The sequence below is a fragment of the Cupressus sempervirens genome, chromosome 5 (genome assembly GCF_028749045.1).
Source record: "Cupressus sempervirens isolate cs-2001-9-10 chromosome 5, ASM2874904v1, whole genome shotgun sequence".
Classification (NCBI taxonomy): Eukaryota; Viridiplantae; Streptophyta; class Pinopsida; order Cupressales; family Cupressaceae; genus Cupressus; species Cupressus sempervirens.
The window spans coordinates 228,404,707-228,693,064 of NC_143122.1; the positions used below are offsets into that span (position 1 = coordinate 228,404,707).

At 34.1% G+C, this 288,358-nt stretch overlaps 1 protein-coding gene across 1 annotated transcript; it reads left to right on the forward strand.

Annotated features, from left to right (window-relative positions):
- Window positions 1-31,568: 31,568 nt before the first annotated feature.
- On the forward strand, window positions 31,569-187,009 carry LOC149555276 (protein disulfide isomerase-like 5-4). Its single transcript, XM_089829393.1, has 15 exons — window positions 31,569-32,063; window positions 36,469-36,559; window positions 36,926-37,020; window positions 37,797-37,854; window positions 69,508-69,701; window positions 121,753-121,810; window positions 122,079-122,119; window positions 122,270-122,344; window positions 123,312-123,368; window positions 123,829-123,895; window positions 124,037-124,177; window positions 167,929-168,141; window positions 180,361-180,522; window positions 180,709-180,786; window positions 186,501-187,009. Exons 1-15 carry the CDS (start codon window positions 32,023-32,025, stop codon window positions 186,576-186,578), a joined length of 1,449 nt encoding a protein of 482 aa, XP_089685519.1. The 5' UTR covers window positions 31,569-32,022; the 3' UTR covers window positions 186,579-187,009.
- Window positions 187,010-288,358: the final 101,349 nt, after the last annotated feature.

Genomic DNA, 288,358 nt, shown 5'->3' on the forward strand with positions numbered 1-288,358 from the left:
TTAGCTATCCATTTCAATTTACATGCAAATTGTGAGATGGATGTGTGGTGAATGAATTTATGGTTAAAGTTTAGAAGGATTAATTCACCCCCCTGCCCCTCTCAGAGTTTACTTCCCATATTGTATTTCCAACAATTCCCATGTTATGGAGTAGAGAGAAAGGGTTTTCAAAGTGCTCTTAGGTTTATAAAGTTCTTTATATTATGAAAAGGAGTGTCCACACATTAACTTAATATAATGGAACATAGACTTAAGAAAATATTTCCTCCAATACCCTTTATCCTTGAGAACTCATTCCAACCATACAAGGTTATAGAAAATGTAAGGTTTAAGAACAAAAATGTCAACTTCATTTCATTACATTCAAACATAAACCAACTACAAATGATTTGTCATACCTTATAACATAAGGATTATTATACCTTAGCAATTAAGAATGCTTAAACCTACACTCAAATTAGAAATACTACTTCCTAAATCTACCCAAACAACGAATTTCTCATGACTAACAAGTGTAAATTACTCAACTTGGTCTTTCAACAAGTTCACCAAGAGTTTTGAGAGCTATAAAGAGATATTTATGAGGAGAAAAATGCATTAACATACACTATGATGAAATACAATATATGTAAAATATTTTAAGGAATTTATCACAACTAGAATTTCTTATGTGTATTGTGATAGATTAGTTTTACCTGCTTATAATTTTTATATACATACTTGATAATTTCTTCCTAGCCTTGAGTAGTTTGTTATTTTAGGATGCCTACTGATGTGTGTTTATTGGCACCTATATCTTCTTTTTTGGGGGCAGATCCTAGTAGTTTAAGAGTTGATAAAATTTCACATTTTCTTTTAGTTTTCTCTATTGTTACATCTTGCTTGGTTGTCCAAGCTTGAGGATTCTTATTTAATAACTTATTTAGCTCAATTAGGTCCCTATAAATTTTAGATTAGAAACCATATTTGTAATTTATAAGACTTGATAATTAATGAAATCTTTTAGATTTATAACTAAATTTTTTGAAAATTCATGCTAAAATATATTATTGTACTTCCATTCTCCCACTATAAGAAGATATACTCTAATAAAGAAATGCAATATTGAGTAGAATGGTTTTTATTTCAAGTTGTAATCAAATCTTGTTTCAATGGAGGATGGTTCAACAAAGGCAAGAGAATGATGAGAGATGCTTTAGATTAAACAAAATAGATCATTAATTGATTTAGCAAAATTTGGAATATTAGATAGCTTAAACCTTACTATCATAGGGTTTAATGAAGGTTTTGTTTATAATAAGATCAATAATGGTCTTGCTTAGGTGATTTTCCTTCTATTATCTCTCTTACAAACACACATGCATAGTACTTTTTGAGGAAGCAAGTCAACCTCAATCCATAAGCAAGGACAACAAGCAAAGTTGGAAAAACATAACTTTAAACATATGTTTGAGATATATGTGTGTGTGTGTGTGTGTGTGTGTGTGTGTGTGTGTGTGTGTGTGTGTGTGTGTGTGTGTGTGTGTGTGTGTGTGTGTGTGTGTGTGTGTGTATGTATGTATCTATGTATGTTTTTAAAGCCATAGACTATGGGAGACATCAAATTTTTTATCTCTATAGATGAGGGTAATATCATGAACAAATCAACTAACTAAAATAGCTAAAAGATCAAAAGACTTATAATCCAAATAACTACAAACTTTCCTACTAGAAAACTACCAAGGAGTATAGACCACCAATAATTTTCCAAATATCCTCAACGTATACAACCTTCACCTATATATAAGTATTGATAAGAAAGGGTACATGCATAGGTGACGTACACAAAATTTGTCGAAGCATTACTAGGATATGAACCCACCACAAATGTACTAGTTGTTGGAAATATAAGAGGAGTAACTGAGAGGGAAGGGGTGAATCAGTTAGCACAAAATAAATCTTAGATCCCTTAGATATCAATACAAATCAAAACATAAACTCTAATTAAACAATATTCTATTGTTACTCGACAAACACACATGTACTTAGTTAACACTAGCAAATACTATAACTTAGAAAGCACTAAGAATCAATTGTAACTTGGCAATAACTGAATATACTGATCTTAATTATGATTAACCTTAAATTTAAATTATTTGCACACACATTAAATAAATTAACACAAGTGACACCAAGATTTAATGTGGAAACCCAATTTGGTAAAAACCACCAAGTGCAACTAGTTACTATTTTTCACTCTTATGAAGTGAGCCCTATTAGGAGCCAACCCTGTTAAAGGTTATAAAACATATTGTTAGGTGTGATCCTATAGAAGGATTTAGTCACCCTATTAGGAGTGGCCTTGTTAGAGGTCTTCAAACACTTCAAATAGAAATGCTACCTTGTTAGAGGATTTACAACTAGTTGTTAAGCCAACTCTATTAAGAGATTTAGATCACTGCTACAATGGTTAGAAAGAAACAATGAGATGACTTGATTTTTGATGCAATTGAATTGTTGATTACAGATCTCAATTCTAGCTTGTATACATGATCCTTTCTGATCAAATGTATCTTTGCAGCTCCACAAGGATATTTTGCTTATCCTTCTAATTCACTTCCTCTAAGCATCTTCAAATCTTCTATTATCTTCCACATATTCAATCCTCAACTTGACCTTATATTTATATCTTAGATGTTGTCAATTCAATTTGAATACAACTTAGAATACTTAATATTCATCTCCTTAGTAAGCTACAACCAACAAACAAATCAATTGAACTCAATATGCCAAAACAAGAAAATTCTTCATTAGCTAACCCTACTCAGTAGACACTAACTCATAAATGATTTTCCTATGTTTACCAAGTGAAATCGATTAACACTGCATATTCACAAAGTTCCTTTGGTAATCAAATTAGCTCACTTAACACTAATTCCTTCCAACATTTTTTTTATTACTTGAGTGAGCTCAATTAACACTCAACTTTTGTGATCTTTCCTTTGTCACCTGAGTGAACTCAGTAGACACTGTCTTCTAAACTTGGAAAATTCTAGAATGCTCTACAAATATAGGAAACTATCTTCATCACCTGAGTGAGCTCAACATAAACTGACTGGAAATAATATGACATTTTGTGTAACATCAAAGACAATACACAATTAACCAATTGTTTTCCCTCTTTGGCATTAATGGCAACACAATATGTCATTATATAATGAAATTTTAGAGCAAGAATAAAGTAAGGAACATATCCTTAGTTTCATTATGATTCTCATCCATGAGAATTCCCTCTATTAGTGTGAACTCTCTCTACCTTTAGTTTCTCCTCTATTAGCAAAACTTTGTCTTCAACATCTTGTTCTAATAGAAAACTCTCCCTTTTTTATATCAGGCCAAGTTCATCTCCTTTCTCAGATATCTTTAAACAAAATTTTTGTGAAATGTGTACTCTCCCTCTTTATAAAATTTTCTATTATATGACAACAAAGCAAACTCTCCCTCTTTGACATCTCATGCCAAAGACAATATTTAGAGAATATTAGTGTACCTTATGTATTGATTCATATGCAATGTTCCCTTTTCAATATTGCATCAACTAAGTGATCTTCAACATGCTCTGGTTGTTGCATCACTAAACTTCATTTAGTGAGCTTTAGATAGGGGAATGACCCCTAAATTACCTCTAAGATACAAAAATGCATCATTGGGTAATGACTTAGTGAATATGTCTGCAATTTGTTCTTCAGTATTCACACATTCCAAACTTACCTCTTTATCTTGTACCAATTCTCTCAAAAAGTGATATTTTATAGCAATGTGATTGGTTTTGGTATGCATCGTAGGATTCTTTGATATATTAATTACATTGGTGTTATCACAAAATATAACCATTGGATCCTTGATTTCTATCTTCATACTTGCCAACAGTTGCTTGAACCAAACAACATTGGAACAATTAATTGTTGTACCACATATTTTTCCACTGTTGTGGATTGAGAAATACAATTTTGCTTCTTGCTTGTCCAAGACACTAGTCTTTTACCAAGAAAGAATACTCTACCACTAGTGCTCTTTCTGTCATCAACACTTCTTGCCCAATCAACATCTATGAAGGCTTTCAAGTCCATATTGCCTCCTTTCTTGTACCATAATCCATAGTATTTAGTACCCTTCAGATACCTCATGATTCTCTTGATTGCCATCATGTGATTTTCTTTGAGATTTGTTGAGAATCTTGCCACCATACCAACCACTAATGCAATATAAGGTCTAGTATGTACAAAATTCTATAATTTTCCAATCATTGATCTATATATAGTTTGATCTACCTCTTTTGAATCATCATTTTTGTAAAGCTTACATCTAGTAGACATAGGTGTTCCAACCGGTCTTGAATCTTCCATTCCAAGCTTCTTTAGTATCTCCTTGATATATTTGGATTGAGTAATATAGATACCATCTTTCTTTTGTTGGATCTGCAATCCAACAAAGAATTTTATCTCTCCAAACATAGACATCTCAAATTCTTTATTCATATCTTCTGAAAATGCCTTGCATAAATCATCATTTCCTATAAATAAAGTGTCATCCACAAAGATTTTAGCGAACACAATTTTCTTGTCTAGTCCTTTAATATACAGGCTACTATTATCATTTGTTCTTTGAAAACCAATCTTTATCAAGTAATTATGAAGTCTTTCATACCAAGCTTTAGGATCTCTCTTGAGACCATACAATGCTTTGTGTAATTTATAGACCATATCCCTCTTGCTAGGATCCACAAAACCTTTAGGTTGTTCTATATAAACTTCCTCTTCAAGAATTTCATTCAAAAATGCAGATTTTAAATCCATTTGATAAACTTTAAATCCTTTATGTGAAGCATAAGCAAGTAAAGTTCTAACACCTTCTAATCTAGCAACAGGAGCAAAAGTTTCACCATAATCAATACCTTCTTGAGAATAACTTTTGCATACTAACCTTGCTTTATTTCTGGAGACTTCTCCATCTTCATTCAACTTATTTATGAAAACCCACTTTGTGTCAATTACATATTTATCCTTGGGTCTAGGAACAAGAGTCTAAGTCTTCATTTCTATTTGTTCTATTTCTTCATTCATAGCTATAATCCAACTTTCATTATACAAAGCATCTTTTACTCATCTAGGTTCAAAAGCAAGCAAACATGTACCTTTCAATTTGTTTCTTGTCATTGTTCCATCTAACTTACCTCCAATGATCTAATATGGTGCATGGTTCCTTCTAACATATCTTGCTAACACAAGTACTTTGGATTTAGAATTTGTTCCACTAACCTTGCCATGATCTTCTGTATCAAGCTCGGGTCCCACAGTCTGTGACTCGGGTCCATCAGACTTGGTTTGTTGTAGCAATAGCTTGGTAGCTTTTGATTGTGACTTAGTTTGCACAAGTTGCAACTTGGTAGCTTTTGGAGATTTTGGGGACTCGAGAGGTGAAGTTTGTTGACCTCCAATTTGATTTGGCAAAGTCTTAGGTTCATAGTAGAAAAAATTTCTATTATCCTCAGGTTCTTTGGTACTTTCTTCTTCACTCTTTTCTACAAACTCATCAATTCTTACATGTGCACTTTCTATGATCTTATGAGTTGACAAATTTAAACATTTATATGCTTTGCTTCTACAGGAGTATCCTAGGAATATGCCTTCATCACCTTTCCTATATTTCTTCAAGATATAACATTTACTACCAAATACTTTCAACAAGCTTACATTAGGTTTGTAGTCATACCATAGTTCATAAGGAGTTTGATTTGAGTCTTTCTTTAGCTATACTCTATTCAAGGTATGCACTATAGTACTGATTGCTTCCTTATAGTATTTGTTTTCAACACCCTTTTCTATCATTAAAGTTCTTGCACAATCCATGATAGATCTATTCCTTCTTTAAGCTATATCATTCTACTGAGGTGTACTAGGGACTGATACTTGTCTCTTAATTCCTCTTTCAATGTAGAATTCATTAAATTCATTGGAAATGATTGACCACCTGTATCTGATCTCAAATACTTCGGCTTCTTTCTAGTTTCTTTCTCTACTCTTGCCAGATACCACTTAAATTTTTGAAATGCTTCATACTTTTCTTTTAGATACATTATAGTCATCATTCTAGAATAATCATCAACAAAAAGAATAAAATACTTATCTCCACTGTAACTCTCTATTCCAATAGGTTCACATAAGTCTGTATGAACTAGCTCCAAGACTTCTTCAAAATGATAGTCCTTGCTTTTGAAACTTGTCTTTCCCATCTTACCAATTTGATAATTTTTGCATAGGCCCATATCAGGTTTCCTTAGACTAGGAATACCTCTAACTCTTTTCTTCTTTCTTTTCTTGATTAGATTATCAAAGTTCACATGACATAACCTTTTATGCCACAACCAACTCTCTTCTACTTGAGCAATAAAACATGAAATTTCACTGAGATCTAGGTAGAATAGTTTACCTTTTGTTTATTTTCCAAACCCAACCATATTTCATTTCCCATCCAACAATTTGGCCTTTCCATTCATGAATTCTACCTTGAATCCAATGTTATCCAACTGTACCACACTTAGTAGATTACGTTTTAGTCTTTCAACCCAATAAGCATTATCACATCTAATTTCACTGGTTAGTGAGATACAACCTTTTCCTTTTATGCAACATGGTTCATTGTTTCCAAATCTCACACTTCCACCATTATAATGTTCCATATGTTTAAACTTTGTTTTGTCACCAATCATATGATGTGAGCAACCACTATCAATAATCCATGTATTTATTTTGCTAACATGAGAGATAAGTGTCATTTTATCTCCTTCATCATCAAATTCATCTTTTACAACAATATAAACCATTTCATCATCTTCACTACTATCTGAATCTTTAGCCATAAAACAAGATTTCTTACCTTTGTCCTTGTAGTCTTTGAAGTTCTTGTCCTTGTACTTGTTGTGCTTCTTTTCATTTTTGTCTTCTCTATTTGGGCACCTTGTAGCAATGTGTCCAACTTCTTTATAGGAGAAATAGATTAAAGGAATTTTACCTGTATACTTTCCTTTGCCTTTGGGATACCTTCTTGCAAGAAATGCTTCAATGACTTCAAGATCACTATCAGAATTGTCTTCCTCTTCACTTTAAGATTGTTTTCTTTTAGATCTTTTAGCTTTCTTCTTGAGTGATACCTTGGCTTCAAATGCAGACTCGAGATTGCTAGAGCTAGGAGTATAATTATCATAGTTATCTAGTTCAAATGTAGTCAATCTTTCAACTAGAGCATCCAAAGATATCTAGTTATTTGGATCACATATCAATTCTTGAATAGTAGACACTTTGATTACATAGATAGGAAGAGGGGTTCTGAGTACCTTGCTTACAACTATTTTGTCATCAATATCTCCTCCAAATGCTTTAATTGCTCTCACACTTGCTTTAATTTGCCCAACATATTTTGCAATGTTTTCATCCTCTCTCATCTTCATTTGATAAAACTAGCCTCTAAGACTTTCTTCTTTGGATCTCCTTACATTGCCATCACCTCCATAGATGTCTTTTAGTTTTGTCCACATTTCATGAGGTTAGTGCAACTTTTGACATCATCAAATTTAGCATAATTAAGAGCTGATACAATGTCAATCATCATGTTGTTATGATTTTTCTTTTTAGTAATCTGTTCCATAGTCAATGTTCCAATAGGAGCCTTGTAAGCATTTTCCAAGTATTTCAAACCTGAATCACTGATGGTTGCCAAGTGCAACATCATAAGTTCTTGACATGCCTCAAAGTTATATATGTTCAACTTGGGAATCACTCTTCTATAAGACATCCTAATCTTTAGCTTAGGTCCTTGAAACCTTCTTTGTAAGAACCAAAAGCTCTAATACCAATTATTGGAAATATAAGAGCAGTAACTAAGAGGGGAGGGGTGAATCAATTACCACAAAATAAATTCTAGATCACTTAGATGTCTATACAAATCAAAACATAAACTCTGATTAAATTATATTTTGTTGTTACTCGGCAAACACATAGGCACTTGATTAACACTAGCAAATATTGTAACTTGGCAAGCACTCAGAACCAATTGTAACTTGGCAATAACTAAATATACTAATCTTAAATGTGATTAACCTTAAATTTAACTTAGTTTCATACATATAAAAGAAATAAACACAAGTGACACCAAGATTAACGTGGAAACCCAATTTGGGAAAAACCACCAATTGCAACTAGTTACTATTTTTCACTCTTTTGAAGTGAGCCTTGTTAGGAGCCAACAATGTTAAAGATTACAAAACATACTATTAGGTGTGACCCTATTAGATGATTTAATCACCATGTTAAGAGTGGCTTTACTAGAGGTCTTCAAGACACTTCAAAAAGAAATGCCACCTTGTTAGAGGATTTACAACTAGTTGTTAAGCCAATTGTGTAAAGAGATTTAAATCACTGCTACAATGGTTAGAAAGTAACAATGAGATGACCTGATTTCTTATGTAATTGAATTGTTGATTACAGATCTCAATTCTAGCTCGTATAGTTGATCCTTTCTGATCGAATGTATTGTTGCAGCTCCATAAAGATATTTTACTTATCCTTCTAATTCGCTTCCTCTAAGCATCTTCAAATCTTCTAGTATCTTCCACACATTTAATCCTCAACTTGACCTTATGTTTATAACTTACACATTGTCAAGTCAGCTTGAATACAACTTAGAATACTTAATATTCATCTCCTCAGCCAAATAGAATATGCCAAAATAAGAAAATCCTTTATTAGCTGACCCTGCTCGATAGACTCTAACTCAGAAATGATTTTCTTGTGTTAACCAAGTGAAATTGATTAAAATTGCATATTCACAAAGTTCCTTTGGTAATTGAGTGAGCTCAATTAACACTGGTTCCATGCAATATTTCCTTTATTAACCAAGTGAGCTCAATTAACACTCAACTTTTGCAATCTTCCCTTTGTCATCTAAGTGAACTCAATAGACACTATCTTCTAAACTTGGCAAAATCTGGAATGCTCATCAGACACAGGAAACTATCTTCATCACCTGAGTGAGCTCGACATACACTGACTAGCTATGATATGACATTTTTTGTAACATCAAAGATAATACACAATTAACCAATAGTTTTTAGCACTAATAATATCAAAATCTTACAAAATCATCATTAGTACATTTGGGGAAAGGCTAAGCTCCCTATAATGCTTCGACAAATATGTGTGCTCATAACTAGTGCATATACCTTCTCTAAGAAACTCTTATACACACAAGTGAACACTATATATATTGAGTATATTCAAAAAATTATTGGTGGTCAAAATTTCTTGGTGGTCTTCTAATAGGATGATTTCTTAGCTATTTTTGATTAGCAATCTTCTAGTGTTTTAGTTGGTTTGATTTGTTGGCTTGTTGAGGGCATTCCCTCACCTATAGCACCAAAAATTTTGACTTTCGTGAAAGTCTATAATCTAAAAGACCTAAATACCTATCTTATAAATACAAACATGTGCTAGAAATTGTGTTTTTCAACTTGGCCTATTGTCCATGTGTATGGATTGAGATTTTATTGTCCCCAACTTTCTCTGTCGAAAGTACCATGCCTTTGATCATCAAAATTCTAATTGTAATTAGAAAGAATTCCAATGGGGATGTTTTAGTCATGATATCACCCTCATCAGTACTATTGATTACGATTGTCAAAGTTTTGTCTATAGATGGCAAAAATTCCAATGGGGATGTTGTACTCATGATGACATCCCTATCAGTATAGTAGACTAATTATCATCACAATTATGACTACAATGGGAAAGCATTCCAACAGGAATGTTTTGATACCAATGACATTTGGGTTGATACCATAGACTTATGACTATCATAATTTTGACAATAACTAGCAAGCATTTCGAAGAGGATCCCTGTTGGTATCAATATTTGGGTGGCATCTCAATTTTGACAGATACTCGTCGACACTTTAGAAACACAAAATTGAGTTGTATTTTGATGATAATGGAGGTTATAATATCAACAACCTTATAGAAAGTCATAAGTCCAATGGGCACTCTTCTTGTTGAATAATGCGATGAGAGAGTTTTGACAACCTTGCTAGTTAGTTGTCTAACTATTTGTAGTCAGAATTCTAATGAATTATGGCCATAATTTGGTACCAAATGTATTAGTATTCAAATTTAACATTATATTATGGATAATATATGATATCAAACAAGAATTGGATGGCATGATGTGAGGTGTAAGAAAATTATTCATTCTGATATTGATTATTCCCATAATGTATTTATATGTAACTTTTATACATTATTAAGTCCTTAAATATTAAGATCTACAATATCACAAAGGCAATGAGTGTTAATTCTCAACAATTAGAAACACCCATATATTCTTAGCATTAAAAATGAAGCCCTCCAAAAATAGAGAACTTCTCCAAGTTTCAATTTGTCCAAGTAATAAGTCGTAATATTGTTGGTAGTCAAACAACATCCCTTGTGAGGTTTGCAACATGTCTTAATTGCCTCCTATTGCTTGTATAAGTCTAATGGTTATATCGATCGTTGAGAGGTTATTATTTTGGTGCAATGATAACTCTAGATTCAAACAAGTAGTATCATAGCTTGGTGTGATAGGTTTGTATCTACATACACTATGATGACTGACACTAGGAGGTGGGCCAATATCCCTCATAGGGTTCATGACATAGATTATCCACCTCCTTTGGATTCTATAAGTATAGTGGTTGTATCATGTAGTAACAAGTTGATCTTTTAGTGTAATGAGAAAGCTAGCTTCTAATAAATGCAATATTTGCAAAAAATAATAAAATTTACCTAAGCTTAAATCTAAAAAGTCCTTTGGATAGAAAGAAGAAATTCATCAATACCTTTCCAATGCTTGTAGAATTGTAAAAATTCAAGAACAAGTTATTTAAGAGTTGATATATCCAAATGGGAGATACAACTTGAAACAACAACAAAAATAGCAATTTTGAGACCTATATGATTGGAAAACATATGAAACCAACTTTCCAACAATATATTGTTTTAAAAAATTGACTCTCGGACTTGAAGTCATGGTGAGTTGAAAAAACTACCCAATTAAGGCATTAGAAACAAAAACTATCCCATGTGGGTACTATGTGATTGACCACTAATAGTTGAAGGGATGGAGAGAAAGAAGAAGTGGGTGATTGATTGTATGCCACTAATGACCTCCAAACCCTCAAATTTAAACTCATAAAAAATATGGTTTTGAAAAACCTATGACATATTATACCTCAAATATGTAGAGACTATTATAATACTTACACTAGTTGAACTTGTCCCAAATATTCCATTGCTTTTGTAAATTGACTTTCCTACATCTACAAGCCATAGCAAAATAAGTTATAAGTTTTTTCCAAAAACACCTAAAAATACATTTTTGACCTCTAAAATACCTAAAGAAATTTATTGCAAAAAGTGCCCATAAAATAATCATGTCCAAAACATACTCGAATCTAAGAAGGAGTTTGTATATATGTCATAGTGATACAATGTTGGAGATAATAGTGAACCCAAACACCCCATAATCCTCTTTCAAATAATGTTAGTATAATGTAAGAGAGTATGACAAGTTAATCACTTGTTTGGTTATTTATGCAATAATATATAACGATTAATGATAAATCAATGATAGTACAATACCCTTATGTTGATATAAATGTGCATAAGACCTTACATACACAACGTAGGTAAGAGATATGATAATACAAGATTTAACAAGTGTCTTACTCATTGACATGAAAAAAAAAACATTCAATGAGCTAAGACACAATAAGTAAATGACATAAGAAAGAATAAGATCTCATGATAACTAAGACTTCTAGAAAGTTTCCTAGGACTTGAAGCAAACTTATTGCATGAGATAAAACATCCTATTCATAAACAATAATTCTAGACTTTAAAATCAAAAAATATAAAAATATAAAAAAGGGTGAAAATTAAACTCTAGTAAAGAATAAGTCAAGCCTAAGGTAGAAATGTGGGTCTTGTTGGAAAGTAGGCTTTCCATTTTAATGCAGTAAAATTAATAACTTTTTCTAAAATTTACCCAGAGAAAATAATTAATAAATCAAGAAATTCTAAGAGCTTAATGTTGGATTTGGAATAATAAATAATAATCAAATATACAAAAATTAAATAAATTACATTTGACAATCAACTTGAGATCTAATTCAAAGAGTATTCTAGAAAGTATGTTTGAAATCGATACACTAATATGTAGAAATGCATTCTTAAGAATCATAAAATCTTCTATAATTTGTTAGGTTCACATTTACACATATGTAAGTGAACTTTCAATGCACACATTTGAAATTTTCTCACAAATATGATTTGGGCTTATAAAACCATGACTATTATACACGAGACTTATGTATGAAATGGGGTGGTGTTAAGGGACATTGATGGAGAGCTTGTTATCCAAGGATAAACTCTTCTTTCATCAAACCTCTACACAAACTAATTTCAATAGTAATTAAGATGACGATGCAACAAGGAAAGAGGTCATTTTTCTCAACAAGTCGCTGGTGAGAACATAGAAAAACCTTCTTTTTGTTCTACCGTCTACGTGCATTTCAAGATAGAATCAGTTTGAGCCTTGCTTTCTTTGTTTAAGATGAAATCTGTGTTACGTTTCTTTGGGAATGTTTCGAGTTTGGAATGCAAGAGACCTATTATTTGTGATACCAATTTAGAATCTATTAGAGTAGAAAAGTTGCAGTTGAATTTCCTTGAATGAGCCAATGAATTGAATGGTTGTATGGAAATTTTGACTAGTGGTCTGATTGAAGTCGCAGCTTTCCCTCTTGCCCTGTTAAGCCCTGAATTGCTCCAACTCTATATTGATCATTATGATGCAAGGAGTAAAATTATCCTAAACAAAGATGGGGAACCTATGCTATCAATCTCTAGGGAAACTATTGCCTCGGTGTTACATCTACCAGAATGCACATTCATTGCATTTTCTCTCATCCAATCCCTAGCTGAGTACCAAGAAACCACAAGAGAATACAGTAATATCCTAGCCAAGAAGTGGACAGAAACTAATTAAGGTGAAGGTTCAAGGCTACCTAAGATAGTCACAAAAGATCATCTAAAACCTCATATTCATGATCTTGTAGTACTTTACACTGAGTTAAGGGTTCAACCAATGTCTTCCTTTTTGAAGAATGGATGTTTTGTTATATAGAGATCATTTTAAAGGGGGAAAAATGGATGGATTGGGTTGAAATAATTGCTAGCTCATTAAGAACACAACTTAAACATATAAGGAGTCTAAGGAAAATTTCTATATGACCTCTTATCTCACATACTACATTGCTTGTGTTAGTAATCTTACTTCCCTACCTCATGAAGTTTGGAGTGAGGAAATAATAGTCTAACAATATTGTCCCCTACTTCAAAGAGATAAAGTGTTAGAATTTTTTAGAAAAGTACATAATGTATTGGTAGAAAGTTTGCATCTATCTCTAAAAAAGGCACCCATGCCCAAATTGTCCTCAGAAGCCTAGATACTAATTCAAAACTATGGAAGCTATTACATACAGTTCCCTAAGTTCACCTATTTGAGAGTAGGTGGGTTTGAGGATGAGCCAATGAGGTTACCATGTTATGCACTTGACTATTTTGTTTTAGCTAAAGTCTGCAGGCAGTTACTCTCTATCATTAAAGATAATCTACCTCAAGAGAATTAGGAGGCAATGTTTCCTATCAAACTCGGTTCTTTGACTTGTAACAGCATGATCAATGCCTTAGTCATAAGAAGTAATTTGCTTGGTTTTGGTTTTGGGTCTTACCAAGGAAGAAGAGATTTTGATAGTAAAAGATTTGTGGCTCAAGTTCTTGGTCTGAAGGGTCAGTCATCCACAATTCTATACTTGGAAGACTTATGGTAGGATTGTAAAAATGAAGAAGAAGTGTTAAAAAGAGACCACTCAAGATTAACACTCCAAAAAATTAATTCCCTCAAATTGAAATTTCAACTAGGAGTAGTTGAAGATGGTTCAAATAATGTTGAACTAGGGTGGGAGGAGGCTAGTGAGTCAAGACAACTGGAAGTGGATTGGAATCAGGAAGAAGAAACTGACATAAATCTAAGAACTAGATCCATTCTCACCCATACAGACAATTGGCTAAGGAGGCAGAGCATGAAAGTAGTCAATGAACCGTCTCCAAAGATGGTTTCTTTTTCTAAACCACTGACCTTTGAAATCCAAGTTTCATCTCTTGTTGCAGGTGGTGTGTCAACTCCTAGCAAGTAGAAAAGGATGCCAACTCATACACAGAACACAGCTCCTCAAACCAGATCTAAAATCAAGTCTAAAGCTCTCATGCAACAAGAAGTTTAGAAGGAAAAGATGTTGACCCAAGTACAGGATTCAAGGGATGGTCTTGGTTTCTCAGACAATCCTGATGGTGACTTGTAATTCATTGAAGCTCTTAGGGCTGACCAACCTAAATTCATGACCATGACCCGAGATACTCAAACAATCTCTGCTAATCCCATTGTTCCATCCTAGTTATCTAACTCAATCAATAAGAAAAGGAATTTGCAACAAGTATGTACACCTGTGAAAGATATTGTAACTAAGTATGCAGCTCATGGTTCCAAAGTTAAAAAGCTAAAAATTGATGCTCATTTAGTTAAAGATCCAATAACTAGGAAAATCACAGCAGAATTGGCCACGTATAATTAGAAAACTGAATCTGGAGAAATTGACAACAAAGGCTTCAAGGTTACTTCAGTTGAACTTGGGACCATCAACAAAAATATAAGTAACAACTTCTCCAAGTTTTCTGTTGATCATATGTTAACCTAGTTAGAAAAAGATAGCAGAGAGAAGAAGGAACTCAAAGCCTTAGTGGTAATAATGGCCACTTATATAAATTCATTGATGAATCTCAGGGCCCTACCAGTTGTTCAAACTCCTCAATCTTTCAATCCTAATTCTACAGACAACCAACAACTAGTTAAACAGATGCAAAAGGGGAAGTTACTTTCGGATGCAATGCAGGATTGGGTGAATTCCATCGTCAAAGAAGGTAACAAGTTCATCCTAATTTTACCATTATGTATGATGAAGGGGAATCACTCTTGGGTGAAATACAAACCCTTATTCCAGGGTGGAAAACCAAATGGAGTCGGTGTCAGGCTATTGTGTTCCAGGTGACCAAAGTTGAAAAGTATGGAGTGCTCAAATTCCTAAGTGAGAACCTTATGAAAATTGTAGATTCTTGTATGTTGTTCATTATGAAGAATAATATGGGCTGCAAAGAATCAATCTATAAAGAAGCTATTAAAGAAATGCAATCTATTGGAAATAAGATTGTTGGGATGCATGAGGAGCTTCTTAAGGATATGAGCATAGTGAATCCTACAAGAATTCTATAGTTTGATGATGTCAACATGGATTTTGAAGCATTAACAAAAAGCTTCAATGATGTTGTTGCAAAGATTAAAGACAATGAATCGCCTACTACTAGTGATTTCATGACACTAGCAAATATTGAATCCATGCTATGTTTAAATAGGAACCTCATGCCATGACAGATTTTGAAGATCAAAGAGTTCAAATGGCAAAAAGATGCTTGTAGGTCTAAGCTGCTGAGTTTGAAGAACCCCCATTCTCATGCAATGCAGGAATTTATGAACACCTTCAAAAGCTAGAAGCTGGTAAGACAAACTGTGGGCAAGGGGGAAAAGGTTGGTGATGAAGGTTGGTCGAGATAGTTACTTCTGGCTGTGCCTTTTGCAACCATTTAAAACTATTTTAATTTTACCGTAACTATTTCAACCAAAATGGATGGGCTTTAATGGAGGCCTTTCGGATATGTAAAAAGACTATAAATGTTGGGGCATGGAATTGATTAAGGGTTAGAATAGAAAGCTAGAAAATACTCTTATAAAATAGGTACTTTTTGAATAGCAATAGACGGATAGCATATATATATATATTTTTAATTTTTGAATGACTGTGTGTAGGAAAAAAGTTTCTATATATATATATATATATATATATATATATATATATATATATATATATATATATATATATATATATATATATATATATATATATATATATATATATATATATATATATATATATATATATATATATATATATATATATATATATATATATATACACATTTGATTTATTGTTTGAGATATCTATTATTGTTTCTTCTGCAATTTATATTGATCAATTTTCTTGAATGGTTAATATGGAGTCATTGTAGCATTCAATTTCTTTTGAATAAGTGGTTATGGTGAAAAAATTGTAAGCTTATTTTTATCTTTATTGCATGAATGAATTATCACCTCACTACCTAGGAGTATGTGAGAGTGCCTTATGTGCTTTCTGGAAAAACTACGAAATTGGTTTTTAATTCATTGACAAATCTCATAAAGGAAGTTGTACCTATAAATACAAAGAGAACAAATAACATGAAGTTTTCTCAACTGTTGTGAACATTTTTGTACTTTTCAAGTCTTGGGTATAGAGTAAATTATCATTATGTAATTAGAAAGACAATTTGTTCACTAACAAGATCCAAATCAAAGAATATGCTAGTAAAGATGCTTGGAATTCCAAAATGTAGAAAAAAACACCCTATGTAATAAATGCCTTTAAGTTATAAAATCGTCCATAAACTTTGGTCCGAGGTTACACCAATAGAAGTGAACTTTCAATGGACAAATTTAAACTTCACTCACAAAATTAATTTGGACAAACAATTATTACTATTGTAGATATCCTTGTTTTTTGTTCAATTGTGTAAGTAATTTTTATCATCAATGTTTCAGATCACACTTTGTGATCCATCATTAGGGTACAAGAGAGATGACATATATGCCCTATGCCTGAAGTGGGGTGATATCTAGAGACAACGAGTAAAAAAACATGACAGAAAGTAGGCATGTAGTACGCTTAAGATGACAACACAAGGTAGTATTACAATTAATATGTTTGATATTAGAATAATTATACATGTTAGCTCCATAAATTATGCCCCATCTCAAGCACCTAAACACTAGAGATTTCTGGAGAACATGGGATCACTCAAAGGTGCGGGTGACCTATAACAAGACTGAACCTCTAGGTTTTAGGTCGATTCCTATAAGTTTTAAATGGTGAATCACTTTAAAAATGGAAAGATCAATGAAACTAATAAAGAGAAGGGGTAAGAATGACTTATAATTAAGAAATGCATAGACAAAAATGTTGATATATGGTTGAAAAAATCATTTGAGTAAGAAAATTGTTGAAAGAAGACTATGTGTTTCAATCATTGTTTTGTCATTGATGTCAAACCTGCTACATGTTGGTAAGACAATTGCTTATATGTTTCAAGCACTATCACTTAGTTGATTGATGAGGAGGATTTGATCAACAAGATGTAACAAATGTACCTAGAGGAAAGCTTGAGTTATGATTATGTATTGAAGTGCAAGAATCAGTTAAGACAATGACAACATAATGTATTGATGATCTACTTTAAGGTTACAAAATGATTGGCTACACTTAGAAAGCTCAGAAGAATAAGGTTGAACAAAGTTCATTTGCTAAGCTTGACCAAGTTGATAGAAGGTGTCAAGCAAGGTTAGTGCAAACCAAGCAAAAAGTCAATTGGAGCCAAGTGAAAGTGAATTCTAGAGGATGCCAAGCAAGTTAGTAGGTGTCAAGCAAGATAGTTGAAGCTAAGTGATTTTTAGTTGATGCTGAGTGATTTTACAATAGATGTAGAGTAATATAGTATGTGTCAAGCATCAATAAATTGATAATGTCAAGCTATTGTATTATGAAAAAGATCGAAGATTTGCCAAATAAAAGCTAACAAGTTTGTTTTCTTAGAACTTGTAAATTAGGAGGAAGATAAGATTGATGAGCTAGAGGCACAAAATCTTATGTAAACCATTTTGGAGGTGAATTCAAATGGATTCTAGTAGAAGTTTCTAGAGAAGACAAGATATGGGGTAGATACATTGTATCCTACCTAATCCATCAAAAATCCTAATTTTTGTGATGGATAATGAGTAGAAAAAATGAGTTCTAATTTCCTATATAGGGATATCTGGTCATGAAGCAAAGAGGTTAGAGAGTTTTGGATGCAAAAAAATCTAACAAGGAGAAGGAAGAGGGTTTGCTTCATCAAGTGACCCAAGAGGAGAAGTCTGCAATGGCGAACTAAGCAAGAAGGCTTAAAGAGAATGAATGCTTGAATGGTGAACAAGCTATCAGAGTTGCAAAGATTGGAAGCCAAGCAGAGTTGAGGACTGAATAGTGACATGTATTCAACAAGTAAGGTTGTAAGTTGTATCAGATCAAAACTCTATTGTTACTTTCTAACAATTGTAACAACATAGGGTAAATCCTTTGGAGAAAGGTTGACTTAACAGTCATTAGAAAATCTTTTAACAGGGTGGCATTCCAAGTGAATGGCCTAAAGTCCTCTAACAAGGCTCACTTTTAATAGAGTGATTGAAATCCCTTAATCGAGTTACATTTCATAGTGTGTGTTGTAACCTTTAACAAGGCATCACTTCAGAAGAGTGAAAAAGGAGTAGCATGTTACTGGTGATTTTTTTCCAAATTGGGTTTCCATGTTAAATTATTGTGCCAAATGTGCTGATGGATATGTTGTGTTTTATGCTTTAAACTTTTGCATGTTAATGTTACAGTAACATATCAGTTTTTATTAACACATAATGAATGCATGCATGGTTAAGAATGAGATATGGGTTCATTGAATTGTGAAAAGTTTTATTTTGTACATTTGGACCTTGAAAAATTGATTCACCCCCCACCCCACCCTCCCCCCCCCCCCCCCCCCCCCTCAGTTATTCTAAAAGAATTCCAACAATTGGTGTCAAAGCTACAAATGCTTAAGAGGATTAGTTTTAAGGTACTAAAAGCAAAAAGATGAAGATGTTAAAAAGAGAGGTACCTAAGCTAAACATAGATAACTTTCCTACATGGCAAAGTTTGATGAAGCTACACCTTGGAGGACTTGGAGATTATGCACAATCTTTCATTTTAGTAGCACATGTTGATCTAGTAGGAGCCCTAACTGCTAAAGATTTGAAGAAAAAGAAAGAGCACAATCAAGCTATGTTGGAGATTGCCTCCGCCCTAAGCTATGTTGAGTTTGATGATATCAAAGACATTAAGAGTGCAAAGTAGATGTGGGATGCCCTAGACACCATCTATGGAGGAGATGAAAATGTTCAAAGAGCCAAGTTAGAGAGCCTCAGAGGTAAGTTTGATGATATGAGAATGGAAGAAGGTAAAAAAATTGCTCAATATGTTGCTAGAATAAAAGAAGTTGTTAGTGCAATAAAAGGTGCTACTGGTAAAATAGATGATGATACTGTGCTAAGTAAAGTCTTGAGAATATTGTTGCCTATGTATGCCATTAGAGTGTTTGCAATCCAAGACCTAAGATGTATGCCAGGAAATGATCTAACCCTTGAAGGTTTGGTAGGAAGACTCACTGCTTTTGAGTTATCTAATTTTAACAACTACAGACCAAAGAGTACTAAATCAACTTTCAAAGCAAAATTATTACTGAAGGATTTTGAGGAGGTAAAGCCAAAGAAGAAAAAAAAAAAGATAAAGTATGCATCCATTGATAGTAGTACAGATGAGGAAGACATTGAACAATTAGAAGCATTGCTAGCAAGAAGATTTCACAGAGGAAAAGGTGAATTCAAAGGTAAGCTGCCTATCATTTGTTTTAACTACAATGAAGTTGGTCATATTGTTGCAAGACGTACACAGAAGAAGAACTTTAGAGAAGGGAACAATCACAAAAATAGAAGAGAAGATGATGGAAGAGACTGTAGAGATAAAGGCAAGAAGTCATGCTACATTGCTAATGAACATGACTCTGATGAAAGTGATGATGAAGTGGTATATGTTGTAATGAAGGATGAATCAGATGAGGATGAGGCTACTGCACTTATGACTTGTATGAACAAGAATGACAAATGGATGCTCACATCACATGACTGGAGACAAAAGTAAGTTCATTACCTTAACTTGTTATGATGGAAATAGTGTAAGATTTGGTAATGATGCACCATGTTGAATAAAAGGAAAAGGGTTTATCCAGCTCACACACAAGATCTCATGTGGCAATGCTTATTATGTTGAAGGATTGAATTATAACTTGTTAAGTGTGTCACAATTGAATAATTTGGGGTGCAAAGTTGAGTTTGAGAACAAATCAACCAACATATATGATACAAATGGAAACTTTATTGGAAAAGGTGATCAAACTAGGGTAATATGTTTTATTTGGATATAGAAGATGCTACTTTTCTTATTGCAAAATTTTATGATGTATGGCTTTGGCACAAAAGACTATGTCATGTTAACTTTGATAATATGATTAGTATCACTAACATGAAAAGAGTTAGAGGTTTGACTAACTTGAAGAAAATAGAAACTAGAAAATATAATGTGCAAACAATGTCAGCTAGGCAAGATGACAAAGTCAAGCTCATACCTCTAAGGAAATACTTGAAATTGTTCATACTAACTTGTGTAGACCCATTGAAGTGCAAAGCTACAAAGGAGATAAGTATATAATGTTGTTTATTGATGATTACTCTAAGATGATGATAGTCATGTTTCTAAAAATAAAATCAGATGTTGATAGTCATGTTCCTAAAACAAAAATCAGATGCTTTTCAAATGTTTGAATGGTACTTAGCAAGAGTTGAAAAAGAAACGGGTAAGAGTTTGAAATGCTTGATATCAGACAGAGGAGGTGAATTCACTTCACATGAGTTTGAGATGTTCTGGAATGGCAGAGGAATCAAGAGATAGACATCAACACCTAGGACCCCTCCACAAAATGGAATTGTTGAAAGAAGAAATAGGTTGTAATGGACTATGCTAGAACACTCATGATAGAGAAAAATGTTGCTCTAAAATACTAGAGAGAAGCTGTCAGTACTACTGTATACACCTTGAACCAAGTGTAAGTAAAGAGAGGTACTCACTCAACACCTTTTGAACTATGGTATGGTCATCCACCTAATGTGAAATATTTTAAGGTATTTGGAAGCAAATACTATATTCTTAAAGATGTTAGAGTGGAAAGTTTGATGCAAAGACTAAGAAGGTATATTCCTTGGTTACTCCACAAGAAGTAAAGCTTACAAATGTTTAAATACTGACACTAACAAAATTGTGGAAAGTGCAAATGTGAATTTTGATGAGTTTATAGAAGCACATGAGGTTGAACCTACAAAACAATCAGAAGATTACAAGTCATTTGTATACTATTCTAAAGGAATGCTTGCTGAATAAGATGCTACAAATCATGTAGCAAACCAAAAGCAAGTCTCAGCAACTACCACGTCACATCCTGTGAATGCTAAGTTGCATTCAAATGTCGAGTTACAAAATGAGGAAAATGCACAATCTGACTCTGAGATTATCACACATGAAAGAGGTGCTGAAACACCTGATAGAGATGTACACAGTGATACTGAAGCTGAGAGACAAAATGCAGCCACAAGAACTAAGCCTAGATTATTCAAATATGTCAAAAGACACCATCCTACAAATCAAATCATTTGAGACAAAGATGCAAGGCCAATGACAAGAAATAGGTTGAGAAGTGAATCATGTTTATTAAGCATGAAGGAACCTAAGATAGTGAGAGATGCATTGGAAGATGATTGGTACAAGGCTATGGAAGAAGAAATTCAACAGATAGAAAAGAACAAGACCTAGAGTCTAGTTCCTAGACCAGAAGACAAGAATGTGATTGGCACAAAATGAGTATTCATAAACAAGCTAGATGAGAATGGTGAAGTGACAAGAAACAAAGCAAGACTAATTTGCAAAGGGTATGCACAAGAAGAAGGATTTGACTATGGTGAAACATTTGCCCCTGTTGCAAGAATGGAAGGAGTAAGAATTATGTTTGCTTATGTTGCATATAAAGGTTTCAAAGTTTATCATATGGATGTTAAGTCTGCATTTCTAAATGGAATATTAGAAGAAGAGGTCTACATAGAACAACAAGAAGGATTTGTTGATAAAAATAATAAGAACATGGTATGCAGACTGCACAAAGCCCTGTATGGATTGAAACAAGCACCAAGGGCATGGTATGAGAGACTTCATACTTATCTTGTTAAGATTGGATTTGAAAGGATAGATGATAACAATAAAAGGTACATGAAGATAGATTAAAAAAAAGGTATACTATTATATGAAATATCTGTTGATGACATCATATTTGGAGGACAAGATGCCTTGTGAAAAGATTTTGCAAATTAGATGAAGCAAAAGTTTGAAATGTCAATGTTTGGTGAGATCAAATTCTTTGTGGGATTACAAGTCTATCAAATGAAATATGGTGTATATCACTCAGTCAAAATATGTCAAGGAGATATTGAAGACATTTGGACTCGAGGATTCAAAACTAGTAAGTACACCTATGGTGACAACAATCGAGCTATCAAAGAATGATGATTCAACTGAGGTCAATCAAAAATTATACAAATCCATGATTGACAAATTGCAATATGTAGTACACAATAGACTTGATATTGCATTAGTTGTGGCAACTAGTTGCTAGATTCTTTGCTAACCCTAGAGAGAATCACTTGATGGCTGTAAAAAGAATAATGAGATACTTAAAAGGAACATAAGAGTATGGTTTATACTATAAGAAGAATGAAAAATTTGAACTAAAAGCCTACATTGATGCTGATTGGCCTGGAAATATTGATGATATAAAGAGCACTAGTGGAGGAGCATTTTTCTTAAGCAGAAGACTTATTGCATGGATAAGCAAAAAGTAGAGTTGTACTTCTCAATCTACTGTTGAAGTAGAGTATGTTGCTATTGCTATTAATTGCACAAACATTGTATGGATCAAATAGTTACTAAAGGGAATGAAGGAAGAGATCATTGAACCAGTGACACTTTATTGTGATAATACAAGTGCTATAAAGATATCAAAGAATCTTGTAATGCATATAAAGACAAAACACATTGCAATAAAGTATCATTATGTAAGGGAGTTGGTTCAAGACAAAGAGGTGAAGATGGAATATATTAACACAAATGAGAAAATTGTTGATATCTTCACCAAAGTGTTACCTAAGGATGCTTATGAGTATTTGAGAGGTAAACTAGGGATGATGCCCTATCAAAGGCTATGTAAAAGATAGAGGGAGTACCCTGCATTAAAGAAGCTGAAATTCATTTCATACAAATTGATGCAATGGATCTTACTTTAGGAAATTGCCTAAAGTAATCACAAAGCTAGAATTTCAAAACAGTCACAAGCAAGGTGAGAGAGGGAGAAAATTGAGGAGACTGCAAAAGCCTATGTCTGCATATACCAAAGATGCCAAGTGTTGAGTATACATCATTGGCATTATTGTCAAAGAGGGAGAAAGTACAATAAATTGATCAAGTGCATACTGATCAAGAGGGAGATGATCAAAGTAGAAAATCAAGGGAGAAAGTACATTAAATTGATCAATGCAAAAGAGAAACAATGAAGTGAGAGTACATCATCAAAAGATCAAAAGACTGAAAGAAAGAAAGAGGGAGAAAGCAAAAAACAAAAGAGGGAGATATTTAGATATTCTGCTGATCCATGGAAGAAGAGAATGTTATATTTTGTAACCTAATCAGATGAGGGAGCTGCTGATAGAGGGAGAAGTTTTATTTACAAACTTTCTTTTTGGTATTGCCTTACTATTTTAACCTAGTTAGTTTGATGGAACAAGATGTTTATCATTTGTTTGACTGGTTGATTAGTTTGGTTTACCATCAATGCCAAAGAGGGAGATTGTTGATATATGATTGAAAAGATCATTTGAGTAAGAAAATTATTGAAACAAGACTATGTGTTTCAATCATTGTTTTGTTACTGATGTCAAACCTACTACATGTTGGTAAGACAATTGCTTATATGTTTCAAGCACTATCATTTAGTTGATTGATGAGGAGGATTTGATCAACAAGATGTAACAAAAGTATCTAGAGGAAAGGTTGAGTTATGATTATGTATTGAAATGCAAGAATCAGTTAAGACAATGACAACATAATGTATTGATGATCTACTATAAGGTTACAAAATGATTGGCTACACTTAGAAAGTTTAGAAGAATAAGGCTGAACAAAGTTTATTCGCTAAGCTTGACCAAGTTGATAGAAGGTGTCAAGCAAGGTTAGTGCAAGCCGAGCAAAAAGTTAGTTGGAGTCGAGTGAAAGCAAATTCTAATGGATGTCGAGCAAGTTAGTAGGTGCCAAGCAAGATAGTTCAAGCTGAGCACCAATAAAATTCAGTTGATGCCGAGTGATTTTACAATAGATGCCGAGTAACACAGTATGTGCCAAGCATCAGTAAATTGATAATGGCGAGTTGTTGCATTATGAAAAGATTGAAGATTTTCCAAATAAAACTCGACAAGTTTGTTTTCTTGGAACTTTTAAATTAGGAGGAAGATAAGATTGATGAGCTAGAGGTACAAAATCTTATGTAAACTATTTTGGAGGCGAATTCAAATGGATTCTAGGAGAAGTTTCTAGAGAAGACAAGATATGGGGTAGATACATTGTATCCTACCTAATCCATCAAAAACCCTAATTTTTGTGATGGATAATGAGCATGAAAAAAGAATTCTAATTTCCTATATGTAGGGATATTTGGTCATGAAGTAAAGAGGTTAGAGAGTTTTGGATGCAAAAAATCTAACAAGGAGAAGGAAGAGGCTTTGCTTCATCAAGTGACCCAAGAGGAGAAGTCTGCAATGGTGAACTAAGCAAGAAGGCTTAAAGAGAATGAATGCTTGAAGGGTGAACAAACTATCAGAGCTGCAAAGATTGGAAGCCAAGCAGAGTTGAGGACTGAATAGTGATATGTATTCAACAAGTAAGGTTGTAAGTTGTATCAGATCAAAGCTCTACTGTTACTTTCTAACAATTGTATTAGCATAGGGTAGATCCTTTGGAGAAAGGTTGACTTAACAGTCATTGGAAAATCCTTTAACAAGGTGGCATTCCAAGTGAATGGCCTAAAGTCCTCTAACAAGGCTCACTTTTAATAGGGTGATTGAAATCCCTTAACCGGATCACATTTAACAGTGTGTGTTGAAACCTTTAACAAGGTTGATTTTAACTAAGCATCACTTTAGAAGAGTGAAAAAGGAGTAGCATGTTACTGGTGGTTTTTCCCAAATTGGGTTTCTACGTTAAATCATCGTGTCAAATGTGCTGATGGATATGTTGTGTTTTATGCTTTATACTTTTGCATGTTAATGTTATAATAACATATCAGTTTTGGTTAACACACAATGAATGCATGCATGGTTAAGAATGATATATGGGTTCATTAAATTGTGAAAAGTTTTATTTTGTACATTTGGACCTTGAATAATTGATTCACCCCCGCTCTTAGTTATTCTAAAAGAATTCCAACAAAAAATGGTGATTCACTAGAAGGATTTTGAAGTGAAAATTGTATTTCCTCAAACACAAGTTAAACCTTTAGCAATTTATGGATTGATAATATATCTGACACATTGATCTGTACGTAAGTATTTCAAAAGAAGTTCCAATATTTGAAGGTGTTAAAAGGAACTTACTCACATTTAACACTTGCAAAAAACTAGTACGACATCTGACTTGTATAGAACAATAACACTCATGAAAACATGCTTGATGAGACGAATCTTAAAGGTTTCAAAAATAAAATACAATAAGGAAGATCAATCATTAATTTGCATACAAAAACATTACCCCAAAAATAGATCTGAAATGCTCAATATATTTCTCAAAGGTTATGAAAATACATCTCCAATCTGAAACAATATTGAAAACATAGTGATAGCAACCAAAGGTCTCTCCTCAATATTGAAATGATACGATATATAAAAATCCACCTCCAATACCCAAAAAATGATGCCTAAAAATGAGGAACCACCTTGGGTCAAGTGGAAACAAACTCCCCCTGGAAAGGGTCTTCAGAAAGCTCAAAAACATGTGTTATTAGTGTCAAATTGACTCTTCATATTATACTCATGATGTCAAGTCAATAAATTCCATAAGACTCTCCTAACTTAACTAAAAAATATCCCAGAGACTCCTAACTATCTTTAATAACAACTAAAAGTCTAGGGGAGAGTTGTGACACATGGCATAAATGATGAATTATCACTCTTTTTACAAGACTTAATCAACAAAAAACCTTATTTTTGATCCAACATGATTACACCTCACCTCTTCTTTGACTATGACTCCTTCAATTCCTTTATACCTTTTACCTTTTCAAAATTTTAATCAACAATGCATTTATTATTTTAGTGCTAATTGATTGATTTATAATGCATCAATTAATTAACACTAATTACATTGAATGGACACATTGTTTATAATATAAATAAGAACTAAAAGGGATCAAATAATATACACTTCCTATTACACCCCTAAGAGTCCTAACCTGACCCAAAGAATGCAATATATTAAAATGACTTATCATTATTATTATTGTAAAGGAATATGAAAAGGTTTTGATTTGAAGCTTGGTTCATAAGGTGCAACGTGGCATAACACCCTCCTAGTTTCTTTTGGAATGAAAACCTAAAACAAGAGACATTTGCTTTCATTTATCATTGGGTTTGAAGGAACCCTAGCCATCGTGGGATACTTTCTGCAATTTTTTGCTGGATTAGTTTTTGGACTTTGATTTTTTGCTACACCATTGATCGCAAAAGGTATTTAGGTATTGCCTTGTAAAAACACACCATACAATTTGTGATTTCCTCTTTTTTAGGCATCATTGTGGATTTTTCATTGTACATTGTCGTGACTTCTTGATGCTATTTGATGGGCCAATGTAGCTTGGTATATTGGAGTGTTTCCTCTTCGATGTAGCACTTTAATTTTGTTGAGTTAGTACCATGGCCAGAGTTTGTTTTATATTTGTATTTGATCAACTATTCTAGGATATTTTACCTTCTTATAGTCATTACTTTTATTGTTACTGGATATAATGATATCTCTCGACCAATGTCGTTCTTGCTTTGATTACATTACAGAGACACTTATCATTATCAGTTGTCTTTATGGGATTTTACAACCCTATTTTGTGACATGACCCATGTTTATGGAAGTCATTTCTTTGCTACTATAGTTGGGTATTTTCGATTTTAAACACCATTCTGAAGTTGTGTTGTGATTTGGGTATTTAACATCAAATCCTTTAGTCCTTTTATGACACATTCATCTCATGAAGATTTTCTACTTTTAAATGGAGACTCTTGTGATTATTTTACAACATCCCTCATGATAAATTGAAGAGATTATTATGTTGCAACTAAGTCTTTTGCTGAGCCAATGTTGTGTGAATCTCACCAAATTTGGGAGATTATTGCCTTGCATCCTTTATTGCTCTTCTTAGCCTCTATGTTCTTAAACTTTTGAATTTGGCTAACATTCTGGAGTGATCTTCTGGCATAGTCTTCTATTTTTGGAGGTTCATGTGTTTCTTTGTGAACATCTTCAACACCAAATTGAGAATTTGACTATGTCCTTTCAATTGGAGTTTGTGGTGTGAAGCCTAGAGTCTTTTTTCTTAGAACTTCATGTGCTTGATTTTTTTCTCCTTGATTTAAAAGACAAATTGAAATTATGTGGTTGTCATAAGCATTCAAATATTTTCTCTCTTCTTTAAAAATGGATTTTGTTTCATGTTTTCAAAATGTTCAATGGCTCTTGTGCAATCTATATAATGCATCAATATCACCTATTTTGTTGTGTTGCTATCAAAACATTGAACATAATAGGCACCAAACTAATTTCTCTTTTATCCATTAATTCCGATCAATGAAAAATTCTTGTCATTATGGCATTGCTGTGATTTGGTTACAACTATTGTTATTATTTTTGAATGTTGGTTATCATGATTCTAGTTGCTCACTATTCAACTGATGGCGTATCAAAGTATTTCTCTTCTTTTGATACAATGTGTAACTCTAGCATAAATGTTACTATTTGTACGTTCCAATTAATCTCATTGGCCTATGATATCGATTCCCTTGTTGTTTGCTTTAATGACGCTACATCCTTGTTGATTTCAACATTCCTTTTCAAAGTTGTCAAATAGTTGTAAAAATTTCAGCACAATATTACTAATTTATCATTGAAATATTTGCCTCCTTTACCTTGCTTGTTATCATGAATCTTTTCTTCTTTTACACTTATGCTCAATTTGTAGGTTTCATTATTGTTTTGAAAATTTGCTTCATTCTGATTGTAAGTTGCATTTCCCCTTCCCTTGAATGCATATATCACTTGTCTGTTGCTTAATTTCTCTATGCTCAAAAAGCTAAACTGGTATTTTTCATAAAAGAATTGAAGTTTATGTCCCTCTTACTATTTACTTTTATCATACTATACTGAATCTGCTAAGTACATCAGGGTCAATAACCCTTGTGGGAGCCTATGTATATATCCACATACTTATTAGATATAGATGATGCACAATAAGCAAACATGTTAGTAATAAAAAGTTTTGATATGATTGCTTACCTCCTTTACTCTTGGTATACGTTCCTATTTTATGAAAATGTGTAGCATCTTAGGAATGTGAAAGTTATGGAGAGGTGAGATACTATCATTGCTTATATCCATTGGATCTAACATTTTCCTCTTATCATGTAGGATTTGGAGGCTTGGAGGGAACGTGATGTGGAACAACAATCAAGCAGGAATGAGAAGACACAACTCATCTAGTCATTACAGGAAATGACTGGTGCCCACAACCTTTTCCTTACTCTTTTGCTTCTTCCATGTTATTCATTTTTAATGAGTAGGAACATATGGCAATAGTCCAAGGGCTACTCTCACGATCAATTGTGTGAGAGACATTTTACGTTCAGCTTTTAAATCATTTCATTGTTAAATGATTGCAAATATCAATTGTATTGTTATGATGAATAGTACAAGGACATTGTCTATTCTTTTGACACATAATGAACATGATCTCAATATGCATGAATTGAATGAAGATGTATAATGCTTATACAATTGTACAAAACCTTTGCAATTCATTAGGACTAAATTTGAACACGAGTAAAAATTTAGTAACAATACCATACAAATATTCCTCACTTTTAGGGCATAAGACATCTTTAATATATTATCTTAGAAATTGATAAGGAACATTCTTAACTATGATAACATAACACACAAATTCATATAAACTTATATTAGGTCAACTTATGAGTAATAATTATTAGAAGAAAAAGACATCAAACTTCAATTTAGAACTTTGAGATTTAAAAAATCAAGATTAGAACCACAAATATAAAATTCCTAATGAGTTATACACTTGTGAATCTAAATTAAGATAATAAATTCTTAAAATAATTGATAATAGTGTCAAGCTATTATAAAATTATGAACCTAATTCACCATTATAACATACTCCTTATAAACTTATTATTACATAAAATTAATCTAATTATATAAAAATCAAATCTTTATTATTATTTAGTTGGTGAAATGAAAGGATTTTTAGCTTGACCTTGTTGAAAATATAAGAGGAGTAACTAAGAGGGGAGGAGTGAATCAGTTACCACTAAAATAATTCCAAATCTCTTAGATGTCAATTCAAACTTCTTATTAACTCAAATCCTTGCACAACTCGGTTAGAACTAGATTTTCATTGTAACTCAGTTAATCAAGCAATCTTAATATATTAATGTGTATTGACCTTTAGTAACTTAGTTGCAGAAAGACAAATTAGTAAGCAAATAACATGAACACAAGAGACACCAAGATTTAACGTCGAAATCCAATTTGGGAAAACCACCAATGCAACTCGTTACAACTTTTTAGTCTTCCAAAGTGAGCCCTGTTAGGAGCCAACCCTATTAAAGGTTACAAAAGAAGCTGTTAGGTGTGAACCTATTAAAGGATTTGAATCACCCTGTTGGAGAGGCCTTGTTAGAGGTCTTAAGACACTTCAATCTAGAAATGCCACCTTGTTAGAGGATTTACAAAAATGACTATTAAGTCAACTCTGTTAAGAGATTTCTTTACTACTACAATTGTTAGAGAGTAACAACGATTTACCTGATTGGTGAAGCAATTGATTTGCATATTCAAATTACTATTCTGGTTTGTCCTTTAGATCCCCCTTGATCAGAATAATCTTTACAACTCCTTGGTTATTTTTCTTTTAATAAGATATCCTTCTTTATTCGCATCTTATCTTCTTCCACAACTTCCATATTTTAATCCACAACTTGACCTTTGATATATATGAAACCCAATGTCAAGTCGACTCGAATACCTTTACAAATAAACAATTAACATCCACTAAATCGGCTTACATAAACCAAATAATAAACAAAATTGTTCTGCTGCAGGTTGGCTAACATTGAAACTAGGTCACTCGGTTACCATTGAGTCCCTTGGTAACCAACCTGACTCGGTTTACATTGAACCGCTTTGGTAACCAACCTAACTTGGTTTACATAGGAATCCTTCAATAACAGACCGAGCTCAGTTTACACTTGATCACTGAATGTGGCTTCTTCTCAACTTCTGCTCGATTGATACTTGAGTCTTTTGAGCTCGGTTACTACTGGTAATGCTCAATTAGAGTCTAACATTTGTGTAACATCAATGACAATATACAATTGAATAATTGTTATCAACAAACCCTTGCTCCAGGTGAGACCACCATGGGGGCCTCACCCTAGGCAACACACCATAACCTCTGCCACCACAATCACCACCTTGATAACCACCAAATTGTTATTGTTGTCACCTCATTACTGTAACCAATCACCACCATGTACCATCTCCATAACCATAATCACCATCGTGTTTGCCCCTCATCACCATGACCTATACCACCCATGTTTATCACCTCTTTAACCATCACCATATAACTGCCATTATCTCTTCAATCTCCTTCATGCTACTTTTCTTCCTCCTCTGTCACTTCCACATTTGCCTTCCCCTTTCCTCTCTCCATCCTTTATGTGATTCAAAAGTTCATGCTTATTGACATTATCACTTTTTCCACAATCACCATAACAACAATCCTAATAAGTTAATTTATTAGTAATTTTTTAATGGATAATAGACTAAAATAAGAGACTCACAATTTACCATTGTATTATAGCCTATTGTCTAAATCAATTTATTATTATTATTTTTGATGGGTAATAAGCAAACCCGAGCTTAATTATGATTAATTGTTATTATTTGATAAACTTGAGTAGACTTAACACAAGACCTCCCACATAAGAAACTCATAATTTATAATTATATTGTAAATTCTTAACTATTAATTTATTTTTTATTACATTAAATAAATCTAATCAAATAAATCAATGCAAAATTAAAATCTCTTCATTGAAGATTTCCAAAACTAAATCTATAGAAATAAAAAGAAAAACAGAACAAAATACCTTTTATAACTAAACGCTTAACTAAACCGTATATAGATCTACCATGATTTTTCCTTGAAATCTACGCAAGTCTGGGGGAAAAAGATCAAAGTCCATGCAAATGTTCGTTAAAATTAGAAATATTTAAGTGCAATTTGGCATAGTTTCTCAAGGGTCCTCGAACTCTCCTCATTAGTTACAATCTCATTTGTTTTCACCGAAAAGTACCTTCAACAAAACGTAAATTCCAACATATGCATATCGATAATAAATTCTGTGATCAGTTAAATTTCGTAGTTCTTCCGTCTAAAACGCTCTGTTTAAACTCGCACTGCATTGCGTGTTAAACAAACAGCCATCAGAATTTTTGTCCCAAATATTTGTTTTAACACAGATCAGGCATATATAAACCCTTATTTACTTTGCTATGTTCTCCGGTGGATATTTCTGAATCAAATTTGTGGTGATTTTGAAATAAATTTTTGCTGTGAATTTTGAGCTGCGACGATGATTTCTGGGAGTAAGATCAAGGCGTTAGATTTTTACAGGTAAATATCATTTTGAATTCTGCTATTATTTATTCATTTTGGGAGCAAGATCAAGGCATTAGAACTTTACAGGTAAATATAATTTTGAATTTCGCTGTTATTTACTCAGCTTTTCAAAGTTGGAAACAGAATATTTATATTGATTTATATATTAGTGCACCTATTTATACATGCATACACGGAATATGTTTATTGTTAAGCTTTTATTTATTTATTGAACTTAAGTTTATATGTATTTACTGTAAAGATTAGGAATATTTTGGATGCTGGGTCTGCTGTGAGGTTTGGTTTTGAAAATGGGCCAAGTTGAGGTTCGATGTACTTAGTTGATCGATCTATGTGGAGGTAATTGATTATGTAGACAAGATTATGACTAGACTGCTTCTGGGAGAAATTTGCAATCAAATTTTTAACCATAGACCTTGTGAGATCTACTGTCCGAGAAGAATGTGTATTGGATTCCACATATGAGCTCCAATTATAGTGAGCCGTTATATTTTTCAGAAACGGTTAAAAAATTTCCTCTGAAGTCTTAGGGAGCGTGATGAGATATATTTTTTTTGGATTTCAGCTATTCTTATTTAGAGTTTGCATTCCTTGATCCTGGGTATACGTTTTAGGGCACAGTCTGACGGATGGGGCCTCAGCTTCTTCTGTTTTTTATTGATAGCGGGAACGCTCGCTTCCTGGATCCGAACTTAGTAACATTATTGCCCTTCAAATGTGGAATTCCAGCAGTTGAAATTGCAAGGGAGTGCTATAAAGCAAGGCTTGGAGTTTGCAGCTTCCAGACAGAAATTTATGTTTTTCTAGGGCATATCAGCTTTCATTTGGTTAGTGCTCTAGTGCTCTGGTTGGGGAGAGAGATTTGGGCCAGATGGCAGCTTCGAGCATTAGTAAAATTACCCAGTCCATGAAGGAGTATCAGAGCAGTAGTCATTGGTTACTGCTGAGAGAATTTCAGAGATCTCGCAGATTACATGGTCCCTTTATAAGGTTGTGGTCTCCGAGAGAGAGTTTGTAACGATATGAACTAATGCCAGTGCCATTTAAGACAAAAAATAACATTTAAGAAGCGATGTTTGACAATAAAACTCTACTTAGGCATATAGTGCAATGCTTTAGCCTCTGCCTGAAATTGTATCCATAAACTTTCCTGCTGAAACGTGCCCTCTCAATTCTGTAAGAACATTCCAGTTCTTTCTGTAGTACCGACAAATTTTTTATTAGGTTATTTACGCCCAGCAAATAGGAGTTAAATCCCATGTATATCGAGCAAGTGCCATCTGCTGTTACAGCTAGAAAGCCAAGTCAAATTTGTTCCATTGGCTGTTTAGGGGCTGATTTCAATGGAGTACAAGTTTTGTACCTTACAAATAAGATCAGCCAATCATACTTGATCAACGTATTAATGTGAACAGGCCATTGGATAACATTTGGCCATCCGGAAAACACGACAGCAATATGAAAACACCACATCAATAGTTTTGAGTCCCGCAGAAGTAAATATCTTTCTCGGGAGTTTCTTAGCATACTGAGAGATAAAGATATTATATGGAAGAAATTAGGAACCTGAAAAAATGCAGTAAAAGTCAAATAACAGAAAGAAGAAAGACAACTTATGTTTTAACATTCAAAGACATCCTAACTGCATAGAGAGTAAGAGGTTGAAAGTAAATAAAGGTGTATGAATGTTGGTATATACACAGTTCTTATCAAATTTGAGACCGCTGATTACAGATAATTGCATTATAATCTCTTTAACAATGTGAATAAATAATTTTGGCAGAATGATAATGAACCTTTAATGCCATAAAACACAACTAAGATAAATACAGCCTGGTAACCCTGCCATTCTCCTTAACTGTAAAGTCCAAGAGACTAATTCATACACAAATTGGCAAGTATGGTTGACAAGAATAGTCTCCCCAACCTCTTCAAACACCTCTTAAATTTCCAGCAGTGGCAACAATCATGTCTGGCAATATCCCGTCCTATCAATATTTGATATTTATGATTTTGATCGGCAACATTTCCTATTATGTTGACAACAGTAGTGATGCCCGTATTTGATCAGTGTACTAATACTAATGCTACTGAAAACTATACCAATCAAGATTGATACAGATCGCAATGATGACAGAATGCTAGTAATCACTAATTAGTGATCATAAGAAGATTGCAACTCAGAGAAGGATAGTTGTGTCAAAAGACAATAATGATCACAACAGTTGCAACTGGTACAACATTATTAACAGCAGACGTGTAACAATGGAAATTCCTAAATAATCACTTTAATAATGCAGTTACATTTACAGATGCGGTAATGGCAACATTATCCATTGATAAGTAGAAAGGACAGAAAGTCAACCACAGCAGTAGCTTCTGTCATGCTTGATAAATAGAAGTCACCACTGATATAACTAACATTTGTAATGAAAATAATAAGGACAAGTCAAATGTTAACATAATCATTTGACAGTTTTGTCTAGAAATGACTATGCACATGAATCTTGAATAATGACAGCAGTATTCACTGTTATCTAATGCAACAACTTGATAATCACTATTCACGATAACAGACACGGTCTCTATTCACAAGGTTTTCAAACTCAATTATACCAAGTGTATTTACAACTATAGATGACTATGGCCAATTTTGAAATGAAAAGCTAAAACAACAGTCATTGCCATTGTTGGTGGGCAGCAGATCTAACTAGCATTCAATAATGGCAGCTTGAAATGTTAATAGCTACTTACAATGTTGAAAGTATGCAACATGTTTATAAATTTTTTGGGAAAGAATGATTGGAAAATTCCAGTTCTGATGCTTATATAGGAAAAAAAGCTAATTTAACGTGATATTGCCAATGGTATACTGCCAATAAGATCAAAATGTACCTGTGAGAATTTTGGTCAAAGTTGTGGTCAAAGAAATTTTGTTTGAAAAAATGCAACATTTTCAAGAAAATGTTGGGAGTTATGCCAAGAAAAGATATTGGATTATTTCCGTATTTAAAGATGCTTGGATGGTTTTGACACCAAGTGCCACATCAGCATGTGGACGACACAAGTTTTTGGCATAGGCTAAATTGGTGCAAATTTACTATTTATGGGCCAAAACTTTAAAAGGTTATAGCTTCACCATGCAAAATCATTTGACCCTGTTTACATTTTTTTGCCCCTTGTTTCAGTGGTGTAGATTTTATCAACTCAACCTGCATCTGGAACAATCGATTCAATGGTATCTAATCAACCTAGACAAGCTTCACAGATTGATCTATGCTTCATGAATGACACAACTGGAGGGGTATCTTACAAGTCAGGACTCGGTGTGTACAGCGTTTAAGGTAATCTATTCCCAAGGACATAGTTAAGCAGAAGATCAGGAAAAGACAATGCAAGGAAAAAGTCCATGAATCATCGCAGTATTGTGGACAATATAGTTCACTACCACTACATCAAATAGATTGATCCAACCTAATAATGGGACAAGTTAGAAGAGTTTTATGATTATTGGTATCAACACCACTTCCCAAATCAATTGATTAAAAATAGTAATTTGCACTCGCAAGCTTTTGGATTTTGATTGTGTTGTAGGAATTTTTTTTTTTTTTTGCAACTCAACAGAATGCACTATGATATGAGGGTTGTAGGAGGGGAAGATGTGAAGTATTCAGAATGTAAGTATTATTCTAATAATCTCTCATCTGACTGTGAAAGCTCTGTGTACATATCTTCATTGAAAAGTACGCTGATCCTTCATTTGAGGAAGTATGCCAAACTATCAACCAGTTTTAGACCTGCGTATGAATGATATTAAAAAAATATCTTTGGCACTTGAATGTGAGAGACATAATAGTTGGAGGGAGTAGGAAGGCTCCTTACATCCTTTGCGAGTGCTATTCAGAGCTATGTTTTGTATTGGTTTTAGTTCTTTGTAACGTTTTGAATGTCTCCATATTTTGAAAATTCTCTTTTTAAAATATACATTCACTGTTTCTAAATGACTATTTTAAATTTAATTTCAGATCAAACCAACTTTTTTTTTTGTATTGTAGTTTTGAATTATTTAATATATATTTCCACTTTAAATTATTTGTGTACTTTAAAATTTATTATAAATTTTAAAATGGTTTCAAAGGTTATTTTTCTTTAATAATGGAACTATGTTTATAAGGACTGTAATCTTCTACCTTCAAACTATATTCAAATTGAATTCCTACTTAGTTAATCTTTTATTCCTTTCTTTGGTTCAGAAAGAGGAGAATAGCAATTATAAATATGGCAAACTTCCACTTTATAGTTTTCTTCTATTAGACCTTTTATCAATTGTTTATTTTTGTACCTTCAGAAAGCCCATTTGATGAAATTGATGTACAAATACTTCTATGTATTATTGCAGAAAAATTCCGCGAGATCTAACGGAGGCATCTTTATCCGGGGCTGGTTTATCCATAATTGCAGCAGTTTGTATGATATTTCTCTTTGGAATGGTAATGAAATATTGTGCATTTATATGATTTGTGTGGCTGATTTTGAGAGTTTATAACTGTTTATTCATTTGTGGTAGCTGTTTGGTTACTATACCCTTCATAGTTATTAGATCAATAGGCATGCGACATTTAGTTGTTTCTTGGATTGCATTATGAATGAGATTTTATGCATATTAACGCATGCTTTTATTGTATTTTGTACCATTTTATTTGCGTTCTGTTTCATGTAGGTAGTGTATTTATACATTTGGCAACCTTTTTATTTGTATTATGATCTTAGAAGCATGGGAAAAGAATGTGTTGCCACTGTTGCCTATATTTTTACATCAGAACGATGTTTAATTTAACTATCTTTTATATTTTCAGGAATTGAACAATTACTTGTCACTTAGTACCACAACAAATGTTATTGTTGATAGAAGTGAGGATGGAGAACATTTACGAATTGACTTCAATATAAGGTATATTGAAGTCTAAGAATATATGAGATGCACTTGATGTGTGTTGATATTTTTTTTATATCTATTGGTGAAATTAGAGTGTAGAAGGTTTTGACCCCTTCTATTTGTTTGTTTTTTCTTTGTCTCCTGTGTTAAGCATCTTGCGTAATGTGTCATTATCTTTTTAACAAAGTTGTTCAATTGCCTATATTTTTTAAAATAGTATTCTTAAGTAGATTTTCTTAAATAAATCATCTATTTTAAAGTTTGCTTAGATACTTGCTTTTTGTTAATTATGTTGTAAGTAATGTGAATACTTGTTCAAGGTGGATGCTGCAGAAATATATACCTGTTTTTTCCAGCTTGCTTTTATATCATATCATTATCCATGTCTGGTATATTGTGTAGGATTAGAAAGCTTTCTTGAATGCAAATTAATTATAAAATTCGAATCTTTGTCTTTGTTCTGAAGAGAATGCATATGTAGATTTCTTGTACGATTGGAACATAATTTTGATGGATATCTTAAAACTGCACGTAACATTAAAATGAGAAAGATTTAGCCATTATATATAGTCCTTATGATAGAATGCAATAAATTAACCATGTTGAAAAGTTAGAAGGGTGGAAATAGATTTTTCTACGATCTGCCACTTGTGCTTATGATGCTTTATGTTCTGTATTTGCATGCTGCTTATGTAGTTTTAATCTTCATGATTAGTTATGTCCAGTATGTTGCTTTTTTTCAGCCATCTGATTTATAACTTTTTTATTTGTTTTGGTGATTGTTGTTGCAGTTTTCTAGCTTTGTCATGTGAGTTTGCTTCAGTTGATGTGAGCGATGTTTTAGGCACAGTAAGTCATTTTCTATTCCATTGTCTTATTATTTAAAAATTAAAATAGGCTAGGTTGATAATTTATTTCCTTTCTTTCCTTCTACACTTTCTCGATTCCTTTTTACAAAGGTAATTGAGATTTATTTATGACACGAAAGTTCTTATTTATGGTACCCACATACATTATAACAAGGCATCATTGATGCTAGAGATCCATCTTGTGAGCAGTTAACATCAACTCATGATATAAAGCTGTTCCATTGAGCTAAACATTTTTTAATAATGGGATGGCAAATTTGCTCACAGAGCATACAATCTGTTAATGCACTTGGGCCAAGAACAACACAGAAGAGGAACCAGTATAGCTGGTTCCCTTGATGAGGATGAGTTAATGTTTATCTGACAGTTTTACTAAAACCATACATATTACTTTAATAAAGTACCGGGCATTAAAACAGGATACTCCATTTCCCTAGAGCAGTTTGAGGCCTTGCAACTGGTTGAGGATCAAAACATACCTTAGGAAAACAGGAAACTGAGAACTGTCAACTAAACAGTTTGGAGGGTACAAAACATCCTAAGATAGGGTACTAAACATCCTGAGATAGGGTACTCTGAATGATACACACTGTATGATTATTATTAATGGACTATAACAATTCATTGATAGAGAGAAGTGTACTATGAAAGATAGGCACCTTTTGGCGTATAGCTGACCTCAATTTTGTGTAGAATTTTTAAATAATACAATGTTACTATTTAATTCTTGCTTGATATCATACTATTTTTGAACTCTCCCTATTGAACAGGGCTTGATTAATATTTGTGGTGTGTTATTCTTTCAGTTACTTTCCCTCATAACACATTTGAATTGTTTTGATTGTGTATCCGGCAGACAAATCATGCCCAGATTGGTGTCATAAACAATGTTCACATCGGGTTATATTGTTATTGGAGCTTCTCATTTGAATCCTTCTTTGGATTTTGAATGCTCCACACATAGGGCTTCAGTATAGAATATTTTTTATTGAAATTAGCAGTTGTTTATCCTAGCTTCCTTTCTGATCTCAGAAGATGGCAGCAGAATCCATGCTTAGATATTGATTTCATAAGATGATATGAGTATCGATTCAGCAACAGAGTTATGGTTTGGAACATAACTATTCACAAGAAAATTCTGGGATCATTGATAAATCATACAATGTGTAAGTGCATTTAATCCTTATCGCATCCTTTATATTAATAGATAACCATGTGGAGGCCAGACACCCCATAAGGTACATGTCTATTTTGATATTCCTTTTTCTTGGAGGAAAAATTAATTTTGACATTGCTATCAGGATTTAACTGTGTAGTTTCCGAGTCAAACTCATTGACCCATGTTTCATGAGTAGTAGTTCACATGAACCCATCTCTCATGAGAATGAAGGGAACACTTAGCACTGATTGGATCTAGGTGATGCTCACAGAGGTGAAGCACCGAGACTTTCCGAGAGGTCACCCATCCCAGTACTACTGCTCGAGCACGCTTAACTATGAATTTTCCTCCATGGTTAAACCCACTCTGCTTGCAACCCCATTTTTAAAACCTTCACCAAGTGTTCTACCTTATGAATGATTCATTAGAAAGCCCTTTAAGCTCATCAATTCACAAGTAGGAGATATTTTTCCACAGCAAGTTAAATTGCGATATTGCTATCAGGATTTAATTGTGTATTTTTCGAGTCAAACTCATTGACCCATGTTTGATGAGTTGTGGTTCACATGGTTATGTGAACCCTATGTACTGAATGCAAAAGGTAATTATGGGTATGTGGGTATAGTATGCTGGTATGGCAAATTGTTTTAGTGGAGGTGGGTACATTCTAGATAGGTTGATACAAAAAGCATAAGAAAGTCATAAATCATAAATATATTCATATTTTTGCAGCTTAAAATCTGGAGTTGAATTCAAAATACCATGTATCATGCACATGCTAAACAAAACTACCTTAGATATTACAAATTTGAGATACAATATGCTAATATACTATTCATAAAGAATATTATAAAACATATGGTATACAATTGTAAGTATCCATATATACGAAAAAGTTTAAAAAGAGCTTCACAACTTCTTGCTCGAAAAAATTAAGATTTCTGGTTTGCATATGATAGTTGGCAATGGAGAGGGCCTTGTCTCTCCACCTGTGGACCCTCCTCCTGATGCAATTGTTGCATTTCTGGGGCCCCTTCTACAGAGACAGCAGGCGATTTGAATGGGGACGATGTGATTACTTCTCTTGCTTGTAATGATGGTACTTGTAGAGCAATAGACCAGGAATAGCATGTGCACCAAACATAAACCCCAAAAAGTAATAATAGGAACGGCTGTTGGTTAACATAATGAGGATCAAATAACCAAAACATAATCTCAAAGTGCATACAAATGGAGAGCAATGAAAATTCAACTTCCTGATGTTGTGATGGACTGTATCGTTTCATCAATGAACAACACACTGGTGGGAAAAATTTTCCTCTTAGGCCAACGATTGAAAATTGGTAGTGACTAGATGGAGTTTGAAAGGAAACACAACTTCGAGTGCTATACCAGGTGGTCTTTTCTTGTTCCTAGCAGTTTTAGTTGGGTTGTGGGCATATGGAAACACTATCTTTATTTATGCAGGTGGAAACCAAGGTTCGACCATATTGCTGATCTCAACAAGACTACTCCAATCTGGGTTCAGATGCCACGACTCTTGTTGGAATTCTGGGATGAACAAAGCTTCAGATGGATTGGGGGTATGTTTGGGCACTATGTGGCTATGGACACACTGACAACGTCAAAATCGGGGTTATTTTTCACCTACTTCTATGTTAATGTTGTTGTTAATAAAAGTCTTCCAAATTTCATTACTTTGCAAGCAAAATTGGGGAAATGGACTTAGGCTGTGAAGGATTATTGCCAAAGATGCTCCAAACCGAGGCATGTGATTTTTGAATTCAGAACCTGCTTGGCGATTCAGTCCAGGCTGAATGAAAAATGCACTTCCCTCATGATAGAGTTAAAAAAGAGTGATGGGGAAGTCTCAAGGATGGGTCAGAGGAACTTCCTTTCACATGCAAGATTCTAAAATTAATAGAAACTCATGAGAAAACTACCACTTATTAGAAACTCATGAGAAAACCACCACTTATGTTTTGGAGCGCACTTACCTAGGGACGTTAGCTAGGTCCCTGGAAGGGAGCTGAAGTCCCTTGATAAGCTAGACCAACTGTAGTAAGGGAAAGTTTTCTCTACTTCCAAGTGCTACAAAGCAAGAGGAGAGACCTCAACAGTTGTTTGTAACTGTTTTGTAATAGAAAGGATTGAATCTTCACCAATGCAGAAAGAGGCACTTGAATCTAGAAGGGTTTTCCTTTGTCTAGGTGCAACCACTGGCAACTTGTTGTTTGCAGAGGAGGAAGAATGGACAACCCAAAACATTAAACTAGAGCTAAGAAAGTTGATGTGGGTGGTGAAAACAAGGCAAGTTACTCCTCACAGAGGCTCTCAAGGCAGAAAGAGGTAGCAAGGAAATTGCCAATGGGAGGGACAAGACCCTTGATGCAACTTCCAAATGTTAAAAATAAAATCACTTTCTTGGAATGTGAGAGAGCTGAATAGTACTCAAGGAGTAGGTGTTGAGGAACTATACCTTGGAAAGGAAAATTGAGGTTCTATTATTGCAAGAAATGAAGATGCCCATTGACAACCTTTACTAGTATTGCTGAGAAAATATTATTGGGCTCTTCTTTTTTAATAAGTGATACTGTTGGAGCTTCAGAGGGCGGGGCAGTCACTGTGGTGGCCCTAAAAAAGTTAAATGCCATATTTACTCATTTTCACCAAACTGTTTAGATGTTACTTTAACCTTTGATAATTGTTCGTAGCTTATATCCAATGTCTATGCCCCTAATAACCACTTTTGGGGCAAGGAGTTTTGGAAGGAGATCTTTGATATTATTATTGATGATCAAGATTTCCTGTAGATGGTGGCCAGAGATTCTTATTCACCTCTATTGGTTTCAGAAAATGAGAGTGGTAGATCACTCTAATAGCATGTTTGACCTGGCAAACTTAATTAGTAGGGCCTGATCATTTGACATTTAGCTAATGGGACAACCTTTCAACCAGTCAGACAATCGGAAAGTGAATAACCGCATCCAAGTCAGGCTGGATAGGTTTCTTGAGTCTACCACTTGGAACATGGGCTGTAATGCCACATTAGGGACCCTTCCAAGAATAGTGTTAAACCATAATTTTGTTCTTCTGCATTGGATTGACAAAACCGCAAGTGGACCTCTCCCCTCATGCCATGAAATCATGCAGACTTATCATCCTAACTACAGGAATTGTGTCTAGAACTGGGGCAACATTCTTTTTCAAGGCTCTGCAATGCTTTGAGTTTCCCAGACTTTGGATCTAATTAGGAGGCATGTGAAAGGTTGAAATAAATTTGCTTTTGGTGACCTTTTCAATGAAAAGGTATAAATTAACTCCAAATCGGAATCCATATAGGAGTTGATAGCTAAGTGAGACTATTCACTAACTACTCATAGAGAAGAAGAAAATCTGGAGAAGATTAGAATGGGAATTTAAGGAGGGAAGATATTTGTTTGAAGCAAAGATCTAGAGTGCAATGGCTGAAAGAAGGGGACAGGTTCTTTGTCTTTTTCTACAGATTAGTTAGTTGACTTGGGAAAAGGAATACTATTTGGAATTTGAAAAATGATGTGCAATAATAAATCATAGAGAGCTCACAATTGGGTGAAATGGCAGTTGACTAATTTACAAATGCTTATAGAGATGAGGGTGGAGGAAGACAACTAGCCTTAGAGGAATAACTCTTACAATGCCTTCTAGTGGATCTCAACCCAATTGGTAATGATCAGATCTTGGTGTTGATTATTGAGGAAGACTTGAAAACTACTGTTTTCTCTATGGGTGCTTATAAGGCTCTTGGCCCTGATGGTTTTGCACCGACATTTTTTCAAGCTTCTTGGTACATTGTGGGCTATGATGTGACCACTGACTATGACAAGTAATTTTTTTTTTTCAAAGTTGAAAATTATTGAAAAAGCTCAACCATACCTTCATTAGCTTAATTCCTAAATTGGAATAACTCAACGAACTTGTTGATTTCAGAGCTATCAAGCTTCATAACTCTATTTATAAGATTTTTTTTTCCAAAGTTCTGGTAAACAAAATGAAACTCTTTCTGGATGGTTTAATTAATTATAACCATAAGGGATTTGTGCCAAGGAGACAAGTTTTAGATGTTGTATCTCTACCCATGAAATCATTCACTCCATGGATAGCTGTTGCATGTTGGTGATGGTCTTCAAATTTGACATTTCTAAGACCTTTGATAGGGTAAGGTGGGAGTTCTTCTTTCAAGTCCTCAAGATGTTGAGGTTCCATGAAAGATTGATCAACCTTATTAGTTTATATGTGGAGATGGTTAGAAAGGGGATTCTTTGGAGCAGCCTAGGGCATTCGACAAGGATTCTCACTGACCCCTTATTTATCAGTCTTGCTGAAGTTTTGAGTAGGAATTTCTTGAATTTCTCACCTAGTGTCTTGCTATTTTAAGCCAGTTGTTCTAGAATATTTAGGCTTTCCTTTTAGTTTTCTCAATTTAGTCTATTTTTAGACACAATCCTTATTTAGACAAGTTCTGTTGAAATTATAGCTTTGGTCAGATGATAATGGATGATAAAATCAATACAATGATCCATAGATTATATGCATGCATATACATCAATATACACACATTGTGTATATTGATGTATATACATACACATTAAATATCAAATCATTATATTGATTATAATAATCACTTATCACCCACCATAATCTGATTATCATTTCCAAGTATAAATCTGAACTATCGATCTGTATTTGATCAATTTATATTGCCAATTATATGTATTGATGTCCAATCGATATATGAGAAAATTTATTAGTAATATATCAGATCTGAGTCCAATTATATCTTTTCACATTGCCGATGATAATCTGCCTTGGTTACGAGTGTATTAGTGTTGATTTGAAATGACATTATTAAGGTAACAAAAGGGTATCATTTGTGAAGAGACATGCCAATGAACAGACATGTCTCCACTCGCGTGGAGGCATATCCCAAAGATTGTGTATTTATATATCTAGCGCGATTGGTCTAGAATGCAAGTACATAAATCAAATAAGTGCAAAGCTTTTCTAGAGCTCGATCTCTATCTTCTATTCATGTTCAGATCTGAAAATAAATAATAATCATAATTATAATATTAGTATTTCAGAATCCTTACAGTACTTGCAACATAGAATTACAACTCCATTCTGATTATAACCTGCAAAGTAATATTAGTCAGTAAGGAAGAGACAAGAAAATTATAAGATACACATTTTTCTAATGTGCAATAGATCTAATCTACATTAATATGGTATTAGAGCCTTGCTAAGGAAGATACGATTAGATTTGAGAGTACAGATTACTTAAATATGATTTCTCTCTCGAAAGAGTAATCACATTCTATTCTTCATATTGTCAAGTGTAATCAGATTTGAGGATTGTCTTGAAGGACCATCCAACTTCATATCTTGGAAGTTCAGAGTTAGGCTAATATTGAAAGAAAATGAACTAGATTCACTTGTGAATGGAAACTCATCTGAACTAGAGAATGATCACGAGAAAACTCAACGGATCAAGAACAATCAAAAGGTTATGAACATAATTGTGGATGCAGTTAGGGACCATATAGTATTAAAATGTGATACTGCATAAAATATGTTTAAATCTCTTGAAAACACAAATGACATAAATAAATAACACTAGCAGAGCCCTCACATTCAAAAGACATCTACACCATGTAAAGACGAATAAGGGAGAAATTATCACGACATACTTTATGAGGATCACAGAATTAAGAGATAAACTTTCAACAATTGCCCATCAAATTAACAGTAAGGAGTTAACAATGATGGCTCTAGGTGGCCTCACAACATCATGGGAATCATTTATTCTGGGAATAAGTGCACAGTCAAAACTCCCTAAATTTGATAGGTTAAAAACAGATTGTTTACAAGAAGAAACCAGACTGATCACTAGAGGAAACAACCAAAAAGCTATAGATGAAGATGTTCATGTATTAAGCACTAACTCTCATATGAAAGGAAAGACGAAGAAGTTCAAAAGGAAGAAAGATATCTGTGGAAAAGGCTCCTCCAAGAAGCGGAAGGACATATCTAAAAATACAATGTTTCAGATGTTATCAATATGGACATTATGCAATAAAGTGTCTTGATAGAACAAAACAACAGAACAAAACAACAAGCCTCCTTTGCTGAAGTTCGAATAGCTTACATATAAAATGATTAAGAGAAACTTGTTTTCTATTCAGCATTATCAAGCCAAGTTTCAAATAAACCCAACACCTGGGTGATAGTTGGTGGATATTCACAACCTATTACAGGATTACAAGAACATCTAGACAATTTGGTAGAAGAGTTTGATGAAGAAATAACTATTGGGGATGATTCGAAATACACAGTAAAGGGGATTGGAATTCGCACCATTTTGAAATCAAGCATATCCCTTCAACTCATTGGAGTATTATATGTGCTGGGAATAAAAAGAAATCTAGTCTTATTTTCTGCACTTGAAGACAAAGGGTATAGAATAACCTTTATAGATATCAAAATTCTGTTATGGCCAAAGAATTCCACTATCAAGAAAGCACATGATATAGGAATAAGACATGGATGTCTTCACAAAACTTGGTGCTGATTCAAATCAACCCCTAATCCATGAGACATCTTACTCAAATGAAATCTGGCACAAAAGACTAGGACATCTTCATGTTCACACTCTACTTTCTATAGAGAAAATGGTGACTGGATTGCCAAAACTAAATTAATCCCATGAAGGAACATGCAAAAGCCTAGTGAAGAATGCAAAGGGAACTTTTCAAAATAGTATCAGTAAAATTAAAAATGTACTAGAACTAGTCCATTTTGATTCGTGTGGGCCCATGTCTGTAATCTCAATGGGAAGATTCTTGTACTATATGATTTTTGTAGATGATTTCAATGGGAAAACCTAGATATAGTTTCTTAAGTTTAAAGAGTCTGAGGAAATCCTTAGGTTCAAGGAATTCAAAGCTCTTGCAGAAAATATGTCCGGGAAGAAAATCAAAACACTAAGAATAGATAATGGGAAGGAATACACTAAAGTTTATTTTCAAAAAATTCTATGTGAATGTTGGGATTAAGAGGGAGTTTACTGCACCTTATAATCCTCAATAAATAGAGTTGCTGAAATAAAGAATAAGATCATTTTAGAAGTTGCTAGAGCCATGTTGTACAATCAAAACATAGAAACTTCATTTTTGGCTGAAGCCTCTAGGATAGCAGATTACATTCAAAATAGATGTCCTCATTCACTCCTAGATAACAAAACAACAGAAGAAGCATTCACCGGTGTCAAACTTGACATAAGTCATCTAAGGATCTTTGTTTGTCTATGATCAAAAGATAGAAACTTCATTTTTGGCTGAAGCCTCTAGGATAGCAGATTACATTCAAAATAGATGTCCTCATTCACTCCTAGATAACAAAATTCTTGAAGAAGCATTCACTGGTGTCAAACTTGACATAAGTTATCTAAGGATCTTTGTTTGTCTCATCTACATTCACGTGCATTAAAAAAAGAGGTCTTAGTTAGAATTGTAAGGTGAGAAAGGAATATTTGTGGGCTACAGTGAAACATCTAAAGCCTACATAATATACACACTTGGACATAAATATCACATCCAAGAGCTATCATGGGATAGAAATTCAAGATCTCCCTAAATATATGGAGCAGGATTATGCTCTTGAGGTTCAGAGAGAGTCTCCCGAGGAGGCTTTAAATGAATCTCAGACTACTTCAGTAGATGAAACTAACAATAAGAAAAAGAGACCATTTTGAGCAAGAATGATGATTTAGGAAGCTGAAAATTATGCAGCACCCAAAGGAACTTAAAGAGAAAGCAAGAGACCTCACATATTCTCTACTTATGTTGCCTTGATGAGTGAGATCATAAAATCAGAAACAACTTGTGTTGAAGAAGCTCTTAAACATCAAGTATGGAAAGATGCTATGTGAGAAGAGTATTAGTCCATTGGAAAGAATGATTTGTGGCACATAGCACAAAAACGGAAAGGGAAATTTGTTGTTTCTTCAAAATGACTCTTCAATATATGTTGTAGACGATAGTATTGAGAACTACAAAGCCCGGTTTGTCGCAAGAGGCTTCTCACAAAAAGAGGGTATTGATTATGAAAAGACTTTTGGTCCTGTTGCTTGTTACACTTCGATCAAATCAATGATAGCTATTGCAACATCTAAAGAATGAAGGATCCATCAAATGGATGGGAGGACTGCATTCCTGAATGGGGTGATTGAAGAAGAAGTCTAGAGCAACCTAGAGGCTTTGTCATATGTAATGCTAAATCACATGTATGCAGATTAAGGAAGGCTTTATATGGACTTAAATAGGTCCCTAGAGCTTGGTATGAAAGGATTGATTACTATCATGTGGGACTAGGGTTTTCCAAGAATGATGCTGACCCAAATTTTCACTTTAAGGTATTTAATGGTGATATGTTAATACTTATTTTATTTGTTGATGACCTACTAATCACAGCAGAAGATCACTTAATCTGTCAGTGTTACTCTCATACATACTCAGATTTTTATACAGACTGATATCTTGTTTCTTTGATTTTAATCGAATAACCTTGAGATTATTTCAATTTTGGATTCAAAAGATAGAAAACTCAATTGAGTTGCATGAATCAATATCTATGCATGTGAATATCATTTTTTTCCCAAACAGTCTTCAGAGGTGTAAATAATATCATAATGATAAAACACCGAGGAATTCACTAGCAAAGAAGCCATGAAGGGTGAAGAGGTGCAAATAAAATAGAATGGTTAAAACCTTTCAAGCACCTAGGATTCACTGACTTAGAGGCCATGAATGGTGAAGAGGTGGAGATAACCTGCAAGAACCAAGAATGAAATCAGATATAAATAACCATGTAATGAAAACACATAATAGCTCATGCATGTTCTGATAATGAAATCTGTTGTCAAGTCAAGTGGTGGGGATTGGGATTAGGAACCGAAATTGAAATCCTTGGCCAAGGTAGTTATAGGCATATGTGCCAATGATGAGATCTTTTTGTTTGTCCATAAGCTTCAATTATATAGGTATAACTGATGTGACACTCAAACCACCGGGTAGCTTGGATGGCTGGACTTAAGAACATCCCAAGCCCGATCCTGAGGTAGGGAGGGCCGTTCTATTAAGTTAGGATGTGTGGGGATGAGTATGGTCCTAGGTTGGGAGGTTAAGCCTATGCCAATGCTTCTCCTTTCACCAATGCCGAGGCTTGAACAACATGATAAAGGAATTCCTCCATTGTATCTATATGTTTCTTTTTGCACATCTACCTTTTAAATCCATAGAAGAATAAATAGATAGTTTAGTTTTCTAGTAGCATAAATTAAATGAATTGTATTAGTTGATATAGAAGACAGTCGTTACTTTATTTTTAGTTGAATATGTTATTAGTTAGTAATGTATTCATTTATTTATTTTGTTATATTAGCTGAATAAGAATTATAGTTAGAATAGGAAACAGTTACTTTATCCTAGTTAAATTCAATTAAATGGAAGTCATTGTCATGTGAAATGGAATTAGTTACTTATTAAATTAGATTATTAGGTGTTTCAAATTGGTTATAAAAATTCGTTTGTTACAGGATCTAGCTTCAAAATGCGACATGAAAGACTTGGGCTTTTTACATTACTTTCTTGGATTAGAAGTCTGGTAGAAATTAGATGGCATCACTCTTAATTAAGGAAAGTATACTATTGAGGTTTGGGATGTTGGAATGTAGACCATTTCTATACCCATGGAAACTAATTTGAACAAATTGAAGGAAGCAACAACAGACTCAACATTTGTAGATCCCACTCTCTATAGAAAAATAATTGGATCATCGATGTATATGGTCAACACTAAGACCAAATATATGTTATGTAGTGAATAATCTTAGCTGATTTATGTGTGAACCAAAGGAGATACATCTTGTTGTCGCAAAACATGTTTTGAGATACCTTCGAGATACAATTGAATATGTTCTTAAATACAAAAATATAGGCCTAGATCTACATGTATACTCTGATTCTGATTGGGCTAGAAGTGTAACTAATTGTAAAAACACATTAGGTTGTTGCTTCATTTTAGGATTGACAATGATCTCATGGATTAGCAAGAAATATTCATCAATTACATAAAGTACATTGTAACCTCTACAGGAGCAAGAGAAGTATTATGGCTCACAAAATTGCTTGTGGGATTATTTGGTGAGCTCTTGATTCCTACTATTATCCAAGTTTTCAGGGAACCCAGTGTTCCATGGTAGATCAAAGCACGTCAAGATTCCTTATCACTATGTTAGAGACATGGTAGAAAGGAATGTGATTTAGTTGGAGTATATTAGTACAATTGTAACAAACGGTTTTTCATAACAAAAACAAAGACAATTTATAAAGAGATTTTCCAAACATTCATTGAATAGATAATTGAATTCCTTTTCATATGACATTAACTGTTTTAACTATCAATGATCAACTGAAATAAAATAAATGTATAACTAGATTAACGATCAACTGAAAATTAATTGTATCAATAATTCACTGAAATAACTAGATTTTAATGATTAATTGAAAATAACTGTATCAATAATTAATTGATTAAAATAATTGTATCAATGATCCATTGAAATAACCAGATTACGATTAACTAAAAATAATTGTATTTAACAATAATTATAATAACGACTAACTATCTTTTTCTACGTACAAGTAAAATAAATGCTTATTATGGAAAGAAGAAAAAAGAAAACATACAAGTATCATCCGGTGAGTCTTTAGTTGGTTGTACAAGCCTCGGCTTTCGTTTAGAGGAGAAGCATTGACATAGGCTTAACCTCCCAATCTCAGACCATACTTATCCCCACACAATCTATTGAATTAGAAAGGCCCTCCCTACCTCGAGATCGGGCTTGGGATACTCTTAGTCCAATTGCCTGAGCATACTGGTGTTTAGAATGTCCGCACAGTTATGGATAAACATGTCTGCATAACTAGCACCATCGACATCAAGTGATCGATAGATGGCAAACATGCCTTTAAACTACCTTGGCCAAGGTTTTCTGATGGGTTCAATGACCTGATCACCACCGCTCGGCTTGACAACAAGAAACATTAGTAAGGACAAGCATGAGCTATTAAGTAAGATTATTTAATTTATTTAATCATATCTGATTCCACTTCCATGTTCTTGCAAATTTCATCTCACCTCTTCACCTTTCCATGGGCTATACAGCTGGTGAGTCCTAGGTTTTTGGATTCTCAAAGGAATTGGCCCCATTCTGTTAATTCATGACAATTAGATGCTTCTAGCATTTCACGTTTTGTGATTTGAGAGATTATACTCTTTAGGACTTGCAGAAATAAAATCATTGGATTTTGATTTACAATAGCAAAAATAATTTATGATTCCATGTCTTGGATAGTTTGCTATGATTTATAGTAACAACTTCCTAAGGTTATTCAAGTATAAATGAGTATAATCTGCAGTTTACTGCTATGGAAATTGAAATGCATTAATAATTGTTAAAGGAATTATAGCAATATTTGGAGAATGATCAACCACATGACCAGGTATAAATTTCTGGAAATGCCTGAGTCTTGCTAGACGCTTGTGTATCGGCTCTTCTTCAAATTGATTACTTGGTGTAATTGCAGTATGTAAATGCAACCTCAACTTTAGCAAGGAAGAACAACATATGAGAACTTGTAACAAGAATGACAATGCTATAATCTATAGAGATTTTGATTGGAGTTTGCAGAGATTCCAATGGTAAGTGGAAGCTAGAAATATGAGCAAAGGAAAGACGAAAATAATGAGGAAGTCAGAAATGATAAAGGGAGTTGATCTTGAGAAAGGTAGTCGGGTGCTTGAATAGATATCTGCCTCTCACTCTCGACTTCTATTAAAAAGGAAAAACGTGACTCCTTGGCTTCCATAACATAAAGAATAACTTGGCTCTTTGAACGCTAATTAAAAATGTCAAGTGTTAAATCGATTTTTAAAAGAAAAAGAAAGAATAAAGGTTGGAAGAAGATTTGAAGATTATAATTTGAAGAAAAAATATTATGGTTTATATTTATCTACATACACGTAGATATATTGGTGAGATGACATCATTTTATTATAAAAAAAAAATATTTTGGTGTCACTTCATTTTTATATCTATGTGTACGTACATAGGTATATATTATAATAATATGGTGAAAGATCATTTAAAATCCTTGGAGGTACGTATTATATTTTAATTAAATTATTTTATGTTTCTTAAGTTATTTATTTAATAGCTCATGCGGGTCCTACAGATGTATCCTGAAGTTCAAGTCACTAGGTCCTTACCAAAGAAGTTTAAGGTCATACCTGTCAATCCTATTGATTGGATTAAGTTCGTATCCCATTCCGTTGATCCTGTTTAACAACGCTCCCCCTGTAATCACCTATGAAACACTTCCACCATAATAACAAATTCCATAATAATTTTCATATAAACATTTAAAAGAATTTAATTATTGACCATAATTCCAAAATCAAGCAACTGCTAAACATCATATAACAAATAATGGTTAATGACCATTTTCATTAATAGTTAATACAACAGATATAAATAACTACCTACTTCACATGATTATGAAAGAAAAAACTGTTAAGTCCAATGACTATGAGCAAATTTCAACTTAGGTCAAAATTTGGGTTGTAACAACAACTGATTATACAATAGACAATCTCACCAAGCCTCTCTCTAGGGTAAAAGTTGAACACTTTTAGAATAAACTTGGTATGGCTGAAAATGTAAGTCAAACTTGAGATTTAGTATCAAATTATTATTTATTTGTACTAATATATAAAAAAGATGTTTAATGTGAAAACTCTTTCGGTGTAATGTGTGTGACTCTATGACTTAATGGGCCCCTGTGGACATTATTGAAAGGTGACGACTTTTCAAATAATGAACACTTGTAATCAACATGGTAAGGTGATAACTTTACAATGATTTGCTTCACTACCATGATGGATATCATGTGACTTGATATCCGTGGACATGTCATGATAGTTAATCTCTTGGACATTTTGATAGATATCATGAGATTTGATATCATTTGAAGATCACAATGATCTTTGAGAGATAATCATGGTGGATATTGTATCCATGGATATACCATGATGTATTATGGTAGACATCATGAGACTTGATGTTAGGCACATACTGTAATATGGATATTTGTGTTATGAAAAATGTCATGTGGCTTGATATTCTTAAAGCATGTCATATCTTCCAATATCACTAGTAAGGTGATATTGTTATGATCTATACTTAGATTAATTTTTTTTAATCTTCCCTAGCTAAGAGGTAGTGTTAAAATGATAGCTTCGGTCAGATAACAATGGATGATAAAATACAATGATCTATAGATTATATGCATGCATATACATCAATATGTATTGCGTATATTAATGTATACATATTATACATACACATTAAATATCAAATCATAATATTGATTATAATAATTACTTATCATCCACAACTATGTTCCCCTGAGTTTCTGGGACGGGGACAGCGGGACAGGTTTGTGGGACAGCAAATTTTTTTGCCAATTTTGGGGATGGGAGGGGACGGAAAAAGTGACATTTTCGTTTATTCTTTTAATTTTTTGTGTGTAAAAAAATTGGGGACGGATGCAAGTCCCCAATGAAGTCCCCGGGACGGGGATGTCCCCGTCCTTGAAGTGCTAGCTTTTTTGGGGGGGATGCGTCCTCGGGGAACATAGATCCATGATAATCTGATTATCATTTCCAAGTTTAAATCTGAACTATCAATCTGTATTTGATCAATTTATATTGCCATTTATATGCATTGATGTCCAGTTAGTATATGATAAAATGTTATTAATGATATATCATACCTGATTCTATTATATCTGTTCACATTGCTGATGACAATCTGCCTTAATTATGAGTGTATTAGTGCCGATTTGAAATGACATTATTAAGGTAGCAAAAGGGTATCATTTGTGAAGAGACATGTCAACGAACAAACATGTCTCCACTCATGTAGAGGCATGTCTATTCATTGGCATGTCTCGTAGATTGTGTGTGTGTGTGTCTATATATATATATATATATATACAGATATATAGCCTGATCGGTCTAGAAGGCAGGTACAAAAAATAAATAAGTGCAAAGCCTTTCTGGAGTTCAATCTTTATTATTGATATTCAGCTCTGAAAATATATAATAATCAGAATTACAATATTAGTATTTCAGAATCCTTACAATACTTGCAAAATAGAATTACAACTCCGTTCTGATTATAGCTTGCAAAGTAAGATTAGTCAGTACGGATATCATTCAAGAGACTAGAATGTTAAAAGATATACATTTTTCTTATCTGCAATAGATCTAATCTACTTTAACAAGTCGTTTTTTGGTTCTCATTAAAATTAGCATGTGTAAACTCTATTTTCATAAGTAGGCCTCATGGTGTTAAGGCTACTTCCACCATCTCCCCCATTGTCATGTGGCAATTTGTGGATAATACCATTCTTTTTGCAAGGGCGTCTATTGTTGAAGAAAAGGAATGGAGGGCCTTTCTTATTGATTATGGAAAGGCTTCGGGTCAACACATCAACTATGAGAAAAGCAACATGTAATTTTTCACTAAAGATGACTTACATAATAAAGGTAAAGCCATCTCGGGTCATCAAAGTGTTGTTCTCCTTGGAACATACCTTGCTGTCCAAGATGTTACTCAAGCTTTCTAGAACGAAAATTTGGAAAGAGTTTAAAAGAATCTAGTAGGGTGGAAGGGAAAACTTCTTAGTAATGTGGGGATGCTTCGACTTTTCGGCCTTGATGCAAGGTATTTTCTGTGTATTTTCTTTCTTTATTTAAGATTAACGGTACTACTGCTAGCAAACTTGAAAGAATCTGGAGGACATTCCCATGATAGCTATAAGAGAAAAAATAGAATGACCCCAATGATTTGGGTTACTGTTTGTAAGGCCAAGGGTCAAGGAGGGTTGGTAATTAGAAAACTAATCCTTCAAGAAAGCCCTTATAATAATGATGGGATGAAAACTATTATGAAACAACTTTGACTGGTGTAAATTCACGAGTACTAAGTACCTCAACTTTGAGAATTTCTATAGAACACTTTCTACCTTTGGTTTTACTTGAGGTTCTAAAATCTAGAGTAATATCCTTAAGTATAGAAACCTCATCTGATTTGGTCTAAAATGTCAGGTTGGAAATGGGAGGCTAATTCGATTTTTGGGGGATGCCTAGATTGGTGACATTCCTTTGGCTTCTAATCAAAACTTTAGAAGTCATTATAATTTTGCTAGGAGATCTTTTGATACCTAGGTTATTGATTATATATCTCATTCAAAGTGCTGAAAGAATCTTTTCCAATGCTTTTAGAACCAGCCTACTTTGGTGCAAAGGTCTACTAAGTTGTAAGGTATGATAAAGAAAACTAAAATTCCTTTATTTGCAATGGAGGACAAGTTTATTTGGAGAAAATATTAGAAGGGGGACTTTTTGTGAAATCACCTTACAATTCACTAATGAAATATGGTAAGTCCTCTACTTGCTGGAGGAAGATATGGAATCCGCATTTGATTCCCAACATTAACTTCATTTGGTGGATGACCATGCACAATGAAATTCTAACTCAAAATAACTTTATTAAATTGAGATTCCAATTACCTAATAGGTGTGCTCTTTGTAAGCAAGATGAAGAGTCTATTCCTCATTTTCTTCTTCATTGTCAATCTGCCAATGGATTATGGCAAAAGGTGCTATTGAAATTTGAAACACCATCATGGGTAAGCAATTGTACCATTCAATTTCTTTTTGAAAGAAGAGGACCTACTTTAAACCCTCTAGAGGTAGATCTCCCCCCATCCCCCACATTGGTTGGATCCTGTGGAAAGAAAGAAACAACAAAATCTTTAGGGAGGTTGAAAATTCAATGTTTCTAGAACTTTCTAGAAACTACTAAAGGAGAAAATGTTGGTCATTACTGTTGAAACTTAGAGCCCAGAAATCAATAATAATCAACAGCAACAAGAATAGAGCTCAAAACTGAAATAGTGAACACCAGAAATATCTTGGGAAAACCCTTAGAGAATGAAGGGAAAAACCCAGCCACACAACAAAATATATCTTTATTGATAATAAAAATTCAAGTGTACAATGCCTATTGCTTAATATGATATATATAACAAAAGAAGAGACTCTTCACATTATAACCGAGGGTCTCTTGAGATTCTTACTCCTATAATTAAATATGACTCTTCGAATATTCATGCCTCAATGCATGAGAATGGCACATTTCATTTATATTTAATGTTACAAATTAAAACTTAAGTGTCTTTTTCAGCTGAATGTAACAATAACGGTAATAATGTTCATTTTTCCAAAGATAAAGATCTCTATTGTAGCTACCATCTTCAACAATTACTTGGAAATGCCCATCCTTCCCCCCGACTTCCTTTGGTGATGAAATTGGAAAAAATAGGACTTACCTAATGCTTATGCCACTTTTGACTACTCCAAAAGACTAGCAAGAAGAAACACTAAGTGCAAACCACCAAACCTAGGATAAGGCAAGCTCAACTTTGATGGACCTACTAGAATAAAAAAGGCCGCAATAGGTGGTGTTGTCAAATTCTCCAACGGGGTAATGTTATATGCCTTTATTTGTAACTTGAATGGTTCTACTAATAAGCTGGTGGAGGAGATTGCCCTGTTGTGGGGAATTAAGTTTTCTCTTTCACTTAGTGTCAAGGGTTTAGCTATAGGAGACTCCAACTTCATAGTGGAATTATAGGGGATATTAAAAAACTCATACTTTATATAGATTTGTTTGACATTGACTCTTCCTATAAGGAAGGCAATAACTTTGCCAACACTATGGCTCCTATGGGCATTGAAATGGAAGGCATTAGATGTTGGCGAAGTATGGATTATATTCCTCCATTGTGTGAATTCTCCTAGAGGGAGAGAGCAAGAAAATATTTGATAAGAATGGGGAGTAAAAATCATTGGCCTTGGGGTACCTTGTTTTACATTGTTTTGTTGCTGGACAAGGGAAGTTCTCACTTTATTGTAAAGAACCAGAGGTGGGAAAAGTATTTTTTTGTTATAAGGTTGAAACAAATGATAAGGCAAAAAGAGATTCAAATGTAGTACACTTACTTGGAGGGGTCCCTATGTGGCACGTTGGGGTGGCTCAATTGGGATGACAAGTGCCATGTGACTACTTCATACAGTGCCCAATGATGATATGGCACCATCATGAGATCAAAAAATTATTGAATTATTTTTTTACTGTGGAAAGTTATCGAAAGATTTGAAAATCTTGATCACCTTTATTACTTGTAAAGGAAGGTGTTGTATGGACGAGTGGACTTTCCCAGGAAGGACAAGGAGTAATAAGTTTAGAGTTTGCACACATTAATAATTACAATATTTTCATTTGGTTATTTACGATGATTTCTATTTTCATTGCCAACTAGGCTAACTCTGACTGTTGCTAAGATTGATAGAATGGGTGGGAATGGGGTTTGAATTGAGCCTGGCAAATATGAAGAATTTAAAAATGATCTCACAATCTGGTATATTTGCTATGAGAGCGTATCACAATGTATTGAGAGCATCAGTGACTATGACAAAGGTCTCTCAGTGCAGTTTATTACTTCATGGGTGGACAAAAGGGTTACAATGGGAGGGACTTATTTCAAAGTGAACACAAAGGTGATTGCAAAGGCAACAAGGCTCCAAAATCATGGTAAGGAAATGGAAGAAGATTAGCCATCCTTCTGACAATGACAATCTCAACCAGTTTTTAAGGGGAAACAAAAGCCTTGTCAAGCTGCATTGGGTTATGAAAGAAAACAATTACCAGCCCCATGGAACCAGGAATGCATTATGATAATGAAATATTCACTCTAGAGGGCAGGTTAAAGTCTACTATTTTTATCATATACTCCAACACAACCATTTTAGAAACTATAGCCTTATTTTATTTCCTTTTATCCTTCCGTTGGTCTTCACGTCTTCTGGTCAAAGACATAACCAGTAAATATTCATTTCATATCAAACAAAGGGAGCTGTGCATTCATATTAAAACTTAGAGAGCATTTGCATAACACCATTGCAAGTGACTCAACTTTTGGTTTTCATTTTGTCTTCCATTTTTGGGCATTTGGGAGCTATTTTGAAGAAGACAAATCCGTTAGTTAGCCAACAGATTTTTGGCAACTCTACTGGGGATCCAGAAGTAAAACACGAGTACTTCATTTGTTTCCTCAATTTTATTAAATATCTTTTTGTATGCAGATTTGGTGATTCTATTAGATCATCATGCAAGGTCAAAAAGTTGCAAGAAAAGGGAAAAGACCAAATCCGACCATATTGGAAATTCTCGAGATGGATGATAAAGTGCTGCATGAATTATGGGATTGTTACAAAGAAAGCGTTTCTCATGCTGTAAAAACCAAGCTAAGTATAGAAGATGATCAGCATCTACTCTTTTATGGAGAAGTTTTTGTGTTAAAGGTTGTTGATGATGAGGCTCTGGGCGTCTTAATTTCATCTCTCTCCTACAGTTACCTTGTCAGGAATAAGAAATTAATTCAGCAAGAAACAGTCCAGTCTCATGAAAATCAGACAATGGCAAATGAGAATAACCAAGACAATATTGGGGAATCCATAACCTTGGATGACAAAGGTTTGTTGAGATCTTTCTCTTGCCCAGAAATGGAAACTTACAGTTTTGAAAGTGTGAAAAAATCATCTTGTTCCAAAAAGTATAAGGGATGAAAACTTTTAGATTTACATGCAACCAGAATATGAAATTTTTAATTTTGTACAAGAAGTTGATGAAAATGATTCATTGTGTTTGAAATCTTGTACTGAGCCCTTTGTAGAATCATTTCATTTTAAAAATGAAGCTACACTTTATCTTCCTAATAGAGCTTGTGTTAACAATATGAGTGAAATCATGTTTTGGTAAAGATGTTTCCAATTCTGAAAATCTGATTGAAAAAGAAAATTCGGAAGTAAAACAAAATGTTGGTCAAGATGATGAAATGTTGCAGCCCAAGAATTGCTGTTTGGATTGGACAACATTTTTCTTTGTGAGGAAGAAATCATATACAAGTTCTTTTCAGCTACTAAATGAGGAAACTCCCTTGCAAAAAGGAACTCAGGTATTAATCCATCTCATATCTTTGTTCTGGAAGAAGAATTTTCAGAATTAATTTCAGCAAAAGCGATGAAGTTGTTCCAGCTATAAGATAGACCCCATGCTTAATGAAGTATCTCTTTATTCTGAGATTGGTTTGAATGCTGAAAATTCTCTTAAGAATGATGGTCTTAAGAGTTGTGATTGTGAGAATGATGCAGCCTTTTCGTTAAGAATTTCTGAGCATTACATTTTTCAGCAAGAAATAGAAAATTATTTGGGAAGTATTGAAGGTCATGCAATTGTCCCTCTTGAATTTTTATAGCATTACCTTTTTTTACATGAGATAGAAAGTTTTTTGAGAACCACTGTGTAAGAGAACCAGGAAAATTCAGAAATTTATGATGATATTTTTGCATGATATTGGTCTGATATTCAGCAGTAAGTTGCTAGTAGACAATGGTTATGGGTTACCTCATTTGAGCACAAGCCATTATTTCGGAAAGGCTCATAATTCTCCCTGCCAGTTAATGGTTATGTGTAAGTTCTTGGCCCTACTTCTTGAGTTGGGATTTTCAAGTGTTTGTTGTGCTCACTTTGGTGTTAATTTTGACTTCTTGGTTCTGCCCTGCTCGCCTCCACTTCTGTCTGCAATTGGCTCCCTGTGCTTAGCCTTGACTATGTTATTGCCGAATGGATTATAAAACCGCTCTTCTTGACCAGAGATTCTGAGAGTTATCTTCTTTTTGCATGAAAGAGCAGTACCCAGACATAGCTAGTTGTTGGCCCACTTATAGTCCCCAAATTAAATTTTTTAGTCAAGCCCCTCTATCTACATATCGCGCCTCCATAGACCATTTTCGCTTTAAATTTGCATGCTGAATTCTGGTTAAGTGAAAGTACAGGTCATTGAACCCCTTGAATCATCGAATGTCTCGAACACGTTTAACATGTTTCAATAAGTTCTAAGGTTCAAAAGGTTCAACCAGGTTCAGAGTTTCAACAGGTTCAAAGGTTCAAAATGGTTCAACTAGGTTCAAAGGTTCAAAATGTTCAACATGGATGAAAATGAAAAGGCAAAAGTCATTAATGAAGGAAAATAATCTCGGGAAAACCCTATAAGTTTGAACTTCAGGTTCAACAACGTTCAACAGGATCAAACAGGTTCAAAAAGTTTCAATGAGGTTAAACAAGTTTCAACAGTTTCAACTAGTTTGAACGGGTTCAACCAGGTTCAACCGGATCAAACAGGTTCAATGAGGTTCAACAAGGTTCAACGGTTTCAACCAGGTTCACAGGTTCAACGTGACAGTCCAATTTTGCACACATCTGCGAATTCAAAATTGTGACCAAAATAATGCAGATTATAAAAATCTGAGGACAACCCACTTAATATTTTGGCCTAAGACATAACTAGGATTAATTTTATGGTCTTACGAGCTCATATGCTATATTATTTTAATATTTCTCTCAATACAGCAATATGATTAGTAGGATCAATTTACAAAAGTAGCACCCTCAATTTGTGAGCTGTTTAAAATTCATTAAAAACCCATCTGCAATATTAAATATCATAACTGCTCGCCAAATTTTAGGGTCCCAGGTTATACGGTTAACCTGTGGTGAATTTAAAAAAAAGTAGTTGCATGATAAATTAAAGTTTTCTCACTCATTATGTGCAAGAATATTAGACCTTTTTTAACAATGTTTAAGCACAACTAGAAAGGGGGAAAAACAAATAAAATATGTCAGAAAGATGAAAGGTTAAAGGAAAGATCAATTAATACTTCTTTCAAGATTCAGCTACATTAACTGAATGAGGACCTGTGCAACTATTTATTGTAAAGATATGGGAAGGAAAAGGGTTCTGGTTTTCTTTGGACAATAGACTGTGTGCTGAAGAAAAGGGTGAATATATTTTTGATTTTATGTTTGTAATAGACAGATGGGCAGACTAAAGTTGTGAACAGATGTATCGACAACTACCTGGGAAACTATGTTCTAGGCCAGCTATATGCTTGGTTCAAATGGCTGCATTTAGGTGAGTATTGTTACATTACTACCTATCATATGACCTATTGGAATGTCTCCATTTAAGACATTGCATGGGTATGAAGCTTTGTCATTTACAGATAGATTCTGACGATAGCAAGATTCCCTGGACAAGGAAACCATACAGAGCTACCAAGATATTCTCAAAGCATTGAAAGACAATATCTTACAAGCACAATATCAACAAAAAATGTATGCGGACACACATAGAGTCAAGAGGACCTTTAAGGTGGGAGACTTGGTTTTCTACACTTGTAATCCCCATGTAATCTTTGTTCAAGAGTGGTGGAGCGGAAAATTGAATTGAAGGTTTTATGGACCCTACAGGGTACTTAAGAAGATTGGAGTAGTAGCATACGGACTTAAACTACCAACAGGAAGGAGGATTCATAATATTTTCCATGTCTCTTGCCTAAAGAAGTCATAAGGATAATAGATAGTCGCCCCTCCTTAGTTGCCATAATTGGATGAAGAGGGAAAATTGGTTCTAGAGCCTGATGGTATTGCAGAATGGAGGCGAAGGGATTGCTTATGAATGATATTTCATGGGAAGGTGAGGAGATACTACAACATCTTAATTTACGATTGCTAGTGGACCAACAATCTCACAGAGGACTCTAATGCCTGCCCACTCCTCTCTCCCCACAATCAAAGAGTGAAACTGCAATAATCTCTTTGCTAAGTTTGTGTTAGTTGTGTATCTCCTATATTCAATAAATTTTATGAAATCAAAGGAGATGAGTGTGTGGGGCTAGTTTCACTTAAGTCTCTTAAGTCAGTCTTACTATTCAATTGTGTTGAGTGGGGCTTGGATTTTTCCATATTGACAGGCAAATTAATGAGTTTAAGGCAACATAATCTTGCAATTAAACTGATGAGATTATCTTCTTGAAAAATTGCCTAACATCTAGGCTTTTGCAACTATTTATTTTTTTTCGGATTTTGAAGTCTTCATAAGGCACCACTAAGGATTATTTGGTATTTTATTATCTATGTTTTCATATTCTCTTATTTCACAATAAGGGTATAGCATTACTGGGTTGAAACCCTTAGTAATTGGTGAACTTGGATGTCCACCCAAGCTTCATCTATGGAGGAATACAAGCCACATAGGCTGAGACAATTATGTGATTCTAAATTAATGTCTGGACAGAAAGCGCGGGACAAATTTGGGGTAGCAATGCTCGCATGTAGTGATTGTAGGGGCTAGAGAGGTTTCAGCTGTTGGCAAAGTATATCTAACAAATACTCACAAGTAACACCACTATATTTCTTAGAATACTCTTAACAAGGAGATAATCAAATGAGGTTTTCCTATTCATCTTTTTTTAAAACCTCGTCTAACTGCATGTTGTGGTTCTTATTTCAATTTAAACTTGGAATAAATGAGAAGGCTTCTATGAGAATCAGTTGAATAATTTTTGTCAGCCTTATTATTTTTTCAGTATAACATGCAATAACTTATATTCTTACTTGCCTTTATTAGAAAAGATATTTCACTCTATTAAATTAACATTTATTCAATAATCATTCACCAATGTACCAAACCATGAGTCATTACATCATCACTCATCAATCATCTAATCGACAATGGCTTAAAATCTCTAGTCAATACCTCAAATCATATGCTCAAAAAATTTATTCATTCAACCAATCATTCAATAACAATCGAACGATCAAATTCTAATTTGAATAGAACTGAAAATAAGTACATCAATCTAAATTTTTGAGGAAGGTGATTTGTATGCAATATTATTGTATTTACTATTTGTTTATTTATAAATCTAATATGAAGATGTAGGAGTATGGATCCCATCACTTAAGTGGGCGCTCATTGAGTTGGTTGCTTGTTTGTGTCATAATAATAAATATAAGATTTGTTTTCCATCAAACAATCATATCGATTATGAGCAAGGGTTATAATAGGGAGATGCAAGAGTACAAATCTCATTAATTAAGAAGATGCCCATTGAGTTGATATTTGAGGGCCAAGGGGTTAGATTAGTTGGTCACTTGTTTGATGCTCTTGGGCTTGGTTGTGAAGGATAGTCTCTTGATATTCTATTGGGGTTTCTCCTTGTTAATGTTTTAGCCCAGAAATAGAGATAATCAGCAATAAAAGAGCAGAAATAATACACAAAAGACACAATGCATTTATCCTAGGAAAACCCTTCCACATGAAGGGAAAAACTCAACGACACCGATAAAATATCTCTTTTATTGATCAAGAAATGTTCACTACAAAGCTTTCACTTGATTGATTTACAATACACCAAGCAATCACATAAATAGATTGCATAAGACTCTTCATCTTTCACACAAAGGTCTTTTTGAGTCCCAAAAATAAGACCATATTTCCACATATTCAAAACTTCACATTTCCATACGCATGCCTCTTCGTATGACACGTCTTTTTATATAATATATGTTAAAGTTCGGATATTTGCAAATGTAATAATATTGCCATTGTTATTGATATGTTCCAAATGCAAAAGAAGACTTATAAATATGAGAGGAGGTGACATGTCTCTAAGGCTAAACATCATTAGTTAACATATTAATATAATAGTAATATAAATAACCAAATATGTAACTCATCTTAAGCATACATGTAATATTAATATGTTAACCATATATGTAATATATTATTATATTGTTATATAATAGATATTATTATATTATTAAATAATAATATATAATGTATAATATATATTATATTACATATATATAATATATATTATAAATAAGATATTTATCTTAAAGATGATTTGCCATCGACAAGGTATCTCATGTTAAAATCATATCAATCTGATTGAACTACAAACTTAACACTCCCTCTTAGTTAGGGAGGATTGATATAGAACACATTATGCTCTTGAGTATATGAAGAGACATCATCTTAGTATGATATTTCTAGAATGACATATTTAAGGATATCAACATAATCCATCAACACACTCACATATATATATTAACATATGTTACATATGGAATTTGCTTCGATTCACAATGAGGCTGAATCTCTCAACAATATAAACTTAAATATTCTCATAAATATCTTTCAGCTCAAGGTGACCCAAACGGTCATAACAAACATATTTCCATTTTATAAGAGCATAGATAAAGATCTCTATCACAGCTACAAATGTCAACACTCCCTCTTAGAAAGAGCGATCTTTAATGAGGCAGGCACACATAGCTGCAACCAAAGATGCTAGTGATATATTCTCATTACATAACATATGTTATCTCAATATAACATAATTTACCTAAGTCACAAGGTTTGAGTTCGAAAACTATGAAGTTCGACAAGTCAAAAAAAAAATCAAAAAATCGGCATTAAATTCACCTTATGTCATTTTCAAAAAAATATATGTTATTTATTATTATATGCTTATGAGTTTCACACAAAGAACTTTTCAATTTCTTAGTCACTTGTGGACATGCTCTAACACCTCCTCCTAAACCTTCAACAATACTAAGTAAATTGTCTCTTCCCCTTGTTTGTTAAAGTTCCTCTAAAATCTTTTATACATTTAGTACATTAATATTTTATTTTAAATCTTTAAATTTTAATATTATAAACATTAAAACTAAATATACAAATGGTTATTTTAAATTCTATTATGCAAATAAATAAATAATAAATTCTACTATAATGAAGCAAACACTAAATAAATTTATTAAACTTAAAAAATAATTATTTCAAACATGATATTAATATTTTTAAAAAAATCTATAAGACTACTAAACTACTCAAGCAGAATAGTTTAAAATCATAAAAAAGTATAATAATAAATTCTATAATGCAAACTAAATAAATATTAAATCCTACTTTAATTAACATCATAGTATATAATTTAATTTAACTTAAAAATAAAGAAAAAATATTTATTTTAAACACAATATTAAATAGTTAAAAAATATAAAACAAAAGTATAATAATCACATATTTTTAAATGTGAACGGATAAAAAATAATATAATAAATAATAAAAAATTTAATGAACAACCATGCCAAATAATAAATACTTAATCTTATGTATTATTAAATAAATAAGAACTAAAGCTCATAGAATAAAATAACTTAATACTAACAATTAAAAAAAAATATAAGATTGATATGTTTTAATATTTGAAAACAATAAAAATTGATAATAGTGATAAATTAATAATAATAAAACATTCAATGATAAAAGTAAAAAACTATTAATAAAACCTAAAATCAAATAATCTCAAAACCTAAAATTAAATAGGAAAATTCCTAATAGACAAGAGAGGAATGCAGAGTTTGCTGCCGACGCTGACATAGAGGAATATAGAGTTAGGTGTGCAGGAATTTTTTTAGGATATTCATGGGTGCCAAAAGCAGATAGGTCAACTTTGCTGCAACGATGTGCAACAACTCAACAACTCACAACCCACAACAACCCACAGTGATTTATAGGCAACAACCGTTTGAGTAAAATGGCAGATAGTTTCCACCATAGTTCACCCTAGCTGTCCAGACGTAATCACTTGGATGAATTCGTAGAGGCATTTATTTATTAATTTTTTTATTGAAAACTTTAGAAAACATTACAACAAAATATATATTTTTTAGAAACGACGGTTATTAACTGGCCTAATGAATTTATGACGAATTTGTATGAATTTTTATATATTTTTTAGGTTCACCAAATTTCGAACCTGTTGCTGAAAATTCGGCAAACCTTGTGACTTAGTAGTTCACCATAGTTATTTCATAAACACGTAAAATTGAGTCATGGAGTCAAGCTCATGACTTTCATCATGCCTACTAGGAGAGGGTGATCCATCATACCTACTTGTAGAGGGTAGAACAAGGGTTTTTGTCATGAAAATTCTCTCAAACAAGGATAAATTTCCACCAAGTCTACTTGTAGAGGATGGAACAAGGGCTTTCACCTCAAGCTTCTCCTAGAGAAGAATGCATTTCCCCCATGCTTACTCATAGAGGGTGGTCCACCATACCTACTCGTAGAGGGTGGAATGAGGACTTCCACCTCAAAGTTTTGAACTTCTCCTAGAGAAGAATGTGTTAATCATTGAGATTTTCTCTTAACAAAGACTTCCTCTCAGCAGGGATAAATTTGATTACTGAAATAAGATAGGTGAATCCAATTGATTCAATAACATAAGCTTGCAAAGAGTTAGACATATCCCTCTGTCAATAACCTCCCTCTGAAGCTGAAAATACTTCCTTTGAATTTCATTTCTTCTTCTTCTTAAATGAAGTTATGCATCATCAATTCGGTCTCATGACTACAAGCAGTGTCCCCAAGTTCATTGCACAATCTCTCATCATCTCATTGCATCTTGATTTGTCAACACTAATACGCTGCAACCGAGAGAGATTAATAATAACTCATGGAATCAATATATAATGAAGAGAAATGTAAAGATCAATGCTAAAAGCATATACTATTCCCAGTTATTTAACTAAAAATTATGACCTATATTCAAAGATATGATCATACCTATCTCTTTGTAGTCTAATCTCAACATGCACCCAAATACTGAATCAATATACAATGATCAATATTGAACAATAAACACAGACCGGCATTCATATGATGATCATAGCACTGAATGTGGCCATGACAATAAATAATATGACCTAACCACATGCTTAAAGACCTGCTATATGCCAATATTGCCTCAATAATATCTCCCTCACGATCTGATCGAACAAGATCAGAATAAAAATTGAGATATTAAAATAAAGTCATAATGTGTATATATATGGCCTTCAAAAATATTCTGCTGCTCATGCACACAGTACAGAATATAATTGATGGTAATACAAAACAATCAGAGAGAGAAAACCATAATACAGATAGACTAAACATACTGTAAATGAATCACTCAAACCACTACAGAAGATTCTGTATAATACTGAATATACACAATATATGATCAGAACTGTAAGAAAGAGCTATACAGAATAGATATCTACTTACACAAATTTATATGAGGAACATATATAATTTGAACTGACAATGATTCAGAAGCACTGCAGAAAACAATCCACATACCTCCCGACTCATATCTCCTCTATTTCCCTCATGCATCAAGCAACATATAAACTAACTGCTATAGAAAAATTACTGAATAACACTGGTGCAAATATTCACTATACTATGACTCCTCAACAAAATTGACTCTTTTTTTTTTCAGAAGCAAGATAAACAAAACAAAGATAGTCTACTAACTCACGGCAATTCACACATGCACGATATGAAATAGCCGATAAAAGGCAAAATTTTCTCTCAATGCAAAGAGAGAGTGAAGAGAAAACAATAAGTGTTATAAAGACACAACACCGACCAAAATCAAAGAGACCAGAATAAAATAATGACATTCATGAAAAATAATACCCTCAATGTTGATGTGGGGAGGTCAAGACCAAAAAAAAAACTGCCAAGAATATAAACACAAGGATGATTTCAAGTCAACACACGAATTTCATTCTTACAATACGCTGCAACTCTGTCAGATATGATGCCACTTGTCACAGACTTATACTGAAATCAGCAGAAATGAGCATTTTCACCAACACTGTTGAGCTTAGGATATTTTTTAAGGTTGAGAACCGTACACTTGCCCTCAGTTGTATCAACACTCTGGACATCAAAATGGTCAAAAGACAGAGCTCCTTCTTGCCATGAAACTGTTGGCGTCCCCCAATCTACTCCTCTGGTCCATAGTACTACCACACTTTTAACTTCACGTTACTATACTGGTTGCTCTCAATTTTCTCCACTCTAGCACTGTACAACAGCTTATCGGAATCTGACGGGCACATCCACACAGTCTCCACCTTCAATGATTTTATTCGCTCCTTTGATAGTGTACGAGTCCAAAGATTTCTTTATAGGCTTTTATTCCTCCTCTGAAAGGCACCTGTTTGGAGAGCTCAGATCTTTCCTTCCACAAATCTTTGAGCGTTAATGCCACACCAATTGCCATCCTCACCAAATCAACTTCTAAACTAGAAAAACATAAACAAAAATAAAATGATGTCCTGCTATTGTTTCTCCAAGTATCTGCTATAATCTGCAGAGCTTTCGTGTCTTAAACCCTAGGTAGGTAACCCTGGATTCCCTTCCAAGCTGTTATAAACCTGGCTCTGATACCATGTCAATGTTTTAGCCCAGAAATAGAGATAAACAACAATAAAAAAGTAGAAATAATACACAGAAGACACAATGCATTTATCTTGGAAAACCCTTCCACATGAAGGGAAAAACCCAGCCACAGCAGCAAAATATCTCTTTTATTGATCAAGAAATGTTCAAAAGAAAGCTTTCACTTGGTTGATTACAATATACCAAGCAATTACATAAATTGGTTGCATAAGACTCTTCGTCTTTCACACGAAGGTTTCTTTGAGTCTAAAAAATAAGACCCTCCATATTTCCACATATCAACACTTCACATTTCCATAAGCATGCCTCTTCATATGACACGCTTTTTTATATAATATAAACTTAAATATTCTGACAAATATCTCTTTCAGCTCAAGGTGACCATAACGGTCAAAACAAACATATTTCCATTTTATAAGAGCATAGATAAAGATCTCAATCGCAGCTACAAGCTTCAACAACCCTCAAGTTCCTAATATGGTTGAAGCTATACTGTGGATAGTTTACAAATAGGACTTTGTATTATCATTTTAGTTAACGAGTAATTGATCATTCTCCTGATTCAATTGCTATCGTGAAGTTTAGTAAAAGAATACTTTTGTAAATAAGTTGTTTTTGGATTTGTTATTCTTTAGGCAAAATTAGGTATGCCCCAAAAGGGGACAATTACAAACACCAAGTTTTTAAGTTTTAACAGTTGATAAATAATTGTGAACAAAAATAAGCAAATGAAATGAAATAACAAAAATATTATGGAAAGTTACTTTCACAATCTACTTGGCTAGTTGCCAAAAGCATTTTCATATGATGATGTAGATGATCCTCGCTCACAAACATTGGCCTTCGCTTGAAGTGAGGATTGCAACGTGACAAAATTGGTTGCAAAGTGAGTAATCCATCAAAGTCTTTCTTATTTCTGAAATTCCTCACAAGGTTGAGGTCCCAAGTATGAGTATATATGTATTTAAAAATATTTCTTGTGTGCTCTACACATGTTTTGATTTACGGTAGTTTTCCAAGATCTTCTGACATGAGATCAAGGAAATGAGCAACACAAGGGGTCCAAGACAACGTGGGGTGCCATTCAATAAGAAGTCTACCTACAATGACATAATTTGTTGATATTCTCCTCACCACCTCAACCAATGCTTCCTCTAAGACCTCACAAGAAACTCAGCATTTTTTGTTTTTTTCTAAATCATCAATCGACTTTAAGAACATTGTGCCACCTGAGAATCTTAATCACTAAATCCGAAGAGAGGTGTCCCTATAGAAAAGTAGTGTTCTGTTAACATTTATCAATTATTTGAGCAGCTATTTCCCCTAATACATTGTTTGGAAATTTGTTGGATGTTTGGTCATCTTATTGGGGATGAAGAATCCCATCTCATTGGGGATGAAGAATCCCATGATACTTCTCAGTTGTGTTTACAAATATGATATGTTTATCTATCCTTACTACCTTGCAGAACTCAATATTTTGTGGATGGTAAGACAAACTTGATGAGGGTTATACCTTTTCAATTTACTATTTTTTTTTTTCTTCTAAATTTCATTCTAACTTATGCCATCTATATTATAAAGGTATGTTGTAAGTACCTTTATCTTATTCTTTCCCATAAACTCACCTTTAATTTTTTCTAGCTATAAGTTCACAAATCATTATTTTGGTAAACATTAAGCTGTTATGGTGTTTTACCTCACTGTTATTCCGTACATGATAGATTTATTAGCCTTTATGTTGGTCGAATCTTAGTGAACTGTCACTTGAAAATTACATATTGACAAGTTGCAAATGGTTTGCATGATATCCAGTTATTTTGTAGTGGTCTTCTTCCCTGCATGCCATTAGTGAAGGCTGTCAATGTTGTTGCACTAGTGCTTTATATATAAAGTTAGGGAAGCATGATCTTAAAAGTTTTATGATAGATTGTTATTTTTTAGGCTTTGACTATTTTTCCTTTATTTTTTCCCAGGCTGTTATTTGTTGTTCTAATATGGTTTTATTTCACTATCTATCTTTGACTTGCAGAATAGACTGAATATTACAAAAACAGTTCGCAAATTTTCCATAAGTCCTGACATGAAGGTTACTGGGCCTGAATTTCATCCAGGACCTATTCCAGGTCTTTCAAATCATGAAGATCATGATGATGGAAGTTCTGAAGACCTTGGAGATGGATCTGTTGAGCTGAACGGGAGAAACTTTGATCGATATTCCCATGAGTATGCATATTATTTATCTACTAATTATGATCATAATCTTTTGCATGCGAGTATATTTTGAAAAACAGGGAAATAGTTTCTTTGATTGTATTTTTGAGTTCATTAACTATTGTTACAATTTGGAGTTTATTTGTTCATTAAGCGTGCAGCATTCCATGGTTGCTGATAAAGATCAGTCTGTTTGCTTGTCTTCAAAATTCTGTAGGCGCTCTTGAGCAATAAAGAAAGACTTTTACAATAGAAACAACCATTATGGTTGACAAGGAAAGCGTATTAAAAAAACCAGCGATATTACAAAAAAGTCAACCACCTGCTTACCAATGATGCTACACCAGCCAATACCCACCAGCCAAAACTATCTATGCCATCAAGCAAAAGGGAACACTTGTGACTCCTCAGCCACTGACCCCACAATTAACTTACATGCCCCAATGTGGCAAAATTCTGCTTTGTAGTAGTGTCCATGATCTATCTCCCCTTTGAGGAGTTGGGGAATATCACTCAGTGGAATATTTCTAGGTGCTTTTGTGCCTTAGCTTCTCTATACCATAGAACAAGACTATGAAAGCATTGGACACTTCTAGGTGCCCCTTAATGTGAGTAACCATTAAATTTTTGACTACCTTTCTCAAACCAATGCAATAAGATTTTAGTTCCCATAGCTCCTGAAAAATGGTTTACTGCTTTATGTGTACATCTTGCAAGTCCACCAGAGGAGCCTTCAAAGATATCCCTTGCATAAAATTCCATACAAACTTCGTGAATGACAAAAACCAAAAACAAATTTTCGGTGAAAAATCTACCAAAACCAAACAAATTGTTGACGCATAATCTAAGACATGAACTAACATACAAAACATTGTTTTTAAGAAAAACGGTAAAACCTTGCTAGACACCAAAGAGCTCTATGGAACTACAAAAACCTTGACTAGGGCAAACAAGAGCAAACCCTTAGTTTTTGAAGAATTTTTTTGAAACCCTCCAGATTTTTTTAATAAGGATAAAAAATTATTAAGAAACCCACCCATAATTTTCAAAGGGAAAAATTATAAAAACCCATCAAATAAATTGAGGTAAAAAACATTAAAACCTAGCAAAATATTGTTTAAGGAAAACAATTGGAACTCAACCGAATTATTTTATGGAAAAATATTAAAACCCCAAAACCTAGAGAAAATTATTGAAACCCTAGGGTGAAAAACCAGATAATATTTGATGAGAAAAAAATATTAAAACCCTTTAGATTTTTTTTTAAGAGAAAAAAATATTGAAACCCCCCCAAAAGTTTTAAGGATAAAAAAATCCAAGTTACCGGTTTGAGTTCAATTCCAAGTTCAAAGTTCGAGAACCGGTTTGGGTTTGTTCATACAAAAACATGTAATATATATATATGAAGCATGAGTTAATATTAGAATGTAGCATAAACACATTTAAACAACAAAAACACCATAAACTTGTAATCATAGAGTTCATATGATGTAGGAACATCTTGGGTCTAGGAGCAATCTTGCATAAACTAAAAATATATCTTGTTTTCTGTACCAATCAGTTGTTCGTGAAGTAGCTGTTGCTGCTGTTGGTTTTGTGTTATGCATGGTTAACATGATGATGAGGACCTTTCCTTTATTCTCCTCCTAAGTGCTCAAGCCTCGATCTTTTGTATTTCTCGAGTTGCATACCGTTCTTTGTGGTCCTTGTTTTCCATGTTTTTTCTTTCTAGCGAGGCGTGTTGTTTCTTTTGGCACGGTTTCTTATGTTAACGCGACATGTTGCAAAGTTAGGAGCCTACTCCTAGGACACATGTGGATATGCCTTCAAGTGTGCAATGCTTTATGTTTTATTTAGTGATGGTTTTTATTTACTCTTAATAGGTTGGACCTATAATGTAATTAAATGCTTGACTAACTGACATGTGGCTTAGCTGGCTATATAGGAAACTTGGTTAGAAGAGATAGAAGAAGAGGTAGAAGAGGATATGATATATTGAGAAGCAAGATAGGATGCGAATTTGGATTCTAACTTAATAAATGCATTGTAATGGCCAAAATCGGGAAGGCCTCACAACTAGGCATGTGGACAGACTTCTTTTAATAATTACATCAGTGTGGTTGCCAATTACCTAGCCTTTTATATAGTTCTTGTTTCCATTGTTTCATGTGATATTTATATTGCTTCCGTTTGTAATTCTAAGCAGGGCTGGTTGTATGTTTAAGTTCGAATGTTACGGCTTGAATATACCCCGTCCTTGCCTCATTATACCATCATATAGTTCAAGTAACAAGTTCAACATCAAAGATTCAAAACATTAAAAATAAATCATAGCATTGAGTTCAAGTATCATTGCTTGTGACATCCCCATCAAAATAGGAATCATATAATTAAAATATGGTTAAATAACAAGTCAACAAAATAATAATAATATAAATAATGATATAGTTAATAATTTATTATAATCATACTATAATTTCGCATAATATATTACTTTTAAAATATGAGAATTAAATATTATTATTAATAATAGATAACGTAAATATATTATGTAATAGTTTTAAAAATAGTAATTATATACTACTTAAAAATATACTTTATTATTAATATAATATATATAATTAATATAATTAAACATATATAATTGATGTAATCTATTATTAATATAATATATGCTATCAGTAAATTATATAAATCAATATAATATATAAAAATAATAATATAATATTAATGAAAAGGTATGACTCTTAGGATTGAAAAGTATATATATAGAATAAAAAATGTTGAGAGAGGGTCATTGGGGGGAAAATAGGGAAATATATGAAATGATTGGTTTTATAAGCTAATGTTCTGATAGGGGATATTACAATTGGTATCAAAGCTGGTTTTCCTGCCAACCTGTAGAGTATATGCAAAAGCAAATTTCCAGAAAATTAATATGATAATCAACAAGACTGATCAAACTATTGCTTGAAAAAACGAAAAAAATCAAACAAACTGACAACTACAATGATCAAGCAAACAATCATCACTGACAATTAATAAGATGTGGGAAGGATAAGCTTGGCTGCCATGAAAGCAAAACCTAGATGATTGGTATTGGAGAATAAGGAGCATGTGCTTGCGGAAACAAATCTAAACTATGTCAAGTAAGCTTTAGATTCTACTAGCGACTCTCCCCATATGCAAGATATATTTATTCAATACCAAAGGAGAATAGTAATGGGGAGCGCAATAAATGATTTATGCACAAAGCAACTCTGTCCACATCATTGAAGGAGATTCATATGAGCTAGTCTTATAGAGCCTATGCGGTATACAAGTCTATATTTTGGGGAGTATCTCTGACGTCAATCATTAATAATCAATGTAGAAAAAGGATGATGTCATGGATACTATCATTCGTGTCATAGTTGGAAGCAAAAAAAATAAAAAGTAAGTAGTCACCACAACCAATAGAAATTGGCAACACAAGAGATAGTAGAATGCAACGGTAATATCTGATATTGCATAAGTTGAGGAGATGAATTAAAAGTCACGAGAGAATTCTATGGTTTGAAGTGATTAATTTATGTTGGCCTAGTATATGGAACAACACATAGGGTCAACATACTTTGATTATAATCCATTTGTAAATAGTCAAAATATGGTCATATTGGTGGTCATATGCAACTCGATTGGTATGCTGACGTGTTGTCTTGCGTTTTGTCACCACAAAATGTAGGTAACAGTACGATAGTTTTTTAACTTAGTTTCACATTTCTTTGAGATAATTCATTATTTATTGGCTAACATTGATCAACCAATCGACCCCAATTTACATAATGAATCTTTTTACTAAAGGCTTTCGTCAAGTCCTTTTCATTTTTCATTTTATTAAGCTTATGTTTAATTTTTGAAGCCTTCAAATGCCCTTTCTTGCGTTTTCATGTGTGTTTAATTGCTTTTAGTCTTTTAGTTTTGTTCAATCTCTTGCTTTTAGTTTTCCCTTGGATTTGGTATATCTTAGGGCTTAATTGAACTTGGTCGTCAAAAGATACGAGAATTTAAGCGCCCAAAAGGTGGACTCTCCAAATGCAATTGCATATTTAAAATATCATGCTATATTTTAATGTTAACATTCACTTTTGGAAAATATAACAAAAATTGACTTTATGCTAAGTTTTTAAGTTACTTTATCACTTAAGTGACTATAGTACAGTTTATGCTATATTTTCATGTTGAGTTGCTTTTAATTTTTTTTCACTTAGGTGACTTTATTAATAAACTATATAGTTTGATATTTTGAGTATTACTATATGTTTAATTTTAAAACATCTAAGTTAATTATTACTTTTTGAATAAGATTTGCACATGATATATAAATTATATAGTGTAAATATTATTTTAACCCAATTAAGTGATATTAACTCAAAAATCAATTAGACATGTGCTTAATTGATTATTTAAGTTGCACAAACTCAATTTGGACATGATATATAAACTATATAGTGTAAATATTATTTTAACCCAATTAAGTGGTATTAACTCAAAAATCAATTAGACATGTGCTTAATTGATTATTTAAGTTGTGCAAACTCAATTTACATGTCTTTTACATGTTTACATGCAAATGCATTCCTAGAGTTTAATTTCGGCTTAGAAATGCATGTAATGGACTTCTTAGAATCCACTTTACATGAAAACTCCCCTTTACATGTAATAGCATCTGGAGAGTCTGATTTGCACTAGGAATGTAATTTATGGACTTGGGCAAATAAAAAGTGTGTTTTTAAAACATGTAAAAGCATTCCTAGAGTTCGATTTACATGTAAAAGGCATTTCCAGCTAAAGCATCACATGCAAATGCCCTTCTAGAGTGCGATTTGCACTAAAACATGTAAATGCATATTTGAAATATGTAATGGACTTCTAAAAGTCCATTTACATGTAAATGCACTTCCAACCAATGAACGTTACATGTAAAAGGTCTTGGAGAATCCGATTTTGCACTTAAAATCTCATGTGATCACCCTCCCAGACCCCATTTTTGCACTTCCAAGCCAAAAAACGTCCAAGTATGTGATATGTAATGCTTCTTCTAGAGTGCAATTTTCACTTAGGAAGGAAAATAACATATGCAATGGTCCATCTAGAGTGCGATTTGCACCATTACATGTATTTTAAACAAAATGCCAATATGCATTGTCTCCTCTAGAGTGTGATTGGCACTTCCAACTATCATACGAATGCATTTACATGTAAAAGCATCTACAAGGTCCAATTTCACTATTCAAACTCATGCAAATATATTTGAGGAACCCGTTTTTGCATTCCTAAGTCAAAAACACTTCAAGCACATCCATTTTTTGGCCGAGTTTTTGTTAAAAAATGCCAAGAAAATTGGATTTTCATCCATGTTTTTGTATTAGAGAGCCACGTGTTTGCTTTTGGACCCATGTTTTAGCATTTGGGGAAGATGTTTTTGCATTCCCAAATAAAAAATGACCAATACATATGCATTTTAGAGCCATGTTTTTGTCAAAAATGACCCAGAAATCTACATTTCCAGTGCATGTTTTTGCATTTGGAGGTCATAAAAATGCATTTCCAGCTCAAACAAACCAACAACAAAGGCTCGTTTTTGGATTTGGGAGCTCATTTTGACATTAGAGAATCACGTTTTTGCCCTATTCTTGCAAAAACGATCTGTCTTTGAATCAAGAAGGCTTTTTTTTGATTAAAAATGCATCATGAACACATTCTATGCAAAAACGTTTTGCATTTTGAAGTTTTTTTGACTTGTACTTGCACCATTACATACAAAAATGACCAAGTGTTTGAGCATATGGATTTGCATTTGCGATCTTGAAATGGTCAAAAGCTATTGAGTTGTTGTATGCAAATACACTTGGAGAGTTCGATTTTGGAGAAGTCTTTCATTTCAACTTCTCTTTCTTTTACATTTGGTTCATCTTTGTCCATTTGTTCAAAGGCAGCCTATATTGTTTGCATTTTTGTCTTTAAATAAGTTGGAATCTTCTCATTAGAAATGCTTGAAAATTCCCCAAACTCCAAAAATTAAATTGCATGTAAAGGGATTCCTTGAAGTTTATCAAAGTTTGAGTCAAAGCAAGAGGTTTGCTTTTCTTTTGTTTTCAAGTTTTTTTATATGTTTTGCTTGCTTGTTTTGGCTTCCTTTTTGGAAGAAAGTTGAAAAATCCTACCCAAGAAAACAAATGCAACCACATCCTTTCACTTTTCATCTTTCTATGTCAATATATATTACATTTGTTTTCCTACATATGCAATTACATCTGTTTTCCTACATATGCAATTACATCCTCCAAGCTTGATTAAATGTGTACTTCAAGTAATTACTACATGTAATTACCTCTAGCAAACCTGATCTTAGTAAAAGGTCACACTTTAAAACACCAAATTTGCCATTTGCACACATCCATATGCATTTCAACTTGCATTCTTGGCCATACCCACAAAAGCCCATCTTTGCCCACATGCAATTCACCCTTGAGAATATGTTTTTGCCCCTTTTTGCCCAAATACATATGCTTTCCGGTTCATTTCCAGCCATCTATGTGTTCCATGAGTATCTAATCAATACTCCGAACACCTTGCTCATTCATAGACCCATCATCCACACTCAAAATCCCAAAGATTTCATGGATCCAATCCTATTGGAAGATGTTCTCATCTTCATGTTATGGTACACTTTTCAAGATATGTTAGAACTTCTTCAAAGAATAAAGACATCCAGTAAAGAAGGCGTGCTTCAAATCAAAAGAAATAGTAATTCATTTGGTCTCCATTTTCTCAATGGTTGTCTGAGAATCCAAGTTCATGTGGGAAAGCGCCAAGCACTTTGCTTAAAAAAGAGAGAGTTAAAGGTGCTAATGGAAAGTTGTTTCGAGTTTACATCCGGACACCATTGATAAGATTTTCAAAGTGTCGGAGACTCCAGAATGTGCTAATGTACAAAGGAGAATCCACAACAACCCGAACAAGAAAAAGCTTGATCACATCAAGTTTTCAAATGACAACTAAAAACTCATCAAAGAGAATGTTGGTACAGAATACAAGAATTCCTGATCCCGTGATCATCGCAAAGTACAAGGCTTTTGCTGATAGTCCACAGGATTGATTCATTCAAAGTCAATAGTTTCAACATTTTCTTCAAGTTTTTTCCAGCTTTGTAGATGCAAAAAATGGATTGTATATAATCTAATTGCATGTAACTCAAACGTAGGTAATGCAATTGCATGTAATTCGATTACATGTCCTTCAGATATGTAATCCAATAATTCTTCTTTCCTAGTTAGACTGGGTCAAAGTGGTTGAGTTGCTCCCACTTTTTCCTCCTTTTTCTCACTTCTTTTCCCATATAAGAAGTCCCCCCCTCATTGTAAAAATCATCTTTTGTTGTATGCAAGAAACCTTTGCCAAACTTGTGCAAGCATAACTTTGATTGTGTTGTACCAATTTGAGAGAAAAAATGAATAAATGAAGCAATTGGATTCGAACCTTTGACTGGAAGCAATTGTGATTGCGTAAATTAGAAACTTTGAGTATAATTTCTGCTTATAATATTTGATTTATGTTATTATAATATTATTGTGTGTATAATAATAGATCATAGAGAGTTAAGAAGCAATCATAGCCGAAGCTTTGACTAGGAGCAATTCGGTTGATACATAGACTAGAAGCTTTGATTGTAGCTTGTATTGCCATCTCAAATTCACGAAAAATAGTTAGAAATCTCCTACTTCGGGAAGTCTTTGCGCTCCAAAGGTAGAGTTTTTTCTTATAGAATAGGTTAAAGTTAAAAATTAGTTATAGAATAGAAATCATCTACATCTGGAAGTCTTTGCGCCCCAATGGTAGTGATTTTTCTTATAAATTAGACAAATAGGTTGTTAGAGCCAAAATGGAAAGTTTTCAATCAGCCTTTGAGTTGGTGTTGATTTATCGGTATCATCGTTTCCAACTATTAGATAGAAGTGTAGTTAGAGATTTCATCTTGCCCATTACTCGCTCCGTAAGTAAGTGGACTTTTTCCTGAAAGATAAGAGGAAAGAATATTGGTAACATCCCTTACAAAATCTCTCAACTTCTTGCTTCCTTGAGTTGATCCAAGGAACGGTGAGAAGGGGGAGCCTTACCTTAAAGGTAGGAAAGACTTTGTCTCATATGTTGTAGCTGGTCTACCTATTTTACGATTCGATTTGAACAAATTGTCGGTTGCAAAACATCCACCCAACATGGTGCAAACAATATCTCCACAGAAAAAAATAGATTCAACCATAGTTGGCATAATTGCCGAAAATCGACGAGTTTCTACCAATCGCTAGGTTTTTGGGACCGGTGAGTTTTTGCAAAAAATTGACGAGTTTTTTAGAAAAAAACTCTTTTTTAAATTTTTAAAAATTGTTTTTGTTAAAAACAAAAGGCAAAAAGCCTATATATGTTATATCAAATAGAGAATTATAGTATGCTAGTAGAGCTAGGAAGAGGAAGATGTGATTGTAATGATGGTTTTACATCTAGTTTGACACAAACTATTTACTATTATGCTTTCCTCCGTTAGCATTCCGCATGAGAATGCGATTTTGTACCCACTATGCATTTATATATATCTAAACTCTTGCTTGTTTCTTTTTTATTCTCTTTAATTAACACATTAGATGCATGTTCTCATTAAATTTTGCAAAAAAAAAGTATTTTTAATTAAATTTCAGTGGTTTTTTAAAGTTCCTGAGTGTTCCCTAGTTTTTAAAAAAAAAAAAAAATTGCTAAGTTTTTCCCGATTAAACTTTTAGGGGGCTCGGTGAGTTTTCCAACCATGAATTCAACAACCACAAAGGATTCGGTATGCAACAATAAGGATTGGATATCCATATGTTGTTGTCTGCAAGAGAGCAGTGATATCTTTAGCTACCTATAACTATAAGAAAAAATTAGAATTGAAATGGATCAACTAAAATACTTAATGTTAGTACATCGACAAGGTGCAAATAATATTCATCTCTATTAAAGATCACATATGAAGGAGGTGAAAGACATATTTGTGTTACGCAAGACAATCAAAATAATTAAATATCAAAGTGAAGAATCATCACAAAAAACATATGAAAGTATCTTAGGTAAAAATTCAAGATAATGAATCAACAACACACATGTACAATGTTTGATGTTGTTAGTGGAGATATGTGCATTCTTGGTCTCATCGCTTGCATCTCATTTTATACTATAGAAAAAATCATTCTCGGTAATTGACAATCAAAACATATAATGTGAATGTTGATAGACTATGATTTTAAATAAAAGTTGTATAAATCCATTATATGAGTTGATACATGTTTCCCATCCTTGTATCTCAAAATGCCAACCGTGGAGGAAAAATTGATCGAACGTGAAAAGTGTAAATGGAGTTTGAACAAAATGTATATAAAGAAAGATGTTGCACGGTCAAACTAGTTATTGACCAAAATCTTACACATTTTATTGGATTCGTTGCCAAGGTAATGTTTGGTAAGATTGTCATAACTACCAAAAATTATATCACCAATCTAATGATGAAAGGGTCTCGTGATGCACATGCCACGCAAGAAATGATAGGGTCACCACTGAGGTATGTGGAATTATGTGAATGTTTATCATTATTTAATAATTTTTTTTTGATCAATAAGAGGCAAACACCCATTTTATATTAATTTCAAAATTTTTACAAATACAGCGTTCAAGTCTAGGCACCGGGGGAAAAAGATCGGGGTTAAGAAAGCCCACAGTGTAGCTCGGGACCAAAGTCTTGTTTGAGATACATATGCCCAATAAAGGGACTTGAAGGGGGCATACCCCCTTTTACAAATTGTAAAAGAATACATAGTTCAAAGTTGATACTGAAGATTTATTACAAGGATCTACAGAATTATAATTACATTTGAGAGATTAATCCTTTTTTGGTGACGAAGATGGACTTCTTGAAGACTTGAAGAGCAAATTTGAAATAGCATCCGATCCTTCAATCATTAATCCATATGACTCTGCAAAAAACATCACCATTTTTTCCATGCTTGCAAATTCAGATAGTACTTATGATAGATCCAAACTGAAAGAAAGAAACTCAGATGAAAACATCCCATAGATGTTTCCATGTCCTCATAAACCTCTGAGGGGAATCAAGATAAAGATGTCAAGCGATACCAGCCTAAAAACAAATTTGTTCTAGGTTATAGTCAAGTTGCAATAACCCACTTAAAGATTGAAAGCTTAGTAACTAAACCAGAGATTCCATTTTAGTCTGGCATTTTAACTTATAAACTTCTAGCAAGATTATTACACCTTTAAGATTTAAAACCTCAATATTAACCAGAGATTCAATTCTAGTCAGATGGTTAGATAAGGAATGGGTTCAGTGATTTTCTGCAATTTAGCAAATATTGAACCATTACATTGATAAGTTTTTAAACTTACCTGCTCCAAACTTCATTTACTCTGACATTCTTACTTATGAATAACCAACATGCTAATCCTGCCCTAGGATTCAAGAGCCATTTAAAGGACTAATCCTCATAAAACTGCTTACAGATCAAACACTGGAAACTGAAAAGGATGAAACTAAGCACTAAAAGACATAGAATTCTTTCAAAATATGGCAATACCCTTGTTGCTTCTTTCTAAATTCTCTTTTTAAAAGAGTTAGGGAAAATTCTAAAATCTTTCATCTTGATATACTGAATCCAAAATGCTAATTGATGTCAAGAACCATATTGTCAGTCCTTCATAATGTTTGAAAAGTTTCCTAGATATTTAAGAGAATAAATAATTCGGAATGTAACATTAGTTGTAAAATATAAACAATCTATTATCATTAGAGTTTTTGAGTGCCCCAGCTACTATTTACAACCTGGAGAGATCATACTGATTACGAGTATTTTCCAAGACTTAAAAGCTTACTACAAGGATATTAAAACAAAATTACTAGTAAGATGCAGAGTTTTAAAAAACAAAGCAGCTTTGTCCTCTATTCTTCCCTAAAAGCCGTCCACAAATCCTCAATGGTGGCATGAAGGGATCTTTCATGCATAATACCTTCTTCAAATTATTTTTTTTAACCAGTCCTCAATGGGAGCTAAAATCACAAAGAAGAAGAGGAAGTGAAGGTTCCTCTGGTAGACCTCTCTATCTTCCCAAAAGCCTGCTGGATCTTCAGTGAATATGATAGGGTAAGTTGGGACTGGTTCCCCCCGAATGTAAAAGCATGTTGTCATTGGCTGCCAATGAAATCGTAAGATCCCCATGGATATTCATCAACATTGTGTCAAGACCACCTAACAACTCTTCTTCCAACATAGAAATGTCGAGACACTGCAATAAACATGGCCACTATATCTGCATTGGCAAAAAAGCTATTAGGACAATTGATATATTGGGTGCCCAAGCATTGGAGAATTGTTCTCCATATAAGCTTATTTCTAATAGGCACAAATTGCCTTATCCTATCAATTGTAATTGGGTTATCAAAAACCATGAGATGGAAGGGGTAGTCAACTTGATAGGGGTGTCCATTGCTGGCGATATGCATAATGAGACCGAATGTTCCCTTTAAAAAGGAATGAAAAGAGGAAATAAATGCCATCACTGCTCAAGGAGATAAGAGTAATTATGCCTTGCTTCTAGAAATAAGTGAGACATGCGCAGTAAGGAGGCACCACCCTGGCCAGTACTAAAAGAACTTTAAACAAGAGTAAAGTATACTTAAGGAGTTTTAACTAGACACTTTATTGAAGGGTTGGTAAGGAGATTAGACATGAGTTTCAATTAGTGTTTTAAAATGCTGATATAAGCTGAGGATATAGATGGGTAAAGATGAGAAATATACTGGTACCCTCTGCCCCTATATTGATCAATGATCAAGGTGGGTATAAATAAGGATAAAAAATAGCATCAATTTTCCCATCCGCTCCTTCATTAGCCAATTTGTTAGCCATACTGTTTCCTTCTCTATAAATATGGTTAATAGTAATTTTCTCAATGTTTTTAGCTAACTCCAATGCCTTAGTAGAGAATTCAATCTCCAGTTATTCATGTATTGATTTCTGAATGCATTAATTACTATTGCTTTGTCTCTCTCAATTTCAACCTGATTCAAGTTTAGTTTCAAACAAAGCCACAAGCCCTCTTTTAGGGTTCTAAGTTTGGCTCATTATTTGTAGCCTTGCCTATTGGTTTCATACATTTGGCCAAATGTTCACCTTGATGATTTCTAATACAGGAACCAATACATACTATACCCGAATTACTTCTAGAGGTGCCGTCAAAGTTAAGTTTAGCCTAATTCTCTGCAGGGGGGACCAAACACTAGTGCCCTTTTTTCTTTGCTATCATTACCACCCTTGCCATAAAATGAGGGTAATTCAAGTCTTGGCCATTGGTTCCTTAGTTTGTCATCCCAGGAAGACATTGGTTTTGTTGTCCCATTAAGGTTTACAATTTCAGAATTGATGGTTTCAATTATGGATTCGTCTATTTTAATTGTGAGCTGATCCCATCCCATACCAGTATTTTAAAGATTCTTTTGTTTCTCTCCTCAATGGGAATTATGGAAGGAGAAATTATCCACAAACCATAATAAATACTTCCAGAATTTAGCTTAGGCCAAGAGAGTAATAATGATGATATGGAGTTAGGTAAAGCCAAACTATAATTCATTTTATTACAAAACCACTACCGAGCTTTTGAAGCGTATGAGTAGTTCAATAAGATATGATCTGCATCTTCCTCAGATTTATCACATAAGAGACACCTAGGGTTGTTGAACTATAGCATCAGTCGAAGTGATATACTCATTACAGTGAGTATTTGTATTCATGATTTATATGAATATTGTTTTATGTCCCGTATTACTAATATATATATATATGAGTGCATGTATATCTATGACTTACATAAGCTATGGGACATGACTTTGTTGTAGCCTCTATTGGATTGATTTTATTAAAGCTACCTCATTGCTGATAAAATATCCTTAAGATAAGCATCTTATATATATAATATATATATGATATGTAATATAATATGAATTATATATATTATGCATTATATATTATTATATAATAATATAATATTATATTATATTATATTACATATATGGTTAATATATTAATATTATATATATGTTAAAGATGAGTTATACATATAGTTATTTATAAACTAAATTGTGATTAACTATAGAGACATGTCTCTTCATGTCTCTTGAAGAGACATGTCTTTTCTCTCATATTATACATATATGAGATCCAAATCTGCATTTGGAAATCATCAATTACAATAGCAATGTTAGTACATTTACAGAAATGATTTTAAGTTACTTTAACATAGTATCAAAGCCAACCTGCAAATGTATGAATAAAGAATTACATCTTTCTCCTATGTATTTTTAGAGATCTTCAAGCAAAATAGCAATACCCAAAGCATAGGCTAAAAGGAAGGAAACACAAAGAAGAAATGTGTGGAAAGAAGATAAATGGTTAACACAAATTATCCATAGCTCCAAAATATGTGTGGAAAGAAGATAAATGGTTAACACAAATTATCTACAGCTCCAAAATATTGAGGCCACGATAATGATTTCCAACATTCGACTATCTTCTAAGAATAAATATATGTTTATTGTAGAAGACTGACAACATCCACATCCGTGGCTAATAAGGATATCGCTATTTGCAAGATATTAGGTCAAGTTATGATGAATGTGCTTAGTATCGGGTGGGAATGCTATGTTCGGGTCAAACATATAATAAAAAATAAATAGCCACCATATTGCAGATGGGTCAACTCATTTATGCATGATGTAACAAACAATTATGAGCACATATTTAGAGATAATTGTTACTCGAGGCCAAAACACTAAGATGGAAGGGAAAAGACAGTCTTCAAATATAGGCAGACCAAGCAAAGATGACAGGGATGACCAAAGTGAAATCAGCCCTCTTGTATCTAATCATCGCCAGATTACATAAAATGTTATATTGGCTTGATATATTCTGGATTTCATACGATCTGTGATAAACAATAGATTTATATTGAACTCTATATTACATTGATTTATTTGTATGGGTGCGTGGTTTCGAAGCTATTGAGCATCAATAATGAGTGGGAAGTATATCGTGGAGAGACAATTGATGCTGCAAAATTATTGTTTAGGGCGCGAGGTCATCATTTTCTCTGCAAAGGAAAACAGCAGTAAAAGTATATATGGCATTCAGCAATGACGATGAACAATGGAATTTTATAGTGAAAGGGGACTACTTAGAACGAGAGTTTGTTTTTTATTATGGAGCCCGAACTATTGCAGAGATATATCTTGAATAGTCTTGAACTTGTTATATTGCCTAGCTATAAAATCTCTTTCATTAGATTGAAATTTATAGTCTCAAAATCATGAAGTTTAAAATTAAAATAAGGGCCGCTTATGGTACTTGAACCGTTAGATATGTGACTCCAAAGATATCCAAATGACTTGATGTATTCAAGCATTCAGATGACAAAGACATGCATGAGCAAGAATGAATTATCGAGAACAACTATGGAAGGGGTGAGTCATATTATTGGTGTTGGAGAATCAGACAAAACTGGCGGATATTAAAAATAGAAAAACTACGGAACAATTTGATAGCAAATTAGGAAGTGGGAACATTATAGCAATATCTAGACAATCACCCGAACTTCTGGACCTTAGAAATCAAGTGTGTGCAGCAAGATATCTGACCGAGTGTACTTGTGAAGACAACTGAAGCAAAGGTGTGCTTGCCATTTCGCAACGACAGAGATCGAAGGCATCATGCAGGCGGCTTAAAATATCTACAGATATATTTAGGTGAATATCTTTGACATAGGGTAAGTAGATGTATGAAACATCACAAACTTTAACGTTGATGCTCATGAAAAGTCATCAAATACATCAATAGAAGCATAAGTATTCTTGAGTTATTATTAAGGTTATTTTCATATTATTATGAAGTATATTATTTTTGGATTTTATAGTTGAAAGCATATATAACGTAGATGAGATATTAAAAGATGGAATATATGCATATTATAAATATATATGTCTAAATTATATAGTTAAGTTAGATATTTATTTATCTATATTATATTGGAATGATCTTATATTATTATGTAGAATTATTCTTGAGTATTATATTAATCTCTCTCTTATTTTTATACTATAAGAGTTATTTGCCTTGATATTTTCCTTCGAGAATGTTCTTGCAGGAAAAGAAAGATAGATATCACATTAAGAGGGAGCTTGACATTTCATTTGAAGCTCTTGTAGAGCAAGGATAAATTGTGAAGGGGAGCAGTGTGGTAGAATGTAGTTAATGAGCTTCATTGAGTTCTGAGAGAATTAATTAATGGAATCATCACACATGCTACAAAATATGGTGAAGGGTCTTCTTCTGAAACACCCACGTATGGAGAAATATAATTAGTTCCATTTTTGTCATCGTGGATGGAGAAAGGTAAAATCAGGTATTGTTATACTTGTTTGGTATATATCGTCATATTTAATTTTGATAAGGAAATATGTATATATGGAAATAAAGAAAATATATGAAAGTGGATCAAGTATTGTCTCTAAGATATTATCCTTTGATTATTAGAGAAAATTATTTTTCGATTATTATATACTAAGAAATATCTTTCTTACTTATATTTCTATACATATAAGCCATGTCCCTTTATCTTTTTCCTTTGAGAATGTTAATTCAAGAAAAAGAGGGAGGTTGATATTTTAGGCAACTTTGAGAGCAGATAGATGATATGATTCTGTCAATCTTTGGTGATCTTGATCATATTGATTTAGAGGGAGTAAAATGTGTTGTGATAGAATTTTCAATGATCGATAAATTGTAACAGTAAAGAGGATTATAATTCATCCAACTATGTGATCTTAATGGACCTACCCCTTGTGTACAAAGAAAGAAGTAGTCAAATTTGATGTGATGTAAAAGTGTTCAATAATATAAGAGTGGGAATTTTACATTGTGGGGGAAATAATAGGCAATGTTTCATTCCCACTTGAACCATCCTTAGAAAAGGAGATATTCCATGACCCTCGTGGGCAGATAAGTACTTGTATCTTTTATATTTATCTATTAATTTATTTGTAATTCTATACTTACTATAAGGGTTATTTGTTTTGATCTTTTCCTTTATGTTTGAGGATATTCTTACAGGAAAAGAAGGTTGGTACTTCACATATGCTACAAATATTGTGTAGACTAAATCTAATGATAGTAGTTCCAAAGACTCTAGTGATTAAGATGGATAAATTAAGGCTCTTGAAGAAAACATCTTTGATGATTGAGATTATGAGATTCTTCTACATTAAGGGGGAGTATGACGCTTCTTCGAAGGCAGTGCTAGAGCTTAGAAGATTGATACTTAGAGGGAGTCTAGAAATACATGTGGGTGACTGCATGATGTGATGGGCCTACTCTTATGTATACAATGAGGAAGTGATGAATTATCGCTAGAAAATCAGACAATTGATTCAGAGTGAGTTTGACAAGCATCCTTGGGTGAAGAGAACTTCTGAGGAAGTAACTAGAGGAGCTGACTTCCCAGGATTGATGTTCAGAGGGAGAAATTTTGAGATACAATTCTTTGCGGATGATATCTTTTATATGAGAAGTTTTAAGGGAAATCCTTTATAATACGCTCTCCTCTATGAGAGAAGTATGAGGTGAAAACACTTTGTACCACTCTTTGATTTGGTTCATGGTGGTTACTATTTCACATATGATATGTAATGAAAGGCGACAATCTTTCATTGACATATGTAAACAGAAGGTAACCGTTATAAGATGACGATCTTGTAAATGGTAGACCTATTATCATGGTTCTTTGGGCCAGATTTTGCCGAACACCATGATAACGGACAAATAGAAGGTAATTGTTTGTAAGGTGACGATCTTGCAAGTAATAGACCTGCTATCATGGACATCTCTAGATATTGCTTCGGGCAATTAGAGATCATAGATAACGAACAAACATAAGGTAATTGTTTGTAAGGTGATGATCTTGCAAGTGATAGGCCTGTTATCATGGACATCTCTAGATATTGCTTCGGGCAATTAGAGATCATAGATAACGAACTCATTTGTTATCATGGACATCTCTAGACATTGCTTTGGGCAATTAGAGATCATAGATAACATTTTCATTATTATTCTAGATATTGTTTCGGACAATTAGATATCATGATGTACTTTATGATAGTGTTCATAGCTTGGTGATTTTAATTATTTGACTAGTCACTATTTCAGAGTGTTAAAGTTAGATGATATGTTGTGTATAGATATCCTTGATTTTGATGTCTCATAAAATGTTTTTGTTACTTATCCTTTGCTAAGAGGGAGTGTTGAAGTATAGCATCAGTCGAAGTGATTTACTCATTACATTGAGTATTTGTACTCATGATTTATATGAATATTGTTTTATGTCTCATATTACTAATAAGAATATATATATTTGTATTCATGATTTATATGAATATTGTTTTATGTCTCATATTACTAATATATATATATATGAATGACTTACATAAGCTACGGGACATGACTTTGTTGTAGCCTCTATTGGATTGATTTTATTAAAGCTACCTCATTGATGATAAATTGTCCTTAAGATAAGTATCTTATATATAATATATATATTATATATGTAATATAATATATATTATATATTATGCATTATATATCTTATATATATAATATATATATGATATAAATGTAATATAATATGTATTATATATATTATGCATTATATATTATTATTATATAATAGAATAATATAATAATATAATAATATAATAATATAAAAATATAATATTATATTACATATATGGTTAATATATTAATATTATATATATGTTAAAGATGAGTTATGCATATAGTTATTTATAAACTAAATTGTGATTAGCTATAGAGACATGTCTCCTCCTCTCATATTATACATTAATATGGAAAAAGGAGAGTATGAATTAATATTGTTGAAGAAAGAAGTAGGGGAAAAGAGGACAGCAGCAAGTACTATGGGAGAAGGAGAGGCTACAGAAGCAGACAAAAACTCGCAAATGAAAAATATACAAGACGCCATGGCCAATATGGAAATAAAAGAGAATCAACTTAGAGAACAGATTGAAGAAGTTAGATCATGGGCCAACATAGTAAAGGGGCCAGCAAACACTCCTATTGACAACATAGAAAAACAAGTTCGAAGACAGATTAGAGAGGAAAAAGAAAGAAATGAGAAAGCAACAAATATCGTTGTCAAAGGGCTACGAGACTATGGAGAACAGGAGAAAACAACGGATTTAGTTAAAGACTTCTTTAAAGACCAATTAGATTGGCATGGAACAACCATACAAGCTCAAAGAATCGGAAAATGGATTAGAGGAGGCAAAGATAGACATGTTAGAGTGACAATGAAGAATATAGGAGATAAAAATAACATTTTCAGCAAGAGGAAGTTTCTTAGAGGCACACGCATATATCTTGATGATGATCTCACCGTAACTCAGCAAGAAGAAAGGAGGAAGGAATGGGAAAAAGTGAAAACAGCAAGAGGAAAAGGCAAGTGGGCGTGGTTACAAGATGGCAAAACCCAAATCAGCGACAAAATCACACGCAATAAATAGGAACTCGGGCCCACCCAGGAACATTTAACTATAGTTAGCTGGAACTGTAGAGGTTATCCTTGGAGAAGAGGACCTGGGTTAGGGCCGATAGCTAAAGATAATGACATCATTATGCTTACCGAGACTCATGAGCATGATGGATGTAGAGTTCCAGATTTTGAAGGATATAAGAAGGTATCACTGTGGAATGAAAAGATAGATAATGGTAAGGGGCATGGAGGCATCACCGTTCTAATAAAAGAAACTTGGAGCAGATTTGTAAACTTAGAGAAAGAAGATGTAAACAAGCAGTATATTTGGATAAAAATAACAGAGAATCAGATTTCTACAAGGGTGGCTATATGTTACTTCGCTCCAAAAGACTCAAAAATATATAAAAAACATAGGTTGGATCGAGAAGATCCGTTTGTTGCGCTAAAAAAAGACATAACAGCCTTTAGCTCTTTAGGGGAAATAATGTTAATAGGGGATTTCAATGCTAGAACAGCAAACAACCAAACTCTCAATCTTAAGGAGAGTTACAATGAAAGCAGAGATCCAGTTTGGCTCGAAGAAGAAGGGACCCAAAAATGGGAAAGATCTTCACAGGATAGCATGGGAAAGATTAATCATTTTGGTGCTGAATTACTAGGCTTATGCTGCCTATACAACATGGTTATATGCAATGGTATGGAAAAGTGGCCTAAATCAGGAGGCATCACATGCAAAAGACACAATGGACAAAGTGTTGTTGATTATGTTATATGCTCGCAAGACTATGTCGCAAAGATAATTAACTTTGACATAGAAGATTGCCCCATGGAGTTAAAATCTGATCATAACCCCATCTTGATAAGGGTGACTACTCACTTCAAAGATCAACATATTGTCCCAAAACTTTTACAGAAGAGGAAGATGATTCCGATTGGCAAAGTTTTAATGACACAAGAAAACCATGATACTTTTCAAGACTCTCTTTTGCGGCTGTCTAGGGTTCCGGGAAACCATCTAGAGTCTGAAAAACAACATTTCATGGACAAGGATAATCTTGTTCTTACTATCATTAAAGCATTGGAGGAGTGTAAAAGATCTAGGGCCACAAAAGAAGCCAAGAACACTTTTCCAGCCAATCCTTGGTTTGATGAGGAGTGCAAAATGGCAAAAAGGAATTGGAAAAAGAACATGAACAAAGTAAGTAGAAAAGAGTATAATCAACTGATTAAAAAGAAGAAAGAAGAGTATGTGAACAAGAGAAGAATAGAGTTGATTAATCTTGGTAAAAACAACCCCAGGAAATTTTGGAAAGAGCTTCAGCAGAGAAAAACTCAGATAGTGAATAACATAACAGGAACCAAATGGCTGGAATATGCCAAGACTCTCTACGAATGTGATCTAAGAGAGCATAGTATCATGGAAACAGAGACTACAGGGGAGTTATTAAGTGAAAATGATATTATTCAAGGCATCAAAAGGTTAGCTGTTGGTAAAGCGCAAGATATAGATGGGCTACAAGCGGAATACTTAAAATGGGGTGCTGAAATCCTCACACCACACATCACTAAGATTTTCAACAGTGTCAATAGAGAGGGTTTCCCTGTAAAATGGACTACAAGTGTGGTGATCCCACTCCACAAAAGTGGAGATATAAACAATCCTTCTAATTACCGAACCATCATGATCAATCCACTATTTGGCAAGTTATTTGGTAGTTTGGTAGAACAAAAAATCAGCAACTGGGCTGAAACAGAAGGCAAACGTGCAAAAGGGCAAGCAGGCTTTAGACCACAACACTCTACTATAGATCACGGCATCACTCTCAGGCATTTGATAGAGAAAGTTTGGGACACTTCGGGGAACGAGGCTTTTTGTTGTTTCGTGGACTTTAAAAAAGCTTTCGACACAGTGCCACGTAATAAACTATGGGATAGAATGGTAGAGCTGGATGTCCCTAAAGAACTTACGTCAGCGGTTTACAGATTATATGAGCAGGTCAAAGCTAAAATCAGAACGACAGAAGGGTTATCAGAAGATTTTGATAGCAACATCGGGGTTAAGCAAGGGTGTCCGCTTTCTCCCACACTATTCGGGCTTTATATTGACAAGTTAGAAGAGTGGATAAACAAGACCAATGGTGAGGGGGTGCAGCTGGCCCACTTCGTGATAAGATTGCTCTTATATGCAGATGATCTCATAATTCTTGCTAGAACAGCTAAAGGTTTGAAAGAGCACTTGAAAGCACTAAAATTTTTTTGCCATGATGTAGGAATGCAAGTTAACACTAGCAAAACCAAAATTATGATCTTCTCACTAAAGAAGAATAGGGGCATACAAGACAAGTTTCTGTTTGAAAATAGCCCCCTTGAGATTGTGGAAGAGTACAAATACTTGGGCATCGATTTTCATAACAAACTCAACTGGGATACTTGTAGATCGAAAAGAATCCAAGGGGGCTGGAAGGCGTTATACTCTTTACAAAACAAGTGCAGGAACGCAGAATTATGGGATTGGACGACCATGAAAACTCTGTTTGGTTTGCTGGTCACTCCGGTTATTCTATACGGATGTGAAGTGTGGGGCGGTAGTATGTCCAAACAGAAATGGCGGCAAGTAGAAAGAATTCAAAAAACACTTTATCACATGCAATCTTAAAGTCAAGACCACAATTCCGTATGAAATCCTTTTGGCGGAGGTGGGTTCCTTTCCATTAGAAGCCGTCGCATTGACCCGAATGCTAAGCTATTTAAAGAAAACCCAAGGTCTAGAAACACATCGTTGGCCCAAGTTGGTAATAGAGGAAAAACTTGTGAGGTGGAAAAGCACATGGATGAAACAAAATGACAAATGGATGCAAAAATGGGATATCAACATCCAAGCTTGCCCGGATAACATTAAAGAAATAAAAAAGTTTGTCAATGAAAAATTTCGCAATATTCTGTGGACAAGACACATAGGGAGGAAAAAATCTTATTACATTAAAGAATTTAATCCCACTTCTAGTCATGATGAAAAGGCCTATATAAGGGCATCTATTAACTGGAAAGCAAAAATGTTGATGGCACAAATTAGAACTAGTTCACATCAGTTGCGATGTGAAACTGGTAGATGGCAAGTTCCAAAGGAAGAGTGGGCAGACAGAACATGTTTATTTTGCAATATGGGAACAGTGGAGACAGAGCAACACTTTGTCATGGAATGCTTGGCTTACAACGACATCAGATCTGATTATACAAAAATTCTGCAGAACAAGGACTTCAACTATTTATTTGAGGAAGATCAAGTGAAGAGAACAGCGGAGTTGATTATCAAAATTCAGAGAAGAAGAGACAAGTTAATCAAAACTTTGCAACTGACTAGTTTGGCTCCTGACTCGGGAGGGCGATTGCATGGGTCCCATAGACTACTTTAGTCTCGTGGACGTCATTAAAATCTATCATATCATATCATATCATACATATATGAGATCCAAATCTGCATTTGGAAATCATCAATTACAATGGCAATGTTATTACATTTGCAAAAACGATCTTAAGTTACTTTAACAAGGGGGGCCCTCAAAGTCAATCCTCCCGAGTCTATCCGCAGTTAAAATTCTTTTTTGAAGGGCTAACTAGGAGAAGGCTCCAACTTTAGACAAGCATAGGGAGTCCCAACACAGGGAATAGGGCAATTCCACCTTAGGTTGATGCCTTAAACAATAGATATAGTTGTAGCCATCTTTTGATTTATATTCTCCATACTTGGATCCATCCCATATTAATTTATGTAATGTCCCCATTTCCCTGCTAGATTAAATAATAATAATAATGTAAGATTAAATAATCAAAATAATAATATATATAGTTATAATCATAATTATAACTATAATGATTATAATAAAGATAATCAGAATAAAATATGGATAAATAAACAATATAACTATTATTAGCATGACATTTGATAATAAACAATTATTATCAATGTAACCTAGAGACTCGCACCCCCCTCCCAAACTTTGAAGTACCAGCCCTTGAGACGTCCCCGCACTGGGTACTTGAGTACCCAAGCACCCCCACCTCCGCCATTTTGCAACCATGCTGCCATCAGGATGTGTACTTGAATTTCTATTTGAATTTTGATTTTTGAATGTTACTATTGTGTATGTAATACGTTACTATGTTGAATGTCAATGGTTATAATTTATGTTGCAATTTTGCTATGTTCAAGTATTTTAATTTGGTATGTTTTAGTGAACTACTGAAACATTATTTCATAACTAGCATTTCAAGTTCTATATGTATACTATACAACACCTCTCTCTAGCTTGTTCTCCCCTTGATGCCATCCCCTGGCCGTCCCGAAAATGAGGCCCATTTTCCCTGCATTTTGGAAACTCACCCCGGTGTACTGCCGTCCCGAAGTACCCCCGCACTGGTGTAACACTGATTATTATTAACAATAATAAATAAATTAAGTCACTCTGAAAAGACATGACTATTGAATATTGAAATATAAAAGGATGAATAAGGGAAGGGGGGGCAGGAGATCTGAAGGGGAGTGTTGGTTACTTTGGAGAATATATATCATATCGCAGGTAACTAAGGACTCAAGAGACATCAGAAAAAAAGAACAGAGATATTCATTTAGAAGCGATCATTTTGGGAATCATCTGCAGCTGACAGGATAATCATCAGGGAACTAGCACGTTGGAAATAATAAAAAGAATCATGCATAGTGAACAATGGATAAAGGGATGGGAGAATTCTTAACATTCATGGTACATCCGGACAGACTATTGTATAAAGACCATGACAAATATGGAAGGATAGAAGCATGGAAAACCAGGAAGATACCGATAAAACAATGAATGGCTGAGACTAAGCAGACGACAGCAGTAATAAATCTTATAAACCCTTTTGTATGCAGCGATTACAAAATATTTACACAGGTCAGATGTGCAATAGTGTGAGTATACAGATTCAATTATTGCAGATGAAGGAAAATGGTTCTCTGGAGAGGGAGTCATTGTATGTTTCCAAGTCAGTGATTAATAGAGTATTTATATCAGTGATATTAAACAATAGAGACTTGTGTGTGTTAGAGTTTTATTGTAGGGAAAAGTGCTAGAGTGTCAATCTCGTCAACATACATGTAGCAATACTAAGTAATACAAGAAGATACTTTTTCAGTCAGCGTAGAGGTGCTCCACATTATATGAAATGTGCAAAGAGAAGGATAGAATAATCAGCAATTTTGAGAGTTTATACAGTAAAGAAAATGCAGAGAGTATGAGTTGCGATGAATACACATATTTGAATAAAATCACCGGCCCTTCTAAGTCATCAATAGGAGTCTACGATAGACATTTAATCTGATATGTTTTTTATCGGGGCACACCATTGATCATCTAAGATGGAAGGAAAAATCAATTGCAAGTGATTTACTAAAGATCAGAGATAGTGTTTGATTGCAGTAATAGAAGACTAGCCAAAAATAAAAATGACACAATTCTCAGTTTTGGGCATTCGTTTATTAATCTGCAGATGCACATGGAGTTCTGGACGGTGAACACATATCTATAGAAATAAGTTTCCATATATATAACATAGAAACCCATCGATAAAGTAAGATAAATTAGTTGCATAAATATATTGATTATATCAGGCAGAGCATCATCCTAAGTGTTACAGCCAATCAAGAAGGAATTAAAGTGGATAATGTCAATCAAGGAGAGAGCAAACGAAGATCAGTAGTGAATAAAAATAAGAAACAATATTATATTTATAAAAAAATCATCAATAAGAAAATATCTTCTATTATGAAGAGAGTTAAATCCATATCTTCAAATATTTATCAGGAACAAGTCTATTGCAATTAAAGGTTTGAGAATATCATTCCGATGTTACAAGATAGCTGTACAAGGGATATTACAGTTTATCATCCTGTCCTGTAAAGGTGATATTCCTTTCACTTAATATTTCAATAAGTTTATCTTCCCCCTGAGGGGGAAGATTAAAGGCTGAGAATGGTTTCCATTTTCAACCTGCCGCTGTTTTGCTATCTTTCTCAACATAGTTTATGAGAAATGAACCAAGTCTACTTTCCAAAATTGTTCTTGTTGTCTGAAAGTTTGCCATGTAGATAATGAAATTATGTTTTGCTAATTTGTAATTCCAAAGCAGCATTGGTATTTAAAAAGAAATTTCAGACATAGATAGGTTTATTTCCTGACTAGAAGCTATCGTGTAAGTTTGGAGAATATTCTTAAAAGCTTTTGCTTCTTTGATGCTAGCTTCCACATATAGCATTGTATCATCAACAAACTGTTGGTTGGTAGGGGCATCTTTCTCTTGGAATAACTGAATGCCCTTAATGGAGTGATTAGTTTTAAAGTTGCCCAGAGCTCTACCCAGCGCTTCAGACGTAATGATAAACAGGAAAGGGGATAATAGGGTCCCCCTGTCTTAAGCTTCTATAGGGTGAGAAGAAACCCTCTGGAGTTCCATTCGCTAGGATGGAGAACTTGGTAGTTGAGATACATTCAAAGATTAGATTTAATCCATTGCTTCGAAAAGCCAAAAGATTGTAAGCATGTACAAAGAAATCTCCAGTCAACTTTATTGTAAGTCTTGCTAATGGTTAATTTAGTCCACATACTTGATGAACCATTACATTGAAGAGAATGGATGGTTTCTTGGGCAATGACTATGCCATCATAATTGGATCTGCTTGGGACGAAGTTAGTTTTCTCTTCACTAATTAGAGATGGTAGAAGATTTAACATCCAATTGGCCAAGGTCTTAGATAGCAGTTTATAGAGAGTATTGCATAATGCAATTGGCCGGATTTCCTTAAAACTTTCCACTGAATCTTGTTTGGGAATAAGAGCAAGAAAGGTATGGTTGACTTCTTTAAGGAGGCTTCCCGAATTCGTAAAATTCTCCAAGGCCTTTGTGATCTCATTTCCCAAGAAATGCTAGCACTTTTGGAAGAAGTAGGTTGGGAAGCCATCAAACCTAGGGGATTTATCCGAGGCCATTTGGAAAAGAGCATCAATGATCTCTTCCTTAGAGATCTTGTGTAGTAAGACTGTGCTGTGTTCATCTGAGACCAATTTTGGAATATTATTTAAGAAGAAACTTTGGAAGGCCAAATAGGATCCTTCTAGGTTGTTTGGCATACTCTCAAAGTAGGAGACTGCCTCTTTGGCAATTCCATATGATTGCAAGACCTCTAGATGCCCCTATGCTAGGGCTTCCAAAGATTTTCCCAAAACTCAAGTTTCCCCAAAAACATTTATCTTGGTTTATTTTAGTTTCTTGAATCATAATTATATCATGTTTATATTGGATAAGACAACACATTAATAAGTGTTGTTTGTTAGGGGCATTCAAACCCCCAACATTCCACGTACTAACCATTTCTCCATGGGAATAGATTAGTTAATTTGGTTTGACCTTCTACCTCTGCAATAATTTAATGTTAGTTTGGTTTGGGTAAGACAACACTTTAATAAGTGTTGTTTGTTAGGGGCATTTAGACCCCTAACATTCCACGCATTGACCATTTCTCCCTGGGAATAGATTAGTTAATTTGGTGGGAATAGATTAGTTATAGAGTATTGGATAATGCAAATGGCCGGATTTCCTTAAAACTTTCCATTGAATCTTGTTTGGGAATAAGAGCAAGAAAGGTATGGTTGACTTCTTTGAGGAGGCTTCTCGAATTTCTAAAGTTCTCCAAGGCCTTTGTGATCTCATTTCCCAAGAATGCTAGCACTTTTGGAAGAAGCAGGCTGGGAAGCCATCAAGCCTAGGGGATTTATCCTAGGCCATCTGGAAAAGAGCATCGGTGACCTCTTCCTTAGAGATCTTGTGTAGTAAGACTACGTTGTGTTCATCTGAGACCAATTTTGGAATATTATTTAAGAAGAAACTTTGGAAGGCCAAAGAGGATCCTTCTAGGTTGTTTGGCATACTCTCAAAGTAAGAGACTGCCTCTTTGGCAATTCCATATTATTGCAAGACCTCTAGATGCCCCTATGGTAGGGCTTCTAAAGATTTTCCCGAAACCCGAGTTTTTCCCAAAAACATTTAACTCATCCTAGTTTATTTTAGTTTCTTGAATCATAATTATATCATGTTTATAGTGGGTAAGACAACACTTTAATAAATGTTGTTTGTTAGGGGCATTCGGACTCCTAACATTCCACGTATTGACCATTTCTCCGATGGAAAAGATTAGTTAATTTGGTTTGACCTTCTGCCTTTGCATCCAGAGAACTAAGCCTATTAAGAGATTTTCTGCCTATCTTCTTAGAGAACTTTCTTAGGTTTGGAGAGGTTCGAGGTTCTTGAGATTGTTCCAAACATCTAAGGTTATCCTCATTCTCCATTCTTGTTAAATCATTTCTCATATCCTCGTGGGTGTAACCTTTGCCCCCAAGAATCAAGAGTTTTTCGATTAGTTTTTCTTTCTCAACTGTGAGGCCCACTTTTACTGATTCCTCTGTGCAAATATCAATTAAGTCTTCAGCGAGTTGAGCACAAGAGGCTTCTTTCTCTTCCTTGCTCATCCCATGATTCGAGGAGCTCTTACTATTTTGAGATAGAACATTCTCTTCTACAAGAGGAGCCCGAGGGGCTTTAACAAAAGCGACGAGGGGCTCCTCTATAGCTAAAGTTTGAGGAGAGACAAGGGAACCACAAAGATCTCTACCAGAATTATCAATATTATTCATAACCTGTTTTGGAATGTAATTTATTTCTGGTACAAGCCCTATATCCTCACATGCCATTGTTTGTGGGGTTGAGGGAGCCACTTCCTCTAGCCTCCAATTTTCAACAATTTCCCCTTCCTCAATAATGGGCTCTAGAGGATCTCCCACCATACCTGTTGTAGGAGTGGATACCCTATTTGAAATAATAAAACCTCCTCCTTGAGGGTTGAAGGAAATATCAAGACCATGGTTAGAAGAAGGCACCCCTTGTGAATTGAGACATTTTAAATCCTTAAGTTTATTACATTTTTTCACACGGGGGAAGATACCAAGTGATTTTATTAGAGATCCTACCAGAGAAGATCTTTGGTTCTAGGTAATATAAAGAATTATTTGTAATTCTCCTTAACTTTATGAAATTTACTATCAAGAATTCCATTTCAATCAAGAGTTAAACATTATTGGATGAAACAAAATCTTCGCCAAGACCTCTACAAGCACTCAAGGAACCACCAATACGGCTAAGAATGGACCCTTACAATAATTCTATCAGGAAATCCTTTAACATTACCCATTTCATTACTTTGATTTTACCAAAAAGCTAATCGATTGAAATCGGATTTCCATTTAATGAATTTTAAATGATATCCTTTTAGAAAAATTGGATCTCCATATAGTAATTTTTTCTGTAGTTCTAGTGTAGAGCAATCTAAGAAAAGAACATTGTTTTTGAGATTAGAAATTCTTACCTGATCCCTGAAGGTGGATTCGAGACAATCTCGAGCTAGGAATCCAGAGGGATCTTCTTCAAACCATTTTGCAAAAAGACCATTTGTAAGACAGCAAATCCATTGGCCATTTGTGTAAATATTGTTGATAGTTAGGGTTTTGGGTTAATTAGGACACATCCTAGAAACCCTAGGGGGATTGATCCGAAAGTTTTCCTCCATATTTGGGGATGAAATCTGGTGATTTGTGGCCTTATGTAGTAGAGGAGGAGCCAAGGGAGAGTCAACATGAACCCTGGAAGGGCCAAGAGGGATTGCATTGGCTCCCAAAGTTTTGCTGGATGAACTTATGGGAAGAACCCAAATTCATTTGTTCAAAGAGAACCTCTTAGGGTTTTCGGCAAAGTAGGCGGTCCTTCATTTTGCAATGAGATTCATTGAATCATTGGATGACATATTAGGATGATGAATGATGGAGCTTTCCTCTTTGTTGAAGCAGAATGGTTCTCCATTAATGCAACAAAAGAATTCTTAGACTCAAAATGCGCTAGAGGTCAAGAATTTAATGCCTTTGACCTGGGAAATCGGAAGTAATTGCTTGAAGGAGCAGAGGAGGAAGCATTCCAAACAGCAGATGCTTGGCGAAATTGCGACTAAGAAGCTGAATTTCTCTACCGAGCCATTTCCATATATAATTTAAAATAATCTTTTGCATTTATTAATTTAATTTTAATAATTTTAATTGTTGGTGATATTGTAAATGTCTAATAATTCCATCAGGAATATAAATGGAATGAAATATAATATGATCATAATTATATTGAATAGAATTAGTAAATAAGAATAATACTTTGGAAAGAATAATTATGTTATTACAAAGAAAGGAATAATTATAGAGATACTATTATTTATTAATATAAATTCTATTATTATTATTATTATTTTTTGATAGGTATTGGGCTGAAGCCTAGATTAATTATTATTTGTTGAAATTAATTATTATTATGTGTTAAGCTCGTGTACACTCAAACTCAAGACCTCCCACATGAGAGGCTCACAAGTTACCATTGTCTTATAGGCTCTTGCCTAGTTCTAATATTATTGATATTTTGAATAATTTTTATTTTTAACTTCAACATTATCTAATTTATAGAATGAGTATGATGTTACCAAGGAGGGGCTCATTTAAGTCCAAGCAATTGAATCTTTGTCCCAAGATAGGGTAGGGGTCAGCCAAATGTGATCCTTTGAGACATGGGCATGGACTTGTAAACTTTGAGGGAATCCATTGCACATTTGGCATCTAGGCAACTTGGATAACATTTATATCTTCCTCGGCCTTTTGCTTATAATCCTAAATTCAGATAATAACCTTTACAGATTTGAAATAATAATGACTAGATATATAGGAATTAATGTTACTTCCTATAAGGCCAATAAGAGAAGTTAGTGATGTTACCAAGTAGGGGCTTGTCTAAGTCCAAGCAATTGGATCCTTGTCCCAAGATAGGGTAGGGGTTAGCGGCTTATGATCTTGGCTTGGACTTGTAAACTTTGAGGGATACATTGCACATTTGGCATCTAAGCAACTTGGGTAACATCAACTCCTTCCATCTTTTGAGGTTTATATGACTGTTCAAAGATGAACAAATTAATTCTATCAGAGAATTGGCTTTGAGTAATTTATCAACAAAAAAATGAAGAGGTTGCTTGCATGAATCCTGTGAAGACATGGATGGATCAAGTTGTGACCATCACCGAAGTTGTGCCTAGGTTTGTGCCTATGACCAAGGCAATATCCATTGAGGAAGTTCCATAAGTTGCTGAAGTTGTGTCCGTCATCGAGTTCGTATCCGTTATCATTGTGTCCATCACCGACGCCGAGTTCATGTCCCTCATCAAGTTCGTATCCGTCACCATCGTGTTTGTCATTGACACCGAGTCTGTGTCCGTTGTCGAGTTCATGTCTGTTACTGTCGTGCCCATCATCGACGTCGAGTTTGTGTCCCTCGTCAAGTTCGTATCCGTCATCGTCGCGTCCGTCATCAACACTAAGTCCTTTTCTGTCGTCAAGTTCGTGTCCGTCACCATCGCTGTGCTCGTTGTTGTCACCATTGCCATATCCGTCATCGTCATTGTGTCCGTTGCCATGTCTGACATTGCCGTCATCGTCATGAGTGTTATCTTCATTGTGTCCATTGTTGTTATTGCAGCCGTGTCTATTGCCAAGTCCATCATCATGTTCGTCACCGTCGTTGCATCTGTCAACCTCGTTGTGTCTGTCACCGACATCAAGTCTGTATCCATCGTCAAGGGTGTATCCTTCGCTATAGTTGTATCCATCAATGACTATAGTTGTGTCTGTCATCATTGTGTGTTCGTCACTGTGGCTACATCGGTCACAATAGTTACGTTTGTCACCATTGAGACATTGCTTGTTGTCGAGGTTCTATCCATCATCGAGGTTTTGCATGCCATTGAGGTTTTATCTATAGCTAAAATTTTGTTTGTTGTTGAGGTACTCTCCTTTGAGGTTTTTTGGGCCAAGGTTCCCTTTATTGAGGTACTCTTTGCTGAGGCTCCCATCATTGCGGCACCCTTCACCAAAGCTCATGTCACCAAGGTTCTCACAGTCGAGCCCCCCTTAGTCGACATTCTCACCACTGAAGCTCTCTTCGTCAAGGATTCATTCCTCAGGAATATAATAGGAATATTTCATTGATTCAGTAATAGATTCATCACTCTTTCTAGAAATATTAAAGGCGATATCTTCTTCAAATTTCACATCTCTACTAATTTCAATTGTTTTTTGACTTGGAATAAAGACCTTGTAGCCTTTGGTTGTTTCACTGTATCCAATGAGTATCCCCTTCTTTTCAGATGGTTCTAGTTTTGTTATTTTCTCTTTAAGAATGTGGATATAAACAGGACATCCAAATATTCTTAGATGACTTAGATTTGGTTTAATACCCATAAATACTAAATTAAGAGTGGCGTTTCTCTAATACTAAGTGTGAACATCTATTTTGAATGTAGACTGCAGTGTTAGATGTTTCAGCCCAGAAGGGAGTATGAAGATTTTGATCGTGCATCATTGCTTTAGCTGACTCAACAATTGATCTATTTTTACGTTCTGCAACTCCATTCCGTTGAGGATTATATGGTACATAAAACTCCCTCTTAATCCCAACAGCAATGCAAAAGTTTTTAAAAATCTCGGAGATGTATTCACCTCCATTGTATTCGATCAACTACTTTTGGTTCGGATTTTGCATGCACCTCTGCTCCTTTCTCTGCAGGGTCTTTGGCATTCATTAAGGTGATTCTAGCAACAATAATCTGTTTGGGGGCACACCCTTCAATATATGGGGGGCGGTGGGGCGGGTCTCTGTTGGGTTGCATTGCCAATAGAACCAGTGGGCAAGCACTCCATTACCTACCCAACTGCACCGGGCCCCTACTATTCTATGGTGGAAGATATAGATGGTGGGCCCCTATGATAGCACTTGACCTTAGTATTTTTATTTTCTATCCTGACTAGTTTTCAACTAGGGCTTTGATTTCTTTGAATTTTGATAATACTTTAGCTGATTCTTTCTGTTTTAGAAAGTAGATCCAAGTTCTTCTAGAGTAATCATCAATAAAAATTACATAAAAGAGGCACCATTAAGAGAAGTATAGACAGGGCTACCAAGGTCAGTGTAAATTAGTGCAAGAATGTATTTTGATTTGTGAACACTTTTAGGAAATGATTGCTTTGTGTTTTTACCTAGGGCACATCCTTTGAAAATGCTTAAGTGATCAGTTTTGAGACTAGGTAAACCTTTTACAATTTTTCCTATTGATGATAATGCATGATAGTGAAGGTGACCTAGCCTCCTATGCCAGATTTCAGTAGAGTTGGATGTTTCAAGACTTAGTGCTAAGTTTTGATTGTTACACAGTTTATACATGTAATGTCCCCAATTTTTAATGTAATAATTAAATTAAATTAATTAATTAACTGGTCCCAGAATTTAAATAATATAATAAAAGGACCTTTAATTAGTTACTTGAATTAATTAATATGGGCCCAAGTTAATATTTGTATTTGTGGTTCTGATTGATTTAGTACATCTCAGCCCTATTTTACTTTTTAGTTTCTGTTGGTAAGTGTTGCTGTCGGCTATTTTGTACACCCTTGGAAAGTTTTCCCTGATGGGTATTTAAGCTTGGCTTGTAGGTAGTAGTTGGTATGCTATTTGGATTATTTTCTTTGTACTGCGAATTCCTGTAGGAGTTCTCTATTGTTCGTTATTTCGGAAGTGAATGATCTTCCCTACTTAGCTTTCCGGTTTTGGTGGGATTCAACCTTCACCCTATTCCATCGCTTGTAATACTTTGCTCGAATCTGACAAATCAGAGCACCATCTTTGTCTGTGAGTATTAATTGGAGAATATCGGTATTCAATATCTATTCATGCTTGGCATTTATTTAATGGAGTTGTGTTCTAATATTGTTTGCATATGAGTTTGTATGCTCTTTCCAATTTTTATAAAATATTCGACGTACTCCTCCATCTACCTCCCTTTGTACCTCTCCCTCTAATTGTACTCCTCCATCCGTACTCCTCTCTCCATCCATACTCCTCCCTCCATTCGTACTACTCCCTCCATCTGTCGTACTACCTCCCTCCATTCGTACTCCTTCCTCCATCTACCGTACTACCTCCCTTCATCCTCCATCCACCTCTCTCTGTACTCCTCCCTCCACCCCTCCGTACTTCTAACTCCATCCCTCCATACTCCTTGTACTCCCTCTGCCATCTTCCATCTTGCAACTTCCATCTTCCAACTTCCATCTGCCATCTTACTTCCAACTTCCATCCGCCATCTTCTCTCTCCCAAACTTGCATCTTCCATCTGCAAACTTCCATTCGCCATCTTCCAACATCATTTTACATCTTCCCAAATTCCCATACGACATTCCATTCGTATGTATGGGCATATCCATTCCACCTACGACATCTTGCTCCACCGTATAGATTAAACCTTTTCCCCTTCAAACTTGGATAGACGGTAAGGTTCGGAAAAGGAACATTATAGTGGTATCAGAGCTGGAGATTCTGCCAGCTTGTTGGGAGAATGGAGAGCTTTGACTTAGATAACACTATGGCTCATTTTCCAGCTGATTGGAGGGCACATCTGGTAGTCGTATACTCTAAGAATAGTTTTGTGTGCCAACTATTGGATGGTCAAGTATAGGATTACAGATACCAAGTGGTTGGTGAAATCATTTACCATAGACAAAATCTGCTTGGTACTTGAGACCAAGATGAAGGAAATTCTGGAGGAAGGTACTTGCACAAATTTCATTGACCAATGCTCGACCATCAACTTGATGGAAATTTAGATTTTACTAGTGACCCTTCGAATAAGCAAGCTCGACAGGTAGTTGTTCATCCTCTTGGTGATGTGGATTCGATTGAGGATTATCTGCAAGAGCAATCTTCATAGTTGGCTAATTATGAAGTCTATTCCCCAGCGACAATCATGATGGATTACATAGATGAATTTTAGGTTTGGGATCTTGGCGACGCCGGACAAGGCAATATTTATATCAGAGTGGCACAACGAAAGTTTGAGAGCAATGTGGTGTTGCAGAGGATTGATGTCATTTCACTTGTCTTGCCTGCCGTTTGATTTGGGACCTTGGAGTTGTTAGTGTTTCGTCTGATGACAGATTGCTTGAGGGCAAGGAATCTTTGGCCTACGAGGATTTGTAATGTCCCCAATTTTTAATGTAATATTTTAATTAAATTAATTAATTAGTTGGTCCCAGAATTTAAATAATATAATAAAAGGACCTTTAATTAGTTACTTTAATTAATTAATATGGGCCCAAGTTAATATTTGTATTTGTGGTTCCGATTGATTTAATATATCTTAGACCTATTTTAATTTTTAGTTTGCTTTGGTAAGTGTTGCTGTCGGCTATCTTTCTACACCATTGGAAAGCCTTCCCCGATGGGTATTTAAGCACGGCTTGTAGGTAGTAGTTGGTTTGCTATTTGGATTATTTTCTTTATACTGTGAATTCTTGTAAGAGTTCTCTATTGTTTGCCATTTCGGAAGTGAAAGATCTTCCCTACTAGGCTTTCCGGTTTCAGTGGGATTAAATCCTCACTCTATTCCGTCGCCTGTAATACTTTGCTTGGATTTGACAAATTGGAGCACCATCTTTATCTGTGAGTATTAATTGGAGAATATCAGTATTCAATATTTATTCATGCTTGGCATTTATTTAATGGAGTTGTGTTCTAATATTGTTTGCATATGAGTTTGTATGCTATTTCCAATTTCTATAAAATACTCGACGTACTCCTCCATTCACTTCCCTCTGTGCCTCTCCCTCCAATCGTACTACTCCATCCGTACTCCTCCCTCCATCCATACTCTTTTCTCCATTCGTACTCCTCCCTCCATCTGTCGTACTACCTCTCTCCATTCGTACTCCTCCCTCCATTTGTTGTACTACCTCTCTCCATCCATACTCCTCCATCCACCTCTCTTTGTACTCCTCCATCCACCTCTCTCTGTACTGCTTCCTCCATCCCTCCATACTCCTTGTACTCCTTCCACCATCTTCCATCTTGCAACTTCCATCTTCCAAATTCCATCTGCCACCTTACTTCCAACTTCCATCCACCAACTTCCATCCGCCATCTTCCATCTTCCATTTGCAAACTTCCATCTTCCATTTGCAAACTTCCATTCACTATCTTCCAACATCACCTTCCATCCTCCCAAATTCCCATGCGACATTCCATTCCTCTGTACGAGCATATCCATTCCATCGACAACATCCTACTCCATCATATAGATTAAACATTTTCCCCTTCACACTTGGACAAACGGTGAGGTTCAGAAAAGGAACATTATAGTTAATTAATAAAAGGACTTTTAATTAGTTACTTTAATTAATTAATATGGGCCCAAGTTAATATTTGTATTTGTGGTTCCGATTGATTTAATATATATTGGACCTATTTTAATATTTAGTTTCCATTGGTAAGTGTTGTCGTCGGCTATCTTTGTACACCCTCCGAAAGGTTTCCCCGACGAGTATTTAATCACAGCTTGTAGGTAGTAGTTGGTAGGCTATTTGGATTTTTTTTGTACTGCAAATTCCTATTGGAATTCTCCATTGCTCGCCATTTCGGAAGTAAAAGATCTTCCCTACTTGGCTTTCCGGTTTCGGTGGGTTCAACCCTCACCCTATTCTGTCGCCTATAAAACTTTGCTTAGATTTGGCAAGTTAGAGCACCATCTTTGGCTGTGAGTATTAATTGGACAATATCGATATTCAATATCTATTCATGCTTGGCATTTACTTGATGGTGTTGTATTCTAATATTACTTGTATATGAGTTTGTATTCTCTTTCGAATACAATACCATCCATACTCCTCCCTCCAATCGTACTCCTCCATCCGTACAAGTCCATCCACCAACTTCCATCTACCACCTTACTTCCAACTTCCATTTTGCAACTTCCATCTTCCAACTCCCATCTTCCACCTGCCAACTTCCATCCATCATCTTCCATCCTCCCAAATTCCCATACGACATTCCATTCCTCTGTACGGGCATATCCAACCATACGGATTAAACATTTTCCCCTTCAGACTTGGACAAACGGTAAGGTTGGGAAAATGAACATTACAATCTGTTCCTGAATTAGATGAAAATCACCAAGTAGAAATTGAGAGGGAGAATGATATTGAACCATCCTCTACCACTACATCTAATTTGAAGATTCTGAAAATGTCAACAATAAAAAGAGGCCACTTTGGGCTAGGAAAATGATAGATGAAAATCAGGTTGAACCTAATGAAGTGATTCAAGAAAGTAAAAGAATGAGGAATCAGTCATGTTATGTTGCATTATTAACTGAACATATAAAAACATAACCTTCAAATTAAAGAAGCACTTCAAGTCAGTCTTGGAAAGAAGCAATGATTAAAGGATATAATTCCATACTAAAAAATAATATATGGGATGTTGTACCGAGGCCTAAAAACCAATCAGTTGTTTCTTCTAAATGGTTGTTTAAAATTAAGCATGCATTTGATGACAACAATGAAAAGTGCAAAGCCAAATTTGTAGCACGGGGTTTCTCACAGAAATAAGGCATCGATTATGAAGAAACATTTGCGCCAATTTCTAGATATACTTCAGTTAGAACCATCTTCACTATCGTAGCATCCAAAGGATGGAAGGTTCATCAATTGGATGTCAAAACAACATTCCTAAATGGAAAAATTGTAGAAGAAGTTTATATTGTGCAACCAAAAGGATTCAATACTCATGACAACAAAACTCATGTTTGTAAATTACAGAAAGCACCATATGGTCTCAAACAGGCTCCTAGAGCATGGTATGAAAGGATAGACAACTATCTAATGAAGTTGGGATATTCTAAAAACGAAGCTGATCCTAACTTATACTTCAAAATAGATGGTGATGATATGATTATTGTTGTGTTATATGTTGATGATTTGTTAATAATAGGTGAAGAACATCTCATAAAGAAATGCAAACAAGAACTCACAACAGAGTTTGAAATGAAAGATTTAGGTCTTCCACACTACTTTCTTGGATTGGAAGTTTGGCAATAAGATAACTACATTTTTCTGAGTCAAGGAAAATATACAGTCGATATTTTAACAAAATTTAGAATGATGGAATGTAAACCAGCTTCTACTCCTATGGAAGTCAATCTACACAAGGTGAAGGATGATATGATCAAATCAGAACCTACAGATTCTACTTACTACAGGCAGATCGTTGGATCTTTAATGTATTTAGTGAATACTTGTCTTGACATATGTTATGCAACTAAAACCTTAAGTTAGTTTGTGTGCACCAAAGAAGATACATCTACATGCAACTAAATTCATTTTGAGATATCTAAATGGTACTATTGGCATGGTAATCAAATATGATCAAGTCAACATTATTTGGCAGGCAATTGGACGTAAGAGTACTTCTGGATGTTGCTTTAGTCTAGGATCTGGAATGGTTTCTTGGTTCAATAGAAAACAGTCTTCAGTTGTATTAAGTTCTACTGAAGTAGAATACATTGCCTCTTCCTTGGGTGGTAGAGAAGCGGTATGGCTACGAAAGTTGTTAGTAGATTTGTTCAAAAGACCTTTGAAGCCCACTGTGATTCATTGTGATAATCAAAGTTGCATCAAGCTTTCTAGTTTTTCATAATCGTTCCAAACATATTGAAATTCCTTACCACTACATTAGAGATATGGTGGATCGAGGAATCATTCAACTAAAGTACATCAGTATTAATGAGCAAACAATAGATATCTTTACTAAGCCTCTTGCTAAAGTGAAGTTGACATACTTCAGAGAAAAACTTGGTATGATTAAATTGCAATATTGAATATTGAATTTAAGTTTTCAATTCATGTGAGTTTATGCTTCTATTGTTGTTTAGTCGCATCAGATACATAATGAAAGGTGATGATCTTTCATGGACATATATATTCAGAAGGTAATCATTTGTAAGTTGACGATCTTGCAAATGATAGTTCTGTTATCATGGACATCTCTAGATATTGTTTCGGACAATTAGATATCATAGACAACAAAAATCCATTATGATTACTCTAGATATTGTTTCAGACAATAAGAGATCATAATATATGTTATGATAGTGTTCATAGCATGGTGATTTTAATTATTTGACTAGTCACTATTTCAGAGTGTTAAGATCAGATAATGTGTTCAGATATTCTATTATGAAATCTAAAGGTATATTGCTTCTCCCTTGGTAAGAGGGAGTGTTGATGTATAGCATTAGTAGAAGTAATTATAAAGTATTGTAAATTATGATATGATAAAAATTCAGACGTACACACACACACACACATATACATTTGATTTATCATCGTTCAAAATTACTATCGGCAGACTTTGTATTATCCATGTTATCGGGAGTCTTTTGTTATGGCACCGATTACCTATACTAAAGTATTGTGGATGCTAAAATTGATTTACTCTAATGAACAGGTTGTTAGTTATGCCTCCGTAGAGGCATGACTCTACGAGGTTCATGACTTTTCATAAACATATAAGTGTCTATGCAGATCGTTGAGGACAATATCAATACATGGCATTATAAGTCCCAACGATCTGCATTATAATTACAGGATAAATTCTCAGCATTCTCCTCTGCAATCTTCATTGTAAGACAATTAGCATATTCCTCCTATAGTATGTGTTATCAGTAATATTGATTGGAAGATATTCTGCATTTCAGCAATTCAAGAACATTCACCATTTGAAGAACAATTCTGTTTTGCAGTTAACCAAGCAAGAATATCTATTATTATTCATATTTATTGTAATAATTTTGTCTATCAGAGATCACTAAAATCTAACATTTTCCAGTGATCTTGTTGATAAAGCAATGGTAAGATTTAAGTCAAGATAAGTGATGAATGAAATGCACATGTTATGTAATGATTGTTTTCTAACACTTGTTAATGGATTAGATTTTATTGAGGAACAATATAATACCATATTCAGTAGGTTCAAAGTGTTAAACAATCAAAATCGGGTGTTCGATGGAGGAAAGAAGTATTGTTCACTTTTTTTGGGTGCCTGGAGCCATCCAATTTTAATGTGCATTGTGTTAAGCATGGATGCTCGGTCTGGTCCTCCAAAGATAGCTGGAATCTCACTATACCCACAAGGGGCATATGTTCCCAATCAGAGCCATTGATGAAACCCAAATTTGTTCAAGAACAAGGCTCCCGAATGTGCACATTTTCAGTCTTTTTTGTTGAAACCAGTATTATTGTTTGTATTATTTTGTAGCAAGAGGTTGTTCCAGGGTTGTATCTATAAAATATTTAACTATTGCCAAGATAAATAGTACATGCTATACTTGGAATTCATAAATGGATCAAAGGATATGAGGATATAAAAAGAACAAAATTGAAGGGTATTCTTGTCTATACTGTAATAACCCTTGCTTGTCATAGTATTGTAGATCCAATTGATAATCTATAGGAGTATATTTAACAAAGCATATACAGTGACAATGATGTTAAGTTTTAGCCTAGAAATCAATGGTGATAAACATCAATAAGGAGCAAAACTGAACCAATAAACACCAAAAATATCCTAGGAAAACCCTTTGAGAATGAAGGGAAAAACCCAACCACCCAATAGAAATATATCTTTGTTGATAATGAAATATTCGAGTGTACAATATCCTTTGCTTGATGCAAATATATAACAATAGGAGAGACTCTTCACATTATAACCAAAGGTTTCTTGAGATTCCCATAACTCCTATAATTAATTATAACTCTTCAGATATTCATGCCTCAGTGCATGTGAATGACACATGTTATTTACATTTAATATTACAAATTGAACTTTAAGTGACCTTTTCAGCTCAAGATGACAATAATGGGAATAACGTCCATATTTCCAGGGATAAAGATCTCTATCACAGCTACCATCTTCAACAAATGATTTGCAGTAAACATACCATCAATCAAAGCCTGCTAAAGTGATGCTACATTCATGATGTGATAGCACACAATTTTGAATTGGCTTACAAATGTTTGAAGATTCCAGGCATTCTCAATATATACAGTTGCCAATTTGTAAAGATTGAAAATACTATCAAATCTACAAGATGTACGAGGAGAGATAATTGTTGCCAAAGGAGTAACACATGTCCAGTTTGTGGAAAAAATGTGCTGTGAACTTCTCGCATGCCTTTGTTGAGTAACTTGGTATCCCATGTAGTTTATGAGTTGTCTCTCATCCACGATGATGGAGGATTGAGTAGCTATATCTTATAGAACAGCTAGAGCCAAGGGCTTTTGACTTTTTAATCATTGATATCTAACGTTGTTATGTGTTGTTGCAGGATGAAGAGTTGCCATGGAAGCATAAAGTTCAAACACAAGACGTCATATTTAAAGCAAAATTATTTAAGTATAATAACATTAAAGTGCAATAGAGCGTAGTATGAATGGACACACGTAGATGAGGAGCGAAAGATTTTTCAAAGACCCTCAACTATGGAGTTAAATGATGGAAACACAATGAACACAAGGTTTTGGAATAAAGACTGAACCAAGAGTAGCAATGTTGAAGGATATTTAAGCATGAAAAATAGTGAGCCACTTGACCATTCACGGAAAATGATAAAGTGTTTCTCTTTTGCGATATCACTGATTGCCAAGTACAAAAGAAATAGGGATGCGATGCAGAAATGAGTAGAAAGTTTGGAATATGATAGTCACCCAATGTCTTCATTGGTAAAGATGGCAACAGAGATGTTTGAAGTATTAGAAGGCATAACGAATACTTGAATAGCAAGAGTGATAGACTTCTGAGAAATATTCAGAGCCCGATATAGTATGCATGCTAAAGACTAGATAATGGACGGGCTTGTTGGAGAAGAGCCATTGGAACATTGTTTTTCACCAATCGTTATCCAGTGACACATATTCTATATTTATTGTAGGTTGAAGGATTCCTTGTGAACCTGTAGTACGGAATATTGCGAGCATGTTATGATTGTTCCTTAGTCCAAATCTTGATTAACATCTATGCATTTCAATAATTGGAGAGATTCGAAGGCCACCTATATCATTGCCCGTGATTTTATTGCCGCTTAGAAGATATAGGAATGGTCACGAAATGTTGGTTTTAATCCCTTAAAACAATACCAAATTATAAATTTAAAGTTCATGCTATGTAAACAAGTATTTAGTTATTTACTTTGGAAAGGTGATTCATTTGGAAACAACCATATGACCCATCATTCTCTATAAATAGGAGATTGAAAGTAGATGAGAAAATATATAGGATACAATACATCCATATACAAATTTTTACATATCCAAGTCATATATGCTCTAGGATATATTTTATTGTTTCATTGGTAAAGAAATGAAGTTTTGAACTAGGGTCGTAGATTGTGGATTATTGAATAAATTCTTATGCGATTTTGAAATCAAATTACAGTGGATGGATCATCCATAAGGAGTGTCTCTAGTTCAATTTTATTTTCAACATTATCAATAAGAAATATTTATTTTATTTTATTTGGATGAAGCTTTAGAGTTAAAGTATTATGTAGTTTCATCTTCGCCCTTAATAATTATTATTTTAATTTTATAAATAATTTATATGATAGATAAGTGGATAGGATCAATTATAGCATTTTAAAATCAAACATCATAGATAATGTGAAATATTTAATTGTTTTTGAATCTATGTTTGGTTTGTCTCCAAACCGCAGGAGTTAAAATGCATTCTAGACTATTTTAAAATTGCATCCATATATTTGATCTGTTGCATCTTGATTACTAAATTGTTTATAATTGATGTGTGTAGAATTTTATAAAGTTGTACGTTTTAAACTTATAATATTGACTCTATCGCCCTTCGACACTGGTCTTTATATTTTTCATAATTCGCAATCCATACGCTGGCAATAATTTTATATCTTTCCTTTGAAGAATTAATATATTCATTTGTCACACCGATTGAAAAATGGCTGTGGTTGTCATTCTGGTCTGCGCTGCGAGCTTGGGCACGCATGCCCTAGCTCTGTTTCGTTTTTTTTCTCTCTGCATGCTGCAAAGGTGGGTGTTTGGGGTTCAAAGGGGCAGATTTGGGTGGCTCTTCTTGTCGGGCTGTGGGCTGGGACGTGCTCTGGAGGTGGAGATTCTTGCTGCACTCAGGGAACATTGGACGTTTGCCTGCTAGCTTGCATTGAGCGTGGGAAGTGGGCAGTGCTGTTGGGGATTTGATATCCTGTGGCTCTGCTGTGTTTTCTGTTGTGAAGGATGGGGGAGTGAAGTTATAGCTTTGGAGCTGGAAGGGATTGGTTTAAGGGAGGAGGGTTTACCTTCTTCATTCAGTGGCTTTTGTAAATGGTTGATGCTAGGGGGGAGATAGCAATGATGAGGCCTCACATGGATTATCGGGCGACTCTAGGCCCTAAGTTTTCAAATCAAGGGATGAAGATTTTTGACAACAATTTGTTTTCTCCAAACTCTAAGAATGGTGATTTGGGGTTATCTAATGGCTCAAGGATTACGAAGACCAATAGATGTCTCGAGAGGTGCAAGGAGAGGCCAAAACTGGTGGTCCCAGTTGAAATGATTGCGGATGATGTTGAATATTATTTGCATCATTCTCTATATTGTAAGGTCTTAGGGATGAGGGTGTCCTTGCAATTCCTGGAGGTTTGGGCTCGGAGGACTTGGGAGCTGGAAGGGGAAATGGAGATAATGTTTTTAGCGAACAGTTATTTCATGGTTACTTTCAATTGTATTGCTGATCGCAATAGGGTGTTTGAGGGAGGCCCTTATTTCCACAATAAGGTTAGGTTGTTTATCAAGCCATGGCATGCTAGCTTCAACCCTGCAGAGGAGTTACCTAATCGTGTCCTAGTATGGGTTCGCTTGCCAAGATTCCCAGTTAAATGCTGTCGAGAGGGTGTGCTGCATCTTTTGGCCTCAGTGCTTGGAAAACTTGTAGGGACTTTTCCTCGCATTTGTGTTGAAATTGATCTAAGTAGACCTTTACTAGATGCAATAGAGATGTGTGCGGGTTCTAATTCTTGGGTGCAACAATTAGACTATGAAACTCTGCCTTTTCGTTGTCACCTTTGTCGAGAATATGGTCATTTGCAGCGAAGATGCCCAAGGAATAAACCTCAGGATCCCCTTCGGTCACAGCCTGTAAGCAATCCTCCTGAAACTGATAAAGGGAAGAAAATATCTCCAGATGAGACAGGTACTTCTGATTGTTTTGTTCCGATTAGGGCTCGAAATCAGAATAGGGGTCAAAAGAGGTCTTTTAAAGAAAGGCAGGGTGATACCTTTAACAGGTTTGAGGTGTTGGATGAGCTTAGCCAACAGGAGATGAACTCAGGTTTGCTCAATTTGGACCACGGGCTTGTGGACTTAGCTAAGGAGGACCCTGTCATCGATTTTACTATGGATCCCCTAGGGGATGAGTGCAAGCAATTGGTTGCTGACCAGCAAAAGGAGACTTTTGAGGTGTAGGAACTCTTGGCCATTATTACAACAGTAGGTATGGATTCTCTGGCTATTGGACAACACATTGGTTCAAGCTCGGCAGCGAAGATTAAGCCTCCTCCCAAATTGGGCATTTTGCAGAAAGATATCAAGAAGGGTGGGGTAGAGAAACTTGTCAAATCTGGCCGAAAAAAGGATGTGGAAAAGATCAAATTAGCTGGTGAAAATTTGGTGGAGTCAGGGGCAGTTAAGCCTCTGGATGCTATCTTTTCATGTCCCTTGAAATGATTGTTTTGTCATGGAATGTGCGGGGCTTGAACATTAGTCCTAGACAAAAAGCGGTTCATGAGTTAGTCAAAAGACAAGGTCTTGATGTTCTCTTTTTGTAGGAAACTAAGTTATTTGTGGAGGGTATGCTAGGTCTGAAGCCTAGGTTGTGGAGTAGTGGGGAATGCCAATGCATTGGTGCTTCTAGGGGTTTGGCTTGTTTATGGAATCCTCGAAAAATTCAGCCTCTTTGGTGGATTTCCTCTAAATCCTCTATGTCCATGATTGCTACCTGCCTAGTGACAGGGGAGGTCATATTATTTTCCAATATTTATGCTCCAACTGATTTCTAGGGTAAACAAGTTTTGTGATCCCACATCAGGATGATTTGTAGCATGTTGCCCTTTCATCCTTGGATCTTAGCTGGAGATTTCAATGCGATTTGTGAGCTGGTTGAGCAGTGGGGTGGTACTGGAAGATTGGAGCCTTCTGTAGTACTGCTTCAAGACAATATCAACACCTTGAACCTTGTGGATATTAAGCCTAGCAATGGACAGTTCACTTGGAACAACTGTCGGAGTGGAGAGTTTTGTATCGTAGAAAGGTTAGACCAGTTCCTGGTTTCTTGTTACTGGACTGGAGGGATGTGGTCATCTTGCACTGAGATCTTGGATTGGAGAGGATTGGACCATTGGCCTATTAAACTGTCTGCAGAATCAACTCGGGTACTTTGGAAGCCTTCCTTTAGGTTCCAGCTTATGTGGCTTCGAGACTCATCCTTGTGTGATTTGGTCTTCGAGTGGTGGAAGAAAGGTAGACCAGCCTATTGCACTTCTATGTATATTTTTGCTAAGCTTCTTCAATATGTTAAATTTGAGCTCAAACGATGGAATCGTTTACACTATGGGAATGTCTTCCTTGTGAAGGCGGGGGCCTAGTCAAATTTGGATGATATCACAAGGAGGATAAGAGAGGAGGGAGTTACAGATGTATTGCTTCAGGATGAGGCTCGGGCTATAAAATTGCTTGAAGAATGGGAACTAAGAGAGGAAATGTATTGGAAATAGAAGGCGCGAATTGAGTGGCTTCAAGAAGGGGACAAAAATACAGCTTTTTTCTTCAACTCTGTGAAAGCCAAGAGACATGGTAACTCTATCTTGGGGTTGGTGAATGATAGGGGGGAGCATCTTTCCTCCTTTCCAGAAATGCTCAGGGAGGCAGTATAGTAATTTGAATCTCTCTTTAGAGAGGACTCGTAAGGGGGGTCTTCTGAGGAAGTGCAAGTTCTTTCATGTATCCCCTCTCTTGTGACCTAAGATATGAACCAGCAGCTCATGAGCGATGAGCTGGAAGGGGTTGTTTTTAATATGAAGAAAGGGAAGGCACCAGGTCTTGAGGGTTTTCCAATTGAGTTTTTTCAAGAGTTTTGGGATATCATTAAATTTGATTTCCTGGCTGTGGTTCATGAGTCTCAACACAATAAGCGGATGTTAAGGGCTCTTAATGCTACTTTTCTTGCTCTTATCCCCAAGAGTGAGGGGGCTGATAGGTTGAGCCAATTTCGACCCATCTCTTTATGTAATGTTATTTACAAAATTATTTCCAAACTTATTGCAGACAGGTTGAAGAAGGGGCTTGCTGATTTGATATATGAGGAGCAAAGTGGCTTTGTTGAGGGTAGGCAAATTCTGGATGGGATTGTTATTGCAACCGGGGTCATCTATTCTATGGCTAGATCAAAAGAAAAAGCGATGTTTATCAAATTGGATATGGCCAAGGCATATGACAGAGTTAGGTGGTCTTTCCTGAGGCGGGTTCTTAGTGCCTTTGGTTTTGTGGAGGATTGGATTCAATGGGTTTGGAGCTGTGTTACTTTAGTCTCTTTCTCGGTGCTTATTAATGGGAGCCATTATGAGCTTTTTGGGGCTTCAAGGGGGTTGCATCAGGGAGACCCTCTTTCCCCTTATTTGTTTATTCTTCTGGCGGAAGACTTGGGGAGATGGATTAAACAGAATGTGGAGTCTGGTGTTATTCAAGGCTGGAGGTGGGTTGGGGCCTTATCCCCGCAGTCTCACTTGCAATTTGTAGATGATACTGCTTTGATGGGGATGGCTACAATGTGGGAGGCATCCAATCTTCGCAGGGTCTTGGATGTGTACTGGGCTGCATCAGGACATCAGATTAATGAGGGAAAATCTTCCATCTACTTCTTCAATACTCCGAGCTCTATTCAACAAACGATTGCTCACACTTTGAGATTTCAGATTGGGAGTCTTCCATTGAAGTATCTTGGCATTCCCATCTTGGTGAGTAGGCTTCCCAGGGAGTCATGGCAGGTTGTTTTGGACAAATTTTGGGTGAAAGTTAATCACTGGACTCACTGTTGGTTATCCTTTGGTTGTCGTGTCCAGTTGATTAAGTCCGTGGTGCAGGCTTTGCCCATTTATAGATGCATGCTCCAGGTTGCTCCTATGGGATTTCTTAAGGTTCTAGACTATGTGATACGCCAATTTTTATAGGCGGGCTGCTTGGAGACCTCCAAATGGAGTTTGGCTAGATGGGAAGTGGTGTGTATTCCGAAACAGTATGGGGGACTTGGCTTGAGGTAGTGGGCTTTGACAGGAGAGGCGTTGGCTGCTAAACTTTATTGGTGGTGGTGTAATCAGCAAGATCAGAGCTGGGCGATGGTTCTTTCTTAGAAGTATCTCTCGGGGATTCCTCATGTCGATATTTCTAGGTACCCACTTGGGGGGAAGGGATCTATGATTTGGGATACTCTAAAGAAAGGGGCTAAGCTTATTAAGGATGGCTTATTTTGGATTTGGAAGAATGGGGTGGAAGCCCAATTCTGGTCAGACTCTTGGGATGGATATCCCCCAATCTTATCTCAATTTCCTAACCTTGTGGTTCTTTCCCAACGGTTTCTTGAGGCGGGTTGGTCACGGGTGAGTGATTTTAAGTATTTTTTTCCTTGTGGTCAGATGGAAATAGCTAAATGGAAGCCCCCAGATGAATGGCCGGTTGCTGATTTATAGGAGGAGTTTGCTATGCTACAAAATATCTTGTCCAGTAGAAGATGTTGTTCTCTCTGGGAGGAGGACGATGTGCTTGCCTGGTCCCCCAATCCTAAGGGGACTTACATGGTTGCCTCTGGGTACAGCAGATTGATGTATCGTAAGATAGTTTTGCTGGAAGTGCACTAGTGGAAGAAGATCTGGAACAAGATATCTTGGCCAAAATGTAACTATTTTATCTGGATGTTGGCTTGGAATAAGTGTTTGACTTGGGATAATATTCGAAAGAGAAGTTTCGATGGCCCTTCTATTTTTGTTATTTGTGGGGCTAATGAGGAAGATTCTTCCCATTTGTTCTTTCATTGCTCTTTTGCACTACAACTTTGGCATTGTTGGTGGGGAGTTTGGACAGCTCCTTGCATCCATACCTCCTTGATTGAGTTTTGGCAGGGGATGGGTCGTCCCCCTTCTATGGACCCTTTTTTGCAGGAGGTGTGGTTCTTGGAGCCTATCTTCTTATTATGGCAGATTTGGTTGGAACGCAATAGAAGGATCTTTTGTGGAGAGCAAAGGTTAGTGCAAAAAAATTGGCAGAGGATATTGGGCATGATTCAAGCGACAGTGGAGGTTAAGTGTGTAGTGGAATTACCTTTGAGTAAACTAGATACAAAGTTGGTGGAGAGATTTGGGACTTTGGGGTCTTCTTCGATGTTAACTAGGGTTAAGAAAAGGCGTCATGAGAAACAAAAAATTGACAAGGTTGGTAAATGGCAGCTTCCCTTCTATGGGGTCTTGAAGATCAATATTGATGGGTCTTCAAGGGGTAATCCGGGTCTGTTTGGGATTGGCGGGATTGGTAGAGATGCTATGGGCTCAGTGATCTTTATCTTTTCGATTTATGATGAGATTCAAACCATTAACCTGGTGGAAGGGTTGGCGATTCTTGCTACTCTTGAGAAACCTCATGCTCTAGAGTGGAGAAGAATTGTTTGTGAATCTGATTCCCAGGTTTTGATCAACATGCTTATTGAATAGAAAGTGGCTGATGTTAATTGGCAATTGGCTAGGATTGTGCAACAAATTTTGCAAATTAGTTATTTGATGGAAATGGTGACTTTTTCCCATATTCCAAGGGAGTGGAATAGGGCAGCTGATTGTTCGGCAAAATGGGCTTCTGAGCATGCTGAGGGATGGAGAATTGAAGAATGGGAGTTGGTTCCTCAAGAGCTCTATCTCGACTTAAGGAGCATTCTTGATGAGGATAGGGTTGAGAATGATGTCAGATGATGGTGTTGGCTGTTTTATCTCTATTTGGGGCTATACTTCTATTTCTTCCCAGGATCTTAGGTCCTTGATTTCTTTGTATTAGTGCTTTCTGATATTTAATAAAGTTTTTACCCCTTTTTTTCAAAAATAAAAATAAAATTCATTTGTCACAATCATCTATAATAATTACTTTTATTTAAAACACTCATATATTCATTATTCTTAATTCATAATTTGCAAGTTTGAAGTTTTCTATAATTCTTGCCTTTTGGGAAACTTTCAATACATTCACATTCTAATCAATCTTTTATAAGTGTCTTGAATCTAAGTGTTTTGGCTAGGATTAGGTGCACCCGCCTTGGCCTTGTAGAGTGAGAAGTGCAGGGGATTTGGATTGCATCGATTAGTCCCGTCAAGTTGGCCATTATCGGTTGGATATCCCAGCATGCAGCGGGCAAGGCTCGTAGGATTCCAATCTGTAGTTTTAGGAACCAACAGTATCTATGAGGAAGGATATGTCCGAATGATCTTCGCTTGAGGGCAAGCAAATTCGAGAGGGGTGGATTGTGATATCCTCATCAAAATAGGAATCATATAATAAAGATATAGTTAAATAATAAATCAAGAAGATAGTAATAATATAAATAATAATATAGTTAATAATTAATTATAATCATACTATAATATTGCTTAATATATTACTTTTGAAATATGAGAATTAAATATCATTATTAATAATATATAAAGTAAATATATTATGTAATAGTATTAAAGATAATAATAAAATATATTAATAAGAAATATAGTTTATTAATATAATATATATAATTATTATATGATGATTGTTATGAAAAGACATAACTCTTAGAATTGTAAAGTATATATAGAATAAAAATGTTGAGAGAGGATCATTGGGGGAAATATATGAAATGATTGGTTTTATAAACTTTGAATAGAAATTGGTAGCTACTTCAACCAACTTAAACTAAAGCAATAGGTATTGTGAAGGAGTACATGCATCAATTCCAAACTTTGTTTGTAAGGGTGGAGCGAGTTGTTGGGAAATATTTGAGGGAATTATTTTAAGGGGTTTATAAGACCACATCAAATCTGAGGTGTACATATTTCATTTATATTCTATATCCCAATCAATGATATGGTAAGGTAGTTAGAAGAAATATTCTTGGTTAACTAAAGGGAGGATTTCCTAGCATTATTATGTCTTCAAACCATGAGATTGACAACTCTACTAATTGAAGAAAAGGCTGAATGGTTGCGTTTCAAGTGTGATGGAAAATATTATAAAGGACATATATGTGTTTAGAAGAATTTGTTCTACATTAGTGGTACTTATGGTGAAGAAAAGGATGAAGTGGCAATAGTGGCAGTAGACAAATCAAAAGTTGTCCAACCATATCTTGATATGCTGTGTTAGGTATAAATGCTCCATAACCACTTAGTTATTGGTTTCCATAAAATAGTAGAAGGTAATAAATGTTGATTGACTCATGGAGTACTCACAACTTCATTAGTAGTAATTTGACAAATCATTGAACTATTTGTTTACTGAATCTCAAAACTTTAGGTTAAGATTGAAGTAGAGATATAATTAGTATTTTAGGGAAATGCCGCACAATTTTAATCACCATGGGAGACTAAATGCTTGATTGTTCTATGTTTGCCATCCCATGGTTGAGTAGACATTGTTTTGGAACTTTAGTGGCTCACTTCTTTGGGAAAAACTGACATGAACTCTTAGGAGTTGTTTATGTGGTTATACTTAAGAGGGTAAAATATCATAGCTAAAGCAGTTGCAAGCAAAGTATCCATAGATTGTAAGATTGCATCAAATGAAAATCATGAATTCCAAAGGATAGATAAAGGTATGGTTCAATTATTGTTGTTGGAAATGCAATAGTCAAATATATCTATATTGTTTGCAAGCTTTTTTGAAGGATGGGTCAAAAGCTTGTAAAAAAATCACTAATAAAAAATACCAAAGGGATGAGTAAGATTTTGTGTAGAAGCATCCATAATTGATTGACATTGATGATGATTGTGTGAATTTGGAGCACGCTACACCCTTAATCCAATAGGGTGTGTAGGGATATCACTAGTCAGCTTGTGGCTACCATTACCGTTTTAAGTTAAATGATTGTTAATACAGTTTTATATAAGTAGCTAAGCTGGCTCGGGCAGTATCCAAGGCATGAGTTGGATATATTTAAGAGCTAATGGTAAATTATCATTATCGTGTTGTGAATTGTGTTCTTTTTGGAAACTTTGGAGGGTTGCCCCATCTAAGTGGCCCATTATTCTTGTGTATTATCAAGTATATGCAGCACATCTCCTATTATATTATTCTCTTTTGTAAGTTATTATATTAGTTATTTTATCAGGATGAAGTCCTTGAATTGGTGTAGTCCTACAACACCTATCCCAAAATTTCTTTGAAATGGACCATCAACACTTGTTTGAAAGATGGCCACAAAGATAGGGGCTTTTTGGTTTGAGAGCCTTCCTTGTGCTTGTCTTTGTGCATAACAGTAGAGAAAATGCACCTATGAGTATCAAATGCCTAGGAACAACCTCCGCACACCAACGAGCATAAAAACCGATGCTCCTACAAAAAAACCACCAAGCCTTTATAAATAACAAGAACTTCCACATGCCACCAATAAGGCTTGCCCTTATAAAGATAAACTCATGGGTGAACCACTCAAAATCTGCTTATTATCTTCCCTTAAACAGATTAGAATGAACTTGATGTGATTGAATATAGGGAATAGGTTCATGTATCCCATGCAAAATATTGTACCCCCATGTAAATACTGACAAATAAATTTAAGAGGGCTTGAAAATGAAAAAAAATCCAGAACCAAAACAAGCACTATAAAAGACTAATAGATGTTCTTGATCAGCTTTGGAGAGGGCCAATAAGTTTACTGCTGACTTGGCTTTCCATCTGCTGTGAGAAGAGCGTCCTTAAATGTTGACATAAGGCTACGATACATATAGACATTGATTGAACTCCTTGTCAGGGTAATATCTTTTATGGAGCCCATTGGTCAGTGCAATGGACTCTCCGACCTTTAACTGCTGAATTCCCATTAAAGAAGCCAACAGTAGCTTAACAACTCCCCTTGTCACTCAGTTTCATTATTGATATGTTTACCTAGGAAGGAAGAACCACCCTAAATAAAACCTCCATACCCTGAACACAAAATTATCCTCACTTGCCTTAAATCACTTCTGAATCATTGATATTAAGCTTTGTAAAATCAGCAGGTGGTTTATGCCAAACCTCCTTAGCTTTTTCAGCATGATTAACCATTTGTTCCATTTTTTCTGGTTCTCTTACCCCTCGAATCCTGGATCTCATATCTAGTGTTCAAGTAACAGTTTGTAATTGAAATCCATCACATGTGGGAATGCTCTTGCATGAAATTTTATATAGGCAATTGTAATCAAGATTTTAAAACCCACTCCATTCTTGAACGAGATGGAGGTTTTCTTTGGGGTTGTAATGTTCCAAATTCTTAGGCACTTTCGCAGTAAATCAATTTTATGTGTTTTTTCTTGGAATGAAATATGTATCTACTCAAGGGCCTCCTGAGTTCTCCAAATCAGATGATTAGCTCCCATTGAATAGTATAGCTTTGAGGGAAATGGTTAGGAAATGTGGTGGGACATTTCTACTTGTTAGGAGTTGGTGAAGAAACCTGTAGAAATCAGTCTAGATTGTTTGGGAGCATGAGCACTGCAACATATTACATAAGATTTTCCCAATAGCTATATCTGGCCCAGGGACTAGTATCTTGTTGGATATGAAGTACAAGTTTTTTATATTAATTTATTTGTCAAATCTAACCAGGATAATTTTTAATTATTCTTTTTGTGTTAAATTTTGTTTTATTAAATTTCTCTGCAAACTGTTCTTGATTTCTTTACAAACTGATTCTTTTTTGTTTTTTAATTTTCTTCTATTTTTGGATAGCAATTAATTCCAATTATCGTGATTATTATGTTTGTTGGAGAATACATAAATATATTTTGGTGAGGAGATTTTATAATGTGTTATGTTTTTGTATTATAGAACAAATATTAGAATTTAATTTGGACTTTGCATTATTTGAAATATGAAAAGCCAGTCAATTTGTTAATCAAAACTCAAGAGCAAATTTGTTTCACTGACCATTGTTTTCAGTTATGCCATACGACACAGGTACTCTGCCTTGTCAATATTACTGACTTTAGGAATGCTAATATTTGAAGAATAGAATGTGGTCATCAATGCCAATGTTTCTAATTTGTTTGATTAATTTTTGCCAGGTACCAAATATTTGTGGTCAATTTTTTTGCTCCTTGGTGTTCATGGAGCGCTCGCCTGGTAATCAATTTCAGGCTTAATTTTATAATGCACATGTTATTTGTTATGTTGTCAAGAAAAAAACATTTCCTTGGATTGTAATAACTTATTATTGAATAGTTTATTTTTGAATTTTGAGAATTTAAATTATCTGAAGGATTCATTCCACAAACAGAGTTGATTTTATGTAACCTGCTAATATAATATAAACAAACCTTATTCTACATTACCATAAACTAGCTCCATATTCTCTGATATTGACTTGCATGCTTTATTCTGCATTTTCCAGAAACCATCATGGGAAAAAGCAGCCAAAATTATGAGAGAGAGGTTATTACATGTTTTTCTCTTTTCTTGATGATTATTTTCTGCATATGAAGTTGGTTATGGACCTTTTAAGTTTTTTTATCATTTGTCGGCTTTATTATTGATTGAGCATATCTGTTTCCTTATGGGCTTTTAAATCAACTGGATTTTCAGATACGATCCTGAGATGGATAGAAGAATCTTGTTAGGCAAGGTTGACTGCACTGCAGAAGTTGATGTATGTAGAAGGTAATGCCTATCTTCCTTAGCTTCAACTTTGCCTGTGGCTTACCAAGAATAAAATTCTGCTGTACTTGTCATGTGGCCTTCTGTGTCATTGGTGCATCAACTTGGTTTCAGTGACATGCTTTTCGGAAGCCCACAAGGGGATGCATATTGTTTTTACCACATATATTGTTCTTATTTGGTATGCATAGCTTACTCCTTCCTGTATTCAAATCTGTACTTGGCCTGTGAGAGGCCTTCACCATCATTTCCACTAAGGATTTGGGAAAGGGTTTGTTGTGGGTCTTGAAAAAGCAGGAAGGATGCCATCAATACACATCCATGGCTATTTTATTAGACAAATGGATGGTCATACAAAGAAGACAGATGGAATTCGTGTGAAGGAGATTGGACAATAAGCCAGTCAGAAGATATATGCTATATAACAGTTATAGCCTAGGTTTATGGTAACTTGGTGGTTAGGCTATTGTTTTTGTCATTGAATCATTTTTTCCTTTCAAAAATTGACTAAAACAGTATGGTTTTAGATAAGTACAGATTCAAATGGTAATCAAATATAGTGCCTTATTGGGATTTTCATTGTAACCCACGAGTGGTTAATATATCCTATCTAGAATCATCATAATAATATTCATGATTGCTTCTATCTTTGTCAAATTTATTAGTTAATGTTGCTGGTCTAGTCATGTATGCTTCAATTCTTTTGGAGGCAGTTTCCAAGCTAATGGTTTTGTGTCGTTTAAGCACTATCACTGGACAATATTGCCTATGCCTTTGTTTTGGCTTGCAGTATTGCCTCTTCCCATATGATAAGGTTCTGGTGTATTAATTTTCCAATGCAACACCAGTTAAACCCCTTCTGATCTATTCAATTTAATACTCTAAATTCTTTTCCTCCTCTCTAAATGCATTCATGCAGATTTTGTTTTCCGTTAGCATTGTGAACTCAAAACTGTCGCCATTTTTACAGGCATCACATTCAAGGATACCCTTCTATCAGAATCTTCCGCAAGGGAAATGACGTAAGGTAAATCAAATTGTTTAAAACATTCAATATCTGTTGTTTTTCTGGTTGTTGCATTATCCGCCTATGGTAGGTCAGAACATCTTTTAAGCCAAAGGAATCATACATGGTCATTGTATGTTTTCCTGTAATGCATTGACAGCAAAAGGCATACACAAAAATAAAATAAAATTGTGCAGGTGATGTTTCCAAAAAATATAATTGTCTTGAGTGACAATGTATGTAATCATAACAAATAACAAATACTTTGCTTGTTTTTTCATCAGAATAAAATTTAAAATGCATTAAATATTCCTGTTCATTTATATCGATTTGACCTATTTTTTGAGTTTATTTCCATAAACGTGTTGTGAAATTCTCAAACTCTCAGTTTCACAGTTGCATTGGATGTTCTATACCTCTCCCAGAAACTCATTCATTTTTTAGTTTACTTTCATACACTGATAGATAACATTTTCCTCAGGGATAATCATGGACACCATGAACATGAATCTTATTATGGAGATAGGGATACTGATTCATTGGTTGCGGTATGCACAGAAGCATATATGCAAATATTGAAAGTGTATTTTTTTGTCATTGTGCATTCTCGTTCTACACAGTTTGGCATGCATTTTTCCAGTTCTTAGTTGATGCTTAATTTGCTTTGTACTCTTATGCGTATCAACCAGGCTATGGAGGCATTGGTTGAAAGCATTCCCACGGAGTCAAGATTGGCGTTGGAGGATAAATCAGGTTCTTCAAATGAAACCAAACGGCCTGCGCCAAAGACTGGGGCTTGCAGAATTGAGGGTTTTGTACGAGTCAAGAAGGCAAGTCTCCTATGAAAATGGTTATCTTGTTGATGGCTTTGGTATTAGTTATTTCCTTAATTTCTCTATTTAACGTATGTTTTGAAACAGTGAACTCATTGTGAATTGCTAAAAATGTAATGGAGGCATAAAGGAATTCCAATATTAATGAAGAATTATAGGTTGCACCCATACACTACTTACAGATTTGTACAAAGTAGCTAAGGCATTCTTTAGGAATATGGGCATACAAGCCATAGGTAAAGAGCGCAAGGCAAAATCTAACATGGCACACCTGTCTACTAAATGATATTTTGTCAAAATGCTAAGGACATCATATTTGACCATGGATATTTCCTAAAGAGGATTTATGGCTGCTACGATTTTCTTATGCAGTCATTGATGGATGATGCTGTCACTGTGTGGTGGATTCTAATGTTGTAGAATCCATTGTCAATCCTATCTGAAAAGGAAACAAACTTGGCAAACTGTGTTGTGCAATATGTCTGTTGCATCCAATTCCCTATCCTGAGGAAAACATTGTGTCAGCTAAACATTCAGGTGTTTATGTTAAACCTTATTTCAAGCTCTGCAGATTGGCTTCTCACAGGAATTTGTTAATCAGTACCTCACGTTCTCAATGATCAATTCTTATGGAGTCTTCAACATTTGCATCTGCTGGTAATAATAGAGAGTTCAGACGATCAAGTCCTTGCATGTCTCCTTGTTTTGTTCTCAGAGAGCTTGCATCCATGCATCTTGTTGTCCTTCATTTTGTAACCACAAAAAGAAGGCACCACTACAAAACTTTGACATTAAAAATTTCCAATTTCTCTAAGTTGATTCACTATATGATTTGTGAAAGTTGATCAATTAATCTTTCCTAATTTATATTATGAATCCTTCTATTGAAGGTTCTTATCAAGTTTCCTTTGTTTTTGTAAGCTTAATTAGATATATCAAATCTAATGGCATATGCTTGATTTTTGAGGCTTTCAAAGTTCCTTTTGCATTTTAGTGTGTTTGTCTTATTTGTTTTGGTCTTTTTGTTGCCTTCAATTTCTTTGGTTTGGTCACATACTCGTTTTGAGCTATCATAGGCCTTAACTGGGGTTGCCAATCAAAACATATTAAGCGAATGTGTGATCGGATTTTAGAATGCTGATTGCATATTTTTAAACTTGAACTATTTTATCTTTTCCTATGTTGTGTTGCACTTTGTAATGTTTATAATGTAAAATCGCTTTTTACTTTATAAAGATTGCAATTTTTGATCTTTTAAGTCATATTTCAATCACTTAAGTCGTAAAGTGCACTTTTAGAACCGAATTACACATTACACATGCACTTTTTGATTTTGATCTTGAAAGTCATATTTCAATCACTTAAGTCATAGAGTGCACTTGTTGAACCCAATTATGTAATAACCCCAATAGGTTATAACTTCTTCAAACACCAAAAATCTTTATACTTCAGTTGTTTGACATTTCGTCAAACACTTTGCAAGCAAGCTCTGATACCACTGTAATGACCCTCCCCAAATCTGCTCTCAAAAATGCTGATTGAAGGCTCAAAGAATTTTGTCAAACAATTCACATGCAAGGGACATATGACTGATATAGTTTTTCAGCTTGCTTTAAATGGCTCTTTTTTTTAATTTTCATCACTGAGAATCTTGTGCTAGAAGACTCAAAATGGACTACACAATGACCTAACATGAATGTGCAACTTATTCTGACAATATTCAATGCATATATATCACTGAAACTACTTGCAATATGCAGCTACAGCAACTAGTATTTTTGACAAACACTTGGAATGTAAAATTATAACATTATTTATGCCAAAAAGAGAACCTACAGCCAATTGACATTTTGTCAAACAATTGGCATGCAAACTAATAAGCTGATCATGAATGAAATGAAAACCTACAGCCAACTGACATTTCTACAAACAGTTGGTATGCAAACTAACTAGCTGATAAATAATAATAGTGAATTGCTTAAATGACACCAGCAACTATTATTTTCTTAATTTGCAATGAAATTTCTAATACAATGCTCATGAAATATGGCCAAGACTTTGGCATTTACATGGATTACAAAATGATAATGCTGGTATAATGCACACTTACAGCTGAAACTTATAACACCCTAAAAAACAATACTAATAAAGGAACTTGGTTGTAGATGGTTGTAATAATTTTTTTCAATGTTGCCCTTTTTGCTTTGCTTTTCCGATTTGCTTTTTCGAACTGCTTTTTCGGATTGCTTTTTCGGCTTGCTTTTTCGGTTCCGCTTTTTCGGACTGCTTTTTCGATTCCGCTTTTTCGGCCTGCTTTTTCGATTCCGCTTTTTCGGATTGCTTTTTTTTATCTGCTTTTCAGACTGCTACCCTGTTGAATCTCAAAACCATATCTTTCAATGGCGTCAAGATTTCCAGCTTGAAGGGATTTCGTCCTTCAAACTATTGAGACATAATCTCCAGAAAATTTTCCAATTTCTTTGATATTTCCAAGCATGCTAAAATAGAGGCTCTTCCATTTCTTTTATAGCGTTCTCACAAGAGCTCCATCTTTCGTTTTCTCAATGTGGGATAAAAGATAACTCCCTTTATGTAACTTATGTCTCCAATGTGTTATAAAATAAAAGGGACTCTTTTAATTTAAATATTTCCCACAAACTATAGTCTATGCATTAATAAAGTTAAATATTTAAATTTAACTTTATAAAATAGCTTTATCAATGCATAACAAATCTTATCAATGATAAACAAGTCTTCTTGTCGATTTTTAAACAATTACCATCGACATACCGCTGCCACTGGATGTCCGACCATATCCAATATGACTTACTATAAATAGTATGCCCAAAGTTGCCTCAAAACCCCTCAGAAAGACCTGCAACTGAAACTATCTAGGCCAAATGGCCTCTAAGTCCCTTTAATGTCCTGGTTAGTCTACGGGACCGTGGGGAAATAGGCTAATGACAACATCATGCTATGAATGCTAAAAAGGGGACATTACAAATTACACATGACACATGCACTTCTAAGTGAAATGTGTAATTGAGTCCAAAAAGTACGTTTGGAAAGTGAAACAATTAGACATGTGTAAATTATAAATGAAGTGAAAAGTGCAAGTTAAAACAAGTTAAAGACACATGCTTGCAACTCAATATGAAAATGCATATGAAAAGTGTGATTTGCATCATAAGCAATGTGTGAATGGAGTTGAAAACCACGCCTTGGCCAATAGTGCTTCCTTTCATGTGCTAAATTGCACTTCTTAGTGCACACTGCATATTTCATTGCTTTTCCATTATATGCAAATATGTAATGGGAGTTAAACCACTTTTTGTGATTGCTTCCATATTCAAAACAACTTGTTTTTGCATGAAATTGTTTGTATCTTTTTTAAACCGTTTGGCTGGGCATTACATATGCTTTAAAATGGATATGTAATCTCACTTTTAAAGTGAGATTACACATGTAGTTTAAAACAATAAAAAGCAACTCAAATATGCAATATGTAATGGGCCAAATAAAGTGCAAAAAAGCTTCAATTTGATAAGATTATAGCTATAGTCGGATTGATTCAATCTTGAGATGCAATGTTGATACATACATGCATATGTACATACGTACACACACACACACATATAAAAATCATATGTTATAGTGTGATATATATTAACTATTAATGATTAATCATAAAGACATGTCTCTTCATGAGACATGTCTCCTACTCTTGTATTTATAAGAGTTTGGGATTTGCATTTGAAATATATCAATTATAACGGCAATATTATTACATTTGTAGAGATCTAAGAAATTAACATGATTTAGGGTTTGAAATTAAAAATGTTTTGAAAGTCTTGAATGCAATGTGTAAATGCATTTGAGAAACCTGATTTGGAGAAAGGTGTTTGATTCCAACTTCATCCTTGCTCCAAGTTTTACTCTTTTCCCTCCAAGTAAATGTAAATCTTTGGTTTTGTTTGCGTTTCTTGATTTTGTTGTATATTTGGTGCTTTTTTTTGCTTTTTTCCTTCCATTTGTTCATTGGCAGCCCTAGATTTTTGTTCATTTTGAATTCTTGATCACAAACAAATTCAAACTCTCATTCCTTATAAATGCAAGAAGGGTTTCCTCTGCAAACGAAATTGTTTGCAAGGCCGAGGTGTTTGAGGTTTTTTTCCAAGTCTTCATTTTGTGTGATTGTAAGAGGTATGTTATTCTTTTCTTTTCCTTGTTTTGTAAATATGTTTGTTTGTTTGTTTTGATGATTTTTGCTTGTTTTTGGTGCTTTTAGTTAGCTAGTTTGTGAAGAAAATGATGAAAGTTGTCTCAAGAAATACAAGTTTGCATCAACATTTTCATCCTTATGTTTACATTTTGTGAAGTGTCAAATTAACTTATAAATATTTATGTAGCATTTATGTGTCAATATTGCTTTTAAAGTAATGAAAATCTCCTAAAATAACTTAGGAAACTGTGTTAAATAAATGTATGTGTTATTTTTTAATGTCGTGTCCAGCCGTATCCATATTGGGGGCCTTAAAAAATGTTCGTGTCCATACCCAGTACCGTATCTGTATTTATATCCATGCTACTTTGATTATGGCTCGTGTTAAGGAATACAGTTGGCGGCACTAACTGAATTCATCAATCTATATGTAGAAGACTTACAATTGGAAGATGAAGCCATTGGTAGTGTTCATCACTTGTAGATCAAATCATTTTTAAAAACATGGAAAATGTTATGAATCTTCCTTCTGGCAGTTCTAACTCATATGTGACTTCACCTACTCTTTCCAGTATCTTGCAGGGCCCATCGAAACGTGGCTTTAGTTTTTCACGCCACTCTTCTTTAATGTGGATTGCCTATATGGCTGTAGACTCAAGAAAATCATGTCCATAACTTGAGATGTTCTCTCAACTCCGTGCCTATTTGCATACATTTTTTGTTGATTTTGAGCATACTGAATATTATCTTTCAGTGTCTTGAGAATATCCTGATAACTCTGAATTGTCTCCTTTGCATGATGGACCTTATTATCATCAAATCCAAGTCCAAATGATAAAGCTACCCATACAAGGATCTGAATGGAGACATGCCAATCGACATATTAAAGGTGATATTGTGACAATACTTACCTAAGTGAAGCCATCTAATCCAAGCACAGTCCTGTCATGAGACATAATTTCTAAGATAGCCCTCAATCCACTTATTTATAATTTCTGTCTGTCCATTTGTTTGAAGGGGTACCCAGTACTTGCTGTCAATTCTATATTCAATCAGAACACTTCTTACCAAAACATACTGATAATTTAACATTCCCGATGACTAACTATAGTCTTGGGAAGACCATGCAACCTGAACACTTTAATAATAAATCCACAACTTGAGGTGCTGCATAATCTGTAGTACTGGAGAAGAAATGTGAATACTTTGTCAATACATCTACAACTACAAAGATGCATTCTTTCCCCTGAACTTGTGGAAGTCTTGTAATAAAATCCTTTGATATTTCTTGCTACTTATTTTCAGGTATGGTTAATGGCTAAATAAGGCTTCTAGGATAGGTGTGTTCTGATTTGTTTTGCTGACAAGTCAAACACTCTTGGACATGATGCAACACATTGTCCTTAAGACCCACCCAGTAGAATCTATCCCACAGCTGATGATGTGTTTTGAAGAAACCTAGATGCCCCTGCTAGAGGGGTATCATGCAATGCCCTCATAACCTTATCCTTCAATTTGGACCATGGAACAAGATTCATTCTGTTCTTATAATAAATCCCATCATCTATTACATAATACATATAATCCTGCACTCATCTATGAATCAAATCACAAGCAACCATGGCTTTGGAATACATAGCCAATAATTGGGATTTTCAATTAGTTGAAATATCGGTGAGAACTGAGGGTGAGTTTCTTGGAAAGAGCATCAACAACAATATTAATTTCCTTAATAAATTCCACATCAAAATTTTATGCCTGAATCTTTCTTACCCATTTTTGTTATTGTTCATTGAGATATTTTGTTCTAGGAAATACTTCAGATTTTTGTGATCGATCATGACAACAAAATTTGCACCTACTAGATACTGTCTGAACTTAGCCAATGCATGCATGACAATTGCCTTATCATAAGTGGAGTACAATCTCTTTGGACGTCTGAGTTTCCTACTCTCAAATACAATAAGGTGCTTGTTTTGCATAAAAAATGCACCAATCCCCGGACTAGATACATCACACTCAACTAAAAATGACTGTGTGAAGTTAGCCAATGCAACATTGGACATGTGCTCATGACCTCCTTGAGCTTATAAAATGTCTCCCGTGCCTCCTCAGACCAATGAAATGTTACTTTTTTTATAAGTTTTGTCAAGGGTGATGTCAACTATGAAAAACCTCGAGCAAATCTTCTATAGTAACAACTAAAACCCAAGAAGCTTCTCACCTTTGAAATGGAGGCGGCCAATCTAAAATTGCGTGTAGTTTCTCTAATCACAGGTCATAGATAAAGAAACTCAATCATTATGAACTCACATTTGGATTCCTTTGCAAATAGCGATTGTCTCCAAATGTCTATTCAATAATTAGATTTATATTATATCTCACACACACACACGCACAAACACACACACACACACACACACACATATCTGCACTTTAGTCTAATAGTTTATCCAGTTAAAGCTACTAAACATCAACAAAAGGCAGACTTACATATATTCCATAGCAACACGGGGACAAACACATACACAAATACACACACACACACACACACACACACACTTTAGTCTCATAGTTTATCCAATTGAAGCTCCCAAACATCAACACTCCCTCTTATCTAGGGACGATAAACACAAGACATATATTACACCATTGGTAATATTAGGAATGGTAAATTTTAAGGATATCTTTTGATCATAAGATATCTACCATTTTGATATCATGAGTATTGGTCTCCAGAATATTAACATATGATATTCACCAAATAGTCCGAGTAATGGCCTACAAAACACGAACACATGATATTCACCAAGTACTCAATAAGGTTTGATATCACATCTGATATCATGAGTATTGGTCTCGAGAATATCAACGCATGATTTCCACCAAGTACTCAATAGGGTAATGGCTTGCAGAATATCAACATATGATATTCACCAAATACCTATTATATGTCTATACACACAACTCATAGATTGTCAAGTGAATGACATCTAACACCTATTGTTGATTTACAAGATATAGTTCATCATGATCTGTTTCAAAATATACATATAAATGGATATCATGACTCAAGTTATTGTAAGACCATCACCTTCGAAGAACTTCTACAAATACAAGTGATAATCATTTAGAGGTCGTCACTTCCTCATGATGTACATAGGGGGTCGGCCCATCAAATCATGTAGTCACTCATGATACCAAAAGTTTACATGAAGTCAAAATTCCCTCTAATTATGATATGATCAAGATCTTCAAAGATCAGTTGACACCAATCCTCTATCCGCTCCTTTAGACGAATGTGTTAGACTTTCTATGAACATGAATCTTCTGAGCTCTTTATCCATTGATGCTTCTGATGGAGCGTCAAACTCCCTCTGAACCCGGTATCAATCCTCCTTTTCTATAGAGTTCCCCTTCCGATAATATCTATAGTCAATTATAATTAAGATCCATATCATGTGTCTTCCATTGACTGCAATATTACCTTTAATTTGCATGCCGAAATGTATGTATATTGTTATGGGGTTATGTCTCTATATCTTATCATTGTATTATTCTTGTATTGATATTCAATATCCTTCATGCCTTATATCTTAATTCATGGGTTGATGTTCACTGCTTCTAAATGCCAAAATTCTCGCTAATTCTTTGATCTTATAATATAGAAACCGTATGTGAATTATCTTTGCATTGTTGGTGTACAATAATCTTCTCCATTCTAGGTATCTGCAAATAATGTTTAGCCACTGGGGTCGAATTTTTGTTTAGTCAAATGTTAATAGAATGAGTTGACCACTCATTGCCGAGCCATTTTATGTCCTTTAATATGTATCATTTACAATATCTATAATGAATTGATCCCTTATTATTACTTTTATTATATTCCATTCTTGATAACGATATATATGTGCATCTATTATATTACTAGGTGTATATGCATAAATGGAAGACATTACCACAGGCACTGTCCTTATTTTGATCATTTTTAATTTCTTTACATTGCCACCTTTAATATTTTTGGGGCCTTCCTACAACTTGGTCAATGATCAATTGGTATATATTCCCTAGTCTCTTCTATGCCATTGATATTCCTCACAACCACCCTTTGTGCCTTCTGTTGAGTCTAATGCTGGGTTGGATATTTTTCCGTTCTGTGCGTCATGTATCAAGTATGCCTCATTAGAAGTTTGATCCAAAAGAACAAGTTTCCCTTAAATTGTTAGCTCCTTGTGTATATGATTAGCCTCTGTGTCGTTCCCTAGCTATCATTCAAAGGTTGTGATTCTTCCTTCAGTGATGAGAATCCACTTGACGCTCTTTATATAAATGCTTAGTAATATCTATGTTTGTTTCCAGTTCTCGTGCTGAAGAATACTTGGCCTTTGTAAGATTACTTCTACAACCATTAAATAGATTATAGTGGTGCGAGAAAATAGTCAACTTCCTTTGTCAGTTCTTTTGCCATGCTTGAGGCTTTTGGAAAATACTGCAGATACATATGTCCAAACCTTTGCCTTATTTCTGTCTTCAAACTCTATCATTTCTGCTCTCATTCATTATTCGATGAGTTTCCTTTCTTTATGGCTGGTAATTTCCAGTTTTATCCGTGGTTGAGTTGGTGATAGCTTATTCGTTTGATGTGCAATATGCTCTCATAGCTTTGGAGCCAATTCTAAAATAATATTGTGAAATCTGAATTTTATTGATGTCTACATTTAGATGTCAATACTTTTCTACGAATAATGGTGATTTTGTCTATCATATAGTCCATACTCATGGGATTGATTCTTAAAAAATAATAAGCAATTTTGTTAAAGCTGCTTGGATAATTTCTATCGTTTTCATTTTCTTTTCTACATTTGTAATTTAGCTCTGATACCATGTTGGTTTTGGAGGATCACTGCAAATGTACCAAACACTACCGGATTGGTATGTGTGTTCCAAATGGTAGCAACCTCCAATTTATAATGAGCAAAGGCTATGAAGAGACATGCCCCATCATTGGACATGTCTATTCAATAACTAGATATTAATATAATAACAAATAATAATATCTCACATAATAATGTATTATTTAATTAATATATGGATTTATATTATATCTCACACACACACACAAACACACACACATGCACACACATATATCTGCACTTTAGTCTAATAGTTTATCCAATTGAAGCTACTAAACATCAACAAAAGGCAGACTTATATATATTCCATAGCAACACGGGGACACATCCTCTCCCTTTTCACCCCATGTCTCGGAGATGGGGACACACAGGGGACTTGGTGACCTTGTTCTGTTAAAACTTCTAACTTCGATAATCATATTGGTCTGACTGTGCAGACCGCACATTCTCTTCTCCCATAGAATACCATTCTAAGAGACTATTAATATGTTACTCTTGGCTGAAACATGATCGGCTATCCTTGGGAAATAACCTTTTGTTAAGCATTAACAATAACTAATTAGTTATGTTGATTAAACATTAAATGTTTCCTTTGAGCGCCAATCTTGATGAGATATTGTGGGCCGACCTAGAAAGGGTCATGTCCCTTTAGGGGACATGCCCTTTGGTTAGGTTATATAAGGTGGGTGTAGGTGTGGGTGTAGTTATAGGACACACAAAAACACCAAGTCTGCTCCTATAAGCATCTCTGCCATTATTTGATACCTGCTGCAAAATAATCTATATATTTCAGAAAGACAGTCATATTGTCATTTCATTTCAAGGTCAGATAACTAAGAAGATCAGAACAGAAAGAACACAAAGGTATTATCCTAGATCTGAAACTTAGAATTTGCAGAAATTATACATGGTATCAGAGCACTAGTAGTCGAACCGAGGCTCTGCAAATTAAATAATCAGACTTGATATATATCTAGCATCATTCACCTATCTTCGATGACATACATAGCCAGATCCAAGGGCAGTTTTGATGGGAAAAAATACTTTGATGCTTGGAAATTCAGAATCATGATGATTCTTGAAGAAAATGATGTGAAACAATTTGTTGATTCAGCATCTAGAGAACCTATTGTTGAACCTCATAAATCTATCTAGAGTAAAGGAAATAGGAAAGCTATTCAGATCATATTAGATGGAGTGAAAAATGATATAGTACCCATGCTAATGAAACATCAAATAGCATTTGATATGATGAATGCATTACTAAATGCATGAGGTTAACAATGCAACTAGAGTTCTTGCACTAAAAAAGCAACTAAATCACATACAAATAAAGAAGGGAGAATCGATGAATTCTTACTTCCTGAGGGTTGTCAGCCTAAGAGATAAACTTGTACGTATAAGAACCATCATTAATGACATGGAACTAACACCGATGGCTATAGCTGGATTACCAGATTCATGAGAAACATTTGCACAAGAAGTAAGTGCCAGAGATAACCTTCCTGACTTCAATAGACTTCAAGGAGATTGTCTTCAGGAAGAATCTAGAAAACTTAAGAAAGGAGGAACATTGAAAACAGAAGATGAAAAACTTCATGTTCTTAATACAAATTCCTATAAAGGCAAGAAGAAGCATCTCAAAAAGAAAAGGGGTAATCAAAAGAATGACAAACCTAAAAAAGATCTATCCAAAATAAAATGTTTAAGATGCGAAAAGTTTGGACACTACAAATCTAATTGCTTTGAGAATTTTAAACAAGTGAACTGTACAAACATTACTAGGGAAGAAGATAACTATGATCTTGAGAATCGTGTATTGTATTCGACACTATCAAATGAAGTCTCAAGTAAAGCATGGGTGATTGATAGTGGATCATCTTGACATATTACAAGATACAAAGAAGCACTAGACTCTATATTACAAAAGGTTAATGGCGAAGTCATCATTGGTGATAATTCAACACATTCTGTCAAAGGAATTGGAAATCGCACCTTGAAACTAAAGTCGGGTAGTTCTCTTCTTCTCAAAGGAGCACTCTATGTACTAGGAATAAAAATGAATCTAATCTCAGTTACAACACTTGAAGATGATGGACATCATGTTGCATTCATGGACGGTAAAGTCATAACCTAGGCTAAGAACTCCTCATTTAAGAAAGCAAAATTGATTGGTCAAAGAAAAGAGTATTTGTATGAATTAAATTTAGAACCCAGTTGACCTATTCAAGCCTTAATTCATGAAGCTGCTGATATAAACAAAATATGACACAAAAGGTTAGGACATTTAAATTAAAAAACCCTATCAACTATGGAGAAGATGGTTATTGGTTTACCTAAACTAAATAAAGATCATTCAAGCATATGCAAAGGATGCGCTCTGGGCAAGAACACCAATAGTTTATTTCATGATAGCACTAGAAAAACTAACAATGTTTTGGAATTAATCTACTCAAATTTATGTGGACCTATGTCTGTTCCTTCTCTTGGAGGATTCTGGTACTATATGCTTTTTATAGATGACTTCTTTAGGAAAACTTGGATTTACTTCTTAAAATGCAAAGAATCAGAAAAATCCTGAAGAGATGTAAAGAATTTAAAACTTTAACTGAAAATTAATCATGACATAAAATTAAAACTCTTAGGACTGATAATGGAGGGGAATACACCTCAGATTTGTTTAAAAGGTTTTGTAAAGAAACAAGAATTAAGAGGGAGTATACTGTTCTTTATAAGTCACAACAAAATGGGGTAGCAGAAAGGAAGCATAGAACAATTATAGAAGCTGCAAGAGCTATGATATTTGATCAAAGTCTAGAATATTATCTTTGGGCAGAAGCCTCTTGTATTGCTGTCTATATTCAAAATAGAAGTGCTCACTCCTACCTTAGAGATAAAAGTCTTGAAGAAGTCTTTACGAAGGTTAAATCCAATATAAGGTCATCATAGGATTTTTGGGTGTCTAGTATATATACATGTTCCAAAAGAAAAGAGAACTAAGTTAGAACCCTCCGGGAGGAAAGGTATTTTTGTAGGGTATAGTGAAACCTCTAAAGCATTTAGGATTTTCATACCTGGTCAAAAAATTATTGAATATAGTAGGGATATAATTTTTGAAGAAGATTTAGCATTCAAAAGAGCCTTAAGTTCTGAAGAACCCTCGCTATTACCTAGTTCTGAAAGAAATACTAAATCTGAGTCTCAAAGGGAGAACATTGGAGAAATTGAAGATGAGATTCAAAATCTTAATTTTGAAGAAACTCAAAATCCTAAGAAAAGACCACTTTGGGCCATTAAGACAATAGATGAAGCACAAGACTTCACTGCACCATTCAGAACAATTAGAGAAAGCAAAAGTCCCAAAAGATTTTCTAATTATATAGCAAACATGAATGATTTGTCTAAATCTGAACCAATCAATGTTTTAGATGCTATTAAACATACAGCTTGGAAAGATGCTATGACAAAAGAATACCAATCTATTATGAAGAATGATGTTTGGGAAATTGTTCTAAGATTTGAAGGAAAATCAATTGTTTCTTTCAAGTGGATATTTAAAATAAAGCATGCTGCTGAAAGTAGCATTAAAAAACATAAAGCCAGATTTATAGGCTGGAGATTCTCTAAGAAAAAAGGGATTGATTTTGAAGAAACTTCTGCTCCTGTTGCCAAATACACCTCTGTAAGAGCAGTCCTAGCCATTGCAGCATCGAAGGGATGGAAAGTACATTAGATGGATGTAAAACCAACATTTATGAATGAAAAGATTATAGAAGAGGTATATTTGGAGCAACCCGAAGGATTTGAAACTCATGGCCCTAGTGCTTTATTTACAGGCTCAATAAAGCTTTCTATGGGCTTAAATAGGCTCTAAGGGCTCGATACGAAAGAATTGATAAGTATCTCACTGGCTTAGGATTCTCCAAGAACGAAGCTGATCCAAATCTATATTATAAAAGGGATAAAGATGATATGGTAATTTTGATATTGTATGTTGATGATTTACTAATAACAGGTGATGATCATCTCATAGATAAATGCAAGAAAGATCTAATCAAAGAATTCAAAATGAAAGATTTGGGACTCCTTCATTACGTCCAAAGACTGGAAGTAAGGCAGAATTCTGACAGCATTTAATTAATCTAGGGAAGTATACATTAGATATCTTGAAGAGATTTGGAATGTGGAACTACAAGTCTATGTCTTCTCAAATGGAGACTAATCTACATAAACTTAAAGAAGCAGTAGCAGAATCACCTTCCATAAATTCTACTCTCTACAGACAGATGATTGGGTCCCTTATGTACTTGGTAAATACAAGAGCTAATATTTGCTATGTTGTCAATGCCTTAAGTCAGTTTGTGTGTGAGCAAAAGGAGATTCACCTAGTTGTAGTCAAACACATTATGAGATACTTACAAGGCACTCTTAACCTTGGGCTCAAATATGAGAAAGTTGACTTGGATTTATATGGATTCACAGACTCAGATTGGGGTGGGAGTGTTAAGGATAAAAAAAGTACTTCCAGATGCTGTTTCAATTTAGGATCAGCAATGATATCATGGATATGTAAAAAACAATCTTCAGTAGCACAAAGTTCCATAGAAGCCGAATACATTGCAGCAGTGATGGCATCTTGAGAAACAATTTGGCTTAGGAATTACTCATGGGATTATTTGGTCAAGCCATGAGTCCTACGATTGTTCATTGTGATAGTCAGAGTTCTATCAAGCTTTCTATGAATCCAATTTTTCATGACAGGTCCAAGCATATTGAAATTCCTTACAGTAAAATTAGAATACATTTGTACTGCAGATCAGACAACAAATATTCTTACCAAACCTCTCTCTCAAGTGAAGATACATCACTTCAGGAAAAGACTTGGTATGATTGAATTATAAAATTTGTATTATTTAAATTATTAATAAAATAATTTATTGTTAGGCTATTGACTGTTATGGGCTCAACCATCTACATTCATTATTTAAGAGGTGATGATGTCTAAGACAATGAATACTTGTATAAAAGACATTATGAGAGATGACGATCTCTTAGATAATGTGTTGAATAGTAGAGAGCTACTGTTAGATTTAGATGAGTTCAAGATCATTTGTGACATAGACATTTCTATGCCTATGAATCACAACTTGGATAAGGGAAGAATTTATTCTTTAGACTTTAGATGGATAGATAGATAAAATTTTAACGTCCACGAGGCTAAAAATAGCCTATTTAGTGTTCTGGTAGATCTTAACTCAGGATCATGTTGTGATATAGGATTGCTAGTACCTCTGAGTCACAACTTGGATAAATGAAGAATTTAATCATTCTTTAGATTTTATCCAGTGTGTTGCATTCCATGCAAGATTGTCATCACTAGTACAAGTGATAAGTCATATCACAAGTTGGTTATATGACGTAATATCATGTGTTCCATGATACCACTTGTTCAGAAGATTTAGATAGATATAGAGTATCAGTATATGCTTATTCATCATAATTGATGATGCTAGATATGTTCTCTCAGTATGATTATCAAGTTAAGAGGGAGTGTTAAAACTTCTAACTTCGATAATCATATTGGTCTGACTGTGCAGATTGCACATTCTCTTCTCCTATAGAATACCATTCTAAGAGACTATTAATATGTTACACTTGGCTGAAACATGATCGTCTATCCTTGGGAAATGACCTTTTGTTAAGCATTAACAATAACTATTTAGTTATGTTGATTAAACATTAAATATTTCCTTTGAGCATCAATCTTGATGAGGTATTGTGAGCCGAGCTAGATAGGGTCATGTCCCAGGGGACATGACCCTTTGGTTAGGGTATATAAGACGGGTGTAGGTGTAGTTATAGGACACACAAAAACACCAAGTTTGCTCCTATAAGCATCTTTGCCATTATTCGATACTTGATGCAAGATAATATATATATTTCAAAAAGACAATCATATTGTCATTTCATTTCAAGGTCAGATAACTAAGAAGATTAGAACAAAAAGAACACAAATGTATTATCCTAGATCTGAAACTTAGAATTTGCTGAAATTTTACATGTTCCGCCCATCCCTAGTGGTGCCACTAGATTCCGCCACCTCCACCAATGATGAGGGGCATCGAGTGTTGACTATTTGCTGATTTAACTATTTATGTTCAATGTATGATGTTCCAATTCAATGCAATGTTTAAGTATTTATTCTTTTACATCTTTATATCTTATATTGCAATACATCTTTCATAAATAGCATTTTAAGTACCATATGTATAGTATATATAATCCCTTCCATCTCCCACCACTATGCCCCATCCGTCCCCCTACTATCCCCAAATTAAGGCCCCTTGGTCCCCATGTCCCAAAAACTTGTCCCCTCATCCCCCAAGGTGATGTAACTATGATATATTCTCTTCTTGGACACTAATCTGATGATAGCTTGAAGGAAGATCAATTTTAGAAAAATACACGATCCCTTGTAGCTCATGTATAACCTTATTGATCCTGGGAATGGGGTACCTATTCTTTATGTCCTTCTTGTTCAAGGTTCTATAGTAAATGCGGGTGTAGCATTTCATGCTTCTTCTTGACCAATACAAGTGAAGAAGCAAAAGGGCTAGACTAGGATGCATGTGAACCTTTTGTAATAGTTCCTTGATTGTTTATTCAATCTACTTAAAATGGTGTGGGTAGTGATAACTAACTTTGTGCCTTCCTCAAGCTCATTGACATGTTCAAACCCATGAATAGATGGATGATCAGGATGGATTCTCCAAACATTGCATTATCTAGCATTGTCTAGATATCTATTGGATATTGTGGCTCACTATTGGAGGAACATTTGTTGGATACAAAATGCTGAGCTTCTCCCTCCACATCATCATGACCGAATAAAGCCTCCATCGTCCTTGACGAAACTACTTGTGGCCCACCATCTTCCATAGCCTTAAGCACAATGTTCTTACCATCAGCCATCAATTTCAACAACATTTGTTTGAAGTCTTGAACTTACCAGTCAAGTGACTCTAACCATTTAAGTTCAAATATGACATCCACATTGTAAAAGTCATTGCTCAATGTGTAATCGCCAATCTGTATATTCAGCTGTGGCACTATTCTGGTGCAACTCAGTAAGAAACCATCAGCAACTATAACACTGAATCCAGGAAACTCCTCAACCTGCAGTGCACATTTTGACTCCAATCCTTCATCAATAAAATTATTCATGGATCCCTTGTCCCCTGAACGTACCATCCATTGTCCCGTAAGGACACCTTTCTGTTAGAAAGGAGGGCTGTGAGGTAGTCCAAATAAAGAGACAATATCTGGGATCTCTCTGACTGCAGTAGTCTTCAATTTTATCTGTTGGGGCTAACACTTGTGCGCGACTTATTTATCAGTACTAGCCTCTTGCTCATTCTGATCCTCACTATCAAAATGGAGCTCAATCAATGGCAATAATGAGCCAACTCCCATGGCTCCTTGGATGAGAAACATAATTTTTTCTCTCTTAGTTCATTCCTTTATTCTTGTTCAGCTTTGGAAGGTATGTTCTTTTTCTACTTCTAACTGTTCTTCCCAGATTTTAATGGGAAAGAGCTTTTCTGTGGTGGCTAATAGGAAGGTGTGATGTCCAAGTCAAGGGATAAACCAGTAGCATCATCTCATATATCAGGCCTGTGAGCCTCGACTAAATCTTTCAACTTGTTACTTAAGCCTTCTGCAACAAGCACCATGGCTCTTCTTTGTGACTTATCATGAACCATTATAATTTTTTGTTTGAACTCATTGATGTAAGTCTCTGCATTTCCTACTTGCTTTAGTTGAGCTAGTTCCTTGTAATAAACTTGGATATTTTTTATGTCAAATCAAGTAATCAATTTTTTAACAAATACTTCGTAGGAGTGTATTTGGTGAGAAACTAGACCATGGTACCTCCAGTCATATGCTACTCTCTCTGGGTGCATGTTAGCAAACTGTGTTGAATTTTCCCCTTCCATGGGCTTCGGTGCCAAGAATGTGTCTTTACTGATGAACCCATGACCTTACTGATATTTCTTTGATTCAATTAAGGGCTGGTATAGAAATTTTAATCAAAGCATACTTATAATCTGTGGACACTCTAACTTGCTGTCTTTCCTTTCTAGGTGGTTTCTAGCCTTCTCATTACACTGATTCATGAACTGATTTAAGTTAATTGACTTACTTTCTGGATTCGATTGTGTGTGTTTTGTGATCATCAATGTTTCGGATCACACTACATGATCCATCATCATGATATATTTACTATTCTGCAGTTTCTCATCCTGATGATGGATTGTGTAGTGTGATCCGAAACGTTGATGATAAAAAAACACACAATCACAGGGTGTTGTTCTTTGAAGGTATTTTTGGCATGACATGGTTTCAGTGGACATGTCAATGACAGTGGTGCATATTCAAAAGATGTTATTCAGTGATGGAACTTGTTTTGGTTCATCTTCTTGACTGTGAATATACATATATGTACATATTGTGTCCTATTTCATTAATGCAGTTTATGTTGTTCCATAGTCTTATTGGTTGATAGTCTTTAAGCCTCAGTCAATTTAGAGTTCAATGTCCTATACATTGTGTCTCTGATAAAAGGCTTACTGTTCTATCAGTGCTTACGTAGAGTGCCATTAAGATCTTTTCATACACGTAATTCTCAAGTCATTGAAGTTCTAATAAATTTAAGACTAAATTGTATCAAGTGATAAAGTGGCATTACAAAAATCATTACTTGCATGGAATCCTTATCAAGTGATTGAATGGTAGTCCTTCTTGATTGATGGTGTGAAAACTAGGTGTGTCATTAATGTAAGATAGTGGGACCATATCGGAGTCAGAGTTGAATATGTGAATTTGAGCTAATTTTTCTTGATAGCAGAGATCATGTAAATGTTGGGCTTGAGCATGTGAAATGATATAGTCATTATAATGTGAGGTTTGTATGACACATGGTTACTTTTGGATAAATTTGTATTGGTATTAAAGTATTTATTTTAATATCTAGTATGTAATGATCAATTTAGTTTTTAGGATAGACTTAACGAACATTCTTTATTCTTTCGCTTTATTAGTTGTACGTCTTATCTTGTTTGTTGTCACTCTTATCCTATTCAGATAAAGTGTTTTTTTTCCCCATATTTATGGGGGTTTTCACTCCTTGTTTGATATCAAATACCTTCATAATTATTTTGGTAATATTTTTTCGTAATGTTTTACATTTCGAGTTTCTTGGGATCAGTGAATGTGTGAGATGTATCATCTGTTGCAGTCATAATTCATACATATGACACAAAAGGGCCAAAAATAGGTTGTATAGAATGCAACGAAATATTAGAGAACTGTATGATACCGTGGAACATCATTGAGAGTTTCTGGTTGGCAGTGTTGAAAATGATAGATTCAGTCAGATAATTATCGATGATAATTATCAATAGAATGATATAATTATATGCATGTATATATATCAATTTACATTGTGTATATTGGTATATATACAAATGAAACTAATATCATTCTATTGATCTTATTTGTGAAACTAATTATCATCCATAAAATAGATTGAATCATCAATTTTTTTTCCAAGTAGAATATCGATCTGCATATTTGTATTTAGCAATTAACATTGAGATTAACATATTGGTTGATTATGTTCCAAATATTATATCGATCTACATATTGATCGAAAGTGCAGAGATACACATCAGATTGGGTTTGATATCCTTGTTAATATTGACCATCGCTTATGGTGTCAACTGAATATAAATTTCCTTTTTTACTTGATAACTACCGATAATCATCGGCCATGTTTAACGTAATGAATGGGTACCATTGAGGAGATATGTTAATGAACAGACATGCCTCCAGAATGATGCAAATCCAAACGTCTACTTTGAGGAAACTGATATATTAATACATTTTTTATATGTTGATGACTTGCTAATAATAGGATAAGATCACCTAATATCTTTGTGTAAGAGGGATCTAACCTCAGAATTTGACATGAAGTATTTGGGCATTTAACATTACTTTCTTGGTTTAGAAGTCTAGTAGAAATCAGATGGCATCACTCTTAATCAAGGGAAGTATACTGTTAACATTTTGAAGAAGTTTGGAATGTTGGACTGTAGACCCATGTGTATACCCATGGAATTAATTTGCACAAATTGAAGGAAGCGGCAACAAAATCAGAATTTGCAAATCCCACTCTATATATATATATATATATATACAGATAATTGGATCACTAATGTATTTGGTCAACACATCAATGCTCTTAGTGTTAGAATATATAGTCCACTGTTATAATTGGGGTGAGGGGGGTGGGTGAATTAGTTATCCAACTATTATCACAATTATCAACCTTAAACAAACTTAACCATATGAGTAATGTAAATTGAAATCACAACAAGATACTCATACACAATAACACTAGATATGTTAACTAGGGAAACCTTTGATCAGAGGGAAAACCTCGGTGGAGATGGTACCCACAAGATGATGTACTAATATAAATATTCCTTGTTAGAGGATGGACCCTGTTACTGTATATGAGGAATATGTTAGCAAGAAATACTAATCTATTAAGAGAACAAAGCATTAACTAGCATAAAAATCATAACATATATGAGAGACAAAGTGAAACCCTCAAATGAGAATGAGCCATAGAATGGCTCTCCCAATGAGGATGGTCACTTGATTTAGGGATGAGTCTATTTGCTTAGATTTGGTATGTATGCTCAAGGCTTCTCAAACTAGCTTCAATGGTGTTCTTGATGGATTTTGGCTTGGGTGAATGGATTTGATGTAAAACTTGCTCTCAAAATGACATTATAACTTTAGCTCAAGGATTGTGATGAAATAGCTTGGGAGGGGATTCAATTTATAGGCTAAGGGCTTGAGGGATGGAGGGTTAAGATGGAAGGAAAGGAAAAAGCTTAAGGAGGGCTAGGATGCATTCAAAGGGGAGCACATGGATTGTGCTTGTTTAGCACCAACTAGAGAGTGACACATGTCACAAGGTGAGTGGATGGAGGAAAGGGGAAGGATGAGTCAACAAAGGAGGTTCAAGGGATAATATCTTCATAAAGACCCTTCATTATGACTTGTAAGAGCTTGTAAGAGTCTTTATTGCCTTTGTAAGAGCATTTATTGTTGGGTGGTTGGGATATTTTGGAGGGAGTTGAGATTGTTGACTTTGCTTGGCTTAGGAAAGTCTTAAGCTTACTTAGGGAATGTGACAAGTTTAGGGGGTGGATTAGAGATGGTTTAGGATTAGATTAGGCTTGTTAGAGATTTGCAAGTGGATGGCATTTAATGAGGGTGGGTGAGTTAGTGACTAAGCTTAGTTAGTATGGGTGGATGGGGTGGATTAGGCTAAAAAGGGGGTTTAGGATAGTTTAGGGGTTATTAGATTTGAGGGCTTTATTTATCAAATAGATTTATTTAATAAATGAGGATTTTGGAATTAGATAGAAGAATAGGATTAATTGATAAATAATAGGTTATTTGATTTATCAATTAGAACTATAGATGATTAATTAAATTAATCAGCTAGGGGATGGCAAAGGATTAATTAAATAGGAATTTAATTAATGATGCCTTTAGAGATAACTAAATAGGATTACCAAAGCGGTGTAATCAAATTTAGGTGTCTACATTTTGCCCCTCTTTGACATAGTGTTGAGACAACACTATTTCAAAGAAGTTCGAATGAAGAAGACACGAAGAAGATGTTTTAGCAAAAAGGTTGCCCCAGTCTCGAATAAGAAGAGGAGAGACTAGACGTAGAGATGCCCCCTCAAGAAGGCGGTGAGGAGAGAAAATGAGGCTCGACGGCTTCTTGAAAAATACAAGAATTCGGGATGGGAGGATGAAGAGTGGCTTAAGAGAAGAGGCGAAATTAGCTCAAACTCTCACTACGGGAGAATGATAAAGGAGAAAATTAGAGGCACAAGAGTAAATAAGCTTAAGACTTTCAGGATTGGGGGGAGGATGAAGGAGCGGAGAGCTATAAAAAGGAATCCAGGATAGGAGATGGATGAAGGGATTATAAAGTTGATGCAACAGGATTTCAAAGAGTCAGATTGGCAGAAGATGGTTTTCGAAGATCCCTAGGACTAGGATGGTGGATCTCGAAAGATGAGGCTTGGTGGATTGATTGGATTGGTGGATCCCTAAGACTAGGATTGTGGATCCCTAAAGCTAAAGGTGAGGGGTGATTCAAAGAGATACTGATGCATAAGCTGGGATAAGTGCTGGATATGGATGGGGAATAATGGAGATGAAGGGAATCCATTGAAGCTTTTTGAGTAGGGGGATACTTCAAAGAGAAGTACCACCATGTAGTTGAGCACTAGATTTGCTATAGGACCGTTGGTTAATTGCCAAGGTTACCAAGAACATCAAGGTCTTTTGACCAACTATCCAGAGGACTGACGGACTGACTTAAAACAAACATGCAAGGATTGCCCTAGCATCACACATGAATCTCGAAAGAATCAGAGTGGAACCGACACTGGGTAACCCACAAGCAGGAAAAAAAAAAAAACAAAAGACTTGATCAAGACCTTACGCTTAGATTGCCCCATTCGCAGTATACCATGATATGGAAGATTGTGGCAATTTTGAGGAGGGAACAAAAAGATTGCTTGGAAAAGATACTTCAAGACCCAGAAGGGAAGATTCCAAATCAAAAGAAAGCGAAAATCCAAAAGAGAACCGTTTGCCAACGAGATGGGTGGGACGAGGTACTAACGGACCAAGATCAGACATGAGGAAAGCTATATCCTGCAAGGATCTATCGGAGAGCACCTAAGCTGATGGATTTGGATGAGTGATGCATCTGGCAAGCTGAACTAAGAAGGATAACACTTTGGTGACAGGAGATCTAGCTAAAGGATGCATTGGAATAGCTAACCAAGGGTTGTGCGATGTGTGCAAGATGCTCATCAAGGAGGAAGTGACACGAAAGCTGGATAGATACAATGGTACTAAGCTAAAGAGGATGTACAAGCTGACGGACCAAGATATGTTACAAATGTATAAGGTTGTTCATGTGTGGGTTTTGTGAGATGGAAATGTTTGCGAAAGGTGGGATGTCTACAATAGTTGATAGGTGGATAGGTAGATGGTTTGCGAAAAGCTTAAGGAAAATGAGATTCTTTGTGTGCATGTGATAGGATACAAGCTAGGATACAAGCTTTGGTATATAATACAAGCTAGAATATGGTACAAGCTTTGGACAAGATTTGGATATACAAGCTATGATACAAGGGATGATACAAGATTTACAAGCTGTACAGGAGGTATTTACAAGCTCCATTAGATTTTGGATATTTGGTTGGAACACCAAGGGAACAAGCAGGTGTTTTATGGGATGGTGGGTGAATGGATGAGGGATAGGATAGTGATAGATAATGGATTAGTCTTAGTACTCAAGGCGCTTGAATTACTAGGTTTTCACCAAGGTACCTATCCAAGGCGCTTGAATTGCCAAGTTTTCACCATGGGACGCTTATTTCTCTTTACTATTTTTTTTTGTATTTTTCAAAAGCTGGGTATACCAAGGATCTTCAAGCATAGAACTTCTTGAGATGAATGATGTTAGTAGGATCATTCAAGAGTTCTCCTTCTGGTGTAGATAGTTGATAGGCTCCGGAGCCAAAGGAGGCAGTGACAAATAAGGAGCAAGCCATGTAGGTTCAAACTTACCTTTCTTTTCTCGATCTGCTTGGACTTTCATATTTTCTTTGAGGACCATGTCACCTGGTTGAAAGTGTCGTGGGAGCACCTTCTTGTTGAAATTCCTTTTGAGACGAGTTTGATAGATTGTGAGATGATCATAGGCTTGTTGTCGCTTCTCGTCTAAGAGATCTAGCTGGGCGAGCCGAGCTACTCTGTATTCTTCATCTGATATTTGCCCTTGCAAAGATATGCGCAAGGAGGGAAGTTCAACCTCTATGGGTAGTACCGCTTCGGCACCATAGACCGAGTATGGAGTTGTGCCTATGGATGTATGGAAGGAGGTTCGATAGGCCCATAAGGCTGGATTTATTTGTAGGTGCCAATCACGGCCGGAATCATTGACAACTTTCTTTAGGATTTTGAGGAGGGTTTTGTTAGTTGCCTTTGCCTGGCCGTTACCTTGTGAGAAATATGGGCTAGAAAAGCGGTGATGGATGCGGAGGGAAGTGCATAATTCTTCCATGTTGAGATTTTCAAAGTTACCTCCGTAGTCGGTGAAGATGGTGGATGGGATGCCGAAGTGGCAAACAATGTGGTACAAGATGAACTTGGAGACCTGAACTCCTGTAGCTGAGACTAGGGGGACTGCTTCCACCCACTTAGTAAAATAGTCAATAGCTGTTATTATCCATTTATGTCCATCAGATGAGAGGGGTGTGATAGTTCCAACTAGATCAAGGCCCCAACAAGCGAAAGGCCAAGGTGGTGCAATAGGCTGTAGATCCTGTGCTGGAGCGTGCACAAGATTTGCGTGCTGTTGACATGGGAGACACTTTCTGACAAAGTCACAGGAGTCTTCTTCAATGGTAGGCCAATAGTAGCCTGCTCTAAGGATTTGTTGCGTTAGGACAATACCACTCGTGTGGGCACTGCAAAGTCCGGAGTGTACTTCTTTTAACACCATCACGGCCTCGTTTTGGTCTAAACATCGAGAGAGAGTATCGTGATAACCCTGACGATATAGGGTATTGGCTATGATAACATAGCGGGATGATTTTCGGATGAGGTTTTGGCGTTGGGTACGTGTGAGGTGAGGGGATATGATACCATCGTTAAGGTAAGCGTGAATCTCATGGTACCAAGGGGATTGGGGACCAACCAAGATACAAACACGGTTTGAATCCTCATTCGCATAGGCGGGTGTGAGGAGTTGCTCGACTAAAAACTCGTACTGTGTAATTGCTTGGGGAATTTCCAAGAGCGAGCTGATAGTAGCCATAGCATCTGCTGCTTTGTTCTGTATTCGAGGCACTTGTGTAAATTGAAGCTTTGTAAAATGCTGGGTTAGCTGATCAACTAGCTCTTTCTAGGGTAATAGCTTTTCATCTTTGGTTTGATATTCATTTAGGGCTTGCTTGATGATGAGCTGAGAATCACCAAAGATTTGTAACTCAGCAATGTTCCATTTGGCAGCTATCTTTAATCCTGCTATGAGGGCTTCATATTCAACTATATTGTTGGTGCTAGGGAATTGTAGCTTGAAGGCTTTTGGAATGTAATCTCCTTGAGGTGTGACCAACAATATTCCTGCCCCTGATCCATGAGATGTGTATGAGCCGTCAAAATAAAGTTTCCATGGGGGCTGTTCTTCAATTAGACAGATATGCTCATCTGAAAATTCTGTGATCAAAGGATATGCATCTATTAGAGGTGCATCAGCTAAGTGATCTGCTATAGCTTGCCCTTTGATTGCCTTTTTGTCCACATACTGGATGTCAAATTCGCTAAGGAGCATAACCCATTTGGCCAAACGGCCTGTAAGTGTTGTTCTAGAGAGCATATATTTGAGAGGGTCGATCTTGGAGACTAGTTGGATGGTATGACTTAGCATGTAGTGGCGAAGCTTTTGAGTTGAGAAAACAACTGCCAAACAAGCTTTTTCCATAGGAGTATAATTGAGTTCATAACTAACTAGGGTACTACTGATGTAGTAGATGGCTCTTTCTCTGCCGTAGTCATCAAGCTGTGCTAGAAGTGCCCCTAGAGCAGTAGGCGTTGCTGATATGTACAAGATCAAGGGACGACCAGGAATTGGTGGAACCAAGATAGGGGGATTGGTGAGATACTGCTTGAGCTGATCGAAGCTGCGCTGACATAAAGGATCCCACTTGAAGTTCTCATCCTTCTTCAGTAAATGTGAAAATGGTGTACACTTATCTGCAAGCTGGGAGATGAAGCGTCGGACAGATTGAAGCTTTCCCTGAAGAGAGCGAAGCTGTCGCAGTGTCTGGGGAGGAGGCATTTCTAAGATAGCCTTGACCTTGTTGGGGTCGATCTCTATACCTCGTTTAGAAACTATAAAGCCTAGAAGCTTGCCAGATGTGACCCCAAAGACACTTCTTGGGATTCAGCATGAGATGATATTTGGCTAACCTATCAAAGACTTTCTCCAGGTCAGCAAGATGATCCATGAAGGCATGAGAGTTGACCAAGATATCATCCACATAATCCTCCAAAATGCTATGGATGAGATCATGAAAAATGGCTGTCATAGCTCTTTGATAGGTAGCCCCAACATTCTTTAGGCCAAAAGGCATCATGTTGTAGCAAAAGGTTCCCCAAGGGGTAGTGAATGTTGTCTTATGCTGATCCTCTTTTGCAATCTTGATTTGATTATACCCAGAAAATCCATCCATGAGGGACAGAATTTCATGTCCAGCTGTAAGATCTACAATCATATCTATGTTGGGCAAGGGAAAATCATCTTTTGGACAAGCTTTGTTAAGATCTCTGAAATCAGTGCAGATTCTGATGTCATCAGAAGGTTTAGTGACGGGGACCATGTTGGAGATCCACTCTGAGTAGTCGATAGGTCGGATAACCTTAGCAGCTAACATTCTTTCTAATTCAGCTTTGACCAGTAATGCTACCTTGGGGTGCATTTTTCTAAGCTTTTGTCTGACGGGCTTGATCTTTGGATCAACTGCAAGATGATGAACTACAAGCTTTGGATCAAGTCCTGGCATGTCCTGATATGACCATGCAAATCGGCCAATGTTCTCTCTTAAAACCTCAAAGAGGAGGTCAGCTTGGTCTTGTGATAGGGATGCAGCAATGTGAACAAGTCTGGGGATCTCTGAAGAACCGATGTTGACTTCTCTAGTATCTTCAATTAGAATAGAAGACACCTCTAGTCGATTACCTTGAGGAGGCAATGCTAAATCCTCATGTTCTGCTTGTGGCTCTGGATGTTCTTGCTGAGGGGTTCTCTTCACTGCCTTAGCTAGTCTCGGATTCACCTTAGTTCCAGTTTTGGGTGTATCGGAACTAGGTTGGGGATTTTCTCCAAAATACCCCTTGGGATCTAGCTTGTAGATATAGGTAGAATCTGGCTTTGTTTGCTTATGAGGAGTTTCGGCTCCCATGAATCTCAGAAGTGCTTCCTCTGATGTGAACTCATCAATGTGTATGATGCTTGGTTGGTCCCAATCTATGAGTTGTGGATGGGCGAGTGGTAGGTCAATGAGGTGGATGGATAGTTCTTGGAGAACACAGTCTCCGAGGGAGATTTGGTCTAGGATATCGTCGTAGGCTCTCTTTTCAACTTCCTCAGGAATGTCTTCGATTTCGACAAGGTCGCGGTGAATGTTCGAAAAAGCGTGACCGTCCGTATTGGTGCCTCCAGTTGTGTGTATGCCAAAGCCAAGACCTGACTTCGATTCCCACTTGTGTGCATCGATGGGGCACTGCATGCCTCTTTCTTCTGGTCCTAGACCACCACCTTGATAGTTCCATTTGTCAATGATGAGCTTATGTTCTTGGGGATACTTCTGGCTGAAGTGATCAAGGCGTGCTTGATTTCTTTGAGGTGCATCCTTATGTAACCAATTGTTGATATCGGGAGTGAGCTCCTCATGAAGAGGGATTTTCGAGGATACAAAGGTTGTTGGGCCAAACTGTTTGTATCGGGGAGGTGGAATCTCCTTAGCTTTGTGATATGTTGGTCGTCCATGGGCATGTGGATTAAGTGGGAGTGCCCCGACAGCAAATGCATCTGACAGACTATACTCTCCATAGCCTTTGTTATTGATCTTCATGGTAGATAGGGTGGAGGCGAGGATGGTTTCTGGGTCATTACAAGTGTGGGATGAGCTGGCGATGGCTGTGCCGATATCAATTCTAGGGCAATGGTTTGTATATGAGGCTTCAACCGCATTGCAGTAAGCAAAGGGTTCTGGATCGGCATGGATGGTTACCTCAGTGCCCTGATGCGGAAATTTGACGCATTGATGGTAAGTGGATGGAACGGCTTTCATGGCATGAATCCATGGGCGACCGAGGAGGATGTTAAATGGTAGGTTTAGATCAATAACATGGCAGAGTGTCTCTTGGATGACTGGCCCAACCTTGATTGGCAGCAGAATAGTTCCTTCTGTGGTTCTTTCCAAGTTGTCATAAGCTTTGATGGTGATAACCTCACTGATGATATCTGCCTCAGTATACCCAACTTGTTTTATGAATTTTAGGGTGCAAATATTCAAGGCTGATCCATTATCTATCATTACCCTTTTCACGGCAAAATTGGATACCATGATGGCTATGCGAAGTGGAAGGGTGCGATCTGGCTCGACCACGGGTATGTCGGTGGGTTTGAAAGATAGGGCACATGAGGAGGATAGGTGTCCAACAAGATTACGAAAATCAGTAGCATTGATATCTGAAGGGACACGGGATTCTATGAGAGCACTGTCAAGGATGTTCTTGTACACAGGACTAGTGCGAAGAAGGTCTAAAATGGAGATTTGGGCTGGCATGTTCCCAAGGTGTTCCAAGATATTGTACTAGCTTTTTGATGGAGCTGATGGTGCTGGTGAAACTGGTGGGCTTGCGATGTTAAATCGTGCTCTTTGAGTGGTGACTGCACACTCATTGTTTGGTCCTTGGATATTGATAACATTGACAGAAGGCTCTTTCTCAGATATACAACCTATGAGGCTACCATAGTCTATATAGGATGAAGTGTGGTCATTGTTCTTCCCATGCTATTGGTTTGGTTGGCGGTTGTTGGTGTTGTTGTTGTTGTTTTGGATAGGTGCTTTTCCAGGATTTTGATTGTTGTGAGGAGGAAAAGCATTTTGATAGATCTGTAGGCCTGCATTGGGAGAGGTTTGGGCACCAACAGTGATTTCCTTCCGATCAATGAGGTCCTGCACATAGTCTTTCAGTTTCATGCATCTGAGGGTAGTGTGACCTTTTACCCTATGAAATTTGCAGTACTCATTGTCTTTGTACCATGCAGCTTTGGATTGGCTTGGGTCGATTTGCTGGGTAGGAGGAAATTTGATGAGGTTTTCCTTGACTAATTTCTCAAAAATGACATCCAAAGGTTCACCAAGGGGTGTATAATTTCTAGGTGCAGGTTGGAATCTGGGCTTTTGTCCTGCAGCTACATTGATGGCATTAGCTTGATTGCTAGACCCTTGAAAGTTGGGTCTTGGATTGTGGTTTTGATAGCTTTGGCTATTCTGTTGGTGGTAGTTGATAGCTTGCTGATTGTTTGGTTGATATGGTGGGTTGGACTAGTTTTGAGAAGGACCAACAATATTCACATGTCTGGTGTCAGTTACGCCATCTGTTGCAACATGCTTGTTTTTGTTCCAATACCTAGACTTGTCATTGGAATGTGATTGATTTTGGTTGGCTTCCTTGTAAATCTTGACCACACCATCTTTAATGAGTCCTTGCTCAAGGATCATTCCTTTCTCTTTGATGTCTTTTTAGGTCTGCAAACAGTTCATGGTCATGTGGTGAGCCAAGCTAGGATGGGCATTATCAATAAACATTTTCACCAAATGGCACTCTGGCAAGGTGCAAGATATGCGGGTGGTAAGGGTTTGCCATCTTTGCAGATATTCGGGAAGGCTTTTCCACCTTTCTGCTTAGTGTGGACAAGATCAACTACTGATAGCTCTGTTTCAACAAGATGGGCATATTGGGCTACAAATGCCTCAGACAATTCAGCAAAATTTTTAATTGTGCCATAGGGGATTCTATAAAACCATTCAAGAGCTGGTCCGGCCAACCTTTTGGGAAAGAGACGCAAGAGGAAGACGTCATCGTATGCCACTTCTTGGCAGTGCATGTAAAATTCTTTGATATGTGTAACAGGGTCTCCTTTTCCTCTGAATTTGTCAAACTTGGGTGTCTCAAAATGCTTGGGAAATGGTGTCATGGTAATGGCTCCGTCAAATGGGTAAGGATACACATTCTCAAACTTGAAGGTTTTTGGATCATTTCCTTCCTGGATGTTCTTCAAAGCTGTCTTCATGGCTTCCCATTCTGAATTAATGGGTGATGGCTGAGGTGCCCCCATTGTAGGAGTGCCCTGAGGTAGATATGTGTTAGATGGGGCAATGGAATATGGATGACTTTGAGGCATGGGTTGGTAGGGATTGTACATGGCTTGGGCAACTGAATGGTGGATGATGGGTTGCTGAGGTGGAGGGGGCACATATTGCTGCATGTGTTGTGAGGCTTGTTGCTGATATTGGATTTGATGTTGGGATTGAGGAACATAAGTTGGTTGTGGGATAAATGGATTGCTTTGTGGAGGTAAGGTATAAGATGGTTGTGAAGCTTGGGGAAAGGATCGGGGAGCATGTGGAACTTGACTTTGGATTTGAGGAGTTTGACCAATATATGTGGGTTGTGCCCCCATTTGGGAAGGTGTTTGCATGGCAAAAGAGGCCAAGTAATTGGTGGTTGGTGGATTTCCTCCTAGCAGTGGCGTAGAAAAATAGTTGGTAATAGGAGGTAATGGATTAGTTGGTGGTGGAGGTGGTGGGAATTGAAAGCTTGGAAATGGAACTGATGGGGTTTGATAGCTTGGTGGCTGGATTCGAAAGCTTGGTAGAGTGGTGGCAGAACATTGGTAGTAGCTGGTGGGGTTTGATAGCTTTGTGGAGTGAGGGTAGTAGCTTGTGGATGTGTGGCTGATGGCATTGAGCTCCAAGGAACTAATGGAAATGATGGAATTGTGTTATGAGCTGAGGTAAACAAGATGGGGGTGATGAAGGGTTGATTACTTGGCCCCATGGGTGGCATCCCGGTTGTGTATTGCTAAGGTTGGCCAAAGATACTAGCACTGATTTGGGAGATTGGTGGATTTGGAAGGCTGGGTTGGAGAGTAGCAGCAGCGATAGTGAAGGGAGTGAATGGTGAGGTGTTTTGGGCAAAGGGGGTTTGGGATGGAGTGGTATGGACCAATGGTGGAGTGGTGGTTGCTGGATTGGCTTGTGGAAGGGAGATTTCAACTTGAGTGGAGGCTGGTATGTTTGGGTCTGTTGGATCATATGGGGTGGGTTGAGGCTCTTCTTTTGGCACATATTGAGGATAATTCGAATCATAAGAGCCTATGGGTGGTGGGAGTTGCTCAAACAAGGGGTAAGATGGATCTGATAAGGGGGGAGGTCTTCCAAAGTCGAAGGCTCCAATGTTGTCCCTTCGAAAGTTAGCCATGATTGTTTCCTTGTTTTTGTCTATAATGGCGTTCACCAATACTGCATTTCCTGGTTGGTTCATGAAAGCTTCAATGTCAGTAGGTGATGGCATAGCGTTCTCTGGGCTGAAGGATGGTTGAGTGCTCAAGGGGAGCGATGCTGTTGGATCCAAATGATAGGGCTCCATTGTTTCCTTCTTCTTCTTGCCTAAGCGAGTGACGGGTGGCATGAAAATGCAAAATGTTTCGTAGGGATGAGATGCAACAATGCGGATGGATGCAAAAGAGGAAGGCTTTTCTATGCAAATGATTTCCTAGGTTGAGGTAAGGCTATATGACAAAAACCTAAGGAGGATTGGGTTGGGGATTCTAACTTCAAAGATATGTTGCCAAAACACGAAAGGTCTACTTTCCTATGTGCAAGCTTGGTGGTGATTGTGTCAACTTAAGGATAGACTAATGATCCTATGGGCATGACATGAGATTGACCACTTGTGGATCCCAACCTTTAGCTCAAGGTGATGAGGGATAGCAAGTGACAAAGCTAGATTACCCTAGACAAAGCTCTGTCAAAGGGATAACCTTGGTGAGGCTGGTGGATTTGGAAGATGTTAGGAATGGCAAACTTTTGGCAAGGTGACAACAATTTTGAAGGCTTGGATGTGAAGATTTTTTGGATTGCTGGCTAGATGGTTTGGTTCTAAATGTATATGAGAAATATGTTAGCAAGAAATACTAATCTATTAAGAGAACAAAGCATTAACTAGCATAAAAATCATAACATATATGAGAGACAAAGTGAAACCCTCAAATGAGAATATGAGCCATAGAATGGCTCTCCCAATGAGGATGGTCACTTGATTTAGGGATGAGTCTATTTGCTTAGATTTGGTATGTATGCTCAAGGCTTCTCAAACTAGCTTCAATGGTGTTCTTGATGGATTTTGGCTTGGGTGAATGGATTTGATGTAAAACTTGCTCTCAAAATGACATTATAACTTTAGCTCAAGGATTGTGATGAAATGGCTTGGGAGGGGATTCAATTTATAGGCTAAGGGCTTGAGGGATGGAGGGTTAAGATGGAAGGAAAGGAAAAAGCTTAAGGAGGGCTAGGATGCACTCAAAGGGGAGCACATGGATTGTGCTTGTTTAGCACCAACCAGGGAGTGACACATGTCACAAGGTGAGTGGATGGAGGAAAGGGGAAGGATGAGTCAACAAAGGAGGCTCAAGGGATAATATCTTCATAAAGACCCTTCATTATGACTTGTAAGAGCTTGTAAGAGTCTTTATTGCCTTTGTAAGAGCATTCATTGTTTGGTGGTTGGATATTTTGGAGGGAGTTGAGATTGTTGACTTTGCTTGGCTTAGGAAAGTCTTAAGCTTACTTAGGGAATGTGACAAGTTTAGGGGGTGGATTAGAGATGGTTTAGGATTAGATTAGGCTTGTTAGAGATTTGCAAGTGGATGGCATTTAATGAGGGTGGGTGAGTTAGTGACTAAGTTTAGTTAGTATGGGTGGATGGGGTGGATTAGGCTAAAAAGGGGGTTTAGGATAGTTTAGGGGTTATTAGATTTGAGAGCTTTATTTATCAAATAGATTTATTTAATAAATGAGGATTTTGGAATTAGATAGAAGAATAGGATTAATTGATAAATAATAGGTTATTTGATTTATCAATTAGAACTATAGATGATTAATTAAATTAATCAGCTAGGGGATGGCAAAGGATTAATTAAATAGGAATTTAATTAATGATGCCTTTAGAGATAACTAAATAGGATTACCAAAGTGGTGTAATCAAATTTAGGTTTCTACAGTTACGAGTCTATGAATAGATTCAATACATATGAGTCCCTGTTAGGAGACTCTGAATCCATGTTAGGAGATTCCAACCTTGTTAGGTGTTGTGCCAACCCTGTTAGGAGTTGTGGAAGACAACTGAACCCATTGCCCAAACAACTTCAAGGGCAAGGCCAATGAAACCCACTTTCCAAATGATCTTTGTATTATTCCTTGCAGAATAAGGAATAATAGAAATGAAATGTACTTCCTTTCTCTTCTTCTATCCTGTTAACTGAACCTCTGCTCCTCCTGATCTTGTAGCTAGATCACAACACTCTCATCCAATAATCTCTTGGATCATTTACTTGCATTCAGTAAGCACTCTACTTCTTTTTGCATTTCGCACTTCTCACATTGCACTTCATACAATGATCACAACGCTCATGCTCTCCTTACAAACAAGGAGAACATCTTTCCTTTATACCTTTATCATAACTCCTTGAGTCAGCCTTGAGGCTTTCCCAATTAAAAGATAATTAATTAATTATAATTACAATAGCATTGTCGGCTCACAATCTATACAAAACTTCACACGTGTGATACTAGGGCTTGCACACTTGTTGACGTCATCAATTGATTGCCCTCTATCACCGCCTGACTGTGCATCTTCTCACTGCGTCTCAGATATAATGTACCGAACAAACATCAGGAATTGCTTTCCTAATACTGTGTCTCTGAACTGCTCTCTATAAATAAGGTACAACTTTCGTACGTCTTCGACTTAGACTCTGCGCACTTGACTGTGTCATTAGGACAATGTGCTGAACATGTTCATAACTGTGCATCACCAAACAATCAAACCATTGTACGTATCATTAAGATCCCTGTCTATTACTGAGCCAATCTTTATAGAAACCACGGTATGTTGACATTAATGACAAACACAATCATGAATGCAACATGTCAATACTCTCCAATGCTTAGAATACTCCCTCAAAGTAGTATCATCAGCATTCATGCTAACACTTAGCCAGTCTATGTGTGAACCAAAGGAGATACATTTTGTTGCTGCAAAACATATCCTGAGATCCTTTTGAGGCACAATTGGATATGGTCTTAACTAGAAAAATATAGACCTAGATCTACATGGATACTCTGACTCAAATTGGGCTGAAAGTGCAATTGATTGGAAAAACATATCACGATGTTGCTTTAGTTTAGGATTAGCAATGATCTCATGGATCAATAGGAAACAACCATTAGTTCCTCAAAGCACTACAAAAACCGAATACATTGCAGTCTCTATGGGGGCAAGAGAAGTAGTATGAATCAGGAAATTGCTTGTGGGATTATTTGGCGAGCCCCTGAAACCTACAATTATCTATTGCATAATTAGGGTTGCATCAAGCTTTTAGTGAATCCAGTGTTCCATGATGGATCAAAGCACATTGAGATTCCTTATTGTTGTGTTAGAGACATGGTAGAAAGGAATGTGATCTGGTTAGAGTATACTAGTAGAAGTGATCAAACAACAAACATTCTCATCAAACTTCTACTAGGATAAAGGTTGAACACTTTCGGAATAAGTTGGTGTGGTTGAAAATGTTAGTCAAACTTGATATTGAGTCTCAAATACTCATTTATTTGTACTAATGTATAAAAAGATGTTTGATGTGTAAACTCTTTTGTTGTCACGCGTGTGACTTTACAACTTTATGGGCCCATGTGTACATTATTGAAAGGTGACGAGTTTGAACACTTGTAATTGACAGTGTAAGGTGGTGACTTTACATTGATCTACTTCACTGTTGTGATGGATATCATGTGACTTGATATTCGTGGACATGTCATGATACTTAATATCTCTTGGCCATTTTGATAGATATCATGAGAGTTGATATCATTTGAAGATCATTATGATCTTTAAGAGATGATCACGGTGGATATTGTATCCATGGATATACCATGAAAGATACTTAATGTCAATGCACATTCCATAATATGAATATTTGTGTTATGAAGAATGTCACGTGACTTGATATTTTTAAACATGTCTTCTGATATCACGAGTAAGGTGATATTGTTGTGCTCTATGCTTGGTTGGATTTTTATCTTCCCTAGCTAAGAGGGAGTGTTGAAAAATGATAGCTTCGGTAAGAGAATTATGGATGATAATTATCAATAGAAAGATATAATTATATGCATGCACATATATCAATATACATTATATATATATTTAAACTTTGAAACTAATATCATTTTATCGATCTTATTTGTGAAACTAATTATCATCCATAAAGTAGATCAGATCGTCATTTATTTTGTTCCAAGTATAATATTGATCTGCATATTTGTATTTAGCAATTAGCATTGCAGATTAACATATTGGTTGATTGTGTTCCAAATATAATATTTATCTACATATTAATCGATAGTGCAGAGATAAACATCAGATCTGATCTGATATCCTTGCTAATATTGACTGCTGATTATGGTATCAAGTGAATATAAATTGCCTTTGTTACTTGTATAACTATCGACAATCATTAGCCATTTTTAACTTTTAAGTAATGAACGGGTACCATTGTGTTAATAAACAGACATGTCTCCACTTATGTGGAGGCATGTCTATTCATTAGCATGCCCCTTTCCGTTGATTATATATATATATCGTCTGATCAGACTTAGAGGATGCACATCAATCAATTAGTGAAAAGCCTCATGAAGTTCAATCATTCTTTGATATTCATATTCAGACTTGTAAATGCAATAATCACAATTCATTATTATTGTTTAAGTTTCATTTCAATATTTGTGAAATATAATTAGTATCTCCTTTCTGATTATAACCTGCAAAAAGAAAGCTCAGCCAATAAGCATATTGTTCAAGATTTCAAGAAATTTAAAAGATATACACATTCTAATTTGTAATAGATCTAATCTACTTTAACAAGCAGAATCATAGCATCTGAAGAAAAAGATTGAACTTTTCTGCCAAAAATTGTGACTTCTTTGTTGAAAATTGCAGTTTTTTAAGGTTTGCAAAATCATGCCAGTTTTTTTAGAAAATCGTGGGTATCTATTTTCTTGAAATTGTGTGGCTATTCTATCTTGAAATGACTGATTCATTATTGTGGGCCTTTATTAAATCAATATAATGCCACATTTACCAATTAAATTTTTTATCAATCACACTGGCATCATTTACTCAACATCAATAATCATGCACATCATAATAACACATGATGTTTATGTGGAAGCCCTTGTAGGAGAAAACCACGGCACAATGATGCTTTATATAATTCTTTTTCCTTTTTTTTTCAAATAGTAAACAATCTAATAGAGGCATCAATCGTTACATTCAATTTATGAGTACAGGTGCACTAGAGGCACTGACCCCTCATTTCAATTTTGACTATGAATCCACTAGAGGCACCAAACCATCATTCAATTTCTCTTCATGTAATCTTCTAGAACTCTCTTTATCAATCTGCTATTAAGCTGATCATAAATCTTTAATAGAACGGATTGCCATCTCCTTTCATCTTCATATATTCTTGCTATCATATTGCTGCCCAATTTCCAGTTCATCCCATTTTTGCTTTGGGTTAAAGTCAAGTCAAATATGTCAATGTCTTGAGTTTGAGTCTAGAAGTGCCCATAGGATGACGTCTATTCTCATTATTCCTTTGAGCTAATCTAGTGCAGGAAATCATGCAAGCAATGCACTAGTCAAAAGGCTAGGTGATTAGGTTTTGGAGGGTTTGTTTATGCGTTGCTTTGATGAGGAGAAGATTTGGATATTTTACTAATCCATCATTCGCTATTCTTAATCATGTTGGAGTTAAAGATTCATGTTGTGTTACAGTTTTCATGGAAGACATCATAGATGATCGAGCTCAGAATGCAAAGAAAGCAATTTGTGCCGTAGAAAGCAGTCAAAACCTTTTAACATCAAAATGTAAAGGTAGGTGAACGTGCATTGTCGATTCAGTGCATAAACGGTTTAGATGTGATCTTAGCAAGTTACGTGGGCTGTCGAAAAGTCAATTAACAAATGAATGCACGTCATAGGTCATTTGAAAGTGAATTACCTTTGAAGATAGATTAAGAGAGTTAAGATCTTCTAGTCTCAGCCGTCAGATCTTAAAAGATCAATGCTTGTCGCATGTTTGCAAGTGATTAAAGACAACCCGGAGTTAACATGACGAAGCTACGAAAGCCATTGATCTCATGGTTGCAGGAAAGTTAAGTTAATCATGAGTCAAGGCCGCAAAGTAGAGATAATACAAAGGTTGGCAAACTTGATGGTGAATTGGCTCTATAATTCCATTTACCTAATTTGCTTTTCATGTTTTGTTGCCCATAGATTAGTTCTGCATTGAGAGTTGAAGGACGATTACATGTGATTCTGTGATCACCTTGTGGATTCCATTTCACCATGGTATTTATAGTATAAGTAATTCCATTTACTTTTTCACATATGGTTCTACTTCTCTTGTTTATTACATGGTATGTTAAAGGTAGTTTCATTGGGAATTGAAGAATAAATGTGGATGAATCTATTAGTAACTTGTTGGATTCCATTTCATCTAAGTCTAATAGTTAAAGAAATTCCATTTGCCCTCATGTGCACCTCTTCTTCCTTTCCTCTTCTGCTTTTAGATAATTAATCTGCATTTAGAATATAAGTAAGAATTAAAAAATCTCAAGATAATTTGCTATAGTCATTCTATTGGGTGTGATAGGTTGTCCCAATCCATTTTGCCTGAATTGTTTGTGTCTACAAGCAATTTGGTTGGCCTTTACTACTCTCAGGTTAATAGCTTACTCTGTCAAACTTCTAATCTAAGACAGACATATTCACTGTATATCATTGCAAGTCCTAAGGGAGCTATACCTTGTAATTCAGAGGGTAGTGATATAACACATACACTGACCCATTTAGAGAGAAGACTAAGAAAACAATTAACTTTTCTTGTATGGCTAATATTTAGAGTTGAAGAGCCTAATGAATTTGTGGTCACAAACGAAAAATTTGTATAGGAAAAGGTCATGGAAACCGGACATAAGAGTCTTATGAAAATAAGGCATGGGTTCTTTTAGATGTTCCACTAGAGAAGAGACCTATTGGCACAAAGTCAATTACAAAGTAAATGGTAGTCATGAGAGTGCAAAGGTCGATTGGTCGCAAAAGGGTTCTCGCAAAGAGAAGGCATTGACTATAAGGAGACCTTTGTTCCTACGACAAAGATAAGCACCTTTGTTCCTTTATCAATGGTGATCTGGGAAGAAGAGTGTATATCTTAACCTATACCATCCTTAATTTTAAGCACTTCATTTTGTGTACAATTTTGGGAATATTTAGCACCGACTTTAATGTATTATCATAACAAAACTTTATATGGCACTTTATGGAAACCTAAATTTAAATATGGGTCCTTTATTATTTCAATGGCAAGCCTTATTTCTAAGTGTGCTCCTCTATTTTCCTTGCAATCCTATAAGTCATTTCATCACCTAAGTCCCATATTACCATCTGTGGCCTTTGTGTTCTAACCCAACCTCGAAGTTGCTTATATCTCATAATTCCACATTCTCTCATTGCCTGAGACCCATGGTCCTTATTTGGGCCAGATTGGGTGGTACATAATGTCCCAAACATTATGTACCTTGAAGATCGAGCCCAAATTTAAAGTGAGTCCCTATCTCAATGATTTAATGAGGAATTAGGATTAAGAGTCGGCTTACTTTTGTTTTAACCTCCAGGATGTTGTGAGAGACATATAATCGCCCTATTTCTCCTTGTTTGTTAATGAAAATCAAGATTATCAATCATTCATTTTTGTCAAGTACAAGCATTTGAGTTCAAAAGCCATTAAGCAATTAAGCCATATGCATTCAGTGTGTTTGTTTCCATAGATTTAGCATCTTTCCCTCATTGGAGGCCTAAGCAAATGAGTGTTTTCTAAAGGAATGAGAAGCACATATCTCCTCATTCAAGTCTTCTTTCTTCTCTTTCTTAATCAGGTATTTTGGAAAGTTAAAACATCTATTACATAATGTTTTGTCTTTCATGATTTCCTTTTGAGTTTTTGCGTTAAATTAAAGCTATTGCATTACCATATTTGATCACATTCACAAAAGTATCTACATTGCCAAGGTTTAAATTACTTCAATTTTAGATCTAGCCTCTACCACATGACAACACACTTTCATTTCTTTCATTTTAATTCAAGATAGATTTCAAATAGGGGTTTGTTTGAGGCAAACCCCTTTATCCAGCCTTATCCCCATTTTTCTTTGTGTAGGAACAAGTGGCATAGCTGTTGGAATTTTTGCAAGAAGATTGAGATCCATCAGAGCAATCCTGCCAAGTTTTAACCTGAAATATATGGTACAATTCGTTTGGAATGTTTTGTACCCAACATTTCCAACCCACATTTGTATCATAGGTCAATTTTACTATTTCGTTCTCATTTCTAGTCCTTCACTATTCTATGTTGGTTTGTATTTCCCAAATTATCCATATTTGCCTTTTTAGCCCTTTATCTTGCATACTTTTTTCAAATTGCACCTATCCATTTCCCATTTCACATCTACAGTGAAGGATCATTGACCCATTTAGTGCTTAGGATCTCCTTGAGCCTATTTGGACATCTTCCTTTTGAATGTGCAAGTTTGAAAAGGAGTAATCTACCCTTTCACATTGCTCCCCATTTCATATTCTAGACAACCTTAGAGTTTTCAGGTTGCAAGAGAGGAACATCAAATAGGCAAATCAAAGAAAGCTCTATATAGCTTGAGTCAAGCACCGGGAGCATGGTACACACTAAAATTGATAGGTATTTGATTTTTTCAAGTCCTCCAAATTCAAATATGTACATCAAAAGTTTAGTTAATGACATCTACTACTGGTCATTTTTATGTAGATACTGTCATTATTACAAGTGACAAGTCTCCCTTTTTTATAATTAATCAAATGTTAATTAAGCAAAGTTTTGTCGTGAATGGTTTTGGCCTCCTATACTACCTAGGTTTAGAAGTTTGGCAAACAAGTAGAGTTGTTTTTATTGCTGAGTCTAAAGATGGGTTTTCTCAATAAGTTTAGAATGACAAATGCAAAATCTCATACCTATGGAGAAAGGGCTAAAGCTTTCAATAAAATTAGGCACAAAAGCAGTAAAGGAGTCAACATTTGGGCAATTGGTGGCAGCCATATCTACCATTTAGCCACCAGACCTGGTTTGAGCTATGTTGTGAGTTTCATTTCTAGATTCATGACAACATCAAAAGTAGTACATTGGTTGCAGTGAAGTAGGTGTTGAGATATGTGTAAGGGACCCTTGACTTTGGCATTTTGTGCGGCAAAAGAAAAGATTCTAAGTTGGTTGGGTTTATTGATTCAGATTGGGCAGATTCTATTGCTGAAAAAATGTATATGTTTTCAACCTTGGAAGGTACAATCCCATGGACTAGCAATAAACAATAAGTAGATGCTCTTTTCTCAACAGAAATAGAGTATTGAAGAAAAATAATAGCAATATATGAGGTAGTATGACTTAGAAGGATATTTTCGGACATGACAATGCCATAAATGAGGCCTTTATCCTTGTTTCGGGACAACCAAGGTGTGATAAAGTTTGCTAAGAAGAGTATACCAAACATGTGAAGCTTCATCGTCATTTCTTTGATGTTCTAGTATTGTCATTTGAGGATCAAACTACAATCATTCGAATTTAGATTGGGCAGGTTCTGTTGATGACAAAAAATTGGGTTCACATATTTAGATGAGATAAGTCTTGTGGATGTTAGAGAATCAACTTGTAGATATGTTTCAACTTTGACAATCAAATGGACTAGAAAGAAGCGGTCAACAATAGCTCTTTCGTTGTTAGAAGCAAAGTATTGAGGACGAGTAAAAGAAACATGTGACGTAGTATGATTAAGAAGGATGCTTTTAGACATGAAAATGTATCAAGAGTTTCACCCTTGTTTTGTACAAAACAGTGTGTGCTAAAGCTTGCAAAGAATCAACTCTTTCATGAGTGTTCCAAACATGTTGAGTTTCATTTCAGTTCATTAGCTAACTTGTAGAAGACGGATTATTGATGTTGTAATATGGTCCTTTGAGTACCAAAGCACAAACATTTTTATGAAGTCATTATCTCTCTACAAATTTGTATAATTTGGGAATAAGCTTGTTATAATTTGTAGATTGATCATTAATGGAGGATATTAAAGTATTATTGTAATGTTTAGTATAAAATGGTCAATTTGTCTTTAGAAGAGACTTCAGGAATATTCTTTATTCTTTGCTTTATTAATTTGAAGTTACATTCTATTAGTTATCACTTTTATTTTATTTGTATAAAACATTCTATCCGTTGTTTTAAGAAGACCTTTGATCTTTTCTTAATATCAGATATCTTGGTAATCGTTCAATGTTATATTTTAAGTAATAATTGTGTTTTCTTGAATATGGATTTTTGTACAAGGTATAGTTTGTTGAAAGTTCATGGGAAAAGGATAGTAGGTTCCATTCCTCTTTTTTGCTACCCCCTTTTGCTGTGTTCAAATGTGTCATTCCATCATTCCATCTATCTTGAAGGTCATCGGGCTCTTTATTGTTAGGTCATTGGATGGCAATATTTCATATTTTTTAAGGGGAATTATTTATGCTATGAGAAGTTGGTATTGTGTATTCGGTTGTTTGAGATTTGATGTTGATTTTTCAAGGGTTGGGGCCAACTTCAAGTTCCATTATGGATTAGCCAAGTGCACTGGCTTTCAAAATAGATTATGGCACATATGCAAACAGACCATGGTGAGTGAAAAACTATCATTTAAGTGTGGATGGACTTGGGGATTTATGGTAATAGGTAAACAAAGGTGTTAGATTCGTTTTGTTGGATCCACATGATAATAACCTTATTTAGTTAAGGTCATATTTGGAGTATTGTATTGGTGCAATGAGAGAAAATGAGTCAATACGGATGTTGCATCCTCCATTCCAAATGACCTATTTATCTTGGGGTTCATTAATAAGTAGGTTAATGAATATGGGGAATCATCATTTAAAAAAATGATTTCATATCATCTATGTAGTGTTCTATGGTATTTGTCCTATGTGTAGAGTAGTTTTGCCAATATCTACAATACTAGTACATGGCAAAGGTTTGTTTAGTTGTTGAGATATTTTACATGTTTTCTAGGGCCAAGAGTTTTTGGAGATTTGTTATATGATGTAAAGATGTATGTGCAAGATCCATAAAGGGTATTTTACAAGGCATGGTATTGGTCTATTTGATAAAATCCAATCATGGAGGCTTTTTTATTAGCTAATGGTTATCTTATAGGGAGTGACTATGAGGATGTAGAGAGGGGCTTGGGTTGATACCCATTGGTATTGGTTGTTTTATTAATTTATGATTTATGTATAAAATCATCAGTATCATAGGCGAGTGATGTATGAAATGAATTTTATACACCAATGGCTTGGTTGCTGGTGTTGGCATTACAAGATAGGAAACACACGTTACCATCTTCACTAAGTGATTGACTATATATGGATAAGGATAAAGAAGCTAAATGAATGGTTCTAAGGAGGCCTAGAGGAGTTTTTAAGTGTTTAAACTTTAAATGCCCGAACGGGAACAATATAATGGAAAAGGAAATTAGTGCTATGAAAAATAGGGAACTAAGAGGAAGGTAAATAAAAAACCAACAAAATATCAAAACACACATGTAGAAAAGTACATAATTTGGTCCACCTCAATTGATTTTGGCAAGTGCATGTGTAGGTACTGACAAAAAAAAAATGTTAGTAAGGGCAAGTTCAAGTGTATAGACATATCATTGGTTTTGTCATTGGTGCATCAACATAGGGTGATAGGAGAAGCTCCTGGATGCCTTGCTTTCTATAAGAATCACCTAGACTGGTCCTCTTGGGCTTAGGTATTCCTTGATGAACGTTGTAAGATCTTATATTGCTTCTTTCATAGTTATTAACAATTATATGGCGTCTGTTTTTGAGACCTAGATTGTGATCAGTCAGACTTTTCTACTTCTCCAGTAATCCTTAGCTTATGCTCTTTATTATTAAAAAGATAATGCCCCAAATGTAGCAGGCTGTTCAATCCTTGGGTCTTTGGGATATTCCATCCAGGTCTTTGGGTCATCAAGACATTTGAGATGTTGGGAATGTCACTTAGATCCCTGAGGGCATGTCCTTATGTAACACTACTTATAGATGAATGACATAGTTATGTAGTGGTTGTTTGAGTCTCAGCTCTTACTTTGGTTATTATGATCTCCTTGGTTTTTTGAGAAAAATTCTAATTATAGATATATAATGACATAAAATTTGTATTGGGCTTCATGAACTACTTGCTTTATTTAGCAGCCTTTCTCTGATTCATATCTGTATTTTCACCTCAATTCGCATGTTTTGGGAGTTAAAATACTTTGGATTTCTTCCTTTCTGTCATGGTTGTGGAATTTTAGTAAATTGCCGTGTCTCCTTTTATGATCTAAATCAAACTTGTCCTTTATTGGAGGTATGTGATCTCAAGCCTTGTGACAGCTACTTAAGGGACACGTTAAAATTGCCTCAAATTTGTGAAAGATGGATATCTCCTGGTCTGATCCTCATGGTTGTTCTTCCCTCTGAAATGATGCTAATTACATGCATTAGCTTGACAGCATCATGCAAGAAGACGTTATTTTTTGATACACATCCTGTAGGAGCCTGTATATATGCATGTTGGTTTTCCAGTCTGATTTGCTTGAAAATGAGTTCAAAACATGTAGTTTGATTGTGATGAATATTGAGTATCAATTCTCCTAGTCTTGTGAATTTGTAGCCATAACATTTTATTCCGAAAAAGTCCATCAAGAATTTGGAACATGTATAAGTAAAGCGTCTATGCAGCTGAATAAAATTCTGACAATAGATTTTTTTAACAATTTTTAAATTAATTTTAAAATGATTTCAAACAGCTTTTCTAATTTTTATTTAATATTCAAATTACAATAAAGGTAATTCAGTCGGCTATTTAGCCACTGGCACACAATAAGTGTGCACTGAAGGTACTGCCTACAATTATACAACTTAGATCTTGTACACAGCTTTCAAGACCTGAATCTTCAAGTGATCCAATTCAATTGAAGAGTCATCATATCCCTGAAAAATATCGTAAGTATAAAGTCACCTTGTATCCAAATCTGTGAGAGGGATAATCTATTTAAATACATTTGGAGGATCCCAAGAAACTTGAATTCATTCAAGTTCAATCCACTGTATTCTATATACCCAATATTAAATGTTGACTTGCAGCTCATGTTTTGTTTTGGCATTTTCATTATTTCATACATGCATGTGTGTCATTGGGCATGCAGATATCTATGTGTACGAATACCAAAAAATTCAATTTTGGCTTAATTTTTAGGATTACTAGTCTTTTGAAATGGACGTAGACTGCTTTTGAATGAATATTCCTTTGCAAATTGAGATAGCTTTTTGATTTCTTTTCTCTAATATCTCTTTAAAAGTATGTCTGAAGGGAGTTGAATTAAATTACAATTCATTGTCTTTAACCAATTTTATGGATACAGGTGCCTGGAAACCTTATCATATCAGCTCACTCTGGGTCACATTCTTTTGATGCTGCAAAAATGAATGTGTCACATGTCATCACTCAGTTTTCCTTTGGAAAAAGGCTTTCTGTGAAATTATTGAAGGAAGCAAGTCGTTTATCACCTTATCTTGGTGCAAGTGTTGATCGGTTATCTGGGAAATTCCATATTACGTTTCATGAAAATGTTACGGTATATATGTTTTAAGATAAACACAGTTTTTTTCTTTCATTTACTCTCTTTATGATCATCTTTTCAAATTTGGTGAGCTGCTTATAGCCTTCTCATATCCTCCTATAATTATTATTCAACACTGGGCCAGTGTGTTTTCTGGGAAATCCCACATTACGCCTCATGAAAATGTTACGGTATATATGTTTTGAGATAAACACAGTTAGTTTCTTTTTTTTTTCATTTACTCTTTACGATCATCTGTTCAAATTTGGTGAGCTTCTTATAGCCTTCTCATATCCTCCTATAATTATTATTTGACACTGGGCCATTGTGTTTTATGTTAATTTTCAAAATGGAAAAGATATGTTGATATCTTCATCATACTAATGTCTTCTGGATAAATCGGGACTTCTTTCATCTATTAAAAGCATTGACAACCTGGTTTTAGTGGAGAGTGCAATTCCACAAGAAGCTACTTATTTGAAACAGAGTCCAGATTGCTCTGATCTGCATGTTAATGTGAATTTTGCTTAGTTAACAATAATGATATACGCTCAATGTAGATACAATTGTTTTATCTAGTAGTATGGACTCACAAGAAGTGCTATATGTAAATGTGGGGTCTATCTGATGCCTTCTTGTCTCACCATTCTTCTAATGCATGGGTCTAATATTTATGTTGATCTTAATCTGAGTTTTGCTCTGTTGTTAATGAATATTAATGGTATATGCCCAATATAAATATTACTTTTTTATATCAAGTAGTATGGAGTCACCAGAAGTGCTCATTGTTGATGTGGGATCTATCTGAAGCCTTCTTGTATCACCATTCTCGTATTGCATGGCATCTTTTACATATTAACTAATTTCTATTCATGTGATCCTCTCCTGGTTTGCTGCTAGTCTTTTAAAATATATGGATAACCTAGAATACCAAGTGTTGAATTATTCACCATATCACTTCTATTAAACTGATTACAATAGTTATCTCGTTAAGTTTTAACCTCTAGGGTTGCCATTGCACCAAAAGATCGACCTGTCAATGCCTGATATAACCACTAGACTTCTAGAAGAAATAGGAGGTGGTTAAGCCATGTCACGAACCCCCTGAGGGATGCTGGACCAGTGCCAACATATCCCTTATATATGAGGAAATGCATAGGTTTCTATTGATGACAGCTAATATGTGTGGTTTCATTATCAATTAAACTGAAGCACAAATCAGTTTCAGTAAAGGTACTTTTTTCATCCAATTCCTTAATTCTAGCATTGAGCTTTGTTTTTCATCTTGTGATTTTCATTTTTGACAATCTGCGTTGCTTCCATATCTTGTATTTGTCTCTCTTAATTGGGTGCTCTAAGCTTTAGTACCTATTGTTCTTTCTGTGCGAATGCAGTATTCTCTAAGCTTGTCAATTGAGCTTGTTGGAAGGTGTGCTTGAAATCTTTTCCATTGTTGCTTGAGCTTTGTACAATTTTTTAGTAGAAACTGCTTCATAGATTTCAGCTATGCTTGGACATTGGGAAGCCATTTCTGTTTGAAGTATGAGATAAAGATAGAAAAATCTATTCACAATCAGGAATAGAACTGCTGAAAATTGCCTGTTTGAACTACCCAAGAATGGGTATATCTTTGTTGGAGTCCAGCTACTTTTACTTTAAGAAGTTCTTGTCTTTGCCCATCCATGATAGATGACTTTTATAAATCTAATAAGACACTCCTGCAAATTACTGAATCAGCCAAGCCTCCTAAGTCAGAAGAGGAGAATGAGAACCATTTTGTCGTTGTACCATCTTAACTACATCAAACATCATTTGTGCCACGTCTCGTATACATTGCTGTATCATATAAAGGGAATTTGTATCATTTGGTGTTGAAATTTTGATGGAAATGATATCTTATTTACTAGATGAAGTACTCTGTGACTCTTAATGCATAGATGATGAAATATTGAAAGCATCATGTTACTTGTCTTGGTTTGACTCTTGTTGGGTTGAACTTATCTTATTCATAGTGCTATCCTAGTTCCTAGACATTAACTTGAAGAGGGGGCTCTTTTACACCTTGTAGGGGGCTTACAAGAGGATAACAGAATGTATCTGCAGGAGCTCCTAGTAGGCTAAGGCATTTGTTTGTAGTGGTTTGAAAAGAGATGATAGTTACTTCTCCTGTAATGTCCCCTTTTTGGGACATTAGAAAATTTGAGGACATCTTCATATAATGTCAAAATTGACTATGAAAGTGTGGATTAGAATTATAAAAGGTCAATTTAGTATTATAAAGTGGGCTAAAAGTGACAAGGAGGGATAAGACGAAAAGATAGGAAGGGAGTCAAGAAGTCACGATTTTGAGGATTAAAAAGGAGAGACTCATTCATTAGGGAGGCTTGGTTTTATGATTCAGATTTCAGTTTCTCTCTTGCGAGAGTTATTCGGAAGGCTTCAGCTTTCATCCAGCGGGAGGATTAAAACCCTCGTGTTACTAGACAGTGGTCGCACACCCATTGTCCGTGGAGACGTCACAACAGGTATCTTGTCTGTACTTACATGTTCTTTTCTTAGTATTCCAATTTGACTATAAAACTGTGTTTAAGATTGTCTTTTGAATGCTAGTTATTGTATTGCTGATGTATAATGCAATAGCATATTTCAAGGGATTTAATGAGAATCTACAGTTCTACATTGTTGATTTATAATACATCTTCAAATGTTTATGTTTTGAGAATTATCTTGAGGTAGAAATCGGGTAAATATCTATTAGGGATATATCAGTGGTATCAGAGTTGGCTTTCTTGCTAGCCTGTGAAGTTATAACGGAGACAAATTTATGAAGGGTCAAATTTGCATATCTAAGTTCAATTCAAGAGGAACAATTGTTTTTTTTTAAAGGAATAGAGCTAAGGAGCATTTGTAGTCCTGATCTTTATATTTGCATCAGTCGTGATCGTTTGAAGAAGCAATTCAAATCCTGCTCTGTGGGTCTTGAAATATTTTTGGTGAATATATTAAGCGTGAAGATTTATTGTTTATATAAGTTTTGCTTACTTTTCCCTAATTTTGGAGAATATTTTAGCAAATACTTTGGAATGGATTAACCTTCATCTCGAAGTGGGCATCTGTGGGGCTAGATTTACTGAGTGATAAAGGTTGTAGTACAGGCAATGATTGTATAAAATAAATAAATGCTCAAACATCGGAAAAAAGGAGAAGTTATGTAAAATTTAAAACAGTTATATTGAGATACAATAGATGGTTATCACAGACCGAACTATATCCTCACGAGTCTTTGCGAAGCTAGGTCTATTGAGAGGCAATGCATATGTAGTTCAAAACACTCTGAAGCAAACATTGGTCAAGCAAATGGAAGGATTGTTGCAGATTGACGATAGAGAGGGCTTGCTTTACTCTTTAAGTTTTATCGAGAGGAGGCTTGCAAGTTATTGTTTGAGGTGCATGGCCCTGAATATCAAAGGGAAGTCCAAACAACAATATTGAATAGACTGAGACTACTTCTAATCTAGTGCACGACATTGCTATTTGTGTGGGCTGTATCTTTACATAACTGAGATTTGAGTTTGTAGTCCTTGAAAGTGTGATGAATGGGAGTAAGAGCGATAATTGCGAGATTTCATTCAGTTCAAGTTCATCGTTTCAGAAACATCTCTAGCTTGGTCATCTGCAAGAGAACCAAGAGCGATTTTGCACATGAAGCATCACCATTATCGTGAGATGCCTAGGGTGAGAGATACGACGCACTTTCCCTTTCTAGTATTGTTGTTAGATTTGGTGAGACAGTTCTTGGTTAAGATGTTACAAATTCACCAGTCTAGCCTAGGTACTATTCGAACCAAGAGAGATGGAGAGAGATTTCGGTGAGTTGTTGGAGCGTTACAAACAATGCCAAGTGATAATTGTGTGAAACAATTTTTATTTTTTTTGGACTTTAGTGGAACATGAAAGATTGGAATGAAGCATTGCAAGGGGTCAACAGTGTTAACTGTAAGTAGCTTCAACTATCGGGTTGTGAGATTGGAGATTGTTGAGAGTAGACATGAGTGTGGAATCATAACCCATCAGAGGAGGTTAGTCTCACAATGAATGCACAATACTTGTAAGAACTTCTTTCCAAGGATATTCAAATAGGGTTGCTCAAGGTAAAGAAACGACAACTAAAGTATTGAGGTTAAACATCGAGGTGGCAAGAGAACTGTGGGGGCCCGACTCAGTATTGGTGTTAGCTGTATTAATTCAATTCCTAATATTTAAGACATTGAAACGTTTAAGAATTATCGTAATGTTTGGTGCATGAGTATTCCAAGGGAGAGTTTCTGAATCTTCTTTGTGTCACACATTCATGGGTTGGAATTGCTGGAAGAAATTGAAACATTACATCTTAGACATTGATAGATTTCAAAGAGCCTTCTTTTATGGAAACTAATATTGAACCCACCTGTTATAACTGTCACAAAGTGTTACTAAATTGAGAGGGCATTAATTAAGCGTCGACAGTTTTAAAAGTTGGAGCCACCTATCAACTATAGTAACGAGCCTAGGAAGGTATAGCAATAATCATGGCTATCGAGACAAAGTGTAACCGGCGAATGATCAGTAGAATGGATTTCTTCCAAATTTCATGCTATTTCAAAATAGATTTGAGATAAATTCTTGTGCAGAAGCAGTCTTCATTAGTAGCAATGAAGTGTGCGATATTTGAATTGGAAGCATTATCAGTATTGAGACTCTTTTCTCTAAAGAAGTATTAATATTTGACTCATAATTTTATATATTGTGCCCTGCGGTAATTTCCAAAATCCAAATGAAGCTGTCATAATTTGCAAGCTTGGGGTGGCCTCAACAGTTTGAGATGGGGAGAACATATCGGATCTTTCTTTTTGCCAAGAGTGATTAATCCAGCAAGGGCTTTTTGACAGGGGATCACGAATATCATTTGGGTGCAATTATACGTAGTTGTTCTCTCGAATGATGGTGGAAGGCATGTGCACAATGTTTTAGATAGAACACGTATTACTGGGAAGTCCTTCAATGTTCCTAGCTTTGTTTGTTTTCTATCAGGGACCACATGATTGTACCACTCTTCCTTTAGAAGCCTAGAGAACGCAAAAGAATTTCCTGAGCCCTACTCTTTGAGTATTGCAGAATACAACATTAGGAAGTTGTACCTCTGCATGGTAACAAGTCCCAATAATCTGTTCACACATACAATCAATCTAATCCCAACCTGCAATCTCCTAGAAAGATTTCAGGCAACTAACTCGGGGTAGTATGCCTACAGTTTGACAAATGCTATGTTCATAATTATCAGGATATATGGGAATATTTTCAACAAGTCTTCAATGTATTTAAATCTACAAACAGGTGATTTAATCAACCCATTACAAAAGTTGTAGTTACAATCATGGAAGATTTGAAAAGCAGTGTTATCTTGGAAGAATTTAACAATACATTCAATGGCCCTCAGTTAAGAGACTTGCAGAAAGAGAAAGATTTTGGTTGGTTATACGCCCTTGGTTTGAAACTAGAACCCATGGAATCCTCAAATGATGTTCCCTCCAAATTGGAAGAGGTAGAAACTTATTTGACCAATGTAGAGCAGGTAGATTGTAGAGTCTTAATTTGGGCTTTACAACCTTCGATGGTGACCTTAGTCCAACCTAGGTTTTATGGAGCATCTAGATAATCGGGTTAACCTTGTGGTTGCTTCTTGTCTCAATGAGATTATGTGAATAACATCTACAACAACCTACAATGATGTGGTGTTGAAGAAAGTTTTGCAGTTTATAGTGAAGAACTTGAAGTGTTCACAAGTTAAAGGAATTCCTATGAGGTAGGAACAAAGTTGCTTGACATGTGAGGACACTGGTACACCTGATCTTGTTTGTGAAAATCGTAATAACAAAGAGGAGGCAAAAGAAATTCAGACCAGTGCAGGGAAAAATGTAGATAAGATAATTTGAGATGAGGATAAGGAACATACAAATTTCTATGTTGGTATTTTGGAGGTTAGCTTTGAAAAACATGTTGGTGAGGATGGTTGTACTCGAAGTAATAGCATGTTGGAGTCTTTGTGTGATTAACCATACGTTTCTTATCACGTGATATAAATTTAGAGGAACAATCCAAGATGACAGTGCAAGACGATGAGCCGCTTCAACATGACAATAATGAGATGCATGCCTTAAAGAAGCATTTGAAGGTTAGTGAAGACATGGTTGTGGCATCTTTGGTACATTATGACAACACTTATAGGATGGTTGAGGATCTCTATAGGAAGGCTCAAAAGGGAGTGGAAGGAGATTGACTTATTGTTGATTTGTAGGTAGTCAAAACAGCCCTTGAATCTATGAAATCAAATTATTTATGCTTGCTTTCCGACAGGGATTATATTCTTAAGGTTGTTGGAATTTATGTTGATTAGTTGAGTAAAGGAAATAATGAGCTTATGGAGCTCAACAGGGATATTAAGTACGCTCATAAAGCATGAGATCACAAATCATTCTCGAGAGCATGAGAGTAAAGAGAGGCAGGAGTTCTTCCAAGAAGTAATTAATGAATTTGATAGCATTCAACAAACTTATGACTTGGATGATTGTCCCAAAAGACCAAGTACCAAAACTTCAAATCACATTGAACTTGTAGACAACTTTTTGTTAACAGTAGATGCTGATTGGATAATGGAGAACCTACTCTTTGAGCTCGACAATGGTACATTGATTTTGGTTAGGAGTTCCGAATTGACAATTGTTGCAACCAAGAGGTTGCTACCTTGATAGAGGGACATGACGCTGATTACAAATCAGCCTGGGATAACGATGTGATTAACAATATAGCTAGAGTGCAAACAGTGAGAGAGACTACGTTGTGATAGTTGAGCAGTTGGAGTACTCCACCATGGGTACAAAATAGCAATATAGTACATATAGTTGGGGAGATGGATGGCCCTTTTGTTTGTGGGATCCAGGAGGAACATTCCCATGGTTCGCAATGTTTCCAGGAGTTGGTTGGCACACATTTGATTTGGCCACAATGGTGCTTGTGATCTCAATTGGAGTAAGATTCTTAGTCGGATTGGGGATCTTCTTGTATATGATGGTAGCACACATCAGGTTGTTCTGGTTGAACATGCATATGGGGTGGTTTGGGATCCAGGGGTTAACCATATGTATTTATGGCATTTTGAGGATTTTGTTGTAGTTCTACACATTTTGAGACTTGATGCAATGATGATCAAAGTTGAACGACCTACAAATGCAACGATACTTCATAGATTAACATGGGATCCAAGGATTTGGTTGATGGGAAGGTTGCATTTTGACACCTTTCTTCGCAGTGTGGTAGGATTTGTTTTTAGATTGGGCTTTAGAGCTACTTGTAGATTCATATGGGATCCTGGTACTGATTGCTTGAGGACAAGCAATCTCGAGGAGGGAAGATTTGTAATGTCCCCTTTTTGTGACATTAGAAAATTTAAGGACATATTCATATAATATTAAAATTGACTATGAAAGCATGGATTAAAATTATAAAAGGTCAATTTAGTAGTATAAAGTGGGCTAAAAGTGATAAGGAGAGATATGACGAAAAGATAGGAAGGGAGTCGAAGAGTCACAGCTTTGGGGATTAAAAAGGAGAGAGATTCATTTGGGAGGCTTGATTTTATGATTCAGAATTTAGTTTCTCTTGTGAGAGTTTTTGGAGAGCTTCATCTTTCATCCAATGGGAGCACGAAAACGCTAGTGCTGGTGGTTAGTGGACGCAAGCCCATTGTTCGTGGAGAAGTCACATTAGGTGTCTCGTCCATGCCTACAGGTTCTTTTCTTAGTATTCCAAATTGACTATAAAACTGTGTTTAAGATTGTATTTTGAATGCTGGTTATTGTATTGCTGATGTATAATGCAATAGTATATTTCTAGGGATTTTACGAGAATCTACGGTTCTATATTGTTGATTTATAATACATCTTCATATGTTTATGTTTTAAGAATTATCTTGAGGTAGAAATCGGGTAAATAGATATTTGGGATATTTCATCCCCTCAACTTCCAAATCTACTTTGTTGTCCTCGTCTTTGGCAGGTGTTGTTTCTCTAGACAAGGATTCTGTTGGTGTCAGTTTTTTTATAATGCATCGTATGCCCACTCTTTGGTTTTGCCCCCTTTACTTCAGCTATTTGAATGCCAAGAGAGCTCCACCTAAAGCTGGATGGCCAGATGGAATTATAAGTCACAATTGGTGGCAATTTTTATTTGTCAAAGAGGGAGCTTGTAAACATCTTGCATGTTTTAGGGGGACAAATATATTGAATTGGAGAGACAAGATTTCAGCCAATTTACACATTCCTTTTGGCAGACCTAATGATGTAGTGTTTCATCATAGCGAAGTAATCCTTTTTCAGCCCATGGTTCCTCTTATATTATGTATTGTAAAGCTCTTTGTTGAATAAATTGTCCTTGCAAAGTTTTTAACAATTTTTTTCTATGCATGGGTGATATCAACGGTGTTAATTTTGTAGAAAACTTCATACAAGGCACCCCAAATACTCTAGAAATTGTTAGTGTTGAATGTGATTGTTACTTAATGGTCCATATATTGCACCAAGAATTCTTTCTTTTCCCCATCTTAATTTGAAACCATTTGAACCAAATAAAGCTTGAAGTCTCTAGGATTAAAATAAGACGTTTGGAGCATATTTTCTCTTTATGTTGGAGACTTGAACTTTGGAGGATGACCATTGAGATTATTTGTGCACCATAGTTGACATTGAGTAATAATGATGCTCTCTATATTAATAACATATGTAGTATTTATTCCTCTCTTTTGCATAGATCTTGACTCTCACTTTCCATTGATAGCAAGTGTGTTGTATGATGTGGTTTGCACCATCTTTGATCCTACAACAATTGTAAAAATTGGAACTAACCAACCTTTCCCCCTTGTAACATACTTTTCGAAGCTTCATCCAATGTTGTCATCCAGTTTTTTGGCATATGTCCTTGCATAATAACTTGTGCACTTTCTCCTTTATCTAATATTACCCTAGTTACCAAATGCACCCCCTATTGATTTGTATCGTATTTGGATGTGCTTGAGTCTGTGAAGATAGGCACTAGAGTCTATCAATTGCACATCATCTCATGCATGTGTGCCAAGGCCACAACAAAGACTTCACCATCATATTAGGACTTGTCAGATTTATCATTATAATTGTTCTTTGTTTTTCTTCCTTGTTGTCTCTTCTAAAATGGCTAGGCTTGCCGCAATTCCAACTTTTTCCTTGGTCTAATATGGAGTTTCTTGTTGCCTTTCTCGTTTGATCTTCCACAAATAGATAGGGTCTCCTTGGGTGAGTTAGAAATCTCTACATCTCCTTCAAAAGTATGATGCAATTGCCTAATACATTTTGAATTTAAAAGTAGTAGACCGAATCACCATCATATTCCAAAGGTCTAGCAAGGAACATAACAATGTCTTGCTACATTTCTTATCCATCTTCATTCTAATAGAGTGAGATTTAAACATGATCATATCAAATGTAGTTAGATGTCTGGCCACAAAACTACCATCTCCCATCCTAAGGATACACAACTTCTTAAGGAAAACTTGCTTACTAAGGATTTAGCCTAATGATTCTCAACTAGATTCTTTTGAAGGTTCACCATAGTAGTCTCTTGATTCTTTGATGCACATCGAACAATATTACATCTACTTAATAGAGTGATGAGATCATGATCTTCTTGATCCAATGCATCCCATAAACTTCTATCCACAAATATATCCTTCATCTGAAACTTGTAATGTTCGACATTTGTGCTTGGGAACTCCTCCTTTGCTATCCTTGATACGCTTGCTATTACAACAATAATTTTTTTGTGCAAGCTCTTTCTTAATTCAAAATTAATATGAGAAATCCCTTAACTTAAACACAAAGAATCATAGGTGATCTTGTTGTTAGACCAAATTATATGAAGCAAGGTATGAACTATATTTCGTACACTTATCTATGAGAGGAGATATGTGCAAAAATAAAACTAATTGCACTACTGAAAAGGAAATAAACACAAAAGCAATATCCATAACATAGTGACTTACAAAGGGAAATCTCTTTTCGGAGAGAAACCCACACTCCGAACCAATTCAATGTCTGACATAGTAATCAAAGGTTACAATACACTTGCAAAGTCTAAGCCTTTATATGTGCATCACTAACTAGAGATCTTGAGTAATTTGGGTAGCATAACAATATTTATGACACTTTTAGAACGTTCATTTCAAGCACTCAACCAACAGGGGGCAAAATACATGAGATGAATAAGTGTTATTTAGAAATCCATGAATTAAAAACGCCCAAAATATGACTCCCAAATACCTTGTTAAATATCTAGAACCCAATTTCCAAGATGAGTCCATGAGCTTAAAATAACATAATTCTTCCACCTGCCATAAGTTCATCAAAAACTACTCACCAATTTGAGAGCTCCATTTAGGCTCTATTATCTCCATTCGAAGATGGCTTATGACACGCTGTATGTTGGCCAACTCTTTCTCATAGCTCTCTTATGCATCATAGATTGTTATACATTTCCAATGTTGGAGGTCCACTTTTGAGAGGCCAACATTTTTTATTTGGGTGGCCAATTGGGTTCTACCTTTTTTTTCAATGGGATGCTCGAAGAGATCTGTATAGTGGGAATCAAGAAACCAACGTTGAACAAACCTGGGTATTTTTTTGGCAAAATATTCTCTCTATAACCTAGAAATTGATTTTTTTATTGTATGACCTGAAAGTTGCATTTGTGTAATCTCAACATTAGGAGCAAAGTTTAAGACATGTTTTCTAACATCTTCGCTCTATGTAATATTCTATTTTGTGGATAACCATTCCCTTAGTCCATGTATTAGTTAGGTTGTTTTAGGGTTTAATTTGTATTTTTAGATTTTCTAAAATCTTGAGTGGTTTTTTTTTATACAAGTGATGAATGTCCTTACATTCCTGGGAGAGTTGAGAGACATTATGATATCCCTTGGCTGTCCCGGGGATACAAGGGCAGCTCCCACTGTCTGCAACTTTTTAAGTCACCAAAAAACCTACACATTAAAAAAATATGAAAAATGTAAACTTACCCTAATACAGCCTAGCTAATACATGGAATAAGTATTAAGAAATGCTTATCTACAAAGAATAAAATTACATAAAGTAGGTAAAAAGACATCTGTGTTTTTCTGTGGCATTATTCAGTTAAAGAGAAGATGACATTATTGTGCGTAATTTGTGAGTTTTATTTATCCTTGAGCTCTTTTGTTCAATTTCTGTGATGGTTTATGTTTGCGTCTTTTGGTTGTAGCAATTTTTAAAAATTATTGGTATTTTAGAATATTCATATACTGTATGGTATTTTCTATATTTTATATCATATAAAATTTTAAAAATTGAAGAAGTACTTGTGTGGAATAGACTATGTCAAGATAGAAAATGACATGTAGTACTCCAAAAACATGTTAGATCATTTCAACATCAAGATGTCTATCCCTTGACAGGTTCTGTAATGAATTCAGCCCTACACATCTGTGTCCTGATCTGTCCGCATGGTTGTCATTTTGGTTAGTTTTTAAAGATTAATTACTAATGATGCTTAATATTCCTCAGGCACAAGTTTTAAGTTCTGTGCCTATTTTTTGGATAACCAAAACATTGGAATTACATACAGGATTGCAAAATGCCCAAGAAGCAGAAAACTGTCTACTATAATACTAGTGTTACAAAATGCTCAGCAATACATAATTGAAACCTGACCACATCTGGGAGTATTCTCTTTTGACCTATAGTTCCTAGAATTACTTTATTCTAATATACTGGATGGACATATATAATATAAAGAGTGCCTGATGGTAGATTTGGCTTTAGTATATGGGTAAGATTTTACTATAAAATTTAAAGGTTCATGCATTTTAAATGTTTTATTTACTTGGAAATGATTGAAGATTATGTTAACTAGAAAATCGCATACAAACCAAAGTGCAATAAGCTAGAGGGAAATCTTATCAAATTTGTATGGTATTGAATGACCGAGTTGTATGGATAAAAATGTTTGAAGATATGTGCACATAGGATATTGAACATGAGAGGCTTAATTAATATTCATTCAAAATTATATTTTGGGATTTAATTGATGGTGTCATTGCAACATTGAACCTTCTGGCTAACAGTTACTTGATTGCAGGTTGATCATTATCTTCAAGTTGTTAAGACAGAGTTAGTATCAAACAGAATTGACAAAAATAGAGTTTTGCTTGAGGATTATGAGTATACTGCTCACAGCAGTATGATGCAAACTGCCTCTGTCCCTGCTGCAAAGTTTCATTTTGAACTCTCACCAATGCAGGTTGGTCCTTTGACTTGGGCGCATATTTCATACTTAAGTGGACTGTCTTTATTGTGTTCTTGAGTTATTTTCCATGTCGATGAAATAGCTGTCCTATTTGTTTTACATCCAAGTTTTCTCAAGTGAAAGTAGATTTACTTTTTATCTTTTTCTATAGTTTTAACATTCTTTCCTAACTTGGATCAGGTCTTAGTGACAGAAAACAAGAAGTCATTTTCGCACTTTATTACCAACGTTTGTGCAATCATTGGTGGTGTTTTCACGGTATTAATTTAACACTTTTACTTGATTAGTTTACTAGTATGTAACTAGTTTACGTTGTATTTTTTTGTTTTCATTTTCAGTTTGTTGTAAATTCAATTTTATGTATGCTGTTTTTCAGTGAATGTTCATATGTACTCTTAACATTTGAAACTCTGGGATGCAATCTTAGGATTGGATACCACCATAATTTTCATTGGGCATGTATGTTGTAAAGTGAAGCCATAATAGTATATAGCAGAATATAAAAAGTCAAATTTTGAACTTGACTATTTTAACTGACCTTCAACTAAACCACCATTGATATGATTTTTCATGACAATCAGCTTCCTTCCATTGATTCTTGGGTTCTTATATTGAATTATGTTGTATGAGAAATACATGGAAATGGAGGGAAATTTCTATAACTCCCACCTGCCACCTCCCTAGCATTGCCCTTAATCTCGCATCATTCCTCACCAACCATCCCTAACCAGCAAGCTCATTCTTGAACCACTAAAGGGAGAGGTCATGGCCTCACCACAAAGCTAACCATCTCTACTATCCGGTTCTAATATCACATCTGTGGTTTGTAATGAGAAATATTGAATCCGCAGAGATGATATACTCCAGTTGATTCATCACCATGCTCATTAAGGTTCCATAGTTTTGAGGAAAAGCTCGGCAAATTAAAATCTGGATTTAAATGGGGAAAAAGAGGAAAAACAATCAGATATAAAAACAAAACATTAAAAATATTGAAGAATAGAGAAAAACTACTTGATTTTGAAATTTAAAGATATTTAGACAAGCTAGAGATATAGAGAGGAAACACGGTAGAGACTTTAGCCCATGAATTGTCTACAATAGAGTTGGCCCATGGATTGTCCTAATGAAAACTTTGTCAAGAGTAACATAATGAAGTGTAGCATGTAAGGTTTTCTGCTAAATGATTTTTTTAATGCTTTGTATGAAGTTGATAAAGTTAAAAGAATTGCATGAAATGCGAGTTGACGTCTAGTCATCTAGAACTAGTCTCCAAGTCTCCCTGTTTCCTAGTTGAGGAATACTAGACATCAACTCCCATATCAAAGAATTGCATTATAACTTTGAAAACAAGAAAAATGGAAAAGTATAAGAACTAAGAATTTGTAGGATACATTCCTCTATGCATCCTATAAATTCTGTATCCAATGACAATGCTGTGTCAATCCTTCTATCTTTTATAGAACCCTTCTCTCTCCCATAAATCCTCCACCTCCCTCCATAGCTTGCAAATCTTGTCTATATCAGCCTGTGATCTACCTCCGCCCATCACTACCTGTGTCCTCATGGTCACCACCTCTACCAGCATCCTACCTCTCTCTGCCTACACAACCTACACCCTCTAAATGTCTCTAGTGCAGTTGCATCCAAATGTGCTGGCAGACATGTATGCAAAATATGGAAGCATTCCCATGGAATGTGAATGCTTAAAATTTATAAATAAGAACTTGAACCTCAGATTGTCAGTCTCATGGAATGCCATGATTGCAGGCCTGCAGGAGGTTTACATAGGGAAAAATTGAAAGCAAATGTAAATGCAAAACTGGTTGCAGTTTTATGTGCATGTCACTCTTCTAAGGCACCTATAGTGCTTCCAATGATAAATGGAGAAGAAAATTAATGTTTAGTGTGTTTTTATAATGCCTTCTATGGCTGTTTTTGGCAAGATATGTCTAAGAGACGCATGTAAACTTGGTGGGAGATGGGGAGACAGTGAAGTAAAGTTGTCTACCAAAGTTGAGCACTTTGGCATCACAAAAAGACTTGGAGATGTATCTTAGGTTGGTGGAGATGTGTCTCTCGGTTTCACTGAAAATATTATTCAACATTTGACATAGATAAGAAGTAAACACAAAATTAAACTGCGTGAGAGTATATTGACAGAAATCCTAGCATTTGAATATAGATAAATTTAAACCATGATAAAGTACTAAGTCACAAGGTTCGAGTTCGAGTTCGACAACTATGAAGTTCGGATGAAATTTGACAAGTCAAAAAAATCGAAAAAAATTCGACATTAAATTTGCCTTATGCTATTTTCAAAAAAAAAATGTTATTTACTATTTACAAAAATAAATATAATGTTTTAATATAAATATGGAATGATTTCAATATAAAATAAAAAAATATAACTTCTACAGTTAACAATTTTATAGTTTATAAAATTTAAGAAATGTCTTCTATCATAGTAAAAATTAATTCTAATATTTTAGTACTATAATGTTGTAATACAAATATCAAACTATATTAATATAAAATAATAAAAATAATAACTTATTACAGGTAACAATTTTATAGTTTCTAAAATTAAAAAATATATAAGTTTTCTATCATAATAAATTTATTTTAATATTTTAATATTATAAAAGAAATGACAAAAACATAAATTAAAATAAATTTTGAAACCTAAATAACCGAGCACCTTAGAAAACAAAACAAAGTCAATGTGAAATGAATGAAATCATTTGGAATGATGAAGAGGCAACGACGACGGACGAACGGGTGGCAGTGGTGGACGAACAGGCAATGGCAGACGAACAGGCTACAGCAACAAACTTCTCAGCCACTGTCACTGCACCTGCAATCTTCAACTGCAGACAAAAACAATTTTAGAGAGAAATACGAGAAATCTTCAACTGAACAATTGATGCATTGCCCCCATTGTCAACTGATGCATTCCCCGCCGTCGAAAACCCTATAAAACAGTAAAAAAACACCCTTTTTTTTCCACCGTACGAATTTATGTCGAACTTTGATGAATTCATTTTTTTTTTTATGGGTTCACCGAATTTCGAACCTGGAGTGAAAAATTCGGCGAACCCTGAGACACAGATAAAGTAGACACAAAATATAAAAGTACGAAAAGAAAATGAAGCTATAACTTTGGAATATAGATAGACCATTCACTTGTGATAACATTTAAATACTCTCTTTTGATGGAAGCGAAACCAAACTAAGTTAGATTTAACAGTTTTTATCTTGTAACTGATATGGTTCTGGGCAAGTTTGTGTGTAAATTTCTAGCATCAACGTTTCAGATTGAACTCTACGATCCATCATCTCTTTGCATTCTTAACTCACTCATCCTAATGTTGGATTATGGAGTTTTATCCAAAACATTTATGCTAAAAATTTACACACAATCTTGCCAAGAAGCATTTTATAGATTGTGGAAATCTGCTATCTTTAGTTTTTATCTTGTTAATTTAAATTTAAAGATCGTTGTGACATGCACTTTGAAATTTTTATTTAACAATACATTCATCTAGTTTGTATGTGCTGGTTGTATTTTGTGTAAATAGTAAATACTAATATGGGATGAAGTTACAGAATTTATTGTACTAATGTCATAGTAAAAAATTGCTTGCATTTGACCTAAATGCACTATACCGCAATTCACTGCAAATTTGTAACTAGTTGTGCCTTCAATGTATGTCCTCATAAGCTCCCATTTGTAGTTGTGCCCTAAAAATATTAAACAACTGTGCCATTCTTAAAATATTTCACTGTTTCTGGGTTTTGAGGGTTTCCCAAGTTGCGGGAGAACAATTCACGTTCCAAATGCATTTTGAATACGATTTAAATGCAAAACAAGTTGAAAATTACTGTCAACATCATTTTGAAAAGAATAGCGTATAATTAGATTATTTGAAGATTTTACATAACACGAATAGTGGGACTTACGAATGTAAGCCTCACTGTTGCTCATATGTCCAATAGATGAAATGGAAAATAGGCTATGGCTTCTTAAGGAGAAGGCCCTCATATGTTGATTCATAGAAACTTTCAATAGTTAAACACTTTGGCTTCTTTGAAATGAATATTGAGAATGCTAATCTAAAGAAAATATGTAGTGCTATCAGAAGATGCATCATGTTATATGACTTCACAAAGTGATTGGATGTTCTCAAATATGCCTAAGCATCAGCATTGACTTGGCGAAACCATTACTAGATGAAATATTACTGGACATGGGAAGAATTGAGTGAAAAAAACTGCTAGACTATTAGAACACTCCTTCAGATATGGGATTTCCCATGAGCATTACTACTGGGCTTCTGTTTGCCTGGGAGGGCCACCATGCAAGAACACAAACAGATGAAAGCAGCAGATCATGAATAAAAGTATAGAAGAAAAGATGAAGATAGCATGGGATAAGGGGACAGCTGAGAGAATAAATTGTAATCCAGGAAAAATCTCTCAATGCAAAAATTGTTTGTGAGGGGGGAAAAAGGCTACACAACGAAAGGTTAGCCAAAAACTCGGCTAGCCAAACATTTAGGCAGTTCGATTCCCTTTAAGGCACTTAATGATCTGGAGAATGATGAAAATGAAAGGTATACGAGTAGTTAGGAATAATGGATAAATCCTTTTCAATCACTGGACAAGGGGTAAGTTATCCAGCATAGACTAGCCAAAGGGAGCTGAAAAAGCCACTCAGGGTTTAACTTGCAGCTCATACATTGGAGGAAGAGTGTAAAAATCATGTTATCTGTCAGAGCATGCAAAACAGAACTGTTACAGAATTCCTCTAAACGAATGTTGTGTACATGGGCCACTAGGGCAAGAACAAAACTCAATAAAAAGATGAGAACTTAATATCTTTGGTTAAACCCCACCAAATTTAAGAGCGAAATCCACCCAGGAAGCTATTGAAGGCATTTCTCTGAAGGGAAGAAATTTGAGGTTGAGAAGAAGCAGATCATGACGTTGTATGCTTGTCACCTAACCTACAAGCAATATGATACAGATTTCAGATCTTCCAGATAGTTATGATGGTTTTACTAGATATATTTCATTAGCCAGTACATTTTCTTTGGCAAGATCAGGAAGCATTGTTTTGTAATCGCCTTGCTGATAGACATTATCTTCTCATGCTATCAGCGAAGTTAAAAGCAGATTCATTGCAATATATCAGGGTTGCATGGGTACGCATATCCAGACCCCTAGGATCCCATGTACCCAAGTACCGGGTACTCGTTGGAGAACATCATAACTAAGAACCCTGATTAAGATTTCTGATTTTTGTTTGCGTATCAGCTTGTTTAAACTTTATCAAGCTTAATTCAGTATGTAATCAGTTTGAAACTTTGATACAATACTGATTAGCAGTAAACTTTATCACTGTTCAAGTCAGAAGTTTATCATTTACAATGTCATTGTTATTTGATTTAGAATTTAATTGTTCATGTATAAAGTGTGCCTTCTTTATTATGCAGATAAACATTTAACATATATTATTATTATAAACATATTGCAAATCTAAAACTGAAACAGTGAAAACAATACATTAAATCTGCAATTGTTATTGTTTTGGAAAACCATTATCATGACACATATTTTAAGATTTTCAATAAATATTAAATTGATGTACCCAAGTACCCCCGTCCCCTATTTTGAAAAATAGTCGTACCTGTACCCGTTCCTCTACCCTAGGTACCCAAGTACTCCTGTCCACATGCAACCTTGCCATATATTCTTAATCTGGAGGAAATACATTTTCTTAGTATATCATAAAGCAATTAAAATTTATCAGAAAAAGGGGGGCGTTATCTTTAACTATTTTGCATGACTTTTTTCATGGATATTATATGGCATTTCCTTGTTTCCCCAGAATCTGGATATTTATGCTAGGAAGTTTATATGCTCACAACCTTCTGACTTTAGCTTTTCTTTCTATACATTTCTTACAGGTTGCAGGTATCCTGGACTCTATGTGGTACAATGGAATTCGTTTGCTTAAAAAAGTGGAGCTTGGCAAGCAATTCTAAGTCATACAAACCAAGAAATGTGTGCAAGTAACAACTTATTTCCATGGCTCCTGACAGAATTTTTTTGTAAGATAGGCAAGTGGATAGGATGTAGTTTGGAACTTTGAATACTGCCATTCAGTTGAGTAATTGTAGAGGGGATAGTTTTTCTTACTTTATTGGGCTCCCCGTTCAACTATAAGAATTCATTTATTAGAGGGGTTTCAGCACATCTTTACTGAGCCATGCAATCATATTGCTCCTTGATTATAGCCTTCATCTGGTTGAGTGTTACAGAAGTCTGCATGTATAATATGTCCATGCAGAAAAGGCCTCTTGATAGTGAATTTTGTTGCAAAATTGGTAAATACTACATATGCCTAATCCACTACTCAGTGGATTGCAACCAACATTTTTCAGTGATGAATGGTAATATTAATTCAACTTCATAAGATGATTTGTTGTAGTGTTTTGAAGTAGCAAGCATGCTTTAAGAGGTTTGCAGAGTCAATAAGTCTTTATATCACTTGTAATATTTTCGTTTTGCATGCAAATGTTCTAATGACGTTGACATCTTTATGCCATTAATAATCGAGGCTAGAAGAGCTTGGATATATTGTCATATAATATCCCCATTTTGTATTTCAATTTGAAGTATTTAAATGGAAGGCTAGGAGTTTCTGAATTTCAGTATGCTACTTTTTGGCTTAGTGTTTGAACACCTGTGTGGTTTAAAGTATGAGCATTTCTACATTTTAAAGAAATAGCCTACCTTGTAAGTAAAACCAATCAACTATCTTGCAAAAAAAGTGCCAACGACAAACTATCTTTTAAGCACCTCAAGTCACGAATCACCATTGTGAACTTTCCAACACAACAATGCGTCTCCATGTGCCACAAATTAGCCTTTCAATGTACTATTGTATTATCATTGGGCCCCTAAAGCCTTTTGTGGGTTCCTTCAAATTTGTGTCAAAGACTACAATTAACTTAAACAGATCAAATTTCCACAATCCATAGCAAAAATAAACTGATATATTTCTGGATTCGATTGTGTAAAGATTTTTTACCATCAACGTTTCGAATCACACCAAGTGATCCATCATCAGGATGAAGAGAGCAAGAGATGTCAAACAAAATGGGTTGCAAAAGTTGACCGACTCAAAGATATAGGGACTAAGGGAGGGGGATTGCACGCACACCAAAGAAGCCAAGTAGGGAGATGGTAGGATAGAAGACCATAAGTGATAGACTCACAGTCAACAAGGGAAGAAAGAGCAAGAGAAGTGAAAAGGAGAACTAAAGAAACAAATAGCCAGATGTAGGGCATGTAGCAAAAATGCACATCCCCACTAAAAATGAAAAGCAAAAAACAAAAATAAAAAGTCAATAAAATAAAAATGAAAATAAAAGACTAAAATGTAAGTTGAAAATACATATATCAATGCATAGAAAATGCCACAAGAACAAACTCCTAAATAAATATATAAATGAACATCCACACTAAGAACAAACCACATAAAAAATTAAAATTAAAAATAACGATAAAAAATAAAAATAAAAATAAATAATGATAATAAAATAAAGAAATTGAATACAAATGAAAATATGAATATGAATAAACATATCGAAAGACAAAAACATATATATATATATATATATATATATATATATATATATAAGTAATGTTATGTGTGTGTGTGTGTGTGTGTGTTATTTGACACGTTATATGTATAGACACATACACATAAAAATGTATGTGATTTAGATGTGGGCAAATATAGATACACATTCTCACTTATTTTGTTTCCCCCTTTCGCTTGTCTATATTTGCCCACATCTAAATCACATACATTTTTATGTGTATGTGTCTATACATATAACGTGTCAAATAACACACACACATAACATTACTTTTATATATATATATATATATATATATATATATATATATATATATATATATATAATGATACACACACACTCGTTATATACTACATTTGCATGTGTTCTATCTAACACGTTAATAAATAAATAAATATATATATATATATATGTTTTTGTCTTTCGATATGTTTATTCATATTCATATTTTCATTTGTATTCAATTTCTTTATTTTATCATCATTATTTATTTTTATTTTTATTTTTTATCATTATTTTTAATTTTAATTTTTTATGTGGTTTGTTCTTAGTGTGGATGTTCATTTATATATTTATTTAGGAGTTTGTTCTTGTGGTGTTTTCTATGCATTGATATATGTATTTTCAACTTACATTTTAGTATTTTATTTTCATTTTTATTTTATTGACTTTTTATTTTTGTTTTTTGCTTTTCATTTTTAGTGGGGATGTGCATTTTTGCTACATACCCTACATCTGGCTATTTGTTTCTTTAGTTCTCCTTTTCACTTCTCTTGCTCTTTCTTCCCTTGTTGACTGTGAGTCTATCACTTATGGTCTTCTATCCTACCATCTCCCTACTTGGCTTCTTCGGTGTGCGTGCAATCCCCCTCCCTTAGTCCCTATATCTTTGAGTCAGTCAACTTCTGCAACCCATTTTGCTTGACATCTCTTGCTCTCTTCATTCTGATGATGGATCACTTGGTGTGATTCGAAACGTTGATGGTAAAAAATCTTTACACAATCGAATCCAGAAATATATCAGTTTATTTTTACAATTAACTTGTCAAAGTTGTGCGAAAATCCAATCTTATCTTGAAACCCCACTTTAAAAATGACCTTAGCTAACTCCCCAAGCATCCTCACAATCTCATGAATAGGCTATTTTTTAAACATAGAGCTTTATCATCTACCTATTCATTTCTCACAAATCTAGCTCACAAACTCATTTGCTTCCATGTTCCCCAATCTTGGCACACATCTTCATTGCATCCTTTGCCGACAAAGTGATACTACACATGCACACCCTAAAGAACTTCATTGTGGAAATCCCTAATGATTATAAGTCATTACTAAAAAATTCTCTTTGAGAATACCCTAGATACATCTCTCCTCACTATCATCACAACTACTCTATTAAAACAAAATATTGGGCACAAAAATAAGAGTTTGCCTTAGCTCTTAGCAAGTGGACCAAAATTATTGACTATTTTTGGCAATGAACCTCAATTAAGATAAGAAGGGAATGCATATAGTTATGGATTCAATCAACTCAATCAACTCAAGGTGTCACGATAAACCATATTGATAATTGAATGAACAATTCTAATTAATTAATTAATAGTAATTAATCTATCTAGATAAACTATGTTGATAATATAATTACTAATTACTTAAATGGAATAAATTGAATAACTTTATTAATTAATATTAATGAATAATGATTGTTGACCATTACTTAAACACATTATTAAGTGAAGGACACCACCAAAATTCATAAGGAGTGACCCAAGGGTCACGACATGGCAGATCCCACATATTAGAAGTGGGACGATGACAAAGGGAAAAGACGAAACATAATTACTTGAGATAAAAAAAGAAAAAAAAAAGGGGATGGAATAAACATTTGAAGTGAGGACCGCTAGATGAGTAAGGAAGATATCAAATTACAAAAGCCATCAATTAAGCATTTAATTTATGTGTAACTAAAGGATCTAACCAAGTGACAAAGAGTATAGGAATAAACAAATTGAGTGAAAGGATTATTATAACAATTCTACAAATGGTTGATAAAATTATGGGATTTCCAAGATAGATATAGATGTGAAATTCATCAATGTTCCTTGATATATTATGAAGAGATCAATGTGACCTCTTATAGAGAAAAAATGGATCTTAAATACTACAGTGTTAGCATCAAAGATGAGTACAACCCTCATTTGAATGGCATGGTTGAGGTTAATATTAACTCCACAATGTTTGTACGAGAGATTGATGATCTCCATCTAGTTGACATGCTTGAGAAATCTCTAATTTTAGTAGGAGAGATAGATGATCTCTATTTGATTGACTTGCCTGAGATTAAATAATCTCTATAATGTTGGTATGTGAGATTAATAATCTCCATCTAACTGACATGCCTGAGATTGCCATAATCTCTATAGTGCTGATATGCGAGATTGATATAATCTCCATTTAAGTGACATGCTTGAGATTGATGTGCCAACATATCTGATGAGTCAACATATGTCTATGGGATAGGGCCTTTGATAGAGGTTATATCTTTCAAGAAGAACCTTAAGGGGTGCACTCTTGAGAAGATGGAGAAGTAACTAAGTATGCTACTAGAATTGACGATATATCAGTCAAGACCTTGAGATCCTTAGGAGGGTTAATAATCTCGATCTAGGGATGTCCTTAAGGTTGGCAATAGAAATGGGGTAGTTTTGTATTTAGAACGATATAATTAATGCAAATTATTAATTGATTATAACATTTTGTTGTAGATATTTCTTATCTCAAGCTACTCCAAATAATGAGGACGTTACATTTTTCATTCACCTGACCCCAAATCACCAAAACCTACTCCAAGTCTTGTGCAAATTGAGCAATATGCTTCCAAGACTAAGAACCAATTCAAGCTCTATACCTTGCACAAAAGTCACCCATTTGACTACTCTATCCAACAAGATTCTACAAGTTGTATTAAAGCCTTACGCACATAATATGGTGATTATAGCATTGCATATTATTAAGCTCATGCACATGCCACCAAAAGAGCTTAATCTAACAAAAATTTGTAGATAAGATTCATTCATGTGCATCAAGCACAACTCATAACCCAAAATGAACATACAAAATCCTTTGTTCATATAAAAACACCTAATACAAACTACTACATTGATCTCCCTAATGCATGCATAGTTTGTGAACATTGAAAGAATTATCTACTTGCAAAAACATTCAGTAGCATATCTCAAATGAATCTCTCAACTAATGAGCATAATCAATCAATCAATAACTAATGAAAGAATGCTTTCTTGAGGATTAAACTTTCTATTTGTAGGTCAATGATGACTTATTCCTTATTTAGGATTAAGCTTGACATTTGTAGATCAATATTGGCTTATTCCATTTGGTAACTGGTGTTTGACCCTTTGCCTTAACTCGACATGGTCTACCACATGTTTCTCTAGTCTTTAACCTTCCACACAATGCAATGTCCTCTATCTCCTACACAATGCAACTTAGTTGATCTCCCAAAATAGCTTAGTCATATGTGAATCTTGACGGGTTTGATAATCTTTAACTCATCAATCAACCTACAATCATTGCCCTTTTCTCAATTGCTTGTGGTATTACATAGTTTCCCAATGTGTGTCTTTCCACGCGTTTTACTTATCAAGTTCCTCCCCATGTATCGTTCATTCAACCAATTTTCGAAGTCACCAATCAAAACCCACCTAAGATACAAATATTTCTTCAAACGAATATTTCGTAGGTTGTAGAAGATGCTCCTCACTTACAAATTTGGACTCATGGCTAGTTTGTCCCAGTTGTGCCCTGATTTGATAAGAGTCCACACACCACAACCACTTTTGTAGTCATATAATAGTAGATAAAGAAAAGAAATCTAGATTTAGCTAGAAGTACAAATACAGCCTAAGTCTTGACTGTAACAAAATTTTAGTATATGTGTGTGTAGATATATGTATGTATGTAATCATAAAACATTATATTTTTGCATTGTAGTCCCCAGCCTTTAAAACCACAGATGTTATATTTTTGTTATTGACTAACATGTATATGGTTATGATTTGAATATGAGAATAACTGAAGGAGTGGACAACAATAGAGATATTATGCCACTATGCTCTATTTTGGCATCATTCTATGACAAATTGGAGAAGATTTACAACTTGAGCCATAATGGATCTCATAGAATTTGGAATTGCAATGATATTGCACACAAGTTGACAAATTGAGCTATGAGAGTATCACATTGGGACAATGGTGTGTAGCACACCTAATATCAAAAGGTGGAGAATAGATCATAGTTTTGGCTTGTGTTAGTGCATGTGGGATGATTATTCCCAAGTTTTACTTCTTAAAATAAAAGAGGTATACTAGAATACACGGTAAGTTTTGAGGGAGGTGCATGCATGGGATGCCAAGAGTACATATTCCAAGAGTACACATGGAAAAGGAACTATTTCTTAATTGGGTCCTAATTATCTTTGATAGTCATGGTGGCCAGATGGCCTTCAAAAGGATCGAAGAACAGTGCTTGGGAATCAAATTTCTAACATCACTTGCTCATACCAGCCATAGGCTACAACCACTTTATGCATGTGTTTCCTCTCATTTCAAGAATTGCTTCAAATAACAAAGAATTAGAATTTTGATTTCTTTTTTACAATGCACGAAGTGGTGATTGTTTAATAAGACCTGTGGAGTGCTATGAAGCCAATTTTGGAACTCAACACACATCGTTGATCTTTTCGCATCAACAACTAGGGTTTAAATATGAGTTGGATGAGTCATTTGTGCCATTTAATGTTGGAAAAGATAGGGGAACAAAAGAGATATTGGATTAATTGTTCTTGAAGAATCCAAGTGAATTGAATAAACAAAGTGACAGATTTCCAATGAACTTGCAACTAGTTATACAACATTTCCAATTAGTCAACTCAATTATACACCAACCAATAAGCAAAATAATTCTTCTAAAATTTTAATTTTTTGAGCAAGCATCGATTTGAAGGGATTCAAAGGGGAGGGTTAGATTGTATAATTGGGTGATTATGGTTTTTGTTTATTTATAGCAATTACCAGTTTGTCAAAGAGACAAAATTATAGAAAGGATGAATCTATGCATGAGAGACAAACGAGGTGGAATTTGTGTAATGACATAATTGCACTGCTCCCTAATTTTAGAGGGAGAGAAAATATTGCAATTATTTTTCCTATTTTTGTTGGCAAAATAAAAAATGGTAGTGAAATAAGCATGACAGTTAGGCGTTGTAATATATTTGGGTATTTTTAGGTTAAATTAGAGAACACTTGATTTGAGTCAAATTCGTGGAGGTTTAGAATAGGTAGATTGATTGTCCCTATTATTTTTGTCAGAGTAGATTTGATTAAGGTTTTAGCCACCTATTATGATGAGTGCAATTGGTTCACTGGGGCAAAAATAAGAGTTATATTGTGTTAGCAAGATAATTTTTTATTCATCTATTAGACGAAAAAAATATTTTTGCAAATAAGTATTTAATTCTTCAAAGAATTAAATATTTATCAAAATATGTAAAACAATTTAAAAAATTAAAATAAAATGTGGGTGAAATTAAAATTCATAATTAATTATTTAAAGAATTCATTATCAATATGTTGTACATAATCTTACTTTGTTAACCTCACTTTGCTCATAGTCGTCTTTGTTGTCGCAACTCCTTTGCCTGCCACTTTCAAACTCTAAGGTCTTAGGCCCCTCACCACTGCTCTGATACAAGATAGGATAGATAGAAACATCGCTCCGCCTCTCCTTCATGATGTAAGTTCTAGTTGGTCACTTGTTGCTACTCCTACCACTCATGCTCCTTCTACTACTGAGTGACCCTCTGCCACAAATGACAATTGGTTTCCTCATATGACACTCATTATTTCACATTCTAGGAGGGATGAAGAAGAATCATTAAAAAAAATGATGATGGGCAATCTCTTCCACACCCACCTCCCAACCTTGGTGATGTATGCAGTTCTAATGATAGTCATCATCCACCTCCTTTGGTTGACACTTCTCTTGCAGCCTGAGGGTTTTTTTATGATGTATTTACTATTTTTTACGAATAGCTAAGTGGTTTCCTCTCTTAGCACCGTGTACTTTTATAGGGTGATCATGTATCCCTCGACCTTTTTTTGTGATTATATAACTTTATTTTTTTATTAATATAAAGAGACTTTATAAAGAAAAATGGTGTACATATATAAATACTCGTGATTTCCAAAAGGTGGGTGAAAGTGAAAAGGATAAAGTGGGGGAAGTTAAAGAGCTTAAAGTAGGAATGTTTGTTAACAAGAAGTTGAGGTTGTTATTCGATTTCTTGATCTTGTAATTTCTTTAAACGGGTAAATTTGGATTGTGAAAGGGTGTTGACTCTCTCTTTCTTGGGAAGAGATGGAGTTTCATAACCAATCCTCATTCTTTCCATTGAAATGAATACTTTTCCAAAGTATTTTTCTTCTTCAGGATTGTATTTCTTTTAATGGTATGTCTCATGTTAAAACAAAGTGATATGTGCAACACTAACATGGAAAATACTAATAAACTGTGTTTTATCAATGTTTGCAAAATATGTATTTGAAGATTGGTGGAGATATTGAGAGACTCTATGTTGTTAATATTTAGTACACTCTCATTGATAAATATTTGTTTCATTTTCTTGATTATCTGTAGACTTTGTGATGTTGATAAATATTCATATCTATTTTGGGTTGCAAGTATTTATTTCCTAAAGAGGAGGGATTATCTTGAACAAAAATATAAATTTGAGGTAGTGTCCCCTTTGAAGGAGAGGAAAGCAATTCTTCCCATAATGATTTATCCACATTTTGCAAGAATTTGTCACTTTCATTGGGCAAATTTTTTGAAGGAAGTACAATGACAAATTTGATTGCTAACATGTTGCAAATAAATAAAGCAACAATTTGTGAAGTGCTTGACATGAAGGATTGTGTCACTTTTGACATTAAAATCAACCCCCGAAGGTTAAAAGAGGATATCATAATGTGGAAGGGATTTATAAAAGAAGATTGTTGTCTATACAGAGGGATAGGTTTGATGGGAATTTAAAAAAAAAATGTAAGTTTTGAGTTTTCCCCATACAAGATTAATTGATTTTGTACATATTTTCAGATGACCTATTAAGGGGTATGTGAGTAGGGATAACTTTAAGAAACCCCTCCCGAAAAATACCTAAAATGCCAAAAAATCCAACATTTTATGAGTGGGAGAATTTTCATGTTGAGGGTGATTTTTATTTCCATGTAGGGAAATAAATTATTATATGTTGGCAATTTTGTTGATATTTTAATTCCATATAGGGAAATAAATTATTATATGTTGGCAATTTTGTTTCTTTCCCTAACAAAAATCATTTTAAATGTGGTGAATTAAAAAAAATTCTTGGTGACACAGAAATAAATGTCGGCTACTTTTTTTCTTACCAAAAATTAGTTTGTAATGTCAGAGGTGAATTATTTGTTTTGTAGGAAAATGAAAAATAATGGTCTTAGCTAATCTTTAGTGATAAAATGAAAAATTGATTAATTTGAAAGCAAATTTTCTGAGTGTATTAGCTAGCAACCTTTAAGGCTTTATGGTTGCCAAGTGTATTGACTAGTTTATTGTCTATTATTAATAACATCAGTGTCACAATTACCAACTTGTCTACCATCACTTTGGTATTGCTAATACGTTAGTTTTTATCGATCGTTGATTAATTAGAGATCAACGATAGAATATACATTTTGGGGCCAACTGCTTGAAAAGACCTGCTGTTGCATGAAATTCTCCCAAATGGAAAGACATGACAAGTTTTGCACAACAACCATTAAATGGAGTGTAATGAACATCATATATAGATTTAAATCATAAATGTGGGACTGATAGTTACAATTAGTACATTCTATTTACAGCCAGCTTGGCAGGCACTCTAACTATCTGACATTAATGTGAGTACATTTCCCACACTTGCAGGTTAATAGGAATACGAAAATAAAAGATATAAAGATTGCGACCAATTTAATGAAATTTCTATTAAAGAGTCTCTTCAATTCCTCTTTCACTATCATTTATGAAATTCTCAATTTGGTTTGCAGAGTTCCTTAGGTTTGTAATTGTCATGGATACAACAATTGGGGTGAAATGCACCACAATGGGTCTGCGAAAGCCCTTTTGGGCATGATACCTAAGGATGTTCTAGCAATAGTTTGCAAGGAAGATTCTATAGGGCCTTTTTTGTGTTATGCTTTTTTCATGGTCCTTGGCCTTAAGAAATGAGAAGAGGTGATGCATGTCCACGGATATTACTTCACACTTCCTCATGTCTATTCTCAACCTTGAATGCAATCATGTAGACATTTTGATGCTTTTGTGTAACATTTGTAAGGAAACATTTGTAGGAGACAACATAAAAATCCTTGTAATGGTCGAGCAGGTATCGAGGCTAGGCATTGGCATCCATTTTGTAGATGTAGCTAACAAGTGTTGGGAGCAAGGCATAAGGAGCATTGTACAGAAGCATCCCTTCCTTCTTGACATGAATGAATGCCAATTGACTCACCATCAGAAGTGGGTGCAACTGGAGAGAGATTTTTTGTGGAAGTGGTTGTTGTTGTATGATGTTAGCGACATTGACTTCACATGGTTGCACAAGTTCAACGACATTATCATCTCCAAGAGATTTTTCCTGGAGGGGTTTGAAGTCCTTTCTGATTAAAGGCTTCAAGCCCTCAACCTACTCCTTGTTCCCTATTCCCTATTTCTTGAATCCTATTCCACTAAACCCTATTTCTTGACCCTTGCCCTTTGGGCAAAAAAATATTCTTAAGATTTTTTTTTGATAAAAATGATTAGTAGTTACTTGAACTTCAGATTGGGCCTTACCCTTGAATTTAATTTTGTAAATTATGAAATAGTAAAATAAGGTTGATTTACTCAACTATTTTGAATATCTATGCTATGAATATGTACATTGTACAATCTCGAATATAATCAATAAAAATAATAATTTTTGGCTTCTTAATTAGTTGTTCGTATAACTTTCTTTATTTACATTATGATTATTTATGGAATCGCGATTCTGGGTATTTAAATTATTTGGTTTCAATTGCAATTGACAATTGTTATATAGTGATATTGTTGAATTATAATTTTCTGAAATGCATTGTTCAAATGTTAGCCTATGACTGTTATAAAAAATTAACTGTTACAAAATTAGAAACGAAAAAAGGGTTTCAACAATCTCTTTATGTTTTCATATTTGATTCATGAATTATAGTAAAAAATTATTCAATTGAAAATTATCCAATGAAAATTTGTAATATGTATATGTAAGGCTTGTAAAATTTCAAAACCTATAAATTTTGATAGTATATGAATATAGGGGCTAGGGCCATGCAAGTTATATAATAATAATAATTAATTATTATAATTTGTAATTTTGTAATTAATAGTTATAATAGTCTTAACTAATATAATTTTTAAAAAAAATTTAAAAGAAAAGTTTGTTAAAGATAAACTGATGATACATGTAACATCATATAATTTAAATTGTATGAATTATATTGAAATTTTATTTGGAAATAAAAAGTTCAAATTACAACATATATATAATTGTTCATATAAAATATTGAATATTAATTTATTAATTCATTACATCCTATTTTCAAATCTAAATTTATTTAAATATCATGATCATCATAATATTTTTAATTTTTTTCATATTTTGAATTAATTGAAAAATGCCACGGTTATTAAAATTTAAATTAAGTTATCATTATCAAACAAATATTGATCATAATCTAAATTATTTTTAACTAAGTAAAAATGCTATGATTATTAAATTAAGTTATCATTATCAAGCAATTATTGATTGATGAATGATTATAAATTATAATTTTATATTTTCAAAATTTCAATGTTTCATTTTTTTCATGTTTAATTTCATTTTAATCAAAATTGGGGATTTTGGAAATTGTCAAGAACTTCAAATAATGTGTATTTTTTAACTAAATCATTTAGTTAAAATGTGTGCAACTATACTTTTTTATTTAAATCTTATTTTGCAACAATAAGATAAATTATAATTTAATATTTGTTGTGTGAAAGGTTTAGCAAATTGATCTAGACCGTCCAATGAATGATAGATCAACAACTGCGACTCTTATTGAGGCCTAATTTTAAAAGATCTATGTTAAATTCTATTTCTACTCGAAATCAAGACACATGTCCCAAAATCACTCAAGAGTCAATGTGGCAGTTGTAGTCTAAGATTCTTTCTTATGTCTGACAATTGATTAAAAAAAAGATCAATGACTCAAGATGAATTCCAAATTGATTTGGGGAATGTTTTCTCATGTGCCTAGATTCATATGGAATCGTGACACGTGTCCAATTATTGCTTGATTAAGTGTTAGTTATTAAGCTATTAAGTTTAGTCTTTGTTATTAGTTAATCCTGACTATTAAGTAAAAGAAAGATCGATGACCCGATATGATTTTCGGTTAAATTTGGAAATGTTATAATTGTTGTCAAAAATCATTCAAAATCATGACACATGTCAGGGACACATGACCATGACAAGTGTCACAATTTTGGATGACTCTTGACAACAACGATAACATTCCAAAAATTGACTCAAAAATCATATCGGGTGAGAAATGTCAATAATTAAGTTTGATTTTTATTATTTAATTTATTTAAAATGTAAAAATGTATTATGTAATAAATTATAACTTTTTATTATTATAATTATGTACATTGTGTAGAGTAAAATACTTTAAACCATTAATTACTTATGTTTTCACTTTTAACTATTAAAATTTTTCTTTTATGTTTTTAGACTATGAAGTTTGTAGTTCTTGAGTGTTCCATACTGTAGGGTTTTCAACTTTTCAAATACTGTGACTCAATTATATTTTCTATTTTGAAGACTTAAAGTCTAAAACTTGAGTATCACAAGAGAGCACAAATTATTTGAGTATCTTCTAGCACCAGTATTATCGAATCTCGATTTCGAGTATTTAATTTTTTTTGCAGTGCACTTGTAGCAATAGAAATCTTACTATCTTAGGTTTATAGTTTACAATTTTTTTAATTAGGGCTTGAAGAAGAATTTTGTGTAATAAAGACTAGTAGGCATAGGCAAAACAAAGTCAACAACCTCTAGTTCTAGTGCAAGAAAAAAAGAAAAGAAAGACATTATAGAACTTAGGAAAGTGCTAAAAGCCCTAGGTTTCATCAATGAATATCATGCTTTTTATAATCCTATTATCCATAGAGATTTTGGAATCATGGGAATTAGACATTCATTGTTTAATAATTGGAAAGATCCACATAAGAGGAGAAATTATTACAAATACAACAAAAGTATTGGCACACTTGCAAATAAATTAGCTGCTTTGGTTAGTGGATTAGCAAACCTTACTATACCCAATGTATTCCTTTGCCCTAAAATTGTAATGCTATGTGCACAAAATTATGATCAAAATAGACAAGCAATTGTAAACCAAAACACTTAGGAGGAGATTTCATCCATAACTAAGTGTGAAATTTTCATTCTGTCAAACCGAGGGCTAGAGTGTAAAGCACGAAGATTTAACAAACACATTGAGCTGGATAAACTCGCACATGCTTATGAAAAACTAGATAGAGTTTTTCAAGGTTCATATATTAAGGCTTTAAGAAACTTAGAGTCATCTACTAGTCATACTAGTGTTATTGTTACACTGCACATAGATCATAAGCCTCCTTATCAATATGATATTTTTGTGCCATGGCTTCATAATACTATTTCTTTGTTATCATTTTGTCTAGGATTGGGTAGTAACAAGGAAGTGGGAGCCAGTGTTCTTGAAATGATTTATAATATCCATTGTTGAGGTTAGTCAATTGAGAAGGTAGAATTAAGATATAATTATGTTCAGCACATTGTTGAATCTATGCAAGAACAATTTCTAATGATTAAACAAAGTACAACTACAGGAAAGATGAAGATATATAGGTTCACAAGTTACTTGTGCTACTTTCTTTTAGCAAAGCATCACCCAATATTTGAGATTGGAAACAACAAGCTTGATATTGAGGTCTATAAATTTGATGAGAAAACCCAAAAGAAATCAAAGACTCCAAGTCCAATATATGAGTGGACACATAAGATGAGGACGACTACAAGCAATTATAACTATAACCATTTTGTAGGCTTCTTTTTTGCACCTATTTACCAAAAAATTATGGGCACTTCGATGCCTAGATTTCTTGTGTCTTGTAAATATTGTATTCAACTAGGAATTCAAGTTCAATTGGTTGATTGGTTCTTCTTGGAAGACTATATTGTGTTAAGGTTTTATAGTTTAGAGGTTGAACTGTGCAAACTTCCAATGTATGTTATAGAAAGGGTTTTACACTAGAATATGTACGATAGATGGAGAGTGTAGTTGAAATTTTCAGTGGACGTCAAAAGAAAATAATATTTCCTTCCTTGCCTTTCACAATTGGAGCCCTCACATTTGGGAGAAATGCTTTCAAAGTGGAAAAATGAATTGGTAATTTTTTAAGCTTTGATTTTGTCAATAACTGGAATCATGATCCATTGAACATAATAAAAATAAGATTTATTTCCAATGGGAACTCTAAAAGAAAATATCAACATCAGGAGATGCCATTAATAGAAATGTTTAAAAACCTGAATTCGTAGGATGAGGTCAAGAAAGAGATGGAGAAACATGCAACAAAGAATAATATTTCAATGCAAGAATTATCATCCTAAATTATGACATTGCACATAACAAAGTCATACAAATCAAACCCAGTAACATACTTCAATTTCTACAAGAAATCCTATCAACCTTTTAAGAGATTAATGTCAAAAAAAATTAAAGAGGCATACAGATTTGAATTATGGTCTTAAACAAATTGAATGATTTTTTGGATGTGAGGCAAAATTTGGGTGAACCAAAGGCCTTAGCAACTTTTGAGGAAATTGAGGAGGATGGACTTTTTAGCAATTATTGGAATAAAAATCATCCACCTGTAGTACATCAAATTTGGCACTTGTAGCAACAATGATAGTCAAAGACAAAAGGAATCTACCTTTGATGAAGATATTCAAGGTACTCAGGATCCTAGGTCAACAAAGCATATTGTTAAACTTCAAATGAGTGATTCTATTAAAACAAATATAGTAAAGGGGCATCTATGATACAAAACATGGGTTATGCATGTATATAGCTCATTGGTGCAAGTGGTGAAGGGATTTGGAATCCAATTGTAGTACCAAACCCACCCAAAAGTAGAAGTCAACTAGTCATTGGACTCTCTGATGAGATTGAAGATGAATCATCTAGAAGTAGAAAGGGAAAAAACATTATACTTCTAGTTCTTAAGGTCATCCCAATACAATATTTGTTAAATCTTCAAATCTAGTTGAATTTGATCCCACTAGCACTGGCATTAGCACTAGCACGGGTGAACCTTGTGCAAAAAGAAAAAACCCTAAAAATAGTCCCAAAACACCAAGATTTGGAATGGATCATCTTTAAGTTGTTGGCAATCCTCAAAATACAATTTTAGGTGGATTAAGTGTAACTGTAGTTGGATGGCATACATTAATACAAGTGATAATTCACCTTTCAAACACTCAATTGTGTCAACGAACCCAAATTTTAGTTTAAATGACTTTGCAACAAAATTTGATAAGACAAACAAAAGAAATAGGCAAATTATGAAGACGTTGAAAAGTGATGCAGTTGTTGAACATCAGGGATGTAATAGTAACATTATATTTCCAACATATGACCCAAACACCAAAATGATGAACTTCATGAATTTTATGCCCCTAGCTAGAAATAATAATCCACAACAAAATCTTATAATGATGTACAAGTTACTAGTCTTCAAATAGATTTCTCAAAAATGAAAAATATTGACAAAATCAATATATCAAAAGAGACCAACAAAATGGTCTACTCTACACTTCTAAAAGTGGAGAGGGAAAAATAAAGCTTGCAAAGAAAATAGAAAATTTATAGGGAGATCTTGATAATATGAAGGCCAAGGAGAAAGCAACAAACAATAGGTTCAAAGAATCACAAAACAAGATAAAAAATAATTCTTCTACAAAGGCAATTGTCCAACAAGAAAAGATGAATGAACAATTGTAAATTTTGACTAAAGAATTGGATGAGTGGAAAACAAATATTTGAGAATGAAACCTCTACTACATAGGTGTTCAAGTCTTTAGAGAATATTGCACAGGTAAGTGATAACTTAAAAACTGACCTAGACTCTGCTGTCAAGGAAAATAATAATTTAAAGATTGAGTTAGAGAATGAAAGGAAAAAGTACTCCTCTACTGAAAATACAATCCGTAATTTGAGGATGTCGTTGGAGAATGCAAAGAAAAATGAGGAGTCTAATGCAAGGACAATTCACAATTGCACAAAGAATTGGGGAATGATGAGATAAAAGAGGAGTCTAGTGCAAACACAATCAACAATTTCAAGAATCAATTGGAGAATATGAAGTAAAAAGAGGATTACACTACAAAGAAAATCCTTGATTTGAAAAATGAATTGGAGAATGCGAAGACAATAGAATCTAGTGCAAACAAAATCCACCATATGAAGAAGTAATTGGAGAATGTGAAGAAAATAGAGGAGTCAACTAGAAAGGAAATCCTTGATTTGAAGAAGGAATTGGAGATTGAGAAGAAAGAGGAGTCTACTCATAGTGCAAAAAAACTCCATGATTTGAAGAAGGAATTGGACAATGCGAAGAAAAAGGAGCAGTCTACTACAAAGACAATCCATGATTTGAACATGGAACTCGAGGATGAGAAGAAAAAAAGAGGTAGCTATTGCAAAGACAATCCAAGATTTGAAGAAGGAATTGGAAGATGAGATGAAAAGAGAATCTAATTGGCAAGGGAAAGTAGAGGAAATACAAAAAAAAGTGAAATGGAGATGTCTGAAATGAAGAAAAACATGGAGAATGCAATTGCACAAAATATAACTACATCTTCTGAAGACCAACGTGTCAAGGATAATAAAAGAAATACAGTTAAGCCTATCAAACAAGAAAATTGGGCGAAATTATGAAGAACACTGATAGCTTGTTTGAATGGCTTGAATTAAATAGCAATATTAGAGATGTCTTTGAAAATGTGAAAAAAATGTTGAGGATAAATAAATATCTTCACCAATTCCTTAGAAAATATTTCAAAACAAATTTTGCATAAATTACAGAGATCTGGTGACAAAGAATTGGTAAACCAAGGAATACAAATCTATTGTGATACCTTTATAATGCCCTTAGCTATCTGTCAAAATTGTGAAAAATTAATGGAAGTAGACAAAGCTATGAAATATGCTTCTAGAGACTTGATGAAGATGAATCACAACATACTTCACTTGCTAAATGTTGGATTACCAAATCCAAATTACTCAGACAATAAATTCATTGGAAAAGAATATCACATGAAATAGTTTCACAACATCATAAACTCTGATTTAGGCAACTTGCTTGAGGAAACCACTCCAGAAAGAATTGCAACTCGTTGCATCAAACCATTGTTAAAAATGAATGTAGCTATAGATAAATTCCTCGACTCATATATAGATATCTTTTCAAAGTATTCATTGTTGAAGAGGTTACATCTATTTATGTACAAACTAAATAAAATAGAGCTTCCAAATGATGCAGAATTGAGTGACCTAAAGAACATCCTTGGAGTTGGGTCATCTACTCAATTTGTTAGTGTCAATCATAGTACTAACAAGTAACAACTTATTAGGTGATAATAGTATAAACTTTTTGGTACTTGTTGATCTTTAATTTCAAATTTTGAATTTTATTTCAACTTTGTTTAATACTAATTGTTATAGTAATCAAGAACTAGCCTATTAGGATAGGTGAACAGCCTACTAGTACTACCTAGAGCAGTTGGAATTTTACCCCTACTCCTACTTGAAAAAATTGTACAATTGGCAATATGATTGTACACACACAATGTAGTAATAATCTGATTATATATATAATACAAACCGACCTATAGCTATTGTTTCTCCCTTGTATCTGTAAAAGAAAATTCAAGGTCATTGACTCATTTACAAAGGGTTTTAAAATACTACTTCTCTAGGCTCTATATTTGTATAATTATTTTTAATTGTTAAATGAATTATGTTATGTATAATGTTACACACTTATTTATAAATTATAATACAATTTTTTAAAAGAAAGTTTATTATGTAGAATGCATTATGTTACAATTTCTTAAAGAAACTAGAATCAATGAAAATCTAAAAATGTCTAGAAACTAGAATGAATGAAAATCTCAAGTTCAACATGTATAAAAACTAGAATCAATGAAAATCTTAGCATGTTTAAAAAATACAATCAATGAAAATCTCAACATGTATAAAAAATAGAATCAATGAAAATCTAAACACGTCTAGACTCTAAAAACTAGTTTCAATGAAAATCTCAACATGTAACATGTCTAAAAAAAAATCTAAGCATCTATAATAGGTAAGAGATTTCTTGAATGCCTTGAATGATTGAAATCTTGAATGCTTGATCACTAACTTGGTGGATGATAGAATGCTTGCAAATGAGAAATGGAGCAAATGGAAGGGTTTATAAAGGGCTCAAAATTTAACTTTCTCCTATAGGCTAACCCACCTATAAGTTAACACCATGGAACAATCCAAATATGGAACTCGAGAAGTGGACCCAAGAAGGGATGCGTTATGTCCCAAATTGGGTAGGGATGCACTAGGTACCTACCAACTAGGGCCAAAAACCCTCGAGGTTCCCTTAGGGTGCCAAAATAGGTCTCCAATTCAAGAAATTAGGTGCACAACTCAATATATAGCCATTATGATGCAAAAAATAGATTCCAAGTGATTGGATGAAGTCATTTGAAATTGGTAAGACCAAAGCTACTAGCCTACTACTTGACTCACAAAGAAGCTACTATAATTGTTACTTTGACTCGACTAGATCAACAACACTATCATCAAAATCCTCCTCATTTATTTCATATAATATTTTATTGTTCATTGTGCTTTCTACGGATTCACTATCAGTATGCATGCCAAAGTCAACTTCATCGTCATTGCTTCCAATATCAGGACATGAACCACTACCATCGCCATTACCAATACCACTTGGTTTTGAAATGTTGGCCATCCCTCTTCTTTCACATTTGTTTCTCTAAATTCTAAGAGCCCTGTCATAAGGGAGACTATCAACCTCATTCCTAGAATTATAGAGCCTCAAACAATTATCCATATTTCTATCTAATTTGTTTCTAACTGTTGACTTTAGGAAGCCCAAAGTACTAAAAAATCTCTCATCCTCTACTGAACCCAATATCATTGTCAAACATAAATTGGTAAGCTTGAAATATTCTAGTATTGAGTCTCTCAAGAGATTGCTTTGACCAAGGTTTTTAAAAAGCTTTATTATCCCTACCTCTTTATTTGGATTCTCTATAAGATCATATTGCTCCCTCATTATGTTTGCAAAATAATATGATTGATCTCTCAATCAATATTCATCTAAAATTTCATTTATATTTACCCTATTGATTACTTTAGTTTTAAAAAAAATGCTTGATCAAATTCGTTATCCTTCTTCAAAAATCACTTGAACAATTTAGAGGCCAATATTGAGGAAAAAAATGGACATTGCTTCGAGCAATTCCTTTGGAGGGAATTTTTATCTAATTTGTGATGAAATATTGTAGCAAACTTTCTTGACAAAGTCAAGCATAGAGTCAACAATCTTCTTGAAGTCTTCACTTTTAACACGTGAAAGTACCTTCTCTGGTTTAAATTCTACTTTGCTTCTTGATTCATTGGGGTTGGACTCAGGGTCGACATGGGCATAGTATTGTATTGGTATGTCAACTCCACGTACCCTGGCACATACCTCATCATTTTCACTAATATGTAAAATGTTCCCAAGATTGTTCAAATTTGTGATTTCTATCCACTTTGCAAACTTTGATTCACCTAATGGTTGTAATTGATACCAAGCATCCAGGCTATTACATTTTATTTTATGCACCTTATTATATTTTGCAATGTACATAGCTCTTTGTTGAACCTTTTTCATAATATTTCTCATGTCTTATAGCATGGGGAGAATAGCTACTAAAGTTAAAACTATCTTAACATTAGTTAGACTCAAATATAGCCAAGGGAATTTGTCTCACACAGAGTGGATTAGTCCAAGAAATGATGGATATTCAGATAATACTCGATGTGCTAGTCCATCCAAAGAGATCTATTTGGTATCATTGTCTTTAAGAAGCTTTCTCCCATCAGTAAGTCCTTGAGCAAAATGTTGAAATTCCTAGACTCGTTTTAGACTTCCAAAAAAGTATTGGTAAATCTCTTTGATTAAAGATTCCACTTTATGAACACAACCAAAATTGGTGATAATTCCAAAAAATAGATTCATTCGATGGGCCATGTAGTAAATGGGAATGGTGTATGGTGCCAAAACATTCTGGATCTTTTTGCAAAGATTGCACCTGCTTCAACACACACTAACTTTTTGGTAATCTCCATGTTATCCATATCTCCACAATCAGTTAGAGTGCTCTTCAATAAATCATATAAATTTTCCATTGGTGCACTACAATTCAATTTAGCAATAGATAGTAGAAAGGGTTGAAAACAAAGATCGTTTACAATATAAATATGCATGCATGCTAGGAAGCATTATCAATTATTGTAATTTCATCTAGAGACAATACAATGAAATATGACTGTTTTATTTTTTCCTTCATATCTTCTTTCTCAACATGTGCAAGACAACTAGTCCATTCCCATCCATTTTTTCTTGACTAGTGACTATTTAGATAGTTTCAAACTTTAAAAAAGTGCAATAAACCAGTAATTAAAGGGTAGTCCGTCATAGGATCCCCTCTACTCAAAATATGAAAGATGGCACTTAACTAAACAACTTTTCCCAAGGAAATCTTTAATAGAACATTTTACTGCAAAATGCTTCTCTCGTAATTGCTCGTGCAACTCATATAATTTTGCATTACTAATATGCAAACAATTGTCCTTCATTTTCTAAGTTAGCACAAATTTTTCAAATCCATCTATAGTTTCATTTTTGTAAAATTTTCCAACATGCTTTTCTATGACATAAAGTTTAAGTGGCAACCTCTTTTCATTCATTCTTATCTCTGTGAAAATCTTACATCTACATTCTATAGGAGACTCACCATCAATTGGATTGGGCACTAGTTCAATGACCCATAACTTTTCCACCCATTCTAACTGAAAATCCTTTTGGATAGATCCCAGTGAGATCAAAATTTTTTATTCCAATTTTATTTTTCCATTTTGTGCACAAACACCATTTATGACATCAGTTTTGGTTTTCTCACCCAAGTCTATAATATCATTTTGTGACTCCCTACTCAGGGGAACAACCTCAAAATCATTTTGTGACTCCCTATTATAGTCTATGTTACTACCCAATAAAATTTGCAAACCCATTTGAGCATGTGAGATGTCCAGTGGACAGTAAAAAATAACCACAAAAAATAAATTAAAAATCACTTACCTTTTACAAAAACCACAAGTCACACTGCTTAATGGGAAATGCACTCAGCAATCTAAAGCTTCACCTTCAGTAGCAATAAGAAATGCAAGAATAGAAAAGAGTGAATTGTGTAGAGTAATAGTATCATACGAATGTATATATAGTAAAACTAGGTTAGAAAATTGCACAGGATTAACAAGCGAGAATGTCAATATCAGGCAAAATAAACCTTCCTATGTAAGTCAAAAATATAAAATAGTTGGCTAAAAGAGGCTAGTAGACGATGCCCAACCCAAGGGAAAATTATTTTTTTATACTAATAGTGAAATAAAATTATCTAATAACAAAATAATAGGTAAAGGATGGTGAAATTTTAAAATAATTGTATCCAAAATGTGTATTACAATGACAATTGGAGCAAGATTTTTGATCAATCATGTGAAAACTAATGGGCAACTAGCACGGGCTTTGGACCCAAATTTTGTAAATTTTTGGTGATGCGATTGACCAAATTTATATGCTCTATTTTTCGAATGGAGAAGATTCACCACCAAAATAATTTTTGTATGTGAGGTGACAAGATATCATGGTGATGAAATAATGCTACAAGAAATGACTATCCTAGATTGTGACATTTTAAATTCGAATAACAACAAGATCTTTGATTTTGTGCAGCTCATCACATATAATATCCACAAGGAATTGTGGGATATTAAAGTGAATAAGTCCATAGGTATTTTGACATGGTATTCACTATTATTGCATATATAATTGTGGAAGGGGCATAAGAACAATCTATGGAGTCTCAGAATCCATATTCAACCAATTTTTTTTTTGAAAATTGTAAGCCAACCTAATTATGGACATATATTTGGATTAGGGAATTTAAGTACAACCAATATTTACATTTTGAAGAATTCTTTGTCAAAACAATGTACAACATTTTAGTTCATAAACCATTTAAATTATCTCACATGATTACAATATTTTTGAAACTGCAAGGATTGAAGAAGGAGATTAAGGTTGCAGTTGATCATAATTGGGCTAATTGGCATGTTGTTGAAAAGTTTATATACATTAGATTCTATGAATTTGAAGGAGAACCTCATGTATTATCATTCTATATATCATATGGATTGGCTATTTTTTAGATTATTTTGAAAATATTTAAAGCTACACCAATTTTTAGGAGTAGCTATAAGGTTTCTTTTATCCCTATGCATCTATGTTGTTGAATTTTCAAGATCATCTATAAGGAGGGTTGTTTAGGATGCAATCATGTTTTTGCAAGTTTATATATTGCGAGTGGGATTAGAAGAAATAAAATTTGATCCTAATGGATATTTTGAATCTACTAAGCAATATGCATGTATTTGATCTTATCAACACACTTTCTTGCAAAAAGAGGACTTGTCAAGAAATTATTCTTCTTATGAGGAGGGAAGGAAAATATTGTAGACATATAATAGGATAGAAGAAGTAGAAAGGGGGAGAGAAAAAGAGAACTCTCAACTGTAGAAGGGCATTTCTAAATTAATCAAACATGGTCAAGAAAATGACAAAATTTTATTCAAAGTGAGAATTTCTCTAGATGAGTTTCACTTGACTACCTCAACTAGTCATTTTTCTTTAGTAAGTGTAATTGGTGCACCAATTCAGGTTATTCTACTTGAGAAACACTCACCAACACCATCAACTTCCATGGGTATTTTTCAAGATGTTTGTAATATCACAAATCAGCAAGAAGATATTCAATAAATAGCTCAAAATATTGAACTTGACGCCTACTAACTAATGATGATATCATCGAAATGGTTGAGTATCTTAATGAAGATGTAAGGAGAGTTGGTAAGGATTTTATTGCTAATGATGATTTTATTAAAACTTTTGAATTCAAGATGTGAATTTAGAATATAAAAGAAAAAGAGTTAATGAAGAATATTGATAGAATTGATAACAATAATTGGGTTGGAGCCAAAGAGGTTTTCTTGCAAAAGGTTAGAAAAGAGGTGCAAACAATGACCCAGAAAAGGGAAGAAAAATCTTGGGTCGTGTTGGTTTCTTATTTTTGCCAACAATGGATGTATCCACATGCATTAGTAATGCAGGAATTGATATCTTGTGTTATGGGTATGAGTTTAACCCAACTGATAACACTTTGGAATTGTGGTTCTTGTATCTACTAAATAAGAGGCTAATTACATCATATAACCCTAAAAAAAGTCACTTTATATAAAATTTCAAATTAAAAATTACATTGCACAATATTAAATAAAGTAAAAATTGAAGAGCAATGCTAGTTGATAGAGGGACTAAATGAGAAAATCAATAAATTGAAAAGAAAACTAATTAAATCTTCTTGACATGGATTATTATTAGAGGCTAATATTTTTATTTGAAAGTTGATATTTTCTTTGGAAAGTCAGAGGAGGACTACAAAAGAGAAACAACTCTTGATTTCCTAGGAAGAAAATCTAGCTATGAAGGAATTGAAAATGTCAAAATCCAAAATGTACAAGGGATTAATCGAATATAATGTTATAATATTTGGAATAATTTGGGGGGGGGGGGGGATGTGTAAATCAATTATCCCTAGTTCCAGATGTACAAATTAAACACATGAAACTTCAACAAACTTAACCCAATAACTCACTAACTATAATTGTTCACCATAATCTAAATTATTCATTCTATTTAGCTCTTTGTGTATATGTGCTGACTTGCGAAAACTTATCATAGACAATAATAAATTAAACTTAAAACAATAAGTAGCATAAACACAAAATGTATCCACACAATGTTTGACACCAATATTTAGCATGAAAACCCAAATTGGGAAAAATCACCAATAACATGATACCATTTTCACTCTTCTAAGGTGAGCTCTATTCAGAGCCAACAATATTAAAGTTTACAAAAACACACTATGAGGAGTGGATTCTTTAGAGGACTTAAGAACATTCTATTAGAATCTTACTTTGATTAAAGGATTTACAAATGACTATTAGGTCAACCTTATCAAAAGGATTTTTACTAGTGCCACAATGGTTAGAAAGTAACAACAAATTTTTGATCTGACAACATACAAATCACTTTGCAAATTCATATCTATGTTCTTCTCAACTTTGGTTCGTTGACTAGACTCCATAATTCTCATCATCTTAGATCTTCTTGGCAACTCTTCAAGAAATCCTTCACTTTAAAATATTTTCAATTCTCCTTGGAAGTTTGTTCACCACTTGTCTTCATAAATTTCTAGTCCAATAACCCTCTAAATCATATCAAATACCTTTTTAAATAAGTAGTTTTGATCTTTTATCACTTAATCACAATCATAGATCTTATATTTTATGATCAAATTCAAAACATTCAATGAATATATCCACCTTGTTATTCTTCTTCTTTTCTCAATGCTTCTATAAACATCTTCTCAAATCTTGGCCTTTGATCTCTCAACTAATCCTTTCCTTGCATTAAATAATACATCACATCAATCCATATCATTGACATTGTTTTCTTATTTCAATATTTCAAATATGTTGGCAACAAATCTTGATTCTCTCATAAACTATTCTTTTGTTGTCAGTTGGTCATCACTATGTTCTTCTACTCAGTCTTCACTAGATCACTTGGTCATCACTAAATTGTCTCACTCAATCATCACTATTCAACTCAGTTGTTGATGTCACTCAACAATCTCTATTACTTAGCCAACACAGATACTTGACCAACATTAGTCTTCTCAGAAACTCTCAGGTTCCTTAATCTTTTTCTTCAACTCTTTCATTGACTGTGCAACACTGATACTTGGTCAAGCTTATAGTAAAGATTTAAATATCAATCTCCTTTGATCTTCAATTGATCTTTCTTCTTAATTAATGAACAACACATTATATTTTCAAGTACTAACGTATCAAGTTTCCATTGTAATTACATCTCATTTACACAACTCAACTCAACCTTTCACTAGGTCATATCATGATTTATTCTTTTCAAGTCCTCTTCATCAATCAAATGACATGGAACTCTACACTATTAGTGAATGTCTCTCCATTATATTTGACTTATTTCTTACCAATAGGTTTGATATCAATGACAATATAACAATTGTTCCACTCAATCTCTCAACAATTATAGTTCCAACAATCTCCCTCTTTGACATTGATGGCAACACCTTTCCAATAGAAATACCTTTCCACCTTCCACAAGATATGCAATATCTTCAAGTTAACATGAAATCCAAAAAGTAACATAATACCTTAAGAATTCAACTACATTTATCCCTTTGTATTCAATAGGTAGTTCTTCAATATTATCCTTGTTTCATTCTAATTTTCATCTAGTCTGCTAGTGTAATAACAATAATATTCAACATTCTTTATGTCATATGATCTTCCATCTTCATCTCCCTCTTTGGTAACTATCTACAGTCGTCATTGCCTTCTTTATCTCCCTCGTTGACCATAATGCCAAAGACATCTCAGTCACCATAGAAACATCGGGTACACTGTCATACATCTTCTCCATATTGATATCATCATTCTTGCTTGTATATTTTCTCCCTCTATCATTAAGTTTATCTTCAAGATCATCTCTTCACATCATTTCAAACCTTTAGAAAGATCCTAAAGTGTAATCATTTGCATCAATGTGTATGAGATTCTAATAATAACATTTGATACAATGACACATTTCCCCTTACTTAGCTTTAGCAAGGGGAATGACCCCCCAACTTGTCTCTTGAGTATTTAGTGCTTCCTTAGGTAATGCCTTTCATAAATATGTCATCTAGATGGTCTTTTCCATTTAGATATTTAAGCCTCACTTCTTTATCTTGTACCAACTCTCTCAAGTAATGATATGCTTTGTCGTAGTATGCATCACATGATTCTTTGAGATATCTATAGAACTTGTATTATCACAATATATCATTGCAAGATCAGTAATCTCTTCCTCCATACCTTTCAACAATTGCTTGGTCCAAAAAATGTTAGAACAATTTACTACTATAGAAACATACTCAACTAATGTAGGAGCATCCTAGTCTTTCTAGAAGTCTTCTAAGATGGTGAGGTTTGACCTTAGAGTTGGAGGACTTATTCAAAGAAGGAGGAGGTTCTCATTCATTGAATGCACTCAACATGCACTGGGAGCTCAGTGATGTTAGTTGCAATGTTGACCAAGTAGCCTGTTTATTGATGGGACTTGGTTTGTAAAGGAGGAACTTGGCATATACTGGGGAGCTCAACTAGTTTGGTTGTTGTGTTGACTAAGTGGCTCGATCAATGAGGAGGCCTGATTATTCTTGAGGGTTTGCTAATGCTTGGTGGTGGTTTCTAACACTTAAGTCATTTCTTGATTTTCTATGTTGCCCGACTTGTCTATGAGCTGAACTTTTGGAATTTTATTTGGATTATAGGTATTTAATGTATGTTATAGCCAACTTGTGGGTTATGCATATATTTAATGTAAGGATTATTTTAATTTATAATGTACTAGGCTGACTTATGGCTTATTTTCATTGTGTGGTTATTTGTAGGGATCTAGATTACCTCTTGTAGGGGTACCCCTAGATTCTCACTACATCATATGGTATTAGAGCACAGTTGTTCCTTAGTGTATAGACCGAGCACCGAACTAGGGGTAGTTTGTACCAAGACTTGCGTGAAGGTCGGAAGAGAAGGTTGATCTTGTGGAGTTGATTGATCTTTTGGATTTGTGGATTTATTACTTTAGGTTTGCAATGGATCTTGGAAGATGCCTCCAAGAAGATTGGACCATAGGGGTGCTTTAAGATCTCTATGATTTTGTGGAAGCAAGGCTCTTAGAGAAGATGGTGTTGATGAAGAGTGACATGATTGCTGAAATTGTGAGTGCTATAGGTGGTGTACCTCGGCATGAGATTATTGAAGATGGTTTTGAGAAAGTTGTTGAACACTTTGAAGATGCTAGATTGAATGGTGAGGATATAACTAATTTTGTAGAGAGACCTATAGGGAATAGGGGTGATTAGTTTTCTAGACTTGGGATCTTAGTTGAAGCTGAAGCATAAGATGGAGGTTTCTAATTTCTCAAGTACTTAAAATCTCGAAGACTTGATTGCTTGGATTAGTGAATTGGAAGAATACTTTGAGCTTGATGATATTGAGGATCCACTCAGAGTAAGGTTGGCACAAACTAAGCTGAAGGGACATGTTGCTCTTTGGTGGAAAGAATTGCAAAGAGATAGAGAGGAGGGGGCTGAAATGAAGATCACTAGATGGAAGTTGATGGTAACTAAGTTGAAGTCTAAGTTTATTTCTTTTGATTATGAACTTGAGTTGTTCAAAAGGTTGCAAAATTTTAAGCAAAAGGATATGTCTATGAAAGATTATACCGAGGAGTTCTACAAGTTGACTATTTGGTCTAGGCATAGAGGATCATCAAAGGAGAAGGTAGCTTGGTACATTAATGGTTTGGGATTCAATATCCAAGATGAGGGCATTAGTATGTTGAAGATTTATTTGATTAAGGATGCTTACCAGTATGCCCTAAAGGCAAAAGGTAAGTTTAAGAGGAGCAGTCAAGGTAATTCCAAAGGGAAGGAGAAGTAGGATAGCTCGAAAAAAGCTAAACCAAGTGTAGAAGATGAACCAAAACCCATTGATTAGAAGAGAAGGACAAGTAGAGGTGAGTTGAAGGGTACTTGTTTTAGATGTCATGAAGAGGGACATAGAGCTTATGAGTATGTGTAGAAGGATGGTGATAGAAAAGTTGTTGTTGTGAATGAGGTTGAAGATCATGTCAGCGAACTTGAGAAATGAGATAATTTACTAGCTTGATGAGTACTAGTTGGTTAGAGGACACTAGATCCTTGTCAAAGGGCTAATTTATTAAATTATACAAGATTATTGTGTATGGTAGTACTAACAACCTTGTTGCTAAGGAGATGGTACTAAAACCTGGTTCGAGAAGAGTGAGACATCCTTATCCTTATAGGATTCACTAGTTGCAAGGTGAGAATTCTTTAGAAGTGAAGGAGCAATGTCTTGTTGATTTCAAGATTTGGCAGTATAAGGATCAATTGTTGTGTGATATTGTGGACATGGACATTTGTCATGTGTTTCTTGGTAGAACTTGGTAGTATGATTTTAGGGTTGAGCATGATTGTGTAAATAATGTATTTACAATTGTGAAAGGTGGAACAAAGAATTCCCTAATTCCTTTTTAAAATAAAGAGCTTGGTAGAAGAAACTTGAGTATTGGTAGTTGATTTGAGTTGGTAGATTCTGAGAGGGTTAGAGATCAGTGTGGAAATAAAACTAGTGGAACACCGAGGATGAATGTGAAGAAGAAGAAAAAGTAGAAGATAAGGGAAAATAGTGTACAAGTTGAGGACTTGGAGGATATATGTGTGAAGAACCAATTTGGGATTTATGTGTTGAATCCCATAATACGTTCTTCTAACTACTGAGAACATCTTTTTGAACATGGGGTGTATGATGTAGGAGCATCCTAGACTTGCTAGCAATCCTATAGGATGATGTGGTTTGACCTCAAAGATAGAGGACTCGGTCAAAGAAGGAGGAGGTGCTTAGTCATCGAAGACACTCAACATGCACTGGGAGCTTAATGATGTTGGTTGCAGTGTTGACCAAGTATCTTGGTCATTGATGGGACTCAATCTATGAAGGAGAAACTTGACATATACTGGGTAACTCAACAGGTTCAACTGTTGTATTGACCGAGTGGCTTGGTCAATAAGGAGGCTCAGTTATGCTTGAGGTTTTGCTTATGCTTGGTGGTGGTTTCTGAAACTTAGTCATGTCTTGGTTTTTTGTGTTTCTCGAGTTATCCATGAGATGACCTTTTGGCAGTTTAATTGGATTGTAGGTATTTAATGTGTGCTATAGCTGACTTGTGGCTTATGCATATATTTAATGTAAGTTTTATTTTCATTTGGAATGGGATAGGTTGACTTATGGCTTAGTTGGGGAGGAGTAAGGGATTTTGTGGAGTCTTAAGAAATATTCATCTAGCTTGGAGAAGAGGATGTGGCAAAGGAGAAAACTTTGAGAAGGGCTAGTAGTTGAGGCTTGGGAAACAAGGAGATTGCTTGGTGGGCTTGCAAGCACAAGTTGAGATTTTCCTTGGAGGTTTCTACTACAGTGTGGATCTAGACTAGCTAGAGTTTGAGTTGGATCTTGAGGGATCTTGTAGAACTATTATTGTAATTTCTTTTGTAGTTGGCCCTAACTTAGAAGGCTTTATAGTCAAGCACATTGCATGTAAACAATTATTATATGAATAAAGTGTTATAAATTTGCATAAGATCTTGCATTATTGTTGTGTTTTTGTTGTATAGTTATTTGTAGGGACCCATATTACCTCTAATAGGGGTACCCTCAGATTCTAGTTTCATCATCAATTTTTGTTGTGGATTGAGAGATTCATTTCTACTTCTTTCTTGTCCATTAAATCAATCTCTTTCCAAGAAAGACAGTGCCTCCACTAGTGTTTTTTTTGTCATCAACATTTTCAACCTAATTTTCATTAGTATAAAATTTTAGCTCAAATTTATCTTTCTTCTTATACCATAGGTCATAGTCCTCTATTCCTTTCAGATATCTTAGTATCCTTTTCATGGCCATCATGTGGTTCTCTTTAGTATTAGCAGAAAATATTACAACTATCCCAACTAGTAATGCAATGTTAGGTTTACTATGAACTACATACTACAATTTTCCAATCATTAACCTGTACAATTTTTTATTTACCTCTTTAGAGTCATCATTATTTGAAATTTTATGTCTAGTAGCCATAGGAGTTCCATTTGATCTTGAGTCTTCCATACCAAATTTTTTAAGTATCTCCTTAATATATTTGGATTGTGTAATGTAGATACCTTTCTTCATCTTATATACTTTCAGGTCAACAAAGAATTTGATATCTTGAAACATTGAAATTTCAAAATATTTCTTCATTTCATCATAAATGATTTACACAATTCATGTTTTCCTCCAAATATGATATCATCCACAAAAATTTCAGCTAATAGTAACTTGCTCTCAAATTCATTTTTCAAGTATAGATTGATGTCATTAGATCTTGCAAAACCAATTCTTACCAAGTATGCATGTAATCTCTCATACCATGTTCTAGGAGCTTGTTTCAAACCATAAATTTTTTTATGCAATTTGCATACAAGCTCTTCAAGTAGAACCTCTTCGGATGTAATTTTTTGTAGAAGCTCTTAGCGAGCAATCTCTCTTATATTGTAAGAATTTGGAGTTTTTCCATTTGGAGAATATTCTAATGAATTTCATGTATTAATGGAAGTTTTATGAAGCATTTTATCATCTCTCTTGTCTCCATATTATTGCATTTTTGGTTGTGAGTTGGTACGGGTGGTGTGGCCCGTCATCAGTGGTATCAGAGCAGGAGTTCCTGAGAGTGCGGACAGATTGCCGAACGTGAGGCAGTTTGCACCAGGACCTTGAGTTGGGTGAAGTTTGTGAAGAAGTTCTTGATTGTGTAGACAGAGCGCCGACTGTGAGGCAGTTTACACAAGGTTCTTGTTTTGGATGAGATTTGTCTTCTAAAGACTTGATTATGGAGAAGAGAAAGAAGAAGATGACTTTTGTGATTGGATGGATTCTAAGGTTTCCTCGACTTGAGAAATTTAGAGCAAGAAATCAACAATCATTGCTAGTTGATTTGCAGAAGCAAGTGAATGAATTAGAAGCTGAGTTGCGGAAACAAAGAGCATGTCACCAGAAAAGAGATGTTGATAATTCTTTGGATGTGGAAAAGAAAGATGATCCAGTGGAAGAGCAAGTGGATCAAGAGGAACTCATTTGCGAACCTAAAGTTGAAGAAGATGAAAGAGAAGAGGAAGAGCATAAAGATGACAAGACTTATGAACCTGAAGTAGATCAAGATGATTTGAAGATTGCAGCAATGGAGGAGAAATATAGTGCCTTAGTTGGAGATCAAGCAGGTGGAGTAGTTACGTGCATTGTTGACGACATAAAAGAGGCAAGCGGAAATGAAGATGTCAAACAGGTAAATTTTTATGAATCATGGGATGTTGTCTTTGATACGAGTTTAAAAGATATTAATGATGGTTTGCATGAGGATCTTGTTAGTCATGTGTGGTATGCAAAGGAAGATTGGTATGGTGTTGCTGGGTTTATTACAGGTGTGATTAATTCAACAAGATTGAATGAGGATGAGATTTATGCTTGGATAGAGTTCGTTGCAAAGAAGAAATTTCAGCATTGGATACTTGTTCCAGCTATGTGTTGGAGGAAGAGAAAAAAAAAATTATGTCAACAATGGCTACTTCATTTTGTGATTCCATATTCACAAAATTTTTCCTACCATGGGAGTCGGATGCAGGAGCATCATGCATCAGCAAAAAAAAAAAAAATGTGGAAGATTTACATGTTGATTTTTCTTGTCCCTATTGAGGTCGTAGCTTGTGTTGAAGATGAAGATGGTGGTATATCATTCTTTTGGCATCAAAGTGTGGGACACACTTTTCTATCTACCAAGGGAGTCTGATGCAGGAGCATCTTACATGAGAAAATTAAATTATTAGAAAAAAAAAAAAAGAGAGGGAAAAAAAAAAAAGGAAAAAAAAACAAAAAAAAAAAAAAAAAAAAAAAAATTCTGGAGGAGAGAGAAAGTGACGAAAATTAGAAGAGAAATAATAAAAAAATAAAAAGGAGAAAAGAAAGGAAAAGGAGATTTCTATTTTCGAGGCGCATAGGTGGCGTAAAAAGAAAAATAATAAAAATAGTTGTCATTCCATTAATCAAGGTGTATAGGTGGCAATTTAGAAGTTTGTGGAAAGATCCTTAAATCATGTATTTAATATTTGTTGGGTGCTTAATTGTATTTGGGTGGGAATTTAATATTTATTTAAAGGTAGTTGTATTTACCTTTTATCCCACATTGGTTGTGTTTGTAATGTCTTGGGTTAGAAGTGCCTATTTAAGAAAGGCCTATTATCATTTGTAATCAAGTTCAAGGAATGGAAGCTCTTCTAAAGGAAGTTGGAGAAATGGAAGCTCTTCTAATGGAAGTTCGAGAAATAGAAGTTCTTGAATTGTAAGCTCTTCAAATGTAATCTCTTCTAGTGGATTTCAAGTATTTATGGATGCTTTATGAAGCATTTTTTTTGTCATCTCTCTATCTCCATCTTGTTGCATTTTTGGTTGTGAGTTGGTACGGGTGGTGTGGCCCGTCATCAATATTTTTCTTGCTAGGCTCAAAAAACCTTTTGGTTGCTCCATATATACTTCCTTTTCAAGTATACCATTAAAAAATGTAGACTTCACATTCATTTGATAAATTTTTAATCCCTTGTAAACAACATATGCAAAAAAATTCCTTATTCCTTCCAACCTTGCAACTGGAGAAAAAGTTTCACCATAGTCAATTCCATGTTCTTGTGCATATCCTTTATAAATTAATTTCTCCTTGTTTCTTGTGACTTCACCTTTCTCGTTCATCTTGTTTCTATCTACATAGGTTTTCCCAATCATATTCTTGTCCTTTGGCATGGATACTAGTGTCTATATCATATTCTTTTAAATTTCCCCAATCTCTTCATTCATGGCTTCAATCCAATCTTCACTCTCAAGTGCATCCTTGACTGATCTAGCCTCATACTTACACAATAAGCATGTACCATTCCTCAGTCTTTTTCTTATCATAACTCATGAATCTTTGTCTCTCCTTAGTCTTTTCTTGTCATAAATAATTAATCTTTGTCTCCCATGATTTTTTTTGGCATATGATTTATTCTAACATACTTTTCTAGGATGGGTTTTTTTCTTCTTTGTTCTTGTTGATGTTCACTAGGCTCACCTAGTTCAACATGTTCAATCACTTTAGGTTCTTCTCGCTATATTTTTCTTTGTATCATAGGTACATCATTTTTATGGTCAACATTCTCTTCCCATTTCTTAGCTTCCACAGTTTGATCCTCGGTAGTGCCTTTCTGTTGTGACTTGATAGTGTTCACATTCTGTATTTCTTCAATTCATTTCTCAAGTTTAGGAATGATGTTAGGTTATCCTTCATCAACATATACAAAGTGAATGTAGTCTCCATATATTTTCTTGCATTCCACCTCATTCTTCTCTACAAATTCATTAACTCTAATATTTGCACTTTTCACAACATTGTTAGTGGTAGAATTCAAACATTTGTATGCCTTAATCTTTGTGGAATAACCTAAGAATATGCCTTCATCACTTTTAGCATTAAGCTTTCCACTCCTTGAATATTTCATAATGTAATATTTTATTCCAAAAACTTTGAAATAATTTACATTAGGTGCATGTCCATATCATAGCTCAAAAGGTGTTTTGTTTGTATCTTTCTTGAAGTTTGTACTCGATTAAGTGTGTATACTATAGTGCTAACAACTTCTCTCAAATGCTTTGATGAAATATTCTTCTCCATCATCTATGTTCTTGTACAATATATTGTGGATCTATTCATTCTCTCACCCATAACATTATATTGTGGAGTTCCAGGTGAAAACATCTACCTTTTGATTCCTCTATCATTGCAAAATATGTTAAAATCTCCAAACATGAACTTTCCACCTCTATCTGATCTCAAACACTTCATACTTTTACCCGTTTCTTTCTGAACTCTAGCCAAATACCACTTAAACATTTAAAAAGCATCATATTTTTCATAAATAAGTATTACATTCATCACTCTAAAAAATTCATCAAAAAATAAGATAAAATATCCATCTCTACAATAACTTTTCACTCTAATAGGACCACATAAATTAGTATGAACTAATTCCAAAATATTTTCTGAAGAAAAAGTTTTTCTCTTGAAACTAGACTTAGTCATTTTTCCCAATTAGAATTTTTTGCACCTCACCTTATTCATTTTACTCAATCTTGGAAATCCTCTTACTTTTTTTTTCTTTTTGATCTCAACTAAATTGTCAAAATTTACATGACACAACCTCTTATGCCATAGACATACATCTTCATATTGTCAAAATAAGCATGTACCTCTTATTCTCTCTCCACTTCCAATTAGTTCACTAGTAGCATCATAGATCTTTTCCTTCTTGTTTAGAAATTCAACCTTGTAGCTAGAACTAATCAATTGAGCCACACTAAACAAGTTATATTTCAAAAAATCAACCCAATATGCATTATCAAATCTCATTTTGTCATTTAGAATAATTGACCCTTTACCTTTCACATAACATGGTGCATCATTTCCAAACTTAACACTATTACCATTATACTAAATCAATCTTTCAAACTTATTGTTGAAGTTGATGAAATATCGACCCCACAACTCCCAAGAATTACCTTCATGCAAAGACCTATTACAAAAGAGAGAAGCAAAAAGCTATGGAGGCTGGAGTTGCTAGATCCATAGATGAGACATTCTTGATGAGAAAAGAGAGAGATTGCTATAATCAAAAGTGAATGAATCTTTACAATGAGAGATCATCCTAATAAAGGAGACTGAAACCCTAGAAAGATTTAACCTAGTTGCATTATAATAATTAATTATTAGATGCCTAAAGTTTAGCTTAAGAAAACTAGAGTTAATTAGGAAATATCTAATTACTCTAACACTGCCCCCCTTATGGTAAACTTAGGGAGTAGCTAAAAACCTAGAAAATACTACTAAAAGTAAATTTGGGTCCCGAAAACAAAGCCTAATGAGGAACCCAAGCACAACCAAATCTCTAAGAAGAGGAGAACTAGACAAAACCACATGGGAAAAATTGTACTCGAATAAGAGATGTAAAACATGCTAAAAGAAACTAGTGAAGGACTAAAGAAGCCTCCAAACTAGGGAATTTCCTAGAAGATAAGAACAAAAGATGATTATGAAGAACACCACTGAAGCATGTAGAAGCTACAAAGATCTATTAAAAGTAACTATTGATCTAAAGATCCTCTACTAAAATAAAACCTGGCCAAGTAGAGAAGACTATAATGTACATCAAATTAGGAGGCACATAAAGGAAAATAATTGAACTCGAAGATATAGAAGGCATAAAACACAAAAAGCCTGAAGACTTGATCAATCGAACATGGAAGACTACAACCAAAGAAAGAATGAAGAGAAGAGTGTCTATATGTTAAATGGTCCATCTTACTAAAATAAATAGGTGCCCAACCAATGTATCCACCTAGTACAAAGGAACAAATAATAAATACATTACTCACTCCATCGAACCAAGGAATCATGAGAAACAACAAAAGAACCCCCATAATGCAAAGAAGGGTGAGGTGACAAGCAACTAGAAAAGTGGGCCAAAATAATTGCATGTCAAGGAACCATGATCAAAATGCACAAAAGAATACATATGTGTGTACTGGGGAGATCAATCTCAGAAAATCATGTGTCTAATGTCACAAAAGTGAAACTCACTGGAAAAAAGAAGATGAAAAACAAAGAAAAAACATCAACCCCCAATGGAACTTTAATCAAAGTAGTGCATGTACAATAAGGCACATGATATGGAAAATCTCAAGAATACAATAATCTATACAAGTGTCCTTAGATAACACTACTTGAAACAAAAGGCAAAACAAGGCAAAACAACTAAAATAAAAATACAGATGGAATATGACACTTTATCTCAGTGCATTTTCAAGAATGCATACAAATTATGTCTAAATAGACCAAAAGATACATGAGGATGACATAACAGATAATACAACCCATGATGAATCATATGAAGCAACGAAATCGATCCCTAGACCTAAAACAACCAAGATATCTACCAAAATGAAAAAATACAAAATACTGAATAATATGTGCCTGGAGAAGAATCTAAAAAAATAACTAACATCACTAGAAAGAGATTTGAAAGTCCTTTCCAACAATATAAATAATTCCTGAATCAAAGATCAAATGCTTAAGATATGTCTCCAAGAGTGTGAAAAATAAGTCCCAACTTTGACAATAGAAAAATCCATCCAAAAGTATCAAAACTGAAAATCACTTGTTCCACTATGATAGGCTTAGAACCAACTTTTTGACGATATCTTGCTTGTGAAAAATGAACTCCATATGCCTAAGATATGAGAAAAAAATTTGAAGGTAGGTCCAAATAAGACCAAAAGGGGTGACAAGAGAGATGATGTAATGCTAACATCAATAACTGAAGAGCATAAATTTGATGGGAAAATGGTTGTCAAGGCAAAAAAATGCCTAGAAAATGACCCAGTTGAAAGAAAAAAAACTAGTTTGCTGGAATATCATTTTTGGCAGAAAAAAATGTTGGAGCTACAAGAAAACAATCAGTGGCCAATGTAGCATCTAAGCTAGCAATGGGCCAAAAAAAATATGCTACCGCTATCACCATCAGTGGGCTCAATTCCTATTGGCATGAGCCACCAATATAATGTAGGTTTGACAATATTTTCAAGGTGTGAAATGTGGGAATCCCAAGGACTGTGCATGGGAATCAATGTTGACAAAGTTAAATACCACCAATTATGCACCAATATAAGCCAAAAACCAAGCATAATAATGTGGACACCAAAGGAAAAATAAAATACCTAAACTGCATGTTGGAAGCACCAAAAAAAAACAATCACAAGTCGAAAAAGGTGGTGATGCCCAAAATTGCAGGTGCACCCAAAATCCATCCAAGGACAGGGGAAGCTTGGGGTCTCCAAGGTGTGTGTTGATGTGGCACACTACAAGAGGAAATTTAGAGGCTTTCACCTTCATTGAAGGCCAAACATTTTCCTCATTAAAAAAGGCATGAATGTCAAAACTTTTTCCCAAGAAATCAGGCGAGAGCACTCAAATCATGGACAACTTCCTTGTTGCTGCAATCACCACATTAAACTCCAATAGCTCAAAGGGCCAAACTATTACATGGATAATTCTCGACACTTGTCCATATCGAGCATACATGGAGGCACTGAAGATGGAGGTTGGAGGCCAATCACATAGTGCTAAAACAAGCAATGTGGGGCCATTATAACACACATCCTCTAATAGATGGAGTAGACTAATAGTGGCGGGTTGGCTGATGTGTCCTCTTCCATAGTTAGGGTTCATGAATAACGAGGAGGCCTTCAAGGAAGGAAAATATGACTCCCAAAATGTGTGATTCAAAGGAGGTTGGCACTGGGTATGGACGCAACCCATGATTGGAGAGTTCTTGTCATATAAACAAAGCCTGAACCTCTGTATTCTTAAGTGTGAAGGCTAGTAACGAGTGTGTGGGGTCCAAGAAGTCATGAAGGCATGCCAAAAATGCTCATATAAAGTATTCCCAACTCTAACAAGACGTCATATGGGACTTACCACATGTAGGCATGGGTGCAAAGGAAATAATGTGCCCACCACTAAACTTCTTCAATGTGTGCCTTTACATAGCCATGTAAAAAAAATTGTAAAATAAATAATAACAATGCCCTTCAAAATATTATTTTCAAAATTAAAAACAAGTGTCACCTTGATAATTGTGTCCAAGTCAAAATGGCCTCAGTGGGAAAAATTTTTCTTAGATTTCAACAGTGTCCAAATTGGACAAATTTTATATGAAAATGGGGGTTTTGAGCATTTTGAGCTCAACTGTGATGTCTGTGTTAGCTCAAAGTGCTTCAAAAAATGGGTTCTCCCCAAATCCAATACAAAATCTTGTAAAAGCCATAGATCTAAAAATTGAAATCAAATCTCTCAAGAATAGAATAGGGGCATGAAGATTTTGATCTCTAATACCATGTAAAGTTGATGAAAGGTCAACCCTATAACTCCCAATAATCACCTGCATGAAAACCCCTATTACAGAAGAGAGAAGAAAAAATCTGTGGAGGCTGGAATTGCTAGATCCATAGATGAGACATTCTTAATGAGAAAAAAGGTAGATTGATATAATCAAAAGTGAATGAATTATTAAAATGGAGATCATCCTAATAAAGGAAGTTGAATCACTAAAAATTATAATCTAGGTTGCATCATAATAATTAATAAAATAATTAATTATTAGATGCCTAAAGTTTAGCTTAAGAAAACTAGAGTTAATTAGAAAATATCCAATTATGCTAACACTTAATTGTATCACTAGTCATGTGATGTGAACACCCACTATTAATTATCCATTTGTCATTTTTTCTTATATGTGATATTAGAGCAGTCTTTTCACATTTTTCATCTTCATCAAATTCATCTTTCATAGTAACATACACAACTTCTATCAAGATTTCTTACCTTTTCCTTTGTATCCTTTGTTACCTCTACCATCTTTATTATCTATCATGTCTCGGTACCTACCATCATTCCTCTCATTATTATCCTCTCTATTAGGACATCATGCAACAATATGAACCAACTTTATTGCATGTGAAAAAAAAGGAATTTTACCTTTGTATCTACCTCTTCCTCTAGGTAGCCTATTAGCTAGTAACTCCTCAAGTTCATCAACTTCTTCATCTAAATGACTGTCAATATTCACATTTTTCTTCTTCTCCTTTCTAGAACCATCAAGAGTCAATTTTTATTTGAAATTACTTTCAACATTAGTAAGGGAATAATTATCAAAATTAGCCAACTCAAAAGTTGTGAGTCTACCAACTAGATTATCCAATTTGAGATCATTACTAGGTGTGCATCTCATTTCTTGTATTGTAGACACTCTAATACCATAAATAGGAAGTAAATTTCTTAGTATCTTTCTAATTAGTGTCTCCTTAGATGTTTTACCTCCAACACTTCTGATAGCATTCACCACTTCTTTAATTTGTGAAACATATTGTGATATATTCTCACTTTCATTCATTCTCATGTCATCAAAATTTCCTCTTAGAATTTTTGCCTTAGCTCTCATCATATTTGTGTCTCCTTCATGAATTAGTGTCATTTTGTCTCATATTTTGTTTGCATTGACACATTCTTTTGCTTCATCAAATTAAAAATAGCTTAGGGAAGATGCAAGTTCAATCATCATTTGGTTACGCTCCTACTTCTCTTTCATATACTCAATAGTCATAGGTTTGGGAAATTCAACATACTCATTTTTAAGATACTAATTAGTGCAAAATCTCTAATAGCTGATAGAGGAATTTCATCAACATTTTCCATGTTGAAAAGTTGTCTTGGCTCGAGTATCTCTCTTATACATCTTGATCTTTAGCTTTAAGTCCTTCAAACTTTCACACAAGCACCACAATATCTAATACCAATTGTTAGAATATTTGGAATAACTGAGAGGGGGGTGAATCAGTTATCCCTAGGTCCAAATGTACAAATCAAAAACTTAAAACTTCAACAAAATTAACCCAATAATCATTAACTAAAATTGTTCACTATAATCCAACTTATTCATTCCATTTAGCTCTTTGTTCTATATGTAATGACTTGCAATAACTTATCATAGTCAACAATAAACTTAAATTTAAAAAAGCATCCACACAATTTTTAACTCTAATATTCAATGTGGAAACCCAATTTGGAAAAAACCACTAGTAAAATGCTACCACTTTTCATTCTTCTGAAGTGAGCTTTATTAGGAGCCAACCCTATTAAAGGTTCCAAAGCACACTGTTAGGTTTAACCTTGTTAAAGGATTTAATCACCTTGTTAGGAGTGGCCTTGTTAGAGGACTTAAGAACACTTCATTAGAATTTCACTTTGATTAAAGGATTTACAAATGATTGTTAAGTCAACCTTATCAAAATAATTTTCACTACTGTCACAATGGTTAGAAAGAAACAACAAATTTTTGATTTGATAACATACAAATCACTTTGTCAATTTAGATGTATGCTCCACTCAACTCTAGTTCATTGGATGGAATCTATCATTCTCATCATCTCAGATCTTCTTGGCAACTCTTTGAGAAATCCTTTACCTTACAAATTTTGTACTTCTCCTTACATGTCTATTCACCACTTGTCTTCACAAAGTTCTAGTCCAACAACCCTCAGAATAATATTAGATACTGCCTTAAATAGGTAGTTTTGATCTTTTTTTTTCTTAATCACAATCATAGATCTTAGGGTTTACAATCAGATCCAAACTATTTAATGAATCTATCCACTTTATTTTTCTTCTTTTATCAAAACATATAGAAACTTCTTCTCAAATCTTGGCCTTTAAACTCTCAACTAAGCCTTTCCTTGCATTAAATAATACAAATCACCAATTTGTATCCTAAACACATTTTTTTTATTCTAAGATTTGAACTATGTTAGCCATAAATCTCAATTCTCTCATAAACTATTCTTTTGTTTTCACTCAATCATCACTATGTTCTTCTAGTTGGTCTTCACTAGATCACTCAATTGTCACGAAATTATCTCACTCAGTCATCACTATTCAACTTGGTCATTTTTGTCACTCAACAACCTCTGTTACTCAACCAAGGAAGATACTTGGCCAACATTGTTATGCTTAGTAATGCTTAAGTTCCTTAATCTTCTACTTCAACTCCTTCATTGATTGTGCAACACTAATACTCAGTTAAGCTTACAATTAAGCTTGCAATATAAATCTCATTTTCTCTTCCACTAATCTTTCTTCTTAATGAATGGACCAAAAAATTTCTTTTCAAGTACTAATTTATCAAGTTCCCATTGTAATTACATATCACTTACACATCTCAACTCAACTTTTCACCAGGTCTTCTCACGATTTCTTCTTTTCAAATCCTCTTCATCAATCTAATGATATGATGCTCTACATTGTTAGTGAATGTCTCTCAAGTAGGTTTGACTTATGTCTTACCAATAGGTTTGACATTAGTGAAAATATAACAATTGTTCCAATTAGGCTCTGAACAATTGTAGCTTCAATATCTAAATACAAAAAAATGATACCTCACTTGCATTTTTTTGGGCTACATACCAAGTTGTAGTCGAATTGGGAAAGAAACTGTTAGAGTAAATAATTAATAATTATTTATTTATTCTATTACTTAAGCTTACTTAGGTAAATGCATTTCATTTATTATTTTTAGTATAGGAGTTAGTTATAAGTTGTTGACAATATGAGAGTTTGTTCTCTCCTAAGTCATACTTATCCTCTCACCTTGTTCGAGGACTTAAAAACTCATGTGGATGTATGCTTAGTTGTCACACTTATCTCCTAGCATCTTCTAGCTTGTTCTAGGAGATTCCTTGAGCTCTTTATATTCGAGCTCCCTCATTGTATCAATATCTCATTCTTGCATATTGTAAATACATATTTTCTTGTGTTGCAATATCTTTTTGTCTCTCATGTCCATTTAGAGTTTTTTCCTTGCTCCATGCTCTTCCTTCCATGGCTTCCCTTTGACAGGTTATTACATGTAGGTGATCTTGGGTGTCTTTGGAGTTGGATTTCATCAACTCCAACATGGTATTAGAGCCTCCCTGTTGCTGCTTCGTTGAAATATTTTTGAAGCCGTGATTTGGAGACACAAACCCTAGTTTGTTTGTGCTTTTTTCTTCAAATCATGGGTAGAGAAAATTTTTAGAGCACATTGGGCCCAAACAGATGCTGCCATTAGATCCGAAATGCCATTTAAAGTTAGGATTCATATAAAACTTATCGATTTTGGAGACAGAGCTCCAAAAGAAATTTTTTTTTGTTATAGGGCTTCCAAATGGACTATACAGATGATTTTTGGCAAAAAAATTTAAAAAAATCAAAAAGCATAGGGCCCCTGTAGCGCTATCGGTTATTAGCCCACGAGCTACCACAACCGGCTGCATGGTCGCCAAACCATCACGATAGCACCGCGGCCAATGCGCTTCTCCTTTAGGTGGCACCCCCTACTCTTTGCCACCACCATCAACATTTTCCACTGCTATGCCACTCGTCTGTAACCCTCTGCCCAGGTTGTGTGCTCGTCCTCCGCTCGTGCCCTGTTAGCTCTACTTTAGTGCTTCATCAGTAGTCCAGTGTACACTGTGCAACCTAGTTAGCTCCTTTCTATGCCTACATCTACTTTCGCGTGGAGTCACCTACGATAGATGCGTGACACATTTGATAGCCACTTACTAGTTGACACGTGGCACTTTGCCACATGGCCTCCTTTTTTCCTGCTACGACTACTGAGCTGTCAAATTTAGCATAGTGATTTGCTGACATTAGCATGAAATTAGCATTGCATCACCACCAACACCTCTCCAGGGTCTATTTTGACCTACCTTCAATTTTTTGGCCATAACTTGAGCATACAGAAGTATTTTTCCGATTTGAAAGAAGCACCAAAAAGATGGTTCCAAGATAGAGACATTGGTGTTGGTAATTTTAGGTTTTGATGCAGTTCCATTGCCTATTTTTTTAGTTGAAGTCTAAAGTTCTATTTTTGACTTCGGCATGCATATCTTTTGCATCCCATGTCAATTTTTTGAAAACATAATATTTTTGAAAAGTTGGTTTTGTCATCTTTTCAGAAATGTAGTCCTTTTCCTTAAATTTTGGCCCATGCTCTTTCTATCATGATTTTAGCATTTTTTCTATATGGTGGATATCTTGGGTGTTTTAGGTTTGAGGATCATTTTCCTGACATGGTTTCTTTTGTTTTGGGTTGTCCTATCTTTTGTGTTAGCTTTTTTCCTATTCTGATCATTGTAGACATCATTTGTAAGCTCTTTTGTATACACATTGAGATAAAGTATCACTTTTTTATTTTGGGTTAATGAATGTTATTTTTGAGTCAGTTGTACTTGCACTATTTTTATAAAGCACCATGGAGGGGATAGTTGTTTCCTATTTTAGGCATTCTCCCTTTGTCAAGTGAGTGTCCCTTCTATGACATTAGCCCCATGCAGTGTCATTGTGACCATGTCTTTATAGGTGTTTGTACCTCTTCCTCTCTCGTCATTCTTGATTCGTCTATAGGAGATTTTTGGCCCACCTTTTCAGTTGCCTTTCATCTCACCCCATCTGCATTAAGGGGGGTTATGTTTTTGTTCTAATGCATCTTTGGTTTGATGGTTTGATAGCGTGAACTATGTATTCAGTGGTTGATCCTATATACGAGGTGATTGCAGTGGTTGGCTACCTATGAATTTTGGTGAGATGGATCATCTACCATATAGACACGCTTGATTTGTGCCTTCTTCTTCCATGGAGGTTCTTCAAATCAATATTTTTCTTTTTGATGGCAAATTTGCGGCTTCTTCATGCTTCAGTGATGCTCTTCATGATCACTCCTTGTTCCTATTTTAGGGGACATTCTCCTAGTTGGAGGATTCTTCAGTTCTTCACTAGATTCTTACCTCTTTTTGGGGGAGGGTTTTTCCCACATAGTTTTGTCTCTTTCCCCGTTTATAGAGGTTGCATCTTTTGCATTTGTACATGGGTACCTAACATGGCCTTGTTGCCAGGACCCATTTCTACATTTCTTAGTTTTGTGAGCTTAAGGCATTTCCCTAAGTTGCACTTAAGGGGGGGTGTTAGAGTAAATAATTAATAATTATTTATTTATTTTATTACTTAAGCTTACTTAGGTAAATGCATTCATTTATTAGTTGTAGTCTAGGAGTTAGTTATAAGTTGTTGCAATACGAGAGTTTGTTCTCTCCTAAGACATACTTATCCTCTCACCTTGTTCGAGGACTTTCCACCTCATGTGGATGTATGCTTAGTAGTCACACTTATCTCATAACATCTTCTAGCTTGTTCTAGGAGATTCCTTGAGCTCTTTATATTCGAGTTCCCTCATTGTATCAATATCTCATTCTTGCATATTGTAAATACATATTTTCTTGTGTTGCAATATCTTCTTGTCTCTCATGTCCATTTAGGGTTTTTCCCTTGCTCCATTCTCTTTCTTCCTTGGATTCTCTTTGACAGGTTATTGCATGCAGGTGATCTTGGGCGTCTTCGAAGTTGGATTTTATCAACTCCAACAGAAACAAAGGAAGACCTAGTTTGATTTGAAATTCATAAAGAACACTTACTACAACAAAATCTTGTAATTGACACATAAAATAACACTAAATTTGGTGGATTTTTGTGCCAAAAAGAGGCTCACCATGGAAGAAAAAATTAATGCAAAAGTTCCTCCAACCTTTGGCACCAAGTTTTGTGTCAACTATTTGCACCATATTTTTTGTCGAAAATGATTGCTTCCAATGTTTCTTCTAGTATGGTGTCAAAAATTGTTTCTTATTTTTCTTCCAAATTGACACCAAATTTTTCTTCCAATATGTGGTCCTTTTTTTCTTCCAATTTAGTTTTTAATTTTTCTTCTTGTGTTTCTTCCACGTTTGCTTCTGATTTTGCTTCTAAAATTTCTAGTTTTTCTTCTAATTTTGCTTGTAGTTTTGCATCCATTTTTTCTAACATAACATCACTTATTGCATTGATATTTTCTTCCATTTTTACATCTTTCATTGCTTCTAATATGACACCTATCATGGCATATTTTGTTACTTCTAAAATTGCTTCTAGTATTACTTATTTGTTTGCTACCTGAATTGCTTCCTAGATAACACCAAGTTTTGCTTCTAGTTATTTTCTATTTAGGATTCTATTTTTACTTCCTTTTTTTCTTCTAAAAATACTTCCTTTTTTCTTCAATTTAATAATTTAATTATTACAAAATGATAGAATCAAACCACGACCCTGTTGCTTGTAAAGCAAGTGCTCTTCCATTGAGCCAGTATCCTCTAAATTTAGTATTACATTTACTTAATCAAATAATAAGAAAAATAAATCACAAGATGACAAGAAATCATATTACTTGAGAAAGTGCAAAGAAATTTAAGTAATTTTTTATGGACGATAAATATAATTTAATGGTAATGGAAAAGAATAATGTTATCAAGATATAATCAAAAATATAATAAAGAAAAACTTGATGAATAAATAGCATATCAACTATGGGGGAATATTGTTAGTAACTATGATAAAATTAAAATCTACAAGAACTGATGGAGGGTGCTCCCCTTAATACCATAAACCATAACAAAAAACAAAGAAACTACAACAAATGTGATAACAAAATATGGACTTTGTATTTGTGCTACAAATGTGGAATTACAGAATTCACAAGTACAATATGCTAACCCACATAGGTGCCTTCATATAGTAATCTACAAGATTAAGCTACAAACTACCACCTAGAGTTGTCCTAGATAATGTTCGGGCCTTTTTTAAATAGGCAATTTTATGTCACTTAGGAAGGTTCTAAATGCTCAAAAATTAATACATAGGACTAACAGACCCTAACAATACATAAATAGTTGGCCAAATATATTTTTGACATTTATTTTAGGAATTTTGGGTAGCCCAACTTCAGAAGGCCATAACTCTCAAACTTTTTCTCCTATAGGCTATTATAACCACTTTTTAGAAATGCCAACACTTGATTACAGGCTCAAAATGGTGAAAGTGCCCTTCCATTGAGGTTTTGGACCTCATTCAAGCACTCTAAGGCCTCCAACAATGAGCTTGAATTTTTTTTACAAATTTTCCACCAAAACTCCATAATAACTTCTATGATACTTAAGCTAGAGAAATGAGATTTTTATGGTAGGCTTATAACTCTAAAATGAACCTTCATCTAGAAAATGAAACTTACTAAAAATAGCAAGTTCCCATAAATAGTAACCACCTTATCTACTAGTCCTTATTAAAATAGAAAAGAGTAAAAAGAAAATATTTTTAGGTGATGCAAGATTGCTCTTACACCTAGGATGCTCCTAGATCAAACACCCAAGTTAATTTGAGAAGTGATCTTGTCATGTCTTAAGTGTTAAGAGGAAAACCAAGATGGTTAACCTCCTCCCTTGTTAGCTGTAATGCTACACTAAACAAAATCAATAACTAGGAAACCATGAACAAGCATAAAGAACCATATAATTTTTTTTTATTTAATCATCTATTACAAGAATAAGAACAATGATTGAGACACTCTCAATTCGTAAATCTCAAAATAGAAGAAGATATCATCCAAATAAATTTCCATAATGATGTTAACACATAAAGAGTTTAGTACAATAATGAAGTACAATATCATTCTTAGACACCTATGTCCAACATAAGAACTCTACAAGTATCAAATTCTGTTTCAAGAAGTAACTTCAACAGTCATCATTAGCTACTTGTTAATCAACTTGGAACACCTGAAACACACACAAAAATGCAACACAACACAAAGAGGGCTTAGTACATACTGAGTTAAAAAGCATAGTCCACCTGCATACATGTTAGAATAAACATATATAAAACCATAATGCAGATATTTGAACCACATAACATAGTGCAATTCTAAAATTAATATGAAAGAAGTAACCATCTTCTTACAATGCAAAATTAAACTCGCACTAAGAATAACCAGTAAATGAATCATATATATACTGAGGTGTCATCACTATGGTGCTAAGATACTGCATCCGTATATGGTAAGCTCATAGACAACCCATAGTGGAATTCTTGATGCAGGAGCATTTTGCATGGGAAAAATATTGGGGGAAAACCAAAAAAAAAAAAAAAAAAATTGTGGGGGAGAGATAGTGACGAAAATTAGAGGAGAAATAATAAAAAATAAAAAGGAGAAAAGAAAGGAAAAGAGAATTTTTATTTTCGAGGTGCATAGGTGGCATAAATAGAAAAAAATAAATAAATAGTTGTCATTACATTAATCGAGGTGTGTAGGTGGCATCTTAGAAGCTTGTGGAAAATTTCTTAAATCTTGCATTTAATATTTGTTGTGATCCATAAAGGAAATGTAATTTTCTAATTGGGCCACATGGTGGTGCTTAGTTGTAATTCTAGAATGTTATGGAAGTTTTAGAAGGTTGTGGATATTGTGTAGGAGGAATTCTAGAAGGTTGTGGATAAGTCATGCATAGGGTGGTAAGTGCCTATTTAAGCAAGGCATATGAGCATTTCTAATCAAGCTCAAATGGAAGCTCAAGAGGAAGCTCGAGGAGTAGAAACTTGAGAAGTAGAAGTTGTGAAAGGAGAAGCTCAAGGAGAAGCTTGATATCATCTTGTGGGTGTTGTAAGGATTTTTCAAGTATAATAAAATTATTTGTGAAGCATTTTTTTTTCTAGGTCTCTATATTGTTGCTTTCTTGATTGTGAGTGGGTAAGGGTGGTGTGGCCCTCTATCAAGTGGTATCAGAGCGTACCTACATTAGTGGTATCAAAGCAAGAGTTCCTGAGTGTACAAGTAGATCGCCGAAGTGTGAGGCAGTTTGTACCAAGACCTTGGTTGGGTGAAGTTTATCAGAGCTGGTGGATTGCAAATCCGTGGTCCTAGACTTGTGATGTGGTTCTTGATTGTTCGTGCGAGGTGGCAGGTTGCGATCTGACTTGCAAACAATTTGGTTGTCACAAGGAGCGTAGGAAGGATTTGTTGCAGAGGGTTTACAAAGATCTTGGAAGATGGCTCCGAGAGGATTGGACCCTAAGATGATTGTGAAAATTCATGATATAGTGGAGAGAAATTTTTCTAAGATGATTTCTCGGTTGGATGATAGATTGGCTGATCAAGTTAAGGAGGTTCGTGAGAGAAGATGGCATCACAAGGTTGAGGTGGAAGAGGTTGGTTTTGCTGATCAGTCTGTGGAGTCTGATGCAGAACCTGTAGAGCAAATAGAGGTTGTTGCTGAAGATATTCCTAATGTTGTTGATGCTGGGACAGAGGTTGATTTTCATGATCAGTTGGTTGAGTCTGACATGGAGACTGCAGAGCATTTGGTCATGGATGATCTAGTTGATGTTGGTGGTGACTTGTATGTTGCAGAGCACTCGGTCGTGAATGATCTGATTGTTGGAGGTAAGTTATGTATTGCAGAGCATCTTATTGAGAGCAATGAGGTTGCTGGTGTTGAGAGTTTGGCATGTGTTGATGAAAATCTACATGTTGATGGTAATGTAGAGCTTGTTATTGCTGGTATGGATTCACTAGTTGCTGATGTGAATGGGAGTTTGGTAATGAAGCATTATGTTCAGTTTGTTTCTGAAGGTGTGCATGCTGATTGGACGGTTGAGATTCTGGTGTTTGATAGAGTAATACAAATGTGAAAGATTTGCATGGTGGTTTTGTTGTTCCCGTTGAGGTGGAAACCTTTGGTGAAGATGAAGATGGTGGTAGATCTTACTTTTGACGTCAAAGTGTGGGACACACTTTTCTATTTATCGGGGGAGTCTGATGCAGGAGCATTTTGCATGGAAAAAATATTGGGGGAAAACCGAAAAAAAAAAAAAAAAATTGTGGGGGAGAGAAAGTGACGAAAATTAGAGGAGAAATAATAAAAAATAAAAAGGAGAAAAGAAAGGAAAAGAGGATTTTTATTTTCGAGGTGCATAGGTGGCATAAATAGAAAAATAAAAAAAAATAGTTGTCATTACATTAATCGAGGTGTGTAGGTGGCATCTTAGAAGCTTGTGGAAAGTTTCTTAAATCTTGCATTTAATATTTGTTGTGATCCATAAAAGAAATGTAATTTTCTAATTGGGCCACATGGTGGTGCTTAGTTGTAATTCTAGAATGTTATGGAAGTTTTAGAAGGTTGTGGATATTGTGTAGGAGGAATTCTAGAAGGTTGTGGATAAGTCATGCATAGGGTGGTAAGTGCCTATTTAAGCAAGGCATATGAGCATTTCTAATCAAGCTCAAATGGAAGCTCAAGAGGAAGCTCGAGGAGTAGAAACTTGAGAAGTAGAAGTTGTGAAAGGAGAAGCTTGATATCATCTTGTGGGTGTTGTAAGGATTTTTCAAGTATAATAAAATTATTTGTGAAGCATTTTTTTTTCTTGGTCTCTATATTGTTGCTTTCTTGATTGTGAGTGGGTAAGGGTGGTGTGGCCCTCTATCAATTCTCTATGGTACTCATGAAATGACGAAATAGAGACTTGCCTTGTTCTCCGTACTTAACCTTACTGGTTTAAGTCATAGGTAAGGCCAATTATCTTTTGTATGTAATTAACCCACCCAATTTATCTTAAAATTATCATTGAATTAATTAACTGAATAGGATAAATCAATATTCAGCCACCTTGATATACGTTCATTACAACTATCCTTAAAATACACATCAAACAGATATTCTAAGAATGCACATGCAACGAATAACAGTCAGTTTTCACATGATATTACATTCTTCATCTTTTAAAAATCTCATCTTCTACTACTAGATTTGAAAGTAAACTTAGGTTATTTTAACAACATAAATAAATATTACAATATTACGATCTCGTAAATATAACTAAACTGTTACATCAGTTTAATGATATTTACCAGTCGTAGTACTATACTACTTATTCCTACTGTTATAATAAACTAAACTTATCCTTCAAAATGACCAAGATAATAAAACAATGCACATATGATATTCTTGCTTTGAATGACATATCATCAAACACATATATCATAAATCTATCTTTTCCATTGAACACAATTTCCAATTCAATATTGGATAGAGAACATCATTAGAATAATAGATTCCAATTCGCACACATATAATTTTCATCATAATATAAATACTATTGGCATATCTAAAATGCTTCAAAACAAATCAAATAAAATCATGTCTAACAATTCCCAACAGCGTACAGTTAACTAAATTTTTTGAGCTCTGTTGTTTTTAAAATAAAAAGAACATAATTGATGATATTGCGTGTTCATACAAACTCATTTCCAAATTGCCAAATTGCAAGTTCTGGCCCATGGACAACATATTTACTATTTAGAATCTCTAATATACTAATAGATAAGATGCGACACAAAATAACCTAATACCAGTTTACACAACTTCATGTAACTTTTAAAAAGGAATTCGAACCATACTATAATGTTCAAACAGTGTATTGGCTGTTATACATGGAAATTTTCAACCATTTCAATAACCATAAAAGATGCTATGCTAATAACATGTAAATTCAACATTGTTTTGGTTTCATACTAACTATTCGACAAAATGCCTCTGCCCTTGACTACGGTCATGATCTCGTAATTTAAAGCAAACTCATGACTGAGGCCAAACCTCTCACCTATTTGCTGCAGAAAACCAAGTGAGCTTTGAGATATGGGTTCTCATAGAGCTTGCCTCTTTGGGAGCCCAAAACATATTTGTTATTTCACAACAACCAACAAGCTAACTGTCGCAACCATGTGTTTCTCACATGCTTAACTCGGTGTAAAACACATGTTTGGGGCAAAGCCCAATTAAATATACATATAGCAACACCTAAAATAATATCTCCATAACTCCCATTCAAAGGTGGATATATATAGGGCTAAGCATTGCACACAGTACCATGCTCTACATATACCCATCCTTGAGTGTAAAATTCACATCAAGAAAACAAAAAAAATTGATAACCATTTGCAACATGCTAATCGATATCAAAATGCAATTTTAAATAGAGAGAGAGTAGGGTAAGAAATTTCCCCTACATGAATACTGAAGATTCAAAATGCTCTACAATTTAATCTCAATGCCAAAGCCCCAAAAGCTGAGTCAAAACTGGTAACAATCTTCACACAACTTACACATATAACTCGCAAATGACTTCACAATGGAGTGAAGTAGAAGAACCTAATAATAACAACAGACAACTTTTGATGAGTAACTCCATTGAGCTTAACCAAATATGCAAGTTTTCCTTCCAACCAACACCCTTCATTATGCCGATACCTCAGCAACAAGATCACAGATGTTAAGCCAAACAGAGTGATGCGGCCAAGTTTTCGGCCCAAATTCTACAAAAAACCCAACTCGCAACAAGAAATGGCCAACCAAACCTTAAGTGCCATAACTCCTCATAACAAGCATTCAATACACATCAAGTATCACAGAGCTGTGTATTCAGCTGTGTCAAAACCACTGCCATGAATTTGGCTTTCAACACAATGAATATGTTTCCTCTTTCATGGCATTCGATACCCGTTTAGGGTTACATGATACTTAAGAGGTAATTAAACCCTTTTAAAATAGAAAATGTTTGTGGCCATCTCAACTTAGGGTATTTAGCCCTTTTAATAACAAGTATATATATATATATATATATATATATATATATATATATATATATATATATGCAATGCAAACTGCAGTTCTTTTAAATAACAAGTTAATATGAGTCATGTAAACAAAACCATCTTAAGGTTATAAGTATTTAGAAGAATCTAATCCCTTTACAGCATATGCCTATATGCTATATTGAAAACAAATCCAATGAAATAATTCAATCCCTTCTTAGTCACACATACGTAAATACAATGACAAGATCTCAATACATACATCATATTAACATTCAAATCATTTGAAATGTCAAGTTAAACATACAATATATTTACATTCTTTCCAATGCATTCAAACACAAAATGCAGTTTACAATGAGTTAAAACATAATAAACATAATTGATACCCTATCAACATGCAATCATTAATATGCTAGTTTCAAATCATAAAATCCTAAATCACATTCATTGCTAATAAAATAGTTCTAAACAAAAAATACGTTCAGCATAAGTCTCGGGTTCCAAAGGACAATAATATAACCAAGTTCTACAGAAATAAAAATATAACAACTAAAAGAAACTTATAACAACAAGATCCTAATATGTAGAAAAACCCGAAATAGTGGTCAGGCATGACATTAGCCATGATGAATCCTCTACTGGCCTCCCTTTCCATTTGAATAGATATTCCTCATAATTTTTGTTACTTGTACTTTTTCCAATACGATTGTCTAGTATCTCCTCAATCTCCTTTGTAGCCAATCTAGCTGTTGGAATACTTTACTACGCTTCTATAACTTCATCTCCATCACTTTCTTCATAATACTTTGTCAAATTTGAAATGTTAAATACTGGTGAAATATTCAATTCAGCAAGCAATTTCACATCATAAGCATTTCCAGAATCATGCCTTTTCACTATCTTGCACGGTCCAAACTTCTTCATCTTTACCTTATTATATGTACCCACTAGAAAGTGTTCCTTTCTCAAATGAACCATGACTTCATCTCCAGTCTAAAATTATTTATACCTCCTTTTCACATCAGCCTTAGCCTTGTATTGTGTATTCATCTTTATGATGTGCTTCCTCACCTCCTCATGGATGTTCTTCAAATGTTCATCAAATTCTTCTACTTCAGCACTACTTATCTCTCCTTTATCCAATGACCACAATTTAGAAGTATTTATGAGACTACTCTCATATACAATTTGGAATGGTGATTTACCATTACTCCTATTGATAGAATTATTAAATGCAAATTTTCTCTGTGGTAAAATCATATCCCGTCCTTTTGACTTGTCTCCAACCAAACATCTCAACAAGTTTTCCAAATTGCGATTCACAACTTCTATTCGTCCATTAGTCTGTGGATGATGTAATGAACTAAAATTCAACTTTGTCTTCGATTTCTTCCACAATGTATGCTTGAATTACCCAACAAATTTGGTATCTCAATTTTAAACTATACTCTTTGGTAAACCATGTAGTCTTACCACTTCTCTGAAAAATGTATCTACCACATGAACAACATCACTAGTCTTCTTATAAGGAATAAAATGTGTCATCTTTAAAAACCTTTCAACCACCAAAAAAATAAAATCATTCCCATATTGTGTCCTTGATAATCCAAGAACAAAATCCATGCTAACATCCTCCCTCTATTTGTTTGGTATAGGTAATCACTGATACAATCCTATATTTTTCTTTACTCCTTTTGCCATCTGACATAATTTGCAACTTTGTACAAAATTTTTCACATCTTGCTAAAATTTTGACTAGTAATAATTATTAGCAACCAAAGTAATGATTTTATTTCCACCAAACTATCCAACCAATCCTCTACTATGCTTCTCCTTGATGAGATTCTCTCTCATTGAACTTCTTGGAACGTAAAATTGGCTTCCTTTGAACAACATACTATAATGGATCATGAAATCCAACCACTTTTTCATGTCAAGTGTAATAGGTTATGTACAAGCCTTCCATGCTTCAACAAAATTAGGATCATCTGGATAAAAAGTACTAAGTTCCTTAAACCCAACCGCCTCTATCTACATTTCTATCAACAAAATTTTTCTTCTACTAAGAACATCTGCAACTCTATTAGACTTCTCACTCCTGTCTTTCAAAACAAATATATAACTTTGCAAAAATGAAACCCACTTCAAATGTCTTTGGTTTAATTTTTCTTGACTATTCAAATATTGCAAATTCTGATGATTAGTATACAAAACAAACTCTTTAGGAAGAAGATAGTGCCTCCACTTCTTCAATGGTTGAACTATAGCATAATGTTCCTGATCATAATAAAATACTTTATTTTTACATCATTCAACTTCTCACTAAAATAAGAAATAGGTGTACCTGCTACAGTGAAATTTTCGTTGCACCAAAAGACTAATTTTTCAATGCCTAATACAACCACTCAAGTTAAAATACACAAGAAATAGTTAAGACCTTATCACAAATCTTGAGGGGAGCATTGAAAAAATTTCCAACAATCTCCCCGTCAATGTTACCCAAGGGTCTGAGGATTCAAACCTTTGACCAAGCTCTGATACCACTTGTTAGAGTGGAGTTGTCATTGCACCAAAGGACTAATCTATCAATGTCCAATACAACCACTCAACTTATAGTACACAAGAGGTAGTTAAGCCCTTTTCATGAATCTCAAGGGGAACACTAAAAAAAATTTCAACACTACCTTCTTGACTCAAAATAGCTCTTATTGCATTACCAATAGCATCACAATTTACTTGAAACACCTTAATAAAATCAGGAAGTGCTAAAATAGGGTACTTGGTAACTTTTTATTTTAAATGATTAAAAATCTTATCTGCTCCTCCAGTCCAATTAAATTCTTTCATGTCCCCTCTCATTGTTTCAGTTAGGGGTCCACAAATACTGCTAAAACCTCTTACGAACTTTTTATAAAAACTAGCTAGTCCATAAAAAGATCTTACATCTATCACACTCTTTGGAATAGGCCATTCAAGAATAGCCTTCACTTTCTCTGGGTCTATTTTCATATCTTCTTCTGAGACTACAAATCCTAGGTACACCAACTCCTTTACAAAACTACACTTCTTTAGGTTTATCGACAACTTCTCTTCCCTCAATGTATCAAACACCTTATGAATATGGATCAAATGCTCCTCCAATGTCTGAGTAAAGATTAAAATATCACCTAGGTAAACAATGACAAACTTACCCAGTACCTCATTCATGAGCTGCATGAAAGTTCTTAGTTCATTGGTTAGCCCAAAAGGTACAACTAACCACACATACAATCTTTCTTTGGGCTTGAAAGTAGTCTTCCACTCATCATCTACTCTAATATGAATCTGATGGTATCCACTCTTTAGATCTATCTTTGTGAAATGCTTAGCCCCACTCAAACAGTCCATGATATCATCCATCCTTGGCAATGGAAATCTGTACTTGATTGTGATATTTTTGATAGTGTGAGAATCTATGGACATCCTCCATTATTCATTCTTATTTGGTGCTAATATGACTGGTACAACACATGGACTTAGACTCTCTCAAATCAACCCCTTCTACAACAACTTGTGAACTTGTCTATTCAACTCTTCACTTTCTATTGGTGTCAGTTTGTGTGTTGCCTTGTTTGGAAAATGAGTTCTTAAAACTAAATCCATCTAGTGATCGATATTCCTTATCGGGGGTAATCTATCAGATACATTATCTAATACAATATCAAAAAACTCTCCCAACATATCTGTAACTTATGTAGGTACCTCCTCTACTTCTATACTATCTTTTGGAATTATAGAAAAACACATATGTTCATGCTTCATACCTTTGAGAAACTATATTCCATCAACAAAACATATTATGGTAGCACTACATACCTTTTCTTCTTTCTCCTTAAACAACTGCAATTTATATTTCACTCTATCCTTAGTTAGAGTGTAGGTATTTTCTTGCCCATCATGTACATCATGCCTATTGAACTACCATGGCCTACCCAACAAAATATGACATATTTCCATAGTATGATATCACATAGTAACTCATCCTAGTAGCTTCTAATCTTGAAATTCACTAAGAACTGCTCATTAACCATGACCTTGTGGTCATCTTGCACCTAAGTAGTACAGTATGGACATGGATGTTTCTATCTCTTCAGCTTCAACTTTGTGACCATCATTTCTGACACCAAATTGTCAGCACTTCCACCATCAATGATCACATTATAAAACTTATTTTCACATCCACACCTTGTGCAAAAAAAGCTCCTTCTTTGATCAAGTTCATTCTCACCACTCAACAAGACTCTTTTGTTAACTAGAAATTCCCCTCTTTCAGCATCTTCAGAATGTGAGGATCTAGCACCTTCATAAACATGTGCAACTCTGGCCTAACCTTCTATTCTTTGATCTGTCCTTCCTTGGTGCTAGGAAAATTCAAATGCTCTAAGCCCTTCTTCTTTGCTATGAATACATTTCCCACGGAAGCCTCTTCTTCCAGATCCTTGTCCTCGACCTCTTCTTCTTCAATCTCTATTATTCTAATCCTAAAAACAATTGGAATTGTTTCCTCTCTAGTTCTGACTACTACTTCTAGCCTCATCCTTGTTCTTCTAATCATCATTATGGCCTCCATAAGATCATTCACCAACTCTTCCACCTCAAACTCTTCTACTATTCTTGTTGTCAAACTTCTTCTTTAGTTTTTCTTCAACTCTTAGGGCAAACTAGTATGCCTCCTCAATCCTATTCATTCAAACTAGACTCAACTCGTCTTGACTACTTGGCCTTAACCCATTAAGATAATGGGCCACTTTCTCATTATCAACTTTTGTATGGCCAGTTCTAATAAGAACTCGATAGAACTCTTTGGTATACTCTTGAACATATTTTCCTGCTTGCTTCAACTATTGCATTTTCTTCAACAGATCAAGCTCATAATCCATAGTAATGAATTGTCACTTTAGTTTAGCTATCATCTAATCCCATCTAGTGTTTTTGTCCTTTCACTTTCTATTTCACTCTAACTAAACCTCTTGCTACCTAATGTTTGCATGTCCCTTACGTTTTGCCTTCTCAAACTTGACCCTATCAAGATCCTCGTTATCTTCATACTCAAAGTACTTCTACAATTCATTGAACCAATTGATTAACTCCATTGGGTTAATATTTTTCAAAAATGTGGGAAACTCAAACTTAGGTCTTTTTCCAATCTTGGAGATGGCCCTAAAAAGGCCTTCTTCCACTAGGTTTAGAATAGTCTCTACTTCGGCATTTTCTTCTACTTCATCCTCATTCTCGCTTTCATCTCTTATGGGAAGATTTATTCCTCTACACATTTATTCTTCCAATTCTTGCATTTGTCTTTGGAGGGCTCTAAAACCCTCAAGTGTAGCACCTACAAATCTTCTACCGTACTCTCTTCTTGGAGGCATTTTCACACTTCTGCTGAAACCTTAGTGCAAATTGCCTCTCAATCAATGATTTGTCTACATGCTCAGCCCAAACCATGGTCTTGGTGTGAACTATCTCATAGTCAGAGATTTGTCTACACACTCAAGAACTCTAGATCTGATACCACTTGATGGAAGGTGCTCCCCTTAATACCATAAACCATAACAGAAAATAAAGAAACAAAAACAAATGTGAGAACAAAATATGGCTTCTTATTTGTGCCACAAATGTGAAATTACAAAATTCCCAAGTACAATATGTTAACACACATGGGTGCCTTCATTACAATAATCTACAAGACTAAGCTGCAAACTACCACCCAAAGTTGTCCTAGACAATGTTTGGGCCTTTCTTAAATTGGCAATTTTATGCTGCCCAAGAAGGTTCTAGATGCTCAAAAATTAATACCTAGGGCCGACGAACCCTAACAATACATAAAGAATCAACCAAATATATTTTTGACATTTATTTTAGGAATTTTGGGTAGCCCAACTTTAGAAGGCCATTACTCTCAAACCGTTGCTCTGATAGGCTATTATAACCACTTTTCAAAAACATCATCTCATGATCTATAGGCTCAAAATGGCACAAGCACCCTTCCATCGAGTTTTTAGACCTCATCTAGGAACTCTAAGGCCTCCAACAATGAGCTTGAATATTTTTTTGCAAATTTCTCCAACAAAAATCTGCAATAACTTCTCTAATACTTAAGTTAGAACAATGAGATTTTCATCGTAGGCTGGTAACTGTAAAATGAACCTTCATGTAGAAAATGAGAATATTCTGAGCTCATGTTGCAAACTTACTAAAAATAGCAAGTTCTCATAAATAGTAACCACCTTGTCTACTAGTCCTTATTAAAATAGAAATTATTGAAAAGAAAATATTTTTGGGTGATGCAAGATTGCTCTTACACCTAGGATGCTCTTACATCAAGAACACCAATAAGTTCACAAAGACATCCTATAAAGGACAATATAGGAGATAAATTTTTTACAACAATCAATCATTGATAATATGTTAAAGAATCAAGAAAGTGGTAACAAATATACCTTTCACATCCAAATGCCTTCCAAAATAGTGACATACTACACAATAGGTTTAAGAGGAACAACGATATGATAATAATTCACAATGAATAAATAACATATGGAACAATGAATTATTAAAAAAATCATCAATGATAGAGTATTATAATAAAAAAATGATTATCATATCAACTTAAGCACTCTTAATGGGCGAGCCATAGTATATGTAAGATCATAGAAAAATCATAACAAGCACAAAAATATAGTGAGGAGTTGATACATTTAATAATGTTCAAAATACTTCATTATATGGCACTTCAATAACATATTATACCATGCATGTTTTACCATTATGATAGAAAGATGCTCATATAAAAAAAATGTGGATTGGTAATGAGTTATAAAAATCAAGTACATTGGTACCACAAAAATTAGAAAACAAGGAGTTATTGAATATATTTTACAAATTTATCTATGGGGTTTCAATCAGAAAAGATAGACCTAGAGGTCAAGATGACAATGCCATCAAAGAGATTGGATCTAATGGAAGTAGAGGCAATGGAATCCATTGAGTTGAACAATGACAAGTGAATTATATTTTTCTATTTTAGTTACTATACATACATCATCTTTATATGTAATAAATTGTGAAAGTATGTTGATTAGGGTTTTCAAAAATTATGTGTTTACTTTAGTAATCACATCGAATACTTCATCTCATATTTATTCTAGTATAAAAACTTTCAAAAATTACCACATGTGGTATAAATCATCATTTATTTTAAATTGAATTAATTTTGAGATCTATTCTTTTTTCAAGCAACTAGAAAATTACCAAAAACAAATCATCTAAACTAGTTTGCCAATATTAGAAAGCTTGGGATAAGTTTTAGGCATTACAATTTACCATGCGGGATTAACTCTTAGTACAATGCGGTTATTTTCCCAATCACAATACATTTGGTTAAAAACTCACAACTATATAACTATAGGTATGTGATGGTTAATGTATATGATTATACAATAGATTATATGTTGTTGTTAGATGGCTAAAGACATTTTGATATTTTAAAGGATTCTCAAAAGTACACACATCAAGTATCTAGAATTAATAAGATACATGTCTTTGCTACCAAAATCCATACATATTATTTTATTATAATGGAGGAATAAATGTACACAATTTGGAACATATAGGCTAGCAAATTTTGACCAGTAGAGAGAAACAAGGGTTCATTATGTGTATTGGTGGTTCATTTGGAGAGATCATGATTTATACAATCTACAAAATCATATAATCATGATATATCCTTCAAATTTTCATGTGACTATTGTATTCTATGCAAAAATTAGACAATTAAATGGTATTCTATGAGGACAATCATATATATCTAGTCATGTGGATACACCAAGGTTGGAAAAAGTAGATTGATCTAATGTGTTGTATCCAAAAGGTGTGAAGTCATGATTGTTGTCCAAAACTTAAGACTTTGTACAAGTGACCTATTGCATTGGAAGTATAATTCCTAAAAAATACAATTGTTGATATCCTTTTGTTGATGAGTTTATTAACCATAAGGTTTTCCAAGACCTTTTCTGATGAGTTTATTAACCATTAGGTTTCCCATGTAAATCTTTTTTTCATGTTTATATTTGACTTGCCAATTAATTCACATGCATACTTTAATGTTACTCATTGATTTTCATCACAAATAAATCTATATTTGATTGTTAAGGTAATATAAAATCCTAATCTATCAATCAATTTATATTAGATATTGAATCCCACACCAGAAGAGCACAACCCAACAAAGAACATTCATGTAATCCATAGCTAAATACACTAACTAAATCAACAAGTATAATGGAGACACTTAAAGGAGAAAATGATTTCAATGTGAATATTCTAATCATATAAATTGTACATTCAATTTGCATATCCAATTTGATTCTACAATTTTAAAAGGGATCTCAAAATTAAATAGCATCAAACAATTTATATTCAAACTATTTGATACTAATAAAAAATAGTGAATTTGGTATTTATTTTTAAACTAAGATAAAAATTTCAAGAAATAAAATAGTAAACACTACCTACATGGAAAGCTCTCAAGTTAGAGAAATGATAATCACACTAGTGTCATTGCAATGTGTAAAATGTTTATGGTATACCAATTCTATTTTCTTCAAGGGCATTAGAGCTTCTCATTAGCTTTGGAATGGATCTCAACTAAATCTAAAATAAATAATTTCATAAGATCAATTAAAGGCTTAAGGGCTCAAACATTTTTTATGAACATCAACATGTCTCTTCTCTCATATGACTATAGAAAATGTAAGATTGTAGAATTAGTAGAAAGATCAATAAAGAATTAATGTAGAATTCACCAAAGTTTATAATCAATATAACTCTTTTGGTTACATATATTTATAGATGTATAAATGGTCATGTAGAGTCTTAAATTCCAAAATTATTCAAAAAAGAGTACATAAATATTTGTGTATGCATGGATATGTTTTGTGATAGAAAACTATAATTAAGAAAAATAAGAGAAACTAAATATAATCCTAGAGGTTATAATTTTAAATTTGTAACTAAATGGTATAAAAAAAACATTGTTGTTAGCCCTAAAAGATTCTCTTTGATTTTATAGCTATATATTAGTCTACTTTGTACTCACTTCCTTAAGTCATATTCTATATAAGTGTGTAGGTGATTCTAAATCACTAGATCAATTAATGTCAAGATAGGTAAATACCTGTGTCACATAATAATGAAAATAGAGTTGATAATTCACTGATGATGAAATGCCTTAAGTGGATCAATATATGGACATAATTGTGTATAAAGGTAGTGTAGTGTAACACATGATAGAATGCAAATTTTAATTTGAAAGATAGCATGTACAAAGTAAACAAGAAAGATGAAATCCTCAATCCAAGGTATAAAGATGAAAAAATCTCAAATATGATTAGCAAAACAACATAGCTATGAAGGAGACAAAGTATGATCAATATTGTACAACATTAACATTCAATGTGCATATGGAAGTGACAATATCAATATCTTTAAATATACACAAAATAATGTAAGGTTGATATTTTATATATCATAGATAAAGAGGCTAAAAATTATATTTCAACTCTTAAAATCCAAAACATAAAACATAAAAGTATCTTTACATTATATTCATAATAATTTTTAACATTTGTGAGTAGTAAGTATATCATCACAAACAACATCTATTCTACATAGTATTGTTATATGGAGCCCTATAAGAGTTAAGAGGTTGATATTTTCCACTTTTATTGGCACAATTATCTCCTAGTATTTTTAATGGGGATTTAGGGGAAGACACCTAAGATGGGTTTAAGAGGAAGTGCCCCTTGCATGCTACTTATTGCAATACAAGGTAGCTAGGGTCGATGAACAATACCACATGAGGCCAAAATTTATTTTATTATTGTATAAAGGTGTTGTGTGTTAATGTTGTAATAGGCTAATATTAATAGTTTATGTTTTCAATGGTGAAATTTCATCATCTCGATAAATAGTGCAATTTCACTAATGAAAAATTATCCCAAGAAAAAAGACACAATAAAAAATTCTATATAAAATAACAAGATGAAAGGAAATCCTTGTGTCTAACAAAAAAATATATATTAGAAAGTAAACATTTCAAAAAAATTAAAATTAAAAATGAATTATACCTTCTCCACTATTCTCTCCTCAAGCCAATGCAAATGTTGTCTTAGTGTATGTACATCTTCATCAGATCTTGATTTACTAATATTATCGTTATCTTCAAGTACAAAAATTGCAATCACACTAGTACTAACTCTAGTGCCACTATTTATGTCATATTATTTTTTGTTTCTTTTATTTTTCACCTTGTTCCAAAAACATTAATATTTCTAATAAAATATAGATAAGAATGTTTTGTAGTAAAAACATAAATCATAAAGTTGAGATATATATATATATATATATATATATATATATAACATCACTATCTGGTTGACAATTATTTACACTTTTTTGAATAATTTTCCTTGTAGAATGCATTCATTTCCATGAATGCAAGAGAATCTATTGTACATGTTGATGAGTTGTCATCTAGTGCATGTAGTTAGTTTTTGTCCATTCAAGTTATCTGCACTAAAACAAAGATAGATGCACTAATTTTGACTTCCATGTCCTACTAGATTTTTGAACTACCCCTATCCTAAACTATATGGTTTACATCTCCATCCTCTATTTTTTAGGTCTAATTACACCCACAAAAGTATCTTAGTTAAGTCTCTTGTGAAATATTCATGCTCCCTTGAGACATAGTGGATGACAAGGCCCTCACAAAACTGATTCCATGGGAGAAAGTCATTTATGCTATTGACAACCTTAGTTACCATTAGATATCTTTATGTCAAAGGTGGAATGAAACAATCAAGAGGTTTTTGGGTCCTATAAATTTGATTGAATAAAAAATAGTACTCTACTCCATTAACCAACTTTACCAAGATTGTTAGGTTGTCACATCAACTTTAAAGGGAGTCTAGTTTAGGTCTTGATTAAATCCTACCAATATTTTGTTAGCTTTGAAAAGTATATTTTCCAAAGTGAAAGCTCTATATTTCATCTAATTACACTCTTGTTAGTTGACTCATGGAATCATATTTTGCTTCAAGTTAAATCAATCACTTGTCAAGATTATCAGTTTGATCTAATATGATCTGATGAACGGATCTAGACTATTTGCAGTATTGAATGCCTAAATAAAATCAAATTAACGAAAGTCTTAATGCATTTAACATAAATGAAATTAAGCATCACAACTCAAAAGCTTTAGGTGAAATAAATAGAATTGAGAGAGAGAAGAAGATAGAAAGTGCAAACAAAGTTTGATTTCAGAATTTGCCACACATGTGACTACGTCTCCAGGTCGGCTCCAATAGAGTATGACTGATCCGATTAATCTCCAAAAATCAATTACAATTATGCACCAAGAAGACCATTTCTTCTAGCACTTTGATAGCATAGCAATACTCTGAAGTGTGAAAATGGATCTCATAATCTCTTAGAAAATTTTTGTAATGCCCCGCCAAGGGATCCAAAGATTTAACCTAGAATTTCACTAAGTTTAGAAACAATTTTTTTTTTTTTTTCATGATAGTAAACATCACATATAACTTATGCACAATAACGGAAGCAATAGCAATGTCCATCTGAAATTATACATAACATAAATAACAGATTACATCCTTTAAGATCCCTTAACATTGAATTACATACATGAATCCATCTAGTACAATATCTTCATGAAATGATAAGTCTAATGTTTATACATTACATTTCAAATGCTCATTCATGCATTGTACATGTCACAGGGTATGACAAGCTCAAAATATACATACATAGAATAAGGTACATCATCCTATTCTAATCCATGATACATCAAAGTAAAGATAATCACATGATACATCATCATAGAAAACATATACATCCATCATAAAGATCAAACATAATAAACTAAGTGCACGTTTCCTCCCAACCGTCAATAGCATCATTAGACCATCGTGGATCCTAGCCATCCCTCCGTGCGTAACATTCCAAATCACCGAAGAGATCATCGGTATTACATAGTAGGAATGTCACTCCTAATAAATACAACATCATATGTAGAAGTAATCTAACATGCAAATAAAAGCATAAGATAACATCATCTAACATATGCTAATCATCAATGAAAAAGGATACATATCCACCATCATGAAGGACGCATCAGCCATGATGTCTCAATAAATCTCAAAATGATAAGAGTGGAAAATACACTACCACCCGACCGTGTGGTACCTAAGTGGTCCACTCCCACCGTGCTGAGGAGATAATCTCAAGTCCCAAATAGACTAACAAAATCACATAGCACATATCTCTATAAGTCTAGGAATCCTAAAAGTATACTAACTCAAAGGTTCCAAACAAAAAATTTGACATCTAATCCTAGAGGCACACAATCACATGTAGGAACCTACTATGCAAGCGGAAAAGTGTCATTGCAATTATCACGTACAAGTTATCCTGGCAGTTAGCTAAACTCCATGGGTCCATACTGATTTCATGCGGCCACTAGTATCCTCTCATACTGATGAGGCATACTACGGAATGCAAGGTCGCAACCATGCATCTCACTACTCCCATCCTAGCCTGTACAAGCACTCAAGGCATGGACAAGAACAAAACACTTATCTTTTTAGGTTCATTTAGTTAGTATTAGGTGTGAATGTTATCACTTATTAATCCAACTTACAATGAGTTACGCTGGCAGCCTCTTAGGGCCCCGACCCCCATTGCAAGCCACTTCCCGTCACTACATGCAGATATCCTACCCTAATGCTCATGGACTCATAAATCTCAAAATCACAAAAGATAATCCATAAAATTATCAAATATGCATAAAAGCATCAAATCTCCATGAGCTAACATCCATAGAAAATCATGAACACAACAGCTCTCTATTGGCAACTGAATTATCACTGATAATCAAAGTATCCAATGGTTCTCAATAACCAAAAAATATATATATATCTCAATCATACTGATCGAAGACTCCAAAAATGGTTGAGTCAAACATGTCATGACATGACATCATCAAAATAAATCCACATTACAGTCCCATCATGGCGACTAGAAAAATAACCAAGGATAACTGATCGATGAGCAAAAATAATGGTTAAGTCAAGTGTCTCATACATAAGAATCTCAACTATAACAATCAGTAATCACAACCAATACATAGAGCATTCCATCACATAACCATGGTTGGGTTTATAAAGATCGAGATTAAAAAATCATTATATCACCACAATCACATAACCCCCAAGCCTCTGGTAGACGTCCTATACTGGTCAACACTAGTCAACCCAAAACCCAAAACAATAGCATTAAGAATACACAATGTAGACACATGTTTTGGTTTTACCAAGTTTACAACTTGAATTTAAATGTATAGATCTCGGTTTAAGTTTCCAAGTTTGAATGGAGGAACACATATATTGTTTAAGTTTTCCTTATTAGAACTAAAAATCCATTTTCCAATTTATAACATTTGTTTGATACATTCCCCACCAACTATCAATCCTTTATTTAATAATTTAAAACAATTAAATTATTAAATAGTTGAAAATTATTAAAGAGTCACCTTTATGAAAATAAACCATCAATATAAGTCATTGATCGAATAATAACTTAAATTTATAAATAACATATTTACATATTACATATATACATATATATATATATATATATATATATATATATATATATATATATATATATATATATATATATATATATTTAAATATATATATACATACATACATATGTAAATACGTTTTCATAAAATCGAATTAACAATTTCGATTGACACCATATGAGAATCGATTGTATATAAACATTTTTAACATAAAAGTTATTATTTTTTTTGCATATCATTAACATCAATTAAACCCCCCCCCCCCCCAACTCTTGCTGCAGTACGCAGTACCTACGCTCGCAGGCACTACACTGACAGCGGGTACGTAGTACCCCTATCGCCGCAGACCTGCAACGGCAGGTCTCTGCCTTCCGCGGGCGCGGGGTATGAATCGTGCCCACGGCATATAATATATAAAAAAATTTTCATGCGATATGAATCGCGATGCAAATTAATAAATTTTCCACTACGATTTTATCAATCGCTCAATTCGGTGCATTATATATAAATATACATATATATATATATATATATATATGTATGTATGTATGTATGTATGTATGTATGTATGTATGTATGTATGTATGTATGTATATATATTTGAATTTTATAATAGATCCATAATAAATGTATACATATGCATATATATAAATATATATTTATATATATGTATATGTATGCAGATCTGAATATATAACCATGTATGTTTTTTTTTCCACAAAGATTATATCCACAATTAAGAATAAGATATTTGCATTATAGGATGCATATAAAATTCTCCAATTAAATTAATCTACCCACATTGAGAATGCATATAAATATGAAACTTCTCAGAAGACATATGGAAGACATGAAGAAGACAGGGAATGCATGATGCGAAAATAGCATAAGTAAAATCACAAGAATCTATCCGAATTTTGATGCTAAGTTGCTCTTCCCCAGAAAATCTGCAGAGCAAGCTCCTCCCTTCTTCAGAATTCTTGAGTCCTCCAATGCTCCAATTGCACTCCCAATGTTATGTCTAAGCTTCTATGAATGCCTGAATATAAAGAGCTTTCAGGAAACATCTAGAATGCTTCTAGAAACAGCTGGAAGGTGTCACCAACTAAGCATGGGTCTTTTCCAACCTTCAAGATGAGCCTTAGGGTTGTAGACACCATGTGCTTAATTGATGCACTAACCCCCGTGTTGTTGACACTTGAAAAATAGAGAAGTGCGTTAATTCCCATGCAAGCTTATAACTCCAGTTCACCTTTTATATAATTTTTATTTAAATATTTATAACTTTCATTTTAACTTTATAACTTTTATTATTATTATTTATTTATTACTTTATTATTATTTTATTATTATTAATATTTTTAATTTCTAATTTTCTTTTATTTAATTCTTTTTCCTCAATAATTCACATTTAATTAATTACAATCAAAATATCAAATAACATGATATTTTATATTAATTTTCTCAAATAATTAATTTATTAATTAAATCCATTTATTAAGACTTAATTAATAGAAAATTCACCATAGACCTCCAAGATAAAAAATGAAAACCCATCATAGAGAAAATCACTCAAAATCAGTCTAAAGGGTTAAAAATCATGAATCATGTCATCTGACACATTTGGTGGGTAAAATATCCAGATACTTGTCCTACCTCACTAGGACAATTGGTTTAAAGGTTTGGGATTTGGACTTGAGAATTTATCTCCCTTCTCTTATCATTGAGATAGTATAATAGGGTACGCTCATCCTGGCAATTCAGGGAAGTCGATACCCGGTACCTGCAACTTGCAAAAAAACCATGCATGTACATACAATATATATATGCTAAGCTAAACAGACAATGGCAGGAAGTGGTGCATCGTGTAGATCCCGACTAAGTAGGTGACTATGACTCCCTTCCTTAACCACATCAAAAATGCCATACAATAAGAAAACACACACACCATACACATGCAAGTATGGGGTAAGTATCCATAATAAAACACATAAGATAATAAACCATCCATCTAATCATCAATAATAACTAAAAATAGTATAATGATCATCATGTATGCATGAAATGTAAAATCTAAATGATCTCATCATATAACCACTGAATCCATAACATAATGTCTGATAATGTCAAAACAATACCACTAGTCTATCATAGTCTAATGATAATAACAATGTCCAAAAAAGATGTGAACGAGGGTAGGCACTACAAATCTCCCTAATCCTTCAAAACTTCACCAAGAGCAATTTCTCTCCAAATCTACCTTGGCTTCAAAATGAACCTACCTCCCTCTTTTTATACATAAAATTTTCCTAATTTGGTCCAAAACCAATTAATCCATAATTAGGCATTTTATCCATAAGACACCTTCGAATAACCCCTTTGCCATTTTTATATTTTGGCATTACATTCATATTTGGGGTTAGTTATTAATAGAATAACAAATAAATCCTATTTTAAAAGTGGGCGGTTTGTTTGTTTCCACTCAAATAATAATTATGCCCTCAATATAACAAAAGTTAATGCATGGTGCAATGGCCACCCATCTTTTAAACCCGCCACGAGGTCGGGGATTCAAACCTTGTCGGCATTTTCATAACTCCTTTGGCGGCATTCATGGTTCAAATAGAAAGTTTGTTATATAATTATTGACTACCATACGTGGCTTAATGGCCACCAGCCATGGGGTCGAGGGTTCAAACCTCGTCGGCATTTTCATAACTCCTTTGGCAGCATTCATGGTTCAAATAGAAAGTTTGTTATATAATTATTGACTACCATACGTGGCTTAATGGCCACCGGCCATGGGATTTGAAGTGGGAGGTTGAGGTTTCAAAACTCATTGAAGACCTTTGTTTATTATTATTCTTTTTTAAAATTGCCACCATGACATCATGATGACATCATTAGAATTCAAAATGATTTTTTTTTACCTCCAAATTCAAATTCCCATAACTTTCACATATGAAGTCCGTTTTTGACGAAACCAAAGCATTGGGAAGCTCTCGATGAGATCTTCATTTTAAAATCCATTGTTGACCACTTTTGAGATGGTCTAATTTTGCCTCTTATCTAGCCCTCTAGTCTACCTATTGACTAGAACTTTGACCGAGCATAACTTGCATGAATGGACTCCTTTTTGCTGCATTCAAGCTACGTTGGAATCAGGATGCTGAGATCTTTTTTATGGTGCAAAAATTTGAAGATTTGAAGTCACTTTGATTTTCCCTAAAAGTATCCACTGGATCAGGCCTCCCCATTGAAGACCTTTTGGACCTCCAAAAGTGACATTTACTCTAACATAAAGTGAGGACTTGGCCTCCCCACTTGTCTTGTATCTCTACATTCTTAGAAGATTTCTTTACATCATTATCAAACTTATCAATAAATGGTCCTTTACCCCTTGACTCTAAGTGTGTAGCTTGAACAGACACTTCATCCAAATTACAAGGGTTCAATACCAAAATAGAATGTCTAAGGTAGGAATGAAGACCTCCTATGTACTTCAACAAAGTATCTTGGGTGTACAAAGGAACATTCAAAGCAATAACCCTTTTCCTAAATTCATGGGTGTACTCTTGGATAGTTTGATCTTTCCCTTGCCTAAACATTTGCTAGTCCATCATTAATTGTTGCATATGTCCTAGGGGATAAAATTGCTTCTTAAGAGCATTCACAAACTCTGCCCAAGTTAAACTGACTCTACCATGTTGTGAAACTTTTGTTTTAGTCTTACTCTCCCACTAGGTTAAAGTTGTACCTCCTAACCAAAGAGTAGCTAATTGAATCCTATCAACATCATCTAATAGGTTCTGGACTCTACAGTAGACTTCTACTTGCTAAATCCAATCATCCAATTTTTTAGCATTAAGTTCACCCCAATACTTAGGCAAGTCAAATTTTACATCTAGTTTGATCTTAGGCTTATACTCACTCTTGAAAGGATTAAAAGAAGTAGAATGAGGAGAATATGGAGAAGAAGAAGAAGATAAAGAATATGATGAAGACGAGGATGGAGGTTCAACTGGGTCACTACCACCTCCTACTCCTTTGGCTTTGTCATCCTTTAATGAGGATTTTGTTTCCTCCTTCTTAGCCTTATTTGCCTTTCTCAATTGTCATTTGTGTCTCTCTTGGAGAAGAATGTCCACCTTAGCCTTCATCTCAAGGAATGCTCTTCGAAATTCTTTCTCACTGATCTCATTAGGAACCTCCATTCCAGAAATAGACATCTTTGTAAATGTCCTACACTTCCTGATCTCAGGATTAAATTCTTCAAGCTTTCCTTTGCCCTTCTGAATCCTAGATCTTGTTAGCATTCAAGAAAACAACTGCAATAATAGTCAACTGGTCTTTGATACCACTTGATCTGATGAATGGATCTAGACTATTTGCAGTATTGAATGCCTAAATAAAATCAAATTAACGAAAGTCTTAATGTATTTAACATAAATGAAATTAAGCATCACAAACTCAAAAGCTTGAGGTGAAATAAATAGAATTGAGAGAGAGAAGAAGATAGAAAGTGCAAACAAAGTTTAATTTCGGAGTTTGCCACAAACACGACTACGTCTTCGGGTCGGCTCCAATAGAGTATGACCGATCTAATTAATCTCCAAAAATCAATTACAATTATGCACCAAGAAGACCATTTCTTCTAGCACTTTGATAGCATAGCAATACTTTGAAGTACAAAAATAGATCTCATAATCTCTTAGAAAAATCTCCCTAATCCTTCAAAACTTCACCAAGAGCAATTTCTCTCCAAATCTACCTTGCCTTCAAAATGAACCTACCCCCCTCTTTTTATACATAAAATTTGCCTAATTTGGTCCAAAACCAATTAATCCATAATGAGGCATTTTATCCATAAGACACCTTCGGATAACCCCTTTGCCATTTTTATATTTTGGCATTACATTCATATTTGGGGTTAGTTATTAATAGAATAACAAATAAATCCTATTTTAAAAGTGGGTGGTTTGTTTGTTCCCACTCAAATAATAATTATGCCCTCAATATAACAAAAGTTAACGTGTGGTGCAATGGCCACGCATCTTTTACACCCACCATGAGGTTGGGGGTTCAAACCTCATCGACATTTTCATAACTCCTTTGGCAGCATTCATGGTTCAAATAGAAAGTTTGTTATATAATTATTGACTACCATACATGGCTTAATGGCCACCGGCCACGGGATTTGAAGTGGGAGGTTGAGGTTTCAAAACTCATTGAAGACCTTTGTTTATTATTATTATTTTTAAAAATTGCCACCATGACATCATGATTACATCATCAGAATTCAAAATGATATTTTTTACCTCCAAAATTCAAATTCCCATAACTTTTACATATGAAGTCCATTTTTGACGAAACCAAAGCCATTGGGAAGCTCTCGACGAGATCTTCATTTTAAAATCCATTGTTGACTACTTTTGAGATGGTCTAATTTTGCCTCTTATCTAGCCCTTCGATCTACTTATTGACCAGAACTTTGATTGAGTGTAACTTGCACGAACGAACTCCTTTTTGCTCCATTCAAGTTGCGTTGAAATCAGGACACTGAGATCTTTTTGATGGTGCAAAAATTTGGAGATTTGAAGTCACTTCAATTTTCCCTAAAATTATCCACCAGATCATAATATATCCAAACTATATGATTACTAGAAACTAAGGGACAGTGTTAGTAGTATTTTTTTTTAAATTTTGTCCAAATTTTTCAAAGAAAGATGTACATGTCCTACAATTTCCAAGCACCAACCATTTTGGTCACTAAAGACCAATCAAAGGGGTTATTAAAAAGTTATACTGGATTGATTACCAGAAGAAAAATAATTTGGGATGATGCATAAATAGTTGAAAATAAAAAAATTAAAAGACTATAGATTTCTTAACTATCGATACCCTATAAGCTTATTGCTTTAACAAAACTCTAAGAAATTCCTAGTTTGTGAGAATATTACCTATAAGTTACAAATTATGGACTAATAAGAGCTTAAGATATATAATGAAACTAGCACAATTCTATCATATTCTAATATTATTGTATGAATTTTATTGGATCTCTCAAATTTGATAAAATTTGTGCACTACTAGGGTTTATGAAACAAATTTCTAGGTTATGGGGTCTTGATCAATAGGCTCACTAGCATACTTTTTTCATTCATGAATATTGAAATATGTCACTAGTATATTTACCTAGAAGTATTTCTATTGTCTTATAATGGCACTATCCTATTTCTAAGGTACAAACAAAGACAATTCCCAATACTACTTACCAACAAACACACTATAGACTAGAAACAATTAATGGAGAGGATATTCTAATATATATGGATGCACATGGTTGTATACAACTATATAGGCCTAGGAATTGGTGAAACAAATTTTAGTTTACTTCACATTTTGTCTTAGGATTTTTGAAATCATTGTCATAGCGTTTCTAACCTAGAAATAATATTCTAAGGGAGACACATTGGTCCAAGAATGGATAGAATCTTACTATTTTTACCACTTATTTATCACCTAAATCCCATAAGGATGAAGTTAAATTATATGATGGGTAGTTTTAGCATGTCATTGAATTGGTTTCACTAGAGAATCTAGCCCTACAAATAACTTTGATAAGATTGTTAGGATCTATTTAACAAATATTATCAAAAAAAAAAAAAACATAAACAATAGATCAAATATTATCTCAAAATTACATGAAAGTGTCTAACATTAATTAGGTATATATCTCTTCTACTGACACCATAAATAATATTTATTATAGTGGAGGAAGAAACCTACACAACTTGGAACATGCAAGCCAAAAAAATTTATTATCAGAGAGAAACACCATTTTATTATGTGTGTTGGTCATTCATTTGGAGAGATCATGATGGATGAAACATACAAAATGCTAACATAGTGATATATTATTGAGATGTACATGTGACTATAGGTATTCTATGTAACAATTAGATTTTTAAATGTTATTCTATGAAGACAATAGCTCATGTAGATACACCAAGGTTGGACAAAGTGACATTGGTCTGATGTGGTGTATCATAAAGGTTTTAAGTCTTACTTGCTAGTATATAAATTAATACTATATGACAATGACCTATTATATTACATGTATCATTCCTAAAAAATACAATTTTCAATGTCCTTTGTTAATAATTTTTTGTACTATTGTTTTCCAAGTAAATATTTATCTCATGTGTATCTTTGACTTGTTCAATAATTCATGTGCTTCCTTTTATGTCACCTATTCATTTTCATAAAAAGTAAGATATAGTTGGATGTTAAGGTATGATAATATCCCAATCTATCAATCAAATTAAATATCATATATTTAATCCTACAAAAAAAAGCACAACACAACAAAGAATATTCATGTAATCTATAGTTAAATACACTTACTGAATCAACAAGTATAATAGAGAGACTTATAGAAGAGAATGCTTTCAATATGAATATTCTAATCATCTAAATTGTAAATTCAATTTACATGTCCCATTTAATTCTATAATTAAAAAAAGGGATCTCAAAATTAAATAGCATCAAACAATTTATATTCATACAATTTGATAATAAATAAAATAGTAAAAACTACCTTCATGGAAATTTCTCAAGTTGTTGAATGATGATCACACAATTACCATTGTGAGTTGTAAAATATATATGATATAGAAATTCTACAATTGGGATAAAAGAAGTGTATTTCCTAGACCATTTCTAGCAGCTCCAAGGACATCAGAGACTCTCATTAGCTTTGGAATAGATCTCAGCTAAATCTAAAATTAATAATTTCATAAGATAAATTAAGTGCTTAAACACATTTTATGAACATCAATTTGTTTCTTTTCTTAGATGACTATAAAGAAAAGTAGGATTCTCATAAGATATAACTTAAGGTGCATAGAATTGTGAGAAAGATCAATAATGAATTTATGTAGAATTAACCAAATTTTAGAATCAATGTAACTCTTTTAGTTGCACGTGTTTATAGTTGCATAAATTTTCATTTATAATATTAAATTTTAAACAATTTTAAAAAGAGTACATATGTATTCATGTGTGTATGGATACACTTTGTGATAGAAAACTATATTTAAGAAAAATAAGAGAAACTAAATCTAATCTAGAGATGATAGTTTGAAAATTCAAACTAAATAGCATAAAGAAGATCGTTGTCATCCCTAAAAGTGACTCTTTGATTTTACAGTTACATAATAGTCTACTTTGTACACCTTAGTCTAATTAAGTTATCTTTTATACAAGTTCCTATGTGATTCTAAATCGCAATAAAAATTAAAAGTCAAGATAGGTAAACACTCATGTTCCATAAATAAAGAACAAGAAGTTGGTAATCACTAATTATGGAATACATAAAGTGGATCATGATATGGACAAAATTTTGTATAAAGGAATTGTAGCATAAGGAATGATAGCATAAAAATTTGCATTTGAAAGGTATCATGTCTACAAAGGAAACAAGAAGGTTGCAATCATGAATACAAGGAATATGTTAGGATAAGAGAGGCAGAAATAATAGTTGCATACAAATATAATTAATATTACAAAAGGAATAAATCACACATAAATAAATAGAAGACATGGATATTTAACATGGTTCACCCAACCACTAGGCTACATACACCAAACATCAAGTCCAATATTATCATCTAGTAACTACAAGCCTATTACAATCTTCAATCTCCTTTACAACTCAATATCACTGTAAGAGGCTATATATTCAACTTAGAAAACCCTAACCCTAAGCCAATATCACATAACTTATGTCAGCTTAACAAGTTAACCCTAAACATGCTTGAAAAATTATGAAAATTGTACAATATTTTTCTAATTAGATGTCAAATATGAATAATCTCCCACTTAGAGACTAACCCTATAGCCACATTGCTACCTTTGAAGCTCCCATTGGATTGGTGCACCTTGGACTCAATTGTTCTTTTATTATGTTCATCCTAGAAGAGCAACCAAAGATGAAGAAGAGTTCAACTTCTCCCCTATCACTACCTTTGTAAATATTTCTGTTGGGTTACCATTTGTATGTATCTTTTCTATCTTTAACTATCCATCATCTAAAAATGACCAAATGAAATGGTAGCACATTTGTAACATTTTTTTCCTTTGAATGTAGAACAAAATTCTTGGCAAGATGAATGACACTCTGATTATCTATAAATAGATAATTATCCATCTATGGGTGCCTCAACTCTTCCATCAAAAATTGAAGTCGTATCATCTCATTGGCTTCCTCTATAGTAACAATATACTCTTCCTCTATATTGGATAAAAATTTACCTTTTATAATTGAGAAATCCAACTCATTGTTATCCCACCAACATTAAACATATATCTTCTAGTATTGCTCCCCTACCAAATGTTAGTCAACATAGCCTTGTAAATTAGTAGTAGATCCCCCAAAATGCAAATATTTATTGGATGTACCTCTCACATATATGAGAATCCATTTGATTTCATTTCAATGCTCAATCCTTAGATGACTCAAATACCTGCTAACAACTCTTACAACATGTACAATATTTGGTCGAGTACACACCATGGAATACATTAAAATTCCCACTATTGAAGCACAATATACCTTGGACATTTTATCCTCCTCTTCATGTGTCTTTGGATACATATTCTTAGTCAATTTCAAATCACTAGGCAAAGATGTGTTGATAACTTTGGCATTCTCCATATAGAATTGTTGCAAAACCTTCTCATTTAATCAACTTGAGGTAGAGTTAATTGTTTTTCTTCCAATCTCTACAAATTTTCATAACAAGAAAAAAAAAGTCTTCCCCCAAAACCTTTAAAGAAAATGAATGTGATAACTATTTTAATCCCTTGATGTGATCCATGTCAGACCTAGCTATAAGTATATCATCAACATATAAACATACAATAATGTAGATGTCACCATATAATTTCTTAAAATAAACATAATGGTCTAAATGACACCATGTATCCATGTGCATGCATAAAATTGTCAAGTTTAATATACTATTGTTGAGGTGCTCACTTTGAACCTAAACTTTTCCTTAATCTACACACTAAATTATCCTTACCTTTGACATCAAAATTCTATGATTGTTTTATATATATAAGTAGTAGATACCCCTAAATGTAAATATTTACTAGATGTATCTCTCAAATATCTAAGAATCCATTTGACTACATTTCGATGTTAAATCCCATGATGACTCAAATACCTACTAAAAACTCTTAGAACATGTGCAATATTTGATCTAGTACACACCATTGCATACATTAAACTTCTTATAGGTGAAGCATAAGGTACCTTTGAAATTTTATCCTTCTCTTCATGTGTCTTTGGACACATATTCTTAGTCAATTTCAAATGACTAGGTAAAGATGTGTTAGAAAGTAAAGTCCACCAATATAACTAAGAGGGGGGGGGGGGGTAGGGATTAGTTATCCAATAATTATAAAAAATTTCAAGCTTATTAATCCTTGACCATGTGATAAATATAATCAACAACTTTAATAAGGTACTCAGACACAATAACATTAGATATGTTGACTAGGGAAACCTTTGATAAGAGGGAAAACCATAGTGGGGATGGTACCCACAAAAGATGTACTAATATAAAAGTTCCTTGTTAGAGGATGGACTCTGTTAGGATCCAATGAAATACATATAATACATATCTATCCCAGTTAGGAGATTCCAACCTTGTTATGAGTTGTGCCAACCCTATTAGTAGTTGTAGAAGGCAGATGGACCCACTATCCAAATAACTTCAGGGGCAAGACCACTGAACTTATTGTGCAACTGATCTTTGTATTAATCCTTGCATAATAATATAAATGAATTGTAATTATACTTCCTCTTGCTCTATCTTGTCAACCAGACTTCTTTAGATCTTGCTACCAGATCAGAAACTTTGCATCCAATAATACCTTAGATTGCTTACTTGCATTTACTAAATACTTCACATATAACTTCTCAAAATCACACTTCACCAAAAGGAAAATAACCTTCTTTTATACCATGTCCTCAAAAAAATTCCTTGAGTCAGCCTTGAAGCTTTCCCAATTAATTATAATAGGACCTCTTTAAGCTAATTAATTATTTTACAATTACACAATACTATCAACTCTCAATCTTTAAAAATTATCACACATGTGACTTTTGTTAACATCATCATTAGGCTATCTAATCTCATTTTCTAACCTCATATATCATGATTCTATCTCTATTAGGAGGTACAATCCAAACATCAAAAACTACTTCTCAAGAACTCTATCTATATATTGTCCTCTATAAATCTTGAATATCTTTTGTATATCTTCAAATTTCTGTATGCACACTTAACCACTTCATCAAGACATAATGTAGAATGCATTTATAACTATACTGAACCTTATCATTAATACTTCATTTGTATGACCTTTTTCTTTGTCTACTAATCTTCTAGTCTTCACAGAAACAATACTATGTTGACATCAATGACAAAAATAGTCATGAATGCAACAAGTCATCATAAACAATATCTATAATTGTTACGATACTCCTCCAAATGAATACTATTTAAATTTGTGTTAACAAGATTTGCTAATAGCTTTAGCATTCTTCATATGGAAATGGTGTATCACTTTCTCAATATAATTAGCCTTAGATAGAGTTAATTTTTTGTTCTTCCAATCTCTACAATTTTTTATACTAAGGATTTTTTTCTTCTCCCAAATCCCCCAATTTGTATGTATCTTTTCTAACTTTAATTGTTCATCATCTAAAACTAACCAAAGGAAATGGTATTGCAATTCTATGTGTTTTATCTTTAAATGTATAGTAGAATTGTTAGCAAGATGAATGACACTCTAGCTATCTGTAAATGTATAATTTCCCATTTGTGGGTGTCCCAACTCTTCCATGAAAAATTGAAGCCATATCATCTCCTTGTCTACCTCTATCGCAATGACATGCTTTGTATTTGTAGTCAACAAATCATTCACCTTCTGTAATTGAGTAATCTAACTCAATGTTATCTCACCTATTTAGTTATAAAAGGGAGATGTTTTAATAAGATGTAGACCTCCACTTTACACCACTAAGCTATTCAAAGGATATGTAAAGGGAAAGAGATAATCCTCAAATATGATTCCTCTTTATAACCAAAATTAGATCAGCAAGACCCAAAAGAGAAAGGGTTTCAATTCTAAATTTGAATTGTAAAGGAGAATGCAATATAAAGAAGTAAACTCTTTGACCTGTGTGTAATAATGTGTATAAAAATTGAACTAAATGATTGAATAACATAAATCTATATGTTAAGCATACATAATCAACCCAATTAAGATATAGATCTAAGACAAAAATATGAAAGAAAATAAAGTATGAAAGACTCACCTCGAAATGCATAGTAGAAGATAAATTTAAGCTCTGAAAAGCACATATCTAAGCCTATTTTTGAATATTTGACTATGGATTCCTAAATAAAGTGAAAATGTGGACAAAACTTATAAACCCTTCTTTTGAAAAAAGTAGTAGGGTCTAGGTTGACCTATTGTAACCTAACTAGTCAATTTTTTTTGAGGTCACCATGTCCTAGGAGTGCTTGAAAAAAGTAAAACCAACTTCTCCAAAAAGATCTCAAAGTTATTTCTAGATCTGTAATCACAATTCTTCTATCCTGGTCCTGCACAAAGAAAAATGAAGGGATTGTGTTGTTTGGCATATGAGGGCTCACCTTGGTCTACCCCTAGATTGGGGTTTCAATCTTGAAATGGAAAATGTAAATGTAAATGATTGAAACATGATAAATATTATGATTCACCTTTCTTAATAACCCTTATCAATAAGGGTTTTTTCTTATAGAGTGTTGAAGACCTTGAATTTGATATGTGAATGTAGGGTATCTCCATAATTTGCAATGGATCTACAATAATCCCATCATGGTGCTATGGATGTGAGTGTGCATCAAGGTCAAAGATGATGAATACTACAATGTAGATATCCTCCCTTGATGACCAAAAATGTTCTAGATCTTGAAGAGGAAATGCCCATAAAGTATCCTTCAATGCTTGTTAAAATCTCCCTTGCCTGAATGCTTGAAAAAGTCTATGAATTCTTGAACTCCTTGAATTAAAAGTATAATTAAAGCTCTTGAGGTATTTAGAAAGTATCTTGAAGTGTGTTGGTTGTTAAATGAGGCCTCTAAGCCTCCTTATATATGAATTTTTTGGTGGGAAAACAATGCAGGCCAAGTAGAGAGTAGGAGCCAACTAATTAAACTCTCAAGGATTTTTAGGCTTTAGACCCTACAATCTCTAGGGTCAAGGTCAACCTAGTCACCCTTGACTAGTCAAGGTTGTCCTAGGTTGAACCTGATCAATCTAGATTGACCTAGGTCAACATGGTCCTAGAGAAGAGGACATGAGAACCTTAGAAAAATTAGGTGGAGGGTAGAAAATCTCAAAAAGAAGGTGGAAGGAAATTGGGAAAAGGGGGCACCGTGTACAAGTCCATCCATGGTCCAAAAAATCATTATGGAATGGGTTCTAAAAGGTCTTAAAAGGAAAGTGTGTCCATTTTAAGATGGTACATCACCAATAGTAAATGTATATCTTCTAGTACTCCTCCTGGTATCTAGATCCCCTACCAAATATGAGTCAACATAGCCTTGAAAATCAGTAGTAGATCTCCCAAAATGTAAATATTATACTGGATGTACCTCTCAAATATTTGAGAATCCATTTTACTTCATTCCAATGATCAATCCCAAGATGATTCAAATACTTGCTAAAAACTCTTACAACATTTTAGTTGTCTGGTCTAGTACACACCACAACATAAATTAAACTTCCTACAGATAAAGCATAAGGTACCTTGGACATATTATCCTCCCAAAATTCCTTCATGTGTCTTTGGACACACATTTTTAGCCTATTTCAAATGACTTAGAAAAGATATGCTTACAACTTTGTCATTTTCCATATAGAAATGTTGCAATACCTTTTTAATATAATCAACCTAAGATGGAGTTAATTTTTTGTTCTTCCTATCTATTGAAATTTTTGTACCAAATACTTATTTTTCTTCCCCCAAATCTTTCATCAAAAATTAATGCGCTAACTATTGTTTTAATCCCTCAATGTGATCCATGTTACACCCAGAAAGAAGCATAGCATCAACACATAAATATAAAATAATGTAGTTTTCATCATCTAACCTCTTAAAATAAATATAATGGTATGAATGACACTGAGTCTATCCATGCTTGTGCATAAAATTGTCAAATTTAATATATCATTGTTGAGGTTATTGCTTCAAGTAATATAATTTATTCTTCAATCCATAGACTAAATTATCCTTACCTTTGACCTCAAAACCCTATGGTTGTTTCATATATATTTATTCATCCAAATCACCATGAAGAAAATATATTTTAACATCAATTTATTCCAAATGAAAACCTTTAACAACCACAATACTTAAAGCATTGTGAATAGGTATCATTTTAACAACTAGAGAAAAGATCTCATAAAAATCAATGCCCTTTTTCTATGAAAATTATTTTACAACTAGCCTAGCTTTAAATATTTTCTTAGCTCCATCCTCTTCTTTCAACCTTTAAACCCATTTATTCAATAAAGCCCTTTTACCTACAGGTAACTTACATAACCCCAAAGTGTGATTTTTTAACAAGGACTCAATTTCTTCTTTAATTTCATACTCCCATAGAACCTTGGTATCTAGTTGTATAGATTCATCATAACATTATGGTTCACCTACATCTATTAATGAAATAGAGTATAAAGAGGGGAAAAAATCTTTTTCGAGGTCTATTTAGCCTTGTTGACTATTTAACATTCACCTAGGTTTATGGTATTTGTTGTTGTTGTTGTTTTTGTTGTGGGCATGAGGGACACTAGAATATCATCTCTTGGAGTATCATTTAGTACTATATAATCATTTTATTTCTTCTCATGTTGTTGCAACATATCCTTGTATAACACATTCTCATTGAATATAACATCCATGCTTCTTACAATTTTATGATTTTCAAAATCCCAAAGTCTATAGCCAAATTCATTGATCCCATATCCAATAAATACACATTACTTATATTTAGATTTTATCTTGGTCCTATTTTCAAAATCTATATGTGCAAATGCTTCACAACCTAAGGTTTTGATAAAGGACAAATACACCTTATTACATGTACATGCTTCCTCTAGAATACCAAAGCCCAAAGGAGTAGAGGGACATCTACTGATTAAATATAAAATATAATTAACACCCTTTGTCCACATGTTTAAGGATATCATATCATGCAATCTCATACTCCTTACATACTCCATTATTATCAAATTTATGTAGTCAACCACTCCATTTTCTTATGAAATCCTTAGAACAATTTTTTGATATGAATACCATTTGAGAAATAATAATATTCAAACTCTTCAGTACAATATTCATGACCATTATCAAATATGAGACATTTTATTCTTTTACCAGTATCATTCTCAACCAATTTTTTCAATTTCTTAAAAAAAATACATTGAATTTTAAGGAAATAAATTCTACTTTTCTACTTGCATCATAAATGAATTAAACATAATACAAAGAACCATCAAGGGAAGATACCTAAGCTAGGCCCCATACATTTGTATGTACAAGCTTTAATTTGTTATTTTTCTTTTCATTCCCACTCTTCACAAAACTAACTCTCCTTTATTCTCTATAAACACAACTTTCATAGAAATCCATATTGACACACTTTAGACCTGGAAAAACTTTCTTTGACTGAAATAATTTCATACTTTTTTCACACATATTCCCAAGTTTGTTGTTTCATAGTGTTGCTTCAAAATCTATAACAATTATTTGATCTTATTCCTACTCAAAAGAAATAATCATTCCCGAACAGTGATTTCTCTCTAAAATAATTAAAGAAGGAACAATATGATCTATACAAAGATATAAGGTGCCTACTTTCACACATTTTTCTACTACTAAGAAACCTTTTAAAACCTTCTAATTTTTATCATTTAAAAGTAATAATGTGTTTCATCTTAAATTGGAAGCATCTCAATTTAATGGTAGTTTAGAACCCATTAAATATGATATCATCATTCATTTATATTCCTCTATTTTTTCTCCTTTCTCTTAGGAAGTATTAAAGTAAGACCTGATATATCATCTTTAAATCTCCTATTTTCATGGCATGAAGCTCAAGGAAGGATGTAGCTAGCTAAGTCCTACATTTCCATCATCCAATCATTTAGAATCTATTTTTTGAACCATAATGGCTATATCTTGAGTTTTGAACCTAATTTTTGGGATCTAGGACCTGTCTTGGGACCCCAAGGGAATCCTAAGGGTTTTAGGCCTTGGTTGGCAGGGACATAGTTCTTCCTTACCCAATCTAGGATGTTGTCATCCCTATTAGGATAATTAGGGACACAATATGTCACTTCTTGGGCCATATTTTGGATCTACTACCAAGGTCTCATGTCTAGATTATTTTGAGGTGTTATGTGTCTAGGTGGGTCCTTCTATAAGAGAAAGTTAAATATGGACCCTTTATAAACCATGTCATATTCTCTATTTCTCATCCACAAGAATTCTATCAACCACCAAGTTCATGACCAAGAATTCATGCACTCTATCATTCAAGTTCTCAAGTTATCAAGCAATCTCCAAGCATTCAAGGCATTCAAGAAATCTCTCCATTGAAGGTCAATGATTCATGAATTCAAATCATTGAAGGAGTTTATGCTAGATATTTGATATCATTTTCAACATTCAATATCTCTTTTCATATATTCAAGATCCTTTGTTGCATCTTCTACATTCATCCTCTCAATATCTACATGCATTCTTCCAATTGTTCTGAAGGCATATTTCAAACACATTCATTCATGAAGATTTTGGTTTTACTTTGATTTCCTTTCCTAAGGTTTTTGAAGTTGAGTCAAAGATATTTAATTTATATACTTGATTACATTCTAAATTCAAGAGCATATTCATAGATTTATATTGCTTCATGTTAGATATATTTCTACTACTTGTTAGAATTCCATTTCTAATTCAATTCAAGGTTAATTCCTAAATTGAGGTTTTCTTGAGGAACCCTCCATAACAAACTAAAAAAAAATTATTTTGCAAGTTTAAGATCTTGGGGAGGTGAATAGGCTGCATATTCTGATACCTTTTTTTGTAATTCATTAGAAATGTGAAATTGAAATCAAGTTCGGATATAGTTAACTAGGCACACATTGCTCCCATAGTAAGGATAATGTCACCCTTGTGTAAAAGAAACCCTTGACAAATCCTAGAATGGTTCCTTAGTTTTATCGGCCTTGCCATATTTATTCTAGCTTGTGGAATTCACCCCTTTTGCAGGTCATTTGGTATCTCATTTTAAGGTTTGTATCTTGCAAGGTGTAATATCTTCACTTTATCGCCTTTTTTTTCCTATATTTCAATCTTACATTGCATATATACTTGCTTAAAACCCTCTTAAGGTTGAGGTAGAAGGGAAGTAAATCCAAATAATTCATCCTTTTACATTAGATTACATTGATACTTCCTTTTGTATTGATTGTGCCTATCTTAAGAGGTGGATTTATTCCATTCCCCCCCGTACACATCTTGGTGAACCTGACACACTTGCATCCCTTGTTTGATTTTGGTGTTAGATTGTATGTTGATTAGGTGAATCACTTTGTTTATGTGATTATTATAGCTTACATATTGCACTATGGACACCTTTTGGTTATGGCTATCTTTCTCAATATTCTTTTTATTGCATCTCTTTATAGCACTTATGATGATATTGAGTTTTTATTGCATTTCATAGTGTCTATGGATCTTCCCACTCTCCTTGCATATGTTATTATGATAATAATTAACACATCTTTTCCTTCTTTTAATCTTCTAATTAGGTCTTTACATGGTTGGATTATTGATTCTTTGGATTATATGAGAAGCTTAGTTGATGATCCTTATAATCATCCTCCTAACCCTCCCAATCCTTTTGCTAACCCTTATTCTTATTCATATCCTATCACTTCTCAAATATATGTTCAAGCTCAAACCTTAGTTCATGAGGAGGATATTAAAGGGTAAAAGCACAGATCTGTGTCACCGTTTGCGATACAAAAACTTGTTTTGGTCAAATCTCATTTCTCTATCAAAACTCAATTTTTTTCAAAAACTAAAAACACCCTTTTATAGATCTCAGATTCAATATCATCATTATATAATTTTTTTAATGTTTTGATTAGTTATAATATGTTATAATCTCAAAATATTATAAGTCGATATTTCAACATTTCAAAAGATGCTCTCTCAAAAAAATTTAAAAAATAGTAAATCATATCAAAAAAATAAAAAAATAATATTTATCACTAGAGGAGAGAATCCTCTTCACGAATATGTAATTTTTTTTCAAGAAGGTATAGTTTTGATAGAGAAGTTTTGACGGAAGGAAAAAACTGTTGGATTTTGACAAGGTCAAACTTGATTACTTAGAACAAAGAAAATATACATCAAAAATAATTATTTCTTTTTTTATTCACTAGCTATACATGTCATCTATAAAATATTTTCAAATCAGAACAAAAAAAGATGATTTGCACATACTTGTTTGACAGGAACTACATCCTATATTTTTTATAGTTAAAAAAGGGACTTCAAAATAAAATAAAATGAATAAACTCTTAGTCAAAAAAATTATAAAAATTATAGGCATAAAATTCATACAATTCTACACATTTCATCAGTTTACATCATCTTCATATTTTAAACACAAATACTATTTTTTTTGTCATTAATGTTGAACTGTCACATTTTGATATCACGTTTCTTTATAAAAGGTGACACAGGTTTGTGATTTTACCCTAAAGTGTTCTTGATGAGCCTTCTCCTCCTCTTCCTATGCAAGACACTATTAAGGGGGAATGAAAAGATATTTTTATTTCTCCTCCTATTATTATTACTTACACAACCTTTTCTTATGATTCTAGTGAAAAAATATCATCATATTAAATATTTGAAGAATAAATATACTAGAGGATAACTCATGATTACTAAATAAGGTTACAAGGGTGAAGGACTTGATATTAATTAAAATGGTATGAAAAACCTATCCATATCCATCCTATGAAAAATAAAGATGGCATAATTTTTAGTCCTTCTAAGTAGTGCATCCTCCTAAGAGACCACCCCTTCATATTCTATTACCTACTCCTAATCTTGATGATATAGGTACAGAACAAGATGTAGTTTTAAAGTTGTAGATTCATTTAGTTGTATCTCAACCAAAAATATTATAATTCCTCTTGAAGAGACCCTTTTAAAAAAATTATGTCCTTTTCACTATGAAGATTCTCAAATGCTTTTTGATCGTGTCATTTTTTTCTTGTATATAAAGGAAAATGATACATTAGGGATTATTCATTATACACATGAGGTGTTACAATTTCTTTATAATTCTACTTAGTCTTTCTTCACACCTATTGGTTTGATTTCCCTATAATATTACATACTGAGCATTAGGAATCTCCCAATAGGTTTCCTTCCTTGTTCCTTCACTATAAAGCAAGGCTTCTTCCTTTTATTTCTTTGTATGGATCTCTTCTTCATCCTATGCATAGGGAGAAAGATTTTAGTATACCTTCTCTTTGATCTTTCTTGAATCCTTTTCCTTTATCGGGACTTGTGTTTCTTTCTTTCAATTTTGTGTTCTTTATAGCACTTCCTCATTTCATGATGGCTTTCTTCTTTCCTTCTTTGATGTATTATTTTTATAAGTTATTTCTCTTTGTACTATATAGGTGTTGATTCATTTCATCACTATGTTACTTACATTTATAAGTTATTATTTATATGTTATAATGACATCTCTTTATTTCATTTCTCTATAGATTTTTATTATTTTATGGAACATTCTTATCTATGCATATGTATTGATTTGTTACACACATGAACATGTATTTTTTTCTAGCAAATGTATTTTCATGCCTTGGATTTTAATGCTTCTCATTCAATAATAATCAAAGTTTACATAATATGTGATATCTTCTCTATCATCTTATATTTTTTGGAATTGATTATCCTACGATAATTCTTTCTATTATGTTCTCTATGGTGTAGTACTATTTTATGATACTTCTAGTTGGATATGGGGTGTTGGCATTTTGTGCATGGCTCTAAGTTTTTTCTTATGACTCATCATTATATCTTGTAAGATTTTAATCCATTGTATATCTCATTTTCTTGTATCACACTTGGAAAGAAAGAGGCTTTGTATATTATTTCTCTATTTTTGTAAGGATCTACTATCCTTGGGGTTCTATGGAACTTGTTTATTGTGTGAAATTATTCTTTCTTTATGAAGAGTTGTGTCTTGACTATGGATTCTTTCATTTGAAAAGAGGTGTATTTCCTATTTCATCACCACTTATTTATAAAGAAAAACTATGTCCATTATAAATAATTTCCCTTGCTTTTGGTGAAAGTTTGGCATCCTTCATCTGAGGATCCCCATTCCACCTAAATATAGGGGGTTGAATAGGTGAATTATTATTATTCTTCCCCTCTTTTTGGAGACATTACTTGATCAAGCACTCCTCTTAGGTATATGTCTTGTTATTAAGATTTCTCACTTTTGAGTATCCTCTTTCCATAAGCCATATATCTTTTTCACAATTGATTATGTTTTTAGATTGTAAGGGTTAGAGTCTTTTGCTCTAAATATAGTATGTATTGTTGCTTTAAGGATATCTGCTTGTTGCATAAAGTAGTTATCCTCTCTTTCTTCTTTCTCATGTTTATTTTATAGACATGATGAGGATGGGGGCATACATATTCCCTCCTTTTACATAGTTCCTTCTCATAATAATGGGGTAGAAAATATGGATATTGAGTATGGCTAAGAGTAATTTAGCCTTGGATATTTGGTGTTCTTTCTAATTTATTCTCAAATATATGCATTGTTTCTACATCTCTTTTGCATACACAATCACATATGTTAAATATCCTATATGAGTAATGTGTACAAGCTTGCTAAATATCATTTAAGGATAACACATTTATATAAATGCTAAATCTTGTATATGGGTAACCTGTACAAGATCTCTAAGTTACATACAAGGGTAACACATTCTAGAAACAAATGCTAAATCTAATATATGAGTAATGCATATAACCTCATTAAATATCTTATATAGGTATCACATTCAAGCACAAAATGCTAATTCCCATACATGGATAATGTATTTTTACATGACTATACCATGGTGATACAAAATACATTGATCTATGGGTGGAACTTTGGAGGATTGACTAGTAGGTTACCACCTGTTAGACTATTCAATGTCATCTTTTACAAGTAACTCTTCATGTGATTCATAGTAGGGTGGCCACCCCATTGGGAAAGGTAATCACTTTTCTCTTCCTTCTCCCTTTTTATTTCATGCTAGTAGAGATAGATCCCAAAGCTATGTTATTAATGATTTTTCCCTTGTATTTCTTATGTCATCATTTATTCTCTTGTGATTGTTTTCCAAATATGATATTAGTGGGTGAGATATTTCTTTAGCTAAGGTCTCTTTACTGGCTGATTTGTGTTTTTTTAGTACTAACCCCTTGTTGTGTTTTTGGCATATGGAGTTAGAATGCTTGATATTGGGGGCTTATTCCCTTTGACTAAGGGATGTTCTATCTTGTTGTGATTCATTGAATTATCCTCATCTTCTTCTTTGTACTTTATTGTGAGTGTGAGTTGACCCACACTCTCACTAATGTGGGGGCTAAATGTACCATCTTGAATTGGAAGCACCTCAATTCACCTCAATTTAATGATAGTTTAGTACCCATTTAATTCAGTTTCATCATTAATTTGCATCCATCCCTTTTCTTCTCCTTTCTCCTAGGAAAAATTAGGGTAGGACCTAATAGATCCTCTTTAAAGCTTATATTTTCATGATGGAAAGCTCGAGAAAGGATCTAGCCAATAGGTCCTCTCTTTTCCTCATCCAATCACTTGGAATATACATTTTGCATCACAATAACTATATCTTGAGTTTTGCACATAATTTTCTAGATTAGGGACCTATTTCAGTACCCTGAGGGAATTCCCATGATTTTTGGTCCTAGTTGGTAGGTACCTAGTACATCTTTGCCCAATTAGGGACATAATGCATCCCTTCTTGGGCCCTATTTTGGGTCCACTTCCTGAGTTATGTGTTTGGATTGTTCCATGGTGTTAACTTCTAGATGGGTTAGCCCATAGGAGAAAGTTAAACTATGAGCCCTTTATAAACCCTTCCATTTGCTCCATTTCTCATTGGCAAGCATTCTATTATCCACCAAGTTACTGATGAAAAATTCAATTTCTCTAGCATTCAAGATCTCAATCATTCAAAGCATTCAATAAATCTCTCTAGTGGATATCAAGGAATTTTGCATTCAAGTCATTAAAGGAATTTATACTAGATCTTTCATAGCATTTTCAACATTCAAACCATTTGTTGCATCTTATACATTCATCCTCTCAAGATATACATGCATTTCTTCATTCATTCCTAAGGAGGATTTTAAACACACTCATTTATGAAGGTTTTGGTTCCCCTTTGATTTCCTTTCCTAATTTTTTTGGAGTGCAATCAAGGCTATTGCATTTACATACTTAATTACATTCTAAATTCAAGAGCATATTCATAGATTTACATTACTTCATGTTAGATCTATTTCTACTACTTTCTATCATTCTATTTCAATTTCAATTCAAGGTTAATTAATAAATTGGGTTTGATCAAGACACATCCCCCCACCCCCCCAAAAAAAAAAAAAAAAACAAACCAAAAGCTCTATATTTTGTAGGTTTCAGATCTTGGAGAGGTGAACAGGTTGTAGATTTGGATGCCCTTTTCATCATTCATCATAATTTTGAAATCAAAACCAAGTTTGGATAAAGTTGACCAAGGACACAATGCTTTCTTGATTTAGGAAAAAGTCATCCTCAAGAAAAATCTACCCTTGTCAGATTGCCAAATGATTTCTGAGTTTTGTCTATCTTGTTTTTTTAGTCCAACTTGTAGGATACATCATTTTTTAAGGTTGTTTGATAGCTCATTTCAGGTTTGTATCTTGCAAGGTACAATATCTTCTTTTTGGCACCTTATTTTTCCTATATTTTAGTCTTTTATTGCATATCTACTTTCTTAAAACCCTCAAAGGTGGAGAGAGGGAAGTAAGTCCAAATAATTCATCCATTTGCATTAGGTTATTCATTGATACTTCCTTTTGTATCGATCAAACCTATCTTCAGAGGTGGATCTTGGTTTTCCCCCTTCATTAGGTATTAGGGTGGATTGATTCCATTTCCCCCACACATCTTGGTGAACTTGGAATACTTGCATCCCTTATTTGATTTTGGAGTTAGATTGTGTGTTCATCTTTATTAGGTGACTTCCTTATTTTGTATTAGATTATAGTTTACATCTTGCATTATGAAGATCTTTTGGTGTATGGCTATCTTTCTCAATATTCTTTTTCTTGCATCTCTTTACAACACTTATGATGTATATGAGAGCTTCTTGCATTTCATAGTATTTATGGATCTTCACACTCTCCTTTCTTTTGTTATTATGAGAATAAAAAATACATATTTTCCTTCTTTCATATTTATGATTAGGTATTTATGTGGTTTATTTTAGTGATACTTGAAGATATGGATGCATGGTATTATATTAGAATTTTATTTTTTTATTATCCATTGACTAGTTTGAGACATTATGCTGTTTTAGTGTATGATTATGGTTATTTTCATGGTGAAAATATATATCTTATAATATATTCATATTTAAAAATTGATTAGTTATTGATCCCATCCTCTCATGTGTATGGATAGCATGTATATTTTAGATTTATTTTTTATGTGTCTTGTTATGGTTACACAATGCACAACCCATTCCCTAGCAGGAATAGGGACCCCCTACTTTATTTTTGACTTTTCTAAGGCTCTAGTCCAGGGTCTGGAGTTTTTTTTTTTTGAGTCTTACATAGCCCCCTAGGTCGTGTCTAGGTCCTACTAAAAATCCCAAAGGTCAAGAGGTCTAAATTCAATAAAAGGGGTTGAGTATTAAGATTTTTGGATGTGTTAGGCACACCTAAACTTTTTATACTAGTTATTTGTTGCACATATGCACAATTGGCACAACTACACAGCTAGGTGGATGCACTGAATGCCCCGACTCTATATAATGGGGGGATGTGTATTTTTTAGTTCTTACCTTATTTTCTTTTCTCATTGTGATGGCTCCTTCATCTACACCACCTTTGCATTTGTTCCTTCTTCACCCATAGCTCTGCACCAAGCTAGGTATGCCCCACTCCCTATGCCTTGTTCCCTCTATCTTGCACAAAAATGAAAAGAAAAACTTAAACTAGGTGCGCACCCACGCACTTGTTCAGGTGCGCAAGTGTGCACCCAAAATACAAAGACTTCAAGCACTAAACACAAATAACAAAAGGAACAAATGTTGGTCTGCACCGGCACACCAAGCTTCGTGCACCGGAATGCACCAATATTTTTTTGCATGTTTTAAAACCTTCAAAAGCCAAAATAAAAGAAAAGATAAAACCCATGTGGGGTGTGCAATGGTGCACCTAATCTAGTGCACTACTCTGCATCCCCCACAAGATGTGAAGTTTAAATAAAACCTAAAAACACCAAACTTTAATACAAAAAAAAAAAACAAAAAAATTGGTGCACACTAGCGTACCTAATTTGGTGTGCTAGTGTGCACCCATATCAGAACACAAAACACAAGAGAAGAATAAGGTGTGCACTAGTGCACCTGATTTGGTGTGCTAGTGTGCACCTTATATTTAAAAATAAAAAATAAAGAAAAAAGAGGATAATAGGGTGTTTTTGTGCATTTAGATTTTTAGGTTTTGTTCATGATAAGACTAAGCATTATCTTAATCTTGTCATTCTTGATTTTGAACTAATGGGCATCTTTCTTTTTTCGTGCAGATATAATGGCATCTTCATCAGGTGAGAAAATTGCACCAAAACCTATTGTGTTCAAATTCTAAGGCGTGATATCAAAATCAAGGTTCCAAGATGATTATGCAGAGATTAAGGACATAGATTTGGGACACATTGATTTGGGGGAGTTCCTAAGGATTTGCAACAGACCCACTGAGAGGTCGGCTATAGTTTCCACATTAATTTGATTAGGGCTAGTAAGCACAACCTCACATATGATGTTAGTTCAATCCTCAGAGCTCATAATGACACTTGCACAACACTTTGTTCTAGAGGAGAGGGTGGTGACGAGTATGACTAGAGAAGTCCTAGACCTTCAACTTGATAAAATTGAAAGAGTATTCCATCTCCCAAGGGTGGATCAGTTTATCAGGTTGACTTATGAAGTAGTAGAAAGGTGTTAAAAAGAGCACTTGAAAGAGGCTTCTGAGATCATCCAATCCTCTTATCTTATAGAGAAGATTCCTTTGGGGAAGGTAATTGGTAAGGTGGATATGACAAGGGAATACATGAAAGAAGATATTAGATACTCAATCATTCTTTTGAGTAGGGTGATGGGTCTACTTGTAACTGGACACCTAAATGTCTTCATGATACATTTCATCAAGAATATTAAGACGGTGAAGCTGCCACTTGACTGGGCCACCACATTGAGTAAAAATATATGTGAGCAGTAAAGGATAAAAGGAAGTCCTATATGACTTCATATTTGGTCTATCTATTGGCTGCAAGGGTGAGGGACTATCCTAGTTTATATAGAAGAGGTAGCATGTAGGATCCAAATGCTTGGCCATATATTGTCTACCCCCAATTGGTAAGAAAGAAGCTCTTAGGGAAAAGCAAGGAATATAGAATTGTGAATGATGCATTCATATTTGCTATCATCTAATTCATAAAAGGAGATTATGCAAAAAGATTATCTGATGATGTAGTAGCTTAGATAATAGCACTTGGGGCCTATTACATTTAGTTTAAAACATTCACATATCTAAGGGTAGCTAGTGCCACTATCAACCAAAGAAGCTCCCAAGATATCCTAGTGACAGACTTGTTCTGTTGGAGATTGTTCAACAAATTGAGTCAACATATGACAGGGTGAGGAAATAGTGTAGACCATGTTGGACATGGACTCTGATCATAGGGCCTTATCAAGTAAAGAGGAAGCATGATATTCCTTCTTTTGAATGAGAATGGGATCAATATCTTTAGAAGAGTACAATTCCCCTAGGTTGTGCTTTGACAACATCAAGAGAGTCCAAAGTCTGGCCGACAAGAAATTTTAGCATGAAGAAGCCATCGAAGACCACTAGATGAATGCAATGACAATGATGTCTATATTAGGGATTATTGTAGGATGACTTTATATTTGGTAGTAAAGGCTTTGAAGGTCTAGATTCTATTGTATATACTACAACAAGACTCAGGGGAGCTGCTCGACTCTCTATTTAGTGTAGATAAAATTGGAGAAAGGTCAATAATGAATGCTAAGGTTAATAGCAAGGAGAATGATGATATTAATCATTGGGTGAGGTACATTATTAAGATGAAATAGGATTAGATTAGGAAACCATTTAAATTTGATCCAATGCCTAAGATAGTGGTCTTCCATACACAGGCCCACCCAGCCAAAGGTAGAGGGAAGAAGGTCACTATTCTTACATTTGCAGCCTAGTCACCAATAAGGCTAGAAATAGTATACCAACTTGATCGACAACTTGGATACTATAACCCTTTGAAGAAGAAAGGAGAGGGAAAAAGAAAGAGGAGTTCTCCTCAAAGATTCAAACTAGAGGAGGGTGAAATTCCAATACCTCCACAATAGAAAGAAGAAAATGTGCAAGGGATAGAGGATAGACCCTCAATTGCTGCCAATTGCACCTAGCCAAGTAGAAACATAGGGTGAAATCTAGGAGGTCTCTACTCTGTCGCATGTAGAACAAGCATCACCTTTGGCCTCTAAGAAATGAAGAAAGATTAAGACCCCCATTAAGAAAAGGCAAAGGGTGATCAGAAGGATGGTTCCTTTCCCATATATCTCAAAACCCATTCCCAAAGAGGGAGAAGAAGAAGAAGAAGATGAGGAGGAGGATGTGCCATTATAGAGAAGGACCCAGCTAGTTAGGGCCATAGAGCAAGAAAGGAGGAGAAGTTCCACTATGACACTACCATCAACCTTGGAAGAACCTTTGGAAATAACTACTTTGAAGGATGAAGTACAACAATGGGTTGATGAGAAGGAAGTAGGGGCTGATGATGTATTCAAAATGTTATATTTTGACTTCATGCCCATAAGAACATAGTTGATTAGGGGTAAGATCAAGGATACGCTGATGAATGAGCCTCAATAGGAGGACTGGGCACATATGCCACCAGAATCACAGGGTACCGATCTTGCTCCACTATCCCCTTCATAAGTCATAGTGATGGACAAAGGCTCGACTACTCCCTTACCTCTAAGTGCTGAAGAAGAATAGGTTCAAAAGAAGCCTTCATAGGAGGAAGAGCCTCAAGAAACAACAACCAATGAAGTGTATGAAGAGAGACATATGGTTGAATACCCTTAGCAAACCTCCCAAGACAATAAGGTGCAAAATGTGGGCTCCACTAAGATGGAAACCATAGAAGGAGAGTCTTCATAAAGAGAAAGAACCCCAAAGAGGAGTGATAAGAGGAAAGTAGTGGTAGAACAAACTCCTTCATCCTCAAGAGGTAGGCCCTCAGTGGAACAAGTCCTGAGGTGGTTGTGAAAGGAAATGATAAGAAGTAAAAAGCCACAATTCACCACCAATGAAGAGGACATGTATGAGTTGATGGAAGTTCTGACCAAACTCGAGTCCTCTATAAGAGAAGTATGACCATTGGTCTTTAACAACACTAACCAAAACCAAGATTTGTTCACACAAGTGGCTATCCCTCCTCCTAATGTAGATTTAGAAGATCTAGGCCCACAAGACTGTCAAATCAAAGAGGTTATGCTTGAGAAGCCCACATTAGATATCATTAGGTTGATGGTCACAATGGGGATAAAAGAGGTTTTTAGAACTTTGAAGCAAGAAGGGGTAGAACTCATAACACTTCGTAGGAAAAATGAAATCCTAAAAGGATATTTAGCTGAAATTTTTGGTCCCTTAGATCTAGAACACCCATAGGAGACTCTTAATGCTACAGTAGAGAGAAGAGATGGGGGAGGTGTGTAGTTGAATCCATTTTTGAACGCCTATCAGTAGTGGTAGGAAAATTTTGAGGAAAAGGGCATCCTAATCATCCAAGGAAATCTTAAGCTATTACATGCTAAGTAGGAAAATGTAAACAAGATGATAGCAATTTTGAAGCAAGATTTCAGTATTATGGATGAAATACATGCTTGGAGTAAGGATTTACAGGTATTGCAAGTTGTTAAAGGGTAGAGGCACATAATTTTGGTAGATGTATATACAGCAGAGGAATTATATTTAATTGATGATTGGATTGAGAAAATAGCAGATAGTAATCAAGTAATGGAAACATTACATGCAAAGATCCATCGGCTCAAGGACCAAGCCTGAGAATGAATTTTGGAGACAAAGAAACATTATAGCGATGGGTGTTTGGACATTTTTGAGGATGAAAAGTGGGATAAATTAATGCACATAGAGGTAGTGGTTGAGAAGTTTGGAATATTTTTGAGGAAGCTTCAAGTGATGATGACATTTGACAGGCATTCAGAATAGAGGAAGCCTTGCTAGCATTGGATACAAAACTTAGGGATTTTGTTGATACTTGTATTGAAGTAGACAACTATAGACAAAAGGCCAAAGATAAATATGATGCTTTAGATCTACTAGATGTAGCTAAGATTACTAAGATAATTGAGAAATTCAAAGGCAAACATCTAGACATAGCTCTAGAACGAAAGGTGATGAAACCCAGAAGCCAGAATTTCAATTTTGACACTCTGTAATTTTTTTTGATTTTGGACCTTTTGAGTTACGTAGATGCATAGGTACACAAGTGCACAAGTACACAAGTAAGTTGGTGCACTTTTCCAGAGGTGCACTGATAGTTAACTACTAGTTCCAAAAATAGAGCTTTCCATGCATCAGAAACGCATTCTGACAACAGTTTAACTCTGACGGACACCCAGTGAAGGATCAACTTTTATTTTTGACACTTCCAAACACTTCTACTTTGACTGAAGGCTTTCTTATTTTTTTTCTCTCATATATTCTTTGTTCTATGACATGTAAAGGCTCATGCATCCAATTAATGAATATAAAATGGATGGAGTCCTACTAAGCACCAGTTAGATTCTTAGTTTGTTTATAATTTAAAAAGCATATTATTGCATGAAGACATCTCTCACTCTCAACACAAATTGAGGAGATGATTTATTATAAATACTCCATTGTAATATGTAATTGGGCCACCGTTATTTTGCAATAAAATTATGCTTTTGGTGCTCACATTTGGAGTGTAGTGATTCTTGCCTAAATGTGTCATTGTTTTGTGAATTTATGTTCATGGAATTGTGATTGAGCCAAAAGTTTATTGCTTTATTTTTGGTTGTGTAATATTTTTAGTTTTCGTGTTTGCTACGATTTGACAAATTCCACTAATGTATCTAGCTCGAGAAGAAATCACCAAATTGTGCCTGCATAGTTCCATGGCCTTGCAATTTGATGAAGAGTAAACTATCATACAATTATTAAAGTTTCCTATTGATGATTGCATTAGGGGAGTCGAAGAAGCATTGCTCCTATTTTTATTGGTTAGTCACTAATTTCTTTGAAATCTTAACTCGCAGATGTGTTGTTTTTGTAGCTTATGACCCATTAGGATTTTACTTTCATGTTATTCACTTTAAAGTTCTTGTTATTTTCTTTATTAACCTCTTGTTAGTTTAGGGATTCATATTGGTTGCATTGTTAGATTGCATCCATTGGAAAATATTAAAAATACAAAAAAAAAAAATTATTCTGCATGTTTTATTTTGAAGCAACAAAAAGATTCTACTTCTCATCCAAAATCAAAATGAACCAGCAAAGGCCTTCTCATGAACAAACACATTTATCTTCAACTGAATAGATTCTAGTAGGTTGCAAGATCATCCAAAACCTTGGAGTTAATTCCAAAGATTGATTTTTCAAGAGAGGAGTTTGGAAGGATTCCTATTGTTAAGCATCGTGCAAAGTGATAGCTCAACATGTCTAATGTGGATGAGGGACAAAATCATATGCACCTACTTGTGGGATCTACATGATGAATCGATGTATGTGTGTATGTGTTGGTGTGCCCTTAGCACCCAACTTTTGAAATTTTTGAGAATTAGGCCCATAGAAAGAATTCTCAAATCAATTCATTTTGGTGTGGATTTTTATCACTAATGATGCCTTTGTAAAGTTTTTCCTGAGAAAAATTGATGCTTCAAGGTTGTGTTGAACTTGAACTTGGAACAAGAAAGTTCAAGATTTAAGGTTTAGGAGTTCAATTCAAAGTACATAGTCCAAATTTATAAATTTGAAAGTTTAAGCTCAAATTCAGTGGTTCGAAGTTCAAAGTTCAGAGTCAAGGGCTCAAAAATGTAGATTCTAAAGTGCGAGCTCACCAATTTAGGGTTCAAGTTTTAAAGCATAGCCTCACAACCCAAGATCACTGGTTCAAGATCTAAGAGTTCAGATCTAGTTCAAAATTTAATTCAAAGTTTGAAAGCCCAATGTCCAGTTCTAAGGTTCTGGAGTAAATATTAATGACTCAATGGTTGAGAGCTCAAACCATTCATAATGGTAGAATTTCTGAATGTAGGTTCATCACAAATGCCATAATAAGAATACATCTTGGTCTACTATGCATTGCAATCATTATTATTATGATTGTTATAAACGTTAATTGTAAGTTTAGCTTTATTTTTTTAGTTTTTTTATTTTATTTTTTTAAATAATTTTAATTTATGTTATTTAAATATATACTAAATGTTAATAATTATTAAATATTAAATATTATTAATAATATTATTTATTATTTATTATTTTATTATTAGACTAATAATTATGTTATTAATAATTTAATATAAGTTATTTTATCTTTAGTAATTTAATGATTATTATTTATTTTAATAAAAAAGTAAATTAAAGATTTTATTGTTAAAATGTATTTGGGAAGTAAAATTGATAATTGTAATTGGGAAAAAGAATATTTTAAGTAAATTTAGGTTTTGCTTGATAGTACAATTTTATACAAAAATGATTTATAATACTAGGGAAATTTTATTATTTGAAAACCTTAGTAATTATCATACTTTGAAAAGACGAAAACTGAAACCCTACTTGTATATCAAATCTTGTGTTTTGAAAATGAATTAAAATATAAAAATATTGTTTAAAAATTCTGTTGAGATGGATTTTTTATTTCATGTTGGGTTTTAGGTTTGACTTAGTACTTTGACCAATTGGGATGTTTACCAGAGGCTTGGGGGTTTTTGTTCTATGAGGATGTTATGTATATGATCTTTTATACCCAACGATGGTGATGTGTCACATTTTTTTTATGATGAGATTTGATCAATATTTGTTAGTGCTTTCCAGTTGTGTGTATAGAATAAAGGTGATAATTATGACTTTCTGGTTGTAACCTTTGAGCTTTCGATTAGTTATCTTCTAGTGTTTCTAGTTGCTTATATAGGACTAAGGTGATTATTGTGATTTGTCTTATGGTGCTTTCCAGTTTCTTGCATAGGACTAAGGTGAATGTTATGATTTTTCTTTAGATGTTTTCCAGTTGCTTGTAAAGGATTGAGATAAATATTGTGTTTTATCTAGAAGTGTTTTCCAATCTCTTGTAAAGGACTAAGGTGAAAATTGTGACATTATGAGTTATACTTTTATGAGCCTAGGTTAGGTAATCTATGTGTACATTGATAAGTGGCTTGTAATGGAGGCTAGAACCCTAAGTAGTTACCTAGGTAACCCATTGTAAGTTGTTTTAATAAGTGATCACATTTCATTAAATGAGAGTAAAATGAATTAATAAGAGTCATTTTTTTCCTCACCCATGCCTCGAGTGCTAGTACAGGCTAGGATGGGAGTAGAGAGGATGCTTGGTTGTGACCTTTCTTTGTTAGTATGCCTTGTCCATACGAAAGGATATTGGTGTCACATAGAGACACTAGCGGGCTAGAGTCAAGAGAGGATGCTAGGGTAACCTTAGAGTTGGCTCATGTGATGATACTTGCCCACTTACATAGTAGATTTCCTACGTCTCTTTATTGCCTCTAGGAATAGATGATACTTGTGTCTTGGTACCTTTTGAGATAGTTTTCTATTAGGATTTCATTGACCTAGACATTGGTTATGACTTGTGTATTAATATTTTTTTGGGACTTGATATTATCTCCTCAACATAGTGGGAGTGGGCCATTTAGGTTCCATAAGGTTAGGTGGTAGTGCTTTTTACTTATACTATTGAGATTTGATAATTGGATGTCGATGTTGGGTGTGCTTGTGTAGTTTTTCCTTTCTTTCTGATCTTATATCTCTATTGGATGATTATATTCTATTATACTATATCTTTTTATCAGAGATCTTATGAGATGATGTACTTCTTTGATGATGTATATTCTTTGAGCTTTTCATACCCTGTGACTTGTATAATGGATGATCATGCATTCTAATTATGCCAAGTGGCATCTTATGTAATTGTATTATTGTTTAAATGGATTCGTGCTAGTGATTTTTCCATGATATGGATTCTGGTTATGTGACTAATTTAATATTAATCACTTTTACACATGATTCAATATGATAGGAACCTTAAGATAGGTAATATGTTTATGATGGTTGTATGTATGTGAGTCTTTTGCTATATCATCTCTTGTTGTTATTATCTTTTTTTTTAAATGTTTGACAAACTTAGTGAAACTCTAGGTTAATTTATTTTGGGTTCCCTGGTAGGGTGTTACATTTGACATGATGTCAAAGTTGCTAAACATTCAACTTGGCATCTGACCCAAAAAGCAATGGGTCACATGATATAAACTAGTAGTTGTACATTTTTTTACGTGCAATGATAAGCTGATATAAGTGATAAATTTGATCAGGATGAAAAGGTGGCATAATTAATAATAAGGTTTTGATCAAAGGAATAGACTTCAACATGACATTAAATATAATATTTTGAGTTTCAAAAAATCAAAATGAAAAAGAATAAAACTTTGAGAATACATGATTGAAAGTGAATTTGTAACATTAACCCAACATGCATGTCTAGATTTCATGTGGATATTATTTCTAAAGAAATTTGTAACAATTTTATTTTAGATTGACTATAAAAAATGTTATGAAATTTTGAGAGACTTAAATTTGAAAAATAACATATTATTGATAAGCTAAAATGTGCAAATCCATGCCAATTCTTGGGGACTCTTATTTTTATTTTGGAAGATGATCTGTATATGTATACAACTGCAAATAATATTGAGTTTGGCTCATTCTCGTACCCTTTGCCTCTCCCTACACACACATGAATTTGACATACTTAGTCCAAACTTATCAGCATAAGTATTGTAAGTAGTTGGATATTATTCAATTAATTACACAAATACTCATACATCAACCCTAGTATAGTTCATATCCACCTAAATCAAGCATTTTTTCCTCCTAGGATCATTTTTGTGGCCATGAACTCAACCATATAGATGTAGACTTGACCACCATCTTGGCAATATTTAAATTTAAAAATTAGTCAACTCAACTCTATTATGTTGTTTCCTTGAGTTGATTAAGTACACATTTTAAAAAATGTGATGGTATGTGTTAGTATTTATAACATTTAATTAACTTCTATCATCGAAAGATCTTATCCTCTATATTTTATTTACAGAATTTTATATTAAATCACTTTAATTAGTATTAAGCTTTCAATACAATTGTAAATACTATATTCATTTTAATATTAAAAAAGAGTTAAGAAAGTGAATATAAGTTAGAAAAATAATAAAGAGATGCTCTATATTTAGTAGGTTCAAATCTAGATATAAATAGAAAATCCAAAACCTAAAATTAGACTTGAAAATTTGATATCAAATAAAGTATAAATTCAATACGTAGCAAGTTTCAGATGTACTTTCCACAAACGACTAGTCATGAGTTTAGGTTTATGTATAAAATTAGGGTTAGACTATGGGTTTACACAATTCTCGGTATGATGGTTAAGGATATGAAGGTTTGTATTAGGGTTAGTAATTAAGGTTACAATTTAGAAATTATGATTATGGATTACCATTAACAGTTGGGGTTAGTGTTTAACATCTAGTATTTAGCAATATGGGTAGGGATAGGGTTAGGATATGGGTTGACATCAATGTTAGAACGATCTTTAAGGTTAGGGTTTGTATTAGGGTTAGCACTTAGGATAAGGGTATAGTGTTAGGATTGTGTTTTTCAAAACCATACTTTATCATTTAAGATTAATAATAACAATAATCATAAATCAAGCCTTAATTTGAGTACCCTATAATCATAATTTAAAATTTATATTTTTTATTATACATATTGAAATAAAATATTAGTTACTACTTTTACTTTGTAAAATAGGGCATCATTTTAGTTACAAAATAAAAATAATTAATTAATTAATATACATTTCAAAAAATATTACTATTCTATTTTTCTTTTTGACATGCAAATCGAAAATATTCTATAAATTAAACTTGATTCCATTTTTAAAAAGAATTAAAAATGAGTCATCACATTTCTAAAATTAATTTAAAAATATAATTTTTTTATTTATTTCAACAAAATCTTTCTAAATTTTAACTAAAAGAGAATTTCTTTATTTGGTAGGTTCAAATCTAGATATAAAGAGAAAATCCAAAACCTAAACTTAGACTTGAAAATTTGATATCAAATAAAGTATAAATTCAATAGGTAAAGTGTGTCATGTGTACTTTTCAAAAATGGTTGTTGCGCATTTAGGTTTATGTATAGAATTGGGGTTAGACTATGGATTTACACAATTCTTGGTATGATGGTAAAGGATAGGAAGTTTTGTATAAGGGTTAGTAATTAAGGTTATAGTTTAGCAATTATGATTATGGATTACCATTAAGAGTTGGGGTTAGGGTTTGGCATATAGTATTTAGCAATATTGGTAGGAATAGGGCTAGGATATGTGTTTGTATCATTGCAAGAATTATATTTAAGGTTAGGATTTGTGTTAGGGATAGCACTTAGGATAAGGGTATAGTGTTAGGATTATGATTGTTAAAACCGTACTTTATCATTTAAGATTAATAATAACAATAACCATAATTTTAGCCTTAATTTGAGTACCCTATAATCATAATTTATATTTTATATTTTCTAATATGCATATTTAAATAAAATATTATTTACTACTTTTACATTGTAAGATAGGGCATTATTTTAGTTGTAAAATAAAAATAAATTAAAAATTATATACATTTAAAAAAAAGTACTATTTGATTTTTCTTTTTGACATGCAAGTCAAAAATATTCTATAAATTAAACTTGATTCCATTTTTAAAAAGAATTAAAAATGAGTGAACACCATTCTAAAATTAATTTAAAAATATAATTGTTTTATTTCAACAAAATCTTTCTAAATTTTAACTAAACTCTATGAAGATTTTTTAAAAATACTTTTGTAATGAATTCAAAATTGAAATCTTGATCATAATAGAATATTTCTATATTTTAACTATAAAATATATTTCTTAATGTATTTTAAATTTTTTTAAGTTATCAATGATTTTAAAATATTTTTTAAAATTAAAGTCTATATTTCAATAAAATCTATCTATATTATTAATAATATTTAAGAAACATTAAGTTTATCATCTTTTTAAAGAAACATTCCTATTTTATTATTCATTTTTTATTCAAACTAATAATCAAGTAAAGTTGTATTCTTTTAATTTTTAAATGAAACATAAATTAGTTTTTATATTTATAATTGACAAATAGAAATTTATAAAATTAAATATAGATTTATGAAAAATAAAACCCTCTTCCTCTATTAAACATTTAAGGTGTCCTCATTGCAAGTTGTATAAAATTTTCAAAAAAAAATATGACTTTTGTTATAAAATAGATTCTTCATTTTAAGCATCGCTTTGTGTTTTCTTCATTTACTTTCATTTTTCTTTACAATCTATTAGTAAAGATTTTAAGTAGCTTTGTTACAATCTATTGGGGCTGACAATTTTTTGGCAACAAATTGTAAAATCTGGGAGCAAAGCTCTCACATATAAGCCTATTAGCTTAACAAGCCAAGGATTGAATACCCAATATCGGGGAGACATGAATTGTTCATATTTTGGTGCAAGGGACAAGTCAATTTGGTTAATATTCTAGTCAAATGATACCATCAAAGACTAGAGTTAGTGTGAAATGAAAGACTTTGGATATTATCAATTTAGCCAAAGTCAGTTACATGGTTATGTCAGAAACATTATCCAACTCCACATAAAGTTGACTCACCTTGAAAATTTTATATAAGTTGTCAAAGAAGAAGCATGACATTCTTGACCCTATTTAGTGACAAAGTCTAACAAATGTCAACTATAGTGGTAAATTCAATTTATACACGCTGAATTTTTTTGCATAGGAATTGCCAAGGAACAAGCCTATCAATGTGCAAGTAGTCATATCACTACATATAGTTGAAGGAAATATGGGTAGTAAGATTTCATTGGATTATGACAATCGTGCACCATCTTTTGTAAATACTTTGGTAGGTCCACAATTAGTGGAATCCTTCTAATTTTAAACATTGTGAATGAAATGGTCTTCTTGACTACATAATAATTAAAATACTATAGATAGCCTAGTAAAGGTTAACCCATATAGAAGAACT

Excerpts from the sequence above, each read along its gene's own strand:
- LOC149555276 (XM_089829393.1), top strand. The coding sequence starts at position 32,023 with ATGATTTCTGGGAGTAAGATCAAGGCGTTAGATTTTTACAG. Across the intron at positions 37,021-37,796 it reads CGAATTGACTTCAATATAAG|TTTTCTAGCTTTGTCATGTG; the intron begins GTATATTGAAGT and ends TTGTTGTTGCAG. Across the intron at positions 122,120-122,269 it reads GCCAAAATTATGAGAGAGAG|ATACGATCCTGAGATGGATA; the intron begins GTTATTACATGT and ends CTGGATTTTCAG.